General features: G+C 39.4%; 5 protein-coding genes across 9 annotated transcripts in view; 4 read left to right on the top strand and 1 right to left on the bottom strand.

The window, feature by feature from the left end:
• MFSD6L (major facilitator superfamily domain containing 6 like) overlaps positions 1–1600 on the top strand; it is a 5960-nt gene extending 4360 nt beyond the window's left edge. For both annotated transcript variants that reach the window (XM_063292588.1, XM_063292589.1), the window contains exon 2: positions 1–1600. This exon is cut by the window's left edge and continues 536 nt beyond it. In XM_063292588.1, the coding sequence (XP_063148658.1) occupies positions 1–1433 (1433 nt within the window). In that variant the 3' untranslated portion in view covers positions 1434–1600.
• An 18270-nt stretch (positions 1601–19870) lies between these two features.
• Positions 19871–41023, top strand: LOC134489736 (bMERB domain-containing protein 1-like). The gene is made up of 6 exons (XM_063292587.1): positions 19871–20179; positions 24051–24171; positions 31885–31958; positions 32612–32726; positions 33920–33993; positions 36935–41023. The coding sequence occupies exons 1-6, from the start codon at positions 20101–20103 to the stop codon at positions 37051–37053; spliced, it is 582 nt and encodes a 193-aa protein (XP_063148657.1). The 5' UTR covers positions 19871–20100; the 3' UTR covers positions 37054–41023.
• Positions 41024–67465: 26442 nt separating this feature from the next.
• CCDC42 (coiled-coil domain containing 42) lies at positions 67466–76592 on the top strand. Its single transcript, XM_063296499.1, has 7 exons — positions 67466–67542; positions 69974–70079; positions 70339–70443; positions 72093–72290; positions 72942–73163; positions 73692–73850; positions 76320–76592. The coding sequence occupies exons 1-7, from the start codon at positions 67466–67468 to the stop codon at positions 76413–76415; spliced, it is 963 nt and encodes a 320-aa protein (XP_063152569.1). The 3' UTR covers positions 76416–76592.
• Positions 76593–146958: 70366 nt separating this feature from the next.
• Positions 146959–240319, top strand: MYH10 (myosin heavy chain 10). 2 transcript variants are annotated; one of them, XM_063292585.1, is made up of 42 exons: positions 146959–147050; positions 150992–151364; positions 161168–161324; positions 177777–177804; positions 183061–183163; positions 185987–186004; positions 189557–189649; positions 192493–192556; positions 194138–194236; positions 194866–195009; positions 195572–195667; positions 197216–197334; positions 199221–199373; positions 199813–199986; positions 200660–200833; positions 201328–201442; positions 208341–208534; positions 208745–208866; positions 209500–209569; positions 209659–209819; positions 210095–210203; positions 210302–210433; positions 211282–211488; positions 211600–211737; positions 213291–213414; positions 218158–218329; positions 219995–220207; positions 220647–220791; positions 222174–222380; positions 223795–223899; positions 224989–225141; positions 225826–226074; positions 226443–226655; positions 227125–227337; positions 234215–234376; positions 234635–234763; positions 235843–235931; positions 236075–236198; positions 236294–236502; positions 237259–237367; positions 238179–238351; positions 238881–240319. In XM_063292585.1, exons 2-42 carry the CDS (start codon positions 151020–151022, stop codon positions 239023–239025), a joined length of 5949 nt encoding a protein of 1982 aa, XP_063148655.1. In that variant the 5' UTR covers positions 146959–147050; positions 150992–151019; the 3' UTR covers positions 239026–240319. The 2 variants fall into 2 exon arrangements, with proteins under 2 accessions (XP_063148655.1, XP_063148656.1); XM_063292586.1 differs by lacking the exon at positions 185987–186004.
• Positions 240320–245880: 5561 nt separating this feature from the next.
• NDEL1 (nudE neurodevelopment protein 1 like 1) lies at positions 245881–271465 on the bottom strand. 3 transcript variants are annotated; one of them, XM_063292583.1, is made up of 10 exons: positions 271339–271465; positions 259554–259651; positions 258230–258383; positions 257599–257747; positions 256661–256797; positions 255690–255863; positions 254949–255040; positions 253785–253936; positions 251162–251294; positions 245881–247013 (listed from the first exon to the last, which is right to left on the bottom strand). In XM_063292583.1, the coding sequence occupies exons 2-9, from the start codon at positions 259637–259639 to the stop codon at positions 251195–251197; spliced, it is 1044 nt and encodes a 347-aa protein (XP_063148653.1). In that variant the 5' UTR covers positions 259640–259651; positions 271339–271465; the 3' UTR covers positions 245881–247013; positions 251162–251194. The 3 variants fall into 3 exon arrangements, with proteins under 3 accessions (XP_063148653.1, XP_063148652.1, XP_063148654.1); XM_063292582.1 differs by lacking the exon at positions 271339–271465 and adding an exon at positions 270703–270973; XM_063292584.1 differs by lacking the exons at positions 251162–251294; positions 271339–271465 and adding an exon at positions 270703–270965.
• Between the last annotated feature and the right edge of the window lie 16893 nt (positions 271466–288358).

The following is a 288358-nucleotide window of genomic DNA, read 5'->3' as shown; positions in this document are numbered from 1 at the left end:
ATACCTCATTCAAAATAAAAAGTATAAAAATCCCTTCTATAATGAACAAAGGTGCCAATGATATTGATATAAGTCCACAGAAACCCATAGATGTTTCTTCTGGTGTGGCATCTGGTATTTCTGGGGAAGACATTGTTGCAGCAGAGCAAAATCTGGAAAAAACTACTATGAATGGGTCTTTGAAAGTACCAGCTGGCATCATGATTATCAAAGAAAATACTGGCAAAAATGGCTCAAGAAGAAATAGTAACTTCACATTTTACACAGCCCCATTACCTGTTTCAGAGATATCTTCTGTACTGAAAAATCTATCAGAACGCAGGGAAAGAGCGCAAGATGTAAGCTCTCAATTACTTCATGGTACTGACTTCTTGGACAGTGAGCATCAGGTCTTCCTTATGGTGTTAGGTGCTGTCGTCTTTTGGGAGCTGCTGGCTGCACCGCTTGAGTGGATGGTTGATGACAGTCTCTATGAATACCTTGACTTTGTTGATGCTGCTGACAGATATGAGAACCTTTGGATTTGGAGTTACTTAGGTGCATCTCTGGGTGTCTGCAGCACAGCAGTATTTGTGGATCAACTGAATTGCTTTCTGAATACTAATATTCCACGTTTTGCAGTGCATTTTTATGGCTATGCCTTGTTCATGACACTGACATTACTTGTCAGTGCCTTCTTTCCTATTTATGTGTCAAAAAAAAATGAACATCTCAATAAAACAGTCAAAGCTTTGAACCTCATTGGGAGTGATGGTCGAACCATCTTGTCTGCTGTCACCGTCTTCCTCACAGGAGCTATTGGGTCAACTGTGCAGAATTTTCTTTTCTGGCAAATGCAAGATCAAGGCAGTCATGAATTATACATGGGCCTCTCAGTGACTATTGGACTAATTGCTGAAATCCTGCTCTACATCTTCAAAAGCAAACTATTGAAGGCTATCTCGGGTGGTGGTATAGTTGCCTTGGGATTAAGTTGTCTGGCAGCACAGCTGCTCTACTATTCTTTCCTCTGGAATACCTGGGCTGTGCTGCCAATCCAGATCCTCTGTGCCTTCAGCAATGGCGCTCTGTGGTGGGCAGTGAACATGCTGGCAGACGACATTGCCACTCCTGGCACAGAAAGGTCTCTGCACTTGGTCCTTCAAGGCCTCTCTTGTGGTTGTGGAGCCAGTCTAGGCAGCTTTGCAGGAGGGTTTGTTGTGAACAGCTTTGGTTTAGCAATGCTCTACAGAGCATGTTCCATTACCTTAATACTATGGCTAGTTTTATTCTTGATTGTCCAATCCAAATTACCACGACAGAAAAGGATTAATTATTCCCGTCTCCTAGCTGCAGATTCTAGTGATATGAGTGATTCTGATTATGATGATGATAAAGAAAGGGACTGGCTTGTAAAAGCTATGAAAGATGACAACTTTACTAGAAATTGGTAATAATACTGGATTTCATCAGTCACTTCATCAGAAAGTAGACTTCAGAGAATTAGGGTGAAGTTTTTTAAAATAATCCACATGGGATCTGTAAGAATGCATTCTACTGGCAGTTGGGTTTTATGATGTACATATTTGCTCAGGAAATTATAAAGATTTTATAAAGATTTTATTTTCTTAAGATTAATTTATTGTAAATATTTATAGCAATTTTGCTTTTCTAAAATGTTCATTTTCAAAATTAGGGAAAGGGGGCTTTCAACAGAAATACTGTCAGTTTTTTACACTGAGAATTGTCTTTACAGAGGCTGTTGAATCATTTTTAAAAAAACAATTCTTGGAAGTTTAAAAATGCTTCTATTACTTTTAATCACAGTTAGATAATAGTTACTATGAAAAAGAATATTCTGCTTGCTTTTTTATTAAATTAAAGGTCATTACAGATATTTCAGTATTTTTGAAAACTGAGCTGAAATTCTGGCAAATCATCTAATTCTTTAGGACAGTATTTTTCTTAAATCTACAAGATACATCTGATCAAATGTTTGAAATGTTCATACACTAAAAACATTTTAATTTTTTCCCCCAATAGCTGAAATGTGACCATAAAACCCTCATGAACTATAGATTAGGGGTTCTAGATTAGGGTGGTCACTTATTCCTCTCCAAAAAGGAAGACAGACTTGCATAGCATTTGCATGTGCTAGTTTATATATATACATTGCAAATCTAGAGATAATTTAAATAGAAATATATCTCACCCTGAAGAAGAAGTCTGCTGCTGATTTTAACCCCTGCTTTCCCTTTTTATCGTTCTTTAAACCACACTTGGCCTTCAAATAGAAGACTCTCCTCTATAAAATATGGTCACATAAGCAGTTTACACATGGCTATTACATTCTATCTTGCATTAATATTTACAAAATTCTCATATTTCTATAAATCTTCAGGATATATGTAACAGATTTGGGGGGGGAGGTGTGTGTGTGTGTGTGTGTGTGTGTGTGTTCTAGGATAAAATAGCACTTTTTAAAGTATCAGATGTTTTGCCTAAATACTCAGCTATAATACAATCTGGTTTAACAGATTTCCTTGTTCAGATCAAGGAGGCAATAACAAAACTGCTCTGAGGGCTACAAACACACAGTAAAGGACTTGATTCCCAACAGGCTGTTTACTTAAAAATGCACTATTATAGTAATTGCCTTTGTGTGTACAATTACTGAAGAATGGAATAAAGTTTCAGAAGAATGTTGTAAGAATCATGGGAAGAAAGCAATTGATTTCAGAGTAGAGATAAATTCACATGCAATCTTTACAAGTTCTGCTCCCATTCTGCAGTTAATAGTAAATACCAGCTCTCTTTATTTTTCCAATAAATACTGTTGCTGCTAACAAGTTGCCTTTTCATTGGAGGAAGTGTGGCTTCTAATTACAACAACAAAATAAAAATCCATCTTGGGAATGGAAGTTTCTTGAGCTATTTTACAAGTATTTTTTATTGTTTTATTTAAATTCTTATGTATTTAGAACAGGAATGTAACATGGAAGACAAGAAATTAATATAGGAGTTCCGTTTATGGATTTCGCCATGTCATAACTTACAAAAACCACACATGGAGGAAGAAAAATAATATTTGGATTAGGGATCGTGGGTGAAAAGGTCTGCTTCCTGCCCAGCTTCACATCCAAAAAACCATTCTGGAGTTGCCATTAACCATGAACACAAAAATGTATACGCCCAATTGATTTTGCGAGGGGGAATTAATTTAACCTACGGGCATATGTCTTTCCCATCCTCAACTGTTTTTTGGACAATAAGGCACTTGTCATGACTTCAAATTGTAAATCACCCAATGCAGTATGTAAGTTTTATCAAGTAATTTTAAATAAATTTTTGTATGCATGGTGCACATAAAAATTGCTTAGCTAAGAAAATCTTATTAACTGCATCCTGTTTATAAAATAATAGTTTCCCATATCCAGTAAAGGTCAAGGAATACACTTTCTGGTCACTTACATAAAAAAAGCAATTACTGAGACCAAAATGAAAAAAAAAGTGTCAATTTGCTGTACAGTATTATGTTTTCAGTTTGGCAGAGAATAATAGAATAATTTTTGGGGGAGGTACCATGTATACTTATCAGTAAGAAGTAAATCACATTCCAGATTGCCTGCGTAAGAGCTATCCCTCATTCAGATTTATTTTGTAATGCACAGTCTTTGTAAATAGTAAAATTGTACAATGGATTTATTCTACTGCCAGAGTTGTTTTGGAGATTTATTTTAGTCAATGATTATTTTAATACTGCCTTTCCTAAAAATCAAATCCAAAACATGTAACAGTATTTATTTGCCATGAAATATAATTGGATCCCTATCCAGTTGTTACATAATTACCAAATTACTTGTTAATATGATCAGGGAGCAGAAGTGTATTTATATGAACCACCATGCCATATACAGTACGTGTGAATGACATTATACTGCTGGGACTCTATATGACTCCAATCATTGGAGGTCTGAGTGCTCGTGCTGGGGAAGGAAGTGTTGATTTTGCTGCAGAGTTCAGCACTTCAGTTCCCCATCCAGAACTATGCAGTACCCCTTCAATAATACAGAAAAACATAGAAGTGTATGCTATGGGACATAAGGATGTTGTGAGAGGAGCAGATTTATTTCGGCGAATGCCTGCTGATAAGATGGAGAACAGACTTCAACAATTTCCTTGAAAAATTCTGAGCAAAACAATTTATTTTGTTTTAGTATGTAAATTTTAAACAAATGGGAGACAGCAAGCATATGTAGCCAATAGCATAGGTTGATCCAAGAGAAAAATCTGTTTTAAGGATTCGAGACTTCATATTTGAAGATAACTTTTGCTCTTCCTGACTACACCTATAGAACAATGGAGCAGCTGCCAAGTTGTCTATATACAGTATGCATAGTAATATCCTTCTCTGGCATAACTGTACTAAAGTTGTTTTTTCTTGATTATAATACTGTACAATACAAAAAATAAAACTCAGGAACTGGTTTTAAATATAGGATGATTCACGTATTTAATGAGTAATCATAGAATAACTTTAGACATGGGATGGGTTGAATACTTTGTTGGAATATGCCATTTGTGCAAGATATTTTTTAAAAAAACTATCTTCAGTCATTACAGCCTGAATTCTTGCTAAATCAAAGGAGTTAATTCTTAAATTACAGGGATAAACTGATTGTCATACATACAAGTTCTAAAGGAATGTTGTGGATTTGGCCAAACTGACATTAGGTGAGTAATGATTGCTAGTATTTAATATAAACAATTTTCAGCACTTCCTGAAAGCTTTGTGTGGCTTGAGCGATTCCTCGCCTCATTTTCAAACAAGAGCACCGGCCTGTGTTTTGAGTCGCCGCACCTTCCCATTTTTCCCTGATAATTTACCATGCCTCTGAAGCGAAAGTGTGATGCAAGTGCTGGTGATGCATCAAAGAAAAAAACGATCACCACTGAAACTAAAGTTTAAGTAATCAAGCATTCAGGATGAGGCGAAATGCCATTGCAGATTGGAAAAGCGTTGGGCTGCAGTAGGTCAACAGAAGTATTTTAAAGGTTAAAATAGGAATAATGGAACATGTGAAAGGCCCTGCCCTTATGACAGCCACAGTTATTACTCAGCAACGCAGCGGTTTAATGATTGAAATGGAAAGGCCATTGATAATTTGGTTAAAGGATCAAAATCAGTGTATATGCCTATTAGCCTTGCTTTATTGCAAGAAAACTGACTTAAAAGCTGCACATGCAGCAACCAAGGGTGATTTTGACAAAGGATTTGTTGTGAATAGGGGTTGGTTCAATTGTTTCAAAGCTAGGGCAAAGTTATGTAACATTAAAGTGCAAGGTAAAGCAGCAAGTGTTGATGTAAGTGCTGCATGTGATTTTCCTGACATGTTTAAGACAATTATCGAGGAGGGAGGTTATTTGCCACAACATATATTTAATGTAGATGAGACTGGCTTATTTGGGGGAAAAAATGCCTGAAACAGGCTATATTTCAAAATAGAAAAAAGTGCACCAGGGCATAAGGCGGCAAAGGATAGGCTAATGTTACCGCTTGGGGGTAATGCATCAGGGGATTTCCAGCTCAAGCCTTTGCTTATTTATCGCTCCCTAAATCCAAGGGCACGTCACCATATCACTAAAGCATCTCTTCCTGTTATTTGGATGGCAAGTGCAAAGGCTTGGGTTACAAGTGCCATTTTTCAAGATTAGTTCCTGAGCCATTTTGTCCCTGCTGTTCTACATTATTGCTTGGTCAAGCAAATTCTGTTCCAGATTCTCCTTGTACTTGACAACACACCCAGACATCCAGGCACTTCAGATGACCTTCACCCCAATATAAAGATGGTATTTTTACCCCCCAACAGCACATAGCTAATTCAGGCAATGGATCAGGGAGTCATAGCCTCCTTTAAGGCCTATTATTTATGGCACACCTCCTCACAAGCAGTCAGGGCTACCTAAGATGATGTGATGAGCTTAAGGGACTTCTGGAGGAATTATGACATCTACAATGCTATTAGACATATTGCTGATTCTTGGGATGAAGTGAAGCAGTCAAATATGAAAAGAGAATGGAAGAAATTTTGTCCCCAATTTGCGCGTGCTTCTCAGGAGTTTACAGCTGACAACATCGTAGAGGCCAGGCATGCTATGGTTGATCCTGGTAATTGTAATTGTGAAAATGATGTCACACAGTTACTCGACTCCCATGCTGAAGAACTGAGCAATGAAGACCTAATGGAACTAGATCAGCAGATGGTAGCATTTGAGGAAGAAGACTGGGACCTACAATTCCAGAACTGAAAAAGTGTGTGACAAAAGACTTAGCTGAAGCCTTTCATCTCACTGAAGCAGGGATGACAAAGAAGCAAGATCCTAATACAGAGAGGTTCACCAAAGTTTACCGCACAGTTACTGAGGGCCTCAGCTGCTATTTATGATGAGAAAAAGAAAATCTGTGTACAAACCTCCTTTGATGCCTACTTCAAGAAATTAACTGCTGTAGTAACCTCTTCCTCCACCAGAATCAAACCCTGACTCTCCAGCACCAGGTCCATCATCTTGAACAGTAGCCATGAACTGTTAACCTTTAATCATGATTTTTTTCTCTATCTAAACTGTTTTAAGAACTGTTTCTTGTATTACTATATTATTATAACTATTATTATATACTGTGTTATGTTTAAGATGTTGTATATTTGAAAATGTTTCTTAAGTTTCTGAAGTGTGTAAGTGTTTTATATGCATGCAAAGATGAAATAAATACTACCTACGAAGACAAACATTTGACTAAATAACCTGTTCCAGTTACATACAAATTTGACTTAAGGATAGACCTTGGGAACGGAACTTGTTCTTAACCAGGGGACTGCTAGTAGAACCTGGGAACAGCCATTGAAATGCCCCTCTCTCACATTCCTACCAAATGTGATGAGAGGACAGAGAAGCAAGCTTTTCCAAAGGTCTTAAAACAGAAACAAACTCATATGGAGATTGCAGTTGTTCAAAAAATCTGGTGCCATGTTATAAAAAGGGCTTGTAGTTCATAAACAGCTCTTTAGATCGTGTGTAGAAATCAGTTGTTATAACCGCTCCAGTAGATATCAAAGTCACATCTCATAAGCAGCTATGGTTATGAGTTAAAGGTTTAACAAGGCATTTCCATGTAAAGCACAATGGTGATTTAAATGTATTGCCTAAGGCATGTGTCTCCATAGTCGGACCAGAATCTCTAAAAATGAGGATAATTATCATACTAGTCTTACAGTAGTTGTATAAAAGCATTCCTGGGCATCACCAAAACTTGGATACTGGGGCTGAATCCAATCACTGGAGAAAACTATGCATTATAACAAAACATTCAGAACTTTAAAAAATGTTATTTCCTCCTATAATGCAGGCAAATGGAAAGATGTTTATACTGACGGAATAGTAATAAAGAGCAGTATGATTAAAATCAGTTAAATCAGCAGTATTACATGATGCAGATTGATAATTAAAACAATAATGCTTCCCTTCTCTTTCTTTTTTGAAAATTATTTAAAGCATTACACATGCACTGCACAGGTGAGGTGTTCACAATGCAAACTTTGAAAGAGTGTTTCACTTTGATGAAGTTTCATATGTATGTACATTTATTTGCAACCCTAGGTTTTAGCAAAATTCATATAAAATTACAACAATCCATATCAGTTAAATACATCCCCTCTAATAAGTGTCATATGAAACACCCCTTTGAACATGCTTTGCAAAGAACAATACCCCACCTGTGTGGATTTCCTTTATGTTGCTTCAGGATCTTCAGCAGTTCTAGCTGGTGAAACATCTGTGCCTCTTTGTATTCCAGGTTAGACACTTCTGTGCATGCAAAGAGGTTTCTCCTGGCCATTAGAACTGCTGGATGAAGACTTGAGGTGATGCAAAGCACCTTTTCTTGCAGAATCACATCACCACCTCAGCAAATTGTATCACCTCAGTAGTGTGAAGCATCTTGTTTAGGCAACGTACTGGTCCAAGAGAGAGGCAACTTTCCAAGAAAACCTTGGCATTCTATCCTGATTCTGCATAATTGCATAATTGCATCAATTTTTGTGTAAAACAAAGCAATCTCATAATGTGCCATAATTTTGCCACTCATGCCAATAACAGAGAAGTTCAGCAATGCTTGCCAGGAACAGATAATGAGACGTACACGGCCAAATAAACGTCATTTGAAAGCATTTTTGTGTAATTTGCAGACAAATCTCACAAGATCCAGTAACCTAAACTGGAGATTTTCTTTGTATAAAAAGCCCATTAGAAATGTATATCCAATGATGCTTACCATTATACAGTATATGTTATGTCTGACTTTGCTATAAATCCATTTACTTTTTTCCACCTAAAGGGAGAGGTATTAGTTTGCATTGATTCCAATCTTGTGACTGTATTCTATCTTGTACATCAATGAGAGGCACCAGGCTAGAAAGTGGGAGACCGTGAGTTCTAGTCCTGCCTTAGACACAAAGCCAGCTGGCTGACCTTGGGCCAGTCACTCTCTCTCAGCCCTAGGAAGGAGGCAATGGCAAACCACTTCTGAAATCTTCCCAAGAAAACTGAATAACTTGTCCAGGCAGTTGCCAGGAGTCAACACTGACTCAAAGGTACGCACATGCGCTCACACACACACACAAAACCCCACCTGCCTATTATCTGAATATAAGGCAGATATTAAATTTGAATAACAGCGGAACTTTGACTGTTAAATTAGGCTATCATAATTAATGTAATGGATTCATTGCTTCTCCTTCAGATACAAACTTTGTAACCCTAAGAGTTGCCTTCTGAAACCTATCTATGAGCATTTACTTCTTTCATTATTAGTGAACCTAAATACGAACAAGCCTTTCAAATAAATTCACTGGGTAGGATCTCTTAAAGGAATCAAATACTCTATGATTTGCTTAAGATTTCAGTTTGCCAGGTACCAGGGGTCTCAAGAGAAATGTATTAACCAAAAGAGTTTGGGAGAGAGGTTTCTCATAATTCGTTCTGAACATACATGAATCATTCTGAGTTTTTCCAAAAGATTTGCTATACTCAGCAAAAGAAATTTGCTGAGAAGAAACTTGGGGGTGACTTTGTGATGGAGTATATGTCAAAGGCCTGTTGTTGTTTATTCGTTTAGTTGCTTCCGACTCTTTGTGACTTCATGGACCAGCCCACGCCAGAGCTTCCTGTCGGTCGTCAACACCCCCAGCTCCCCCAGGGACGAATCCGCCACCTCTAGAATATCATCCATCCACCTTGCCCTTGGTCAGCCCCTCTTCCTTTTGCCCTCCACTCTCCCTAGCATCAGCATCTTCTCCAGGGTGTCCTGTCTTCTCATTATGTGGCCAAAGTATTTCAGTTTTGCCTTTAATATCATTCCCTCAAGTGAGCAGTCTGGCTTTATTTCCTGGAGGATGGACTGGTTTGATCTTCTTGCAGTGCAAGGCACTCTCAGAATTTTCCTCCAACACCACAGTTCCAAAGCATCGATCTTCCTTCTCTCAGCCTTCCTTATGGTCCAGCTCTCGCAGCCATATGTTACTACTGGGAACACCATTGCTTTAACTATGCGGACCTTTGTTGTCAGTGTGATGTCTCTGCTCTTAACTATTTTATCGAGATTTGTCATTGCTCTTCTCCAAAGAATTAAGCATCTTCTGATTTCCTGACTGCAGTCAGCATCCGCAGTAATCTTCGCACCCAGAAATACAAAGTCTTTCACTGCTTCTACATTTTCTCCCTCTATTTGCCAGTTATCAATCAAGCCGGTTGCCATAATCTTGGTTTTTCTGAGGTTTAGCTGCAAACCAGCTTTTGCACTTTCTTCTTTCACCTTCATCATAAGGCTCCTCAGTTCCTCTTTGCTTTCAGCAATCAAAGTGGTATCATCTGCATATCTGAGATTGTTAATGTTTCTTCCAGCAATTTTAACTCCAGCCTTGGATTCCTCAAGCCCAGCATGTCGCATGATGTGTTCTGCGTACAAGTTGAATAGGTAGGGTGAGAGTATACAGCCCTGCCGTACTCCTTTCCCAATCTTAAACCAGTCCGTTGTTCTGTGGTCTGTTCTTACTGTTGCTACTTGGTCGTTATACGGATTCTTCAGGAGGCAGACAAGATGACTTGGTATCCCCATACCACTAAGAACTTGCCACAATTTGTTATGGTCCACACAGTCAAAGGCTTTAGAATAATCAATAAAACAGAAATAGATGTTTTTCTGAAACTCCCTGGCTTTTTCCATTATCCAGTGGATATTGGCAATTTGGTCCCTAGTTCCTCTGCCTTTTCTAAACCCAGCTTGTACATCTGGCAATTCTCGCTCCATGAATTGCTGAAGTCTACCTTGCAGGATCTTGAGCATTACCTTACTGGCATGTGAGATGAGTGCCACTGTTCGATAGTTTGAACATTCTTTAGTGTTCCCCTTTTTTGGTATGGGGATATAAGTTGATTTTTTACAATCGGATTTTTTACAATCTCTTTAGTCTGATCCTAAATTGTGCAATAAGAAGTTTGTGATCGGAACTACAGTCAGCTCCAGGTCTTGTTTTTACCGACTCTATAGATGTCCGCCACCTTTGGCTGCAAAGGATGTAGTCAGTCTGATTTTGGTGTTGTCCATCTGGTGAAGTCCATGTATAAAGCCGTCTCTTAGGTTGTTGGAAGAGAGTGTTTGTTATGCAGAGTGAGTTGTCTTGGCAAAATTCTATCAGCCTATGTCCTGCTTCGTTTTGTTCTCCCAGGCCATGCTTACCTGTAATTCCAGGTGTCATTTGACTGCCCACCTTAGCATTCCAGTCTCCTGTGATGAAAATAACATCTCTTTTAGGCATGTTGTCCAGTAGGTGCTGCAGATCCTCATAGAACTGCTCTACTTCAGCTTCTTCAGCATCTGTGGTTGGGGAATATATTTGGATCACTGTGATGTTAGATGGCTTGCCCTGAATTCGAATTGAGATCATTCTATCGTTTTTTGGATTGTATCCAAGCACTGCTTTAGCCACTTTACTATTAATTATGAAGGCTACTTGATTTCTTTTGTGGTCCTCTTGTCCACAGTAGTAGATCTGGTGGTCATTTGATGTGAAGTGGCCCATTCCAGTCCATTTCAGTTCACTGATGCCCAAAATGTCTATCTTTAACCTTGACATCTCACCGATAACCACATCCAATTTGCCCTGGCTCATAGATCTTACATTCCAGGTTCCAATGGAGTGTTGATCCTTAGAACATAGGATTCGCCGTTCACCACCAGCACCGTCAGCCGCTAGCCGTCCTTTCGGCTTTGAGCTAGCTGCGTCATCATGTCTGGGGCTAGTTGAACTCATCCTCTGTTCCTCCCCAGTAGCATTTTGACCATCTTCCGACCTGGGGGTCTCATCTTCCGATGGTATACCAACATATCTCTGGTTGTACTGATCCATTTAGTTTTCACGGCAAGAATACTGGGGTGGGTTGCCATTACCTTCCCCAGGGATCGCATTTAGTCTGACCTCTCTGTCATGACCTTCCCGTCTTGGGTGGCCCTTCACGGTTTGGCTCATGGCATCATTGAGGTGCTCAAGCTGCAGCACCATGACAAGGTAACGATCCTTTGCTGAAGTCAAAGGCCTGACATATTCTTTACTGCATAAGAAGTATTTTTCCCAGTTCTCCTTTTAGTAAATGGGTCTCATTCTCTTTTTCTATGGACCAGTGAAAGTGACAATATTATTTCTTCTCCTCCTTCTCTTCCTCCTCCTCGTCCATCATCATCCATATAGTAATTATGAGGAATTTTAAAGTATCAAAAATGGGATTTTTCAATGAAATACCATGTTGTTGATCAAAACTATAATCAGGGTCCAACTAGGAATTGCAATATTCAAGAAAAACCCACCACTCAATGTCCTTTTAAGCTGCTTTCCTTGGGTGCAAGTTATTCCTACTACTTTTTAACTGATGGCGAGAGAGCGGTTAGTAAGGCAACTCCCACCTAGTTCTCATAACTCTTATGCGGCTAAAAGTATGATAGTTGTACATTTCCTGAAAAAATACCCTTTCTGTTCACAGGGGCTTCTGTTCCAGAAAAATGGGTTATATTTTTATCCTTCACCTATTTACTTATTCAAATACTGCACTGTTCTCTTTCTCACCCACAAAGGAGCTATCAGTATAAATGTAAGATGAGACAATGTTGAAAATTCTATGCAATACTTCATTTAATGAAATGAGTCACTTTCGTAGCTTGAAGCATTGCTTCATTTTATGTATGTAGTACAGGTGCAATGCCGTCTTAGTTACAAGATAGGGAACGCATGCAAAGCATGACTTCCGGACTTCTTTCCAACTCTTTGTGACCAAGAGGGATCAGGGAGAGGTGCTTAGACTGGAGAAGTCAATGGTATTTTGAGCCTCTGCCCTAGTGCCACTCCCATAAGGATGTATTGGGGATCATTTAGCTGGAATGTTTTCTTCCATAGTTCCCAGCTGGATATGATCTTTCTTTTGCTGCCTTCTCCCTCCAAAGCATACTTAATCCAGAGATTGTATTCAGTTTTTGGAGCATTGTCCTACTGTTGGGTTGGAAAGAAGAGCAGGCATGCAGCTCTTGCAGATACAATTAAACATGTACAACCTTAGCATAATGCTCTGCCATGTACCATTTGTTTGTAGTGTATATGCACTAAGCTATGAATGATTCAGCCACTCTCAGGAGACCAACTACAAGCAAGGTATTTCAAAGGCTTCATGACAGAACACAGAAGCTGAGCATTTAAAAATCCCCTATCTTGGTTAGCCTGACAATGGCATTGCCTCCCACTTTAGACAGCTGGATTTGTATCTTGTATTGGGCTTCCAATTCATTTCTGCTCCCAATTGCAGTTTACTCTGGGGCGAAACACTTTTCATCACTGAGATTGTTTCTTTCTTGGAATTCTTTTTGACCCAAACACTGAGCAATTTCTTACTGATTCTCTAAACCAGGGTTTCTCAACCAGGGTTCCATGGAACCCTAGGGTTCCATGAGAGGTCACCAGGGGTTCCCTAGGAGATTGCAATGTATTTAAAAATATATTTCAAATTCGGGCAACTTCACATTAAAGGGGTAAGTTTCATTCTTTATTTTTAGTTTTAGAACACTTTAGTTTAAGAACACTGTTAATGCATATAAACAAGCCTACACATGAAATGAATATAATAATTTTATAACTTCTGGCCTATATTTGAGCCTGGATGAGCAGGGGTTCCCCAAGGCCTGAAAAATGTTTCAAGGGTTCCTCCAGGGTCAAAAGGTTGAGAAAGGCTGTCCTGAAAGGTCTATGTCGCAGGTGTTACGTTATTAAGGCTGAAACACTAAGCAGATTCATTCCTAGGTGTAAAGGCCATAAATTAAGCTTAAATCCTGTACATATCCATGCAATCTCAACTTTATGGACCTCTCCTTGCAATTTTCCTGGCAATTTGCTATTTCCTCTTGGGATTTTTGTGGACTTCCCAGTGATGCCCAGGAAGTCACAAATAGCTCTCCATCTAAGTACTAACCAGGCTGGATCTTGCTTAATTCAAGCCCAGACAAAGACAGGATAGGTGCTGCCATCTACTGAGACTTTCCAAGTGATTGTACTGGGCCTTTATTCTGAGTCAAGTACTTAAAATGTAAATATATACTTATCTGCATGTATAAAAAAGTACCATCATGCTATTTTCTTTCTTTCAAGGTAAGCAGTATTACTCAAAATGCAGAAAAAAGTAAGATGCAATGAGCAAAAGAAATTAAAGATGGGAGATAAGAGAAAAGGTGGGGAGTAATTAATTCTTATTTATAGAAACACAATTCTCCGTACCTCTGCATAGTTTTCTTTCCCTGCTAACTATCCTTCTACTCTATTAAAGTACTGATTCATGATTGCCTTTCATTCTTTAAATTTCTGTCTTTTTTCAGGATCCTTTCTTTCTGAGAATTGTATTAACTCCACCCAACCATTTTTCCCTCCCTCTCAACCAATTCATTCTTCATATATTTGTTTTGAAATGTGATCCTGGTTCATTCTCTCTATGGCCAACCCTCTCAATATACTACTTTTATACTGGTCTTTCACCTTTGTATCCAATTCACATTCATCTATCCCCATTCATTACTGAGCCTACTTCTTACTTTATCACACAGCTTTCATGAGTAACTCTTTCTCGCTGCATCCAACTTTTTATGTTTCTCCTGACAATCTAACACAACATTCACTTCCATATAATAAAGGAAGCAGAAGCATGCACTTGTATACAACCATTTTTATTTCTTTCAAGAAACAATCATGCCTTTCACCAGACTACATTCTACCCACTATCTCTCTACCAGCCTAAATCTATCTCCCAGTCTTTAGTAAACAACCTATTAAGATAACTCATGTACTGTACTCTAATTTTTTACTGCTTCACTTGTAGCCACTCCTTCCATTTTCCCTGGAAATGCAACCTCCCTAGATCTTTGATACATTACTTTTCAAATCCATATTCCTTGTTGCAATCATATAAACTATCTAACATCAATTGCAAATCATTTGGATTCTCAGCAAACACCACAGCACTGTCCACATACAAAAGTACGCACAATTTACATCTCCAACTAACACACCTCTAACATTGCCACAAGCATTTCTTATGCATTTAAACATAAATGCATTAAACAACCCTACATTTCCTTGCTGTACTCCTTGCTAAGCACTGAACCTTTTGTTAAGCATTCCATTTATTCTCATGTTTGCTTTACTCACCTCATATGCCGTTTGTGATAGGCTATAGAAAGCCATGCCTCTTTGAGAAGCTGTCACAGTTGCACAAAAGCAGCTCAGACACCCAAACAAACACTTTGCTCTAGTAGTTGATAAGAGAAGTTAAGAAAGATACAGTCTTAAAAACCAGGAGGGAACTTTAGAGAGAAGAAGGAAAATGTTGATGGTGGAAGTGTAATGGCTGGCAAGCTAAGATGAATCTAAATAATATTGGTTGTTGAAGACTTGTTATTGGTTTTAATTAAGAGCAGTGTTGGCTGTTGAATCTGAGATGGACAAAGAAGAGTTATACTGCTGAAAAGGTGCAGGTTTGAAGAGAGGTTGGGCCAGGCAACGTTCTCAGAAGTGGAGCAGGAAACAATCCAGAGAAGAAAGCTGAAGATTGGGGCCAATGTGGGACAGAATCTGTCCAGCACAGCGGGCTCTGGGGAAGCCAGAAGACCAGGAGAGGAGTAACCAAGTTCTATAAGCCTCTGTTCTATCTCCCTCTGCTAGGCAAGGACAGTCTAACAGAGGGAGGATGCTATCCAGTAACTTCCTCTAAACATAGACAAGTTTTGAGAAAGAGAGCCGTTATGTGTTCAGGTGAGTACATTAGAGAACATTTAAGCCACACAATTTTCAGTAGAGGAAAAATAATTATTTTACAATGCATTTTAAATCTAAAGCCATGGCTTCATTTTGAATTATCATTAAAAATATGCCAAAAAAGGTGGGAGAGTCCAGGCCTGGCTCACCCAGTAAGCAATTTTGCTAAAAAAATTGCTGAAATTGAAACTATTGGTTTTAATAAAATGGAAAACAACTCTCAAGAGGTATCTGGCATTGTTTTTCACCCAAAAGGGTAAAAGCCATGAAACCACTGTTACCACATTCAGCAGTCAACTTTCAATTCCGTACTCACATAAAATGTTTCTTATTGCTTTATCACACACTTTCTGTAAATGAGCACATACACAACAAACTTTCTCAGTCATACATTTCTCAATTACTTGCTGAAGAGTAAAACTGTTCTGCACACTCCCTACCCAGTGCAAAGTTGTGCTGCACTTCCGAAATTTTGCTCACAGGTAACCATATGGGCTTGGGAAAATACAATGTTTCAGTTAAGGAAATGTTAAGGAGGGGGCAACAGGGTGTGACCGTGGCTATCTTAGAGGACACTTCCCAATTCGAAAATGACCAGAAATGAGAGGCTTGAACATTGAACCAAAGCACTCTCCAAAACGTAAACAGTCATGGTAGATCAGACCATGCCCTTGTCTATTCCATCATTCTATCCCAATGTGACTGTCCAGTGTAATCCCTACTGGAAAACCCATGAGGACATGAGCTCAGTCACTTTCTCCTGCTTCCTTCCCAATCAGGTATCTTAGCAACTGGTGTTTGGAGGCATGTTCCCCTGGATACCAGGATAACAGATAGGACTAATCTTAGTGTTTGTTTATTCTCCCTTTAAAGTCTTCTAATTTGATGGCCATTGCTACAGATTCTGGGAGTGATTTCCTCAATTTAGTCATGCCTAGTAAAACTTGAATGCCTTGATGCTCAGGCTGAGCCTTTCTGGATCTGAATAAATGCCTCTCTAGTCCACAGTAGCACAGACCCAAAGGCTCATATTTATCATTTTTGAGGTGAGCTCAGTTTATAGAATGGTAACACAAAGTGAAGGGGGCCATACTTTCTAGGAGGTTCATGGATTTTTATTTATTTATTTTTGTGGGTACTGTCTGGATTTTTTATTGTTTTGGAAACTATGTTAATTCTATTCAGGGGCTTACACTACCACTGTTGGGGTTTCATATCTCAAAATGGCACAAAATTGTGTTACCAGTTTTCAACCATTATGGTAAGAAGAAGGCTTAGAGGAGGGACAGACAGACACACAGAAATTGGGGGGAGAAAGGGTCACTAGAGGAAGAAGCAGAGGATACTGGTACCTCAGGGTACCCATTCCTGCCCTAGAGAAAGCCCACAAGCATCAACCTTTCCCAATTACAGTATACTACTGAACAATTCACTTTAAGCAGCATTTCATAGCTATCATAGTTATACAAGAAATGCCTTTAGCCATCATAGTTTGTGATAGCTGATTCCATGGTTTAACTATATGTTGTGTAAAGAAAGTACTTTTGACTGTTAAGAATCTACCGTTTATTGGCTGACATTTTCGTATTCTTTCTCTGCCTCAAGAAACAGTATGAGTTAATTCTGAACAAGTAAGAAAGGTAAAGGATGTGTTCTTTTAGAGGCAATTCAGCTTCAAATACTCCTATTAAGAAGGTAACATATACAAAAATACTCTTAAATGTCCCAAGTTGAATTTAACATATGCTTGAATTGGTTGGACAGTTGGTTGTAACAAACAAGAGAACTCCAGGTATGTCAATTGTTTCTGTGCTACACTACATCTTTCATTCAATTTGCTGCAAGGCCTCAACTGGTGCTCAAATTTGGAACTTTCACAAAAATATTATGTTGCCCACTCCTTCATAAACACAAACGGGTAGATGAGCCGTCTAGACAACACGTTCTTCAACTAAATAAAGACAACAGAAATATTTCCTCTATTCCATTCTGCAGATCAGCTTTAGAAATCCAGAAGTGACTTCCAAGAAATCTAAAATATGTGCTTCTTAGCTTTATATAACAAAGGAGTCTTGGGGGCAGCAGCCAAGGAATGGGTGGTGATGATTGCTGAGCTATATTATTCAGGCAAAAACATATTTAACTCAACATTGTAAACTTTCATTAAACCTACATTTTTGCAGCTGAACTGCAATTTATATTCACTGACAGTCATAGTTACAGTGAATTCTTTTGTACCAGTTAACATAAAAGGTAAAACATAACCCAAACAAGTTCAATGCACTTCAGTTAACAGCCCGTGTTATCTAGTATATATGATGTTAGGATTGTTCCCTAATAAGGGTTTCCCTTGACATTAAGTCCAGTCGTGTCCGACTCTAGGGGGCGGTGCTCATCTCCGTTTCAAAGCCAAAGAGCCGGCGTTTGTCCGTAGACACTTCCATGGTCATGTGGCCAGCATGTCTACATGGAACACCGTTACCTGCCCGCCAAAGCGGTACCTATTAACCTACTCACATTTGCATGTTTTCGAACTGCTAGGTTGGCAGGAGCTGGGACTAGCAACGGGAGCTCACCCCGTCACACGGATTCGAACCGCCGACCTTCGAATATTACTCTCCCCTACTGCCTGTTTCCTTTTTCCCACCCAACAAACCAAAACCAAAATTAAATTAGAATTCCATCCACCTCCTTGCTTCCAAAACATACAGTTAGTGTATTTATATTAACACACTTCTTCTAGTGCCTTAATTCGTCCTTCCCTCCTCCTCCCCCCCCGACCCATATAGTCAACAGTCAAAGTAACATGGCTGGCTGGGGAATTCTGGGAATTGAAGCCCACACATCTTAAAGTTGCCAAGGTTGAGAAACACTGATTTGAAGTATCTACTCCAGGAACTAAAGTCCCAGTCATTGCAAAACCAATCACTGCAAAATGAGGAAAGATCTACTCCTGGTGTGTGTTTACCACCATAAAGAAGACTAACATGCACATTTTGCAAATGAGAGGTGAATGGATTTGGATTCGACCCAGCAGCTGCCAAAGACAATGTCTTTGTCTGAGATAGCCTTCACCACCATTCCGTTTAGCCAGAAAACTTTAAGGTGGAGAAGAAATGTGGGGGAGTCTGGGCCTGCTGTGATGAAGAGACTGTTGGACTAAGTCTCTTCTTAGTCCAGGGTTGTCTGATGGTCTGATGAGTAAACACATTCTGGATATTTTATTTTCATTTATTTTTATACCACCAATTCCCAGCAACTCGGGGGGGGGGGGGGTTTCACAGATAAATGTTATATCATCATCATCATCATCATCATCATCATCATTATTATTATTATTTACAGATACATATTAAATGATGGAACTTGCAGACTTTGGTGAAAAATAGAAATCCTTAACAGTTTTCAATCAACATGAACATCTTTTATAGCGACTAGCTCATTGCAAGCCCCAGCAAACTTAAATTTTAATTTTTCTACTCACAAGAGAGTAAAGATAGTAGAAATCTGAGACTTTTGTTCACTTTCCACCAAGATTATATAAGAATAGAGAGGGGAAATTTTTCTGTTCTTGTTGGATTTAGCACGCATCATTTCTAGCTAATGGGGTACATGTGTGATGTCAACAATGTATGGAGGGGTCTGTCATGAGCACAGATGGTGAGCAGGAGGGGGCCCCTATCCAGGGAGGAAAACGCATGCGTAGTAGTGAGGAGTTGAGCAGTCATTCAAAGAGACACAGAACAGACCCACCTTGACTTTTGGGGTTTATCTGTATGGGTTTTCTCACTCTTCTTCAGTTTGTTAGGATTTTCTATCTAATGTAGCAGTAATAAAACACTAGAGACTTATTCCTCATCTCAGCGTGGTTCCTGACTGTTAGGACAGGGTCCACCAGAGGCTGAACACAATGAAAAGTTGTTGAAAATGTTGTTGGGAGTAGGCCATAAAGCTCAAGAGATGCTCAGCAATTGTTATGTCTCTAGTAGACGTACAGGGAAGAAGAACAAAGCTGGTCTTCCAAAATGCAGATAGATTTACATTTTGTGTCATACAGACTGATTATTCTTGTTCTTTGCTCCCTTAAAAGGTTGGGGAAGAAATGGATTTATCCAATACTTTGTGCCACAATATTGGAGAAATTATCTTGCAGTCGATCTGCAACTTAGGTTGGGCTCAGTTTGCAATGTGGCTGTTAGCTGAGTTTACCTAGAAACCAAGAGCTATTTATGCAAGTGGTTTTATACTGTTTAGCACAATTTTGCATGGAGGAACTCTTCAGCGTGAATGGTCAAGTAATGAGTAGTTGAAGGCAGAGAGATGGGGCAAAGTCGGCAGAATATAAATACCGGTGTTTTGGTTTTCTGAAAGTCTTTAAAATGATAAAAACGAGTTGCTGAGCCTTTTTTTACCACCAGAGGGCACCTCTCAGTGTCATAATAGACCCTCATCTAGTCTCCTGCAGCCTCAGATTCTGCTTTATCCCTCGACAGATGTACAAGAGCATCTCCGTATGAAACTGATGGTGGGCGGCAGCTGCCAAGCTGGGACCTGGCTTGGCTGAGATCCATGCTCTTTTGATTCCTCCCTGAATGATTTCTTGATCGAAAGCTGAGCTTAGCTTCCTGGCAACCTGTGCTCCTTAGAAGTCCTCCTCCTTAGGGAATTCTGACCATTTAAAAAAAGGGGGAAAGGGGGATTTTAAAAACCACAGCAAGGAGTGAGGATGGAAAAGGAGAACAAAGCATCCACCCAGTATGGATCCCTGGAGTCAACCAAGTGGACTGCACCAGATTCAGGCAAAGGTGAGTTTGCTTGGCACACCTGGGGCACTGCTGAAATACCAACTCAGTTCTGTGACCTTTACCTTGAGCAACAAGGCTCAAATCCCTGCACATCTGCAGGAGAAATATATATGTTTGTATGTGGGTGCATGCATGCACAGATGAGCATGCACATAGGCATGCAGGTGTTAATGGTATATTTCCCTGTGCATGGTCTCCTATTCCTTGAAAGTTTTATAGTAGTCAGGAGAAGACTGATGGATCATTCCTCTCTCTACCTCCCACACTTCCACATCTCCTGGTGATGTTGTGGATTACAGGAGGGGCTTCTTGGTCACTTGTCTATTTCTCTGGCAGTCAAGACAGAGTAACTTTGCATTCAGTAGTGACAGGCAGACAGGAAAACAAGTATGAGCAAGAACATCTGGCTGGGAACCAAAAGCTTTGATCCCTCTTCATTTACTACCCCCCCCTCAAAAAAAAAGGCATCTGGCACAGGTCATTGCAGGATGGAGTTTGTTTGCTGAGCACCCAAAGGAACAGTATCTTGGAATAATTAAAGGGCCATAGATTGTCCCTGGAAGTTAAAAACATATGATTCAGAGATTCCCAGAAAGGTGGCATCCTCATGGATGGAGCTGGGGTGCCTGAGGCTAGTCTCTGTGTTTTTAACAGAATTCATTTACTGCTTCCAAATGTGGCTTTGAGCTACAGGTAAGGATTTATGATTCCTTTGGTCAGTGAAATGCCCTCAGTGCTAGCCCCAATTTTTGTGAATGGGAAAGCAATAAGATTGCTCTGACAACAGCCAGGACCAAACTTTCCATTTCTTAATGACAGAACAGACCCATTGCTTGTCCCTCTACTTCCATCCATCTCCTCTTCTGCTATAAGGAATTATGCTTGTAAAGTATATGGCAAATGTTATTAAACCAAGGGAGAAGCATCCGTCCATCCATCCATCCATCCATCCATCCATCCATCCATCCATCCTCCGCCTTACTAAATTTATGCAATAAAACACAAAAACAGTTTGAAAATAGGAAAATGGCATATGTACATGCATTTCAGAAATTTGCTAACCAAAAGTGCCAGTGTCACTTAGTTGCATGTCAAAGAAGGCCCTGCCATTTTAAATGGTGGCTCTGAGCACTTGCTCTAGGTAGGGCACTGAGTTTGGGTCATCTCAGAGTAAACCAGCTCCATGTTATCTTCCCACTCTGAAAGCAGCATGCAAACAAGAAGTATTGAACCATTTCCTGTTCTTCCATGCAATCTGAGAGTGCACTCAAGTATCTCCTGCAATGACTGTGGGAATTTTGGAACATGCAGGGAGTTCACCACAACATGCCATCTCTCCATCTTCATGCTGTTCCACTTAAGACAACTAAAAGTCTTGAGTCAGTCTGAATCAAGTGTTCTAACTCTTGGAGATGACTCAGTTTTGGTAGAAGTTTGGGTGTCCCCTAGGCTGCATCAAAGTCTCAGCATTTGAAAATGATAGATAGAAATTTATGGTAGGGCTCATATTTGACATATTTGTCCCAAAACATAGCTCTCCCATGTTAACTATAATGTTAGGCACTTAGAAGCAGTTGTTCTTCCCCAAAGTTATACAAGACAGATGTTTGTAGTTTTGTTCTCTCTTGCCCAAAGGAACTCTTCCCAAGCACAACGGAGCTAAACTCAAAGTCTGCCCTTTTTGCTGGCTTGAGTCACCAGCACAGACCCAGTTGGGAGGTCATTTGGCTCCAACAATGGAATGCTGGCCTTGTTACTGGCCTCTGCTAGTACATGCCAAACATGCTTTGGTGAAGCAGAGAAGAATGGCACAACTGGCCTTGGATTTTTGTATGTAGGCAGTGCAGTTGCAAACTTGCTTCTCTCTCCAAGCAAGCCATATCTGGCAAAGCTGATCCAGTGAATGCAGAACACAAAGCAAGGCAAGATGATTTGGGGGTCATCTGTAACCCATGCCCACTATTTCAGTCTGCCTACAGAGCCTGTTGGTACAGCTAGATTCGTTGACCTGCTTATTTTATTTGAAATGCATGTACCACCAACTTTCATCAGAATAATTTCCAAGAGAAGGGATTGACAACAATAAATAGCAATACTGACCAGGTGGGGAGGGGAGCACGGAAACATGGGAAGCTGATTATTCTAGATCAGGCCACTGGTCCATCTTGCACAGTATTGCTGGCAGTGATTTACAGACAGGAGTGCTTCTTTGTCCTTTCTGGAAATGCCAGGAATTGAACCCAGGTTCTTGTGTATGACAAGCACCTCCTCCTCCGTTGAGCTACAGCTGTTCCCTAAGGAATACAAAGGGCACCTTAGCATTTAAAAACCAATGATGGAAATCTCAATGAAAGAACATCCTTATTATCAAGGCATCCTCTTCACTGCAATTGGAAACTGACATGCTGTGATTGTTCCTCCCTGTTGCATTTTCTTTAAAGAGGGGCCTCTTCTTTGTTGTTCCTTTGACCCAATAAAATAGGCCTTTTCCTACTCAATCTCAGGAAAAATAGGCCTCTTCAGGCATTTCAGTTTCCAGTAATGTTAGTTTCATCTCAGTGGTTCCTCAGGGAAATAATACTAAATGTGAATGCAAGTACATATACTGCAATCTTGGTGCAAGAGTTGAAGCTCTAAGATTATGCTGAATTCTTGTGTTAAATTCTTGAGACCTGGGTTAAGAGAGGTTGGGAGGAAGGAAGGAAAAAGGTGGAGTTACCCTGTGAATGAAATCAGAGAAAAAGGTGCCCCCTGGACACAACTTGGAGCTTGTCTGTGGTTGACATCCCCTCAGCATCTAGATTGGAGGAAAAGCATGCTCTAGATTCTCCCAGTGTTTCAGGGCCATTCCATGTGTTTAGCTGTTATTTGCCATTTGGGCATTTTGTTTTAGATCCAGTTGAAATCCTGACAGGATGTAGAACATGTTAACTCAGAATCCAAGAGTTAGGGTCCAAACCATCCAGGCAGGGAGAGATCAATATAGACCAATAATTTCAACCTAGGAGTATCCATCCTTTTCTCACTAATGATCCTTAGAGGAACCCAGTCCTTGCTGGGGCAACAGAAAATGCTGCTGGCATAGCAATGACCTCCTGGCTGTCTTCATTCTCCTCTTTATTGTGCAACTAGTGTGTGTTTTGCAATGCAGCAAACAGGAAGATAAAACAGGATAAATCAAGGGCCAGAAATGAGACAAGGCCAGTCATGGGGGCAGGGGAAAAGTGGGGTTGCCAGACCATTCTAGGATGATGGAAATAATTAATGTTGTGTTCAGGCTCCACCAGTCCCATGGGAAACCCTCTCACTACTTTCTAAATAGCAAACTGCCTCAGTAGGAAGTCCTGTGACCTGCTTTTCTGCAGAAGTGGGCAAAGGCTTTTAAAGACTGGTCCTTTGGGAGGGACAAAGAAAAATAGGGATAAGCTGGGAAGATGTGGAGGATGCTGCTGTGGAAATCATGGCCTGGAGATGAGAGAAGATCAATATCATGGGGAAAGGGGTAAAATTGGGATTGACAGTGCTAATGATGCTGGGAATTACTGTACTAAGGAAGAATTGTTATAGTTTGTATATATTTTATGTTATGTTATGTTATGTTATGTTATGTTATGTTATGTTATGTTATGTTATGATATGATATTAATATGGCTGCCCATCTTATACACAAGCGCACTGGGTAGCTCACAAAAACATTTACAATCTCTCAGATTGATTGGGTTCCATTGGGTTCAATGCCAATATAATTGCTCAAGGTCCCACCAACAAAAATCTCCAGCCTAGTCACTCAAGGCATCGGCTGATGTTAGCCCTTCCTCTTTCCTCCTCCATCCTTCTCAATAACAGAGTTCCTTTTCTGTTTTTTCTTCAGGGGAAGAAATAGTTTCCATGGCTGACTCCACAGCTACTATTGATGACATTGAAGGAGAGCTTTTCAAAATTGAGAGGATCAGGGAAGTCCTTGTGCGGAGAGAATCAGAGCTCCGGTACATGTGAGTTGGAAATTGGGAAAACAGGGTAGATTGGGTGGAGTGGGGTGGGGAGTACAATAGGTAAGGCTTCAGGGGTGGAGAGGAGTATCATTTCCCAAGTTTGTAAGGCAGCAAGAAGTGGCTAATGTTGGACTCCCTTGCCAGATTTTTCTCTTTCTTCCCCTCATTTTCTTTCACCCTGTCAAATCAACAGCTTCTGAAAGACCCTCCCTGCAATTTTGAACATGTCTTTACAGTCTTCATTCCCCTCATTTGCAACCCATTCCTTAAAAGAGTTGTAGGCTTTGTTGCATGAGAAGACCCCTCAACAGAATCAGGCCAACTTCTCTTCCTCAAAGTCTACACTGTTGAACCTGCCTCAGAAATTTCTGCAATGTTCAGAGGTTTCTCAGTGGACAAGCTGATATGGAAAGAACCCAGAGAGTAGCAATGTTTGCAAAGGATTTGTATATGGGATTGAATATTAACTCAGTCAGCTGACCAAGAAAATCATGGACTGGGCTACTGTTATTCTGTCCTTTAGTTCTCCTGCCTCCCTAACATGTCACATCTGTGAAAATATCCCTTCTGGCAGCTGAACATTTTCCTTCAAACTTGTCACTCTGAATATTTTCAAGAGTTCAGACATGGACAGCATGATTATAAAAGCAAGAAAGCAGACCAGTATTTTGTCTCAAAATATCCCAATCAATTACCAGTGACATTTCCCTCCCCTCCCCCAACAGCCTCACGTTGCCTTTTTTACAGATGAACACAAGATAGCAAGGTCTTTAGAGTCTGGGCCATTTCAGCTAAATTGGGTTGGAAGATAAAACATTGAACAAACAAAGAAACTTTCTGATGCAAAACATTTAGCTTCACAGGCAAACAGTCACCGACACAGTCTATATCCATGACTTTATCCAGCCAATTTTAAAGCCATCAGAGCTAATGGCCATCACAGCATAGTCTAATACAGAGTTTTCTTAAGAATGTCCCACAATTAGATGAGTCTGAGTATTAAACTCAGTATTAAACTGAATATTAAATCAGAAGGGGGAAAGCATTTTGCTTCTTCTGTCTAAGCTAAGGCTTTTAAACAGATGAATCATCATCTAATCGCAGTCTCAATTCTTTTCTAAATACAGAACTTCCAAATGCATTTGCTTTCCTATTTTGGGGAGATTCCTTGATCATTTTAGTTGCTTTTTATATCTCTCTGGTGTACTTTTTGAAACTGGGAAGACAGAATCATTTGTTATTCTTATGAACTGGTTTCATCAAAGCTTTAGAATTATATTTGTTCCTTTTGTTTTTAGTTTCCTAGAAATTTCAACCAGGTATTCACTTTACGTATTATAGCAACCGTTCCTATTCTGTGAAGGATGGGATCCTGCTAGTTGGGAATTCTGGGAACTGTAATCCCAAAACCTCTGTTGGGCACCAAGTGGGGAAAGATACATTATAGCAACAATCTGGCATGAAGTGTGAGGATTCCTGCTATGGGCAAGGGGTGGACAAGAAGACTTCCCAGATCATTTCTAACCGTCTGATTTTATGAGTCTATGAAAAGCAGTTTATGCAAAATCAGAAGTTTATTGTGATGTTACATTAATCACGGCTATTCAGAAAGATAGCTTTCTAAGTCAGCGTGCTGTAGCAGTTAAGGTGTTGGACTGACACCAAGAGACCCAAGTTCAAGTCTACCCTCAACCACAGAAGGTCACTGGGTGACTTTGGCCTGTCACCCTCTCTTACCCCAATCTACCTCACAAGGTTGTTGTGGTGGGCAAAATAGGAGGTGGAACACTACATATGTCTCCTTGAGCTCCTGAAAGAAAGTTGGGGTGTAAAACTAAGAATAAGCAATCAAACAAACAAACAAACAAAAAAGTTTGAAGTGCCATGACATTCGAACAAAGGGATTCATTTGATTTACAGCTGATTGCAGATTGCAGATTGATCTAATTTCCCTTTCCAAAACTCAAGGTTACAACTGTCCTTCAACTTTTTCCTTTGTGAAGGAATTCTCTGATACAAAATGCACAGCAGAAGGCATCCATTCTGCACTGAGACATACATTATAAAATGTGTACACATTTCTGAAGGACTTTTACAAAAAGATTCAGAAACTGATGTAGAAATGGCACTGAAGAAATGTATGCTTGAAAAAAATACGATTGTTAGGAAACGTTAAGACTTAAAGACACTGTGGGAGAAGGACCTCCCATTTTTAGTGTTGTGCCACCACCTTTTTCTTTGCTGACTCAGCGGTAAGAGTTAAGTTTCTAAGACTGAGTTTGGGAAGGGATAAGGATACATTTCTGTAGTTCCAGCTCTTATACTAGAGCATTATTTCCTTCTGGCTTTGAATCATTCCATATCTGAAGCAACTAAGCTGTGGATGCTGAGGGCCAAGATAAGACTATTCCAAGTTTTAGAGTTAGCAGCTCATCTCAAGTTAATTTAGCCATTAGGCAGTTTTGATTAATATATTTAATTAAGGGTTCACATGCTGTTATTGTTCAAAGTGCTTAAATGCAAGATAATTAAAAAAGACAAAAAGACAATAATAAATCAGCAATCAAAACTAAATTTCCATAGAATTTCATCCAAAAGCTAACTAATTATTTAGGCTTTGCTAAGAAAGTCTATCTGATCATTACTGGTGGCAGGTTCCACTGTTTAGGGGTAACCACTGTAAAAAGCCTTACTCTAAACTGTTAGTATTTGCATGTCTAAAGCCTTATGACTAGGCTTCAATAGGTAAGTGGGTTCTAGAGGTAGTATTCTTAGCATGAAACAGGTTAAATATAATCACCTGTCAGGAAGGTTGGACTGGTTAAAATTTCTCAGTCATCTCCAAGAACAGACCCTGTAAATTGTATTCCAGTAATCGTGTCTAGAAGCTACAGAAAGCCGAGTCTGTTCTGGCCACTTATTATGGCCAGTTCAGCTGCCCATTCACTAGGCTGGGGAAAAGTATTCTAGGAGAAGGAAAGGCTCCCTCATGAGTTGAAAGGTGGAGAAAAGCAGACATCCCAACAACGCCAACCCCCTTTGTGTGGTAATGATTCTTAACGTGATCAGATGTGGTCACAGAAACCTCATCTGTGACAATTGATTGGTGGAATATCTCCCTTTAAGACCTCACCAAATGTTCTCATTTGGTCTTCTTTCCAAATCCTGCTGACATCTAATGACTTCTCCCACACAGACAGCCACACCACCAATTCTTGTTAGGAACGTTCGGGGGGAGGGGGGAGGGGGGAGGGGAGGGAGTATCCACATAGTCAAGGTGGCAGACATGCTGTATAATTGAAGCCCTGCTCTGCTTTATGTTTGTACATGCGATGCACGTAAAAAGGGTGGGGCTTCAACCACAGCCACCACTGTGGCTTTTTTACTCCCCCATACCATCTTGACTCTGTGTATCTTTTATAATATACAGCCCAGCCTTGTCTTCCCAGCAGATTCTTTTTCCCCTTCAGTGTTGAAAGCCTCTTTTAGTTTATGTTTCTCTGTAAATAAATACCCTTGCTCTTATCATCATATCTTTTTTACTAAATGATGCTTCAGACAATTCTTTCCTCAGGTAATATTTACTACAACTACTACTATTACTTGCTCAGGTAGTAGCCCATCTCTGAATGTTCAGGACATGCCAGAATTCAGTATAGTTTTCTGTATAGATACTGATACAGAAACATTCTCAGGTAGACAAGAGGGAACTGGTACACTCTATATATACAGTTCTTACACACTGAATTCCTTCCCACTGAAAACTAGCCATGGTTTGTTTAACTGTGGTTTATAAAATAAACGACAACATGCTAATTTCAACAACAAACTAAACTAAGAACCAGTAAGCCATGTTTGGTTTAGTGTGATATGAGAACCACTCCTACTGTAAGAAATAATGTGTTATATAATCAATATATATTCTTCTGAGAACTTTGATCTAGGTGGATCTGAAAAAAAATATGATTTATTTATTTTACATCCTGCCTTTATTATTTTTTTTATATCTCAAGGCGGCGAACATACCAAATACTCCTTCCTCCTCCTCTTTTCCCCACAACAACAACCCTGTGAGGTGGGTTGGTCTGAGAGAGAGGGACTGGCCCAAGGTCACCCAGCCGGCTTTCATGCCTAAGGCAGGACTAGAACTCTCAGGCTCCTGGATTCTAGCCTGTTGCCTTAACCACTAGACCAAACTGGCTCTAGCTAATGTTTTATTTTGCTTGTCTGGTAAGGCAGAAACTTACAGTACACATTGTCTCTCTCCCATTCAGAAAGAGGAATGCAAAAGCCTGTGCTCCATTAAGAAAGTATAAACACAGCACAGAAACTGAATTGCCTATCCATGTTGCTTCTGCTGTGGTCTGCGTAGCTGTCTGACCTTTTAGGAAATATGTGAAATAGTATCACATTTCTTGCTTAATGTATTTTATTTCAAGATATATTACTTGTACATGTCTATAATTTTATATAGGAGCAAGCCTTTTAAAAGGTGAGTCTAGCGCCAATGTACACTTCTCTTTTAAATTATACAAATATCAGCTGTATAAAAATGAATTTACAGTATAATGGAATACATGTCTACTCAGAAATTTATCACTTTAGGTTCATCAGAGTTTACTCCTACATGTATATGTAATGCAATCTTAATTGTTAAAAAAAGATTTATAAATTTACAGTGCGAATCTATAGATTTACTACAATGGGATACCAATCCTGAAATTTTGGTCTTTCTCCTTGGTCAGTACCATGGATAGCTCCTTCAAACTGTGCAGCCTTGCTCGGCCTGGAATCTTCTACACGCATCTTGTCAGAAATCCTCAGAATTCCCAACCATCATGTTAAATCATTATTAAGTGGGGAAAACAAATTTTCAGATGGTTCAGAGAATGATGGAGAAAGGCGTCTTGGAGATGTCCCACTTACTACCTGTAATGTGATTCCAGTTACAGTTGAAGAGGGCTTTATAGTTTGCAAGCAATAATCTTGTACTTTGCTAGAAAAAGCAAGTCGTTCAGAATGGTTTGGTACACAAAGTTGTGTCTATATATCTCTTCTATATTTCAGGTATTCCATTTATTGTTCAAACATTTGTATTTTCAGAACAACTATCCTTGTCAGTCAACTTGGTGCCAACCACACTTAATAATTATAGCAGAGATGACTAACTAGCATTCCCAAGTGTGACTTTATTCTAATGATAGTAGTCCAAACACCAGAAAAAGAGTTTGTTTTTGCTTAGCAGAAACATTCTCCTGCATTTCATTCATTTTTATTTAGTAAAAGTTGGAAATTCTTTGAAAGCAGAGAATTTTGGAGATATTTTCATAGGTGGAATGTGGTTTTCCTACACCCACTTAATGAAGAATTGTGAAGAAGTACTGTATATGTGAATGTCTTGTTTTCCCTTTTCCTTTTTTTGCTTTCCAAATACAGCCATATCTTAATATTTATTGTTATTTATTTATACACATGCCCACTTGATATACACAACTCAGAGTGGCTTAATAATCAATTAAGAACAGAAATAACAACAGCCATTTAAAAACCAACCCATTACACTTGGGGGTGACTTAAAAGATACATCCACAATACCAAGATGGACTCACCCAACAGGCTGGCTCAGTGCTTGGAAGAAGAACCAGCAGGGTGAAGACCACCTGAATCTCCAAGAGTGACCTCTTTCATCAGGCAGGTGACACGACAGAGAAGGGGAAGGAGCTCTTCCTGGGATGCTTCACCTCTTATCACATCTCCCTCCTTCTGGTTTGTTTGTTTATTCTCTACTCTTTCTGCTAGAAGGAAGGAGTAGCTCTGCTGGGGTTTGTGTGTGTGTTTGTGTGTGTAATGGTATGTTTCTGTGTGAGTGATGTGTGTGTCAGAAAGAGAGAGATGGAAAGAATGGTATATGAAGGCCAAGATGATTTTATTTTGTAAATGGGCTATTTTACATTACAGGCAATTACAATTAATTACTATTTATTTAGTTTCAGGCATGGCTCTTTCTTTGTGTGTGGCTTCTGGCAAGTATTTATAAATACACACAGACACTATGTACATATGGACATATACTATATGGAAATCAATATCCACATATTTATGCCTGTTGCAGGAAGGGGAGGAGGGGATTTCTTTCAGTTAGAGTTGGCAACCCTAATTTTTATTGTAAACTGCCCAGATGGGGGGAGATGGATGGTGATAAACATTTGATAAATAAATAAATGGAGATAGGGGAAAGGGGCTCTGGACAAGATTTCTGTGTGTGTGTGTGTGTGTGTGTGTGTGTATTCCATCTACTTCCTTTTGGGATTCATTGTCTTAAATTCAGGGTCATTTTCCTTTGGAAGAAATAAGGCAATTGCTATTGAAAGTGTAGTACCTAGATGGCACCTTCCATAATCATGTATGGCTTCTGTGTTCACTGTAGCTTGTTAAATATTGTTTTCTTCTTCTTTATGAACTTTATTAAAATTCTACACATAAAATAAGCATTATGAAACACAATACAGAAACATAAACCTGCAAGTACAATACTAAACATCTAACTTAAAAAAAACGTATCATCCACTTCTGCCCTTCACTTTCCTCACAGATCCATTAACTATTTCTTATTTTTTTATACTATTGCAGTCACTATTCAAATTTTCCATTATCTCCCCTTATTTAAGCTATAAAACCCTTTATCATCAAGCTATTTTTCTTTACTTTTGTAATAATCCAGAAATGGACTCCAGTCTTTAATAGAAGTGTCTGTAGTTTGCTCTCTCAAACATAAGTTTTGCCATCTCTGCCAAATCCACAACTTTAAATATTTACTCTTCAACATTTGGAGCTTCTTTATTTTTCCATTTCTGTGCACATAATAATCTTGCCACCATAATCATATACAACAATAAGACACTGCTTTCTACACAGTTCTTCTTCCGTAAGCCCTAATAAGTACAGTTCTGGTTTCATCTGACAAGGTTCCCATTATTTTCACCAACGTCCTGTGGATCACCAACCAAACTTCTTTGGTCCGCCACATATAATAATAGGCGGACCATCCTCTTTTCCACATTTCCAACATTTACTTGAAACATTCTTATACATTTTTGATAGTTTCACGGGTGTCAAATGTCATCTATACATCATTTTATAAAAATGTTCACTTAAATTATTGCACAGAGTAAATTTAATACTTTTTGTCCACATTTTCTCCCCAGATATCCATGTCAGTACTGTGCCCAAATTAATTTGTTTTCAGTTGGCTTTTATGGATTAAAACTTGCAAGGTTTGCTGGCTGAATGTAACACTTAGCATCACCATAAGCTACCAGATACAGGTCTATACTGAACACCTTTGCATGTAAGAGCTTTGAACTGAGCCTAGTTGGGAATTATATTGTAGTCATTAATAATCTTCAGGTTGATCTGGCACCCAGAATGGTAAGCAGATTTGGTTAAAAAAACGGTTCTGGCCTATTTAGAAGGCTTTTTAACGCGTAAAAGATTTGCTGTTAGAAAACGATAAATAATAAATATTCCACAGCAATAGTGACTACATCAATCGACTACATGAATCAAATTACTGATTTGGGAAAACTGTCTAATCTGCTTGGCGCTGTTCCCAACAGTGACCTGGTAGGTAAAGACTTTTCTCTGGAACAAAGATGTCCTCTCTATGTGTCTCCTACTTAGGGCTCTGCTCTTTTTTTTTTCCTATTTGTGCAGGATGGATGATATCCAGCTTTGTAAGGAAATCAGCAGGTTGAAAAAGGAGCTACAGAAGTTGATTACGCTGCCAGGTAAGGCCAATACATGGAGTCGCTCTTCCAGAGACTGTTGTAAGATTTGTAAGACACTGTTTTTCCATAGAATTATGTAACTCCCAAGACTCAGATTCAGCAGCAATGGTTGAAAGAGCTGCACATCATTCTGTTGCGAGTCAGGTCTATCAGTGGATTTTGCTATGCTTGGAAACAATGGGCCCATGTCTACTTTCTGTCCCAATGACTGTCAAGCCAGGAGAAGATGCAGAGAAGGAAAGATGTTTTCTGGACAGGTACGCATGTCGCAGAGATGTCAGGCCATCTTCTTTGCAATTCTTGAAGACTGACAAAAGGAAGACTTAATTGAAACTGAAATATACAAACAAAAACACAAACCACATTAACTTCAAATTAGCAGGCAAGAAAATGTCATAAAGTTGCAAAAAGAGCATAAAACAGACAGGAGGATTAAAATGGATTTTAAAAGCTCAGAAACAAGGTATTTCCCTGTTTCTGAAGGCAAGTACTGAGTAAAACTTTCTGGGGAGAATATTCCACAACTGGGGTGCCGCTATCTACAAGATAATCTTTCTGGGAACTCCTCCACTCTGGGAATTATCTGCTTCATCTTACCTGCATATCTCTTCTGTAATAAACTTGTTTGTACATGTGTTTTCCCCATATTGCAGAAAATAAAAAATCAAAAGAAGACAAACAGAAGGAGGAGGAGTTAATGCAACAAATTCATAAACTTGTGGAGACTCGAGATTTCCTTGTGGATGATGTAGAGTTTGAAAGGCTCAGGTAAACATGCCAACTTGCCTGGCAAAGTTCTTGATTACATTATGTTCCTCTCTTCCTGCAAACATTCCAAGAAGGCACATAGTAATTATTCCTTTTTGTTCCTGTAATAAAACTGCAGACCTGAGGCCCAGTGTTACTACAACTCCCAGAATTCCAACCTAGCACAGTCAATAATTAGCATTTCTGGGAGTTGCAGTCCAGAAAAGCTAGAGAATGCCAGGATGGGGAAAAGTGCACTAGGAAGATCTAGGTTCAGAAGGCTCAAATGTGGCTCTGGGATCCTAATTATCATAACACATCTATGGGGGACTGGGTTGGACAAGGCTGCTGCAAAAAGGCCAATATTTTATCTACTGTACCATGCAGGCCCTCTGCTAAACCAGTTTGCTTTCTGAACAGTTTGGACACAAAGCCAGAATTTTTTCACTTATTTTCTGTATTGTACACCCAATTTTGCATTAATCATGAAAGGTGAAAGGTCCCCTGTGCAAGCACTGAGTCATGTCTGACCCTTTGGGGGGACGCCGCTTTCGTGATGTCTTCTTGGCAGACTATAGCGGGATGGTTTTCCATCGCCTTCCCCAGCAAGCTGGGTACTCATTTTACTGTCCTCGGAAGGATGGAAGGCTGAGTCAACCTGAGCCGGCTACCCAAGAGAGAATCCAGCTTCCGTTGGGATTGAACTTGGGTCATGGGGAGAGTTTTCGGTTGCAATAATGCCACCTACCACTCTGCGCCACAGGAGGGTTAACATACCATACTGTTAAAAACATAGTTGGGACTTTGCCAAAGGAAATGTGGCAATGGGAGTTGGTTACAGCAAAGTAATCAAGGCAGGAATCCAATCTTAGCAAAATCACAAGCTTTCTTCCCAAGAAAATCAGCAAGTTACCCCAACCTTCTTAATTGGTGGCATTGGTTCTTTGAGGCACTGTGAATCTTGAAACATTTCATAGAAGGACAAGAAACAAGAGTATGTAGGCAATGAGCAGATAGTTTTGCATCACACTGAAGTACCTCCCTTTGTTGCTCCTTAAAGATTGTCTTGTCAACAATGTGAGAACTCAGGAATCAAAGAAAGGTAGCTTTTTTCCCACAGAGATTTGGAGAGCCATCACTCAGACTCTCCCTGTTTGTAATCATATTTTCAGACATAAGCAACACCTGCTTATTCCTGTTTCTTCTTTTCACAGAGAACGGGAAGAAGATAAGGAAATGGCTGAATTTTTAAAGAACAAGCTTTCCAAAACCTGTCTTCTGAAAACAAGTAGGTACTCATGAATATGGAGTTGCCTTTTCCACTTTTTATGGACAGGATAATGTGACCAAGCCTACACAAAGATAGAACGAAAGAAATCTGCACAGTATTAAGCAAAATTGAGCGAGCTTGCATCATTTACTGGATTTTATCCAGCATATTTATTCTTGTAGAATCATAGGCTTGGGAGAGATGGTTTAGGCCACTGAGTCCAGCCCGTCTCTTTGTAAGAATCCAAACTAAAGCGTCCCAGAGAGATAGATGTCTAGCTGCTTCTTCCACACACCCCATGACAGGAAGCCCACCATATTTCTAGATAATTGCTTCTACTCTCTCACTATTCTTACAGTCAGGAATTTTCCTCTAACATTCATCCAGAATCTGCCCTTCTATAAAGTCAATCTCTGCACTCTAAAATGAGAGCGACCAGGTCTGGACCTTTTCCTATCTGACAACCTTCCACATGTTGGAAGTGTGCTATCGTATCCCCACCATCTTTTTTTTTCCCCCAAGGCTAAATAAGCCAAGCTCCTCAATCTCTTTTCATAGGATTATGTTTCTAGTCCTCTGATCATCCTTACTGGCTTTCTTTGAAGCAATTTCTCTGGATCCTTCTTAAAATGTGATGCCTAGAACTGGACACAGTACTCAGGATGCAGCTTGAACAGAACAGAATAGAATAATTACTGTTTTGATTAAAACAGAAGCTTAATGCTGTTGATTGCATTTGCATTTTTTTGCAGCCACATCACACTGTGGGCAAATTGAATAATGCAGTCAACTACTATTCCAATAACTTTTTCACAAGTATCATTATCAAGTTGGCTATCCCCCATCCCATACCTGGGCATCTGATTTTTCTTTCTTAAGTAAGAACTTTGCATTTGTCTCTGTTAAATTTCATTGTCTTAATTTTAACCCATTTCTCTGATCTAACCTTATTGTTTTGAGTGTTATTTCTCACTTTTAAGATATTAGCAATTCCACCCAATTTGTGTCTTCTGCAATTTTGATACGCACTCCCACCATCTCTTCAGCCAAGCCATTAACACCTTTCCTTTCACTTCTAAAGCTGGCAATGCTGACTAGCACTGTCAGCATTGTCTTAATGTCATTTTGTGTACATTTGTGTGGGAAGATTATTGCATCAATATCCTTGGAATAAGGGCTGTAATTGTGGGTACCTGTGATTAGATCCAGAGAGGTAACATTATCAGCTTACATTGACTGGGAAAATCATGCATGAAGATTGTATATCAATTGCACTGTAATCAAAATAAAAATTACAGAATCACAATCCAATGCCAAACTCATGCAGGGAAGCCACTGTTAGAGTAGCCCTTCTCAGGTGCTCCTCCACCCTCCTACCCACAGAAACCTGAAGTAGCCTGTCTACTGTAGGGCTATTCAGATGACCAGATAGCAGTTAGGAAATACAGCCCAAACTCTTCGCTGCCATCTAGTGGCCATCTGGAATTTTGCAGCCCATATCTGGTAGCCATCATCTATGATCAACAGTTCATACAATCAGGTAGTTTTTCCCAACCTTTAGTTACAATATTCTTTCATGCCATTTGAACTCACTGCCATTGCGTACATGTGCTGCTTGAGGGTTTCAAAAGGCATCTGTTTGGCTATGGTGGAAACAGGATGATGGACCAGGTGGAACTTTGGTCTAATGCAGAGGGCCCTTTTGTTTCAGACATTTTGTTCACATAGAATTAGAAGGTACCATTTAGGCCATCACATCCAGATGAGTGCAGATTGAGTAAGGTTCTCCCTGAACATCTCTAAGGATGAAGGAGAAACCATCACCTCTCTGGATGATTAGGTAAAGGTAAAGGTTTCCCTTGACGTAAAGTCCAGTCGAATCCGACTCTAGGGGGCGGTGCTCATCTCCGTTTCTAAGCCTTGGAGCCGGCGTTGTCATAGACACTTCCGGGTCATGTGGCCAGCATGACGACTCGGAACGCCGTTACCTTCCCGCCGAAGCGGTACCTATTGATCTACTCACATTTGCATGTTTTCGAACTGCTAGGTGAGCAGGAGCTGGGACGAGCAACAGGAGCTCACCCCGCCGCGCGGTTTCGAACCGCCGACCTTCCGATCGACAGCTCAGCGGTTTAACCCGCAGCGCCACCGCGTCCCTTCTCTGGATGATTAAGCTGCTCTTAATTTTATGACTTTTTTCTAACATTCTACTGGAAGCTGACTTCCTGTAACTTAAGACCATTATTTCATGTTCTTTACTCTAGGATGACAGAAAACAGATCTTGACAGATTTTTCCCTGTGACATCCCTTCTGATCCAAGAAAAGTATAGTCATATTGTCTCAGTGAACTTTTCTCAAGGCTAAACATACCCAGTTTCTTGCCTTGTAAAATTTTATTTCCAGTTGCCAGATCACCCTTGTTACCCTATCATGGTTTCTCTGAGTCTTTCACAAAACGTGATGCCCAGAACTGGACACAATATTTGAAGTGGAGATATTGACCAGTGCAGCATTTTTAAAATCCATTAGATCGTGTCTGATTCTCAGAAACTGCCTGGACAAGTCCCTGAAATTTTCTTGGCAAGGCTTTTCAGAAGTGGTTTGCCATTGCCTCCTTCCTAGGGGTGACTGGCCCAAGGTCACCCAGCTGGCTTGGTGCCGAAGGTGGGACTAGAAGTCATGGTCTCCTGGTTTCTAACCTGATGCCTTAACCACTATACCAAACTGTGTAATGCTGTGATTTTGGAAACTGCTTGATTAGAGGCATTTACCCCTCTGTGAAAAGGCCATCAGAATGCTCATTCAGTTAGTTCTGACCCAGTGCCAGTACTCAATCCCTCCTAATGAGTTGCTCAGGCAACAGAGAGCCCCCCTTTTCCCAGATCAGTTTGTAGTTCATTCTCCAGAACTGTATGTCAAGCACTGTTCTTATGGCAATAACTGGATGTTCCTTCATAGCTCCTGTAAAAGATAAGAAGATGACATCAAGAGGACAACAAACCTCCCCACCATATGTAACAAAGACAGGCCTCATCTTCCTGAAGGAGTGCTGTGGCTTTACCTGCTCAGTCATGTAGGCTGGAGCTGAGGGCCACGTCCTCCACACCAAACACAAATCTATTCATGGGTAAGCCCTGCCTACTTCCTGGTCAACCGGATCCATTCAAATCATAGCAGATTCACAAGCCAATTGAGCAGAGATGAGTGATTCCCCTGTGGACAGTATGGTGACAGAAAGCACACAGGGAAGCCACCAGGACCCTAAAGGTCTACACAGCCCAGAGCATGGTGGAGATCAGAAGCAGACAGCACAAGATGCTCATGAGAGAGAGCCTAACCAGGGACAGAGAGACAGATATTTAATACCATGCTTTCCCCCTTGACGTATTGTAACAGGGACAGGAACGTCCCCCAACCCACACAATCCCAAGTCAGGATGTAGTTTTCATGTTGGTGACAGATTTATAAGCCCGAGAAGCTTTAGGGACATAGGTACAGAAATGTACTGACACAATCCACAGGTACACTCATGCTCATACATACACGTAGAAGGACTGAGTACTTTGTTCCATCTCCTGATATTCTAAAAACAGGAAGAGCCAGCAGAATGATTCCCAATATCCTGGATTGCTGCTCTTCATCATCAAGTTGCATCCACACTGCCCTGCTCCAATGAAGTTTCCTAGCAACTGTGGGACCCAGAGCTGTCTGTATCACCTCCACAAAGGTCACTTCCATGTGCAGAATGACAGCAGTACATCAGCATTATTCTTAGAGTACTACATTCAGCAGTCCTATTAACAGAGATTGATCCTTCAGTCCTACCCTACTTACAGCAAAGACAATGACTAATTAAGAACTGCTTCAGAACTCATGGTTTTCCTACTTAAGTGAAAACTGCTGTAAGATACCCGTGTGAAAGCCATTGTCTATGTTTTCTGTGTGCCAGTCAGGATTCAATATTCTGCCATGTGGCAAATCAAATTTTGCCTGATGTTTATACATGATGGGGTACACGTGTAAGAAAAAGGATAGGTACTAACTACAGTAAAAGGAAAATGATCCTATTAAGCTATAAGGCAAAGGATATGTATTAAGTAACCCAAGAGTCTCAGAAATGTTTGATTGCCTATCCTTACATATCCATAGCAGCTCATCCATTACCTTCTTTAAAACCTCTAGGGAACATCTCTACAGCATCACCTGACCTAGTTCCCAATATTTTTTTAAACCAAGAAGCTATCTTTAACATACACTTAAATCATTTTTTCTACAGCCTACATACTCAGCTGTTTCTTTACTCTAGTCAGCTGCTATTTTTCCTCTACAACATGCTTTTACATAGTTGAAAACTTTTCTTGTGCCCCCCACTCTGTAGCTGTTTCTCCTGAGGTGCCTCCAACTATTCCCAAGCAGTTACTGCAGATGTCAATGTCTTCATATTCTGCATAGCTTAATGACTGTACAATGTCAGGAACTGGGTGCCTCAGGAAACCTGGAGGTGGGAGGACAGAAGCATCTTCTCCACTTCCTTTTCCCTCAGGTCTCCTGCAGTCACCCAAGGGTCAATCTCTTTGGCAGAAGCCTCAAACAGAAAGTAATTTTTTCCAAGCCAGATTCATTAGATTAATGAGATGGTATTATGATAATTTCAATGACAGTATTTCCCATTTAGAACCAACTTATCGCCTAATACATTACCACAGAGGTCATCTTAATTTCTTTCTAACATCCTTCCAGTGATCCAACAAAGAGGTGGGTCTGTTCGCTGACACTGGAGCAGCTTGCTACTGGCTGTTTAAATCACAGTCTCCTGAATCTTTATGAGTCTGGAAACTCACCATTAGGCAAAGCAGACTTGAGACTTTTAACCTTTCTCTACTGTTCATTCCATAAAAGTGTTGAAGGAATATATATCCAAAATGGTCAGGAGAGGCAAGGCCAAAACTTGTAATCTTGGTAGTCTATGATACTGAATGTCATTTGAAGCTGAGAAAGTGTGTTCCATTTTCAAATTAAAATGAATCTCTGTGCATTCAGATCTTCATTTGAACTGCTGTCTTTAGCCAGATAAAGGCAGGAACCTCTGTCTTAGCTTCACATCCTATTTGGCTTTCTTATTTCCAATCTTGCAGGGTATTCCTGAGAACTACTGTTGTCACAAGCTTGGTGATGACTAAGGGATGTGTAGATTACATATCCTGACTGGGACATAAGTGGGCTTCACACTGCTTTTTAAAGAAGGACTAAAAAACATTGACGTGGATGGAATATATTTCTAGCCTTCTAGAAAATGGATTCAAGCTCAGAGAACTAACATCGATCAAAGGTTTGGGTAAAAAAAAAAGGCTTCACATTCCAGTTATGAGGTTAAATGAAAATCACAGCTGCAAGACATGAACAACAGAGTGGCCAACTAGATGAACTGGAAGTGATCAAAATGCGATTGGGGTGCGGGGGAGGAAGAAACTGTTCTAAATGGCAAGATAATGCAACATGTTACCCTCTGGATAGATGGGTAACAACCATGCATACTTTCTTATATTGCAGGTGCTTTCTAAACAGACCTACAAAGAAATCAGTCTCATGTCAGTTCCATATGCTTCCCTGGCTTATATACACACAATTTACTTTGTAAAGATGTGGCCAAAAGAGTTGACTTTATTTTTGATATCTGAGGATTTTGTATGAAACCCTCCACTAAATCCTCTGAAATATAAAACCTTATTTCCCATCTCATAATTGAAAAAAAAGTGTTGAGTTTCTCTGATCCCTGTCTTTTTCGAATTTCGTGTTTAAAATGATGGCCAGAACCAAGTCTCTGTCTTTCTCTCAGACATGCCTTTTGTTTCCTAAAGCATGGTGTATCTTTTCTGCACAGTCATATGGCATTACTATTGAGGATGCATGTGAAAGAGGGAGAAAGTACCACTGACTTATCCATGGCCTAGAATGTTCCACATATTCCCCAAAGAAGTCTTAACTGTACACTGGGCAAACTGAATCTCCAGCATTGAGGGAATCTCACACCAAATGGAATGAAATTTGGAAAGAATGTTGAAAGAAAACTCTAAAATTTTATCGTGAGATCACACATTTACAAGAGGCACAGTCCTTTGCCTCTCCCCACTGATGTCTGTATAACTTAAATCTATGTACCTGAGACTGCTTCCAACACTTGTGCATCCATGCGTATTGTTGATATCAAATTGGTTGGAGCTGTCCAAATTTGGTTTCAGTATTTCATTTCATAAAATTCAGCCAACATAAATGTACCATCTTTTTTGTTCATATAAATACTGTTGATTCTCCAAATTGGCGCATAGAATGAGGGAAGGAATTCATTGGCAGTCTATGTGTCCAGGAATCTCTTAAGTGAGTCATTTCCTAGTATCGGTTAATTTGGGAAAGATGGAGTGTACTGGAAAGAATTAGGAAAGGTTTTCCAAAATTGAATTAACAGTACAACACCTATCACCCACAACCCCTGAGAAACAGGGTGAAAGGCAATATTTAGTACTGTCAGAGTCCTTTGCAATGATCTTTTTCTTTGTGGAATCTTACAAGTAGCTGCAGGTCACTAGCAAATCAAGATGATTCACATCCATTTCTCCATCCTATCTCCATCTATAACCTTCTTATTTATATACATGAGTTGAATTCTGCACAGCACTGTGATGGAGACACAATTCAGTGAGCTCATTAAGACCTATGAGCTTCTCTTCCACATCTATAAAGTGTCTACAATCGTTAATCCCTCTGTGAAACCTGTCTAACAAAAAAGTAAAGTCTCCCTCAAAGCAAGCTTGATTCCTTGCAGCTGCTTCTATCTACAGTTACTGTTTGTACAGTATAGTTTGTTTTTTTCTGTGGCTCTGTCCCATATTATTGCTGTAAAACATTTAAAAGACCACCATTGTGTGGGCAGGATGACTGTTCCTTGATGTCCTTGTCATGAATGTGCCCATCTGAGAATGGAAATGAAAACTGGGGCAAGAAAAATCCATAAAAATGAATGCTATAAAAGTGACATGAAGTGAAACAATTGAAGTGACATGAAGTGAAAGAGTGATTCCCATGCTGCTATTATATATAAAGGGTCCTCTAATAAACCTTGTGTGTTCAACTAAGGAATTTTGCAAACATTCTTTCATGGTCCAAAATGAATAGACACTGTGAAATTTTGCAAACATATGAATATAGGAGGGGTGAACCTATTGTAAATGTCTAGTGATTCAATTTATTATCAATCCTTTAGCAGGTTCTGCAGATTCCTAAGAAAGATATTTTGATTACAGTATCAAGCTACTATTTTTCTTACTTTCACCAATATGTTATTTATTTAGTACATTTATATCTCATATTTCTTGAATCATAGCACTTAAGGTGGTTTATATGAGGTTCCAGGTGTCTTCTTAACAGGAACTGGCCAAAGTCAGAGCAGTTTAGCTTTAGCAAGATGGCTGATTCATTTATCTTGGAGACCATGAGCATTTCCAGAAATCAGCCTTTCAGTCCCCCTACTCCTCTGAATCTGATTTACAATGTACCTTAGGTTGATTCAGTTTGTTCTGAATATTTCCAGATTTATCTAGTCATCTGGGTACAGTATACATGAATGTGTTTATATTTCTTTATATGTCTAGAACTTCCAGAAAACCACCAGCCAATCAGCAGTTGAATTTTCTGACCAACAGCTGAACACAGAGAACAGTCAGCAGATAAGATCTTGCATGCTAGCCAGTAACTAAGTTTTTTATCCCATCTATGGGTATGTTTAACATACACCTTTTCCTCCATTAAATCATCATCATCATCATCATCATCATCATAGAGTATAAATTATTAGTTTCTCTGAGTTTCTATGTTTACCATAGGGGCAAGCCACTGCCACCTTCTAAACTCCTAATGTTGCTGCGCCATCAGTTCTGTCTTAGGACTCTTTTAACATGACAACACACTGCTACAGTGGGATGGGAAGAGACCCAAAGCCCCCTACTACTGGAACTGTTCCTTCAAGCACAAAGCAATACTACTAACCCAGGGATATACTGAAGTTGCTCAAGGTGCAAATCCCTAATTTCCAACTAGTACAATCAATAGGAAGCTTATTTTGCACCTGTACTATGAGTGTACCTCTGTTTAGAAAACATTATGATCCATGTCCTGGGACTTGTCAAAAGCTTGTCACTGCTTTGTGTCATTTTGCTCCAAGGAAGATGTTACCCAACCATGGATACCATCTTGTGTTTGATAAATGTTCAAATCAACAACAATCTCTGATGGTTTACACCAGTGGTTGTTAACCAGAGGCCATATGCTCCCTGGGAGCCCTAGGATATTTTAAGGGGGCCACAGGTGAAAAACATGTAATGGGGGCAACAGAAAAGCACAATGTATTATACTGCAAATATCATATTTCTGATGCCAGAAAATGCACCAGTTACTGCCCCATGTCTGTATCTGATGATGGGATCTGGACAGGGGACCACAGGAGAAAAACAAGGTCAGAAAGGGGTCAAGGGCAAGAAAAGGTTGAGAAACACTGATTTAGACAAAATGAGAATCTCTAATTCTTTATTCTAGTCACTTTAATATTTATATATTGAACTATTTACTGACAACAAGTATTTCTAAAAATTAATTGTGGATTTTTCAATGAGACAAATCTTTGTGTCATAAGATTTGGCAATCGCTTTTAATAATGTAATAATTTAAGCATCTCTGAAGCTGAAATGCTGCTGATCCAAATCAGTATGTTAATAGATGTTTACCTTATGATGTCAATTTAGCAAGAGAAAATGGATCAAAATGAAAATTTCCAGAAATAGTATACCACAATCTTAAAATTGATTTTATAGTGATGGGAGTTATGTATAGTCTGTTATATTTTGAAGTCAAAACATTCCAGTAGAAGTTGTCCAAAACTGCATGGTGGCATAATTTAAGGTTTGGAAAATCACCCACCCCCCATCTTTAGCCAACAACTACATATTTCTCAAGATCTCTTCGGAACTGAAGAACCCCCCAAAATAATGAAATAATGTACTGAGTTTCTGAAAACGTTTTCCATATATCTGTGTGTGTTTGCATGTGTGTTTGTATGTATACACAGACAGACACATATTGGAATTCCTTGCACAATACGAAGTGTCTGAATATGAAGTATCTATACAGTTCCAGGCTAGGTATGAGTACTCTATTGTGAACACACTTAAAATTAAGTTTGCAAGTGCCTTATATTCTTAAGGTCTCAAGATTCTTTTGAAATATAGGCTTAAACTGAATAGAAATCCATCTCAATATATTTTTTCAGGCACAAACAGGAAAAAAAGAACCCACTGAAGACCAGGAACACAAGATGACTAAGAGGTTTACAAGCAGCATGACATGCAAATAGCAGAAAAACGATCATAATTTCCTACCACAAGAGTCCTATCAACCCTTTCACATTTTATGGTATAGTTTTACTGTCTTTTGTGGGAGTAGAATAAAAGCAGTCAACCTCACTTGGTTATTATTTCCTTTTCAGTCAGGCATGACAGATGAATGAAATCTTGTATCATTTGACCTTTCTGTTCAGAGCAAGTTCAAACTAAATAGGACTACTGTGACATTCTCAATTAATCTGCCCTGCAAGTAATTTGCATGCTTAAATTTAACTGGCTGGAATAAATCTGAATCATTGGATGTCCTTTAATTTAATGGGTTATTGGTCATTTCTAAAACATTCTGGTATTTTCACACTAAAATCTATCTGATTTCATAAAATATGATTTAAGAAGCTTCAAAATATTTCATCAAAAAGGTATAATGCAGTTTGACAGCTGGTTAACAAAGAAAGCCCAAATTTTATGTTTGTCAAGGAACCTTCTTTCATTACTACTATAGAGATGATAGAGATTATGGTAATAAACTTTCTCTTTATTACTTATGGTAGTAAACTCTAAACTGGAGATTAGATTGCATATGCTCTCCAGTTGCAAAACGAGGAATTTAAACTACTCTGTGCCAAGAATGGTTGCAACATGCTGCATTCCACAGTAGCAGATTTTGCAGAATAGGCAGAGTAAGTACAGTGTACATCCAGCTGGGAGAAACTATATTAATTGCTGTTTCACTCCCACCCTCTTATATATTAACAAGGAATTCTAATATGTTGTCAGGTTCCTAATTTAGCTATTGAACCACAAGTCAAAATATTATGTTTTCAGAGATTTACTATCTATATATGAGAAAATTTTCATTTTCCTTCTCATCTTCCTCCCATGAAAAAAACAATCCAGTCAAAAATGCTTGCTTTCACAGTGTGTGAAAGCAAAGATGTTCCAGGATCACAATGTCAGAATTAAGATATTATTTTGCCAGCAAACTCAGTCTCCACAAGAGCAAAGTCAGAATTTGATCATCATGGGGACCATATTATAACAGATTCTAAAACAAACATTGGAGAAACAGGTTTATCTAAAGTGAAATGTCAGAACAATCCCCATCCTTTCTCATTTTTCAATGATGCAGAGAGGTGGAAGAAGAATATAAGAAAATAGCATCTCCCAAAAAGTGTGAAACATGGGAAATACACATTTCATACTGCATCCTAGTTAAGCTGACTTTCCAACTCCTGCCAGCATATCAAAGAATATTGGAATATCCACTGCTCTAAAATTCTGGGCCTGTATGTGGAAGGAAATGAAAAGAACACATTAAAATTTCTATTAATGTATTTGACGAATTTGCTTCCTGTTGTTTCTAAAAGAAAAAAGTCATAGCAACATTTGACCCTTAGAATGCTCTACAATAAATAATCTATGGTTAGATTTCCCAGGGATTCTGCTAGGGACTCAACATTTCTCAGCTCTCCAGGTAAATGGCTCAATCCCCTTAAAGATACCAGGAAGAAATCAAGATCACTTTCCATAAGCCAAATAGTTCTTACCGCTAAAGGTCACCTGCTACCTAGGTGCTAGTCCAGAGCTTAGGTGTAGCTATAGAGAAAACCCTTTACCTTGATCTCAGGCAAACACAATAGACCTTAGTGAGACAGATCATAAGGTTTCCGTCAAGCATCTAACCCAGCACTCCCATCAGTTGTTTGCAATGCTCCAGTGCCATAGTACTTTGACAAATAAAAAACTCTGCTTCCAGGATGGAAGATCTGATTGTATCTGATCCCACTGAGATAAAAACCCTGGCTTAAGTAGGAAAGGACAGCCTTTCAACTGTCTCATACTTTAACATGTTAATGGTTATGATCAGCATTGTAACAGCCATAAGTGACAAACGTTGAACCACCTAGGTCACATGCTCTGATGCTGGATACAATCATCTGGAGTTTCTTCCTGCTTGTGGTTTCCCAAAGACATATATGATTGATTTGTATGGGAGACACCATTGGCATAGACTGTCTTTGACTGTTGAACTAGATGGGCTTTGGGTTCAACCAAAAGAATTCTTATATTCTTAAAGCTGCTGGGCACTCTCAGAGTCACAGTGCAGATTAGCAATGCCATAATTGTGGGAAACTGAATTTGCAATTTAAAACAGGCAGAATACTGTATATCACATTATTACTGAACAATATCAAGATACAGTTCAGTACCATAATCTATCATCTGCCTTTGCAGTCAAGTCACATCTGAGCTGTACAACCTACTTTTTCAGAATCAATAGAGATCACCAGTGATTCATAATGTTCATTGAGAACAAATACCTGTGATGTCCTTTGACATGTCTGTACTACAGGCTTAGAAGCATGAATTGATTTATTACCCAGAATCTTTAGTTGCCTGCTTAGTACTACTTGGTGATTTAACCATTTAAGCTTAGTACTACTTGGTGATTTAACCATTCTCAACTCTAAAACAATAGAGTTCGCTGCTCATAATTATTTATGCCTAACATTTGGAAAATATCTTAAGGATCCCTGCCATTAAAACATTTTATGTCGGAAAGAATCATAATTTTAGATTTGTTTGGAGGAGAGACTTTTTTAAGTGGGGAAAATTCAAAGGCCTGGAATTGGAGTTTTGAGGCAGATACTTAAATGACATAAAAAGGAAATAAAATCACAAGAAATAGAAAAGACAAAGCAAAATTAATATTCCCAGATATTAAACATTAACTTATTAAGATAATATTTAGGACATTTGCAAGGGTTACTTTTATAGCTCATACATTTCCTGCAGCTTCTGTGATTATCATTGGTTTGAGACTCCCTCCCCCCAAAATAGATCTAGAGAGCCTTTTATACTATGCAGGACATGGTAAAGTGGGATGGTGCTGACAGCTGTCTTAAAATCTAGGCCTTGTTAAAGGGCTCGCTTGCTTTCTAGCAGCCTGCCCAGCACTTCTCACTGTTTTTAGGAGAGGCCTTTCCTCCTAAAAGGCTCAGGAGAGAGTGTTGCACTGGGAGGAGAGCCAGAAGATCTATTTTCTGTGAACTTCATTAAGTTAATTTTTCTTCCAAGCTGTTGGTTGATTTATATTTTTAGATGCCATATATTTTTGCATTTATTTTTAAAATGTGTGATACCCCTGAAGGCCAGCTTATACCTTGAAAAAGGAAAAAAAAATCAGACAGAGAATATTCCAGAGCAGCTGCAGCATGATCTGATAGTCCGTGACAGGCCATGTTAGTGTAACTGTTACTTCCTACCAAGTAAATACTATGACCTTTTTCCTAGGTTTGTGATGAATAAGACAAATGTGAGGAGAAGGCAAGACCACAGTGAGGCTCCACCCTTAATCTATGAGGATTCATGAAAATATTTGCAGAGAGCTTCAGCATGGATACAGGCCTTGCGGCAGATGTTTTAACAAATAAATGGCATTGGTGGGATATAACCAACCCTGCCCTGCCATTTCTTGTTCCTTGTGCTGGGTGCTTGCTTTGCCTCTAACAAGTGGTTTCTATTCTAGATTCCAGAACAGGACACTGTGACCCATCCAAACAATATCTTCTGCTCTTTTTTTATCTATTTATTTCTCTTTTTTTTTCTCCTTTTGTTAATTTGGAGGAATCTATTTCCATCAGTATTCTGTTAAAAAAGAGGTTGGGAAATGCATGTGCTGCTAATTACCTATCTACAGTTTCATCATGATTATATATTTCTTAGGATTTGTTGTACCCACTAATATGGTTAATTCAAGGCACAGCAATTTGTTTAGGACAACATGCTGTAGAAACACATCTTAATTGCTTGGCACTATTATTAAAAGCTACCCTCTTCTGTTACAGCATGAACTAATAATAGTAAACTTGAAATGTGCAGAATTTGGGAAAATTTTACATTTCAAATAATGCAGTTGGCCCAGTATCCAAACAGCTTAGTCCTATAATTCACATCTACCTAAAAGTCAGTCTGCTAAGTATGTTGGGCTCTGCTCTCATGTGGATATATATACTGTGATATATTTTTGTTAAAACACAGGTGAAGATTTGTCAAGTCAAAAAACCAAAGAACTGAAATCAGAGATCATCAGCTGAAATCCTTAGCCTTTCTCAGCTTAACCTGTGTAGTCCTAGGAAATTCTATTCAAGAACAGTACATTAGTTTCAATAAAGGAAATAAATCCCCACTACCCATTTCTTCTGCATTCAGTCCTGCAGAGAAATAAGATGTTGGTGCCATTGGAATAGATGACAACATCTGTTGGAGGTCCTATTGCAGAATGGAGAAGTACAAACAATTAAGACAACCAGCAGTCTCGCTATACCATAAGTAGGGATTTGTGAATGGTGATGCCACTTCCATTACCACTCCTGATGGACTTGTGGTTGGAGAACATGTTATTTAAATAAGATCAGTCTTACACATGACATGCCATATCACCAACTGAATTTATATATTCCACAAAACCACAGCTTACTTAAATTATGATTTGTTGAATAAGCCACAATTGGCTGAATCCACTCAGCTATGTCATAAACAATGCTTTACAAAACACAGTGGCTGAATTGACACTACACACTAAACCATAAACCAAGATTTACACATCATTATGGCTGGTTGATAATGCACATGTTGAGCTAAAATCAAACAAGCCACAAAACCGAACAATTCAATACTGCCAGTCAGTATCTATCATTATAATCAGACAAACAACAGTGCCAGCACCACCACAGCTGTTCATTATTTTAGTTCTTCCTGGAAGAAACATAAACCAGGTAACACATTATCTTCTATTGACTAGAGATTTGAGGGAGGCAGTTCCGTGTTCTTAACAGCTATCAATCCTAATGACACTAAGAATAGGGAAACAGAAATATGAGTGTGCCTGCATGAAAATTATTTCATGGATCAGATGTGTAAACATTCCTGGAAACCCCCCAAGGTCCAGGACTTCCATCAGTTCTGATCTCATGAGACTCACTATGGGACCAATATATCACAAGTGGTGGTATGGGATCTAGCCTGTGAGTATTTTCCAGCAATACTTCTGAATACTTCCAGTTATATTCAGCCACACCAGAAAAGGAGGCAGTGATGAGGGGAACAGTAAGATTGGGTCTAATCACAGTACATCCCTGTCCTGACAACCTCTTTATTGTGTCATGTCCCTCCATGACATTGCCTTTATCTGAGTGAGATTGTTTTTGACAGGCTTCTCAACTGTTTGGCTAACAGCAAGTGAAGTCTTAAGTCATCCTCTGCTGTTCCAGTAGGGATTTCCCCTCTGTTCTGGCACAGTTCAAAGGCAGCCTCGAGATGTATAAACCTTGTTAGAATTTGTCACCCATTACTTTGGAGGGAAGACTGGCAATACAGCTACTTAAAACAGAGGCAGGATAGGAATCGGCAATGGGAATGGTATATTTTATGCCAGTATAGTTTTCTGCCAGCTCTAGGATAGCTGAATAGTTCTTTAACTCAGTAGTGGGGAAAGGCTATATGTATGAAAATTGACCCAGCCATAATAGGGTTTACAATCCATTATTAATTATAAAAACTAAGGTTCTTTCCCTGCCCTGAATTAATGTGCTATCTATACATCCTTGTGTCAAAGAAGAATCATAGTGGCATAAAATGTGCCATCACCATTGTCAATCCCTAACTAACTCTAATTTTCTCTGTTCTGGCTTGCTACTGAAAGGTGGTGACTTATTTATTATGTGCACTGGCCCTCTTCTCTTTACTTGGATGTATCTTAGATTAAGCAATAGCACTCAGATCTGTGAATACCTTAAATCAGCTTTTCTCAAACATTTACCCCAGAAGAACCCTTGAAATAATGTTCAGGTCTCAGGGAAACCCCACATAAAAATTGCCAAAAATATAAAAACATCTCAACACCATTCACTTCTAACATACACAATCCATGTTTTACATTTACAACAACAGCAAAACAGCAGGCCAGCAGCTGAGTCATGGCATGTAAAAATTGCCACCACTGTGAGCACTAGGATTGCACAGCACAGTATGTTTTAAAAAATTACTTTTTTTTTTCAATCACAACCTTTCGTGGAACCCCAGTTGCGAAAGGCTGCCTTAAACTAATGAAAATCGTTGGACTTTACTACAGCAACAGTAATATTTACACTGCAAAGGCCTAGGTTTTATGTCCAATCTCAGGCAATTCTTCAGAAAAGGGGGCTTCTACAGTATCACATCTTCAGCAAAGGATCGTTACCTTGTCGTGGTGCTGGAGCTGGAGCACCTCAATGATGCCATGAGCTAAACCATGAAGGGACACCCAAGACGGGAAGGTCATGACAGAGAGGTCAGACTAAATGCGATCCCTGGGGAAGGTAATGGCAACCCACCCCAGTATTCTTGCCGTGAAAACTAAATGGATCAGTACAACCAGAGATATGTTGGTATACCATCGGAAGATGAGACCCCCAGGTCGGAAGATGGTCAAAATGCTACTGGGGAGGAACAGAGGAGTTCAACTAGCCCCAGACATGATGACACAGCTAGCTCAAAACCGAAAGGACGGCTAGCGGCCGACGGTGCTGGTGGTGAACAGCGAATCCGATGTTCTAAGGATCAACACACCATTGGAATCTGGAATGTAAGATCTATGAGCCAGGGCAAATTGGATGTGGTTATTGGTGAGATGTCAAGATTAAAGAGAGACATTTTGGGCATTTGGGCATTTTGGGAATTATTTTTAAACAAGCAATGCGCGGAAGTGGAAGAAGACAATAGAATAGGAACGACAAGAGACCTCTTCCAGAAAATTAGAAACATCGGAGGTAAATTCCAGGCAAAAATGGGTATGATCAAAAACAAAGATAGCAAGGACCTAACAGAAGAAGAAGAGATCAAGCAAAGGTGCCAAGAATATACGGAAGACCTGTATAGGAAGGATAACAATATCGGGGATAGCTTTGACGGTGTGGTCAGTGAGCTAGAGCCAGACATCCTGAAGAGTGAGGTTGAATGGGCCTTAAGAAGCATTGCTAATAACAAGGCAGCAGGAGACGACGGCATCCCAGCTGAACTGTTCAAAATCTTGCGAGATGATGCTGTCAAGGTAATGCATGCTATATGCCAGCAAATTTGGAAAACACAAGAATGGCCATCAGACTGGAAAAAATCAACTTATATCCCCATACCAAAAAAGGGAAACACTAAAGAATGTTCAAACTATCGAACAGTGGCACTCATTTCACATGCCAGTAAGGTAATGCTCAAGATCCTGCAAGGGAGACTTCAGCAATTCATGGAGCGAGAATTGCCAGATGTACAAGCTGGGTTTAGAAAAGGCAGAGGAACTAGGGACCAAATTGCCAATATCCGCTGGATAATGGAAAAAGCCAGGGAGTTTCAGAAAAACATCTATTTCTGTTTTATTGACTATTCTAAAGCCTTTGACTGTGTGGACCATAACAAATTGTGGCAAGTTCTTAGTGGTAAGAGAAACTGAGGAGCCTTATGCTGAAGGTGAAAGAAGAAAGTGCAAAAGCTGGTTTGCAGCTAAACCTCAAAAAAACCAAGATTATGGCAACCAGCTTGATTGATAACTGGCAAATAGAGGGAGAAAATGTAGAAGCAGTGAAAGACTTTGTATTTCTAGATGCGAAGATTACTGCAGATGCTGACTGCAGTCAGGAAATCAGAAGACGCTTAATCCTTGGGAGAAGAGCAATGACAAATCTCGATAAAATAGTTAAGAGCACAGACATCACTCTGACAACAAAGGTCCGCATAGTTAAAGCAATGGTGTTCCCCGTAGTAACATATGGCTGTGAGAGCTGGACCATAAGGAAGGTTGAGAGAAGGAAGATTGATGCTTTTCAACTGTGGTGTGGGAGGAAAATCCTGAGAGTGCCTTGGACTGCAAGAAGATCCAACCAGTCCATCCTCCAGGAAATAAAGCCAGACTGCTCACTTGAGGGAATGATATTAAAGGCAAAACTGAAATACTTTGGCCACATAATGAGAAGACAGGACACCCTGGAGAAGATGCTGATGCTAGGGAGAGTGGAGGGCAAAAGGAAGAGGGGCTGACCAAGGGCAAGGTGGATGGATGATATTCTAGAGGTGATGGACTCTTCCCTGGAGGAGCTGGGGGTGTTGACGACCGACAGGAAGCTCTGGCGTGGGCTGGTCCATGAAGTCACAAAGAGTCGGAAGCGACTAAACGAATAAACAACAACACAGTATCACATAGGAACTCATCCCAGTTTATTTTATCATCAATTGATCAGTGAAGCCAAGGGTATAAAAAGGGCTGAGCATTTTTAGGGATGGAATCCATAGTGAGATGGACTGGCATTGGAGAGATTCAGGTTCATGTCCATCCTCAGCCATGGAAGCTGCAGGCAACCCTCTGAACAGAAAGAACTAAATAGGTAACACTGTTCTTAAAGCCAGAGGTTGGAAAGAGAAAAATAAGCCCTCAATGATTATTAGACTACATGGCAGCAAAGTGATACAAAAAACAATAACTCTTTTCTATCAGCCAGTGGTCGTCTGGATTTTGCAACCCAGATCTGGTAGCCCTACCCTATGACAACCAAGGTCAGAAAGACCTGCAAAATCAAATACATGGGAATCATCATTAAAGTAAATTTTCATCCAGTCTCCCAGAAAACTCTGAAGGTTTCCTATAAAATACAACAGATCAGTCTAGTACAGGCTATCTTTACAAGTGGACAGAAAGATAAGACTTCCCCCCAGCTGATGAATGAAACCACCAATAACACCAACCTGCAAACTTGATTTAACTAAATGCCATGATCAATGGCTTCAAATGCCAATGAGAGACCAAGGAAATTGAATGACCAAAACTATCTCCATACCATATCCCAGGTTAAACCGACAGGAATCATAGGTCTAGATAATTTGTTTCATTCAGTACTACTTGGAGTAAGAGTAGCACCGCCCTGTCTTGAAAAAAATGGAGTGTTCATGACTGGGAGTCAGCTGTTAAAGCTGTTTGAGTCCAAGTGAGAATTCCTTAAGACATAGTCCCTTGGTCACTTCCTTCAAGACAATCAGGACCTCTTCCTTTCTCAGTAAGGCATTAAAAACCTCCAGAAAACAATCCAGCAGTCCTCTTTGGCTAATGCTGTTTTTATACCAGGCCTAACAACCTCAGAAGTTTCATACTGACTCACTAACAGTCAGGGTCAGACATGCTACTGACATAAACATATAAACACCAGGAGTAGCTTTTCATCTAAGGCATTTCAATCTCCTGTCCTGGATTCAGGGATTCTGGGTGAAGCATATTCTCAAATCAAATATTTTGCTTATGTTCATCCAGGATACTGATACTATGTATCAGTATATTACGACCCCAACCTTCAGGAAAGAAATTTAGCATCAATGTGACACAACCAGAGAAGCAATCAGACATTATTTGTGGATAGTATCCTTGCAAAAAATATTTCCTCCTGATACAAATTAGGGATTTTATGTATCTTCTCAAATTGTTAGAACCTCAGTCCACCATTGCTTGCCTCCCACCAATATCATGCCTGACATTGATTCCAAAAAGTAGCCTTTTCTTTAGGGATTGATAACTTTCTTCTTGTTCTTTCTACTGTCAAAGGATTTTTCTCCATTCCTTCCCATGGATTTGTTGCTCCTGGATTAGTTGAGCTAGGATATATATAGCTTGAAAATGGCAACTCCCAACACCTTGAAACACTCCAAACTACCACTAATTTTTTATATCTCTGAACAACTCAACCTCAGTCAATATTTGTACTGATGGTATAATTTCTCTATATGTATTACAACCAACCAATGCTAGGCTTTCAACAGCTCCATCTTGTGGCATTTTATGAGACATTTAGAGATTATTTTTATCTCCTGCATAAATAGTAGAACCACACTGGGGACCAAGCTAGTTGGAGAGCCATTTATTTAGGTCTGTTTAACTTAGAGGAGCTAATTAGTCACCTCTGAAGAATTTGCTCTCTCTACTGAAGTTTCTTCAGCAAAGGATCATTACCTTGTCGTGGTGCTGGAGCTTGAGCACCTCAATGATGCCATGAGCTAAACTGTGAAGGGCCACCCAAGACGGGAAGGTCATTACAGAGAGGTCAGACTAAATGCGATCCCTGGGGAAGGTAATGGCAACCCACCCCAGTATTCTTGCTGTGAAAACTAAATGGATCAGTACAACCAGAGATATGTTGGTATACCATCGGAAGATGAGACCCCCAGGTCGGAAGATGGTCAAAATGCTACTGGGAAGGAACAGAGGATGAGTTCAACTAGCCCCAGACATGATGACGCAGCTAGCTCAAAGCCGAAAGGACGGCTAGCGGCCGACGGTGCTGGTGGTGAACGGCGAATCCGATGTTCTAAGGATCAACACTCCATTGGAACCTGAAATGTAAGATCTATGAGCCAGGGCAAATTGGATGTGGTTATTGGTGAGATGTCAAGATTAAAGAGAGACATTTTGGGCATCAGTGAACTGAGATGAACTGGAATGGGCCACTTCACATCAAATGACCACCAGATCTACTGCTGTGGACCACAAAAGAAATCGAGTAGCCTTCATAATTAATAGTAAAGTGGCTAAAGCAGTGCTTGGATACAATCCAAAAAATGATAGAATGATCTCAATTCAAATTCAGGGCAAGCCATCTAACATCACAGTGATCCAAATATATGCCCCAACCACAGATGCTGAAGAAGCTGAAGTAGAGCAGTTCTATGAGGATCTGCAGCACCTACTGGACAGCACGCCTAAAAGAGATGTTATTTTCATCACGGGAGACTGGAATGCTAAGGTGGGCAGTCAAATGACACCTGGAATTACAGGTAAGCATGGCCTGGGAGAACAAAACGAAGCAGGACATAGGCTGATAGAATTTTGCCAAGACAATTCACTCTGCATAACAAACACTCTCTTCCAACAACCTAAGAGACGGCTTTATACATGGACTTCACCAGATGGACAACACCGAAATCAGATTGATTACATCCTTTGCAGCCAAAGGTGGCGGACATCTGTACAGTCGGTAAAAACAAGGCCTGGAGCTGACTGTAGTTCCGATCACGAACTTCTTCTTGCACAATTTAGGATCAGACTAAAGAGATTAGGGAAGACCCACAGATCAGCTAGATATGAGCTCACTAATATCCCTAAGGAATATGCAGTGGAGGTGAAGAATAGGTTTAAGGGACTGGACTTAGTAGATAGGGTCCCGGAAGAACTATGGACAGAAGTTCGCAACATCGTTCAGGAGGCGGCAACTCAAGACATCCCAAAACCAAGAAGGCAAAATGGCTGTCTGCTGAGACACTAGAAGTAGCCCAAGAAAGAAGGAAAGCAAAAGGTAACAGTGATAGGGGGAGATATGCCCAATTAAATGCAAAATTTCAGAGGCTAGCCAGAAGAGATAAGGAATTATTTTTAAACAAACAATGCGCGGAAGTGGAAGAAGACAATAGAATAGGAACGACAAGAGACCTCTTCCAGAAAATTAGAAACATCGGAGGTAAATTCCAGGCAAAAATGGGTATGATCAAAAACAAAGATGGCAAGGACCTAACAGAAGAAGAAGAGATCAAGCAAAGGTGCCAAGAATATACGGAAGACCTGTATAGGAAGGATAACAATATCGGGGATAGCTTTGATGGTGTGGTCAGTGAGCTAGAGCCAGACATCCTGAAGAGTGAGGTTGAGTGGGCCTTAAGAAGCATTGCTAATAACAAGGCAGCAGGAGACGACGGCATCCCAGCTGAACTGTTCAAAATCTTGCGAGATGATGCTGTCAAGGTAATGCATGCTATATGCCAGCAAATTTGGAAAACACAAGAATGGCCATCAGACTGGAAAAAATCAACTTATATCCCCATACCAAAAAAGGGAAACACTAAAGAATGTTCAAGCTATCGAACAGTGGCACTCATTTCACATGCCAGCAAGGTAATGCTCAAGATCCTACAAGGTAGACTTCAGCAATTCATGGAGCGAGAATTGCCAGATGTACAAGCTGGGTTTAGAAAAGGCAGAGGAACTAGGGACCAAATTGCCAATATCCGCTGGATAATGGAAAAAGCCAGGGAGTTTCAGAAAAACATCTATTTCTGTTTTATTGACTATTCTAAAGCCTTTGACTGTGTGGACCAGAACAAATTGTGGCAAGTTCTTAGTGGTATGGGGATACCAAGTCATCTTGTCTGCCTCCTGAAGAATCTGTATAATGACCAAGTAGCAACAGTAAGAACAGACCACGGAACAACGGACTGGTTTAAGATTGGGAAAGGAGTATGGCAGGGCTGTATACTCTCACCCTACCTATTCAACTTGTATGCAGAACACATCATGCGACATGCTGGGCTTGAGGAATCCAAGGCTGGAGTTAAAATCTCTGGAAGAAACATTAACAATCTCAGATATGCAGATGATACCACTTTGATGGCTGAAAGCGAAGAGGAACTGAGGAGCCTTATGCTGAAGGTGAAAGAAGAAAGTGCAAAAGCTGGCTTGCAGTTAAACCTCAAAAAAAACAAGATTATGGCAACCAGCTTGATTGATAACTGGCAAATAGAGGGAGGAAATGTAGAAGCAGTGAAAGACTTTGTATTTCTAGGTGTGAAGATTACTGCAGATGCTGACTGCAGTCAGGAAATCAGAAGACGCTTAATCCTTGGGAGAAGAGCAATGACACATCTTGATAAAATAGTTAAGAGCAGAGACATCACACTGACAACAAAGGCCCGCATAGTTAAAGCAATGGTGTTCCCTGTAGTAACATATGGCTGCGAGAGCTGGACCATAAGGAAGGCTGAGAGAAGGAAGATCGATGCTTTTGAACTGTGGTGTTGGAGGAAAATTCTGAGAGTGCCTTGCACTGCAAGAAGATCCAACCAGTCCATCCTCCAGGAAATAAAGCCAGACTGCTCACTTGAGGGAATATTAAAGGCAAAACTGAAATACTTTGGCCACATCATGAGAAGACAGGACACCCTGGAGAAGATGCTGATGCTAGAGAGAGTGGAGGGCAAAAGGAACAGGGGTCGACCAAGGGCAAGATGGATGGATGATATTCTGGAGGTGATGGATTCGTCCCTGGGGGAGCTGGGGGTGTTGACGACCGACAGGAAGCTCTGGCGTGGGCTGGTCCATGAAGTCATGAAGAGTCGGAAGCGACTAAACGAATAAACAACTGAAGTTTTAATTGCATTTTAAACCCAACTGCTAAAATAGGGATAATAATCCTGTTGTTTTGGACTTCAACTTCCATCTGCCCCAATCAACACCATCAGTAGCATGGTATTATGGGATTGGTCTTCCAAAGCATCTGAAGGACAGAAAAGAACAACTCCTGGGTTGGACACTATCCTGTGACCAAAGGAACATGTGTGTTATTTTTCTAAATGATGGGAGTAACTTCAGCATAACTTCAAGGACCACAGCAGCTGCAATCTTTAGTAATTCCATGGGACTTCCATGGGACTTAAGGTCTCCACACATCCCATGGGACATAAGGTTTCCACACATAATTAATTATTGTGTTAAGACTTTGGAGAGATTATGGGTGATGCAAAAGCAAATAGGACTGTCTGTAGGCAGTACTAATTCTAAAGAAAGTATTTGTGGAAATAGTTATTTAAAATTTGGTCATAATCTTTGTGTATGGTCTCCTCCACTTGCTTGTCATTTATCTATCCACTGCAGGTTTTTTAAAAAAAATATTTCTTAAATTATGCTTTGAAGTATTTGACTCTAGTTGCCCATTCTATTCCCTACATACCCACCAAGGGGTATTTCACCAGAGTTTTCTTAACACATGGGGCTGATTTCTGGAGCACTCATCACAATTATTAAGGGAATGCTCATTTTAAACTTTCCCTACATATCTGTAGAACAATGGGAATTATACAATCCTGGCTTGAGTTTTAAGGATCTTTGTCATCAATGACTATTAATTTCAAAGATCTGTATTTTTATCTCTCAGTACACAGAATAAAATGCCTCATCCCAATCTATCTATCTGCTTACCCCAATTTTCATGTCTTTTCTTCACCCCAGAAAACCATTTCTTTATAATCTGCAAATATGACTTCATTTTCTGGACTGATGTAGATAAGCACTTGTTCTCCTAAAATGGAAAGTTACATATTATCTTAACGGTATTAGTTATCACAGTACTATATCATAGAATATAATATAGATTTTGAAACAATCAGTAAAAGCCACCCACACTAAATATTCTTAGTGAAGCACAGGATGGTTGCTGTAGCATAAACCCAGTATATTGTATGCTCTCCTGTGTTACGGTTTTATTGACTATCTATCTACTGCAAAGGTCACAGCTTCCAACTCCTTACCTCCCACATTTGTTTGATCATGAATACAGAAAGACATTAAGCCTGCTCAGCAATTACTTACAGAGGGAGGAATCCAAATTCAGATTCAGATCTGTGCTAATAAGTGGAATAGACTTAAGTGGCATTTGAATTACAGGGGACTCAGAGAGGGGGGCTGTTAGAAAGAACCTCTTAGTCATTTTCTCTACAAAGCTGTTAAGTTTTATTAAAGGCTCCCTTGCCTTTCTTCCCATAATTAGCATTGATTTGAGAGGTAAATCAAATGCACAGTGAAGGAAAAGGTGAGCCTTTCCAAAGCTTATTTCAGGAGCCCCTCACCTCCCACTGACAAGTACAGCTGGCCATGTACTTCAGGGAATCACACTACAGATTCCTCTTTCCTCACCCACCTGCCATGCTTCTGCTCAAAACTGAACACATCCCAAACACACACTTTTATATGTAACCAAAATGCTCAGCTTTTAAATAAACATTGATAGGTCTTCCTTAAGCCTAAGATTCAAACTATGCAGGTCTCCCTTCCACCCCCATTCCTAAGAGATTATGGTTAATTATGCTCAATCATTGAAGTGCTCATTTAATCCTTAGAACTGCAAGATTTCCTCCTCTTCACATTCTGGAATCTTCAACCCGTAGGAGAGTAAGATCTGTAAATAAATGCAAATACACAACTGTCCCATTCAGATGTTCCTGAGGCAGAACTTGAATATGGATTAATCACTGATTGACACTGGAAGTAAACTGTGAAGGGTACACACATGCACAATTTTCTATGCTCATACCCAAATCATCACTACAAAAAGACATATGGGATGGATTGAAAGGCAATGCATGAGAAGATTCAGTGGAGCTTCTTGGACTCCTGTGCCTTACACTCTTGCTTACTTTAATGCCCTTCTATTTCTGATAGGCTTATTGTTATATACCACCTGCCCATGTTAAGCTAGGCCAACCAAAATTTTGTGTGGTTTTAGCCTAGTGCAATATTCTGTATGAACCCAACACTGCAGTTGGTAAATCATGTGTCAGGAATGGCTTAAATCATGTATGCCTTAGCAGAGTGAGGATCAGTCGATTGTGATTTATTCAACAAACCATGGTTAAAATTTTAACTTAATGCAATTGCTTCAGCCTCAATTGTAAAGATCCCAAGTTTATGCTAAGCTAGGTTTCCAAAGCTATTATTGAATGAACAGTGCCGATAATCTATCTCTTTCAACCAAAATCAGCCAGACAGTCAAGGGCAGTGCTGTCACTAGAATGGATGAGTCATTACCTCAGAGAACAGATTCTGGTAAGCGATATTGGACATCTCTTGGCTGTTCCTTTTAAATACCAGCTGTTCTCCTCTTTGAGAAGAAAAAACTGTGATGTCACACATTCTTCTTGAGCCACCTAAACTAGCCTGCTCTCTCAGATGTGGCACAAGGCACTTTCTCATTATCAATATGGACTATTTATCTGTTGGTCCAGTCAGCTGGTAGAAGAAGGATCATCTTGGCCTTGGGATTTACTCCTAGGAAGAAAACATCCATCTCCTATAATACTTCAGCAATCAACACTGAGAGGCAAGTTGAACTGGGACCATCATGAAGTGAAATGATTTAGGTTAAGCAGCACCCATAGAATACTCATCTGACAAAGAGCCTGCATCCAGGCAGTGCTCCCATGTGCCACATGCTCCCTCCTTAATAGCCTGGAAGAAATAAGAATAGAGAATCATCTTGGTCCCTGAAAGGAGCTTTATGCTTGCCAAAGATAATGCCATTCTGATATTCTCATCACACAGGAAACTGGCCAGGTACAGAAATGGAGGGTGGGCGGAACAACAGTAAACTCCCTGTCAGAAAAATGTGACTCAGAATTGGCATTTTCCTCTATTTTAATAAGTGATGCTGTGTCAGAGCTCAGAGGTAATTTATTCATGGATAGCTGATGCAGTTGCCATGGAGAGTGTAAGAGGAAAGAAGCCAAGCTTTTAAAAATGCACCCTGAATATATTGAGGAGACAGGCATTCAGGGAGGAAGCAGAGATAAAGCTAAAAGGGGAAAAAAGAATAGCACAAATTAAGACTAATTGACAATGGCTTTATCTCTGTTTGTGAAGTGATGCTATTATAAGAATGAAAGCTGACTGAAATCCTTTCCTTCATTTACTGCAGGGAAATTCAAGGTCAGCAGAATGAGATCCAGAACTAAAGTTATTCACAGCAGAATCACATCAAAGGATAGCCACAGGCTGGATCAGCATTTAGTTCAGACTTCCACCATCCACACTTGGGTTGAGGATGAAGACTCTTCAGAGGGTGGACTGGACAGTGTTTGTTTGCCAACCTTCTCAAGTATTCCTCCAACACTGGCCAGTGCTAATCATGCTATACAAAGGGACATCTACCTTTCCACATTGTCAGGGTCCTAGAACCTGCTGAGAAATGCCACCTCTTCCTCAGGGAATGCTGAGGAATTCAACCTGAACAACCAAATCTGAAGAAAACAAGAATTGCTTTCAGCTACTCCACTAAAGAATGTTCAAACTATCGAACAGTGGCACTCATTTCACATGCCAGTAAGGTAATGCTGACGATCATGCAAGGTAGACTTCAGCAATTCATGGAGCAAGAATTGCCAGATGTACAAGCTGGGTTTAGAAAAGGCAGAGGAACTAGGGACCAAATTGTCAATATCCGCTGGATAATGGAAAAAGCCAGGGAGTTTCAGAAAAACATCTATTTCTGTTTTATTGACTATTCTAAAGCCTTTGACTGTGTGGACCATAACAAATTGTGGCAAGTTCTTAGTGGTATGGGGATACCAAGTCATCTTGTCTGCCTCCTGAAGAATCTGTATAACAACCAAGTAGCAACAGTAAGAACAGACCACGGAACAACGGACTGGTTTAAGATTGGGAAAGGAGTACGGCAGGGCTGTATACTCTCACCCTACCTATTCAACTTGTACGCAGAACACATCATGTGACATGCTGGGCTTGAGGAATCCAAGGCTGGAGTTAAAACTGCTGGAAGAAACATTAACAATCTCAGATATGCAGTTGATACCACTTTGATGGCTGAAAGCAAAGAGGAACTGAGGAGCCTTATGATGAAGGTGAAAGAAGAAAGTGCAAAAGCTGGCTTGCAGTTAAACCTCAAAAAAACCAAGATTATGGCAACCAGCTTGATTGATAACTGGCAAATAGAGGGAGAAAATGTAGAAGCAGTGAAAGACTTTGTATTTCTAGGTGTGAAGATTACTGTAGATGCTGACTGTAGTCAGAAAATCAGAAGACGCTTAATCCTTGGGAGAAGAGCAATGACAAATCTCGATAAAATAGTTAAGAGCAGAGACATCACACTGACAACAAAGGTCCACATAGTTAAAGCAATGGTGTTCCCCGTAGTAACATATGGCTGCGAGAGCTGGACCATAAGGAAGGCTGAGAGAAGGAAGATCGATGCTTTTGAACTGTGGTGTTGGAGGAAAATTCTGAGAGTGCCTTGCACTGCAAGAAGATCAAACCAGTCCATCCTCCAGGAAATAAAGCCAGACTGCTCACTTGAGGGAATGATATTAAAGGCAAAACTGAAATACTTTGGCCACATAATGAGAAGACAGGACACCTTGGAGAAGATGCTAATGCTAGGGAGAGTGGAGGGCAAAAGGAAGAGGGGCCGACCAAGGGCAAGGTGGATGGATGATATTCTTGATGTGACGGACTCGTCCCTGGGGGAGCTGGGGGTGTTGACGACCGACAGGAAGCTCTGGCGTGGGCTGGTCCATGAAGTCACGAAGAGTCGGAAGCGACTAAACAAATAAACAACAACTCCACTCTGGGTCAGGAGGGAATAGGGAGAAGAGGCCTTAGGAGCTGGTGGCATTCTGAGTTGCTGCTCATCTCTTTCCATAGGGATGTCTTGGGGATTTTTTTTTAAAAGATTTTTTTCCTTCACAGACTCTGGACAAACCCTACCAGTTTTCCAACTTCATATTCCTTCTGCTGGATATCCTTCCACACACCTACTGAATTTGCTCCCATTGTGTTCAGTTTTCAGAGGGTTATCCTGCTGACAGATGGACAGAAGACAGAGTCTGGAGCCCCATTCATAATTTCTTTCCTACATGCCATTGAGTTTGAAGGAATAAAAATGAAGGAAATGAGGAGAACAAAACCAAAACCATACGTTTAACATCCATACAAGGAAAAGGGAGATTTTTAACAGATGCCTAAAGTAGGTATCTACTTTAGGTATGGGACGCGGTGGCGCTGCGGGTTAAACCGCTGAGCTGCTGACCTTGCCGATCGGAAGGTCGGCGGTTCAGATCCATGTGACGGGGTGAGCTCCCGTTGCTAGTCCCAGCTCCTGCCAACCTAGCGGTTCGAAAATATGCCAATGTGAGTAGATTAATAGGTACCACTTCGGCGGGCAGGTAATGGCGTTCCGTTTAGTCATGCCGGCCACATGACTATGGAAGTGTCTATGGACAAACGCCGGCTCTTTGGCTTTGAAACGGAGATGAGCACCGCCCCCTAAAGTCGGACACGACTGGACTTCATGTCAAGGGAAACCTTTACCTTTACCTTTTAAAGTAGGTAATCTGTGCCTTACAAATTTCAGGAGAGCTTCCTAGAGTGGAAGTGCCATCACCAGGATGGTCTACAATTCTCTGCATACTCAGGAACACCAACCCTCACAATTGTAGCAATTGACATAGCCGGTAATGCTGAAAGCAACTTGTCAGGTTTCCTGGAAGCCATAACAGTTAAGGGTTTTATATGTTAATATTAAAACCCTGAACCTGGCTATGTAGCCAATGGCCGATCAGTGCAGCTGCTGTAGCAACAGGGTAACATGTGTATGGCAACAGGAACCCTGCTCAGCTACCTAGCTACCACATTCTACACCACCTGCAAGAATGGACACCATTGTCCTCCCCACTCTCAGTTCAAATGCATTCGCAGCCTGTGTTCTAAAGCTCTGCTTCAAAAGTATCCTTTTCCATTGTCAGCCATCTTACATACATCTGAGCAGTCGGTTTACACTCCTTATTCCAATCCAGTGGCATCCCCCCAGCTCTAACTGCTGCCCAGAGTTACTGGATTAAGATGAGTGGCCACATACATTTGCCAAATAAATAAAAATCTATTCCCTCTACAAAGGGAATTTGCATTTTCCGCAAAATGCATTGGGATTGAAATTTTGTAATAAAATCTATGTGTACCATACTTCTATCTTTTCATGATAACATGACAAGACATTCAGAAAGAAAACTAGCAAAGACACAAGTGGCTTCAGCAATTAACTCCTAGGCAGCCAACAGATACCTGAAACCTGAGTCATCTCTTTGCGAACTTCACTTCTCCTCTTTTCAAACTGAAGGTCACACGATACATAGAAACTGCAGTTGGAGACAGAAGTGTGCCACCACTGGAATGTGTTCTCTAAAGCATTAACGACAATTCATTAATGAAGGGACTAACAGAGGCAAAGTCCCTGAATGGAAAGAACAGCTTCAGTGGACGAACAGGGCCAATTTATCCATTTGATCACCCTCAGCAGCAGGTTTCTTTAGTGTTTCCCCCCTACAGTTTCAGATTCCATTATCTGCTCAGAGAGAGCTCCAATACATTTCTCTCCATTTTTAATGTTTTAATTGCTTTTATTTATTTTTGTCTTCTCTTTAATTTTTGCTGACTTGGTGTCATTTTTCTAAATATCTTAATAATAAATGGAAAATATTCATAGATTTGTTTGATTTATATCCTGCCGTTTAATCAAGAGCTTAAGACAGAAGGTGTCATGTTTCCTCCTCCTATGTTTCCATAACAACCCTGTGAGGTAGGTTGGCTTGAAAGAGAGTAATTGGCCCAAACTCACCAAGTGAACTTCTGTGGCTGAAGATGGACTTGAACCTGAGTCTCTTAAGTGACAGTCCAATACCTTGCCAATTACATACATTGCCTTTTGTCCCTGGAAGAAAGGCAGGGTATAAATCTAACAAATGAAATAACTAAGATGTATTATATATGGAAGATAGATTGTTTAGTTCTAATACAGGGGTAGAGAGGCAAAAACAGGTCATTCAGCAGCTTATCACTAGTTTTGTCATTATAATTCTAAAGAAGAAGTATTTTGCCCATTTCCTTTCTGCAACAAATCCAAATTGAGGTTCCTACATTTTCCCCAGAAGTCTTAGCTGGGCTTCCCGCAATGCTGAAAATAGAGAGAAAAGTACTGAATAGGCATCGTTGTCTTCATTTACAGCACAGCAGGTGAAATTGTAAGTAAATGGCTGACAGGAATAAATGGCAAGTTTGGGGAGAAGGATTAAAAACCTTGCTCTTCATACAGTAGATCCAGTATGGCTGTGTCTATAATTTTTTTTTTAAAAGAACCGAAAGGTTAACTACACATCTAGCTTTACCATAATAGGTTTTCCTCCTGCTCAGGGGAAACAAATGAGAATAAAAATCATGGCTTTCTCTTCTCCACATGGCTACAAAGCAAATAATGCTGCTTCCTCAGCAGGGAGATACAAAATCCTCCTTTCCTACCTGTAGCCATAGTTAATTCAGGACTTGCAGAAGGATCCCACAAAGGAAAACACACGCCTGGGAAATGCTTTACAAGTTCTTATGGACACATTTGGACACATGGGCAAGATGAAAAGACCCTGTCAAGTGCATCCTAGCTTTCAGCAGCGATAAATGCAACCCCTCCAGAGGCTGTGCCTTCTTTCTGAAAAGGTCAGAAAAATATGCTTTGCCTTCATTCTGCCTAAAATTTGTTTCCATTCGCTTACACAAAAATATAGGTTTATCCACAGAATAAGGATGCTTCCAAATGAGGTATTTATTACCTCATTCACAGAATTTTTCTGGGGGTAAAATTTACAAGCAAATAACACTAACCACAATAACCACAGGCTGCAGCTATTTCAGTAATCAATTTATGATGTGCCATCAAGTCACTCTTGACCCCTGGCAACCACATAGATTTTTTTCCATGACAATTTGTCCTTAACTTGGTCTTTCCCATCTTCTAATAGTCAATGAAATATTATGATGACTGCCTGATCAGTCATTTTTGGCCAGAATGATTGGTAGATGCTTAAAGGTTTAGTTGAAGATCTCTCTTGAGTGGAATGGAAGAGGCTGTCAGTAGTTTGAAGGAAACACCTCTACCTCAGTGAAAAGGAGGGACCTATATATGGATGGAAGATGTACGGAAATAGCAGTTTTGGAAGAGAAGGATGTATAGAAACATTGTGGTGCACAGACTGAGGAACAGCTCTGAGTTGATGACTCTGTTCTCTTAACACATGTTGTTTACCTCCATCTGAACTTTACTGGTGTTTTTGTAAATAATATGAAAGAGTTCAAATAAGGAAGTATATACCATTCACAGATTATACAAAAAATGTTATGTCTCCAGTGCTCTCTCCTCTACAATCCAAACTCAACTAGTGCTACCACTTAAACTTCTCACTACTAAAAGAAATGAAAAGAATGCAATATGGATACTTGAAAATTGCAGCTATCCATGCAAATATTGATCAACAGAATATTTAATATGCTACTCAGTGATCCTTTTGTAGATGATAACGGACAGACACAGAGCAGCTGGCCTCACACTCCTTGAAAATGTAAAAACTAGTTATCCTTCCCTTCAACACTGGGCAAAACAGAGAATGTGTCTTTGGTAGACAGAGAATGAAGACAAACATAATTTCTGAAGATTTAATTTTTAACTAAGAAAAAATCCACAGAAGCTAAATTGGGAGGTACATAAACCGTGGAGTAATTTATCAGGCATTTGAACCTAATCTCTAAGTTCTAACCATTAGATTTCATTAATTCAAAAAACAAAAAAGTTGGCCCATTTTAATCCTCTTCTTTTCCATCTTTTTCCAGACAAACCTCCTTTTTGTATCACCTTGCTTGATGAACAGAGCTGTATATTTGGAAAACTTATGCACAATTTTCTGCATATTTGGTTGGTCTGAATACAGATATTACCTGCTCAGAGATTTTGTATATATATTTGTTATAAAGCACTGTGGCAAGCAAGACATAATGGCATGCATATAACATTACAGAACAAAATTAGTCTGGCCCTAGATCTGTTTGCCCCAAGTATATTTTCTCTGAGAAATGCTGTTGATTTAAAAAAAAAGGGTAAAGTAAATTTTCGTAACTTTTCTTCTGATTTTTGTAACTTTTTTTTAATCTTGCCAACAATTTTGTGCATATTCCATTACCTTACAAAAAAGTATTGCTCGATTATGGATTCTAGAACGATTTTGTTGTTGTTGTTTATTCGTTTAGTTGCTTCTGACTCTTCGTGACTTCATGGACCAGCCCACGCCAGAGCTTCCTGTCGGTCGTCAACACCCCCAGCTCCTCCAGGGATAGGTCCGTCACCTCTAGAATATCATCCATCCATCTTGCCCTTGGTCGGCCCCTCTTCCTTTTGCCTTCCACTCTCCCTAGCATCAGCATCTTCTCCAGGGTGTCCTGTCTTCTCATTATGTGGCCAAAGTATTTCAGTTTTGCCTTTAATATCATTCCCTCAAGTGAGCAGTCTGGCTTTATTTCCTGGAGGATGGACTGGTTGGATCTTCTTGCAGTGCAAGGCACTCTCAGAATTTTCCTCCAACACCACAGTTCAAAAGCATCGATCTTCCTTCTCTCAGCCTTCCTTATGGTCCAGCTCTCGCAGCCATATGTTACTACGGGGAACACCATTGCTTTAACTATGCGGACCTTTGTTGTCAGTGTGATGTCTCTGCTCTTAACTATTTTATCGAGATGTGTCATTGCTCTTCTCCCAAGGATTAAGCGTCTTCTGATTTCCTGACTACAGTCAGCATCTACAGTAATCTTCGCACCTAGAAATACAAAGTCTTTCACTGCTTCTACATTTTCTTCCTCTATTTGCCAGTTATCAATCAAGCTGGTTGCCATAATCTTGGTTTTTTTGAGGTTTAGCTGCAAACCAGCTTTTGCACTTTCTTCTTTCACCTTCATCATAAGGCTCCTCAGTTCCTCTTTGCTTTCAGCCATCAAAGTGGTATCATCTGCATATCTGAGATTGTTAATGTTTCTTCCAGAGATTTTAACTCCAGCCTTGGATTCCTCAAGCCCAGCATGTCGCATGATGTGTTCTGCATACAAGTTGAATAGGTAGGGTGAGAGTATACAGCCCTGCCGTACTCCTTTCCCAACCTTAAACCAGTCTGTTGTTCCATGGTCTGTTCTTACTGTTGCTACTTGGTCGTTATATATATACATGTGCACACATAAACACATAATCAATTTTGATTCTTTGGGGTTTGACATTAATTTAGCCACAAACGGCAGCTGCCTTCCCCTTTCTTTGTAGTTTTAAAGTGGCAAACCACTAAATCATAACTTTATACACTATCTCTGGTTGCCCCAGTTGTATCCAAATGGGAATAAGTGGGATGTTGAATTTGGGAGGTCTTACTAAGTACTACCACCTAAAGAGCAAATGATCACTTACCAGAGGACTTTCATCTTTCCCAATTCAGTAAATCCCTATTGTTGCTAAGCAACCCTTTTGCATCTTCCATATCTTCCTCTGAAAGTTCCATGGCTCCAACTGCATCAGATTCTGGTAGCTTCTCAAATCTGTTTGCTTGGCTCCCATGCTCAGATAAAGAGGTGAAAAGGGTGCCTGGTTGGGAAACTCAGGGCGGGCCTGGCAGGTGAACAGCCATCATGACTACCATGGATGAAGAGGATCTAAGTGAATATTTCCGCATGCAGTATGGACAGAAATTGCTGAAATTGTTGATGTAAGTTATTTCTTCCTCCTTGCATTGTTTCTGTTCTATTCCCTGAAATATTATCTGTCCCACCAGAATTTTTCTTGGCTTTCTCTTTCTAAACACTGTTCTTACTCTCTCATTTCTGGAATCTTTTCCCTCTCTGAATCCTTCCTTGCAAAACCAACCACGTACACTTTTAATAGAAGACATCTAGTAGATCAGATCAAGGCTTCATCTAGCTTAAAATCTGGTACTGCATAATAGGAAACAGGTTGATTTTGAGAAACCTACCAGAGGGATGGATAGATGGATGGACAGATAATTCATCCATTCCTCAGTGCTGTGGCCTTAATCTGATTCCCTCCACCATGTTACTAGTAATATTTTTAAAAATAATGTGAGGAGCATTTTATGAAAGAATTTGTAAAGCACTTTTTAATGATTTAATATATAATAATCACATTGGATCATCCTTAAGCAAAACTAACTGGCATAGTTAGGGTGCAGGTATGGAATTCTTGTGAATTGAGATATCTTGTTATAATATGTGTTTGGTGTTTGATTATTTCTCTGTTTGCTGTAATAGCATTTGCTCCTGTCATTTTGCTTCTGTTTTACCTTAACCCTCTTACTAAAGAGGGTTGTGGAAACTTTTCAGATTGTTTGCTGATTGGAGCAACATATAAGCCCTAATGAGTAACTGTGTAAGTAAATAAGTCAATACATACATATGTATATACTGTACATACATAGAGTTATGTGTGGTTCCAGAACAACACACGTTACACCTCTACTCCGTGAGCTGCATTGATTACTAGTTTGCTTCTGGGTCCAATTCAAGGTGCTGGTTTTGACCTTTAAAGCCCTACATGGCATGGGGCCAGGTTATTTGAGGGACCACCTCTCCCTGATTACATCTATCTGCCCCACCATATCCAGCAGAAAGGGCATGCTATGGGTCCTGTCGGCTAGGCAGCTACATTTGGCAGCTCCTAGGCGATGGGCCTTCTCTGCCGTGGCACCGGCTTTATGGAACGTCCTCTCTCCCGAAGTGACACTGACTCTGTTCCTGTTGATTTTCCAGAAGTCCCTCAAAACCTGGTTGTGTCATGAGTAAGGATGGCGAGCAGGGGGCTCCCATCCAGGCTGTAAAGCGCATGCGTAGTACTGAGGAATTAGGTAGCCATTCAAAGAGACACAGATCGGGCCCGCCTTAGCCTTTGGGGTTTATATGTCTGGTTTTTTCCCATGCTTCTTCAGTTTGTTAGGATTTTCTGTCATGTAGCAGTAATAAAACACTAGAGACCTATTCTTGTCTCAGCGTGGTTCCTGGCTGTTAGGACAGGTTGTGCCATCAGGCCTGGGAACCCCAGGGGACTGGTGAGATACTGAGGTGGCTCCATCGTTATTAACAGCTGCTCTTAGCTTAATATCTGTTCTCTCTTAGCCTTGTTTTTAAAAGTTTTTTAATAATAATAATAATAGTTTTTATATATTATTTGTTTTTAGTCTTGTTGTACGCTGCCCAGAGTCACTTGTTTGTGAGATGAGAGGCCATATAAATTTGATGAATAAATAAATAAATAGATACATTCATACATTCTAAAAAACCACCCCAAGATTTCCCTGTGTAAAAGACATGCTGAACCTTCAGTAAATACCTTTCCAACATGGTGTTAAATATTCTAGCTTTAATTTAGCTTTTTACTGATAAAGTAGACAGGTCTATAATTTTAACCTTTAGGAAAGATGCTTCTTTTTTAGAGGAAGAAGTCTTGTTCTTTTACAATTTCCTAAACCTTGCTGTGTAGTCAGGATCGTGTCCTCATGGACTTTTTCATACCCTTTCAAGTCTGTTTCTGGAATTTGTTCAGTTAGGGGCAAATATCCCTGACAGAAATCTTATATTTAATAAATCACCTTTAAAAACACTTCCCTCTTTTGAGACTAAAATCCAAGTGTTCTTCACCCACAGATGAACTGGATCATGCTGTTGTCTAATCAGCAACAGTTGCATCACTAAGCACTACACATTAAATGCTGGATACCATCCACTATCAAAGTATGATCTACAGGCTGTATTTATTCTTATGGACTCAGCTACCTATTGACTTGTCTTCCCTCATAAGTTCTCTGCCTTCTATATCTTTTATTGCTTTTATCTTCCTTTAGTCCACGATTACCTTTAATTCTTCAGCTCCTTCTCCCAAAGTCTGTTGATTCACTGGACTTAAATTTTTAATTTAGACTGCATATGGTTGTTGTTCCATGCTATCTCCACTTAGACCACAGCCTGGAGCTGTAGTCTCTTTTCTGAATGAAAGTTAATTTTGCGACAAATAAGTTATTCTATTAGAAATCTGCCTTTGCCATCTGAAGATGTTTGAACAGCTTTCACAGGTCCTATGATATGATAGGTCTTTATTATTCATGAGAAATATTTGTTGTCTTTGATTAGGAAATTCCCAGTATCAGAGGAGCAGTCTCCATCTCCTTCCATCCGACTCCTGGAGAAAAAGAAAGAAGCCAAATTGGTGCATCAGGCCATGGAAGCTCAAAAGGAGGTGAGGCTCTCAAAATATTGTTGTACTATATCACATCTATCTTATTTCTTTACCCCTTGAAATACAGAGAACCAATCCTTTAATGCCAGCCCATCACATATCATTTTTATTTGTCTATTATCACCAAAATAAAGCTTGATCCCATCTAGGGTCCAGTTTGTATCCTGATGGAAGTTAACTGTGTTCATACTACCCACAGAAGAAAAGGCCTGCTATAATCAAATGACTGATTAGTAACTTCTCTCTGTGTATTCCCTAGGCATTTAAAACAAGAATGGAATCCCTAAACAACCGGTGGGAAGAACTTGGTGCAAAAGAAGTACAGCTGAAAGCATATATTAGGAAATTTGAGCAATTCATACAGGTACAGATTCCTTATAGCTTTCCCACCCCTGCTTTTAACAGTAATGGCTCCATCCTATTTTGTGGTTAGGAACTGGTAGTTCTCATTGTGGTTCTCTTGAAGCCATATACATTATATACTGTTTTTTTCCCATCAGGTATAGTAATGATGGTTGCATAGTGGGGTCAAATTGGAAAAGGAAACAAAATAGGCAAGGTATATGCAATAAAATCCATAGCTGTTTAATTCAAATTATTCCCCTTTTAACTGTGGCATAAATATGATGTTTCCACAATAGTAGAATAATTGGCATCTAGTAGTTTGTTTATTCATCCATTTATTTAGCACCTTTATAAGGCCACCAACTCACTCTGGGCAGCTAGGAACACTATAAACAAAGAAAATAACAGTGCATGTCAAGAACAGAAAAAAAAACCATCCAAACCAGCATACAAAATCTTGTAAGAGGCCCACCACCCAGCCTAGCCTAAGGCCTGTGGGACAAGTCAAGTCATTAAAAACCTTTTAAACATGGCCAGGTTAGGGGCCATATTGATCCCTGGTGGGATGCTGTTCCAGAGACTTTTCTATCTGTTGCCAATGGACCAGGCAGAGTGGCATTTTTGTAGCTCCTCGGTGGTACTATGGCCACAGCTTAACTTAGCAAAGCACATTCAGCCATTGAATAATGCCTCATCTCTTTCTTATGATGATGAAAAACTTTCTGGACCTGAGTCATAGCCTAGGCAGCTCAGTTCTTCAGAGTGCAGTGTCAATAGTAAGAGTTTGTTTATTAAGCATATTTCTATCCTGACCCAATTAAAAAAAAAACTCTTGGCAGCATACATTGAATAAATAATACAGTTAAATCATCCATGATACAATCTAAAAGCCTAACTTATTTTTAGTCATAAATAAAAAGCAATAACAATAAGCAACATAAGTAGAACCACAATAATATCATACAAGCAGAAAAATACAAAATAAAGAAACTCCGAATCAGAGGAAAGCTCTCTGAAATAGCTGGGCTTTTAGCAATTATTGAAAAATAATAAAGGGGCCATCCTAATAATAAAGAGGAATGGCTTTAAGTCTCATATTGGACCACTAGGGCCAGTCAAGGGATTGATTGATTGATTGACTGATTGAATTTATATAGCCGCCCATCTCGCTTGCATGGGACTCTGGGCAGCATACAAGATTAAAACAAAAATTAAACAATCAGCATAATTTATCCATTAAAAACAATTTTAAAAAATATAATACAGGAAGAATGCAATCTAAACTTATACTAGCCATTTAATGGGCTCCATGCTTCCGTGGGATCCCCAAGCTAATGGACCAGTATCTCAGTCAGAAAAAAGTTGATTTGTATACAAAAAGATTGCAGGTTCAATTTCATCTCAATAAAAGGATAAAGTAAAAAAAATATTAGGAAATATTCTTCTTCTTGAGGACCTGGAGAGCCATTGCTAGGCCAATAGCCTGACCTGATTTAAGGCAATTTCTTATATAACACTGTCTTTCTCATATATTCCATGGAGACTAAATTGCATTGACATTCCCAATTACCTTTTCCCCACCCTTTTTCTTTTTTGCTTCTTGCCTTTACTTGTCTTTGTCTGGGTCACTGGGGTGGGGTGGGGTGTATTCAATATGGGGACCATTAGGAGAACGATCAGAAACGGATCAGAGCTCTGAAGAAAGCCAACAAGGAACGAGAACTGAAGAAGCAGCGGGTGAAGGAGCTTGCCAAGGCCAAGATAGAGATGGCAGCTCTGAAACAGCAGCACCAGAAGCTCTACAACAAGCTACAGCAATACTCTATCTTCAACAAATACTTGGAGAAGGTGGTGCACGTCTCTGAGGTGTGTATGAAGGATGAATTGCTAAGAAAAAAGGCAAAGTCTTAGGGCAGTTTTCCCCAACCTGATATCCTCCCAGTGTACTTAACTCCCATAATTACAACCTGGTATAGGTAGGATTTGATCTCCAACAAATATAAAAAGCATTATATTGGGGAAAACTGTCTTAGATCAATGACATATCATTTTCCTCTCTTCTTTGATGCCTGGATCAACCAAATATAGGTAGGTACAGAACTTTTAGTAGCATTTGGCTCTCACCACACCACCAGAAACTCATGGTTCATTTAACACTGCTTTGCCAGTGATGTATTATTGAACAGTGAGATCTGAATTGCAGAATAGGTCATGGAAGAGATTATTCCAGCTCAGGATACATAAGGTTACATGAGCACTGCTGATAAATTTTTATCCTGAAGATTTATCCCATGTTTATTGCATTTGTGCAATACACAGCCTAACTCAAGTGCATCTAGTATGAAGATAGTGACAGGCAGGCTCATTTCTGTGTGTGTGTCTCCCTGAACCCAATGAATTCCCCACCTGACATCATGGTGTTTAAGTTATTATTATTTAGTTGTTATCATTCCTTGATTGTCAGTTTAAGAAGGATTGCCATCTCAGGATAGTTATAACACAATACATCATCTACAGTTTGAAGAAATCCGGGAAGTCATTGGACGTTATAAAACCCTAGTTGGGATGCACCGGGATCTCGTGCAGTCAGCCCAGGAGGGGCTGGAGTTGATTGAACAAGCCAAGGTCCGCCTGGCCCGCTACAAAGAGGAAAAGGATGATGAGATTCTGCAGCACAACAATGAGCTGGCACGCCTGCAGCTGCGCTTTGACCAAGCCCGCAGTGATGTCATTGCATGGGTAAGCTGGTGGGGTGAGGATAGTTCTTCCTTTCCCAGGAGATGGGGAGCAAACCATTTGCTTGGAAGCTATGAACAACCCATTGCTTTCAACACTGGCTTAGTAGGAAGGCAAAAGGCAGAGTTCCAAACTAAACGCCATGGAATTTTATCTTCATGGGATATTTGTTTGTGAAGAGTACAAGAATAGCTTTGTTTATGAAGCATGTTCTTTACTATAAATTCTTTAAGATAGAATAATCCAGAGCAGAGAATGATGATCCTGCCTTGCTTCAAATGTCCTCAGTCCTCTTTGGAGATGGCATTCCACATCTGCAATTGACTTAGGCTCTCCTGCTTATCAAAGGAGCAGCCAAGCACCATGCATGAGGACAGTATGCCCAGACAGACTCCCTAGGCTAGTTGCTTTGCTTGCTGTGCTGTGTCCCTCAGATGGTATTTGAGGTCCCTTTTATAATATAAGCAGGAATTAGTTGGGTTCATCAAAATCCTGTCAATGTTTTCTTTGTTGCCTCTGTCTCCTCCATAGGAGTCCCGCTGGGCTCACATCCAGAATACCGCTGCAAAGAAAACCCTGATGCTGGGCACCATCAAGATGGCCACACTGAATCTTTTCCAGAGTGTAAGCAAGCAGATGAAGGAAGCTTTAATGGTGCCTCTGGAGGACACTCACCGGCAGCTAGATATGGTAAGCATGGGTGACGTTTCTTCCCACTTCAACCACACTATCCAAATGAAGGGCTGAAAGCATGTTTTGCCTGTGGTCCAGAAAAACAGAATACTCTCTTTGGGCCTGGAATCCTTTGGGGCTTAGGAGTAGACTTAGCACATATCCTGATCTGAACAGGATTTTCTCATTTTTGTGTTCCAGTCTAGGTATCCCAACTGCCTAACAAAAAGCTCCAGAAAGTAGAACTGTACAGAATGCAGTCCGATAAAGCATCAGATCCTGATAATGTCTCTGTAAAAACCCCAGGCCCTGGCTAGTGCAGTCCCAGGGCTTACCTGATTCCAGCAGAATCCCAGCAGCCAAAGGAAAAATGGCCACTGAAGCACAGAGCCCTGTGGTCATTTGGGAAAGGTCGGTCTGTTGGAACCCTGCAGGTGGCCCACCTTCCTTGGTTCCTGATCCACGTGAATCAAATGTTCACGTAAAGGAAGGCTTATTTTCCATAGGAAAACACTAAGCTCCTAATCACTGGATCACCTTGATCTGACTTGATCCTACCTCAGTGGCAGGCTGGCTAAAGTGGAGCCTCCAATATGAGGAATGTCCTCAATGACCAGTAAACAGCCATGTCAGAGCCAGGGGAACGAAACTGTTTGGCTGACATCATAGTGTGATACAACTCCAGGATTTGGCTATTTATTTAATTAAACAGAACAAAAAGGGCGGGGGGGGGGGGAGAGAAACGTAACAGTTTCAGTAAAGAATGGCCATGGTTCATTGTAACTGTTCATACAGAATCTATATCTGTAAGCATGTGTTTCACTGGTTGCAAATAACATCAGGACTTCAATCTGCTGAGCAATCAGGGCCATATATTTATCTTTCCAATGCTGAATGCCAAGTTTCTTAGTGAAAAGAATGACATGGATAATCTTTTTCCATTGTTTGGCCTTTAATTCTCATGTAGTACATATGTATACGTATTCAAAAGAATATGGATGTCTGAAAGCATTAAACCCTGTCTCAAAGTCAAATTAATGCACGTAATGACTTCTTCCCAGAATATAATCAGTTTAGAACATCACAAAAACAAGCTTTAATGAAGCATTCTCACTGCATCTCCAACACAATGAAATTAGTAAACAGAGAATCCCAAGCCAAAGATTTAAATAAAGTTTATCCTATTTCCCTGGAACTTGAGGCTCCAAGAGGGAGGAGAAACCAATAAACTCTCTTTCAGTAAAGACACATGTCTTCAGGTAAACCCTATTTTAGTAAGGTTGGCTTAGATTGAGAGTTTCGTATCACTAGCAATCCTTAGTGAAGCCCAGTCCAGGCTGTGGCAATAGGAAGAGCACAGGGTGAAATGATATGCACCTGATTCTCTTTGTTCTCCTCTTGTTTTGTGGCTGATGGTATTTTGCAATATAGCAAATGGCTGAAGAAAACAGCTTAAGTCCTGGGAGCAAAAGAAACCCAGTCTTGGGGACAGGGAGAAGAATTGGGACCCAAGCCATTCAGTTATGTGGGAGATAACTGATGAAGAACTGGTCTAGGTCAGGCTTTACTGGGCCCAGGGGAAGTTCCCCCGCTTATTGTAAAGAGCAGAGGAGAGCTGCATCAACAGGAATGTGTGTTAGTCCATCTAGCTCCAGGAATGCCAAAGCTGCATAAATGGCTTTGTCTACAACTGTTTTCTTCTTTGAGGGGAGAAACAAGACATATTACTGGGGACTTGTCCTTATAGGTAGAGGAAGGAAGAAGGCTGAGAAGAGATAGTGCTAAGTGGAGCAGCCTTTACTTCTTCCTTATCTGGGGTATCCAATAAGTAGCTCAGGAATTACTGTGTTTAGGGATCACATCAGAGTCTCAGTGAGTCCAGTAGAGACTCAGGACAGGACTCTACTCTATAGCTATATAGCTATGTTTAGGAATGGACAGCCTAATTTTTCTTGGAATTGGAAGTCAGGATAGGAAGCTAACAATTCCCCTCACGTGGTCCCCCCAGCACCTGGTGTTCAGAGCCATTCATGAAGGAGTTACTTTTGGGGAGAGTTGATACCCAGCCAGGAATGAACCTTTATGGACGGCAGATACATTACAGGTAGTCCTCGTTTGGTGACTGCCTCGCTTAGCGACTGTTCAGAGTTACAACAGTGATGAAAAAGCAACTTTATGACCAATATTCGCATTTACAACCTTCTCAGGTCTGTAAAGCAAAGGAAGGCTGAAGTAAGATTGTAAGCACAGTCACGGTTTCACCTAGTGACCACTTTGCTTAATAACCAAGTTGCTGGTCCCAGTTGTGGTCACTAAACCAGGACTACCTGTATATGGAGAGAGATGCTTCCTGCCTCCCTCCCCCAAGTGGTATCCTTCAGACCAGCAGCCTTGATTAAATTCTAAAGTAGCAGTAAATTCAATCTTGTACTCTAAGGGAGTCACCCCTTATTGTACAAATCTGACCTTCATCCTCTTTGCTCTCAGATCCAGCAGTTTATCCAAGATCTGTCAGATATCTGGGCAGAAGTGAAGAAGAAGGAGCAAAATCGATCACAAATAGGGATTCCCAAGGACATATAGGAGAAAGGTGTCCAAAGCCTTATACTGCTCGTTTCCCACTCATCCTCTCTGCTATGCTTGCTAAATTTTGGGAGAGATGATATTCTTTTTTTACTACAGTGTAATTCTCAATCTTCACTTTCCCTTCCTTCACACAAAACAAAGTTACAGTATATGGTATCAAGAGTATATTTTGGTAATAAAGCTTTGGTTTCTCAACTGTGTTTGGCTGCTCCATGTTTACTCAGACCAGCTTCCTAACACAAACCTAGCACAAGCATTCTGAAGACCAGTCCTTTGAAAGAAGGATAGATCATCATTAGCATGGGCAGGGGAAACATGATATGGATCAAAATTAACTGTTTTTCAGGGCTTCAAACATTTCCCAGCTTGCCAGCATTTTAATAAGTGGAGTAAAACAAATCCATTGTCTTGTTGTCTACACTGTAGGGTAAATAAAATGATAAAGTCTATTACTTTGTGGATGTATCCATGTAGTTCTCTTGTCAACAGTACATAGAAAGCATGTCCTTGCATTTTTCTAAATTTCTAAATTTTCCAGTCAAGCTGCCCCTTCTTCCTTTTCTGCAATTAGCAAGGTCAGCTATGTAGGTCTTCCACCAAGCTGTATCTTGGTCTTTTCCCAGCCTGACAAGGATTCAGGACCCAGTTTGAGAACACCTCCAAAGATACCTCCATGTTCCCCTCTTGTCTGGGAAAGAAGCAGACAGCCCACCTGTTTAGGGAATGAACCTGAAAGAATTTGAACAATTCTCCTCCCTAATAAGCTGAAAGATAAATTGGGTTCTAAAACTAAATCCAAATTTGTGAAATTTCTGTAAGCTTATCATGTCTCCTTTCAATCAATCTTATTTTTAAAAGATTCAGTAGGAATCTCCGTTCCATTCAGCTGGCTACCCAGAGTCTGACAAGCTGGGCAAAATAAATATCAGAAGTGCAGTTCCCTATATTGCTGCTCTGTAATATTTGCACAAACAAGGAAGGGCCTTTTCTCTTTTCATGAGAGTTTTCAGATATGTCTTGATTCAAAGCTTCTAGCCTTGGTTCACCATTAACAGATGGATTACTGAGTGCCCTGTGTTAATCTTGACATTGTAGCACCTGAAAAATACACCTCCAAATAAAACTAGTAATAATCAACTTCCAGTTGAAGCCAAATAGTATGAATCTTTCAATCCTGAATGTAAAAAAAAAAAGTGGAGGGCAAGGAGAGAATTAGTGGAGGTTGCAGTTGGGGATAGAAAGGCTACTTGCTACAAATAACAAGCCAAGAGAGAGACTTGGATAATTTTCCTATGTGGATTTACAAAAAAGACTTGTTAAAGCTTTGAAGAATTGTGTGAGAAGGGACAAAGAAAAAATGAAAAGAAATCAAGTTCTGGGACGTTATTTGAAGGGACTAAAGATAAAGATTGTTAAAAGTAAAAGGAAGGAATATAAAGTTGGTTTATTTGATCAAGGTTAAAATAAATATGTTGTTATCTCTGGTAACCCTTAATAGACTTTTTATTTATTTATTTGTTTATATTTATTTATCAAACTTTATCACCGCCCATCTCCCCCACCTGGGGGGACTCTGGGCGGTTGCTGATCAGGACTGAAATGATGAGGTTTTAAAGATTTGTTTATAGATAAGGGATGGGCTATGGGAAGAAAAGGTCATTTGTTGTATTTTAAGAGAAGGTGAAAAGTTACTAAAACTGTTTATACTTGTGATGAAGGGGGAAGTCACATCTTTATATATTTATTTTCTTTCTCTTTACTATATTTTTTTTTTTGTTTTCTTTTTTCCTGTACCTTCTATTTTTTCTTTTTATTCTTTTTTTAGTTTGTATTAGTTTTTTATCGTTGTAATTATAATTTTTAATAACATTCCTATTTTTTTAAAAAGAAAGGCTACTTGCATTCTCTGACACTGTTCTTCCCTGTAAGGCGACTTGAAAAAAAAACTTTGCATTGAAACCAATGAGAAAGTTTACAAACTTAATTATCAGAAGAGAATTTAATCACATTAATGTATGATCATTAGTTTTATAAAAGCAGACTAATAGGAGGGGTTTTAGGAAAAAAATTCTGAATTGAGGAGCAGGAGGGGCAATTGCATTCCTGTGCCATGCATAAAAAAATGCATGCAGGAGTGTTGGTATCTATGAATGTGTATAAATGAATCTGGTTGAATTGGATCTGATGCATGCAAAAACCTAGAAAATTAACCATAAAAGAATAAGACTTTCTGGCTGAAAATGGTTCTCTGACCTGGAACCAACAATCCAGCTGGACAAGGAAGCTTATAGGAAATTGGAAGCAAAAGGAATGCCCCTTATTAAATGGGAGAAGAGTACAACTAGATATTGGCACAGTCCCTTCACATTTTGGCTACTAGCAGCAGCAGCAGCAGAGAACAGCTGGCACCTGGAGCATTTCACAGTGCGGGAGGCCTGCTGAAGTCCTGAGGAAGCTTTCTCAAGGCAGCTGCAGTAGGCAAGCAATTTTTGCAGAGCCAAAGACAGCAAAGCATGGATCGATTTCTCGTCGCCTGAGCCACGGTCCTCTTCTGCACCTAGTGCTTTGACCTGAGGAAAGGCAGCTAGGGTGATTAGAACAGGAGGGGTCCAGCTTTCCAGAAGCTCACTTATCCCATATATTCAGAATGCAGCAAAGGGCAGAGACTAGGAAAGCAGCAGGCACCGAATGTGTCCTGCTGCCGTCATTGCTCAGCTCTGCAGTGCAATCAAGTGGCACTGATGACGCAGATTCAGCCAGGATGCGTGGAGCAGGAAAATATCTCATCTCTGGAGGCCCTGATGACTCATGCCAGCTTGCCTCATTCACTGGGAGGCTTAGGGACCACCACATATTTTGCAGCATATTCAAGAAGTGAAAAACATCAGCCAGGAGATGCTGATGCAACCTGAAGGCCATCTTTTAAGGAAAATGAGAACACCTCCCATTTGTGTGGATTCCATGGCAAGGTGGGCCACATTCAGTAAATACCTCCAGTCACTTAGGAGGTAAGGTAGAAATACCACCAGGTATTCTACCTCAGTCTCAAGATAGCATAGCCCTAACATTAGTTACTTCCTTGGGCATACTCCACATTACACACTGTCAGGCCCAGCCCATGAACAGCAAAGAATCAGTCCAGCCAAACTTCAGTTCTTTATCTGCTAACACTGCGTAGACAGAATCTTGCCAGACTAAAGCAACTCTACCTAACCTAAGGGGAAATAACTTGGGAGAGCTCTAGGTCAGGGCTATTCTGAATCTCTTGGGTTTCCTACATGCGCCTTCTGGACTGTGTCTCCTCTTATCTCTTTCCCCTTCTTGGAATGCGCTCCCTCCTTCCTGAGAACCAGCAGCACGGCCAAAATCCACCACACACACATACTGGCCTGGATCACACATTACAATAATCACTGCCCTAGCACAGGGTTTCTCAATCAGGGTTCCCTGGAACCCTAGGGCTCTGCAAGAGGTCACTAGGGGTTCCCTGGGAAATCATGATTTATTTTAAAAATTATTTCAAATTTGGGGAACTTCACAGTAAAGAGGTAAGTTTCATTCTTTATTTTTAGTTTAAGAATGCTGTTAATGCATATATACAGGCCTACACATGAAATGAATATAATAATTTTGTAACTTGTGTACTATATTTGAGCCTGAATGTGCAGGGATTCCCCGAGCCCTGCAAAATATTTCAAGGGCTCCTCCAGGGACAAGGGGGAAGAATGACTGGCCCCAGCATAGAGGAGTTCACAAATTATGATATATAGTTTGGTGAGTTATGCAAACCCAGCCAACTGTGATTTATTCTGTAAGTCACTCTTTAGTATGGGAACCACATAATTATCATTTCCTATCAATCTGCAACCATCATGTCTCCCAAGAAAACTTAAGAATTGTAGTTTGTTGAAAGGATTCGTTTTTACAACACCTCTGAACATGCAAACACAAATACCCAAAGAACCCTGTTCTTTCCAGCAAATGACTTCTAATTCAATCTAAGTGTGAAGTGCAGATTATTTTGTAAGTAATCCTGCTGCACAGGCCCAGCTGGAAGAGCTAAAGTCAAAGAACTAAGTAAAGGGCAGCTATGTGTTTCTCTTCCAAATGTCAGCTAAATTTATGTCTAAATGGATCTAAAACCATTGACCTCTCTCCTTGAGAATCTGAGACTCCAAAGAGCATGTACAACATCACCAGAATATTTATAGTTCTCTCTGATATTATACTGCTTTCATACTTTTCGCATGGAAGGCTTCATCAAGCTGATCCAAGATAATAATGAAGTTTAAATTGTTCCTTTTCTGAAATAGTTCAGTAAATTGTGGGATAGACAACATGCAGAGAATAGCAAGCTTTTAAAGCTTGCTTAAGGGGGAAAAAAACAATAAAAATCAGTTACAGAAATAAAAACAAAATGAATGTTAATTTTCCTTTAAAATTTCTGTAATATATACTATTAATAAAATTAGGATCCTGGTAGTTTAAGATCTATGTTGTTTAAAATTCTTTAATGATGACTGGCTGACCTAGCACTAGATCCTTCTCTTATATAAATCTAAATAAATTATGCTATAATTTGCTTTATCCTGAAAACAAAAAGGCATTAGATGAGAATGTTTCTGTTGGAAGCCAATCAGAGATGTAACTATTGGTTGAAATTGCAAAGCATTCTGTCCATCATCTTGTCACATGAAACAACTGGGCTTTTCTGCTAAAGATGCGAAATAAGAACATGCAATTAAATTTTAAATCAGTTCTGAGGAATCAGTAATGTCAGCATTACGTCCTGGTATGAGCCACAATGTAACAACTTCAGCATCTTTAAAAAGTAAATTGTTTGAATCAGATAGGCATAGATAAAAGAGTTTGTTTTCTCTTTGAAGGCATTAAAACTATTCTGTCCACAGCAGGAGAGCTGAGTGTGGGCTCCATTCATGCAGCTTATAGAAATTCATGCTGAGAACTGAAATTCATTAAGTGGCAGCAATAGTGAAATCTGCCAAGGAATATATATTGGACGTGTATCTCCCAGCCAGCATACAGTGGAATGAACGAGAGAGACATATCCTCACTGGCAATAATCAGACACATCGCAAGAGCACATTGAATGTTGTGAATGCTCCCTGCTATTGTTGAAATTATTGAGAGCATAGCAAGTCTGTACGCTAACTCAGACTAGGTATATCCCAGACTATACACTAGTTGTTCTGTCCTACTTGCTTTATGTTACTTATTTAGCAATGTTTGTAGATTGCCCCAATCCAAATAGACTCCAGGTGATGGACAACAAAACACAGACACGACATAGGTGCAATAGTGATAAAAACCAGCAAATTATGTATTTTAAAAAATTAACTATGGTGGATACTCACAACCAGCCAGAGCTAAAGGCACATTGGGAAAAAATAATTTTTACAAGCTTGCAAAATGCAAGAAGAGATGGGGCTAACCGTACCTCTGGGAAAAGCAAAGTGTGGGGATTGCCATGGAAATGGTCTGTTACCTACCCCACACCCCACATCCCTCCTCTCAAGGGAGGGATTCTCTAAAGCAGAATTTCTCAATCTTGGCAACTTTAAGATAGATGGACTTCAACTCCCAGAATTCCCCAACCAACACAGTTCACCTATCCTAAAGTTGCCAAGGTTGAGAAACGCTGCTCTAGATTATTGGACCGGATAGCAGATTCCATTTTGACAAGATGTTGCCTGATATAACCCAGGGCTGTGCTGCATAGGGCTTTAAAAGAAATGATCAACCCTTCACTCTGAAATCATAATTCACTCTGAGAGCTTATAGGCAGGCAATTGAGCAACCTTAGGATTTGTGTTATTCTGCAGTGGCAATGCTGCCTACACTCCGGTCACACACTTTTTATCAGTTGCAGCTTCTGAGCCATCTCCCAAGGCAACCCCATGTAGTGCATTATAGTAGATGGTGACCAGGGTGTGAGTTACCATGCCAGGACATACTGCTCAAAATAGAAGTGCAGCTGGCACACCAGCCAAAGCTGGGTAAAAGTCTCCTGGCCACCATTTCCACTTTCTGCTTAAGCAGGAGCCAAACATCTAGGAAGTCCACAACTGCCTCTGCCTGGGGTTGGAGGTAGTGCCACAGTCAAAACCCAGGGGAGTCCATTTCCAAGAGGGAAACCCACTCTCTGTGCCCAGCCAGGTCTTGGTGATGGAAGCTCTCACCCACTATTAACTCCCGGATGAGGGAGGCCTTATTACAGGTTGACCTGGCATTCAGTAGCAGTAGTCAAAAGCCAGCCATGTCAGCAGTGTTGGAGATCCTGGCAAGTCCAGCATGCCTCATTAGCATATGGATGGTTGCTCTAGGATGCAAACTCTCCATGCTTCTGAGGAAGCTGTTTGTTGCCACTCCCACTTCCTCTCTCTTCCTCCTTCCACCACTGAGGAGGCAGCAAGCATGCTGCTCTCCTGTCTCCATCTTGGGCCTAAAGCCATGTGCCTAGCCCTTTCTTCCATGCAGCTTTTAGCAGCTGTAGTGTCCTAACAGCCAGGAAACACGCTGAGACAAGGAACTGGTCTTTAATGTTTATTGCTAGTACATAACAGGAATCCTAACAAACTGAAGAAGCGTGGGAAAACCCAGACATATAAACCCCAAAGGTTAAGGCGGTCCCGATCTGTGTCTCTTTGAATGGCTGACCAATTCCTCAGTGCTACGCATGCGCTTGACAGTCTGGATGGGAGCCCCCTGCTCGCCATCCTTACTCATGACATGTAGGGCTAAGAGATCACTAAGTATAGGGAAAGAACAGAAGAAATAAGGAACTGCATTTTCCACCAAAGATGGATGTAACTGGATCAAAGAATAAAGTCAGTAAGACTCTTTTTACTTTGAACCTACTCTGTCTAAGCATGTAAATCTTTATGCTTGGGAGGGCTGAGTGTGTAAGATCAATAACCTGTGTTTCTCTGACGTGCTCATTAAAGCTATCTAAGATAATCTTTTTCTGTGCATAGTTCCTCTGCTGTGTTAAGGTCTGCTCCATTAGGTGGTCCTAGCAGGCCACTAATGGCTTCAATCAGAATGTCCCTAATGTTACTGGAATTTCCAAAAACACCGAAGATAAGTATTTCTAGACATTCATGTCCTTCTTCTTACCGGAATTCCCCAAATCCTGAATAGTAACAGCATGTTAGCTCTTTTCCTTCAAGGTCCCTCCTTCAGATTAATTCATTTCCATAAAACTCTGCTGAAAGGAAGATTCAGTCAAAGCTTCCAAATAAAATGTAAGTTCTGTTTGGACTTGTTTGTATGTTCAATAACACCTACTTACCTATCTGCAATTTTTCGTGCTCTCATTTAAGTCTGGTCTGTGTTTCCCCCTCTCCAGTTTGAGATCGATGATAGAAACAGAAATTGCAAATTGCCTTTTTTTGTTGTTGACAGTAGTGCACATTTTCTTAGAACATAAAACTTGCAAAAGATGGTTGTTCCCTGCAAGATACTGACCCTGATAGCAAAGCAACGAAGCAGCCTATGTTGGCTGGTAAGGAACGAAGCCATTAATTTGTTTTGGCCAAACTTTGGTCTTTTGGACTGGGTTTTTTAGGACAACGAAATGGTGCCTAAAGTTTTCTTCACCCAGTTTCCATAGCAGCTGGTCAGATAAAGCTGACATTCTACGCTCCCCAGAGTCATGAAGGAGTAAGACACATTGCCGCCTTATCTCTGTCTTGGCAAAGGGCCTGCAAGAATATGAAGCTGGGGATGATTTGCATTCCTCTGGGTCAGAACGACAGCTTTAGCTAGTTCCAGCAAGCCAAGCAAGGGCAGTTCCTCCTCCACAGCTGACAGACCTTCTCATCAAGGCAGGACCCTCAACACAAGGAAAGGTTCACTGAGGGGATAGCCAAGATTTTGGCTTGAAGCCAGGTCCCATAAAATCCTTTTGGTTTATCCAAATACAAAGTGAATGATTTTTCTTCACACAACTGGAGTCCCAATCTAATGGTGCCTCTCCCCACGGGCCTGACTGTATTGGAACTGACAAGCTTGCTGGCTGAATATATAAAGTCTTCCCCAACTATAAATTCTGGGATGGAGTATGTGACCTGATGCACTAAGTCTCTTTTATATATGATTGTGTTGACCTGTTTCAGCATCCTGGCCCCATCAAAGACCTGGGACAATGTGAGGAGGCTAACTCTATAGTGAGTGGCCATAGGCAGCTGGGTGAAGAGGAAGCCACTAGCTGCTGAGGTAGCAAAGAAGACAAGCCTAGTTCAGTTTCTCTATGAAGAGTGGATGGACTACTTGCTCAGATGAAAAGTAATTAAAACCACCAACAACAAAAAGAAAGTTCTCTTCATTTCCTGTCTGCAGAAGGCTTTTAATATAGCGCTCACTGAAACAAATGTGGCTCCCCTGCTTGCAGTCTGGCATGGTGCTAGCATTCCACCATCAAATCTTGCTGCAGACATCCTGGTCCTAAACTCAGATGCATCAAGTTCCAGATATTATGAATCCAATGCCAAATCTTATGAAATTGCAGAGGGTAGCATTAAACCTTAAGCTTTTTAAAAAAATTAACCAGTGTTCTGCTGCTGCATCCTGAGATCATGCCACTGTCGTTCAATACAAGCTGCTGCAAGCAGAGGGGGGAAAGGGTGAGAATCTTAATGCTTTAAGCTTTTCATTCATTTGTTAAAAACAGTTTGGCAGTTCTTTTTGTTCTGTTGCTGTTTTATCTTTTGTGGCTCGTTTATCTTCCTCAGCTTCAGAGAGGTGAACAACACTAAAGCAAACAATTTCAGCAAAACCACAGAGATATTTTTGTTTTTCCACACTGGTTTTCAACCACAAAGTTTCACATTCTCGTGCACACCCCCCCAATCAGATATGTAGGCTGATGCTATCTTCCTTCTTCCCTAATCTGTGTGGGTGCTACACAAGGAATGTGATGTCCTCTAGATCAGGGTTCCTCAACCTTGGCAACTCTAAGCTGTGCAGACTTCAATTCCCAGAATCCCCAGCTTCAACTGGGAGTTGAAGTCCACACAGCTTAGAGTTGCCAAGGTTGAGGAACCCTGATCTAGATGTTTGGAAGTACAGCTCCCCTAAATCCCAACTAGCATGGCTAATAGTGGTCATGAGACCGATGGTACCAAAGATCTGGAGGATCAGGTGAATCTTGCTTGAAATTTTGTGGCTCCTGCCTTTGATTCTCAAAATGGCAAAGGCAGAGGAAAGCATATTTCAGGATCCTTTTTAAAAAAAATTTACTTTTGTCATCAATGGCTTGGAGACTTGAGAATTTTCTGGGACAGCTGCTGTTGAAGATGCTTGGAGAATCAGTGATAGTGAAGTCCTCCCCAGATGATGTTCCATCTCCCTTGGTCCATAGCCAAGGGAGAAAATAAGGGATAAACTTTCCCAAATAGACTAAGGTCATGCTCCATAGCCAGACATGTCAAGTCACTGTAGAGCTTTTGCTTGAGCTAAGCTCTGACTCATACAATTTCTAACTCCTCTCCGTCACCACAGCAGTAATGGGAAAAAGAGGCAATCGACTTCCAGCGTTAAATGGATGGTAGGACACCCACAGATTGGCTCCTAACAAGCATAAACTGCAAATCGGAACAAGATTTGTTACAGAGAACTTGCATTCCTTTTTCCTACCCAAAAACAAGAAAGGCTAGTTGGCTAGTGCTAGTTTCATTCAGCAGCCAGCACGGCTTTGCTTGAGTATCTTTCTGAATGAGATTTGTATTGCTGTTTCTTCTTCTTAGAATGAAGGTGCTAGCTATGCTGCCCTCTGCTGGCTGTTTATCAGTAAGAAGCAACTTGTCCTTTTTAAAACTGGTATTTACCCCCCACCCCCATATTCAGACATATAAAAGGCAGTGGGCATTTGTTTGCAGGGAACCATGCCCACCTGGACTAAGTATTGTTTTAAAAAATGGATAGAAACTAGACATTTATCAAACTTTCAGATCTTATAGGATTGCCAGGTGTATCAGTTGCAGGTGTAAGGAAATAAGCATTTACTAGCACACTGGAAGCAGCCTGATTAGCACATTTCTCATTAATCAATTGTTGTTAAAGGCAGAGCTGCAGAGGCTTATGAAAAAAAACTGGCAACTCTGTGCTCACTTGACATATGACATTCTGCCATGGTTTGCATTAAATAAGCCACAACTGCCTGGGTTTACACATTGTGCTAAGCCATAATTGAGGTTTTCTAAACCATATTGGCTAGATACAAGCATGCTAAGCCAAAACTGGAAAAAACACATTATAGCTTAATAAGATGTGTGAAATCTGCTCACCTTATGTAATCCTCTACCCAAGTGAAAATGTCATTTCTTTGCTTATTTGCTTGGAAATTGATACCTTTCCTTTCAGGGAGTGAAGTAAACTGAAAGCAGTTTACAAATCATCACCATGTTAAAGGCAGAAACATAAAGTAAATGAACATCAGTAAAATCAGCAGCATAAAACTCACATCAGCAATATGTATCAGATATTAGTGATGCTGGGGATTGTGTGAGGAAACTCAACTGAACTGCACCTTGTGAATGCATGGGAAATATTCTGGAATATGTGTAAACATGTGTATCTTGCCTACGTGGATATGGCAACCAGGTGCTTTGTGCCACCAAAGTGATAGAATAGTCCTCTTCAAAGTGAGGAACTCCTTCTCAGTGAGGTAGTTTATGTCCCTTCAAAGCCTCTTCCTGCATTTTTAGTAGCTGATGGGAAGCCTCTTCCAGTTTTTGAGAACTACTGGAGAAAACCTCACATCACGCAAATAAATGCTGCCACTTTGCTGGACTTTGAGTAGAGGAGGGGGAGACATTACCTTTTGAAGTATCTTTCAAGGGTTGCTTCACACAGACATCACCGAACTGATGTTTTCTCTTGAAACTCTGTCTGGCTTTGAAATAATATTAGAGAGACAGAGATTTGTTTGGAAAGATTCTCAAAGTGGCTTCCACATTGTACTGTCACTGACTGCATAGACTGCTCACCAGTCTACAGTGCTCTTACTAGCTCATTTAAACATGAGAAAGGAAGAATTTGTGGCATAAATGGCCTGCCTTTATTTTTCCACACTGTATATACAATTACCCTAAAATAATTACAGTACTGACACAACCATGGAGACAAACTGAGCGAATAAACTATAACCTTGAATAAACTCTATTCAACTCTGTTCCCCATATGTGAAACAGGAAGAATAGAGACAGGTTTATAGCACTGGTGGAAAATAAGAGTTATACATGACATGATAAATGGTATGGAAATGAAAAATAAAATATATTTCAGCAGAGTCTTGGCTACTGATAGGTCAGAATCCCAGCACTGCATAAAAAACAGATCATCATTCAAAAAAACTTCTGTAATTACTAACAGTTCAGACAGATCTGAATGTTACTTGTGCACACCTAGGAATGTCACCCCAAAGGATGAGGCATGTTTATAAAAGCCACGTGACACCCTGTGCTTTCAATCATGGAGGCAGATTCAAACCTATCATACAAACAAAGGCAAATGCTAACAACATCTGTGCTCGATTTAGGCAAGTTCTTGTCACATGTAGTACATAAGTCTAGCTGCAAAATCTTGGGCATCTTGATGATGCTAACTGAAGACCTGGAATGCTGTTGTCCTCAACTGTGGTTACAGAAGCTAAGTGTAAAGGACAGATTATTTAGTCTTCAGCAAAAGGAGGAGGAAGAGCAACCAGAACTTGGGGGGGAAATGTGCCAAACAGTTTAAAGACTAGATGCATGTCACAGAAATTTATGTTTTTCTTCATAGTTTTCAGTGCTTTGAGGCCAGGGATATGGAGGTGTCTACAGGAGACAGTCAGAATTGGCAAGATGGCCATCACAGCATCATATCCAAATCTTGCCCCTTGCTATGTGTCTGTGAAACTGAGGCACATACAAAAGGGATCATGCTGCACTTGGACCACATTGCTGCAATCACCATCTTATCTGTTTTCACACACACACACACACACACACACACAGAGAGAGAGAGAGAGAGAGAGAGAGAGAGAAGATCCTGCTGCTGGCATATATATTCTCTCACATATGTGCATGTATAACTTACAGACACTGAAACTGCAACAAGTGAATTTTTCATGGAAGAGTAGCACATACAGTATACCACAGACTTATGTACTGAGACAAGGAATAACTACTTCTAAATTTGAAAGGTGGCGCAATTCATTTAAATAACCTCTCCAATTCATGACAAAAGAAGATTATGGACTTGTTTGGGTTCAAAAAGATAGAATGATGGTAATATGATGGAATGATGGAAATACAGTCCAAAACAAAGAAAAGGGGTTATGGTTATAGCTGTCACCTGGCACATAGACCAGCATACTACATGTAATAGTTCTAACAGAGATCATGGCATTGTATTTACTATACGCGGAGTATATATGGAATAGAAGAAAGTATTATGGAACTCAGATTATGTGCTGCTATCTTAAATGAAAATGGAAAATATGCTGTATTTTGTATTTTAATTATATTTTGAAATATTAATAAAACTTTAATAAAAATGTGGACTATAAGGGTGAAGTTGATATTTAGAAAGGAAAAAAAATCAAGAACAGCAATCTTAGGAGCTTACTGAATTTGTTTTTGTGTGTGCACCTTTGAGTTAGTGTTGACTCCTGGTGACTGCATGGACTAGGCCCTGCAGTTTTCTTGGCAAGATTTAAGAAGTGGTTTGCCATTGCCTCCTTCCAAGGACTGAGAGAAAGTGACTGGCCCAAGGTCACCCAGTTGCTTTAGTGCCTAAGGTGGGACTAGAATTCCTGGTTTCTACCCTGGTACCTTAACCATTACACCAGACTGGCTCATTGGATTGAATCTGCTTATTTAGAGACATTCTGGTAACAGCTTATCTGTGGTATAATCCATGTTGCTAGTAGAGTCATTTAGGAAATGCTTTAGCACTTTAACCCATTGTTGAGTTATAGCACTACCTGCTCATTCTTGAATGGACAGAAAAATAAACTGGCATGAAATTTGCTGTATCCTAAATCTATTGTCTCTCTTTTGCCTTGCCTCCAAATGTTGGTGTCGTAATTATAGGTGTGCAGGGTATATTAAGCAAAGCATTTGGTGAAATGTGATGAAATCCTCTGTTCCAATTTCTGGGCATCACCAGCTGGCAGGATACCATCCATCCATCCATCCATCCAAGAGGAAGCAGGGATGGCATGGAAACAGGGTTTAGGGAGATGGTTGATCTGCTTATCCTGCTTTCCCACATGGACTAAAGCAGGAGAAAACAGCTGGGGAATTGCATGGTAAACAGGAGAACTAGTTGTCCCCAAACCCAGCAATTCCCCTCCTCTACAGCCTGCTGGACAGCTGAACTGTGGCTGGGAAGCTGCATGAGAAAGCTGGGGAGGGACTTGGCCAAGCAGCTCCCCCAAGCCACTGATTAGCTGCCTGGTGTATTGTGAGAACTCTTAGTATTGGCCCAGCCAGCAGCTTCATGCAGTTCTTTTTATCTGGAAAAAATGGCAGCAGATGAAATATTTAGACCTGAGGGGAGGGGACAGACAATACTGCCCAAGTAACCAGCAGGCATGGGCTGCTCCTATCCCTACGGGTTGACTAATTGTGCTATGTCATAACCAGGCCCATAGATAGGAGGTTATGGGTGCCCACTCCCATTTCCATTCCCCCACCTGGCTCAGGGCTCATCTGCTCATCCTGCTTGCCCATGGGATGACTGTTGTCTGAGGACATGAAAGCATGGCATTGACATGAACCCATGCCCTGATCCATCAGGAGGGCTCTCCCTGCCCTGCATCAAAAGTGGTGTTTTCTGCCCTCTGCTAGCACATGCAGTGCTATCCAATCTGTTTGTGATCCTTCATTTCACTGTAGATAATGTTGGAATTATCAGGGGTCAACTCAGCATTGTCTCACAAGCATAGTAAGGGGGTTTCTCTGGTAGATGTATCCTATTGTGCTTGTAGGATGTCACATGGGTCACCTGATTTCCACTTCCTCCACCTTCTTGGGCTTGGAGATTAACAATCTCCATTACCCTTCTGTCAGACATGCAAGAAGGAGGTGCTGCTGAGTGCAGCTCCTCCCCCTACCATCTCACCTGCACTCAGACTTTCTATTCTACATACTGTAGAAAGTGTCTACAAAGAACCAATGATGATTAAGTGCTTTCTACTATGAATCTACCTGTGTCCAGATCTACTGAATAAAAGTAAGCTATCTCTATTTTTCTTCATCTAACTACAGTGTGAAGTCTGAATTTATTTCTGAACATAATTAAGCTTAATGTGCAAGTTCTCTTTTGGTTCACGCTTCTATTCTGCAAGATTGCTGTTAGCTGCTTAGAGTTCTTTTATTAACTTTTAAAAACTCCATCAGATAAGACCTCCACTCCAACTGGCTAGAACAGTGTTTCTCAACCTTGGCAACTTTAAGATGTGTGGACTTCTACTCCCAGAATGCTGGGAGCATGCTGGCTGGGGAATTCTGGGAGTTGAAGTCCACCCATCTTGAAGTTACCAAAGCTGAGAAACACTGGATTACAGAATGCTATTGCAGGCATGCCTCTCAGTCCCTAGTAACTTCCCTCCACAGCCATTTCATCTTGGGTTGCTGGACCACCTGCCTCCTGTAGAAAGAGCTTTCTCACTTAAAACCTGGCCACACTTCACTGTACAAGGCACATCTCAGGCCTTGCAAACACCACTGTATGAACAACTGAGCAGTTCAAAACTTTCACTGGCTATGTGATAACTGCTTTTGCCCACTCCTCCCTGCCTGCTGTCCTACAAAGGACAATATGAAAAATGGCTAAAGCCTCCATTGGAGGCCCCCTCCCATCCTGCTGCACAGATGATTGGTGATTTTTTCCCCCATCAGCAGCTGACAGGGGGGAGGGGGGAGTTTGGTTTTTGGCATGGGTGGCAGGAGATAGGGGAGAGAAGAAGGAGAATGGCTCTTAGGATAAAGAACTGACAGCAGAAGATCTAAGTTGTCCACTGCCAGTAACTGGACCTATTCCTTACTCCACCTCTCTCATTCCCCCTACTTTTTGGGCAGACAGAACCTCCATTTTGCTCTGTTGCAGAGCTAGAGTAGGAGCGGGAGGGCAGACTGTACTTGGTTTACACACTGGCTCCCCCACACTTTAGGGCTGCCACAGGGAAGACACTCAAAGAACCCGCCTGGAGTTTGCTGTGATTGGCAGCTGCTGTGATTGGCAACCTCCAGCTTCACCTCTCCCCTTGTCTGCACAGTAAACAGGCTCAGTCTGCTAAACTCACAGAAGAAGTGGCAGTTTTCCACCATGATCGGCTTTGTTGCAATTTTTTTAATAAGAATTTTGTTAAGTTTCAAGCAAAGATAAAAGCTACAGAAAAACAAAAAACTACAAACTACAAAGAAAAAAAAGAGAAAAAAACTAAAAAAGTGTGGAAACACAAGAGAAAATTTTTTCAAAGTTACAAAAAGAGGTGACTTCCAACTTTTAACAGCAAGGATATACAAAAATTTCCATAATCAATCTCTTACTCTATATTAAACCAAAATCACATTATTTCTATAAATCATTCCATTGGCACATTATAAAAATCACTAAATACAGTTACTCCCTACCCTTATATTAAAAGAAAAAGAAAAAAGAAAAATTTATATAAACCTCCCAATCAACTTCCCCCCCAAAGATGACATTTATTTAATTATTTCCTTCCTACTGCTATTCTATACATTTCTGTCTACTATAATAAAGATCAAACTAAAAAAACCATATAAATTGTCTGACACTGTACTTGATAATACAATTTTAATAATCTTAATCATATTAAATCTAGAACCATCCAAATAGACATTTATTATTATTTTTATTATACTTTAATAATCTTAATCCAAATCATTAAAAATAAATGAAATGAGCCAAACCCTAAAAGCAATCCAGATAAATGTTCTTAAACCCTTATCCCACTTCAAAATAAACCAGAGCATCTGATTATCCCCACAATGCGCACTGAGCTTTTTTGTCCTAACAGCCAGGAACCACGCTGAGACAAGGAACTGGTCTCTAATGTTTTATTGCTTGTACATAACAGGAATCCTAACAAACTGAAGAAGCATGGGAAAACCCCAGACATATAAACCCCAAAGGTTAAGGCGGTCCCGATCTGTGTCTCTTTGAATGGCTGCCCAATTCCTCAGTGCTACGCATGCGCTTAAGAGTCTGGATGGGAGCCCCCTGCTCGCCATCCTTACTCATGACATTTTTTCTTAAAAAAATCAAACAGCCCAACTGCCCCCCTCAAAAACTCCAACTTCTCTTCAGGAGACCTCCCATACATAATGACCCCTTCTTTTCCATGCCGTTCCATCAGAAGATCAATTTCACTTGTGGCTTGCACCTTGCTCTCTCCCTTAAATTTCTTCAACTTGACTATCCGATCTTCATCCAGCATTTCAATAGAAATCCCGATCTCACTCTTAGAAGAGACATTTCTGTCACTGTTAAATTCCTCAGTTTCATCCATGACATCCCCAACCAGATGACACATTTTAGACCTCATATTTTCCACAATGTCCTGAATGTCTTGCATAAAAACTTCGTAGGAATCAGAAAGAATCTGTTTAAAATCTTGGTGGAAGTCAGAGAAAAACTGTTTAAAATCCTCCATGTCTCATGCAGTAGATTATGGATTAACCAGCAAAAGTCAAAGATATGAAAGAATTCTGGAATGTGTTTACACAAGTGAAAGTGAGATATGCAGATAGTTTCCCAGGGAAAGTAGAAGCAGAAAACTGAAAGTTCAAAACAGCTGATTCAATGTATAGGAAAATGCTAATATCTTCAAATTTAGTACAAAAATAATAACAGGAAGACAATTATTTACTCTCAATCCTCCTCAATATTTGGAGGGAAAACAAAGTCCAAGACTTAAAACGAATTTTTTAAAAAATAATCCCAAAAATAATAAGCACCAAGACAGCCTGCTTCTCCTTGCTGTAGAAAGCCTCTCTTAGGGTACGTGTACTTACAAGAAATACAAATTGGGTGATTTAGAAATGGGGTGGACAGTCTTAGTGTCCCTTTAAGGCTACAGTGCGGCTTCAAAAATGATGACATTCCAGCCTCCTGGCTAGCTCTTACCAGTCAAACGCAAATGCTGTTTACGATTTCCTGGCTGCAAGCAGCTGTCTGGAGGACAGATGGGGTGATTCCAGTGTTTTCCTTTTCCCAGAAAAACACTCCTGAGCTTCAGGAAAAACCTGCCTGAGCCTGAAAAAAACTGCTGTGTTGTCAGTTCTGCCTGCTAAGCCCACAGGCACAGCTGTTCAGCCCGCCTCTTCAGTCCGCCATGTCCCCACCGGAAGTCAGCTTTGTTGCAATTTTTTGTTTAAATCCTGTAGTAGCAAGATTAAGAGATATGGCTCTTTGTCTGCTGGCTATAAGGAGAATGAGGAGTTAAGATGCCAGATACTCTAACCCCAAATTGTATGCTGCAGAGTGTTCAAGTGCCCCCTTAGCAACTATGTGTATGTGTGAAGGCTACACTTTTAAACCTCTTGATCAATGTCTTTCTTTTTTGTTATCAAGGGATACATTTATTTTTAATTTTTTTTTAACTTTCCCAATCTATAGCTGAACTCTGCTCTATTAAAGCGATCCCTTCTTGAAATCCCCTTCCTCTGCCTGTCTCTGAATTCACTCTTTGTCCTTCTCACTTGCTTAAGATTTCTGGGCAGTGGATAATTCTAACGAATGAATAGCAAATGATTGCTTTCTATGCCATCAGCCCTAATCTTCAAGCAGGACCAGATAGTGTGTGTCTTGTCTGGTCTTGTCCACTCCGTTTTATTAATTAAATAGATGCCATCTTAAAAACAGAGGGCAAAAATCTAGAGAGCCACTAGAGGGAAGCCAGGAGATATAGTAAACTGCAGCTCTTCGTTGCCATCTGGCAGCTGTCTCTATTTTTGCAGCTCAGACATGGAACACCCCTTCAAAGGACTTTTAAGCCAACACTTCTCTCTCTAAAGGCAAGGGTTTTTCTTTTCCCTGCCCTTGCTATTCCCAGGATGCATGCAGTATGGAAAAAGGGAAAATAGTGGAACCTTTTCTCTAATGGTCAGCTGATGTTTTGCTTCAAAACATCACATGGAGAGTGTGTTTATTTAACTGAAACTAAAAATGCAAGGGACAAAATAAATAAGACCCTTGAAGCAATGTTACAAACATTGAACCAGCATTCAATAAACTCAACTCAACTTCCTTCAGAATCTATTCTTGTCTTGTGATCTTTCCCCCCAAATTCCCTGGAAGAAGCATTTATGACCCCTGGAAACTTGGTGTTTTTTCAGTCCAGCCCCCAAGCAGAGAGGCTAGCACTCTCCTCCATGCCTTACTTACTGCTGCTAGCCCTAGGGATAGCTAATTTATCAGAGTACTGACATTTTACACAGAATCTTGTACATTTTGCACAGCTATGGAAGAGAAAAAAAAAAACTCTTAGGGAAGGGGATAGAGAACCAGGCAAGAAGCTTTGCTGAAGGCAAGCCCTGAAACTATGTGATAGTACATTGCCCTGTTCTGCAAAGTTTGGTTCACTCTTAGAGCTGATTTACACAGTGCCTGATCTGGAAACGCAGAATACTCAGCAGGGCAGTGGGCCTACTTACAGGGTATCTTCTCCAGGCTGACAACACACCATGTATACACCTACTTCCCACAGCAATTAGGACTGATTTTAACTCCCTTCAGTGTCTAAAATGTTAACTGAGACCCAATGAAAGGGAGGAAGGAAGGGGAACAACGGTTTGCTTTTTATTCTTGAACATCCTGGAGGTGGTGCTGTTCAGTTTCAATTAATTTTAGTTGATACAGAGGTAGCCTGACCTTCTTGTAGCACAGCAACCTTAAATGATAACAGATTGCTGTGGCATTATCTTTTATAGGATGGTATGTCTCTGAAGACCCTGGTCCCCAAAGCTTATGCCACAATAAATCCATTGGTGTTTTAGATATCTCAAGAGTCTTCTTTGCTTTAAATTCCACTCAGGATATATGACAGGTCAACAGAATCTTTTCTATAGCAATAACCATGAAACAGCCCTAAAAAAGGTATAAAATGGCAACATAAACCTTAACCTGGGGCCTGAGGCAGATATGCCTTGTAAATGCTATAATAAACACAGTTTATTACTGAACATAGTTTGACTCTATCATCAGGAGACATCACCATCTGTTCTAACAATTCACAACAGGAAAAGGTACATCCTCCCCTGCTTTCTTTGACCTTCCAAGTTATTTTAATAGGCATCTTCAAGTAGAGTAGAGATGGGTTGTCCAAGTCTGTGATTTTATCTTCAAAATAAGCCTGTTGGTTCAATGAATCCAGGTGTGTGCAGAGTTGCAGCTTACGAAGTTTCTTTTATGGGTAAGGACAAACAGGCCCATTCTTCTTCTTCTAAAAGAAAACCTTGCATGACAAAATGAGAATATTATGGACTGGGCAAGAGTTGCTTTGATAGTCAAGCTTCATTGAGAAGAGATTCAGCCAGGTTGACTAAAGAAATTAATAGAACACCAGAACTCTATTTATTGGGCATCATGAACAAGGATTTGGAACATGAACATGGAAAACTTTTACGATACTTGATCACCGCAGCTAGAATTATGTATGCATCAAAGTGGAAGAACTGACCCCCTCAATGGAAGAATGGACATTTAAATCCCTGGATCTGGCTCAGATGGCAAAACTTATGGACCAGCTAAATGATAAAAATGTGGAAGATTTTCAAAATGACTGGACCCCCTTCTTCAACTATGTAGAATCGACCCAAAAATTAACGTAAATGTGTAAAACATATGAATACAAGATGTAAATATTATGTATTTGACTTATATAATCTCAATAGAACTGTAGAATTATTGTAACCAAATCAGTGAATTGTGAAAAGAAATTATTTAGTTAAGGTATAAAATTGTATTACTTAAGGAGTTGGAAATCCATTTCCTTTCTTTTAAAACTCTTCTTCTCTTTCTTCTTTCTCCTTTCCTTTTTTCTTTCTCTTGTTTTCGCATTTTATGTTTATTGTTGATTTGTCATTTTCTGTTTGTATTATTTGTGTAAATAATTTAATAAAGACTATTTTCTAAAAAAAATAAATAAGAGAAGAGATTCAGCCAGGCAGATACTAAAATTGGCAGCTTTCATTGCCCATTGAGCTCCAAGGCTCCCATCACTGCAATAAGCATTTTGCGGTGCCCCACAGCTATGTTAACCTTTCCATTCTCCTGTGGTCCCCAGTCAGAATTTCTTCCAACCGACCAATGGAAGGAATACCAGACATGAGGCAATCAGTGCCCCATCCCTGTATTCATTTTTCACCTATGTTAGCTTTTTCCAGCGGGGTGGGGAAAAGTCTTGCCAGTATTGTCTTTGCTGCTCCCCCATTTACCAGGTGCCCAGAAGTGGGAGTTCTCATGAACAGGCAACTGCCTCACAGCTCTGAAAAACTTGGAAAAGTATCACCAGAGTGTTTTCTCTGTTACAAGAGCCAAGCTCATAAGCCTGCAGAGTTCATTGGTTCTGTTCTCCCAGACGGCTGCAAGTACCAGGACATTATGGGGACACATGAAAGAATCTCAGCTAGGACAATGTCAGTGAAAAACAAAGATCCAGAGGCAAACTACATGTATGTTCTCAACTATCTATCTATCATCATTATGCTTCTTCTGTTATGACACAGTGTGCATTTTTCAAATTGAATCATTCATGTCACTTTGCTGGCCTGTCTAGCAAGAACAAAAGAAGGAATTACTCTTTCAGTGGTGCCAGGAGGTGAAAGATATAGGACTGCTCACAAGCAAGTACCTTCTCTCCCCTGCAGAGCACTGCTGAAACTGTGGCATAGATACTCCAAACCCACGGGTAACATCTGAATAATTGCACTAAGAGCAAGACACATAATCTTTATTGACCATTACTGTATATTACCCATTGTAACTTATAAGAATACAAGAACCTTTGCCATGCCAAAAGGAAATTGGTTTAAAAACTCATCTGCCAAATGAAGAACATACAACAGAGTTATAACCAAGTTGTCCTGTCCTGGTAGCTTTCCATGTGGTTCAAGATTAGGAAACTCCAATGACTGTGCCTTTAACTTTGGTCCCTGAACCCTTCTGCTTTCTATACCCGAACACAATTTCATATGGGAGGTAGGAATTCCATCTGAGGTAGCCCTGTGTCTGATGGGAGATGATGATTTCCTCAAACGTGGTGCAGGAGCCTTCTCTGTCTGGGCAAGAGCCTAATGTATCATATGGAAATTATGGCATTGTAGGCAGGCCTTGTCTAAGAGGTAAGCCACAATGAATGACTGCTGCAGGCATATTTGAGGTCATACACTGGATTTCTGTACAGTTGTCTCAGCCAGGTTTCCATATATCACTGTTTAGTGCAGGGAAAAAATGAGCATGATGGAGAAACAGTGGAATGATGTCAGTGATCACAATAAATGGACTGGAATTCAGTCCTTCTATGATTGTCAGGGTAATATGCTGATAAACAGGAGAGATATTGAGTACCCTCACATTGTGGTAAGTTCTGGGCCAGGATTAATCAGCAAGTGTAATGTGTTTGTCCTCCAGATTGGACCAGTAAGGCTCATTACAGAGTAAACAAAACTTTTGGTTGCTTCTGCTCTCCAACTTTTTTCCTTGCCTGCCTGGCTCCTCATTCACATTCCTTCTAACAATTTGGGCCTTGGTCATACTCTGCTTCACTTAAAAGGGAAGAAGCATGATTTGTATTTCTATTTTACAAATCTCATCCCCTGCGTTACTCAAGATGTTTAGCACTGTGGAGGTTTGATAACAAATTGCTGATTGGGGGACTCACATGTAATTGACTGAGGGCCCACATGTTCCTATAGGATGGTTTGGGTGATCACCCAGGATCCTTAGAGTGTTGAAGGGTGTACCTTCACCTGGAAGGACAAGGTAATGTAGTCCTTACAAAGACACTGGAGAATTTAACTTTCTTAACAACAACAACAACAACAACAACAGCAACAACAAAATGAAATTAAGAAAGTTTCAACTTTTGAGCAAATGGATTACTTTAAAAAATGTGCTACTTGACTCAGAAGTAAGCTGTAATGTATTTAGCTGGGTAAAATGATTGGTTCTATCTAAAGCATTTTAAGTGGCCAGTTGCACATAACTTTTTTTTTAATCAACAAAAGATATTATGAAACTTTGAAATATGAATCAAAATGTTAATAAAGGCCAAGAACACTTGCCAGGCATTTATTTAATCAGGAAGAGGGAAGTGGGAAACAAGCAATAAGAATAATTTCAGATAGCAATTTAAAGGAAGCCAAGGAAAGAAAAGAATTAGTGAACAGCTGGGGTCTCTCACCTGAAGCCTGTTTAACCACTTTGTGGTGGAATGCAGATGTAAGCCCCAGTCTGTCTCTGGCTCCCTAGCAGCTGTTGGTTGAAGGCTGAGAGAAAGTATTTGTTGCTTTAGTTTTCTTTTCCATTATTTGGTGCTTTTTATTTGTTCATCCTACGGCTGTAATGCCCAACATGATGCATGGGGACACCCACATGCCCTCAGACTGTTCCTTGGGGTCTATCAAGCTCCTTGCTTTATATGATATTAAAAAATATTTAGATTATTTAGATTATTTTTATTTTATTATATTTTTATTTTATTTATTTTATTTTAATTAATATATTTTATTACTCATATTTATTTATTATGCAATATTTATTTGTTTGTTTGTTTTATTATTTAAATTATTTTTAATATTTAGATTATTATTATTAGACTGAGCATATACTGTCCATTCTAATAAGTGAAGTTCGGCATGCCACCCCTCAGATGACACTGGGGAAAGCTCCAGGAAAAGATGGTATAACAACGGAAGTATTGAGGGCTGGAGGTCACGAACTATGGAAAGCACTGGTGGAGTGCTTCACCAGGTACAAAGAGGTGCAAAAAATTCCTGATTGCTGGAAGGAGTCCACTACAGTCCACTACAGTGCTACTGTACAAGAAGGGAGATCGCAAAATTCTCAAAAATTATAGGCTGATTTGCTTATGATTGACTGTCTATAAGCTAATCACAAAAGTGATTACAAGCCATCTTACAAGAACTTTAGACAACCACAACCATGAGAGCAGGCTGGCTTTAGAAGCAAGTACAGTACTACTAATCATATATTTACTCTTACTCAGCTCATCGAATGGTCAAGAGAATATAAATTTCCACTTGCGATCACATTTGTGGACTATGAAAAAGCATTTGACAGTGTTGAAGTCAATGCAGTAATGCAAGCAATCAGTGAACAAGGAATCAACTCTGACTACATTGTGCTGCTCAAAGAAGCAAATACCAAATGCTTCACAAATATTACTCTCTTTGAAACCAAAATACAAATACCAGTGGAGAAAGGTGTGAAGCAAGGTGATACGATCTCACCTAAACTTTTCAATGCTTATTTGGAAAATATCATGTGCAAAATGAAATGGGAAGATGGAATTGATATAAATGGAGAGAAGATAAACCATCTCAGATTTGCAGACAATGTTGTACTGATCACAAAGGATGCTCGAAAGCTGCAAAAAATGCTTCGACAACTTGACACTGAAACCAGAAAGGTGGGTCTAAAGATGAATCACACTAAAACAAAATATATGCAGACAGAGAACCTTCCAAAATTCCAAATGAGGCTTCAGAATGAACTTATCGAAGAGGTTGACCCCTATGTCTACCTGGGACGGGTAATCAAAATGAACAACGATCAAAGAGAAGAACTGGTCAGAAGAAAGAAGCTGGATGGGCGATATACAACTCCATTAGGGAAGTCTTGCAGAATAAGAAGATTGATGGAAAACTGCAGGCTAATCTCTTTAATTTGACTATCTTATTGATGGTGCTATATGGAAGTGAAACATGGTCACTAACAAAGTCAGAAGAGGATGAGCTTTCAAGAGTAGTAAGGGCTATGGAAAGATCCATGCTGAAAGTTTCTCTCCGAGACCATATCCCAAGCAGCCAGATTAGAACACGAAGTGGAATAAATGATGTCATTGTCAAATATCAAAAATGGAAGCTATGCTGGGCAGGACATGTTGCACGCATGTCGGATGGCCGTTGGACAACAGCAGTTGCTGAATGGTATTCAAGAGAAGTAAAAAGACCTATCGGCTGACCTCCAAGGAGATCCAATAGGCAAGAACTTTGGCCGAACCTGGAGAAGGAAAGCCAGGATTCGAGATGAATGGAAAGTGAGTTGCGACCAGCAGGACTCTGTCTAGTGACAGTCTGGTCAATCAAGGTGATCAAGGTGATTTTTATTTTAAAAACAATTGAGTAGAAAACAAGAGTTTTACAAAGCAAAGTACCAACTCTTCTATTCCACGAGGTTTGCATTCTTTTTTTTCTACAAGATAGACACTTTGTGAATGAACTAAGACTATCAGATCCAGGTCGCAAAAATCCAGACTACTAGATACAACTAAGAGTTAGAGATTTCTGGGTCTCTTTGCTGCCATCTAATAGCTGTCTGGATTCTTGCAGTCCAGATCTGGTAGCCCTAAATAAACAGCAACTTCCCACTACAGAATGTTGCCCTCTACAAGTGGGAAATGGCATGGCAGCAGTTGAGGATCAGAAGATTATACGTATTTTTGCATTGCCAGAAGATACACAGAAGCCCCTGAGTAAATGTATGTGCAGTATAACATACCTGATATAACAAGAGGTCATATGTCATGTTATCTTCCTAATTAGGGTGAGTTTTTCAACCTTGATCCTCAAGATATATATTCTCAGTGCACATTCAAAAGAGACTTATAACTGTCCTTCTGATACCTGTTCAGTTAATATTTCCACATCCTAGATGACCACCCCCCTTCCAGAAGGTTAATATTAGGAATTATCCTCAAAAATCTAGATGCAGCAGTTGTTGGATGAAACAATCAGGAAACACCTGGATTACTCCAAATAATAAGCTTTCTTCAGACACAGGATACAATCCCCACACTGTAAACTTCCTGTCTTCTCCTGGAAGTAGGAGAAGGAAGGAAGCCCACTGTCCTAGAGGAGATTGCAAAAGGGAATACCACAAGTGCCACCTCTGTTAAGTGAAAATCAGCACTTCTATTCCATGGAAGTCTAACTTCACCTAAACTCCTGCCTCTAATTATCCAACAGCATAATCAGAATCCATTTACCTGATATTATGAAAGTGGAATGCCTTGCTCAGCTGTTGGGTTTTTGTGCAGATGAATCTCCCATCCCTCCAGCAATTTTATGCACTGCCTCTGACTTCAGTCCCCATTTCTTAGGGTCAGTGGACCAGCCACAACTCATTCCTCAATGGGGGAAAAAAGTCTGACAATTCATGGTGAACTCTCACTCTGCTCTGTTAATCTACTGCTGCAAAGGTTCAGGGCTTCTGAAGCAGCTGAGTGACAGGAGCGGAATAGCAGGATCTTAACTAGGAGGCGGGGAGGTCAATGTTTGCCCCCAGCAGTAGCGCTACAGCCAGCAGCACAAGCATGCATGAGCGCAATGCCCTTAACAACCTGTACGTTCAGCAAGATCCACCTCAGAAGACCAAAACTGATTGGAATTCCACAATAATTTAATTTAGGGATGTTCATGGAAAGAGGATTTGCAGTAGGAATGTTGTTTCTTTTTTCCTTTAAAAAAAAAAAATTAATCATTTTTAGAAGAAAAATAGTGAACAAGCAAGCAAAAGGAAAAGAAAGAGAAAAAAATGGAACAGAAATATAATATCTGTAAGTGGACAAAGACATTACCAAGATTGTACAGTTAGTGCTCAGTATATCTTTGATTAGAAAAGACATTAAATTACATTTAAGTACCTTAAATTATTTTAACAATGTAATTTAGAATTTAAGTCTCTAAGCTAAGTGCCGAAATCGCCCTTATTTGTTGTTTAACAATACAAACAGAGAGAAAAGAAGAAAAACGACTGAAAACATTATAGATAATATTAGTTTCTAACTTCCCCCTTGTCATATTCTGACTAATATACAATATTTAAATTTAAATTTAAAGAAATTTAAATTTTTTTGTGTAACTGATTTCACTTCCTTAGCCAGTTCTTTTTCTGTTAAAAATCATACTCTAGATACTTATATTTGCCTTGCTGGGTAATACACAGAATGTATGGAAGCCATTCTTACATAAGGGATGTTCATTTCTTTTATACTGATTTGATTAATATATCTCTAATCACTAATTCTTAAGTACCAATGTTTTGGCTTCATACAAGAGGAATGGAGATATACGCCTTCTAGTCATCCCTTTTCTCCAGTTAAACAATACTATTCTAGCATGAGAAACTGCAGGCATAGATGTGGGCTGGGTTCAAACATTATATTAAGCTGTTAATGTACCTTGTTTGATTGGGTGTTAGTGTAATGTTGGACCAAACTACTGAGTAGCACAAGCAGCTAGTGACAAATCACAGTCATTCCCCTTCCTTCCTCCCTCCCTCCCTCCTTCTCCCCACTGTTCTTCATTTTACTTTCTGCGCATGGACAAGAGTACTCTTTTCTCTGTGGATAGAGAGGAACATAAGCAACTCGATCTCTCCCTTGGTTTTCCTTTCTGTGTACAGAAAAGAAAGTGTCCCTTTCTCAGTATTCTTTTTCTATCAAGAGATCATTGTAGAAAAGGGCATGATCTGGTGGAATTGATAACAAGATTGTTTAAATTTAGATCTCATATGTGGGCCATAAGTTCCCCAGAAATGAATGACAGAAATGAATGTATCTCTGAAACTGAGTGTATCAATAGCCCGTCTTCTCATTTTTCTAAGACATGGATTCTTCTGCACTGGGTTCTGAAATGAAGATAAAATGAGTGACTAGCAATAATAGATTTCTCTGCTAATGCTCTTCTGAGGAAGGGTTAAGGTTAATGTCACATAATTAAATGACTCAGTGACCACTGTAATAAAAGCTTCTATAGGCTGAAAGGAAGAATCTATCTATTGCACTGATTAGTTATTTCCTGGGCACCCTTGACACAGCTGAAATCCACTTCCATGCATCTGCACAGTGCTCTGCAAGAATGTAGACCTTCACCTTTGTACATTGCATCTCACTGCATCTTGCTTCATTAAGGACCGGTCACCTCTCAGTGTCAGTAGGGCTCCACAAGAAATGCCATACATCTCTTCTTCATCTTTCTGTTTCTATCTCTTGTTATGTCAGCAGAAATCACTGAAGTATTTGAGTGAGCTATGAAAAAGACTTGGCAAATATATTGCACTGCCAGAGCAAATGGAAGGATACCAGGATGGGGATGGTTGCCCATTCTGGGCCCTAATTCAGATGGGCAGGCTCACAAGTGGACAGCGTGTGCTCTGAGCACAAGGACAGGGCACAATAATCAAACATGGGTTCAGCTTGGCCGTTTGCTGACAGAGTAGGAGCCAAGATTACCAAAGGTCAGTTTACAAAGGTTTCTTTCCTGTAAATCAAAAGTAAATATATTTTGTGAAGGAAAATATCCTCTAACATTTGCTTGGCAAAGCTGACAGATGTAGGCACCTCAAGCAGCATGAACAGCCTGTATATTCAGTCCATGGCTGGCTGGGGGAATTCTAGGAGTTGAAGTCCACACGTCTTAAAGTTGCCAAGGTTGAGAAACATTGATATAAACGAACTGGGCTGACAGATTTTATTTTAATAATGGCAATGAAGCAACCTCCTCCATCACATTGAAAGGCAGCTGGCAATGCTAGATACATAGCTCTCCAACAGAAGAGAATGGCTGGGGGATGAGAAAATGGCTGGGCACTGCTGCTACCCCTGAGCATCTGCCGCTTGAAGCAGTTGCTTCAGTTTGTCTCAGAGCAGAATCAACTCTTGTTGGTGAATTCTAGAAGAACCCTGGAAATATTGAGCCAATTGTTCCACAATTCTGATATATTTTCCTGGCTTCAGTCCTAGCCATATATACCGTCTCTCCCTTGTACTCAAAACCCCTGCTTTGCAATGCACTATGATGAAGAGAGAAAGAGGTAGATTTAGCTTCAAAGAGAAGAAGAATATGACCAGAAAGTCCTTAGTAGAACACTTCAAATCTCGCTGTGCCCAGAGGAACTTAGGTTAAGTTAGGTTACTTAGGTTACTGAACTTAGGTTCAGTCAACTCCCAGTAAAGGGAGACTGAGCACACAACACTTCATTGAGACAGGGCTTCTTATACCTGCTAGTTCAAAAAATGGAGCTGAGGTTCAAAGGCTTTCCTTTGGCCTTCACATTTTCTCAGTATTTGCTTCTTAAGGGTCAAGGGGACTTCTAGCTTTTGGGCAAAATTGTGAATTTCTAAGTGACAAAGCTATTGTCACACCTAAAGTATGTTTGCCAGACAATGTGGGAATAAAGCAGAGGGAATGGATGGTCTCACAGGGAATAGGTGACCTTGGTGAAGTGCTAGATGTTGCTGGACAGCCTCTGGCAATCATTACAGAGATTCCATGCTTCATCTCCCAGCTCATCACCTCAGAGAAATATGCACAATTTCTGTTCAACTTCAGTGAAGAATTGCCAGCCCCATTTTATGAAGCAGAAAACAGACAAAATGGAAGCTGCTGACAGCGAGGGGTTCAGCAGTGCTTGTGAGACCTGAAGACCACTCACTTTCACACCTTTAGGCCTGCACTAAATGCATTGATAGGCCAAATTTATGAACAAATGAATTGTTGATGTAAATTTGTAAATCACATACTGTATGTTATCTGCATATAGGACATGATATGTATCATCCAGGGAGACAGGATGGAGACCATAGTTCATCACTGGAATCCTAGACTTTTTTCTTTCTGTACATTTCCTTCCCCTTTCATTACAATTACTTAAAAAAACACACACACATTTTGAAAGGAATTTCCTACCACTGAGGCTTCCCTGCTATACCCCGGCTTTATAATTAGCATCTGACTTCTTAAAAAAGATGGCTTGTAATCCCCCGCCTGTGTACGTGTATCTATTTGATGTATATTTCATCAGGTGGCTAAAGAGCTCATCCCAGTTTGGTATAATCTACAGCAGGCATTGCATCAATAATTGTCAGCAAGTGAACCATGATGTCTTCCTGCTTCTTGTATTTATCCTGATTCCAGAGCTGCAAGGCTAATTTCTTATTGTTGCATTTGTGCTAGCAGTGGTAAAGAGAGCTGATATTATGATGTGGTGCACCTTTCCTATTTTTAGTTTTTTCAAAACCACAGGTTAGGTTCCCTCAACCAACAGAAAACTACCAGCCGTATTCCACGTTAAGTTCAAGGCTTCACAAATACCAGGCCAGAAACCAATAAAACAAAAACACTCAGATTCAGTTAACACTTGCCCAAATCTCCCACCTCTCATCTAAAAGGTAGTAATCCAGTTTGGTCTAGTGGTTAAGGCAATGGGCTAGAAACCAGGAGACTGAGAGTTCTAGTCCCGCCTTAGGCATGAAAGCCGGTTGGGTGACCTTGGGCCAGTTCCTCTTTCTCAGCCCAACCCACCTCACAGGGTTGCTGTTGGGGGGAAAATAGGAGGAGGAAGGAGTATTTGGTATGTTCCCCTCCTTGAGTTATTTATAAAAATAATAAAGGCAGAATAGAAAATAAATAAATCCAGTTCCTCCCTCACAGAGAATGAAGAATTGATTCTTCCTGTAGTTATGCTTAAACCCTGATTGTAAATGGGAAGGGCAAGTCTTTTAGCCCTCCATGTCTAGCAAAACATGTGGGATATTTTCTTTGATTCTGTTTGCATGTCACAAGGAACCTTAGCCAAACTGTCAGTGTTGGTTACCACTGCTGACCATCTAGGTTCTTGCAACTCAAGACTCCTACAGCAGGCCGCAACATCTACTGGACCCTGACCTTGGCTGATTTTGAGAAGCTAAGCAGTTGAACTGGGTATTACTCAGACAGGAGACCACTAGGGAATTCCAAGACTGTGGATGAGAATGGAAAGTTGAAAAAAGAAAGCAGCAATGACAAACCACTTCCTTTTTGTTGCCAAGAAAACTGCAATCACTCCTTCATGTTAGGGCAGGGTATACTTCATAGTTTACTATTTCTTTTCTTTTGGGAAAATTTCTTCTAAGTTTCTCCTGGGTCTCCAGGCATTCTTTCTTTTATAATTTGTACTGTAAGTGATGATAGGTTTACAAGATCACAAATAGATTTTGTTCTTCCTTGGCTTAACTTTGCAGGGGGTGGTAATGGCTAAAGTTGGTAAGACAATGATGCAATGATACCTTATCAGGTAGAGGCCTGATAAGTAGCTAAAAACATACTCCCACCCTCCCAAGTTTTGGGGAGTTGGGGTTTCATTTGCTTTTGTAACTCTAAAGCTTATTTGAGCCTATGCTCCATATGTTTCCCATTTCAAAATTGAAATGTGGCAGCACTATTAAAGGTACTGCAGAAAGGGAATTCCAGGGACACTGGAGGAAAGCAGATTGTCTATCCCAAGGAGAAGATGATGGAGATTTACTAGTCCATTCTTCAGAACTCATATCAAGTGGTCTATCCAGCAAGGTAGTGGAAGCAGAAGGGATCCCCTTTTTGATTTAAAGGTACTATTTTTCCAGCATTGTTCACCACTACTTTCTTTATTATAAAACTTAAGTCACTCAGCTTTGGTGCATTACTCTGTATTTCCACCGTAACATGTCCTTAACCCATTAGGGATGCTGTCTTTCCTGTCTGGATCTGCCCAATTTCAGTTAAATCAAAGCAGAGTCTTTGATCAGGAATCATCCCATGTTGCTTCTAATTCAAGATGCCCTAAATCAAGAAAGCCATGTCATACAATAAGATGTTTCACCCATTAAGACTCTCTGCAGCCCATTGATTTGTCTCAGGAAGTCAGGCTGATTCTGCTCCCCCAGTGTGGGTTTATGAGTGACTGACACACAAGAGGCTCCAGCAAACAAGGGGGAGGGAGGGGCTGGCCTGGAAATGGAAGTTAAAGTTTCACACAATCAGTAAACAGAATTCCACCCGAAGGCTGCAGACAAACTCTCAGCTGCCTGGGCCAAACAGTGATGTCACAGTAGGCAGAGGTCTGGCTGGCCTTCCATGTACCTAATTTTCCCTTATATGGGCAGAGAGAACAATTGGACTTCTGGCAAGAAAATCAATAGAACCAGATGGTGGGCTCCCAATTAGAGATTAGGCACATTCCAATCCAGCACAAATAGACCATCAATCATACAGGAGGGAGGTATTTATAGTCTCTATCACATTCCTTAATTAATTCAAAATGGCCAGAGCAGAAAACACAGTTACAAAAGGGCTATTTCATACGGAGCTCTGGCCTTTCTTTGGCAAAGCTGCATTCCTCTCTCAGAGGGAAAGGAATTGAGAAGCCACAACACAGATGTTGGCTGGATTGCTCCATACTGGTTGGGGGAAAAAAGGGAGCCCTGCGCTGTTCCTTGGTTAAAGTCAGAGATTACTAAATCCAGCCTGAGTTTTTTCAAGGGGATCAGGCAAATCCATCTGGATTACACCTACAATGAACTGTTGGGTTGCTCACAGACGCTGTGAATGGTCTCCTGCTTTTTATGGCTGATCTGCAGAAGCAGCTTGCCCCAGCATGAGCAGAAATGCACAGCTTCATCCTCTGTCCACCACCCGCCAGCCCATTTGGAAGGCAACCCCTCCTTTTTTTCCTGCTATGCACCAAAAGTAATGTTTTCTGAAGTGTGCTAGATGCAGTGCTGTCCAGTTTGCCTGCTACACTTCATTTCATGCCTTTGCTCTACAGTAATTGGCTCCTCTGTGCTGCGTCAAGAATGCCCTCTTCTCGGTGGTCACTGGTTGCTGCCCTCTGCAGCACTCTTTTTTTTTCAACAAGTTCACCAGTGGAACAGTGAAAAGCTGGGCTCTTTTCTTTGCAAGTTCATTGACAGAACAATGAAAAGGCTGACTTCTCCTTTTGTTAAAGCAGTGATGTTGACCAGAGTTCTGCTACCTTCCCCTTCTTGTTGCAGAATGCTGGGAAAGCCTTTAGCCCAGGAGAGATCAGAAAAGTCACACACCAGGCATTTCTATAAAAATAATTTATTTACAAAAAGCAAAACAAAAGCAAAACATATTTAAAGGACTTAGCTCTCATTGAGAGCTACCTAACTTGGCTACATATCTGCACAGAGAAAAAGAGGAAGTAAGAAACAAGTCCGGGCAGGTTCCTCCCCCCAGGCGATTTGCATCAAGCACGTGAAAGGAGACAATCAAATACAACCTCCTCACCCGGCCAAAATGATTAGGTACAATAGCAGTCTTAATCGTTAGTAGGAAAACATCAACACTTCTAACCCAAGTGAAAAAGTTAGATATTAGAAAACATTAGAAAGAAATGATCAACCACTTTTGGGGGTGGGGGGTGGGGGGGTCTTTGTTTTTAACTAATCCACCAGTGGCTGCACTGGAGAGAAAGGTATTGGGTAAGAGGACAATCCACAAAGCGGCTCTTACAAAAGAATCTATCAGTGGAAATTTGATGTCTTCAAAATCCCACCTATGAAGAGAAAGTGACAGTGGATGGGAGGGGTAAAGAAGAAAGGGCATCTGCCAGTCTGGGGCTGTGGTAAATACAGCCCAGGCAGAATATCAGGTGATTATCACGGATCATGCAGAGGAAAGGTTGAAATTCAGAAAGGGAGTTCTTAAGCTAGTTTCATTTCCAGATGGTTTACACAAGGGAATCAAGCAACTTATCACTTGCATATCCCTTCAGATCCTTAAATCTATCCTATCTAGCATATATAGTTTGGCTGTGACCACTCCACATCACAGCCACTTAAATCCTAAAATCTTCTGGCAATTCACCAAGCTTTGGAGCAAGCTGATCTTAGGAGATCCCAGAGTGCTCTGCACATACCAGACACTTGGGATCCTCCATTATTGAATTGCACAATCCACAGCTGTCTGCATCAGCTAAACCACAATTTTTTTTATCTTGTCAGTGTGTACCTATTCCTACAATCTCACCATCATTTTTTGTGTCACCTGCAAATTAAAAGGAAATGTCATCTGCGTTCCCAATGTATCTGCAGGCTGAATGCCTTGAGACTGATCTTGCCATATACAGTAAGTTTATTAAGGATTGTAAGAAAACATGGGAATGGTGTGAGTTAACATTTGAATAGTGAAATTGTGGGTTTCTGTATTCCTAATGCAGGATACTGCCTTCTCTAATGGATGCAGGCAGCAGAGCAGATGAAAAAGTATACAGGTGTGGATTCTACACATATTCCTGCTCATTCTGAGAAAGCTGGCTGACAACATTCTCTGCAGATTAAACAAAGGGAAAAAGAATATCCCAATCCCCAAACAATCACTGCATGAACCTGTCTTCTGAGATAATGCTGGTGGGCTTGGGCAGTGGTCCACAGAAGCCAGATTTCACCGAATGCTGCCAATTCTCTGCTTCAGATTTCTCATGACTCGCTACATGGCACATTAGACAGATGTCATGTGCCAGAACACCACATACTTGAACCAGATTCAGGACTTGTGCTGCCATTGGCACAGCTCCTGCTATAATTCTTGGCATTTCTCTTTCCATCTCAATGAAGATAATGGGACAATCGAAGAGATGGGTTATTTGTTTGATTATTTCAAACATTTGTATCCCTGTTTTCTATTCTAAAAAGCCGTCAAAATGTTCTTCTTTTGCCTTCTGGCACTCAAACCTGATTCTCTTTTTTTTTTTTCATTTTGCATTGCTCTTTGAAAAATACTCTCCTGGGGAGCTTGCTCTCTTGTCTTCCTTGAAATCATTTTGGGACCAGGTGGAAATCGTGTTTTTTTTTTCAGTTAGCTTTGGGAATGCTTTTCATTCTTTTAAGAACTGTGACACTGATCATTTGTTTATTTACAGAATTTCTATCCCACCTTTCTGTTCAGGAGACATTCAAGGCTGCTGACAGTAATAATTATAAAAAATAAAAAATAAACACTGAAAATCTAATTGAAAACAGAAATCACTATTAACTACTTCAAACTGATAAAGCTTGACTAAAGAAGAAAATTGTGGCAATTTTCCTAAAAGCAAAAAAGGCGGGGACTGAATGCAACTCCTGAGGAAGCACATTCCATCGCTCCAGAGTAATGAGAAGGTCCTCTCCCATGTGTCCAATAAACAGCCTTTGGAAACTGAAGGCCTTGTTAAGATTTTGAAGCTTCAGATATTTTTATATCATGATAGGAGGCCATTCAGACTGACAGATCCCATTTAGAACTATTTAAAGCTATTTAGGACTGGTGCAATTTTTTCAACATGTACATAATATTTTTGCAGCACTGTATATAAGTTAGCAGTTTGGCTGCCACATTTTGCACCAGCCAAATGTTTCCTGACACTCCCCTATGACCACCCCATATAGAAAGCATCGTGGCAGTCAAGTTAAGATATAACCAAGGCTTAAATAATTGTTGTCAGATCTGATCAGCACAGGAATGGCCTGGCATTCTAGATATAACTGGCAAACACATTGCTTGCTGCTGCTATCCCTGAATATGGAGATAGCTAAGCACCAAGGACAGGCAGGTGGAGGCTGTGGCAAGACAGCCTTCACCCAGCTTTGATCCTTACCTGAGTTGTGAAACCCTTGTAACAATACATCATGCCATCACCATGAAATAAGTAGATTACTACAATGGGGCTGTGTGTGAAGACCACCCAGAAGTTATAACTGGTATAAAATGCAGCAACCAGATTGCTGGCAGGTGCTAACCACCACCAGCATATTACAGCTATGCTTAAGGTCCTGTATTGATTGCTAATAGGTTTCTGAACACAATGCAAAGTGCTGGTTTTGATCCATAAAACCCTACATGGCTTAACACCAAGGTACCCTCAGGACCATCTTCCCCTAAAATTGCCAGCCTGATCTGTACATTTATTGAGCTCACATTTCTACAAAATAAGGAGAGCTGAATTCAGGAGGCTGCTCTTTGGGTCATGGCTCTGACATGGTGGAATGACCTCCTTTTCAATGTCATATTCAGCCCTACTGTGGTGGTCTTCTGGAAAGCCTTAAGGACCAGATTATTCTGGAAGGCCTTCAGTGGCTGAGTGTTGCTTGCTAATGGTTATTATTGGTGAATTCTTATGTGATTATAGAGTGTTACAGTTATTGATTTTAATTATGTTATTTAAAAGTATTGATTGATTGTTAGAGTTTACCATGGATACATTAATGTTTGGTTATGGTAGTTTTATTGTTTATACTTACTCTGGATGTTTGATTTTTATAGTGATACAGTACCATGGAATTTTTAATTTTTGTTTGTAAGCTACCATGAATCTACATGGAATTGGTGACATATATATTCTAATTATCATAATCATAATCATAACAATCATAATAAGTCAGAGGGAACACTGGCCAAGGGAGTAGCATTCCCTGCTCAACATATTATCTAGAGGCAAAGTATCGGTGGGCAACTTCAAGGCCTTTGTTTTTCCTTAAGCTTTAAACGAGACTGCTCTTCAAGTAGAAAGATACTCTCCAACAAAGTAAAATAGAGCACATGGATACCTCAGCAGCATTCCTGTAATGGCAGAGGTGCAGTCCCCTTCCCTCCATTCTCTAACCTCCTTGCAAAATGTGACAGGAGATTTAAATGGTGAGGAATTCTGCCCACCCGCTTTCCTCTGCTCCTGGTGCAGGTGAGTCTCCAAAACTGCAAGATAACTAAACTGGCTGGGAATGAAAGAACAATGCAGCCTGCTCTGAGGCAAACTTATCTAAGCATAGAAAAACATTTCTATGCAATCTTGGTGTGTGGGAGAGCAGTTCTTTAAAGGTATATAAAAATCCACCTCAACCCACTAGCTCAATTATAATTTTTTAAAAGAAAATATGAAAAGTGAAGAGAGGAGAAAGGTTTTGAGGTATAAAAGAAAACAAAACCATATACAGTACCAGAAAGTTGTTCTAGCTAGACCTGTTACATACCTAGATAAGCTTCCCTATAGAGGACAAGATGGGTTTCATTCAAGATTCCTGGCAGTCTTAGGTTCAATAAGTTGGCAAGGGACCCTAGGAATAGACAGAAACAACCAAGAATACATAACCAGGAAGAAGAAAAGTGACTAGACCACTAATAAGAACAAAGGGTAATTTTGATTGACAGCTTTCCCTCTTCTGATAAGTGGGCAACAGTATCTGTGGGCATAAAAAGACTCAAATTGTCTGGGTAGATGAGAATAAGTAAGGAAGTAGCAAATAAGCACTCTAGTCTATTTGCAAAGAGAATATGGTTAGGACAGGACCAGAGAGAAGCGAAGAAGGAGCAGCTGTCCCAACCAAGTTGTGCTATTTCCCCACTAGTGACTTATGGTGGCCCAACCTCATTGCCACTATTTTTTTGGCACAATTGGGTGACTCTAAAAGATACCATAAGGCACTAGTGGAAAAATGACCTCATAGTAGATTTTTAAATATGCAACTTAGCCAGAACTGGACTTTGTCAGCCTTTGTTTTCACATCTGAACTGGGTTTGAGTGTATGCTAATAGAGAATGGGACATGGTGACTCCTCTTCTGAATTTCTCCAGGCTGACCCCTGGAGAATACAAATCTTGCATGCAGAGGACATTGCTCCCAAAGGGCTCCAAAATGCTGTGGTTAGTCAGATTCTTTACAGAAATCTCCTGAGATAAGAAAAAGCCCTTTGTCAATCTCATATCCTTACCCTCTTCCATCATCACCTCTGAACTTATGTCTTCCTTTCAGACTTTCTGGCCCCCATAAAAGAACATTATGGCTACTTGTTACTAACTTCTTTGCCTTAACAGGCTCTCACTTAAGCTGTTATTTTGCTGAAGATTTTTCAGGGTAGGTTATCAGAAATGTTTCTGGAACCCAGCAGCAACCAAGAAGAGAAGAGAAAGGAAGGGCTATTTGATAATAAGCAGCTGAGGCCAAGGCACCAGGATATTGTACTGAAGCCAAGGGGCCATACAGTTATGCAGGCAGGCTGCTTATCAAGGATCAGTGGTCAGAGAAGGGTGGGACAGTGTTACAGAGGGCTAGCTTGGCATTCAGACAATGTGGGTGCTATTCTTAGCTGTGCCACAAATCATAAGACTGACCTGATGTAATGTTAGAAAGTCTGCACAAAAAAATCCTATTCAGTTAAGTTTGAGGCTGGAGTCAAGAGCTGCTCCAGCCAACTTTTGATGATTCTCCATTTCTCTATGTACTTTCAGACCTAGCTTGTAAGCTTTGAAATGTTCTTGTTGGTCTAAATCTTCATTTCTATTTGTATCAAAGCTATTTTCAAATAAATGCATTTGTAACAGTGACATTGATAGCTTCCTTTGTCAATGGATTACATTACTTACAACTTGACCAATTTCCATCGCCCTCTGTCAGCTTCCTAGCTATATAATAAAGACAGAGATTTTGACAAGTGAAAGATTGGGTTGGAAAAGAATGTTGCAAAGATCAGCATGAGATTGTAAGCGATGGTCTGAAAATCCCTAAATAGCTGTTCTTTCAACTTGGTGCACAAGCTTTTTAAGTTGGGACATGCTGATTAATACGAACAAAAGATTGACTATATTGTTATTTCTCTGGATCCAAAGCCTTTTGACTTCATTTGGCTACCTAGCTACATGGACTGGGTATGAATTTAGTAGGCTTCACACATGGGGCAGGATCAGATGGGGGATATGAGTGCAGATTCCTCTTTTGCTTCTACCTGCCTCTACTAGGTAACATGCAAGTCCCACCTATGTATGTACAGCTTGATGTGTAAGGACATAAACCGCAAGATTAAAGATGGTTACAGTGCTGACCTGTATGAACATAGAAGACATGGGATGTTGTACACCCATTGTGCAACTTGCTCCCATTCACCTGTTGGGCTGAAGACAAAACTTGGCATGTGACCTGTCCCAAAGAGAAGTCAGAGATGTAGCCTCGATTAATAAATAGGGTTTCTATCTTTCTTTTTTACTGACTCTGCTGAATTATTTTTAACAGCTATCTGATGAGAATATTTAAGATTAAATGAGGAAGACATTTCCAGTGTCTAAATTTTGCATATTGGCGTATTTGTTTAAAGTTAAATCAAGTTTAAATTTTGGCAAACATAAAATTCTGAAGTTTTTCTACTACCTCTGTTGAAAATACATTAAAAAAATTGTTAAAGTTTGACATAAGTATCCTGTATATTTTCAGAGTCTGGAATCCTCCTGGCCAGTTGCCCCAACAGAAGGCTGTAAATCCAGATGGGGAAAATGTGTATTTTTTCACTGTTAGTACAAACATTCTTCCTTTGCTCCAAATCCTGTGAGACAGGAATTTTGTAACTTAAAGGATAAGACTGATGGAGACAGTTGAAGGCATTTTGATAACTGAAGCAAGCTTTCCCCACGTTATAATAAAATACAGTAATGGATGCAATAACAGACATCTGCTGCCCTTCAGTCATTCTACAACCTCTGCCCGCTGGGATAGTCACCTCCACCTTGCCTAAAAGTAGCACTATCTTTGTGCACTGAAGACGTAGGCCAAGGTCAAGCCTACCAGTCAGACAGTTCCCCTATGAAAATTAACAGCAGAATCTGGAATAAAACAGTGCCTCTCCTCACTCCCTCCATCTCTTTAACTTGCAGGACAAGTTCATCTGAAGAGAGCTGAAAAGCAGCATCTACTATGTTCCACTCTCAGCCTGCAAAATATTTTAAAATTATCAAGATTCATATTAAGATACATAGCCCATCCATGTTGAATATGACATTTTGAAAGATGACTGAGAATTCTAATGGGACCAAGAAGAGGCTCTGCCATCTGTACCACTACATATCCAGGATGCCCTCTGAGGTCCCCTGGAGAACAAGACTTGTCAAGGCAAGTTGTTTAGGAAGACAGCTTCCTGTTTAGGTGAAAGGGGGATGACAGAAACAGTGTATTCCTAATATTAAACACAGATAGTCCTCTCAGCAAACTGGAGTCTTTCTACAATTTTTTTCCCTGATGTTCAGGATTCCAGGTGTGCTCTGCCGAAGCCGGCCAATTCCCAGGATCAGGCAACAATAGACCAGAGAAGTTGTCCATGTCTTGCTTCAACAGTGAAATCTGTATTTTTTTTTTAATTAAACAGCACAAGGCAGGGAAAAAAGAAGTCTCTTTTTATTTTATTTTTTAAACAGAGGGCTCATTTAGAGCTGTGCAATCGAGGGAGAGATGCTGGGAATCCTCTTAAACCAGGCAATTTCACTGGGAACACTGAGAATTTTTGTGCAGAGGTAAACACTTCCAAACCATCAGTGACAGCACAGTGGTTGGAGAGACTCTTTCTTTGGTTCAATCTGTAAACCAGAAGCAGCTTGTTTTACACAGGAAATGCACTCTGAGCCTGCTCAGATCCCACCATTTCTGAAAAGAGGAGTTGGCTTTGGAAATAGAACTCACAGAATCATAGAATCATAGGGTTGGAAGGGACCTTGGAGGTCTTCTAGTCCAACCCCCTGTCCAAGGCAGGAATCCTCATACCATCTTGGACAAATGGTTATCCAATCTTTTCTTGAAAACCTCCAGCAATGGAGCACCCACAGCTCCGGGAGGCAAGCTGTTCCACTGCTTAATAGTTCTCACTATCAGGAAATTCCTCCTTATTTCCAGGTTGGATGCTCTGACAAGCGTCCACCCATTGCTTCTTGTCCTACCCTCAGGTGCTATGGACAATCAATCAATGACATTTTCCCTGTGGCAGCTGTTCAAGTATTGGAAGACTGCTGTCATGTCTCCCCTTAGTCTTCTCTTCATTAAGCTCAACATACCTAGTTGCTTTAGCTGTTCTTCATAGGATTTAGCCTCCAGGCACCTTATCATCTTTGTCGCTCTTCTCTGTGCTTTTTCTTGGGCCTCAGCATCTTTTTTTGTATTGTGGTGACCAGAACTGGACACAGTATTCCAATTGTGGCCTCACCAGTGTTGGTGCTATCACTTCCCGTGATCTTGATACTATCCCTCTGTTGATGCAGCCCTTGCTTAATGACATTGCTTAATTAAGACTTGCTTAATGACATTGTGCATTTAGGGTTTGGTTTTGTTGGAAAGGAAGAGGATGAAATAGGATTTTTGATTTCTTAAGGGACATCCAAAGTGGGATTTGGGGAACTAGTACCCTATTTTTATTTCTCTTTTCGTATCTGGAAATTCAGTCTCCTTTTGCTTTTTTCCCATCTTCTATTAAATCCTGCAAGGAATTTGTCTCAAGGAGCAACTAGGGGGCCAGTAAAGCAGCTTTCTTTATAAAATGGGATAAACTTTTCCTTTATCTGGTTCCAGGGGGAAGCCAGTCACAATATTGACCCAGGCCCTATTGCAGCACCACTCTGGTCTCTATAGCCATAATTGTCACAAGCCAAGGCTGTTGTAACCCTCACCCCACCTTCCTTCACTTTGCCCTCTAAATCTCCAGGACTTGCTGGCTGAAATTGTCCACATTCCTGGGTTTACTACTTTGTTTGACCACCCAGAGATGTTGGCTGCAACAAATCAAGTTTTGCACGTTGCTATGCACTCCTGTCTGTTCTTGGGCATTTGGCTGTCTCTTGCTATCAAGGAGAATGAGCTCAAGAGATATTGGACCTGTGCAGACATTGTCAGAGCAGCAGTCCTTCCATTGTAATGTGGCAAAACCAGGACATCCCTGAACTAGAATAATTGACAGGAGTCTTCCAAGGATGCTCCCAAGGAAAGGTCAAGTATGGCCTGTAAAAATCAAGGACATCACTGGATGGCGGCAAAGAGGTAGAGTTGTCTGCATCCCTTTATTGCCAGTGCCATCTAGTGGTCAGCTGGCTTCTTACAGATCTAGTAATGCTAGTCAAGAGAGAGATCCACATGAAAGGTTTTGGGTACTATGCCTTCACCCTATAGTTTTCAATGAATATGATGACACCCTCCTCATTTGTAACACGGCCATCACTTTTGATATTTTCCATTCCCGAAAAAAAAATGATTAAGAAAGAAAGGGCAGAATAGCAACACAGTAACTTGTGATTTGCAAAGTTAGAGAAGCTGATGAAGAGAAAGGTGTTGTTACTGTCTGGTTTGTGTTATAATTTTTAAGGTTTTTTGTAACCTTTTAATTGATTTTTTAATTTAATTTGTTAACAACTTGGACCCTTCCGCAACACATAAACTTAAGAAAAGATACTTACATACATGATAGCAGAGCGTTAGAGTTGTGTATGTCTTCTTTGCTGCCATCAAGTAATCTTCCAGATCTTTGCAATAGATCTGAACAAGTGTTCAGGATGAAGAAGTTTTTCCAGTGACTTCTAGTTACAGTGTGCATATCAGTTCCCAGCCATAGTAGCATGACCTGGAGGTATTTTATCCAGAGTATGTCATCTCCAAAGGCAAAAAAAAAAAGAGGAATTCTCTTATACACAAGGAGGACACTGTATCTTCTGGGACCATTCACTCTGCTATTACATGTGAGTGAAGGACTTTGAAAACAATGATTGGATAGAGTTCCATTCCAAAACGCTTGCAGTCCAAGATGGGGATGGGAATGGGGATGGGGATGGGGGGTTGGTTTTGTCCTTTGGAGGGAGAAAACATCTCCCAAATCTAGTAAAACCACATTGGATACTCGTGACACATAATTCTAAACTTTTTGTGTGGCTTGATGGTTTGTAAACACATTTCCTTAGCAGCTATGAGACCAAGGGCTGGCAACTGCTTCAGCCCCAAGGCCATTTATGTTACTGCCTGATGGGTTGCATGTGCATGCATGTACGATCTATTCATACACAATGCCAGTTCTCAAAACTCTCTACACTATTGCTTGGACAGGTGGGGAATTTAATTCCTGTTCCCCACCCAAGTGATCAAGATTGTAGTTTCCCTGAAGCTAGAATGCCTGAATCTTTTCATAGGATTCTTACAGAGAATGAAATAGCTTTTCACTCAAGTAGCACTCCTGTGCTCACTTGCCTGAATAAAGTGAGACTTTCTGCTTTATTGTATAATTGCCCTCGATGATTGTAAAATCGTGCACCGTGACACTGATGTTGCTGGTAAGGATCTCAGGCTACACAACAACCAGGTTGTTCAGCTCCAAGTCTATGATTATAACCATATGTTAGGGTTAAGCTGCTGTGTGTGCTATATTCAAAATCTATGTTCTGTTATGACACTCACTTCAGGTATTTCTATTAAGCAATCCTGATAGTCTAGATCATCTTATGTGCAAAAAGTATCACATATCCAGATTCAAGCCAGTACTTGTATCACAAACTACATCTAATGCCTTCTACAAGAAATAAATCTTTTCCCAGAATGTGTTAGTTTAGAATGAAAATGTTGCCTAGGGGGCCACACTCTGGGATAAACCTGCCAACTTCTACAGGATGATTAATATAGTTCCATTTCTCTCTTCTCTTACAGTTGGGCAATTATTTTTGCAAGGACTAAACTTTTTTTCCCCAAATGATCATGCCTCACAAGTTCTCAATTAAAGCATACCAGAGACCATTTCCCTGCAAGTTTGCTTTTCTTGAACTTTGTTTTAATTGTTGTATTCTAATTCTTCTTATTGACATGTTATGTTCAATGTTTGTATAGTTTCACTTAATAATTTTTATTGATCATTTTATATGTTGCTTTGTGCTTCTTAGGAAAAAAAGTGATAAAGGTAAAAAAATAAAATAATAAAAAGTAATCAATAATAATGAAAAGTAAAACCATAAAAATAAATAATAATTGGCTCTTCAGTCTGTACAGACACTTTCAGCCAATTATTGTCGGGAAATAAATTGAATATATTGTATGGGACAAGGCTGACATGGCTAGTTTGTCAGAAGACAGACACAGGCATTTGCATGTCTGCAATTTAAATTAATCTGTAAACTACTAGTTGTCTCACATTTAGTTATTTCCTAGGTAAGCATTTTAGCTATAAGTGGAACGTTGTGGTATTTCAGTGTATAATAGTTTTTGTTTTATTTCATATTCTAAATTAATGTTTAAAACAATATTAGCTTCTGATATTTGCTGTAACATGACTCTGTATTAAAGCTCAGATTATCTTATGAAATTTCTTTTCACTTAGACAATGTCTTAATCAAGCACTGCATTCTTTTAATAGGAGCTACCATATCTGGGCTGCAAAAATCCAGATAACCACTAGATGGGAGCAAAGAATTTTCTGTATTTTGCTGCTATCTAATGATAATCCAGAATGTTGCAGCCCAGATAGCCTTACTTTTAATGAACAATGGGGGAAATAATTGGAAAACCAAGAGATATGGGGCTCAATCACCATACTGTGCAAAGTACTTAATTTTGTTTTTTAGACTCACAGTTCTAAAATAGAATAGGTGATGATACTCACCAGTTTGTAGTATATTTTATGTAAGATTTAATATTACTATGAACATGTAAGTTACTAGCTCCTATTTAAATCTGACTTATATATCTCTGAGATGTTGGCATAAAAAGAGGTAGTAAGAACTTCCCAAGGGTTTCCAGGTATTTCACTTTGTACCACATCTATATGTATATGTATGGCATAAGGCCTGGATACCTGAGAGACTGCTTATCTCCAATCGTTTCTGCTCGCCCAGTGTTCCAGCAGAGTGGGTGCACTCCAAGTCCCCTCCGTTAAATACTGTGGGACCAAGGAAGTGGATCTTGTGGGACTGAGGAAGCAGGTCTTCTCTGTTGTGGCCCCCACCTTCTGGAACAGCATCTCCCCAGAGATAAGAATGGTCCCCTCTCTCCTGGGGTTCCAGAAAGCCTTGAAAACCTGGCTCTGGTCCCAGGCCTGGGGTTGATGTTTGTCATTGTTTAATGGCCCCTGTTTTCTTTTGTGGGTTTTGTTAGCAGAGTATTTTAGTCTGGGCTGCCTGTAGATATGTTTCTCACTTTTTAGGTTTTTTTAGTTCTGTATGCTACCTAGAGTCCACTGGGGTTGGGCAGCCAATAAATTTAAATCAATAAATAAATCTGTGAAAGGTGAAAGGTCCCTTGTGCAAGCAACAAGTTGTTTCTGACCCTTTGGGGGGACGCCGCTTTTGTGACGTTTTCTTGGCAGACTATAGCGGGGTGGTTTGCCATTGCCTTCCCCAGTCGTCACCTTCCCCAGCAAGCTGGGTACTCATTTGACCGTCCTCGGAAGGACGGAAGGCTGAGTTGACCTGAGCCGGCTACCCGACAGAGAATCCAGCTTCCGCTGGGATCGAACCCAGGTTGTGGGGAGAGTTTCAGTTGCAATACGGCCGCCTACCACTCTGCGCCACACGAGGCTCTGCTCCTGCAAAATTTAGCAGCTTCTTCAATCAGATAATGAGATGAATCAATCTGAGCACAATATTTATAAGGATGTGCTGACAGGTGCTACTTAAATTCCAGGTGGGTTTCCTGAAAGCTGGGACTAATCCACTTAGTGGTCTACTTTGTGATCAAGGTATCACCCCTGCCAGGTAAGTACTGTATGGTACATATCCAAGAGTAAGATGACACCGATCCTCTTAATGGAACGGCCGAACTGGAAGAAAGCAACTCTGAATAATATATTATTGAGAATGTATCCAAGGTAATGCTACAGGTGAGGACGGAACCCAAAGCATTGTTCAGGACTCTGGTCTGATTCATTTTTCTGGGACTATTTAAAAAACAAGTCAAAACTATTACTATAGAATTGTCACATGTTTTTATTCTTAAATCCACTACAGTATTCTCAGATCTCAAATCATTTTTATCACAGGGACATCTGATTTTCTTCCAGGAGAGTATTTAATACCAGGAAAGCATTCTTGGACCCCAAGAGTATGCTCCACATATTCAGACTGGAGTAGAAGAGAGATCGTGAGATATTTCTTTTCTTTCCAAGCATGTAGTCTGTGTACATTTTACACACAGTTATGAGGAAGGGGAGGCAGTAGCATGCTGCCATAGTCTATTTCAGAGCTCCGACAAAAGCTTGATACGGATATATTGAAAGCTTGAATCTTCAAGGCCCCAGGGAAATTCTTGTGCATTCTTGTGTGTGAAGCAAAGACCCCTTAAATCTCTTGATTTCTCTGGCTGAGCTAGAAGTAAGTGATCCTGCCTAACAGGAAACTCCCTTGTCAAATACACTGTCTACTTTGCATGATTTCAGTTATTATAGGTGCCTCTTTAAAATACTCTTTTGACTTGCTACAATAGTCTGAGAAAAAGAATGTACATCTGGACTCAATCAAAACTGAAGTGTCTCACTGACCTGATGAGAACAAAGGGGCAATATTTCTGCACCCCTGTGTGTTCTCTACCATAGAAGCAGGGCTGAGGCCCATTATAACATGAAGGCATATATGAATCATCAAGCAAAGGGCAGAAGGGATGAAGAATACGGAGTGGGTTGAGGAAACAGCCACCCATTACCCCAACATGGTAACTGGTTTATATTTTTGAAAGTGAAAAATGAATAAAAAGCTCTTTCCATGTTCTGCATTAAAAAATAGTAAAAAGGGAGTTCATCATAAGACTATAATATACAGTATGAAATGTGATATGAAGATTCCAAACTGTGCTTGAAGACTACAGACAATAAAATGTGTCCATCACCCACAGCTTCAGAAACTGATGCAAGACTAAGGTAAATCAGGAAAGAAGTTCCCTTTCTCATATCTCCTCTTTCAGAAGTTGTCACACCACGATCCACCTCCTACTTTAATTTCCACTGACCCCACCTATCTTTCAGGGGGCACCTCACCTGGTATCCTCCTCCTAGCCCTGGTATATCACAGTGATAAGATTTTCATGACCTGTGCAGCTTTTTTTTATGATTAAAAGTTGAAAACAAAAAACAAAGAAGCAAAGAAGGAATGTAGGGGAGAATAGGGCAGGAGTGATTGTGGAGCCTGTACTATTGTGAGGTATACTTATCTATCAAAAAGTCGTTCCCATCCCATCCCATCCCATCCCAACACAACCTATCCTTTATTGAGAGCTTCCATCACTGAGAATGAAAAGGTAGTCTATGTCAAGTCAGGTTCAACTCCTGAAGATTACGTGAACCTAGCCATGTAGTTTTCATGACAACACATTTGGCAATGCCGTCTTCTTTTTCAAGTTCCCAGTCTGGCATACAGCACTCAGATTTTCTGGTGGTCTCCATCCAAATAATCATGAGTTCTACCCCTGCTTTGTTTTTTCAAGCTCACCCAAAATGAACTAGATGCTCTACCTGCATTGAAGACATATCTGTCCTGACTCCCAGGACACTCTGAGACATGGAACTGGTCTCTAATGTTTTATTGCTAATACATAACAGTAATCCTAACAAACTGAACAAGCGTGGGAAAAACCCAGCCATATAAACCCCGCAGGTTAAGGCGGTCCCAATCTGTGCCTCTTGGAATGGCTCACCAATTCCTCAGTGCTATGCATGCGCTTAACAGTCTGGAAGGGAGCCCCCTGCTCGCCATCCTTACTCATGACAATATCACTATTAAAGAGACTGCTTTCTTGTCTTCTTTTCTCCCATATTTCAACCCATGTATGCGATTCCTGGAAGGAAATGTGGAAATATGTATGATAGTGCCCATCAACTCTGTTGGAAGGAAAACATCTACGGATGAGAATTTTTTGGAAAGATAGCCATTGTTTGCTTCACACATATGATGTTAGTAGCTTAAAAAAAAAACTAGAGGCAAGAGATCTCTCTTTCTGCCACATGCACAGGGCAGGTTTCAATTGTCAAGTGTTCCATCTCCCATTTTCTGGGAACCAATGCAATGACCAGCACCAGAATCTGCTATGTCTAATCCACAATGCTCTCAAGTAGGACAGGTTTGAGATATTAGAGCAGTGAACCAATATCTGGCAGAATATAGAAAGGGAACTCCAATTTTCTGTTTTATTTTGCCCAAGGCAAAGGACAGCTTTGGTCTTTTTATTCCTCACAAGTAAAGCAACTCCAAAACACAAGCAAGAGGAGCTGAAAAGAAATGAACTTTGGAACCATTGCAGTGTAGTCTGCATTCTGCTGGATCAGACCTGAGATTCCTGAGAAAATGAATCTAGATTCATTAGCTAAACAGCAAGCCTTTAGGAAATCCAAGAACATATGCCACAAGAATTCAGATTAATATAAGGGCACACTCTATGGACTGTTGCTCGTAATAATCCTCATGCAGATGGACCTCAACTGGTGGGTGATTGATGGTTTAACCGATATGAAGATCGCATCATGACTTTTTCCCCCCAGAATGTATGGTGTTTATGAGTAAATAATTAATGTGTTAATATTGGGCCACTCACTCTTTCTCAGCCCTAGGAAGCAGGCAAGGGCAAACCACTTCTGAAAAACCTTGCCAAGAAAGCTGTAGGACTAGTTCAGGCAGTAGCCAGGAAGACTGACTCAAAGGCACAGAAAAAGAAAAACTAATGAGTACCTGTAAGACTGCAGTATGTACAGGGCAAATGTATTTCCAGTTGCGGGTATCATATGTGACTACCTGAAGTGGCATAAATATAGTGAAGGCAAGGGAGGCAACTGTCTTGAATCTGCAAGCACAGGATCTCCCATGCCACTCACTCCTTTCCCCATGCTTTCAACGTACATGATCATACAGGGTAGGGCAACCATACAGAGATTGCAGGATTCCAGACAGCTACTGGATGGCTGCAAAGAGTTAGATTTTTCTGAATCCTTCTGTTGCCATGTCTGGGGGTGTATTTTTGCAACTCAGACATTGTAACCCAAGTTTCATAATGACATGTACATGAACATGCCTGGCATGAGGCAGCCTAGAGATACAAGACTTGCATCTCTGACTATTGTTTCCCAACATTACATTGCAAAAAAACAATATTGCAAGACAAATGCTTATGCTGAGGAGAAATACTGTTAGGCAGCTGTCAAAATTTAAACTGCTTCAACCAACTGCATTTCCAGACTCTTAAAACTAGGAAATCCCAAATGTATGACTACTAACATGATCCCGTTATTATTCTGTTCATGTTCAATCAAAAGTTGTCCAGTATGGTATCTATTATTATTATTATCATTATTATTATTATTAATCAAACTCCCATATAAAACTACTTCCATAGGCATTATACAAAACCAGATTAAAACCAGAATAGTATTGTAATAAAAGCAGTAAACCTTTTCTTTAAAAAATAGTCCAAAACCATCATTCATTTTATTGAATTAAAATAGTAAGTCTTAAATGGCGTGGGAGAACAAAAACATTCCCAGCCTGGCACCAAGAGGACCGCAACATAGGCACCAGGCAAGCTTCCCCTGGGAGAACATTCTTACGCTATGATGCTTAGCTGTACAAGCTCCTCAGTTTGAATTACTAGGGTTAGCAGAGGGTAGATGATGCTAATGATTAATATTAATAGACCACTTAATATCTGGCAGATATTAGACTGAGCCAAAGTGGCAATTCTTGGTTTCTTAAGGAAAAAGGTATGGTGAGGAGATGGCTTAGGTATCAGATATTCCTAAACTACTGAGGCATCCTGAATATGCAGTTTGTCTTTGTAAATTTAAACCAAGTTGGCAGAGCATAAAATTCCAGGGCTGTTTCTTTGTTCTTTTTAAGTCCATCTCTGATGTTATGTAAATAAACTGCATTGGATTTCTCTAACAACAGAAACTGGACAAGCTTGAAGCCTCTGTTGAACATGTACAATGACTTGGGACACTTAAAGTCTGCTACTTGGCTGTCCCAAATAACTCCTCGACCTTGGAAAACTGAAGGCCATCCTGTCTGTATATGAAGGCATTTCATTATTGTGCCATTGCAAAGGATTTGATAGGATCCCCTTTTGCCCCAGACTTGATGCCGCCTGCTTTGCACCGGCCTGGGGTTGTACCTGGCTCTGTAATGTCTCCCTGTAATAAATGGGAAGTCCTCAATTTATTCTGACAAATCAGCTTCAGATGCTTCCTCAAGCACTTAACTCCTTCAGTATTGTACACCTCTATGTAACCTCTCTTGGGACCAGTGCTCTGCATGTAGCTGACCTCTGAGGGGTTAACCAGCTTGGCTTTTTCCAAGACAAAGGAGCCCAGCAGTTAATCAGGCTGGAATTTGGAGTAATTGCATGTTGACAGAAGCGCTTGATGGCTGCTGACCTTGAACAGGGATGTGAAATGGTGAATATTTATTCACATAGCAGCAGACCTGGTCCTTGCTGCCACGTTCAGAGTTAGGAGCAAATGCACTGCTTCCTGAGTGCTGTCCTAACAAGCAGCAGGTAAAGAAAAGTGCCTGTATTCAGAGGGGAACTGTGGTAACAAGGTTATTTGAAAGCAAGATGACCAACTGTGGCACGTCACTGTGCAAGAGAAGGTGTTGCAATCAAGCAAGCCATGGTATTGCAAAGCCTGGAATAGGAATAAATCATGGCTCTTCAGCACAACATGCTCAGAACAGCTTCTAAATGATTTTGTGCCAAACATTTGTGGATTACTGTGGATGACATGGAATATGTGATCAGTACAGCATGTTGTTGTTGTTTATTCGTTTAGTCGCTTCCGACTCTTCGTGACTTCATGGACCAGCCCACGCCAGAGCTTCCTGTCGGTCGTCAACACCCCCAGCTCCCCCAGGGACGAGTCCGTCACCTCTAGAATATCATCCATCCATCTTGCCCTTGGTCGGCCCCTCTTCCTTTTGCCTTCCACTCTCCCTAGCATCAGCATCTTCTCCAGGGTGTCCTGTCTTCTCATGATGTGGCCAAAGTATTTCAGTTTTGCCTTTAATATCATTCCCTCAAGTGAGCAGTCTGGCTTTATTTCCTGGAGGATGGACTGGTTGGATCTTCTTGCAGTCCAAGGCACTCTCAGAATTTTCCTCCAACACCACAGTTCAAAAGCATCGATCTTCCTTCGCTCAGCCTTCCTTATGGTCCAGCTCTCGCAGCCATATGTTACTACAGGGAACACCATTGCTTTAACTATGCGGGCCTTTGTTGTCAGTGTGATGTCTCTGCTCTTCACTATTTTATCGAGATTTGTCATTGCTCTTCTTCCAAGGATTAAGCGTCTTCTGATTTCCTGACTGCAGTCAGCATCTGCAGTAATCTTTGCACCTAGGAATACAAAGTCTTTCACTGCTTCTACATTTTCTCCCTCTATTTGCCAGTTATCAATCAAGCTGGTTGCCATAATCTTGGTTTTTTTGAGGTTTAGCTGCAAGCCAACTTTTGCACTTTCTTCTTTCACCTTCATCATAAGGCTCCTCAGTTCCTCTTCACTTTCAGCCATCAAAGTGGTATCATCTGCATATCTGAGATTGTTAATGTTTCTTCCAGAGATTTTAACTCCAGCCTTGGATTCCTCAAGGCCAGCTTGTCGCATGATGTGTTCTGCATACAAGTTGAATAGGTAGGGTGAGAGTATACAGCCCTGCCGTACTCCTTTCCCAATCTTAAACCAGTCTGTTGTTCCGTGGTCTGTTCTTACTGTTGCTACTTGGTCGTTATACAGATTCTTCAGGAGGCATACAAGATGACTTGGTATCCCCATACCACTAAGAACTTGCCACAATTTGTTATGGTCCACACAGTCAAAGGCTTTAGAATAGTCAATAAAACAGAAATAGATGTTTTTCTGAAACTCCCTGGCTTTTTCCATTATCCAGCGGATATTGGCAATTTGGTCTCTAGTTCCTCTGCCTTTTCTAAACCCAGCTTGTACGTCTGGCAATTCTCGCTCCATGAACTGCTGAAGTCTACCTTGCAGGATCTTGAGCATTACCTTACTGGCATGTGAAATGAGTGCCACTGTTCGATAGTTTGAACATTCTTTAGTGTTTCCCTTTTTTGGTATGGGGATATAAGTTGATTTTTTCCAGTCTGATGGCCATTCTTGTGTTTTCCAAATTTGCTGGCATATAGCATGCATTACCTTGACAGCATCATCTTGCAAGATTTTGAACAGTTCAGCTGGGATGCCGTCGTCTCCTGTTGCCTTGTTATTAGCAATGCTTCTTAAGGCCCACTCAACCTCACTCTTCAGGATGTCTGGCTCTAGCTCACCGACCACACTGTCAAAGCTATCCCCGATATTGTTATCCTTCCTATACAGGTTTTCTGTATATTCTTGCCACCTTTTCTTGATCTCTTCTTCTTCTGTTAGGTCCTTGCCATCTTTGTTTTTGATCATACCCATTTTGGCCTGGAATTTACCTCCGATGTTTCTAATTTTCTGGAAGAGGTCTCTTGTCCTTCCTATTCTATTGTCTTCTTCCACTTCTGCGCATTGCTTGTTTAAAAACAATTCCTTATCTCTTCTGGCTAACCTCTGGAATTTTGCATTTAATTGGGCATATCTCCCCCTATCACTGTTGCCTTTTGCTTTCCTTCTTTCTTGGGCTACTTCTAGTGTCTCAGCAGACAGCCATTTTGCCTTCTTGGTTTTCTCTTTCTTTGGGATGTATTTTGTTGCCGCCTCCTGAACAATGCTGCCAACTTCTGTCCAGAGTTCTTCCGGGACCCTATCTACTAAGTCCAGTCCCTTAAATCGATTCCTCACCTCCACTGCATATTCCTTAGGAATATTAGTGAGCTCATATCTAGCTGATCTGTGGGTCTTCCCTAATGTCTTGAGTCTGATCCTAAATTGTGCAAGAAGAAGTTCGTGATCTGAACTACAGTCAGCTCCAGGCCTTGTTTTTACCGACTGTACAGATGTCCGCCACCTTTGGCTGCAAAGGATGTAATCAATCTGATTTCGGTGTTGTCCATCTGGTGAAGTCCATGTATAAAGCCGTCTCTTAGGTTGTTGGAAGAGAGTGTTTGTTATGCAGAGTGAATTGTCTTGGCAAAATTCTATCAGCCTGTGTCCTGCTTCGTTTTGTTCTCCCAGGCCATACTTACCTGTAATTCGAGGTGTCATTTGACTGCCCACCTTAGCATTCCAGTCTCCTGTGATGAAAATAACATCTCTTTTAGGCGTGTTGTCCAGTAGGTGCTGCAGATCCTCATAGAACTGCTCTACTTCAGCTTCTTCAGCATTTGTGGTTGGGGCGTATATTTGGATCACTGTGATGTTAGATGGCTTGCCCTGAATTCGAATTGAGATCATTCTATCATTTTTTGGGTTGTATCCAAGCACTGCTTTAGCCACTTTACTATTAATTATGAAGGCTACTCCATTTCTTCTGTGGTCCTCTTGTCCGCAGTAGTAGATCTGGTGGTCATTTGATGTGAAGTGGCCCATTCCAGTCCATTTCAGTTCACTGACGCCCAGAATGTCTATCTTTAATCTTGACATCTCACCAATAACTACATCCAATTTGCCCTGGCTCATAGATCTTACATTCCAGGTTCCGATGGTGTGTTGATCCTTAGAACATCGGATTCGCCGTTCACCACCAGCACCGTCGGCCGCTAGCCGTCCTTTCGGCTTTGAGCTAGCTGCGTCATCACGTCTGGGGCTAGTTGAGCTCATCCTCTGTTCCTCCCCAGTAGCATTTTGACCATCTTCCGACCTGGGGGTCTCATCTTCCGATGGTATACCGACATATCTCTGGTTGTACTGATCCATTTAGTTTTCACGGCAAGAATACTGAGGTGGGTTGCCATTACCTTCCCCAGGGATCGCATTTAGTCTGACCTCTCTGTCATGACCTTCCCGTCTTGGGTGGCCCTTCACAGTTTAGCTCATGGCATCATTGAGGTGCTCAAGCTCCAGCACCACGACAAGGTAACGATCCTTTGCTGAAGTCAGTACAGCATATCAAACTCTTACTATGGATTTAGCAGGACTTTGGATGTATGAATTGGGTAGATTATAGCCATCCTCATTTTCCATTTTTTATTAAGATGGGGCTTCATAGTACTTCATTTCTTTGAAAAGGAAATTAGGTTTCAAAGAAATCAAAAGATTTACACTAGTTCCTATAGAAACATCATTGTAGCTGAAGTTCTGGCAAAATTGTGTAGTTTACCGTAGTCCAAGGCTAAAACGTACTCTCATTTCCTCTTCTTGTACCAGTGAGTTCACATCTCACCCTGGTAGAATGGGATACATAGCCACAGGTTTGCAGGGTATAGTAAAAAAAAAACTCAAGATGGTGATTGCGACAGTGCAATCAAAGTTCCAATTCTATGTGCGATGCATATAAGAAACAGGCAAAGCTTCAATTGTACCTCTGCAGCCAACATCTTGACCATTTTGACCATGCCCTATGAACACCCCTGTGGACATTCCTACACAGTCATAAAAAAAGTCTGCACACTAGGACACATTCTGTTTCTTTACATTAAAAATTCCATCCGTATGGGAAGCAACTGAGCACCGTAAGAAAGAGTGGTTCTAACCTGGCCCTTTCCTTGGCATGCAGAGGACTAAAGTGAGCTGCAGTCTGAATGGAATTGTCTAGTCCAGTGTTTTTCAAACTTGGCAACTTTAAGATGTGTAGACTTCAACTCCCAGAATTCCCCAACCATCTGGGGAATTCTGGGAGTTGAGTCCACACATCTTAAAGTTGCCAAGTTTGAAAAACACTAGTCTAGTCTATCAGTTCTTGCTTCACATAGAGCTATAGCATCATTTGATCCCTCTGTGAAGTCACCTAACCTGTGGAACTGCCAGCAGTTGATTTCAAATAGAACTTCCGGAGTTTAATATCCAGCATAAAGAAATCATCCAAAGACTGAATCACACCCTAGCTTTGAAAGCAGGAAAGGCTCTCTGCAGCCCCAGTCTCTCTCTTTCTTGCTCTTTCTTATTTGCCACAGTGCTGAGATGCTGATATCTCTGGCGCAAGCAAACTTGGGGGCAAGTGGGTTTATTTTAAAGTACAATAGATGTCTTCAGCTTTTTATAGACTTGTGTGTGTGTGTTGGAGTCAGTCTTGACTCCAGACATCTGCCTGGACAAGTCTATTCAGTTTTCTTGGCAACAGTTTTGGAAGTGGTTTGCCATTGACTCCTTCCTAGGGCTGAGAAAGAGTGACTGGCCCAAGGTCACCCAGCTGGCTTTGTGCTTAAGGCAGTCTCCTGGTTTTCTAGCCTGGTGCTTTAACCACTACACCAAACTGGGTCTCATTCTTTATAGGTTTAGTTCACCTATTTTCCTTTTTGTTTACATAGAAAAGTCCTCCAGCAAAAACAATTGCACAACTGATTGTTAGCATTTTGCTGATCAATTTTGCCAGTTACTGTTGGACATGGTTGAGGGGAGGAGGCAGGATTGTAGAAAAGGAACTGTGTGCATGGTAGCTTGCCCATCACTGCTGTAAAGTAAGGATCATCTACAAACAACCATTTTTCTGCTTCTGTAATGTCTATTGAGAAGAAATGGGTTCCCATCCTTTGAATTCATACCAAAAAAAAAAAAAAGGCTGAGAAAGAGAGGCTTATATGAGGAAAGCTTGATCAAGAGATGAGGATGGTTATGGACAATGGATGATTACTGCTTGATGCCCTTCAGGCTTTGCCACAAAGTCAGTCCGTTCTGTCTTTTGGTTATCTCACCTCATAGGCCTGGGAAACGGCATTGTTCATGCGGATCTTTTCTGGTGGAGAATTAACCTGACTCCTGGGCACAGACGCTGCTGCTGCTGTATCCCCCAAACTTCTTTCAGTCTCAGACGTCTCCTGTTGTATCTTAAACTGCTGTCAGAGCTTAGTTGTGCCTGTCTAGGAGTCAGGGCCTGGACCACAGCCAAGTTCTAATGTTACCAGAAAATGGTTGGCCAGGATTCAATAGTAATTCATTGCAGATCTTATATATGTTCGGTTAAGGATGGCTGAAGCCTTTTCAGGACCCTTATAGAGAATTTAAATTGAATCTCATAAAACTGGGAAAATAGCATTCTTGAGACACATGAGGATATTAAAAAGAAATGCCACTCATTTCTTGTAACAGAGATCAATAGTTATGTCTTTTGGTACCCAACTGTAATGATAAACATTATGCCAAGGTAGGACAGATTCTGTTGCAGAGCTGTTTAACTGCCACTGATGACTGTATCAGATGTCTTAATTATGCCATCTTGTTCAGTCAGCAAAAAAGACACTAATCTAATGAGTAATCGATCAGCCCCTGGATGACAAAGAAATGACAATGAGTAAGTATTAATAGGTTTGAGAATACCATGGAAAACGCCATAGCAGTGTGCATCTCATTGGGCTCTTCCAAACACCCATGCTGGTAGAAAGTTACATTGGCATTTTCTGCTCCCATTGACTATCCCTATTGCGTGACAATAACAATTTCATCATTTATTTATTTATTTATTTATTCATTCATTCATTCATTCATTCATTCAATGCATATAGCTGCCCATCTCACAGATGTGACTCTGGACAGTTTACAATACCTTAAAAACAATTTTAAAAAATATCCATGAAACATAAAGAACATAAACCAAGAATAAACCCAAACCAATCAGCAAAATGACAACTGTGCACAGGCCATCTAATCCCCCAAACCCCATGCTCTGGAGCGCATCCAGGTCTTCAGTGCTTTATGAAAAGCCAGTGGGGTTGGGGCCAATCTGATCTTGGGGGGGTATCGGGTTCCAGAGTTCAGATACTGTGACGGAAAGACCTGCTCCCTAGGTCCCATTAGATAACATTCTTTAATTGAGGGACTTGGAGCAAGCCCCTCCTGTCAAACTTGGTGGGATGTGTAGAAACAACTGGAAAGAGGTAGTCCTGCAAATAACCTGACCGCATGGAATGAAGGGCTTTAAAGGGGACAACCAGCACGTTGAATTCCACCCAGAAGCACACTGGAAGCCACTGCAGCTCACAGAGCAGGTGTGTAACGTGGAAGTACCAGAGTGTGCCCATAACTGCCCATGGCATCACATTTTGGACCAGTTGCAGCTTCTGGATGATCTTCTAGAACAACCCTATGTAGAGTGCACTGCACCAATCTACTCAGGAGATGACTAAGGTATGAATCACCCTGAGCAATGCCTCTTGGTCCAGGAAGGAGTGTAACTGGTGCACAAAACCCAGGTTTTTTGCAAAAACTTTTGCAAAAAAAAATTGTGCAAAAACCCTCCTGGCCACAGCTGCCAACTGCTCTTTGAACAGGGGACATGAGTCCAGGAGGACCCCCAGAGCTTGTGTACCTGTTCTATTCATTTCTTTATTTGCTGTGTCTAAGACAAGTTAGTTTATTTTCTCTAGCTAGTTAGAGAAACTAGTTTAGTTTATTTAGTTTATTTTCTCTAGCTTTGTTTCCCTTCCCTCTCACCAAACACCAATCACTCCTTAATGTGGGATGGGGCTGAGGGAGGGGGCATGCTTTGACAGATGGCCAGATCCATGGATTTAGCCATCTGTCAAAACCTAGCAGTAAGGCAGCTCATCAGTGGGATGACTGGGGTCTGCCTGGTTAAGCAGGGCTGGGATGGGTAGCAGAAAAATGGGAGATCTGAGTCCTTACCCACCAAGTCTCTGGTCCTGTTTCCAATCCTGTGTGGAAACTGGAAACCTGGTAGATTGGAAACCTGATGACTAAAAAAACCATCTCATCTCTCTCTGCTTTTCTTACTAACCCTCCAAGCCCCAGTTGCTGATCTTCTTGGGGTCAGGGCTGGGAAGAATGGCAAGAGAAGGGAAGTGCTAATTGACCAGTGCTTGTCAGCAAGCCCCCTCAACAATTGACAGTCTCTGGGGGCATTGCATGTTGAAGCAGAAGAAGTCCCACTTCCCTACATGACTCACAGCACCTGTCAGCTGTTTTTCAGGCTACTTTTGGACATGGTTGTAGGACACTTCTGAAAGAGCATCAAACATGTGTCCAGACTACTTTTAAACTTGGATTGACTTTTTCAGAAGAGCTATGAATCCATGTTTAAAAGTATCCCACTGACAGCAAAGTGCATTGTTACTTAGTGCTCCCTCCTATTTCACCTTGCAACTGCCCCCTCCCTCCGCCTGTTATCTTTCACTTATAACCTTCCTGTTTTTTCCTATCTGTCCTTCCATCTTTTATCTTACCATGAACAATCTATTAAGGAAGGACAAATTAGTTGCAGAATGCCTCTTAGTTGGTAACATTAAGAGCTGCTAACTATGCAGCTGGAACTGAAGGAAATTTGTATAAATTCAGGGTCCTCTCAGACAAAGGCTGGTAACTCAGTAGGTTCAGTAGGTAACTGAAGCACTGAAAGGGAAATTACTACTTTGAAACTTACCCAGATCTATATAGAGACTTTGATATGCCCCTGTGGCAGCCCAGCTTTGTGAGCTGCACTGGTTGCCAGTTTGTTTCTGGGTGCAATTCAAAGTGCTGATTATGACCTAAAAAATCCTACATGGCATAGGGCCTGGTTACCTGAGGGGCCACCTATTTCCTGTGGTATCAGCCTGGCCAGTTCAATCTAACAGGTTTGGTGCACTCCAGCATCCTTGCAACAAGCAGGATGCTGGAAATGTGCCTTCTCTGTTGCAGAACCTGCCCTCTGGTATGAGGTTCCCGCTGTGATCGAGGTTGTTCCTACCCTGATGGCATTTCAGAGGGTCTTAAAGACTTGGTTCTTCTCTCAAGCCTTGGGCTAAAGTGGTTGGAGTGTATGACAAATTTGTCTTGTGGGTCTATGACGTATTTGTCTTGTTGACTGCTTCTGCCAACTTGTTATAGCTATTGTTATATGTTCTTTGTATATTTATTGTTTGCCTTTATGTTGTGAATCACCTGCAGTTGGTTGGAATCAGAAGGTGTCCAAGTTGAATTTTTTTTGTATTTATTTTGCTTTCTATATCTACGCTGTGACTTTGTTAACCATGAATTTAAATTATAAGTATATTCTTTTTATCCTTTACTGTAATATTTCATGAATATACATATAAAAATTATGTTTAAAATTTTTCATTGCCTATTTCTGTTGAGCTGGAACCAACTACCATTTTTTCCATAGAAATATCACTTCGAATAGTGCAAATTCAAATAATGCAACCATTTCATGGGATTCATTAGCCGTGAATCAAAACCTGCCAGTAATTCAGTTTAACTCCTGTATTTGCATTCTATTTCCAATCACAAATAATTCTAAAAACATAAAACTATAAGGTAACATGATAAAGTCATTAAGTTTATATTTTTCCTTTGTGGCAAAACTCTTCAAAATCACTACATATTTTAATGTAGAAGTCACTTTCTTTGCTCTTAGCTCATTTGGCTAAAAAGTTTCCTTCAAACCACCGGAGATCCTGACCTAAACTAAGAATTTTTGCTTTATGGCCAAACCTTTAATAGTTCAGTCTGAATTAAAAAAATGCCCAGGCTCAAATGTTTGAGGTTGAATTCTGCAGTGTAATTGTTTTTAGGTGGTAAAATAAAATCTGATTCCTTTTCTTGGTTGCTATCACCGATCTAAACCATTATATAGTCAATGAGCAGCTGAGAGCCAAATACTGGTTAGCTAAAAATTAATAGATGTTTTTCAGTCAATAATTAAACTGAATTAAAGGAAAGCTAACATTTCAAATACTCCCATTAAAGAATTCAACAGTTCAGTTTTCCTTGTATGAATGGCCTAGAAATTGTCTCAACACGTCAGTTTAAATAACTAAAATGCTGTAATTGCATTGAATTTGTAAAAGGCTTCTACTGCTTGGGAAGAGCCTGTATCCCATCTCTTAGCATACACTGGATTTTTTTTATCCTGGGATGGACTTGTTAAGTTTAGCAGCATTCCTCTCTTTTTTTAAAGGATCCTGGCCAAATGACTGAAAAGAACACCCAAATTAAGTATCCACTTATCCTTTTAGCAATGGCTGAGAAGAATAAGGAAATTTTTTTAAAGGATCTATGATTAACTTTACTTACCGCTATGCTGTGCCTTTATCCAAAATAGGGTTTCAGGGAGATAAACATAAAAATCTAATAATTAATATTAAAATAATGTTTAAAACAAACAGTGCCACCTTGATTTGGTGACCTCAGAAATCTAATAAATAGTAATTTATTATTGTAATTTAATATTGTAAATCTGATCAAGGTTTACTGATCACAATGTAACCAATAGACAAAAAGCAAAGATTATTCACCCAGCTAAAAAGGATTTAAATTGTTTGCACAAACAACAACAACAACAGATGCCAGTTGTAGCTCTTTTGCCATGGCAACCTAGAGCGAGCAGGCTCCCACAGAAAAGGTCCTGTGCTTCATGAATGCAGAACTCATGACAATGGAACTAAGTATAGGACCTCCCCTGTCTATTTTAATGCACAGACATTCTAGTAGGGAGGAAAACATTTCTTCACAAATTTGACTCTTAAGTTATTTAGGAGTTTAAAGATAAGTTCCAGCACAGGTGCTTGGGTTCAGGAGCATGCCCATTCTTGGAAATAAAGATGAAAGAGGCCAGTGTGTGCCAATTTCCAACCCTAAAAACAATTATTTAAATGAAAACAAAGAAGAAAAATATCACTATGCCATTACTTCTGGGATGCTTAAACTCTGGTTTGTAGTTATGAAGGGCCATCCACTATAAGCAAATCTGTTTTTGGTACGGAAGATCTGGTGGTCAAAGCAAACGGCTAGTTACCTATTTAAGGATTACATGAAAACTCTCACAGATAGTTTTGAGGAAAATCATTTGTGTATAGCAAAACAAAATATAAAACACCTTTTATATTTTATTCCACATAGTGTGTTTTGATTGTAATAACATCCTTAAAAAGGGTTATAGTTTGCAGATATAAAGAGGCAAATCCCATAGAAATGATTGTGAGACAAATATTCTTGCCTGTTGGAACCATCCCTCTGTCACAGTGCAATTTCCCCCCCTTTTCTTTCATTTTCCCATTTTAACTAGAAATTATAAGCCATTTCCTACCTGGAAATACAAGACAGTATAAAGTTCAAGCTGCAATAATTTTTCTGAAAATATGTCATTGAGTTTGGTTTTTGAAGCCAACGGCAACAACTTTTTAAAATTTAGTATCATTTCATTTTTTTCAATTAATTTTTATTAAAGAATCATGTCACTGAAATATTATCTTATACTTAAACCTGTTTTCAAAATAATAGTATATTGCATATAAAGCCGTTTTCTTTTTTTAAAACAGCTTTAGAAAGATTAACAGGATGAAAGATTGGGCTACATGGAACTTTATGCAAGGAGATTTCCAAATGTAGTGGGACTTGGCTGTTTTCTATCTTTTTTATTGCAGGCACCCCAAATTTGCTCCAGAGTGTCTACCACGTCCTCTACAGCAGACATCAGGAATGCTCAGAAGGAAAGGAGAGGGAGGGAAGATCCATTCCATTGATGGATACCATTACAGTAATGGAGCAGTCAACCCATTACCTAAAAGGCCTTAGATAATGAAGATGACTCACAATACCATCCCCCAAATCGGATCAATCTACACATGTATACCACCACCATTACCACCACCAGCACTGCCTGTGGTTGTGATCACAGCAATTTATCAATATGGCAGCAGTTTATCAAATGATTGAAAATGTTGACAACTACCTTAAAAATTAATATAAAAGTAGTTCCTTCTTGGGCTATAGCACCTGTAAACAGGTAGCATTTATGTCCACTGAAGGCCTTGATAGGGATTCTAATGATCATGGTTAACTTTTTAGTTTATTGCTTTAATATACACAAGGCAAGGGGTGGGGGCAAAGTACAATAAATTTTAAAAAAAAAGAGGAAAAAGAAGAAAAAATACCAAGCCCAACAGTGACAAAAAGAAAATAAAAACAAATTACGTATAGAAAATCATTCAGCTTAATTCTTCATTAAACCTTGACTTAATAATATTGATCAATCTTTCTCATCAGGAGAGACCAGCTCATACACAGCAAATGTGTATCAGCGACCCAATATTGTAAATCTGATCAAGATTAACCTAGCAGCAATACCAGTATTTCAGAACAAATAATCTATATTGGCCCTTTAATAAAGCTTTGGGGGCAACTGGCCATACATCAATCAATTATTTAACCTGTATTAAATTTAAAATTGGGTGCCTTATCTTTGTCTGCGCTATCTGTGGAGTCCTTATCTAATCAGTTCACATTACTGAACTGTGCAATCCAGTATTTCAGGGAGCGGGGGACATCTATGGCCAAGGAGCTGGTGGCCATTTATCTTGTCTGTGACAGCATGAGAAAAGGGACAGTTTCAGAGTTCTGCAGGCATGCTAGTAGCATATTTCATTAGCTGTAAATGTATCACCAAGAATTGCTTTCAACTGGACATTTATCTTCAGCTCTGGGCAGCTGATATCCAATGCTGGGCAACTCCTTTTGCCACAGACAAAATAACTCCAATGAAATTCCTAGCTCTGGCCCCTGCTGCTTCCATCCTGACTCACTCTCCACTTGCACCGTGTGCTATTTTTGCTGATCTGACCTCAGTTTTGCAGAAGCGTACCCTGCCGCTATTGTGCAAGTTCTGGGTTAAACAAGAATCACAGTGTTCACGCCTGCTTGAGCTGCACTACAAATTTTCAGGAGTTGAAGCAATCTTTTCAGGTAGATACATTATCGTACAAGGCCCAGGAGGACACCTAAAAAATGCCTGCCTTGATACATAGCTTAAAACTACACCCAGCAGGTTTAATTTATGGAATTAAATTAATGATATCCAAGAGTAATTTATTTTAACATAACCTGTGATGTCAGACATTCAGCCACCAGAGAGCTAATAATTTTTAGGTTTATCTTGGGAATCTTTCAACGGGGGGTGGGGAGTTCTGTTGCACTGCACTCTTTCCAAACCTGTGATTTTAAATTCTGCCTCTCTGTTTTGTTCCATACACATGCAGCCTAAATTCCCACCACACACCAAACTAAACCAAAGCAAGTTACATTATACAGACTAGGAACACACACAGATCTGGTTCACATAGTAAGATAAGTGATAGACCAAGAAACAATACAATGGGGATTTCAATATCAAGTAATTTAGCTTAAGACTGAAATCTTTATTATATAACAAATACCCTGATGTATGTTACAGTGGGTCTTCTTTCATCTCTTTCTGTCCAGTGTTATATTTAATGAAAAACCCAAATAATTACAACGCTCATAACACTAATATCCTAAATTGTAATTAATATTGATAGAATATATTTTTTCTTTTTTCTTCTTTATGTCCAATATTCTAAATAGCAGAATATTGAGAATTTAATACTATATAAATATCATTGTACTGAAATAAGATAATGTATCAAGATTTAAATAAATAAAAAAAATCTGGCTTAAAAAGTCATAACTTAATGTGAACCCAGCCATCCTCTTTCTCACCCAAATGTATATGCATACGTTCGTATATATGTGCTTATGCAAACACATACCACAAACATGAGTGTCTAGCTTCTCCATCACCTTTTATTAACTGGTGTACTTCTGAAGCCAAAAATGGCCATTCAAACTTTCCTTAGGATGAGCACTACTCTGAAAAGTTTAATTGTCAGAAATAGAATCACTGCCAAAGAAACATTCCAATGCTTTATGCATAGTCTTGCATTAACACCCATGATTCAGTATCCCAGGAAGAGAGAGCCGCCTCTTGAACAGACACATGAGGCCGCACAGGCTCACATGATGGACAAGCTGTAATGCTACAAGTGAGCATCCTGACTCCCTCCGTCTCTTTGTAACCTCTGCAGAAGCCTCCATTACAATACGCTGAGGACAGTCCTTGCCTGCTGAGTTCCAGAGTGATTCCCAGTGGGCTATTTTAGCTTGTTTGACAAAGTCTGAAGAGCATAACTCTGCATGGCTTTGTGTATGACGTTAGAGGAAACTTTCATGTCATGAGCCATGCGTTAAGAAAGAAAAACAGCAGGCCTTGCTCATTGTACGGACAGCTTTTTCACAAAACAAATTTAACTATAGGAATCGCACTCTGCCTCTGAAGATGCCAACCACAGCTCCCAGTGAAACATCAGGACACCAGAAAAAATACTAGACCATGGCCATTCGGCCCAAAATCTCATCACTGCTTGATTGACACCAGCCATGAAAGCCTACCCCAAACAAGCCAGAATTCATAAGTCAGCAAGAACCCTCCATTTACAAAGCTTGTCTTTCATAGCAAGCAAACTTAGTCCCTCAATTCAGATATTGTAACAACAGTTGTAAAAGGAGGAGGTAGGGGAGGGAATGGACTGCTTGTTCACATCTTGGTCTAATGCTTAATTTTTAGAGAAAATTAAAGCAGGAACATAGTAACCAAGACAGCAATTTGATGTTATTTTTGGATAATGGGTTTCACCTTTATTTGGTTCCATTTAGAAACTGATTAGCTGTTCAAAGTTTTTGTTTATATTTGGTCTATTATATATTTTATTCTTGTTATAATTCTCTCCTTTGTGATTGTTGTTTTATTGTCATATCCATGTATCCGGAATGTTAATAATAATTCCTTTTAAAAATAGAGTTCAGAACCTCCTACGCTATTAGATCTTGAACGGCACTATACTTTACAACAGAAAGAAAATATGGCCTGGTGCATCTTTGGATAATAACTCAAGATGCACTGGCCTTAAAAGCATAGTTAGGAAGCTCCATCTGCTCCTTCCCTTTCACTGGATTTGCTTTTGGCCATTTTGTACCACTAAACCAGTGTTTCTCAACCTTGGCACCTTTAAGATGTGTGGAGGTCAACTCCCAGAATTCCCCAGCCAGCATGAGAAACACTGCACTAGGAGGTTTCGTTCTGAAACCTCCTAGATCATTTCTCTGTTCTTTTCCTCTCTGGCAAAAAATCAGGAGTCTGGTAGCACCTTTTCTGGTTAACTAAGTTTATTAAAAGGCATATGCTTCTGTGAGCTATAGCTTGCTTTATCAGATGGATAGTGGCTAAACTGATGTAGGATTTATATTGGGAGGAGGTGTGGGGGAAAATGGAGGGGAAGAGAAGTTGGTTATACAGACGTAGGTTACATGCGAGGCACATTACAAGCACCTTGTATCAATTCACAATTGTAATATGTTAAAAACACACATAAACTTGTGTCCTTTAATTCTTTTGTGCAAAGTTTATCCCATTTGTCCTATGTAGAATCCAGAGGGGGATTGCTGGCAGATGATGTCACTTATGTCCAATGCTGTCATATATCAATGGAATTAATTGGCACAAGTTTGACAGCACGACTCAAAACAAGAACAGAGTAATATCAAAGCATTGCAACCCCCCCAGGACACTTCATAGCAGACTTCAAAGTGACCATTTCCAGAATTATTATTATTATTAAACAACACCACTCAGTGAGAAATTGTTGAACTCAATTCATTAAAGGGTATCAGGCAATCTCAGGTCTCAATAACACAAGTGGTTCTTGACACCATACACCACATGGCTCTCCTTGTATAATGTCTATTCCTCTCCAGGAGATCTTGATACCACTATCTGAGTTTGATTAAGCACTTTGTAAAAAAAATTAATTATTTGTGGACAAAGCAAGCACAGTAAAAGGAGAAAGTTACAGATGGGATTACATCTTCAGAGTTTCTGGACTGAGTTTTGGCCATTCCATAAAGCAAATTTTGCAAAAGGGTTACTACAATTCAACACAAAAGTCATTTAATAAAGCTTGGCGACCTCATGCTTTTCTAAGCCTTTTATTTCCACTATATTCCTTGTCAGCCTCAAATTTAACTGTTATCCAGGGGATTTTGTTCCTGGCCTCCAGGATGTTTTGACACTAAAACGTGATAAGAAGGAAATGTGCATGAACTAGTAAATTGGAAGAGTTATTTGGTTAATTTTCTCATAAACTGTTTCAATGACTGTCAGCCTAAAACATGTTGTTTGAAGAGGACAAGCAAGCATTCTTTTCCCAAGGACCAAAATAGCTTGGTGCTCAAGCTAATTTGGCACCTAACAGAGAAAATTCCATTCAAAGACCTGGTTCACATATCTAACTGAACCATTATATGATCTCTTTGGGCTTAGCCAAGCACGTTCAGTGAGCTCAGCTGCTGAAATTTATAAACCATGGTTTATATAAAAAGTGGACCAGGTTTCAGAATCCTCTCCAAAATTTAATAATGCAGCTGTCAAAAATGGTCCCTTCATTAGACTTTAGACAGTTAAAAACAAAGATAAACAGTTTGTGGGGGAAATGGAAAATCAAAGCCCAGTCCATAAATAATATTTTACATCACCACCTGGACCATTCCTACCAAAAAACTTAAAGACAAATCCACTGATTTTTATTCAAGGAACTAGGCTTAGGGAAATCATAGCTTACCACAAAGTGCAAATCCAGTCAAAAGGAGTTGTCTGAGACAATTATCTCACCCTGCTTAAAGTTAAGTCCGTTGGTGACTCCATCATAAATATAACCCAAACCCATTTCTACAAGGAAGTAATAAACTCACTCTGCCTCCTCTGTTTTAATCTTGATTTATCTATTTAATTCAGTTGGCTTCCTTTCTGACTGGAGAAGAGAGAAAACTCCTTCAAAAATCACAAACATATGTCAGTTAAGAGCAAATAAAAATGGAAAAACAAAGCTCTTGCTTCATCTGTCTTCTTTCCTTTTCAAACATTTAATTTTAAAAACAACTTGTTCTTTTTTCATCACTTTGCGTATTTTCTATTGCCCTAGCAAAAATAATTTCAGTCAGAAATCATACTGAAATGTACAGATATGCAAGGAAGCCGCAGAAGGTATATTAATAGAATTATTAAGCATAGTGCTCAAAGTGTTAGCCTTGCAACAAACCTATAATGTAATCAGCATTATGCCCATGTTGTAGAAAGGGAAGGTGAGTGTGCTGGTTGATTCAGACAGCATGCTAAGCTACAGTTTGGTTTATTGGCATGTGAGAATGATGTGTGAAGCTAATGCATCAAGCCATAGGTAGAACAATCTGGTTTAAATTACAAAATGTAAATTCAGCCTTAGAATACAGTACTGTACCTTAAAATCTCTGAGTGCAGCAAAGCACAGGCTTCCTTCCAGATAACCCTCATCTCTGATCATGCTGGGAGTTGCAGCTCAGTAGCATCTAGTGGGCTATCAAGTCACCACTTCTAATCTACTAAATCTTCATTAAAGCCAGGAACTCCCTTATGCCAAAGTTAGTCTCCCTGGCAGACTAACTTTGATGTGTATCTGATAAGGAGAATCTGTGGTTGCTCTACTGCTCTATCCAAAGCCCTCACTGGCTCACTGCAGCCAGTGAGTGTGAATAAACAGGTTGGTTCTTATTCTGATTCCAGCAGGAGACATTACTAGTACTTGCATCAAGTACTGGTGTACTTTGGGGCCCTCTGTGGCTGTTTTAAAGGATGGATCCTTGACTCCTTGGACAGATTCCCTATACATCTTGTTTCAGCACCCCCACTCTGGGACACCTTCACCTGCAGAAGACCTGTAAGTCTAGGGTAAGGCTTCTGGCAGCAATAAGTGCCATTCTGCTCCCAGCCTCCCTCTCCAACTAGCAACTCTTCTGGAACTTCACATAGCTTCCTAGCAAGCAAAATCTTGGTGTAGGTTGCAACCTTACAGTGGTGCTTTAATCACAATTAATGTATTTTAAATTGCTGCTTTGGCTACTCCACATTACCATCTCTCAGATTAGAACTATTTAGATAGGCTTTGTCTTGCTGCATTTGTTTTGTTCAACATGCCTTGACCAACTCCCCCCAACCATTTGTCTAGGGCAGTGTTTCTCAACCTTGGCAACTTTAAAATGGGTGGACTTCAACTCTCAGAACTCCCCATGCTGGCTGAGGAATTCTGGGAGTTGAAGTCCACCCATCTTAAAGTTGCCAAGGTTGAGAAACACTGCTCTAGGGGGCTAAGACTTCAGCAACACAAGGTTTAAAAGTCCCATGAAAAGTAATGGTTTGCTCAAACCAACTGCTGCATTTGCTAATGCAGAAACAATAATAAGAAACTGAGATGTCCTGGTATTTAAATTATAAGTCACATTTGACAGCTTGGATAAAAGATAGTACATACTGTAATTAGTATAAGTATCTTCTGCTGGAGTGGGATACTATCATACATTATAGGTAGCTCTAAAAGCTGTTTGCAAATGAGTCCTACAGAGTCTTGAATAACCCTAACCTTCTATAACGAGAAGTTGGGCTTTTTGGTTGCTTCTTCAAATAATCTACTTCTCTGAAGGGAATGGTTCTTACTGCAATTTCACACATATTTTTTTGTTCTGAGTAGAAAATAAAGCAATCTGGTATTTTCTACTTTCTTTTTTAAAAAAAGACTCTAGTCCATATGTTTGCAAAGGCAAATGTGAAAATGTGTGGGAAACTTAGAAAGTGGAGTGGGAGCTTTGGGTGAAGATTCCAAGGATTGTGTGCCCAGTATCTTACATATACTTCCTTGTCTTTTCGCATGATAGATTCTATTATCCACATTAGTGGCATTCAGAAAATTGATTTTCCTTGATACTGAATTTGGAGTTGCTTCCCTTCCTTTCTTCTTCTTCTTTTGTTTCATATACAGATTTCCTATAGGCTTATTACAACATCCATTTAGAACTGCCAACACATATAGGGAACTCTGAACTACAAGTCAACTGTATTGCTCCTGAATGAAATCACAAGGTGCTGTCACTAGGTTTTTAAACATCTACTTTTTTTACATATATACACACAGTTTTTCTTGACATTTATTTATGTATTTATTACAACTGTTTATATACTGCCCCAATTTCAAGACTCTAGATAGCTTACATAATACAATAAAAACCTATTATAAAACAACATAAAACAGTCTGGCAAAGATCAACACTACCCTTCAGAATAATGATCTGCCTAAATGTTTTGATGGCCTTACTGAAGGCCAAAGAGGAAGCCAGATGGGGGCAAGGTAGTCTTGGTTTTCATGTTTATTGGACCTCTAATAGAATGTTGAAAAAAGACTGGGTATGATTGTCTGTGTTGGCATTGTAGAAAATGTTAATTAAATGTCTTTAACTCATATGATTTGGTCATGATCAGCCATTATTTTGGTTTGGTTTCAAGTTATGGTACACGTTAACACAATTTTGGAAAGAAATATAAATTAAAGAGGTCAAAGTCAGATTAAGTAATATTCCCTCTGTATGGAATGCTGTCATTTTAAGAACTTTATCACACCTGAGGCTTGGTCTAAAGTTTAATCTTACATAGATAGAAAGAAACTCCTGATATTAAGGAATTGATTTAAGGTACATAATTCTTTTCTGTTTTTGAAATGTGCTGATACTCCAAAAGTGAGAAGATGGAGCAGTATATTTCTATATGGTCTAGATTTAATGATAAATTTAATAATTAATCCCATACTGATACCAAACTGATACCAAACTCAGGATCTTTTTAACACATCAGTTTTGTCTTTTGTTTTATGTTTATTTTGAACACTTACCATGTATGTAAATGTTTTATGCTATATATTGTACAATATAATACAAAAGTATATTTTGTTGTTGTAATTGTTTTTTTATACCTCATAAATAATATAATAAAGAAATAAGACATTCCACAGTGCAGACTCAACGCTGGGAAAGACTCTCCTCTGGGTCCAAGTCCCTGTCATATCCTAGGGAGCTGGCACCCTAAGCAGTGTCTCTCCTGATCAAGATCTTTTGGTTGCAAAACATCAGTCTGAAGGAGATGGTTCCTCTAATAACCCAGCATGGTGCCATTTAGGACTTTCTACATAAGAAGCATTCTGAACTGGAAGATTCCAGTACAGCAACCAAAGGATAGATGTTATGCAGCAAACGTAGGATATGACTGTCAGCAGCCTGGCTGCCGCATTATGCACAAAGAGTAGTTCTTTTCAAAGTCAGTCCCATGTGCACCATATTGTGGCAATCTGTTTAGTGATGAGGGCACGAACTGCTACTGCCAGGATTTCAAGGTCCAGAAAAGGTCATAATTGACTCAGTAGATGAAGCTGTACAGAGACTCCTCTTGCCACAGCCTTTAACTGCTGCTGTAGGAGGTACTGTGAACCCCAAAGACTCCATCCAAAACTATCACTGGAACTGAATTATACAAAAAAGTACTGTAACTCTATTTTGCAAGGATTTAATTCAAGCTTGTTCTGACATATCTAGACCCATTCAGCCTCCAGAAACCAAATCAAGACTGTCACAGTATCTCCAGACCAACCTTGGCTGATAAGGTATAATTGCATATCTCAGCATAACTATGCTGCCTCATTCCAAACTGACTGATGAACCCAGCAGTTCCATGTAGTTGTAACAATACTGGGGAGAGGTACCTACTGCTTCACCATCACAGCAACCAACTGGAACTACCCAAGCAGGTGGGAGTGGGACCCCCGTAAAATGGAGCATCCAACAGCAAACTAAGTAGGCCATCCAGAAGGGTACTGTGGTTGATGGCATCAAACATGGTTGTGTTTTGTCTTTAAGTATCATAGTAGCTACAAATAAAATTGTTCAATCTATAGAATATCTTGCACAATAACCAAAGATACATTAGAGACAATGGGGTGGATGATAAATTGAACTCAAATCACTTAAATCTAAATGCTTGTATCCAATACCAACACACATGACCCAGCCAAAAGCAAATAGGGGAGGGAGGGTTGTAAGGAGAGAGATGAGTGCAGCTGTGCAATATATAGAATGCAACGAGGTGTTAATATTGAACTATTTGTAGTAGCAGTGGAATATAAGGAATAGATATTAAGGGTACTGTATAGGTATTGTATGAAGAAAGTGTGCAATGCATATTGCATGTAAACCGAAGAGTAAAAAGGGTGCTGGTATTGCAAAGTCCGGGTTGGTTACAGCCCCACGGGATGGCCTACATGGGTAAGTGGAGGGGTGCAGCATTCAGCAGACCCAACTTAAGCAAGCTTTATTCTCCCCCAATGCTAGTTGCATTTTCTTTGATGGGCAATGCACCACCCGTATCAAACTAAACGGCAGTAAACGTCCTAATTATGTCACCACGCAACAGACAGGTAAGAGGGGCGCGGTGCGATTGCTGCAGCTGTGTTACACGCTGTATAAAGGGGCGGGGTACTGCAGGCTACGCTCGAGAGACTCCCAACGCATTTCGACGTACCCCGCCACTGTTTTAAATCCCGAACGCTACCCTGGACTTCACGTATCATCGCTGAGCTCCGGACTACTCTTGACGGCCCTCGGGAAAGCTCAAAAAACAAAGGAAGGGGGAGCAGAAGGACTGCAGCTGTGCACCTTAACCCCTCTCTCCCGCCTCACTCCATGGAAGCCACCAAAGCGCCATTGGAAGAAGAGCTATCGCTAGACAGGCAGGCGCAGCCGGCCAATCGCAATCCCTGCTGGGACGGCAAAAGAGAAGGAGGCGATTTCGGCGGCGAAGCTTGAGAAGGTTGCTATGAGGCTGGCTTGGGGCGGAGCGGTAAAGGGGCCAATAGGTGTAGAGAGTGGAGCCCGATGGGTCGGCTGGGAGACCAGTGGAAGCCTGGCAGGGATTTGGGGCGGGGAAGGCGGGACCAGCGGGGCGTGCTCGGTGTGGCGCTAAAGGCGCCGCGAGCGGGGGCGGGGCGGCTAGTGCGGACCCAGTTCGAGCGCGCGCTGGGGAAAGCGGCTCTGCGCCGAGCAGCACCGGTGGGGCGGTTTATCGGAGCGGGTGCGCTCGCTGGATTCAGGTGAGCCGCGGAAAGAGGCGGGGGCTTTGCCTCCGCGCCCCCCTTCCCATCATTTCCCGCCTTGTCTGCGGAGGAAGACGGGTGGGCGGCCAGAGGGAAGGAGGATCGTGGGGCCTCGGTTCGGGCTGGGGTCTCCCGGACCCTCGGCCATATTCTCCACCTGTTCCTCCTGCGCCCCGTTCGTCCTCTCCCCCGCTTCGGAGCGTCCTGCGAGACGCGTGAAAGGAGGGGCTCCTCCTTTGCCTGGGCGATGGGCTGAATGGCGCTGATACGATCTCCTTTTCTGCCGCTGCTCGCAGAGATACGCGTCTAGACGTGGTCTAGCTGAGGGTCCTGTGGCCGGGTAACAGCAAAGCGCACGTGTCTCTTTGTTTAAGGGGTGAGGTTGTCCGATGAATGGGGAGGGGGCGAGCGAAGGAAGGAGAGACGCCCTTTTGACTTGCCTGGGAAGGAGGGTATAATATGACCCCGTGACAGTGTGCTGTGGAGCTGCCGCTCGCCGATTCCGAGCCTTATGTGGGGGATCTCCAGGATCTGCTTTGCTTGTTGGTCCCCATCCTCGCAGCGATCATCTGCCTGCCGTAGGAAGATGTTGGCATTTTCTATTAAGGTTCTTCTCTTGCATGAACATTGGAAGTTGTCGCCCGACTGCAGTATTCTCTTGTCTTTCACTTGGGTTAGAACTGGTTTCAAAGTTGGCGATTGCACCGGGTCTACTGGCCAGTTCCTCTCAAACCGTGAGGTGAATGTTAACCTTTTGACCAGTTGTCATAGCATTGTTCTCTCCTTCCATATGGGATCTCTGGGTATATGTGGATGCTGCATGTTGTTGCAGTGGGTAGGAAGGGCTTCTCAATATTGTTAGCATTGCATTTTTTGCATTCCAATTGCTTCTCTTTGAGAATGTGAAATGAAAAATGCACCTTGGTAAATGATCTTTCTTTAATTAGGAAAATGTCTAATTAAATGCAGGTTCCCTCAGGACCAATGTGCATAAAGTAAAGAAAATGAGGTAATTTAGCGGAATGTTAAAAAAATGAAACCAACTAACTATACTCTTCCAGATCTTAATGGTGGGCCCATACATTTTTCTCAACGATGCTGTTTATGTGATTTTATAGTGTAGATCTAGCACTCTGGGACTCAGCTCCCTTGCATTAAAATAACACTTGGAGATAGATAAGGAAGTAGATAAGGAACTGTTATAATAGCAAACATCTGCTAGACAATTATATGTATGAGATATACATTCTGAGGGAAAGGATGATGCTGTAGAGGCCCTTATGTCTTGAAGATTTTACCTTGGTTCCAGGTTAGTTTGCATATAGGCTGTCTATAGAGCAAGTGCCTCTTGTTTCTTGCTACTGACTGAGGTACTGTATTTAGTTGGAGGAAAAAAACTTCACACATGTTATTTCCCTTCCTTGGCTTCTACTCTGTGAACAGTTTCTTCAAAAACTCCATACTGGTTTAGCTGTGCTTTCTGTTGCCAACCCATGCTCTAATAATGTGAATTTAGCTGCTGTAGTCTGAAAGAAGGGAAGCAGACTGCTTTATGGCCCTCTGGTGGAATGAATGACTTCATGCTTGCTTTATATCTGTTAAGCTTTAATTATCAGGATAGCATGTCAGCGTAGATACTGTAATACACTGAATGCTTATTTGACAGAGGGTGGCCATTTAAATGCATAGTTCTTAAAATATCCCATATGTGGGAGAATCTGCTATCATTACAGGTGTTTAGAATTGCTTCACTATCTTGATTTTTAAAGATAGGCTGATGGGTAAAATTAATTCTGGCAGGATGATGACTGCCTTGCCATATTATAATCATCCAAGTAATATCTGAATGTCTGTACCAGGTTTTGTCTTCTAAAAAAAGTTGTAGAAAATACTACTGGAACAGCTAATCTACATATTCAAGTGTTTAGAAGCTGTAAAATGAATATTGTTTTGAACAACTTGCAGTATAAAAGTTAATAATTTATCATGCATATTTCTTATAGTAAAATTATTTTGTGTGACAATAATAGCTTGGCAAACTGCTGTATATAGCATTTTCCCAATGAAGCATAATTATAAGATTCATAGCTGTGATGTAATTTATCTTTCACAAGGAAAATTTTCTTATTTCAACTTGAGCAGCTATGGGGTTTTTTTGCAACTAGGATGGATAAAACAGTTTGTGACCCAATGAGAGAAATATTTTTGTTAAGTTTAGATTTTTTTTAAAAAATGACTTAGGCTGTAACCAATAGTTTCTTGTCATGGAGGGCACTGTTCAGAGACTAATTAAATCCCTGAGCATATTGCTGTTGCTAGTTGTAAAGACTTGATGAAGTTGATATCCTAATAGTAAATGCCCTTTTATATATGCTATGGCAGAAAGTATGCTTTACTTTACAACTAATTTAACAGAGGAGTTGAATTCTTATGATTTACTCTACTTGAGATGATACCTTACTGGAATGCATTTTTAACCTGGAAATATATATTTGCAAGACTTTAAATACTTGCCAAATACTCTTGTCAATATTTTTCTCTTCAAAAGTATTGCCTTTTATGCTACAGACTTCTTTCTGTATACATTAAATTGCAACCATATTTGCGAATACACATTTTATGTCACCATAAAGACCGTTAATCAGATCCCGAAGAATGAGGTTCTAATATTCTTACATATTTTTCATTGCATTCAAGGCATAGCTTTAAGCAGAACAAAAATATCTGCACTAGTTGGGGCAGGCAAACTGGAAAAAAGGAATAAATACAAATACTACAGAATAAAATTCCATCCTACTACTGTCCTGAGTGATTCTGGCAATATTGGAGAGTGCATCCTACTTCCCATTTTTAAACTTTCTTTAAAGAATTTTTAATTGTCCTGGGCTATAAGTTAAGAATTTCTTCTGGCATATACTGGTAAGTGACAGTCTTCTTCAGAAACTGCAAGACTCTCATCCTCTAGTTCTCTCCAAAGGCAAGGGTATTTTTATTTATTTTTATTATTTTATTTTCTATCCTGCCTTTATTTTATGAATAACTCAAGGTGGTGAATATACCTAATACTCCATCCTCCTCTGTTTCTCAGTTAGATATTGGACAGGTACTGTATGTAGTACTTTTTGTCATACTCCAGCTTCATTGCCTTGTTCCTGGAAAGATGTTAGGTCTATCATGTGGGCCCACTTAATTGTAGATGTTCGTAGAATTCAGAAACTAACAGTTGTGAATCTACTCTTATTGATGATGTGCATTATAATAAGTATTCTAGGGCTCTCAATGGGCATTATAATTATAATTGGCCAAGTAGCTAAAATAATTTCACTATTTTTTCCTCACAGTAAGTGCAAATTGCTTAATAGAAAATGTATTTCTTGTAAAATTCTATACAGAAACAGTTATTCTTTATTGGGTTACTTTGATGTAGAAGATGCAATCATTTGTGCCTTTAGATGAGATTAAGCATGGTTGAACACAACTGAGATTAGAGTTTAGGGAAACAGGTATAGGATTGGCATGTTTATACACTGACAACAATGTCCAAGGCAGTTGGGAAACAGTTATAGATTAGGCTCTGAAACTTTATCTGTAGCCTGTTTTTATTCCATAATCATTAGAATTGTCTAGATTCCTCTAAATTTTAATTTAGAGCAATTAAATTTCAATCTCAGGATTAACTACCTAATGCCACTCCATCCTTGTTTTTGTTGTAAGTTCTCAAGGTGATGTGCCATATTCCTCTTCCAAATTTGTCCTCAGAGTAACCCTTTAAGATGTTGCACTGCAAAATGATGATAGACCAAAAGTTACCCAGGAAGATTCATGGCTGAGTGAATGTTTGAATCTGGTCTCCCAGGCCCTAGTCCAACCTTCTTATCCTAAATAGTTGGTGTTTATTGGTTACTAGTAACTAATACTTTTCCTTTTATATTTACTAGGTTCCTATTGCGGGCTAGTTCTCTAAAAATGGCTCAGAGGACTTTGCAAGAAGACCCTGAGAGGTACCTCTTTGTGGACAGAGCAGTAATCTACAACCCTGCTACCCAGGCTGACTGGACTGCTAAAAAATTAGTCTGGATTCCATCAGAACGCCATGGCTTTGAAGCTGCCAGCATCAAAGAAGAGAGGGGAGATGAAGTGTTGGTTGAACTTGCTGAGAATGGAAAGAAAGCAGTTGTCAACAAAGATGATATTCAAAAAATGAATCCTCCCAAATTTTCTAAAGTAGAAGACATGGCAGAATTGACCTGCTTAAATGAAGCCTCTGTTCTTCATAATTTGAAGGACCGATACTATTCTGGGCTCATTTATGTAAGTAGTAATCAGTTAGCTGACATGAATTGGCCAAAAAATCAAATTTATTGGTTGAAATGTTTAAATGCTTTAGTCTTTAGACTAACAGATTTTAAAGTGTAAGCTTGAGTTTTTACTACTTTATTAATACTATGATTTTAATTCTGTTCACCAAACTATGTCTTACTTACTATTTCTCTGGCCTTTGAGATATTTAATTGTCCCACCTGCTGAAGTACAGTGCTTGGCTATTTGGGAATAGGACTTCTAAATAGTTCCCCAGTCATGGTATGTCTTTCCCAGAGTACACCCGCATTATCTACTCTGTTGTCTTTTTGGTGCTAAGGAAATAACTTAATTCACCAGTCCTTTTCATTTTTCATTTTAATCTCAATGCTAAATATGTATACTAATCAGTTTTATCTTTATAACTTTAATCTTCACTGTTTAAAAGCTCAGAAGTGATTGTTTGATGATTTTCAGCAAAGTATATTTTATTTCTAGTAAGTTGGTGTATAGTTCATCACAAGGCTAATACGGTGTTTCTAGAAATGCAACTCCATGAGTAAACTGAATCTAGAACGTTAGGAGATGCAGGTGTAAGAGTTAAAAACATAGTACTTTCTTTAGACCGTGAACTAGTACTTGTAACCAAGTAGCTACTGAATCTACTTGGTTACAAATACTAGTTGTACTTGTAACCAAGTCCATACTTCTGCATCCCTGAAAATGGTCCTCTCTACTTGTCAGTGTGCTACATTTCTGATTTCTGAAGCTACTAGAAAGTGTTTGTTAACCTGCTGAATTAGATAAGCAGTAGTTGGCAGAAGCATTTGCACCCAATTAAACATAATTGCTGCAAAGTTATAACAGTGGTGTTTGGATTGGATCAAAGGTTTATGTAGCCTAGCCTCCTCTTGTGTACCTTTGTGGCACCTGGTTTGGACATATATATTGCCTTTAACATTGGAGGTAAGATCCATTGGGTTAAATGGATTGTCCAGAAGGAGGAAACTTTCACTCTTAACTTTTTCCATGCCAAACATTATTTTATAAATGTTTATAATGGCTTGCATTTTTAACCTAAAAATTCATTCTCCTGGGATATTTCTTACTCCTTCGATGCACTTTTCTGTACCTTATCTAGTTCAGCAAAATCCATTCTGAACTATGTTGATCAAAACGATATATGGTATTCAAAATGTGGCCATACCATGAACTTTTAACAGCCTATCAGTGGGACAACACTTTATTTATTAAATTTATATGCCACCTGACCCCCAAGAACTTCTGCCAAACTATTTGCTACAGGCTATTGGACCCCATCAGAGTATCTGGTTGTAAATATTTTGTAGCAATATGGATAATTTCACAGCTGCTTAGATTAATAGTTGTAAGTTTAGAGATAACTTTGGAACTCTTAACTGCCCTATTTTGCTATAACTATCATAAATGATTTTTTGACAACAAACTTGTCCATACCAGTGGTCACATTTAATGATTTATGACCAAATTTTAAAAAGTACTAGAATCCTCAGGAGATACCATTTATTATTAATTTATTGATCAAGTTAAAAAGCTATTGTCCTAGAAGTCTATTAAGACTGGGGTGGATTAGAAATTTTGTTTAGTAAATAGTAGGTTCTATCTGTTTTTTACTTTATTCTTTAACTTCTCATATTTAATAACTGCTATATTCTCTCAAGAGTTTTTTTGATGAAAGAATTCCAAACGTTTTTTGAAAATCCATGGAAGCAGTGACCATGGAATCATCCCATCCACATACAGTGGCATTAAAAATAATTCTTAGATTATTGAAATAGGATCCCTTTGGTAAAAGTCAGATAGAGTATCTTAATAAAGACTTGTTCTCTTGAATGCTTTGTAGTTTGCTTTTCAGAATATGATAGTTCTGTCTTGCATCTTCTATCATCTCCATATTTAGTTTTCCTTTAATTCCTCTGTCATTCTACAGGCCAGCTACCTTTCTACCATGTTCTTCGCTTCTGATGCACTTAAATAATATTTTTTATTCTTGTTGTTCATTCATTTAGTCACTTCCGACTCTTCATGACTTCATGGACCAGCCCATGCCAGAGCTTACTGTCGGTCATCAACACCCCCAGCTCCCCCAGGGACAAGTCCGTCACCTCTAGAATATCATCCATCCATCTTGCCCTTGGTTGGCCCCTCTTCCTTTTGCCCTCCACTCTCCCTAGCATCAGCATCTTCTCCAGGGTGTCCTGTCTTCTCATGATGTGGCCAAAGTATTTCAGTTTTGCCTTTAATATCATTCCCTCAAGTGAGCAGTCTGGCTTTATTTCCTGGAGGATGGACTGGTTGGATCTTCTTGCAGTCCAAGGCACTCTCAGAATTTTCCTCCAACACCACAGTTCAAAAGCATCGATCTTCCTTCGCTCAACCTTCCTTATGGTCCAGCTCTCGCAGCCATATGTTACTACAGGGAACACCATTGCTTTAACTATGCGGACCTTTGTTGTCAGTGTGATGTCTCTGCTCTTAACTATTTTATCGAGATTGGTCATTGCTCTTCTCCCAAGGATTAAGCGTCTTCTGATTTCCTGACTGCAGTCAGCATCTGCAGTAATCTTTGGCGTAGAAATACAAAGTCTTTCACTGCTTCTACATTTTCTCCCTCTATTTGCCAGTTCTCAATCAAGCTGGTTGCCATAATCTTGGTTTTTTTGAGGTTTAGCTGCAAGCCAGCTTTTGCACTTTCTTCTTTCACCTTCAGCATAAGGCTCCTCAGTTCCTCTTCGCTTTCAGCCATCAAAGTGGTATCATCTGCATATCTGAGATTGTTAATGTTTCTTCCAGAGATTTTAACTCTAGCCTTGGATTCCTCAAGCCCAGCTTGTCGCATGATGTGTTCTGCATACAAGTTGAATAGGTAGGGTGAGAGTATACAGCCCTGCTGTACTCCTTTCCCAATCTTAAACCAGTCCGTTGTTCCGTGGTCTGTTCTTAACTGTTGCTACTTGGTCATTATACAGATTCTTCAGGAGGCAGACAAGATGACTTGGTATCCCCATACCACTAAGAACTTGCCACAATTTGTTGTGGTCCACACAGTCAAAGGCTTTAGAATAGTCAATAAAACAGAAATAGATGTTGTTCTGAAACTCCCTGGCTTTTTCCATTATCCATCGGATATTGGCAATTTGGTCCCTAGTTCCTCTGCCTTTTCTAAACTCAGCTTGTGCATCTGGCAATTCTCGCTCCATGACTTGCTGAAGTCTACCTTCCAGGATCTTGAGCATTACCTTACTGGCATGTGAAATGAGTGCCACTGTTCTATAGTTTGAACATTCTTTAGTGTTTCCCTTTTTTGGTATGGGGATATAAGTTGATGTTTTCCAGTCTGATGGCCATTCTTGTGTTTTCCAAATTTGCTGGCGTATAGCATGCATTACCTTGACAGAATCATCTCGCAAGGTTTTGAACAGTTCAGCTGGGATGCCGTCGTCTCCTGCTGCCTTGTTATTAGCAATGCTTCTTAAGGCCCATTCAACCTCACTCTTCAGGATGTCTGGCTCTAGCTCACTGACCACACCGTCAAAGCTATCCCTGATATTGTTATCCTTCCTATACAGGTCTTCCGTATATTCTTGCCATCTTTTCTTGATCTCTTCTTCTTCTGTTAGGTCCTTGCCATCTTTGTTTTTGATCATGCCCATTTTTGCCTGGAATTTACCTCCGATGTTTCTAATTTTCTGGAAGAGGTCTCTTGTACTTCCTATTCTATTGTCTTCTTCCACTTTTGTGCATTGCTTGTTTAAAATAATTCCTTATCTCTTCTGGCTAACCTCTGGAATTTTGCATTTAATTGGACATATCTCCCCCTATCACTGTTGCCTTTTGCTTTCCTCCTTTCTTGGGCTACTTCTAGTGTCTCAGCAGACAGCCATTTTGCCTTCTTGGTTTTCTCTTTCTTTGGGATGTATTTTGTTGCCGCCTCCTGAACAATGTTGCGAACTTCTGTCCATAGTTCTTCTGGACCCTATCTACTAAGTCCAGTCCCTTAAATCTATTCTTCACCTCCATTGCATATTCCTTAGGAATATTAGTGAGCTCATATCTAGCTGATCTGTGAGTCTTCCCTAATCTCTTTAGTCTGATCCTAAATTGTGCAAGAAGTTCGTGATCTGAACTACAGTCAGCTGCAGGTCTTGTTTTTACTGACTGTATAGATGTCCGCCACCTTTGGCTGCAAAGGATGTAGTCAATCTGATTTCGGTGTTGTCCATCTGGTGAAGTCCATGTATAAAGCCGTCTCTTAGGTTGTTGGAAGAGAGTGTTTGTTATGCAGAGTGAATTGTCTTGGCAAAATTCTATCAGCCTATGTCCTGCTTCATTTTGTTCTCCCAGGCCATGCTCACGTGTAATTCCAGGTGTCATTTGACTGCCCACCTTAGCATTCCAGTCTCCCGTGATGAAAATAACATCTGTTTTAGGCATGCTGTCCAGTAGGTGCTGCAGATCCTCATAGAACTGCTCTACTTCAGCTTCTTCAGCATCTGTGGTTGGGGCGTATATTTGGATCACACTGATGTTAGATGGCTTGCCCTGAATTCGAATTGAGATCATTCTATCGTTTTTGGATTGTATCCAAGCACTGCTTTAGCCACTTTACTATTAATTATGAAGGCTACTCCATTTCTTCTGTGGTCCTCTTGTCCACAGTATTTTTTATTCTAGTTGTTCTAAATCGGTATGTTCTTCAAAAATGTTTGAGGTGTTCTATGATTGCCTTTTGTGTAGTTTTTTTGTAATCTTTTCTTTTTTTCTCGCTTGGGCAATTCTTCCAAGCAAGAATATAACTTATTTTCCTAATAGCTTCTTTAATATTGTTAACATGTTCATGGTAGACTTTGGGATACCTTTCCTTGCCTGCATTATGCGTTGTAGTTTACCTTTTATTATGTTTTTAGTCAACCCTGTGTCTTTGATAGAGATGTGATCATAGTGACTTGTTTTATTTTGATTTTATATATTGTGCCAGTTTTGGGACAGGTGGCATTACATGACATTGTAGCAGCAAAAACAAGAAAAAAATGCCACAAATTAAACATCTCATGAGGAGGCTGACAAATCCCACTTTGATGATCTGAAGCACTGAAATTTTGCAAGATCTTTCCAAGTAACTAGAAGTCCTCTGGTCACCCTGGACCAGACCTCTCAAAGATTGTTTTCCCCTATTTAAAGTTAAATTTCCACACTGAGAAGTTGCACAGTCAATATGCTTAGTATTTGAGAACAAATATTTAAATTATGTAACTCAGACTCATTGTATGCTGATCTTATGCAAAATGAAACTGAGAAATTTAAATTTAAATACTGTTAGTAATGAAATAAATGGTTCATATATACAAATGAACTTGCAAAAATATTAGCAACTATGGAAAGAAATTGGATATATATGTATTTTGTTCCATATCTTTATTCCCATAGCTTTACATAGGTATCTACTATGGGGTGGTGGTGGTGGTGGTATGCACTGCTAGGAATTGGAAAATGGCTAATCATGTCAATATGTTTAGGAGAATTATGGCAAACATTTGATTGTTCTACTGTTTGTGATCAGTGGATGCTCTTGAACCTCTATAGAAGAACTATTTTTTCCCAACAACTAAGCTTATCAGTTATTAAATTCTATGCAAATTACTTTTGTAGAAAAGTAAAAAGTAAATATTACACTTAACTGCAGTTGCTGTTATAATTGTAAATGTTTTAATATATGCAGTTATAAAATCACAAATAAAATGGCACTTCCTATTTGTGAGGTTGATAATTGTAAAACATGAGTAAATACTAGTTCTTTTGCTTATAGAGAGTTTGGAATGCTGCAATATACACATGACAAAATTTCACAAACAGTATTCATGATGCTTCATAAATTATAAAATTGTTTAGGATGTCAGCATGAAATCTGGAATACTTTCTGGACTTCAGGACAAACCATAAAGATTCACATTATTAAGTAATAAACTTTCAATAATGTTGTAGCAGACATGCCTGGAAAGAGTTAATGAACTCTACATGAAGTTTCAAAAAAATAACTTGTGACAAATTTACTTAATTATGTCTTATCTCATGACAGGAATGCACATCTTAAGTATGTATTTTTCCAAAAGTTTGTCTTAATATAGGCTAAAATGTTGAGTCTTACACTGATTTGAGTTGTAAAACAATATAGCTTGTACTTCTTTCTATGTTGGTTTCTTATAAAGTGTCCATGCAAGGCTAATATATTATGGTAGTAAAGAGGACCTAAGGATCCATTGATTAAATTAATTCTTATTTTTTTATGCTTATGTTTTTTTAAAATTAAACTGCAAAAGACAACCTTTTTAAAAAGTAATTTGGGAGACCATTTCTGGTACGTACCAGGGGAAGTCTCCAAGGTTACATTGCCTACCCTGTGAATATGTGTTTAAGTGTCTATTTTGAGAATTTCTAGAATACAGGTAGTCCTTGCTTAACAACCACTCATTCAGTGACCATTCTAATTTGCGACTGTGTTGAATGAGTGGTACTTACTGGTCCTCAGAGTTCCGGCTGTTGCAGCAGTCACATGGTTGCGATCTGGATGCTCAGTACATGGCTCACAATTATGATGTCGCAGCATCATGTGGTCACTATTTACAATCTTGTTTGCTGGCTTCCAACAAGCAAAGTCAGTGGGGAAGCTGTCAGGAGGTTGCAAATGGCGACCATGTGACATCCTTGCTTAATGACCCACAGTGATTCACTTAATGACAGCAACTGGGAGTGCGGGAATTGCTGTCGCTCAGTGGCACGGTCACATGACATTGTGCTTTATGACTGCGTTGCTTAGTGATGGCAATTCCAGTCCCAGCTGCTGAGGACTACCTGTATTGGGTTTCTTTAGCTTTAAAAACCATCAATATTTTAAGCTTTGTATCACATATAATGAGGCATATGGTACTAGGCTGTGTTTTTCAGCATGCAGAGTGGTAGTAGCTTGTATGTATGTTCCATTATATATGCCTAGATTACTCTCATGATAACATGCATAATATAACTACTGTATTAATAATTTCAGTGGGCTTTCAAATGTCTAACATGTTTCAGCTTGCTGAAGAGTTGTAGTAGAGTATTCATACTGCCCCTGACAATTAACTACTACTTAAACATCTTGTCTTCAGTATGCGAAAGCCTGAAATTTGTTTCCATGCTGATTCACTTATCTCTAAATAGAAACTAAAATGCTGTAAATGGCATGTGACAATTTCACAATGTATATATATATATAATGCTCTCTTTCTCAGCAGATACACCTTATACTCAGTATACTCAGGTATGAGAGATGATAGTGTGTCCCATTCCACTGAGCTGCTTAATGATAGATTGAACAAATGGGTCCAAAGCCCATATTGGTGTAAAGCTTTATGTTAATAACTAGACAACTCGTGACCCATTGGGTCATCCTTTCAGAGATACTTCCTTACCTAACAAAAACAGAATGACCATGGGTAGGCAATAAAGCAGTGGGAGTGACTTCTGACTTCCTTCCGACTTCCTTCCAACTTCCCCACTGACTTTGCTTGTGGGAAGCTGGTAGGGAACATCAGAAATCACCCTTCCTCCTCCTTGGCTGATCCGTGGAACTACCTGCCACTTTTCTGGGAGGAGGGGGAACAAAGGGAGCCATGGACTGTGAGGAAAACTGCATCCCTGCTCCCCATCCTGGCATGTCCCCAAGGGCCCCCTCCCTCCAGGGAGGAAGAAGGCTCACCCATTGACTGCTGGCGCCCCCTAGCCAGCCCTACCTCGCTAGCAGGCATCCAAGTCACTTCCTCAGCCTTCCCTCACCAGCCGCCACCATTAAGAGATTTCAGATTTCAGCTTTGGTTCCAAAGCAGCCAATCATCACTTGCCTATTGGGCCTTGCCACCAGCCAGTTGGGTGCAGGGGCCAGAGGAAGGCAGGAAAGAGGGCAGGAATATGCCCCTCCTATCTTCCCTTGCACCACGCAACCTATGGGTTTCTGGGAAGTGTAGTTGGAAGGCACGATGGTGCTGAAGTGGCCACAGCTTTGTCAAATATCAATTCCATGGGAATAATGGGTCCTGGATTTTGGATGCATTCTTTAAGTTAGCCCATTTGAAGTACGTTGATTCAAAGATTGTTGCCCTATGATGGACCATTTTGCCCAACTGAACGTGACAAACACTGAGGGTTCTAGTATTGTATTGCTATGCCAATCAGAATGACAAAAAACAATGTGCAATCTTAAGAACACTTTGTCAGGCAGATGAGTTAGGAAAAAAGGACAAAGTGATTTTAGAACCATTTCTATACGAGGTCACACTGGTGAAGGGAAAGTTTTAGTTGTGCAAGTTGAGTCTTAATGGGCACAGAGTGGTTACAGTATGTCCTTTACAAAAGCTGACTGGGAAGTAGCAGCAAGCAACTGAAAAGAAAATGGTGGCTCCCTTAAACTCTGAGAACATAGTCCATTAGTTCCCCAGTCTGTTCTTAGTCGTAAGAAATTGGATAAATTCGAAACAAAGGAATATTGCTGTTTTATTACAGCAAAGACTTAGAGTACTTTTGGGTATTTCAATAGGTAGAAACTCAGTTGGGTCAAACTGCGTACATATAAATAGAACCCTCTAAATGTACCTCCTTTAGGTTGAAAAAAACCATAGTATAGCTGTTCTGGGATACAAAATAAGGTTCTTATTTTTAATTAAATGTAAGGTATCTGATTCTATAAACAGCAGTCCTGCATGTTTCCATTTGCTTTGTACTACAAAATGTGAAAAATCACTGGATCACTTTGTGCCACTGCAAACCATATCTATAAAACACAGTGGAGGACAGGAGAACAATGTGATAATAGAGTCATGCATTTTTTAACACTAAAAGAACAACAGTGGCTTCCAAAGTTAAGTCTTGGATGACAACTGTACATTCTATTCCAGCCCTGTTTTCTGTTTGAAATATAGTGCTATCAATTTGCCATGGTATAGAAATTAGCAACTTTAGGTGGCACTTCCAGTATTACAAGAATTCTAGTCAATAAACCATATGTGACAGGTAGACCCTTCCATGTTCTTTGTTCACAGATTCTTTGTTGTTGTTTTTTTACGAAGAGCAGCTTTGAGGCAATGACCAGGAGAAGGAGGAACGTCTGTCATTCCGCTTTCAAATTGTTTTCTTCCCTTGATCATTAGAGGCTTGATCTTGATTTAATGAGGTTAAATTCGAAGGGCAAGGGTAGGAGGAAAAGCTCAGAGAAATCCTACGTGCTCATTTATTTATTAGATCTCTCTATATATTGATATTAAAAGACAGACATTGGCATTATATTCTCTTGAACTTTTTACCTTGAATATATAAACATTTTGGAGCCTAGTGGTCTAATTTAAATAACCAAACTTCTTTATGACCATTTGAACTTATTTACTCCTAGTGACATATTGCTTTTTTTTTTTACTTTTGTCTTACTACCTTTAATAAACAATTAGTTTTCTCAGCAGTATTTTTGAAGAGAAGAAAGTTGAAGCTAAATCTCATCCTTAGTGGATTTTTAGCAATAGTTTTCACTGTAGCTGAAACTTCCACTACCTATCTTTGCCATCAGGTTGTCAACTACTATACTCTGGTACATCCATTTGAAACCAGGATTTTGTTCAGAAGTAGCTGTAGTGATTTCTTTCTAAACATACATTAAAATATTTAAGTCTCCAGTTTAATGGAATTATTTCAGGAGAAAATAATCTCCCGATTGTGGAACAGGAAGAGACTAATCAGCTTTTTTCTTCCTGTAGACCTACTCTGGACTCTTCTGTGTAGTCATAAATCCATACAAGAACCTTCCAATTTACTCTGAAAACATCATTGAGATGTACAGGGGAAAGAAACGCCATGAGATGCCTCCACACATTTATGCAATATCAGAATCCGCATATAGATGCATGTTGCAAGGTAAGAGTCTCATTTATATGTCATATGCTGACATTGTGCCTGGCATTTTAGACTTACAAGTAATATAAGACTGACGTTAAAGACTGGCATCACAGTAAGTACCGTCAGCTCTGCACACTTCAGTTCATTAGAAATCTGACTGGTTTAAATTCTTAGACGGTATATGGCCTTCTATTGTGAAATGAAGGGTTCTCATTAACCAGGTAGAGAAGTGTCTACTTGCATAATAAAAAGCACATTGCTTGTAACTTTCAAATCTTCTGGCACCATTTCCTTAGATTTGGAAAATGGACTTAGAGCAGGGTAATGTGAGAAGAATTTATTAATTCCCAAAATGTTTTGTGTGTATTAGTAAAGGTTTCCGTCAACGTAAAGTCCAGTCATGTCCGACTCTAGGGGGCGGTGCTCATCTCCGTTTCTAAGCCTTGGAGCCGGCGTCCGTAAGGACCCGTCCATGGTCATGTGGCCAGCATGACGACACGGAATGCCGTTACCTTCCCGCCGAAGCGGTACCTATTAATCTACTCACATTTGCATGTTTTAGAACTGCTAGGTCTGCAGAGCTGGGACTAGCCACGGGAGCTCACCCCGCTGCGCGGCTTCGAACCGCCGACCTTCTGATCGGCAAGCTCTGCAGCTCAGCGGTTTAACCCGCAGCGCCACCGCGTCCTTTTTGTGTGTATTAATTAGCTGTAATTCTTACAGTCTTGTAAGGTAAATCAATATATCCTACCCTTCATCCCTGGAAATGCTAAGAGTGGGCAGGGGTAAACTTGTTTAAGGACTCCTAAGAAATCTATATTAAAGCCTCTGTCCAAATCTGGAAATTCATAATTTACTGCTGTCCACCCCACCAGGTAGATCAGATGAGGAAATCAACTCTACAGGAAGGCTGAAACTCCTTTTATCGAGGTTGGCTATAATAACAGAATCTTGCAAGTCTGATTGTGATATCCCTCCTCCTCCTCCTCTTCCTTAAAAGTTCATTCGATTAGAAGGCTTCTACGTGAGCCACTTTGGAATGTTATCTCATAGTTCTGTACTTAAAGTACGCTTCAGCCCCTTTTACCTAGGTTCTTGCATATCTCTGTCACAGTCATCTTCCTTATTCTCTATAGCTGCTTAGTCTCTTCCTGTTTACATGAATATCCCACCACCTAGCATTTTCGGTTAGAGACAATATGAACATCATGCAGTTTTACTGAAGCTGTGAAAACAAGTTCTATTTTCCCCATTGTTTTGTTTTGTTTTAGGTTTAATGATATCCTGGCTTAGTATGATCTGAGAACAAGGTCATTAATGTAGAATGTTGAGAGAAAGGAGGAGATAATTGATTATCACATGGGGGCCTGAAATGGGATGGATTGGATGGACAAGAGGGAAGGGGAAAGGTATAAATGGAAGAATGGAAGACTGACCCATCAGTTGTCTGTATATGTCAATTAATTTATTAAATTTTATTTATAGTCCCAGACCAATAAAAATATTAAATGTTAAATCCAGAAACAACAATAAAACACAAATACAATATTTAAAAATATAGGGGGGGAAACCTCCAAACTTGAAATAATTAATAACAAGAGGAGGATATCAGCTGGCTTCTGCAAACCATATAGCTATTCTAAGAACTTGGCAACCTTTATAGTGGTTGTCCAAATGAGACCTTGCAGAAAGAAGATTATGGTTTTTTGATCAGACTAAAATTTCTGATGATCAGGTTTATGAGTGCCAGATGCCATGTGTACACTCCCCAATGGGCAGTGTAACAATATGTGGCTTTTTGACTCAACCACTGTATCATCAAAAAAACATACAATTGTTGTATGGGAGAGTAGTATATTTGCCTATAGTCTCCATAATTGGTAGTGCACCAACCTGAGTCAAGGTAAAAAGTCTCTTGTGTGAAAAGTATAAGGTGTTATAAAGGTAGCTAGGAATAGTCCATGGAGAATCTGCAATTGTGCCATAATAGGGATGGATGATTTTGCCCATCATTTTGTAGATCTAAATCCCAAATCCTCTGTTTAAATTCGATTAAGATTTTATCGGGGCTGAGAGATGATATTGCCTGGGATGAGAAGCCCCAATAGGCTTAATCTGAATCAATTTGTCTCCTCAAGGATGAGAAAAACCTATTCAGTAGGGTGAGGTGACCCAGAGACTCACCCCAAAGGATTTCTTTCAACCCAAACCTGAAATAGCAAAGTCTCAGGTGGACCCCAAGAGAAGTGCAGCCAAGCTCTACAGAACAAGGGCGTTGGAACTTGAGTTAGGGACATGGAGTATGGCTTTCAGAACTGAACAGTTTCTAGAGTAGGTATATCCTTATTAACACAAATTTGTTCACCATATAACAAGTCCAGGACCCTTGCTTTGTACAGTTTCATGCTGCAGAAACATAATTATTGCTGTGTTGACTGGCATATTTTAAGATTACATGGGAAAATTTTTGAGCTCTAAGAGAAAGCCCACTCAGATGGTTATTCCAGTGGGTGGAGGGTTGGAAGTGGATGCTTAGGTACTTGAAATCCTTACCTGAAAAACTGTTATTTTATTGATTTCCCATTTAACAGGGGACTTAAAGCACATTCTAGAGAAAAAGAGAACCTTAGTTTTTTTAGTAATTGATTTCAGAAAATTCTCTAGAACAGTAGGACACTAAAGCAGCTAGGCATCTACAAAGGCCCACTTGAGTTACAGATAAGATGGCCGCATCATCTGTATACAAGATGATTGAAATAGGATGGTGGGCAAGTGTTGGGTTAAATTCTGGTTTGGAAAGAGCTGTAATGATGTCATTTATATAGAGATTGAACAATAAAGGGGCAGGAATATAGTCCTGTTTGACATCTCTGAAGATAAGAATGGGGGAAAGTTAAATCGCCATTAAAGTTGCCTCTAATCTGTGTGGTATTTTGGTGTAATAGAATTATCAGTCTGAGGAAGCAGCAATCAGTGGATGTTGTGGCTAATTGTTTCCATAGTTTCTCATGAGGAAATGAATCAAAGACTGCCCTTAAATCAATAAAAGCAATATGAAGGGCACTTTTAGTAGGAGTATTTTCAGCTTAATCGTGCAGAATTGCACACTGATCCATAGTTGAATATCCTTACCCAAAACCTGCTTGCTCGGGGATCAGTATATTCTCTGAATACATCCAGTCTGAAAGTTTATCATATAAAAATTGGGCATAGAATTCTAAAATTATTGATAGTAAACTAATTGGGTGATAGTTAGCTGGATTTTGCCTGTCACCTTGTGTAATGGCAGAGTGATAGAATGAAGCTACTCTTTGGGGGGAGAGAAAGATTTAGTCTGTCATTTCCTGATTCACGTCAGAAACTATTTTAAAAATGTCCTGAGGGAGAGAAATGAGATATAACCATTGACATAGGCAGAGTAATTCAAGAGTTGGTGATTGCATAATAGCTTGATATATATACACTTAAATCTCTTTTACTTATGTTTATTTGGCTCAAAATTACATTGGCCATGAATGGAATGTATCAGCCAACTCAGTATTTTTTTTTTCTGTAGATTACCAGAAAAAAAGAAAAGATCGTGCTGGTTCAGCCTGGTTGCAAGACTCCAAGTGGCTTCCTTGCAGAAGCTGGCCTTTGGTTTTTGGGGAGTATCTTGCTCACCTGTGATGGAAGGAGTCACCCTGTTGGCACTTACGTTAGCTTCTATGCTATATGCAGCCTTTTCATAATTTCAGGGGAGAAGTCTCTCTCTTGTACTGCTGGATGCTAGTGCTGCCTTAAACTGTTTGCAGCCATGAGTGGTCCGTGAGCAACATTACCATCCAGTGACGTAGTCAAGAGGCCCCTCCTTCAATGTTGGGAAAGAGAACCCAGGATAAAACTCATGGAATTAGGAGGGTAACTTTCCCTGTCATCAGCTGAGTGAGTTGCTCTGAAGAAGGCCAGCTGCTGGGAAGAAGTCACATGGTGCCTCTCAGTGGGCTCACATAGTGAGATCCACCATGACCAAATGAAGAAAAGCAAATAGATTTACAAGGTATTTCACATATGGCTGCTATGGGAGGAAGAGGGAAGAAGTGTTTGTGGGAGGAAGAGGATTCTGGATAGGCTCCAGAATCCATCCCCATAAACTCATGGTCCCTCATTCATGGTTTGATAATCTGCAGTTTTATGCAGAAACTAAACTTCTTGAATATTAAGAGCCATCTGGTCAAGTGCTTATGCTGTTTAATATTAGTAGTAAGTGCTAGTTCTTTCTTTACTAAAAAATCAAGTTAGTGAAAACAAAATACATTTTCCCTGGTGTTAGAATGTGTAGTACTGAGATGTAAACTAAAATGTTTCAGTGATCAGATTCACATTTATATATTTACAAATTACGTGAAGTGTTATCAGTAGGAAACTTTAAGGTTAGAGATTTAAATTGGATTTAAGAAGTGATTTAAATTACTGAAGTTGCTTTGATTTAAATCAGTTCTTAAACTGGTGTAAGATGTAGCAGTAATGTTGTTAAACAGATGCCCAGTATTGTGGTAATACTCCAATACTGAAAGTTCTGCACCGATTTGTGGTTTTGGCTTCAACTTAAGGTATTGTTCTTCAACTTTTGAGCTTAATTGTCTAAGGGTATGCCCATCTTACTGTACATTTGCCTAGTTGCTAAAATTTGTATATTGTAAATGAAGAGACAACACAGATGTCACAAATTTGGCTTACCATACAGGACTAAAAAGAAAAATATGTAACTAAATAATGGACTACAGAACAAGTTATTTTTGTCTCCCCATTCTTTTTATATCACTTAGACATGAGTGTTTCCATATGTTCTTTTTAATAGTTTGTCTATAAATACAATGGATAAACAAGTGAAGTTCCTGTCAGATAAAAATAATTTCTTGATTGTTCTACTGGGACAGCTAATTTGAAGCTCAACAGTAGGAATGAAAGCACTCAAAACTATAGAGATTCAGTGCTAAGTTCAAACATAAGCAATAGCATCATTTTCCCCTTTTCCTATCAGCATAAAGAATCTATATGTATGAAATGAAGAATTCATTAAAAAGCTATGAAAACTGGCCAGAATGATGTTACCAAAAGTATTTTCAGAGCTCCATTTGGGAAGAACCAATTTTAAAATTAAAATTAATTAGGAAAAGTTAACAATAGTTTAATATGATGACACTTGTTGGGTTCCTGCATATTCTGGCCATGCTAACAAATAATATAATCTGGTGTGAGAGGTCAGGGTGTGGGGAGAAAAAATGATGGTGGGAGAAATCAAAACAGTTTGCTTGTTCATCTGCAAAGTGTTTCATGAGTAACTCAAGAAAACATTGGTGTACGCTACTTACTGCCATTCAGATGTTTTGTGTCTCAGTTCCCATAAACTCCAGCCAGTGTAGTTAGTTGTCAGGAAGTCTGGAAGTATAGTCCAAATATCTGAAGGATGTTAGATTGCCTCTTCTTGATGTAATTTATAGCTAGATTTCAAGACATTTCACATTTTTATAGAATGCAATAGTAGTAAAAGAATTTCCAGCATCTTTCAGTAGCCTTAATTATTGTGCTGTTTTTCTTCCAACCATTCAGCTGTTCTCTTTATGTTTCTTACTTTTTCATACCAGAAGAATCGTTTGAGGAGAATAGATTGCAATTGTGATTCTGTCAAACTACCAGACTATCATTCACTTCAACTGATGGGATTTTAACTGCTGTGGGAGTAAATAAATCTGTCTTCCTAAGATTCAGTTAAATATTATTGTGGATTGGAACGAGACAGGCTTCCTAAATATGTAGGAAAGAACTGGCAAATGTCAGAAGAATTGTGTCTTTGTAATGTTCAGGTAGGAGAACAAGCCACTGGCTATTAGAGCTGGAAAGTCAATTGTGTCTGATACAGCATGCTTTGTTAAATAAACTAAACCCTCTTTTCATGGTCTCTGTGCAAACCCACATGTAGGATAGGACTGTGCACTGCTTCTGATAGAGGTGCTTCTCAGTGCAGGAAAGCTGCCGTGCTTCAGCTTGGTACAATCTAAAGCTGGTCTGATTCTCAGGCCCTTACTCAAAAATTGGCTTATTTGGCGATAGACTCATGGACAAGACATAGCTGGATATTTTATTGCAAACAAGAATGAAATGTACTTGAATGAAATCAAATACAACAGAAAATCTATCTACTTCAGTAGTGATGAACAGAAGTGCAATAAAAAGTCCTCCTACAAAAGTTAATAATTGTCACAGTGTTACTTAGGGTTCTTTTATAGCTGGGGGTGGAGGTCCATTAAGGAGGAAAATTGCTTCACAGAGACTAAGACCATGGAGGCTTTTTTTGTTTCTTATACTATGTACCAGTATATTTACAGGAATTAGTGAAAAAACAACTATTTACAGCAGAGTGTCTTCCCAGTTTCTAACTTACTTTACTTCTCCCATGGCTATTTGGTAGCAACTATTCACACTGTTGTATAGCTACCAACTCCCCCTTTTTCCTCCTCCCTTCCCCTCAGCATTTCACCAAGAGAGAGAGGTAGGAAGGGGATTGGCTAAGTTAATTTGGAACGTGCTTAAAGCCTTTCATTGTGCATTTTTGGATTTTGCCAGCTGTCTGTCTTCGTAGATGTTGTGTGATGCACCTCCCTCTGTGACTTTTGCTCAGCCCTTCGCATTTGGGGGTTTCCCCAAAAGGTCTGGGCATCTGTCTGCAGGCAGCTGCCACCCTTCATCCCATCTGTCTTGGGTTTGGAGTAAAATGTGTCCCTCTGTCTGGGTTTCCGCTTCTCTCAGGGAAGCCTCTAGCTGACATCTTCACTCTCTTCTCCCGCTGGGGCCAGGAACTGACACCTGCACCCTCCAGAGGAGCACATGCACAGCGGTGTCTCTCTCCAACCCCACAACTTCCTCCAAAAGCTCCTTTTGCCTTGATGCCTCCAAGCAGCACAGGCTCAAACATGGCAACCCCTCTGTCTCTCAATTTACAGCTCAAACCAGCAGCATGTCCCCCAGCAACTGAGGATGTGGGTTTCCCCCCAGGGCTTTAGTCCCCAACACCTATATACTAAAGGTAAAGGTTTCCCCTGCACAGTCATGTCTGACTCTAAGGGGCGGTGCTCATCTCTGTTTCGTAGCCAAAGAACCAGCGCTGTCCAAAGACGCTTCTGCAGTCATGTGGCTGGCATGACAGGCACGGAACACTGTTACCTTCCCGCCAAAGCGGTACCTATGTATCTACTCGCGTTTGCATGCTTTCGAATTGCTAGGTTGGCAAGAGCTGGGGCGAGTGCGGGAGCTCACTCTGTCACACGGGGCTAAGGTCTATATACTAGGGCAAGCCAATGCGATTGCTGCTTCTGTCTGCCCCACCAGGCAACCAGGGTAGCTCATCTGCCATCATGACAGCATAGCTGTATTCCAAAGCTGTACCTGAGCCTCTTCTCCCCATTTTTACCTCTGTCCTTCAGTTGCCTCACGCCAGCACAATAGCAGACAGCCTGACCACAAAACCCACATGCCACACAGATACCTTAAATCTCTATGGCAGCAGTGAGCAACCTGCACGGGTAGGAGAAATTTTTCTCACAAATTTCCCCAAGTGTTTGCTTAAACTGGACACCAGTACACAATTACACTAAAGTAACCTTAGGTCCTGGTTGTTTCTTTCTTTTCAGAGACCTTGTCTGTAAGGCAGGGAATTGAATTCAGATCATTATTAGTAGTTTTAATCCTAATATCTTCTTGTATAGAGTAGCTAAATCAAGTCAACAAAAGGCTTTCAAAAGTTCTCCACGCTTAGAGATTCCAACCTTGAATTGTTACGATAAAGGATGCCGATGGACAGCTAGTAACTGATTCAAAGAAGATCAAACAAAGATGGAAGATGTATACTGAAAATTTTGTACAGTAGAGATGTCGTCATCCAACTTTAGAAGATATTTCCTATTTACAAGAACCTCTAGAAGATGAAGTTAGATCAGTAGTCTGGTCATTACCAAGTCAAAAGGCTACAGTAATATCTACAGAAATATAGCAAGCAATGGAAGAAGAATCTGTAAAGTTCTAACCAAACTACAGCAGCAAATCTGGAGAATAACAGTGGCCAATAGATTGGAAGAGGTTGGTCTACATATCAGTACCAAAGAAAGGAGACTTAACAGACAGTGTAAACTATTGCACAATATCCTTAATTTTACAGTTGTAATTGAAATTATTCAACCCCCATTGCATTTCACTGAAATATCAGGAAATCCTAGGAGAAAACGTCATGCCTTCTGTAGGGAAGCTGAAGCTTGGGCGTCATTGGACCTTCCAACAGGGCAATGATCTCAAGCATTCCTCAAATTCCACTAAGGCTTGGATGCAGAAGAAGTCCTGGAAGATTCTACAGTGGCCATCACAGTCACCTGACTTGAACCCCATAGAAAGTCTCTGGTGGGATTTGAAGAAGGCGGTTGCAGCACGCAAACCCAAGAATATTACTGAACTGGAGGCCATTGCTCATGAGGAATGGGCTAAGATTCCTCAGGAATGCTGCCAGAAGCTGGTGTCTGGCTATGCATCTCATTTGCAGCAGGTCATAACAGCAAAAGGATGCTCTACTAAGCCCTGAAGATGCTTGCCATGAAGGGGTTGAATAATTTTGAGACTGGAGAAGTCATGATAAGTTGCATTTTCAGTTGACTTTGGGGACACCACTTGAGGCATTTGTTGTGTTGAGCTATTTCAATTGCTTCTGTCTGATTTGTTCATTGCAAACAGCTGAAAGTCTGTACATTTTGACAACCTGATTTGCAATGGGGGTTGAATAATTTCGATTACAACTGTATATGCTAGCAGAATAATGCTTAGAATCATTCAATGCAGATTAGAGACATGCATGGAAGGGGAGAAACCAGATGTTCAAGCTGGCTTTAGAAAAAGCTGAGGAACAACAGGCAGTATTGCTGATGCACACTGGATGATTGAGAAAGCCAAAGGATATCAAAAGGAAATAAATACTTGCTTCAGTGATTATAGAACAGTCTTCAGTTATGTCAACCATGTCAAGACAGGGAATGTGCTTAGGAAAATTGGAACCCCAGAAAATCTCATTGTCCCCTTGTAAAACCTATACGCAAGTCAGGAAGCCATAGTCCAGATGGAACATGGTGAAAAAGGCTAGCTCCAAGTTGTCAAAGGAGTGATATATATATCACTCCTTTGCCAACTTGGAGCTAGTTAAAATATATAAAATATATCATTGGAGCTAGCCAAAATATATAATTTCCGCTTATTTATTTAACCTATATGCTGAATACATATTGAGGAAAGCTGGACTGGAAGAAGATTAGCATGTATATCATCCCTTTCTGGCCCCCAGTCTCCCGCCCAGAGATTCTTAAACTAATCAACCAACTGAAAGGTGGAAAAACCTGCAGTTGTGACCTGATACTATGAGAGTTACAGAGGAGAAATGTTGATTGGTGCCATGGTCTTGCCCTCGATTACACTCCAAATGCCAGGTGACTGGATCTAATCTGTAACTGTCCATCCCAAAGAACAGCAACAGCACATACTGTTCATACTATCAGCCAGTTAGCATACTGAATGTGCCTAGTAAACTATATGCCTATTTCTTATAAATTACTAGATGGACCAAGAGAAACTCATAACTGATGAGCAAACAGGATTTAAAGAGAGCAGATCTACAGTGGATCGGTGTGCCATCTAACAGTTTGTAATATAGAAATGCACATGTGGGCAACACCACCCCTTATATGTTGCCTTCACTGACTTAAAATCAACACTTGATTCCATTCCAAGGGACAGATTCTGATGGAAGCTGTCCCTCACATCTCTTGATCTGTGGCTAATCTTCCTAATTAGGACATTGTATGAAAATACATTCATCCAAGTTAGTTATGATAGTGCTGACCACCTTGCTGCAGACATTCCAGTCCATCAAGGAGAGAAACAGGGCGGTATTCTAGCCCTGTTGTTTAATAACTACAGTATGTGAATTCAGTATAGCTACCTTAACTACAAAGGAATTCCTCTTAAACTTAGTGACAGGCATTTGGCAGTACTGCTGTATGCTTTTGCTGATATAGATGGGCCTCAGGAGAAGTCCGCAGGCCTTACTAGAATTCTCTAAATGTAAATGGCAAATTGGAGATGATGAAATTGAACAAGTTTCTGTTTTCAAATACCTTGGTGTAATTTTTCAAGCCTCCAGAGTTTGGTGGGAACAAATTAGAGTCATTTCTGCCAAAACCAAAAATAGTGTCAAGTCAATTTGGAGCTTTTTTCACTCCAAAGGGGATAGATGCATACCCGCTGCCATCAAGCTTTTTAAAGCTAAAATTATATCTCAGTGGTGCACAGGTATATCATACAGCTACAATGATTCAGAGCCCTTAGATGTTGCTCTAAGTTTCTGTGAGTGCTCTTCTGCATCCCATGCCATGTTTCAAATGCTTTAATCTGTATGGTAACTAGTCTAGTAACAATCAAACAGAACTTAATGATATGCAACATAGACTGTTGATGCGGGTTGGCAATATAGCTCTCAAACCCCTTAGAATTGTCCAGATGACACTTGTTTCTGAATTAATGTGTTAAAATTCTTGAACTCTAAATTATGGAAGTTTTTTAAAAAGTAGCACTTGACTAGTTCAAAGTTCAAGCTGCCCAATTAAATATTTATATTCTACATTCACACAGTATATATGCTTTAACACACATTGTCTATATTATGAACAGAGGTAATTGTAAAGCTCTCATTCTTACCAACAAAGTTGATATTTAGGAATGAATTGTGTTCATATAAATCTTATTAGAAGTTTTGTAATTGTTTAGGTTTAGTAGTAATACCTACCCGTGCAAAAACACTGTCACAGCTTTCCAGGGAGTAATATATCTGCCATGGACTTGATGTATTTAGAGAATGGAGACTCTTTTCCTCCCCTCCACCCCCAAACATGTTGAAACTACATTTCCTTCAAATTATATTGCCATGGGTTCATGATTAACTTTAATGGCATTAACGTTATTACTAACGTTTCTTTTGGGCTTTAACTAAAAATATATACATCCAGTCTTGTTCTAATGACATTGTTCAGATAAGTATACCCTCAGGAGAGAGATTTCATTATGCCAAAGAACTGCAGACAACTTCCCCCCTCTTCCAGATTTCTGTAATTTATCCTTAAAATAGCCTTATGAAATTTAATTAGGGATTTGAATCCAGATCCTTCTGTTCTTGGTCACCCAGAGATAGAGCTGACAGGAGTGGGTTGATTCCACATTTTTGGTATCTACCTGTTCTCTTCAGAGCTTTCTCGAAGAAGTAATCAGCAAACATTAACCTATGGGTTAAATGGGCATAAGTTGACAGGCTTATTTTCATTCACCATCCAGAGTTCCTTGAGTAGATGGGCGGCTATGTACGTTAGTTAAATAAAAATAAAGCATTTCAATAATATAGACATTCCTTAGAGTGGACAGATCACAAGAATTTGGAGCAGCTGCAGGAGGCACTGACCCTCACTTAGTTCAGGTGGACCCAGGTTTTCTCCCACTCCAGTTTTTATATCACCTGTGTTCCTAGCTCACAAAATAAACTTCCAGATGCCTTACTGCATAAACCTTAATTTGACATTCCTTGCCTGTTCCCCCCTACCATGATCTTGAAATCTGTTAACTTTGCCTTCCTCCAGAAGGAAACTCCAGAGAAACTAGTGTCAGGGAGGCAGGTACTAGATCTGTTGGACCAGATTTGCCTACAACAAGACTCAAGTTGGGGCTTAGATGAATGACCTCTGGGCAGTACCCCATACTGATTCTTTTCCTTTCTTTGTGACTGAAAGGCAGTAGTTTCACAGTGGTCACTTACTTGTTCCTCTTCTTTCAGGGAAGGTGTATTCCAACTCTGCCATGACAATCAAACTACAAGTCATGGGGGAATGTTCAAAAAGTTATACCTTTTGTTCAGGGAGTTCTGGTGGCCAAGGGTGACAGCAGATGTCTGTAGCTGGGCCAAAGCTGTCACTACTAAGCCAGCTGGTTTGCTGTAGGCACTCCCCTCTCCCTCAGGATCATGAGACACAGTTTCCCTGGATTTTATTACAGGCCTTCTTCCTGTCCATCTAAAAATTAACACTTGAAGTTTATTGGCCCCTTCTCTGTCATAGATCGATTCAACTCAGTGGCCTTCCGCTTGCAATTGCCCACCTCAGTGGAAGTACACCTGGTTTTTCACTGTTCTTGCCTTCTGCTGGAGGGACCTCCTTGTCACTTGTTATTCAGCATCTTCCCCTCATCCACTGGTTCTCAGAGTTGGGGAAAAGGAATATGAGGTGGAGTGTATTTTGGATTCTAGATGCAGGAGTGGGAGGCTTGAATATTTGATACATTGGAAGAGCAAGTGCAGAGCAATCCTGGGAAGTGGCAGAGAGCTTTCACATCCAGCTGAAATAGCTATGCAAACCTATCTCCATGAACTGTGTTTGGACCTGCCAGACAGTGCTTACCATGAAGATGATGACTTCTTGCTTCGTGCCAATTCAGTCTCCAGTTGTTGGCATGGGGCAATAAGAGAGGAAGTCACATTTCAGCTTCATCTAAATCTTCTATGTCAGACTTGTCTGTTGACTTCAACAAGCTTCCAGGTCTATCTTCGTGCACAGGAGGAGGGAGTGATTCTGACCTGGGAAGTGGTGTGATGGAATCAGGAGTATGTAGGGCCATTACAGAAAAGATATCTGAGTCCTTGGAAAGTAGAAAGTATGATAAAAATGCTCAAAACAACTCTGCCTTGATTATGCTAGGTATAAGATGAAGTAGAGAACAGCTTTGATATGTGTTCAAGATTCTGTTAGAATACCCTACTCACCCTAAAGTACGTTCCAAAACTAGCAACTCCTGTTTCCTGACCTTGCTTACCTCAAAGAGCTGACAATCCTGTTTATCAACCAAACTAGACCTGAGACCATTACATGTGGTATGAACAGTACAAGCACATCTGGTGAAGGCACCAAACACACTGATATGAACAGGCAACTTTATGAGAGACTAGAACAAGAATGAGTTCAAATGACTTATAGAAGAAGGCTACAGATGAAATGGGCAGAAGGGCACTTAGTCAGCCCTGTCTGTGAAATAATATAAAGGCAGGATAAAAATTTAAATAGATAGATAGGAGTTAACTAAACACAAAGAGATCCCTAAAGACAACAGCCAACTGGCTAAGTTGTTAGTAAATTTCTCAGTAGGAATGGACTCTAACCCACAGAACTTTCAAAGGATCTCAGAGAGGTGGGGAACTCCCTAGTTTGATCGGCTCAGCAGCAGCAGTCCACAGGCAAATTAGTTGCTTCATCTCCAGGATCCAAGATTACAGGGCAGAAGGACCCAGTGCCCTGATAGTACTGTAGCATGAAGGCCTACTGTAAGTGTTTTCACTAGCACTGATTCTGAGGTGGCATGCAGAGTTAAATCTTTTTTTAGATTTAGGTAAAACTTAAAAAAAAAAAATGCAGGTAAATCTTTTTTTAAACTACTTCCTTCAAATCTTTTCAAAGCAGGAAGAGCCAGTGTTGCTCTATAGAAATGCTTAAAGTTCAGAGAAGTAAAGTCATCTAACTATCCATAACAAAAATATAATTTAGTTGAGGGCTGCTTTGGGCCAGGGGTAGTCAGTCCACAATCTCAAGCCACTCTTTTCCTGAAAATCCTTAAAAACAACTACTCCAACCACAGAAAAGGCTAATTAGCACTGTGGCTTCCAGCCATGCCAGCAATCCAGCAAGATTGCCCACCTTAATCCTTGTGTTTTAACTTAAGCCTGCTTTCAGTTCATCTCTGTAAAGCAGGGTTTCTCAACCAGGGTTCTGTGGAACTCGAGGGTTCCATGAGAGGTCACTAGGGGTTCCCTGGGAGATCACGATTTATTTAAAATATTATTTCATATTCAGGCAACTTCACATTAAAGAGGTAAGTTTCTTTATTTTCAGTTTAAGAATAGTGATAGTGCATATATAGAAGCCTACACATGAAATGAATATAATAATTTTGTAACTTCTGGCCTATATTTGAGCCTGAATGTGAAGGGGTTCCCCAAGGCCTGAAAAATATTTGAAGGGTTCCTCCAGGATCAAAAGGTTGAGAATGGCTGCTCTAAAGTTTTGATCAGCAATGTATAATAAACATACAGTACCATCTAATCTTTACTGCTAAAATAGCAGGAACCCGTCAGCAATGCTTAATGTTAAAAATCTGTATTGTATATTTCAAAATCCCACTATTTTAGATATGCAGTGAAAACCTTTCTTTAAAAAAAACGGCTTTATTTTTAATTAAAAGTAATAAAAGAATATCTCTGAAAGTAGCATTAAAATTGGGAAAATAATGGCAAATGCATTTTATTAGGCAAGGTTGTCTAAAAATGAGTTAGGAAAATATCTGGTGGATTGCTAGTGTAAATTTCAGCGCAGTCCTATGCATGTCTGCTGTCAGGGCCAGCCCAAGAACGACGACGAGTCAGTGTATTCCAAATTCCAGTTCTTTATTTGCTCTCACCGTACAAAAAGAATCTTGCCAGACTAAAGCTACCCTAACTAACCTAAGGGGAAATAATCGGGGAGACTCCATGGCGGGGCCACCCTGAACTTCCTTGCTTTTGCACCAACGCTGTCCGGACTGTGAGTCCTCTTATCTCCTTGGAATGCACTCCCTCCTTCCTGAGAATCAGCAGCAGTGCTGAAATCCACCACATGTGCTATGAAATAAATCACATTGAATTCAGTTGGATTTATTCTCAGGTGAGTATGTGCAAGATTAGATCGTAATCAAGCTTAATGACTGATATCCTTATATAGATACTTATGTCATTTGAAGAAGCAGCTGTCTTTTGTCTGCTTCTTTTTTAAAAGATGCAGTATAATTACACTTTGTAGTATTTATATTTGGAATTCTGAGAACAGTCTAAATATTACTTCAAGCGTAGGGTAGATGTTATTACAATTGTAGACTAAAGAAGGAAAGAGAACCATAGTGAAACATTCCATAACCGTTAAAGTTACTGCTCATAGTAGGATGGAGTTTACACATGGCATAACAAAATTTAACATTTAGGGATACAAAATTGTCTTTGTTTTCTAATAGGTAATGTGAGTAAAATAAGTCTGAATGCTCTGGGAATTTAGAGAGGAGCAAGGGAGATCAACTGCAAACAAGTATCCCTGTAGAACTGGCACTACTTCACGTTTATGTAGAATATGCTGAACTTCCTCTTGTAATAGAACACAAGAAGAGAATTGGTCTGAGGGTCTATTCAGCTAGCCCACTATTTTGAAAGCAATTGTTTGAAGCCCATGGAAAAATCCCTTATTTTCCAAAATCATGTTCAGAAGATTCCCTGAATAGGAAGATTTTATCAGAAATGGCCATATGTAGCAACATGGATGTGCTTTACTATGGCTAGAAGAGGTGTATTAACAGTCATCCAGTGAGCCGTGGGAAAATTCAAATCTCTTGAAGACTTGATGTGGGCAGCTAGAAAGTATAAATTCTTTTTTCCCTCTTATTTCTGTGAATTTGACTCAGCTTAGTAGAACTCTTATCTGGTCCTATTTGTGTGTGTGTGTGTTTTGGGGGGGATAATCCTTTTCCAGCTTGCTCCTGCAGGGGAATGGGATTGTTTCCATAAACTCTGGTCGCAACAGTGGTTAGAATGTCTTGGCTGTGCAAGGATAACAAGTCCTAACCTTTCCCTCTGGCACTGAAGATAAAGAGCAGAATTCCTTCTGGTGTATTCCTAAAATGTTCAGAAGGCCTGGAGCAAAATCCCAGGCTTTTCCCTTATGCTGGAATAGGAGATGGTAAAGTGGCTCCAAGATTCAGAAGAAGGGTAGAGCTCACCTAGGGCTGCTGTGCTGTGAGCAGTACAGCATTTCTTTCTGCCGTACTGTTGTTTTGGTTTTTCTGTCCAAAAAATGTTAAATGCAGATGTGTGCGAACTAAGACGATTGGTCACCTGTATTCTTTAATAATTTCACTCCTGTTGGTAAAAAGTTACTACCAAACCAAGATACGTTGTTTAATTTGTTCTTTTTAATCTTCAGGCAAGACTTCTTATAGTAAAGCAGATGCAGTATTTCTTTCTGTTCCTAAACATCAATTCTGTTTGAACGCCAGGGAGGGGATAGAGAAAACTAGCTTAAATCCACAAGATTTGTTCAGCATCTTTCTGCTAGGAAAATACCACATTCAATAGTAGTAGTAGTAATAATAATAATAGCAGCAGCAGCTTTAAGAGAGTAGTTGAAGATTTCTTGTGGATCTGAAAACACCAAGTTCAATATCTATTTGTCCTTGTTTTACTTAGAAGGTGAAGATTTTTAACCTTGAGAGATACTGATATGGAAAAAGTGACATTTTGGTCTCCCTGTAAATCTTAACTGAATCCTCTTCCTTTTGTTTTGTTTTGTACAGATCGTGAGGACCAATCAATTCTTTGCACGTAAGTAAATATATTTTGATTTTCAATTTTTTTATTGCTAGCATGTGACAAGGGCTCATATTAGCTTTTCAGCTCATTCTGGACATTGCTTCTGAAAAATACTTTAAAAAATGTTAACGTTCATAAAGTAATATCTTGGGGACAGATCATTGCTATTAAATATTGAAACTGGTTTGGCATGTTCTTCCCTTAGAAAGAATCACTTCTATACAGACTACTATAAAATCATAATTAAAATAGTGATAGGGAAAAAATGGAAACAAGTCTTCCCGCTTGAAAACCGGAATAGAAAACTTGTAGAGCCTCTTTTTCATTCACAAAATGTTTCACTCTCTTCCTCTCAGCTGTTCTAGAATAACAAGCTTTATAGGGCTTTTTAAGTTTTATCCCTCTTTTAAGAGGGAGTCTGATTTTTAGGGCGAAGCCTAGTATTATAATAAATATACAACTGTTCTTTCACTCTACCCTAGAAGGCAGAAATACAATTCAAAATGACCTTAATAGGTCAGAGAAATGACTAAAAAGAATAGAATTCAGTTTAATTGAAAGAAGTGGAAAGAAGTTAAATGCACAGGTTTAGAATGGAAGGTACCTGGACTGGATATAGCATGTATGGAAACAATCTTGGAATCGTAGTTTATCACAAGCTGAATATGAATTAGCTGTGTGATCAGATTGCTAAAAAAAGCAGGTGTAGTTTTCAAATCATGGGAGTAATTCCATTATATTCTGTACTGGTCAGAACAATCTTGAGTACTATGTCCAGTTTTGGGCATAAAATTTAAGAAAGATTCAGAGAAGCTAGAAACAGGGTGATGAGCATGATAAACAGACTAGAATCTTGTAAGGAGAGACTGAAGGAAGTGGCTGTGTTTAGTCTTGAGAAGAGATAAAGGAGAGGATGAATACAATAACACTTTTCAGGAGTCACACAAAGGGCATGTGTTCTGTCACTCCAGAGAGTAGGACACAGAATGATAAACTTAAGTTGCAGGAAGGCAGATTCCAGTTAATGATAGGGCATAATGGCATACGCACTTTGACTGTGAAATGGCACATAAGCAGACAACTCTTTGCTAAATGTTTTAAAGCAGAGACTTTAATTTAGATTCTTGCACTGATCTGGGAGATTAGACTCAATCATCTAAATGGCCCCTTCCAATTCTACTATGAATGCAAGTAGTGAAATCTATTACTATGGCTTGGATGTTGTCAGTTACTCTGTATCTAAAAAAAACCTGTCTAAATAACTTGGAAGTGTGTCTGTGTGTGTGTTTTTGCAAAATGAAAGGACATAGACCAAAACAGAATTGTAATGAAAAATCATCCCATGAGAAAAGAGAAGTTTGGCACGTGTAGTATAAGAAGAAATAGAAATATATTAATCACTAATGTTCAGTATTTGTATCCAGAATGACATTTTGCATTCAAAATGATGTTTTAGAACAAGTATTACTAGTATTTGACAATGAAGATATTGAAGTGGTGGATAGCTTCTGCCTTTTAAAATTGACTATCAACAGAAAAGGAACCAGGAATTAAGAAATACAATGCAGACTAACACTTAAAGAGTAGCAATGAAGACCTTTGAAAGACATTCACATGCTGGATGTGTCTCTACTCCAAAGATCAGAATTGTGCAGGGAATGGTTTTCCTTGGGACACTCAATGGAACTGGAAGTTAGAGTTGACACCAATTTGAAGGCACATAATCACTTTTTAAATACAGATTTATCCTTCAGAACTTTTCCTGTTTTATATGAGCTGTTAAAAACAACAAGATGACTATATGATAATAGTAAAAAAGAATATAATAGTGAAACGGTTGACATGGTATTTCTGGGATGGCTTGTAATGTCATTAAAGTTTTACTTCCGATTAAAGACTGTTTTTAGATTTGATTCAGTGTGTTTATTATTCAAGATACCTAAATTCACATCTTCTGAAGAGGCACCCAGTTTGGTCTTACACTTGCTTACCTTTCAGCTCTGAAATATTAAAGCCTGTTGTGGAAAAGTAACAGTGGCTCGCAAGTCCTGTTAAGCAAATTAGGCTACATTGTTTTGTTATTACACACATCGAGAAACTTCCAAACCTCTACTCCTTTATATTGGCAGCAGATTTAATATACTCATGTATATCTGTATTTGTTTGAAAATCAAGGAATGAGATGGAGAAAAGGGACATGGAAGGGGGAAAGGAAGAAAAAGAGTTCATATTTTAATAGTCAATTGAAGCAGCAGTGTCTTATTGCTAAAGATTAATGAATTTATGGCATAATCTTTCAGAGACTGTTTATGTCATAATTTGTTAGGTGTTATATTGCAGCAAAAAACTTGAAGATTTATCTTCATTGTAACTAAAACTGCTACTTTCTGGTAACCAGCAAATGTTTCCAGAATTGAGTTTTGCTTCAAATTTTTCTTAACCTCTGAAAGTTAATCAGGGTGTAAGCATGTTAGTTCAACTAGTAGTGCTGCCATAAGATATCTTTAAAAACTTAGAAAGCTTATTTTATATTCTGTTCTTTGGTGTAGCTAAATTCCATAGTTGAGTATTTGTAGCTACATCTCCATTATTGGCTTGCTTCTTATCTAGCTGCTGTTGAAAGATAAAAATGGCCCTCTATTGATCCTCCTTAAATCGCCTTTTACCAGCTTTTCTTATGTTTCCTGCCCCCAGCATTCCTACTCTACTTGGATATCTTCTGCTTCAGATTGAGTGCAATGATGAAACTCTTGCTCTCTAAAGCACTAAAATTTTAAAGCACTAAGGTGGTAATTACTGTTTCATTGTTCATAATTTTATCCTTGTATTTTGTCAAATTCAGTTTGGGGCATTTGTTTAGTCCTAGGATGGCTAGAAAAGACATCTCAACCTCCATTGCTTCCACCTGTGTAAAGTTTTGTTATAACCGTTATTACAGTTTTGGAACTACATTCTCCCAAGGATGTGCACCAGTTATACAAATTTGTTCAGACTGTAATTCAAAAAAAAGATGATTTGCCTTGGACTCAGTTAGATTGGCCACACAATTTGCCTCAGCTTTATTTGGGGAACAAATCTATATCAAAAATCTGTGTGCCTCCTGTTGGCTGTAATTGGAAATCAAGAACGCCTTTCGACTTTTTATTTTGGACAAAATTAAACAAATTTACAGGAGTATAGGCCCTTGTGAAGAGAAGAAAATCCAGGCTTTTTAATACTTAAGCCGTTATATTAACTTGGCAAGGGAGCAAGGCTGCCAGTTTTCATATGAATAAGTTCAGGAACATCATTTAAAGTCAGTGGGGTATTGCGTTTTTAGAGGCAGGTGCACGAACACAACCTTTCCCTCATACACAGAAATGTAAAATCTGCACCGAACTTTCATATACTGCACAGATAACAACATACACATTCCAGCACAGACAGCCAACCTCCTGTCTTCACATGTATGCTAGCATGTGCATATGCAAATATGTACACATAGAGAACCATATGTACTGGAAGGAGAGAGTCGAGAAGCTGCCTCTTTCATTTCAGGGAAGCGGGTTAAAACCTGCTTACATTAGATTGAGGGTTTCAGAAAAAAATCCCTTATCCACATGCATACCACAGCAGTGGTCCTGTGTAAGAAAAACGTAAGATTTCAGAAGTAGGTGAAATTATTTTTTTGAGAAAACTCTTCAAAGTTTTAGGTGGAGAGGGGAATATTTATTCCATATTCCCATCCCCATATTTTCTTTGGGTAGGTGAGTTGTATTAAAATTGAATACATCATAGTTTTTTGCTTTACTAAGAAACTTGCAAAATTACAAAATGATAATTGCAAGGGGAAAGAAGTGAAGTGAGTATGGGAACTTTTTGGCAGAACAGAAATCATACTCATGGGCAAATTGAGATTTCTGTTTCAGAAAAATCATGTATCAATTTTGATCTTTAAACTTTCCAAATCATCTGAAATTCTGTTCTTGATACAATTTTAAAAAATCATAATCTTTCCAAAAATGTGAAGGCTGAGCCTTATATGTACTTTTATGAGAATATAAAAAGCCTTTTGTTTATTTTGGCTTCTATTTCTGGAATTGGGTGGATGGAGTCAACATTTGTGCTGTTTGTTTTGATTCTGATTTTTTAATCTGTTTCAGATTATTACATCTATGGCATTAAATGTTTTTTGTCCATACTATAAGGAGCTTTTGTAGATTCCAAAAATAACTTTGATTGCAGGGAAAATTATTTCACTATATGTAATTAGGAAGGGTTTCAAGTCCCCAGTTTTAAAATTGGACTGATATTGAGCTCTTAAAAAAATATTTTTCATCAGTTCAGGCTAGTATTTAGGAATGTAAAATATTTGGGAAGCTTCCTTATATAATCAGAATTGTTATTGATTCAGTTTAATATCATGTACATTGAGTGACAGCTTTGTAGAGTTTTAAAGATGATTTTTTTCACTATGTAGAAATGCTGGGGATTGAAACTGGGATCATCTTTATATAAAACATGTCACTGAACTTTAGTCCTTTCCTTAGCTGTCTTAGTCCAAAAGAATGTAGTATAAGGTATATTAAAATAGATTATATAAAGGCTGAGCACTTTTGAATGGAGTTTTGTCTGCCCATCTGTGGCTAAAATACCTAACATGTATAATAGAACAGAAAAGTAACATGGGATAGAACTAAGCATGGTTTAAATTACGTGCAGGATTTGCAGATTTGGATCTGGGAAATGAGATTTCAAAATTCACTGTGGCTGTCAACTGGGTAGATTTGGGCAAATGATTCTCATACGGTAATTATCTAAAGTAATCAGTAGGCATGTATTACTGTAAACTACTTAAAGGGATTAGCATGAGGATAGACAGTAAAGATTTTAAAGCACTGAAATTTTAAGGCACTAAGAATTGTATAAATGGAATTTTACTGGTCCAGCTAGGCATAAAAACATTGCTTTCTTCCTCTGTTACATCATTTGTATTAAAATTAGCATCACTGAGATGATAGTAAAAATGCTTTATTTAATTTGAAAGAATTCTGAATATCTAATCTACAGCCATGGTGTTAAATAATAATCTGTTCTAGTCTTTCTTCCATTTTAAGTAACATTTTGGAACTATTTATTCTAATGGTCAACTTCACATTTTCTGATATTGAAACAAATTTATCTTGCTGTTGTTAACATTAAAAGTATATTCCACACAATTACATTTGCCTTGAACAGCTGACTATTTTGTTTTCACTGATTTAGCTTTAATTATTTATGTTTTTGCAGAGGTGAATCAGGTGCGGGGAAAACAGAAAATACCAAGAAAGTTATTCAGTATCTTGCACATGTTGCTTCCTCACATAAAGGAAGAAAGGACCACAATATTCCTGTAAGTTTCAATTTAGCATTTCACTGTTAATTGTCTGTGTTTACTGAAGATTGCAAATAAGTATGATAATCAGTTAAAATGTCAGCTCTAAACCATTCCATATAAAACTCTGGTTGAAAAATTGGTCATTTAAATTTGGGAAATAATTTGCAGGCACTATTGTTCGTCTTATTAGGTGGTGTTTGGAAATCTCAAACATCCAAAAGAATGCTGATAGAATAGAATATTACTGTGAAATTCAGTATGTCTTCTTGATGTTGTGAATTATTAATCAAAAATTGTCTAGTTAGCTTTACATATTATTGGAAGAATTTTTCTTTGCAAACCCCATGCTTGTATTCTCCTGGTTATTAAAATGCCCTCAGATTATTTTTCTATTAGCAAAAGGTTTATTGTGATCCCCAGAAGTAGATTTGAAGTGATCCTGTGTTAGATCTCTTAAGCCATCACTTCAGTGTGTCAATATAAAGTTGGAATTATGCTCTGCAACTGGGAGTTAAAGAGAACTTAGAAGCTTTTTAGAAGCTTCCTCTTCAAATCTTTATCATCACCCTTTCGTCATTTGTGCAAGATTCTAGCATTCTGCAGTTTGCATGCACGTCAAAAACTGGGAATAATGGCAGCCAATTCAGAGTTTTCTCAGATTTCAAATGCTACTGTTTGGATTCTGTGAGAGAAAGTATAATGCAAAATGAAGCATATATGAGAAGGTAACAAAATCAATTTCTTATTCTCTCATTATCCAAATGTAAGCCTTGAGTGTACTCCTTGAGGTTTTGTTTCCTTCCATAGATGCAGATATACAGATTGACTGTTTAGTTTTTATCTCACCTTTATTTTTGGTCATCTCAAGGCGATATACATATATAATGCTCCTACCTCCTATTTTCCCCACAACAAGAATCATGTGAGGTGGGTTTGGCTGGAAATGACTGGCCAAAAATTGTGTTGAATTTGGGAACATTGTCGAGGTTGGGGACAGAACACAACTGCAGATTCAGATAATGTGCAGTTTGACTGGCATGGATGGTGCACTGTTTGGGTATTGCCTTTCTTGCACATGTATGTCCACCTATCCCTGTGTGATGAAAGATAGTGCATCTCTCCAGATTTGCTCTTCTTGCTTTAATTTTAATTCATGGAGAAGTTTGAAACAAAGCTTCATAAAATAACTTACATGTGAATGAAAACAGAGAGACAGGTGGGGAGGAAGAAAGATCAGATTTGTTAACACGTGAATTTATTTGTTTGCAACAAACAGCCTGAGTCACCTAAGCCAGTGAAGCACCAGACAAATGTCTTTTTTATGGCTCTGTATGTGTCAACATGCGGTATAAATGTAGTACAAGTGTGCAGCTAATGGTGAAATTTTATTATTGGATTAATATAGAAACACAAAGATAAAACTACCCTTATGACCATATTGCTCAAGTTATTTGAAAAGTAGAGAGCCATGAATTACCTAGTTTTTCTTACTTTCCAGTCAGCTGTTGTGCTGATGTCATGGTAAAGTGAATATGCTTAATATTAGAATGCCTAAAAATTTCTTGCAGTCCAAGATAAAGCTGAACTTCAAGCCTTAGGAGTCAAGCAGGAAAAATGTATTTGTACTGAGTCTTAAAGTCATGGTGGAAGAACTGTTATTTGAATTCCAGTGCTGGTTAATTCTACTTTTCCCTATCTGTCCTAACTCCAAATCTCTTGCCAGATTTGATTAAAGAAGTGAGTGATGCCTCTAATGTTTAGAAATGATGTAAAGCAGTACCAGGTTTGATGCTGAAGCTGACGTAACACTTACTGCAGTGCTAGGCAAAGGGATGCCCATGGGCACCAGTGTGTTCACATACAGATATCTATGCAATTGCCTTTGGGTGGGGTGATTCCCTAGGACGGAGAAATAGACCCACCAGTTAGCCTGGGCCATTAACTGGGTATGTGTTGATCCTCTGCATCCATCAAGACAGCTGTTTTGTGAATATGCAAGATGCCTTCCATGCAGCTGTTTTATGAGATCACTCCAGAATATGCTTTCAACATTCCAGTTGTGCCTACTGGCCCCCAAAGGATTTATCTCTGGTATGGCGTTAGTAGAGTTTTTCCCAGTCACACTGTTGGAACGTAAATTGAAGCTGCAGGCCTGCTAAAGCTGGAATGGCCCATGATTTGCTAGGTGATAAATTAGTGCACTTTTTAATCCAATATGTGACTCAAAGCCAATTGTCTGCATCAATTAGTACTGCCCATTTCATTCATTCATTCATATTAAAAGCAATCAAGGGAGCAACTCCAAGGGAGTTTTTATTTTAGAATTTTCTTACAAAACTTATATGGATCTGTGGAAATCATTACAATAAATGTAGATAAACTCAGTAGGCTGGAAAAACCATTTTAAGCATAGAGCAATCTGGTGTCTTCCAGGTGATCCTACGTTCCTTCCCAGCAATCTTGCTAGAAGTCCCTTACATCTGCAGAGCAGTGGATTGCCTGTCTCTGGTACCAAAAAAGAAAAAAAAATGCAAAACAAAATAGATGGATATTGGCAGTATAGCAGTCAGGCAATGCATTTATACTTCTCAAGAATGCTGTTGTTATAATTACTGTACTAGGCTGATTTAATAAACTCGAGATTACAACTTAGTTTTAGTTCTAAAAAACTGACATATGAATCATCCTGTAGAAACCCACTTTCTTTATTAGGAAGATCAGGCGTATTAATTAAATTAATAAATATTAAGACCTTTGATTTGTAATCCCACGGTGTTTCCGGTGATTTCATAAATTAGTAACTATTAATATTGTTTCATTGTCATTTTTTAACTGCAGAGTGGATCCCCGTTGTATGTGAGTAGCACATAGTTCTTGTAGTTTTGTCACCTTCCTGACTCACAATGAGCCAAATCACAGGGATGCTGAGAGCACCACCTCTCTTCTTTATCTGTCATTACATAATTGATTTGCATGAATAGATTGCATGTCATCACACTTTCACAATACTTTGGATGCCTTTTCCAAACCCCTCTTGAATTTATATGCAAATCAGTGTAAATCTTTCCTTTGGTTTAAAGCTTCTTTGAAATATTACGGAATAGAATGGTTTTTAGATACTTATTTCTGTTTTCACAAATGGGACTATGACACTTTATGCCAAAGAAAATAAGGAAATATGCTGGACATCATGGGGCCCTGTTAGTAGAAATTAAATAGCGTCAATATTTTAATGAATGTTTAAGTAACTAATTCTGTGAATTTCAAGGAGTTACTTTATTTCATAGAGTAAATGATAAACAAATAAAATTGTACCGTTACACCTACAATTTGTAGGGCAAATGGGTTTCTTTTTCAAATAAAGTCTGAAGCATATTTTACTTGTTGAAGACAGCTGAAGTATGCTATGGTGGTGTTTAGACTAAAACAAGATATATCAACATTCCATGGGAAGATTTTTATGGAACTTTTTAGATATTTGGAATTGTTCAAACTAAGATCCTTTGTGTTCTTAACTAGATCCCTTAGATTTTTGAAGTGCAGCCATATTCACTGTTGCAGTTTATATTGTTTGTAAAACATTGAATATTGCTTCTGTTTATTAGATTAGACCTTTTTATGTAACTGAGTCTCTAAATTTTCATATGAATTAACTGTCTGGTTAGGGCCTGGCCCCAACTGGAATTTTTTTTTTCAGATTTTGTCAGAAATCTTGTACAGTAGAGCTAGCAGTAATCTACACAGAATTAAAATGCTAAATGAGAGACAAGTTTTCATCTCTGGAAGGATGTTCAATCATTACCTTTTGTCAATCTAAGAAAATACAATCCTTCAATTGTGTTTTTATTTACTTGTTTTATCTTTTTTTGAGTTTGTTTTAAGATATGTGCTGCCCTACGTGTTCAAGCAGAACAGAGAGGCACAATATAAATTGCGTAAATTTTGAACTAAAAGATGCTTGGAGTCGTAGTGAAACATGAAGATGTGCCACTTCAAAATTATATGTTTTTACTATATTACTATTTATAAACAGCACAGTCTGGTGAACATTAAGCATTCTTAAGCTCCATCAAGTTGAATGAAAGAGTTGAACCCTTGTTGAAATTTCTTCCATTGCAGTGAATAAGGTCTAATGAGATTAAGTGGCTGAGAAGGAATTCAGTTACACAAACCCCTAGGATGCATGATGTGACCAGTTCTGTCCTTTTGGGACTCATCAGACTTAGATAGCTAGATGGGTTCAAACCCTCTTTGGGGAATTGAATTTGCAGATCTTCACACTGCATTAGTTTTAGGAGCTATCCAAGTCCTGGTATTCAGTGATTGTAGGAAGGGATATATAGAAGCTATCAGAATATTGTACACAGTTGACCTTCCCGTAAGCTCTCAGAGCATAGTGATAAAGAAAATGTTTTAAAGGTTCTGCACATAAGTGAAAGATGAAGGTGAAAGAAGAAAGTGCAAGAGCTGGCTTGCAGCTAAACCTCAAAAAAACCAGGATTATGGCAACCAGCTTGATTGATAACTGGCAAATAGAGGGAGAAAATGTAGAGGCAGTGAAAGACTTTGTATTTCTAGGTGCGAAGATTACTGCAGATACTGACTGCAGTCAGGAAATCAGAAGTCGCTTAATCCTTGGGAGAAGAGCAATGACAAATCTCGATAAAATAGTTAAGAGCAGAGACATCACACTGACAACAAAGGTCCGCATAGTTAAAGCAATGGTGTTCCCTGTAGTAACATATGGCTGCGAGAGCTGGACCATAAGGAAGGCTGAGAGAAGGAGGATCGATGCTTTTGAACTGTGGTGTTGGAGGAAAATTCTGAGAGTGCCTTGGACTGCAAGAAGATCAAACCAGTCCATCCTCCAGGAAATAAAGCCAGACTGCTCACTTGAGGGAATGATATTAAAGGCCAAACTGAAATACTTTGGCCACATAATGAGAAGACAGGACACTCTGGAGAAGGTGCTGATGCTAGGGAGAGTGGAGGGCAAAAGGAAGAGGGGCTGACCAAGGGCAAGGTGGATGGATGATATTCTCGAGGTGACGGACTCGTCCCTGGGGGTGTTGACGACCGACAGGAAGCTCTGGTGTGGGCTGGTCCATGAGGTCACGAAGAGTCGGAAGTGACTAAACGAATAAACAACAAAAGCACATAAGTGAAATATAGTAGCCAAACTCTTTAAGGTCTCTGTAGCTATGATCAGACAAAACTAATTACAAAATATTGAATATTTGGAAGTTGTTGATACAAGTCTTATGAACGAAAATCTCATATGGGAGCATTTCTAAAATGTGTGTGTTCTGTAAATAAGATTGAAAAAAACGTGTATTATTGGAGCTTATTTTTTGCAATTATATTTCATTTATAATTCTTTCTTCTCGATCAACACCCTTACAGTTCCATTTAAGGCTGAAATATTACATCTCCCATTACTTCGTCTCCTTGGTGGGCTAATAGATACACACAGATGTTAACATGGGCTATGATTGTATAAGATATTTCCTAGGTCCGTGGTTTCCAAGCTGTATGCCGTGGTGCTACAGGGTGCCATAGCAGACTCACAGAGGCACCACAGCATATTTTAAATTTCCAAGGTGGAAACAGTGATACCAACATCTGTCCGACACCACGCAAACTGGTAGCTTGAGGTAGTTCATAGTTTTGATCTAGGGGCATCATAAAAAAATTACTGAAACACTAAGGGTGCTATGAATCAGGAACTTTGGGTACCTCTGACCTAAGTAGTCTGATAATTCAGACACATTTTCTGAGGTTTAAATTTTTTAAAATCAACTTACAAAATTGGCTTTGTGCCTTGTCCATATTGTTATGGCAGATTTTTAACTCAAACTGGAGAACAACACTTAAGCAAGGGACAAAATTCTGTATTCAACAAAGGTGGTCATTTAAACCCAAACCAGTACTACAAGGTCAAAGTGTGACTTGTTAGGTATGAAAGCAGAAATCTTTCTTTAACAGCAAGAATTGGTGATAAATATACTGCTTTATATATTTGTGAAGTAAAATGTTAAATTCACACTTCGTATTTTATCTCTGCATATCTCTAATTCAAATCAAGCTATTAAAACTTTTGAGTGCTGTGATAGCAATGGGAGGACAAGGCATATGTTAAACTAAATGCATTTTTATGTATAAGGTGATAGTTGCTGTTTAATTATGAGCCCTAACTTTTAATTAATGTTTACTGTTTTTTGAAGCAACGGCATTCTTTTAACTATCTTTATTTTTTATAGCCAGTCAGTCTCAACTGAACAACTTTAAGTCGTTTCTGAAGATGCTGTATTGGGGAGAAAGATGGAGAATAACTGAAAAACTGCACTTGGAATCCATACTGCTCTTAAATTAGGTTTGCATAACTTCATATTTTGGTGTATGTTTCAGGGCGAACTAGAACGTCAGCTTCTACAAGCCAATCCTATTCTGGAATCCTTTGGAAATGCAAAGACTGTGAAGAATGATAATTCCTCCCGTTTTGTAAGTCTGGGTTTTAATTATTTAACTATTAATTTGTTGCTTGTAGATAAATTGTTTATTAAGAAATTTCTGAAATTGACATTAGTTTTGAAACTCAGGTTGTTTTTAGTGTATTAATTTTATATACAACTACCTTCATTCTTTTGATTCACATACGCAATACTCTAGACTGTAGTCTGGATTTTCCATTCATCCATTCCCTGTTCTTACATAAGTGCTTTTATAGGTACTAATTAAAAACTAAATCAGCTTTTTCTCCATTGAGTGGGGTATATGTGTACAGATTTGCAGGCCTGGGGAGAAATAAATTAAGCCAAAGCCCTGTTTTTTCTAAGGCCTGGTTATGTATGTTTTAGTGGGGGGAAAAAACAATAAAAACAAAGCTTTTTTCCCCAAGGCCTTCACATCTGCATGTATGTGTTTCAGAAAGCTGGAATGAATTTTTGTAGTTACCCATGGATGAGTGAACATACAGTATGTGATAGGTTGCATAGGACATAATTGGTGTTTAATAATCAATATATGGGCAGTATAGTAAGATATAAGTACTGACTCTGTGCCATGCAGGCCTTTAAAGGTGGCAATCAGCACCTTGAATTGTACTTTGAAGCCTACTGGTAGCCCTGCAGCTCATGCAGCAGTGACACAGCTTGGGTGCACCACTGCATTCTAAACCAGCTGTAGCTTCTGAATGCTGTTCAAAGACAGACCCGTGTAAACCCCATTGCAGTAGTCCAACCAGGAAGTGACTGAGGCATGAGAGACCGTGAGTAGAGCCTCCCAATCCAGGAATGGGTGCAACTAGTGCACAGATTGATGTGCACAAATTGTGTAAAGTTCTTTATGACCACAGCTGCCATCTGCTCCTTAAGCAGGAGCCATGAATCTACGAGAATTCCAAATAGTGTGCTCACTCTGTCTGGGGAAGTGCTAGTGCATCCAGAGTTAAAGATAGAAGATCTCCAGATTCAAGCAGCCCTAAAACCCATGTAGATGTTAAATAGGAGTGGGGAGAGAGTTGAGCCCTGAGGCATTCCTCTCCACCAACACTTAAACTACTGGAACTGGCATCAGAGAAAGGAGGGGAACCACTGCAACATAGTGCCACCATTCCCAGATCCATAAGCTGGTCCAGAAGGATTGATGGTATTGAAGGACACTGAAGGATCAGGTAGGGCTAGGACTATGCACTATCACTGTCCTGAGCCCCCAGAGGTCATCCACAAACACCATCAATGCCATCTCAGTAGTATACACAGACTGAAACCCAACTGAAAAGATCCTATATCTGTTTCCTTCAGGGCCCTTTGGATCTGGGAACCTACCACCTTCTCAACAACCTTCCCTAAAAAGGGAAGGTTGGAACTGATGAAAATTGTCCAGTCCTGTGTTGGCTTTTTGAGGAGAGAACTACAGCTTCTTCCAAAGGAGGCAGAACCTTCCTCTCCAACAAGAAAGCATTCACTGCCACTTGACTCCTACTATGTATAGTCTCCCCTGAGGTCTTAAACAACCAGGAGGGATGTGGCTCTAAAACATAGGTGGCAGGACTGAAAGATCACCAAGGATCCTGTCACTTTCTCAGTACTAACAGGCTCAAACTCACTCCAGATAACAGACGAAACTATACTTAGTCAATTCCATAGGATCTGCCCAGCCAGAATCCAACTTCAAGAAAATCTGAGTGACTTTATTTGACAGATGCCTAGAATAGTCTTCACAATGACCCTGCAGAGGTTCTCCTAGCCCCTTACCCAGAAGGAACCAAGTCATGTGAAATAGATTTGCTGGCTAGATTTGTTATCTGCAGACACAATAATAGCAAAGAATAAGTATGTTTTGCTGCCCATATTGATACAAGGTAATACCTAATAAAGGTTCTTACCTGGGCTTGATCAGATTTGACCCCACTCTTCTTGCCCTGACTCACTTCTGCCCAAAACAGCACAATTTTGTCTGAGCATGGACCAAAACATCCACATACGTGTTTTGGTTTGGGGATTGACCACTTGAAAACAGCTGTCATGCACAGAATATTTTTCAGTTATACAAAGCTATGGGTAAGAACAAAAATTTCAGTTGAAGTTATTTTTGTCTGCGTTTCATGTGCAAATGAAAATCTTAAAATTATCCTTGTATAGTTACTGTAGGAACAATGTAATTTGAAATGTTTCCGAGCAGAATTTAAAGAGAAAGTCATTTTTCAATAAGTGATAAGGCAGTCAAATCTAGAATCATCGAAGTATGAGGATATTATGGAATGGTAAGAATTTGGGCAGCTCTCAGCCATAATGTTTCAAACTCCCACAAGTAGCTTATTTGTTAACTTTATAAGTTCTTTGCTCCGCATTTTGTTTTGTTCAATTCTATTACATGAATTATGTGAACATGCTTTTCTGTTAAGGACTTCTGCATCTGTTCCTTGTTACGTTTTTTCTTTAAGTCTGCACTGATGTTGTAAACACAATCACTCCAATTGCTTTGGCGCTATTTTTGTAATGAATACTTTAATATGATCCAGATGGTAGTTTCTTTATGCATAAAAGTAATCTCTAGTAGTGAGGATTTTAACATTCTGACTAAATAGGAGATGGATTGCTCCCTAATGCATTATGAATTTTTTTCAGACTGAAGTACAATGCTATCCTAAAATGCATTAACACATTAATTTAATCAATGTAGCAATGGTTGAATTTTTTATTTCTCCAACCATTAAAAATTAAGATTTGTATTCTTAAGCTAGTTGTAATAATAGTTAAATTTGAATTTTTTTAATATACAGTAGAATCTCGGTTAACTGGAACTCAAGCAAAAAAAAATTTTTTGGTTTGTTTTCTCTTCAGGGCAAGTTCATCAGAATAAATTTTGATGTTACTGGCTATATTGTTGGGGCCAACATTGAAACATGTATCCTTTTTTCAACAACTATTATGATAAACTCTGATCATGATTTGAAATCTGCATTGATGGCTTGATTAAAATACCTTAGAAAGTTCCTATCCATAGATGAAACTGGGAAAATTAGGGCTCATCTAGAGCTGATATTTTCATTATTAATTTGTAAAATAAATACTAGAATACCTCAATAAGAATTTGGTGCATGCTTCTGATTTACAATTCATACAGGGTATCTCTTTTGGTTTGAAGTAGCAAAATTAACAAATTTGTTATGGCATAAGGTTTCATGGGCTGTTGTTAATTTCATCATGTTTCTATTTTTAAAACATGTATAACAAATTCCTCAACGGCTGATTTAGTTCTGAATGCTATAAACGAATTTGGCTGAATAAAATTTGTGTTGGTTCAGTAGCTTGAAGAGCTACGATACTGGTATATTAGTAGAGTTCATAATTTGCAGCTGGAAAAACTACTTGTGAATTAAATGTGTTAGGAATGATTTCTGTAACAGCTGTGTACAAGGATCATTTATTTCACTTTGAAAGTAGTGGAAGATTTTTAGGTTAACCATTTTTCTCAAAAGTTGGTGAGACTGCATTTATTCATCCTTTTTTTCCAGGAATCAGACTTTGATATGTTTAATGTAGATTTATTGAAAAACGTGGAACCCAATAGTAGTGGAACCCTTATCTACTCTTGGATTTCTGAATGTTTTATCATCCTCTAGCTTTAACCCCAAGAAAGTGACACACACCCATTCACATGACTTTGTCTACAAATGAAGATGGTGCTTCTAGGATACATAATTTTTTTCAGACCTAAAAGCTTCAGTTGGCCTTTGGCTGGCATGCTGGGAGCTGCTCTCCAAAAAGAGGATAGGCCATCTTGACAGAAAAGAATTACATTTTAATTTAGTTTCATTTGATACAATTATGAATTGTGGACAGGAACCTCACCAGTTGCATTTAGCCCTACCCTTTACTCCATTGTGTGCCTCCCTGAGGATAACAGGCCATTAAATTATGACAGCATTTTTTCTGTCTGGCTCCCACACTGATGTCAGCTTCAGTTTAAGACATTTCTCCTGCAGCGTTTATTTGGCAACACTGTTCTACTCAAGATATTTTTAAGATCCAAAGAAATCATTTAGGTTAGGTAGCTTGCCTAAGTAGACTAGAAGCTGTTATATTTGGAGAAATTATTGGACTTTTAACAACTTTATTGTTGCTACTTTGATAGTTTGTATTATATTATCAGGAACAGCAATTCAGTGCTGTTATTTCAAAAATGAGAGCCAGTTTGGTGTAGTGGTTAAGGCATCAGCTAGAAACTGGGAGACAGTTCTAATCCCGCCTTGGGCACAAAGCCAGCTGGGTGATCTTGGGCCAGTCATGCTCTCTCAGCCCTAGGAAGAATGCAATGGCAAACCACTTCCAAAAAACCTGCCAAGGAAACTGCAAGGATTTGTCCAGGAAATCTCCAAGAATCTGACATGATTGAACAGATTAAAAAAATAATTAAAAACATATAGTTTCAATTACATGACAAGACATGCAGTTGCTCAAAAAATTCTTAACTGCTCTGGTTCAGACTTATTAGAAAAGTCACGTGCAGTTCGTCAAGCCAAAGATGAACGGACTTTTCACATTTTCTATCAGCTTCTAGCTGGGGCTGGTGAACATTTGAAAGGTAAGTTAATATGTATAGATATTTGTTGATTATTATAGCATTTAAACAAGGTGAATTAACATCATATGATGGCAATTGCTGTATCCACACTGGACAAAAGAGCACTCCAGCTGGGAACAACACGAAATGGCTGCTCTTTAGAACAGGCATAATTTTTCTCTTCTCAAGATGTGGAGAGAGAGATGGAAAAATCACTCAACATATACAAGTTTACTGTATGCAAGTCTGAATATCCATAGGACATTTTCTTTGTATCAGTTTGCCTTGAACAGCCCTAAAATCTGAGTATCTTTGAGGTGGTATGGTGATGTAACCCATGTAGTTGACATTACTGTATTGTGATATATTTAAATAGATCAGTCTGAATATATTAAAGAGATACATGTATTTACCAGGAATTGTTTTCTTGCAAACTGTTTACTTATTCCAATCCATTCTGCAAATCTAGTTGATAATTAAAATCATGTGCTTCAATTTTTTTTTTAAACTTCGAAAATTGAAGAACTGACTGTTTAAGATTGCTAGGATGTGAACTATTTACTGTTCATTTAAACATGAATTAATTAATAGCTACTAGTACCAATTATTTTTTGGGGGAAAAAACCCTCTCATTTTACACTTTATCACAGCTGACTTGCTCCTTGAAGGGTTTAACAACTACCGATTTCTGTCCAATGGCTACATACCCATCCCTGGCCAGCAAGATAAAGATAACTTTCAGGAGACAATGGAAGCCATGCATATCATGGGTTTTTCTCATGATGAAATACTAGGTATGTTTTAAAAGACTATCATTTTTCTGATGCCTAAATGCATATTTTATATTTTTTTACTTATAAAAATTGAATAGAAGTGTCATACTGAGGGATATGTGGCATTCTGAACGCTGAGTTTAGCATCTTAAGAATCTTAGCTTAATAAATTTTGTTTGGGGATCCAAAGATGAGTTTGAAGATTGTAGACAACCAGCTTTGTAATGGTGAAGTATAGACCATTTCTTGGGGAACGTATATAGGTTCTGCCCTCAAAGGTCTTATCATTCCAGTGCAGTGCTCTGGGCACAAGTGTGTGCTTATCTTTCTATATATTTTCACTGTGTTTGGTCCAGCTGCAGAACATGTGGCATCTGTGACAAGTATATTGCCCAGGAATACATGTGTTTGCCATATGAACCTTTCAGCTACAGTACCTTGACTTGCAGTCTTTCTAGAGGTCCAGTGTTCCTATGGTTTATAAAGTCGTTTTCTTCTTCATCTTGACTACCTGTTAATTAAATGGGTAGATATTTGCCTTAAAATAGTACATTTTATTAAATTATCTTGTTTTATGTCACAGCTATGTTGAAAGTGGTATCCTCAGTACTACAGTTTGGGAATATTTCTTTCAAAAAAGAGAGAAACACCGATCAGGCATCTATGCCGGAAAATACAGGTAAAAGTATTTGCAGACAAAGGAGGCCCTTACTTTGAGTTATTATATCTTATTTACTTATATTTGATATTTAATACAATAAATAGTATGCCAAGCATCGTTTGTATTAACTGCCAGAAGCAATTTTGGTGGTACAATAATATCCAGTGCTTGAATACTAAGAAAGTTGTTTGTTTGTTTTTTTATTCTCACACTTCGTTAGCATGCACACATTATATTTTTAAAAATTGATTTTTCAGTCCTGATATCAAGGCAATTGTTCTCTGAAAAAGTTTTTGAATTATGATCTCATGGAGGTCTTAACAGCAAAGTTTCTAAAACACAAGTAAAAATGGTATGTGTAACTGAGTCAGTTTCAGTTTCTTCAGTAACCAGTTTCTTAATTTTTGGAGAAATTGAGAGTAAATATCTATATATATCTATATATAATCATATATATATTAATATATATCAGACTAGAAGTATGAAAGAAATAGCAGAATGGTGAATTGACAAATAGCAGTATCTTTGTTCAACAATTCTATTTAATCAAAGAAAAATCTTCTGGAAATAGAGTAAGAATTTTCTCACACTTCTAAATCATTGTTTTAATTTCAGGTAGCAAAACGCTTGAGATACTTTTAAAGCTCTATATTTTGTACTGCCTGTCTGGCTTCATGTCTTCAGATATAATTCTTAGAAGATAGGAAAGTATCAGTGGCATGAATGATGTTGAAATGTTCCTACTCAAAGGGCATGGGCAAAGTTGTCTGTGGCAGTGGGTTGGAGACCATAAACAGATTCATATGTACACACAGATAAATGCATGCAAGTATTTGCATGAATATGTACTTGTGTTTGGTTGTCCATAATTCACTTCCACACAGCTTGTCTGTCATGTATTGGGATTACTGGGGAGGAGGGATTAAAGCATTTCACTCACACTACCATTTGACCTCCCTCTTTTAACTTTCTACAGTTGAAGCTGTAGACTATTTCTGCAAGTAATTTAGTAATTAGGGACTTACGAAACTGTTAAAATATGCTAAGGGATGAGTGCAGTTAAAATTACCACTATTTTCTAACTCTGCTTTTTGCTTGCTGGATTACAGAGTTTACTGTTATTCTGGACTTGATTTATGAGATACTTTTCAAATTGTGGCTATGAAATCATGGGATTCCTTGATTGTTTAATATTCCATTGAGAGTGTCAAGAATGGCAGAAAAGCTTCCCTGAGAGTCAAGTTATGTATTGCTGCTAAAAGAACATTTGCAAAGTATAGTTCAAAGGAAATGCTGGCTACATGGTGGATGCCCTCTTGATTAATACAGGCTGACACTGAAGCTCAGTTGGCCCAAATGAGCTGAGGAGACCACTGAGAACAGTCCCTAGAATCTTGCAACATACACAAGAATTTCACAGCAGAGATACAGATATTCATCATTACTTGAAAATGTTTTCTTGATGCTAGATAGTCTGAAAACAGTATTCCAGAGTTTTATGATGAATTGAACAACCAGTTACTGAGGAGGAACTGTGATAACTGACTTCATTGCTTGCATTTGTAGTTGCACAGAAGCTCTGCCACCTGTTGGGAATGAATGTAATGGAATTTACTCGAGCAATACTCACTCCACGCATTAAAGTTGGCAGGGACTATGTCCAGAAAGCACAAACCAAAGAACAAGTAAGCTAAAATACAGAAGGATAAATCTTATTGTATCCAACTGCTTCCAGTTAGCACATTAAACATTTCCCTTTATCTGGGGAGGTAGAGGCAGAAGTGATGGTGATAAACATATTTTATATTATATTAAGGCTGTATATCCGATTTTTGTTCTGGAGCCCTAATGTTTTGCTTAGCATTTCAGAAGTTGTTGTTAGCTAGTTCTCCAACAGTACCTCCATGTTGAATTTTGGCATAGGAGTAGCGGACCATAAGCAGTTTAGATAGAGGGAATAAATAGTGGAGGCAAGGTTAAATATATGCAACTCTTAGGCATATATTTAAGAGCGCTTTAAATCCAGCATTGATGGAAGTTTATTCAGCTGAGGATGTTTTAAATGTTTGGGTACAACTACACAATTTTATGTCTCTCCATTTATTAACATGAGGAATCAACAGATGACTATAATGTTTATCTTTTGGCATGAAAGGTAATATAGTTCTGGTTAGTTGTTTACAAAACTTTACTGTACATTTATTTTAATGTATAGTTTCTCTTTCAAAACGGCTGCAAGAAGAGATTTTAAAGTTTTAATCATAGGAAATGGATCCTTTCATTCTATTGTGATAGATATTTTTATCATAATAGATCCATTATACCCATTCTCTCTCTCTCTCTCTCTCTCTCTCTCTCTCTCTCACACACACACACACACACACACACACACAATCCCATTATATTACTTCAAACAGAGGGATTGTGTCTTCCTTACTTTCCAAAGAAAGCACCTAGCTGATCACTGGAATTTATATTAAGCTGTAGAAATGGCAAAACCATTCCTGTCCGTTTTCCCAGCTCTGCTGCCTGGAGCTTGTGCATGTTTCCCCATTCACACATTTCAGTTTGGCACTACCTGTAGTACCCTACCTCTCCCTTTACCAACAGCTAGAGACAAAATGCTTCAGATTTTGGGCACTCGTCAGAACTTCACATAACTGATTGGCAAGTAAGTTTGGATAGCACTGTGAGGTAATCCTCACTTAACAACCCTAATTTGGACAGGAGACTCCATCGTTTAGCGACACAGTCACAAAAAAACCACGTGACCACGCTGCTTAGCGACAGCAGTTCCAGCAGTCCTGGTTGTCATTGTTAGGCAAGCATTGCACGGATCATTAAGCGAGGACCTCACATGACCACAACTTGTGACTTCCTGCTGGCTTCTCCATTGACTTTGCTCGTTGGAAGCTGTCAGGGAAGGTTGCAAATCCCAGCCACGTGACCATGGGGATGCTGTGACAGCTGTAAGTACAAGGATCAGTCGTAACTGCCACTCGCTCAGCGCTGTTGTAAGTTTGAATAGTTGCTGAATTAGTGGTCATTAAATGAGGACCACCTGTAACAAGCATCTCTAATTAATGCTGCATCTCCTAGAACAATTAATTGCTTCTGCTGCCACACACACACACACACACACACACACTACAGTGAAAACTCAAACATTTTCCTGAGTTCAGTTTTCTCTCTTAAAAGCACAGTGACTGGAAATAAACAAGAGACATAGTAGAGTTTTTTCTCCTTTGGATGCTGGAGTTGTTAGTAAAAAAACACCTACACCACCTTGCTTGCTGACCCTGTATTTGTATGTGTTCTGAATAGCTTCAAAGTAGTCCAGTATTGATTCTGGATTTATCTGAAGCAATTACTTTCTACAAAAGCTATACCAATTACAAAACTAGATAGCATTGTTTTTCCTAAAGCTCATACTTAGATCTCTTTTGCTGATTGCAGCTTAATTCCTTTATACCTTTTGCACTGAAGAACTATTGTGCTCATTTTCTTTGCAATAAAATATTATCTTTCACTGACTCTAGTATGTTATAAACTATGATTTCTTCACCTAAAGGCAGATTTTGCTGTAGAGGCATTGGCAAAAGCTACATATGAACGTCTTTTCCGTTGGCTTGTTCACCGCATTAACAAAGCTCTGGACAGAACTAAACGGCAGGGAGCTTCCTTCATTGGAATCTTGGATATTGCTGGATTTGAAATCTTTGAGGTAAGCAAAGCAAAACCAAACACTTTCAATACATACCAAGTGTTGTTATTAACTTATGGTGCCAATCATTATCCATCCACAGTATCAGTTGTGTGTATCTTAGTAGAAATTTCTGCAAGAATTTTTTTATATTAGAAGATAGTGAACTTGAAAATACAGAACTGCAAATATGCCATTAAAATCTGCATACCATCTGTGGCTACATTTCTTAGAGGCTTGAGGTTTGACCCGCCTCTTATGCTGACTTGGGAGACTCTCAGTGAGATGGGCTTCCTGTGTTTATACCTACCTGTCTGAAATTTTCTCGATATATACTCCTCTTTGTGATGTTTGGTTAAAACATTACTTGATATGTAATCTGCTCTCCAAAAGTTCCTTACAATATAGTCAATATGAAAGCTATGCAGTTAAAAGTTATCTTTCTTGATTGTTTTCCCAGTTAAACTCTTTTGAACAACTATGTATCAACTACACCAATGAGAAACTGCAGCAGCTATTCAACCATACCATGTTTATCTTGGAACAAGAGGAATATCAAAGGGAGGGCATAGAATGGAATTTTATTGACTTTGGACTAGATCTACAACCCTGCATTGATTTAATTGAAAGGCCTGTAAGTTCTTGTATCCATACCTTTCTTTTTACAGCTGGTAGTTTTCTCAGGCGAGATATTCCCACTTGCTAAACTGAACATATGAGGTATTTCCATCAAAGGTTTTTTTTGCCAATTTCCTGTTTTCTGTTTAACAAATTAGCAGTCTTGCCTATTAGACTGCAATAGTGTTTTAACATATTCAGATTGTTCAGTTCAAAACTGAACCTTTCAGAGCTGCTTATGAAACAATTTAAACTAAACTCACCTAAAATCTGTGTTTTAATCTGTAAAATAAATGTGGTCATTCTAGTGTGCAGTCCTTTTACACTTGTTCGTAATATTTACAAACCACTGCCACTTGTAAAATTGAGTCTGATTCTCACAATAATATATTTTATGTACTATTCTTCTAAGAAGCATTAATGAAACCATTTATGTTCTGACAGCTTTAATTGTATTTCCGATAATTGTTATAGCTACAATAAGAAATACAGTATCAACCTGACTGGACTTGTTGCCTTAATCTTATATTCCTTTTTGTCTGCTGCTAACATAGAAATTTTTCTGATTTTTACGTACCTGATTTGTTCTGCTTTAGCAGTATTTTTCCAGATGTAATTATATGATGAATATAAGAAGAAAATCAATAGTGATCGTCTATATATTTAAAAAAAATTTTTTTTTTAATTAGGCAAACCCTCCAGGTGTATTGGCTTTGCTGGATGAAGAATGCTGGTTCCCTAAAGCAACTGACAAGACTTTTGTAGAAAAACTTGTCCAAGAACAAGGTACTCATTCCAAATTCCAAAAACCTCGACAGCTGAAGGACAAGGCAGACTTCTGCATTATCCATTATGCAGGAAGGGTAAGAAATAATCACTGTACAGCCTAACCATTCTTCAGACTTCCCTTTTGGAGAAACTGTTGGAATTTAGATATAATAGGACACTTGATTATTTGTTTTGGCTTCTAATTTGCTTACATAAAAATAACTATAAAAAGAAACTAAAAACATTTAAAAATCTGGAGGTGGGCAGCACATAAATAAATAAATAAAATGTGGTTGACAAATAGCACAAGATTTCTCGATCTGTTGCAGCAAATTAGAATAAAGTTGTTTCTCTGTAAAGGAAATAACCTGCAGAATGTCAATTTCTGTATTTATGAATATGTGATAATAGAACTCTGTCTAATAGCTGCAGTCCCTCCATTGACCCCCTTGATAGCCAAACATTTATTGTTACTCTAAAAGGATTTCATTGAGAATGGCTCCAGTGAATACATTTGAAGCAACTGATGTGAGCAGAAACAGTTTAGTTTTCCAAAGATTTACCAAGCTCCTTGTTTGCTTCATTCCAGGTGGATTACAAGGCAGATGAGTGGCTGATGAAAAATATGGACCCACTGAATGATAACGTGGCTACTCTTCTGCACCAGTCTTCTGACAGATTTGTTGCAGAACTTTGGAAAGATGGTAAGAATCTGCTCCAAACCCAGGAAAGATAAAATATAATTCCACGTGGCCACAGTGCTGCGTGATTGCTTAAATGTTGCTTACCAAAATTTGTAATAAGAGACTCTGCTCATAACATGCAAATTATTTCACTTATACTTTTGTCATTATGGTTAGCTGCACTTTTTGTTCATGCATCAAACTGCTAGATGCCATGTTTTGAACAGATTTACTTACTATTATAATTATTCAGATTAATCTCTGAGAGATTCCATTACAGATAAACCAGCTTTGCTCCTACATGACAACCACAAAAATTAAAGCTGTAGTTTCAGTTACTGTTAATTAAAAAAATACTCTGGTTTTGCTGTAAAATAGATGGCTGCAAGCTGTGTTTAGATTAACTCTCAAGACAGTGGAGTGCAGGATATTATGTTAAAGGTTTTTCTTAAATTGCTAACACATAGTGAACATGATTAACATAAGCATGCTTTGAAAACAGTTTTTAGGCTTGCCAAGCCTGCAAAGCAGTGTAATTGAATATCAATTATCACTTTGCTACTTAGTTTTATGCTGTTTTAATAGCACAAGAATTTTACTGTATTAGCTACACATCTTTCTAATATCCTTCTCATAATATCCACTATCTACTATCCTCCTTATAGCATCGAGGTATAAACAAGATACAAACACAGGGAAGTACTGCATGCTTCTTCTGATTCTGGAGGTTGCTTAGGATATCATGTGTGAAATTGTTACCCTCCATGAATTTGTCTAATCCCTTTAAATCCACTTGGGTTAGTAACTGTTAAAGCACTGTGTGGTGCTGAATTCCAGAGATCAACTATGCTGTGTGAGATACTGTCTTTTCTTAGTCCTTTATCATCCTTATTCAGCTTAATTAAATGACCCTAAGTTCTAGTATGATTGAGGAGAGATTTTTTTCATATTTTCCATACCTTGTGGGCTTTTATAAGCCCTTATCATATTGTTTCATTTACTTCCAAACAGGAAAACTTGAAACATTATAATCTTTCCCTGAAGATAATTATTCTAGTCTCCTGATCACTTTGTTCAGAAAAGGACAATTTTCATTTCTGCAATATCCTTCTGAGATGTAGTGACCAGAACGATACATACTGTCTTACATACTCTGCTCACGCATCATATATTTGTTTAAACATTGTGATATGGTTTTGTTCCTAATTAAAATAAATACACCAAAGATTGATTCTGAACATATGTGGATTTATGAAGGTATGTTCATGAATATCTGATAGTTATAGCATAGCATTTTTCATATGAACAGCAATTTAGAAAGGATTTTTGTATGTTAGAAGCAGCCAACATATATGTGCTTGGCATGGATATATGATGAATTCTGTAATGTCCATATTGTATTATCTTTTCATTTCTTTGATAGTTTGTGAGTATTGGGTATATTCAGGTAAAGCCATGTCATGTTGTAAGCATATGATGGTGGCCTAAATGCCTCACTGTGCAATCAATATTTCTGTGTTGACCTATGAATTAGTACTAAGTATATTCTGATATTTTGCATTAAAGCCTTTGTCAATAAACAGTTGAGGTGACTATTTTACACAGGATGGTGTTTACTCATATCTAGTTGCTTCTGCAACCAGCTATCAACCTTTGATGTTCAGTCTTTTGAGTTCTGAAATGAATATACCATTCCTAATACCCATAGTAGCCTATATATTCTGTTAAAGTTTCATTGCAATTCTGAGTGGTGGTCTTTTTTACTAACTGGATTACCTTCTATATCTGCTTTTTATTCTTGCTGTTTCTGTGCCACAGACATTCACAATATTCAGAGAGCCTCTTTCTATGACAATGTTCCTGGTCTTCCCGATGCACCAGGTGAATGAATGAAAAAAAAAGGGGGCTCTTAAAAGCAGAAGTTGAACCTATAGGAAAAATCTTGTCTTTTCCTTTTGCTTATTGGCCAGCATGAACTTTTCATTTCATCCTAGCCTTAGTGTTACCTGCACAAGGCAAGTGTTCTTGTGTGCATACTATTCAGTTGCTACTGCATCAGATAGTCTTATTTTTTCTATTGCACTTTGAAAAGCTTTGCAAGTGAGTAGCTGCATTTTAAAACATGAGCTTGCTTTTCTGACACTTTGATAATTTTGGATATTTCAGTTTAGAAGTGTTATTGGCCTGATTTTTGTATGCTTTTGTCCATGTTTTATTTATACAACTGAAACAGGATTATTACTCTTTACCTCATCTGCTGCATTTAAAAAGTTGGTGCTATGCAGCAAACAGAAAGGTTTTAGTTTCAAAAGCTACTAAGTACTGCCAGTACTTAGTCTCAAAGTCTGCTGTTGTGACTCCTGATATCATAAATGGATTTTCCCAACCCTTCCTCCTCCCATTAATAAAGCTAACAATTTAATAATTTAATTTGTATATCATCAGAGTTGTCAAACTTTTCAGCCTTGCATGGGCAAAGCAGGGAGCAAAGCTTGAAGCACATTTTGACATTGTTCAGTCTCTGTATGCAATCTGGATTTTTAAAAAATGATGACCCGTTCATAACTCCCTGGTTTTATGAATCACAGTGGGAATCCCTGTTCTGAGATATACTGGAAAATTAAAATGATTGCTACATGTTCTGTTGTCTTCTGTTCCTCCCAGGAAAGCTCATCAAGGGCCACTGACAGACATGCAGCAAAATATTATGTATTCAGTTTGAAGTGTGGAGTGGATTAATCAAAAGTGGATTAATCCCCTATTATCCAGGAAAGGAAAGATCACGCAATTTACATTTTTATCTCTATACCTGATGCTACTTGACTCTAATTTTTTTCTGTCTCTGTCTCATTTTGTCTGGTTTTACTCTATTGCCTAATTCATATTCTCTTAATCTTTATTTCCTCTCCAAATTATTAGTCTTTCTGGTTCTCTTTGCTTAAAAATAATGCTTTAAATTCCTTTACTGTTGCCTCTTCTGATCTTCCTTTGCTTGTGGCTCTAAAGAAAAAAAATGTTTTGCTAAATTTGACACAGTGAATAAGCAGGTGTCTTTGATCACTGAATGATTCCTGTGGAGAATACCAACAAATACCTTATCCATGCAGAAAAATTAAAATCTCTACTCAGGAGGCTAATAGCATTTCAGTTCTGGGATCCAATAAATAAAAATAAAAACAGGGAGAAAAAAGTAGATGGCTCCAATTTGGTAAAATCTCCAAATCTCATGAAATTTAAGCAATCTTTCCTCAAGACTTCATGTGACCTTAAGTGTGAATGCTATAATCTTGTGAAATGTTGATGTTGTGCCTGAAGTCTGTCATGATCCACTGCAAAAATACCAAACTCTTACTATTTTGTCATCCTGTGAGATTTTAGCCGTGTGTGTGTGTGTGTGTCCCCGTGTCTGTGTATTCTAATAAAAATTATTTCTGTGAATACTATCAGTGGGTGTTGGTGCCCATGACACTATGATGTTGACGTCTGCTGCAAGTTAACATGCCAGTGGTAGTTGACAGAAGAATCTTCTTGACACTAGAGCCTCAGTGGAGGTGAGAAAGGTCACAGCTTTTAGGTCTAATGCATATCAGTCCTGGCTCCCATAAAAATCTTACTGTCACTGGTGACTGGATGAGGAATGCTGGAATTTCAGGACATATATGCCAAACATAACTGGAATAAGAGCTTTTCTTGAACTAGAGCTTCAGTGAAGACAAAGTAACCAGTTTCCCTTCTTAGGACTGAATATACTTATTTCTTTAGAACAAACCAAACTGAAACTTGTTCAACCCTTTGTTAAACAAACCTAGCTACCAAGATTAAAAGGCCAAATACGCATCCAATACTTCTCCTTAATCATTCAAAACACAACAGGGAGGCACAGGCAGACATTTTTTCTCAGTACTGTATTAGATTCCATTTTAAGATGAGAATATTTGAGGCATCATTATACCTGACCACCAGATGGTATAGTGCCTATCAGAAATGAAAGTCTTAGTGCTTCACAAAATGTTTATTAGAGGTAGTACTTCTTACAATGTGAAAAGTATCCCAAAGTCTAGTTTTCCCAAAGGTACAAAAGGTTAGGTTTCTTCAAAATTTCTACAACAGTGGAACAGTCTACCTATGGAGGTTGTCCACTTCTGGAAGTTTTTAAGTAGAAGCTAAATAGTCACCTCTTGCACATGATTTATTTGGTTTTCCCACACATTGCAGAGATAAACTAGATGATCCTCATCATTTCTTCTAACTCTGTAATTCTATGATTCTGTGAAATCAATTCCTCCTGCCTCTCCAAGATTCTGATATTCAACTTTCTTAGCTATTACTGGGTAATCTTGCTCTAATGTCCCCATGTTCATTCTAATCCCCTTTTTGTGAATATGCCTATCACATATATTGATGTTGTGGTACGGAAGTGGTATGATGTTATACAAGTGGGTGAAGCCAGGATTTTAGGCTTTTGTATGTATTTTTAGGGGTTGTGTTTGTTTTTTAACTTAATAATTTAGATCACTCTTTTCTTTTAAAAACTGAGAAGAAGTAATATCTTTGTGATTTGATAGTTTGCCTCAGTTTTGGTAATGATAGTTTGCCTCTGGGGCTCATAAATGGGATTTGTAAACTGCATGCGGCCTATAGGTTGCTAGCACTACTTTAAACTATAATCTTAAGTCTCAGCAGCTTCTCAGAAGTTAATGAAGACTGAATCTGTTTTTCTCAGATTTAATATTCCTATCAAAAAGGTCCTTTTCCATTCTTCCTTGAAGAGGAAGTTAAGTTGGAAGACTATTCCATTCCCAAGGAGATAAAAGAGAACCTGAAAACATCATTTCTAGGTGATCCCACATGGCATCATAGAATGCCAGAATCTTCTTAGAGATTACAGAGTGGTGCATTCTCATCTCCTATCCCAAGAGACTTTTCTGTGGTTCAGATACACTGGTGGCATATTTTTTAATCTGGACTCATGGACAGGGTGCCTAGCAAAATTCCTTCAAGACTTCAGTAACTCAATAAAATTTGCCGTTTGCCATGAAGGTTCCTTCTGGTTTGTTATAATGAAGGTGCTAGCCACAGTCCAGCTGATCAACATAGTTGGGTACCAGAGATATATCGGCAATCTTCCTCCTTCACTACTGTTTGTGCTAGACCCATATGGAGAGTGGACTAGCATTCTAATTTATGCATTCCTCAGGTTGTGCTCTGCATGAAAGTCAGCAATGGGACAGAACTATGCCGAATTAGTAACAGCAAACTTAGAGTCAAAGTGTAGGTCGTATGATCCTTTCCTTCCTGGGCAATAAAAATTTCAGATGCCATTAGCCCTAGAACTGCCCCAGTGCAGTGCTCTGACTCTTTTCTTGCAGCCTGCTTGACTTTATGCTTATAACTTATATTTACCTATATTACTCACAAACTGGAGCTTGAAGAAGAATTTGTATTAAGAAGCTTGCCTTGGCACTATAGTAACTCTTTACAAGACTTATTAAACATTTTGTAGTGGTCTTCTTGTGAGTTAATCTATTTTATAGGGAATATAAATAAACTTGAATGTATTATTAAAGCACTAAGTTATTACAGATCCAAAGCAAAGTATGGCAGTATGTCTCCTTGTTTAAAATGAAATCTGCTTATGTGTTGTACTGCCTTGAAATTGCTATGGCCTCTGAAATCTACCTGCAAAATAAATCATATCTTTTATGAAACTTGAAATGATTATACACATTTACAGTTCTAAGCTGTTAATTAATTTGAGGAAATTGGTTAATTAGAGTTTTGGTTAATTTGATACTGCAGCATTGATTTTTCCCATTATTAAGCATAGTACTAATTTATTTGAAGTCAGACAGGATTTTTTTTTTTTAGTTATAAAATAGATTTCTTTAGTACCATGAATGGCCACCCTGTCAGCACAACTATTATATTTAGGATATATAAATTTTAGATTTGTCTAATGGTAATTTACTTCCCCCATTTCCCTTAATGATGTACAAATGTATTTCACTGATTAAGGAGAGATACTTACTCTAATTCTATTTAGGAGACATGTTAAGTACATGTTGATTTAACTGTACAGATTTTTGTGACTGGGAGAAATGTTAAAAGATTACTATTATCCTGGCTAGAGTGATTAGCAAGAAGCTGGACTGCAGTCTTTAATGTGTTCAGCTCTTTAGAATGACAGTATGATGGCTCCCCCAAGCCATTTTATTTTATTTCTGCTTTATTTCCTGGCCAAAATATAGCTCTCAGGTTGCTTGATACTGCTCCTCATAGCTGTAGTTGCCTTTAGGGTTAATTTTACTGTAATGGACTAATTTAATCAAACATTCCCCTCACTTTTATTCTTCAACAAAAAATGTTGACATTTCAGCTGAATTAATGTCAAATATGACAAGCTCACATAACTAGCATTTGTTGAGCTGTAATGGGAAAATATAATGAAAAAACTAAACCCATATTTAATCTTGCAATTTTATAGGGAAATACTGTACTTTGTTTATTTCAAGCAAATATACTGTGGGAGGATGGTAATAGTTTGTCTTTAATGCAGAGTTTGATCCATTTAGTCATTTGCTTTGGCTATATAATAAATTTTCCAACATTATTCATTCTGTGTTTGCATTTGATTCTCTTTAATACACCTTTTAATTATAAAAAGGGAATGGCTGTAGTGCTCCTAAAAGTAAAGTAGTATCTTTTGTTCTTTCTAGTTTATAATTGTCAAAGCTACAGTATTTCGCCTTGCGCATTGCTTTCAGTCCAGCTACTTCCATGCATACCTATTTGCTTTGGCACAGATGGCACCCTTCAATTTTGTCTCACAAAACATTTATTGCGCCTTTTATTTCTGCTGACTGTCTTTATTTCTGAATCATATATGGACCGCTTAACTATGCATTCTTGTTGCCTGCAGTGGACCGTATTGTGGGTTTAGATCAAGTCACTGGAATAACAGAGACTGCATTTGGCTCAGCTTACAAGACCAAGAAGGGGATGTTCCGTACAGTAGGGCAGCTATACAAAGAATCACTCACCAAACTGATGGCCACACTTCGAAATACTAACCCAAATTTTGTTCGCTGCATCATTCCCAATCATGAAAAGAGGGTATGTGCTGTCACAGGAATTGTATTTGACTTAGATACAATAGATGTTTCTTGTATTTCTTTTGGTCATGCTATACATCTCTATTTGCTCATATAGTGACATTTTGATTTCATGTTGTACATGGATACTGAGAAGCACTTGTTTTTTGAGTGATTAGCAATTAATATTTCTTTAATAAAAGAGTGCTAAAAATAATGTCTGTGTATTTAGGCTGGAAAGTTGGATCCCCATCTTGTTCTGGACCAGCTCCGTTGCAATGGTGTTCTCGAAGGAATACGGATTTGTCGACAAGGATTTCCTAACAGGATAGTGTTCCAAGAATTTAGGCAGAGGTACTTTAATACACTTGGCTCTTACCATTAATGTTTCAGAGATCATGTTGTTCAAATAATACATTTGTATCTTACCATTAATGTTTTAGAGATCCCTTTTTTCAAATAATTAAGACCCCTTCATCTTTGTTGTTTATTAACATTTAGTCTTTCTTCCAAGGGGAAGAATAGGCCTCTGTGACTTCCCTGACGTCTGTAATGGAATGTGAGAATGGCCTTGGGAGACAGGGGAAAGAGATGCTGCCTAGGGAATGATCAGATAAAAGGAGGAGGAGCCCACAACTGAGTAACAGGCAGAGAAAGAAACTTAGAAAGGATCCACCCTAACTGATCAGGCGGTAAAAAGGGATAGCAGGAGATTAGTACTTTGAGACTTGCAAGATTGATGTCAGCCCTCCCAGGTAAACCAGACGGGAAACACACGACCAGATGAGCTACTTCTACTTTCTTGTTAGGCTACATTAACAGAATCTTGCAAGTTTGAAAGTACAAATCTCCCTCCAGTTGCAGGCTCCTCCCACTTACCTGATCATTCCCTAGGCAGTGTCTCACACACACACGCACCCAATCTTCCAAGGTCATTCTCACATTCTATTACACATCATAACTACTTGTTTTCTAATTGACTCGTAGGTATGAGATCCTGACTCCAAATGCAATTCCTAAGGGTTTTATGGATGGAAAGCAAGCTTGTGAAAGAATGGTGAGCCATTCAGTAGAAATATAATACATCTAGAAAGTTACATTGTTTGCATTTTCTGTGTGAAATAAATGGATTTGGCTCTTGCATAGATCAGAGCACTGGAGCTGGATCCCAACTTGTATAGAATTGGTCAGAGCAAGATTTTTTTCCGAGCTGGTGTTTTGGCACATCTAGAAGAAGAAAGAGATCTGAAGATAACAGACATCATTATATTCTTCCAAGCAGTCTGTAGGGGATATTTGGCCAGAAAGTAAGTGAATATAGTAGTATAATTTTAATCCTTATGGGCAAGATTTGGTGAAAAATTTTAAAGAATTTAGTTTAACCAGAAGTACTGCATTTAAAGTAATATGCATGATGGCTTCATTGAATGCTTAGTTATCAGTTATTTCCTTCCAGTACAGAAGTGTAGTTATTATCACTCTGTATTTTAATCTGGCTTTGTTATGAAGCTAATATTATGAAGCTGATAAAATACAGAAATTTTCAAAAGTTTTATTTAAAAGTTTCTTGATTTGTCTTTAGAGCCTTTGCTAAGAAGCAGCAGCAACTGAGTGCATTAAAAGTTTTACAGCGAAATTGTGCTGCATATTTGAAGCTAAGGCACTGGCAGTGGTGGAGAGTGTTCACAAAGGTAGATTGTTCTTCCTCTCTAAATTTTGAGCTGGAATTCTTATTCGCAAAGAACTGACGTTAACTTGCCGCTCTTGTTGCTTTTGATTAATTGTGTAGGTGAAGCCTCTGCTTCAGGTTACTCGTCAGGAGGAAGAACTTCAGGCTAAAGATGAGGAACTGGTAAAGGTGAAAGAGAAACAGATTAAGGTGGAAGCAGAACTAGAAGAGATGGAAAGAAAACATCAGCAGGTCATTATTTACAGTCTGACTTAACACACTGCTACTGACCTTTGTTCTATGTGCAGATGTGATTTATTGAACTTACAAGTTACAGCAGAGAAAACATTTATAGTGACAAGTACTTCTTACAACTTTAATTGGTTGTATAGGTTGATTGTCCAGCTAAGCAAAGTTATTATAACATATTGACTTGCTGTGTTGAGCTAGATGCACCTTTGGATGGTCTTGCTTTAGAATGTGTTAAATAGGAAGCAAGTGCACGAGAAAATTTTTTTTTTCAATGCAGCTACAGCAAATTTATTTTACTGTTCTTGTTAGGAAAATGGGTTTGGAAAGTTTCCATGTAAAACACAAGGCTTGGACTTCAGTACTCGAAAAGGCAGAAAGCATGTTGTGGATTATTGCACAAATTCATCTAGGTCCTTTCTAAAATTCTTGTAGAATCCCAGTTTGTTCCTTTATAATGTGTCACCTCTTCTTGTCTTGCACGTGGCTTCTGGTTACACAAATAACCAAAGCGTGCTAAAATAAACCTGGGCGTTGAAAGTAGGAGACTGAAGTGGTTGGCTCTATTTGTTCCAGTATATATTCCTTCTTATCAATTCTTCCCAAACTTACTTCTTCTTCTGCCTTAATAAGTGTTCAGGGAAAACTGTGCTACATCCAAGATTCTTCCTCCAATAGCATGCTTCAAAACCTTTTCTAGCTTGTGATGGCTATTGATACCTGCCATTTTAGCCCCTTTTTTTCAATAGGGCAAGAGATATCAAATCCCCATAGCTGGTAAATTCTCATAGCTTGTCGAGCTTACTGACAGCATGTCAAAAGGCTAAAGGATTTTCTTACCGTGTTTGTAGTTGTTAGAAGAGAAGAACATTCTTGCAGAACAGTTGCAAGCGGAGACCGAACTCTTTGCTGAAGCTGAAGAGATGAGAGCTCGCTTGGCTGCCAAGAAGCAGGAGTTAGAAGAAATTCTGCATGATTTAGAATCCAGGGTAGAAGAGGAAGAAGAACGGAATCAAGTGCTTCAGAATGAAAAGAAAAAAATGCAGGCACACATACAGGTATTGCTGAATGGAGTGATGATAGGATTATTAGAAACTCTGCCTAAATATTGGAGCATTAACCTCTTCCATTAATACAATAAAATTGTCATCTTTTTTTCTCCTCTTCAGGATCTAGAGGAGCAACTTGATGAGGAAGAAGGAGCTCGACAGAAGCTGCAGCTTGAGAAGGTAACAGCTGAAGCAAAAATAAAGAAAATGGAGGAAGAGATCTTATTATTAGAGGACCAGAACTCCAAATTTCTTAAGGTGAGAAGAGAATATGCCTCATTCCTCTCCTGTGCACGAATGTGGCACCATTGGATAGTAAATGAACAGTGATAACTGTAGATTTCATGCTGCCTCTGGCCATTTTTTAGGTTGAGAAAAATAGCCTGCAGTGATTAAACATAAATTTGTTTTACTACATTACCCTTTCCTGTTTGAAACACTAAAATCTGGTGTATTTACTGTACTTATTAGCCAATGGGAACTCCTAAATCCACAGAGCTAAAATCAGGTAACTTTATGTTTTTGGACAGAAAAGGTTTTTTTGGTTGTATGCAGTCATATTTAAGAGGCAGTTTGCTCCAGTAAAAGAATTGCATATTAAATATGTCTTAATATGTATTCACTGATTTCTGACTTTTTCCTATACGTAGACCGTTACATCAACAGTGAAAACTTTTGCAGACAGCAACCATATAAAACTATTTTTTTTAATATAGCCCATGGTGAAGGGAGTCAAACTTACACATGAATGGGTATTAAAATACAGCTGTTTCCAATAATCTATCTTGTACATGCTTGTCTGCAGTAGCCATGGCAGTAAGAAGAGAACATATAATGAAAATGCTGACGCTATTCCAAAATTCTGTCATTATTACATTACCTTCTCCTCCCATCCCCCAAACCACCAGTATTGGGAAGCATTGACTTATTGGACAGGTAACCCAATAAGTCTTGTAACCCTTCACATTTTCTTCTGTTGAGCTTGTAATAGTTGGCTGCTGATACCTTGGTGTTTGGATTCATACTTCACCCTTATCATTTGTCATTATACTTTAGGCAGTGATGTCACAAATCATACAAAGAATGTTTTTTGCTGTTCTGTTTTGGACAAAGTTTTATAATTGGTGCAGCATGTGGAATGAAGGAATTCTCATGGAAATACCACCTCAATCCAGTTGCCATCACCAACCTGATCCTTTCCAGATGAACTGAGATTGATTGATTGATTGATTAAATTTGTATCACCTCCCATCCCCCAAAGGAGGGACTCTGGGCAGTTTTTTTTGATATCATGCTGGTTAGGAAGCCTGGGTTTTTAGTCCAATTATATTTGGAGAGTCTCAGGTTGGAGAGTCTCAGGTTAGGGAAATAATTTCCTGAGCTTATTCTACCAGTAAATTGATTCGTTTGAGGCATTCCAAGCTATAGCTAGTCATCTTGGAGGTTCTAAAATTATCTGCCATTTGTTTTGAACCATTCATAATGTTTTGTGTAGAATCAATATATTAAGACAGATAAAATGCATGCTGGAAATGTTGTTAGTGATATATGTTGCATCTGCTAAATATAGGACATAGGCATATTTTAGATGCCTGTTAATAACTAAATGCAAAATACGTTTTCTGTGAGCCTGTAACAGTTGTTCTAAAAAGTGTAAGGAGGATCAAAATATTTTGAAACTTCAGAGAATCTTCTTTTATTATAACCATACTTAATAACTGTCTTGGCTGGTACAACAGTTGTAGAGTTTGTATCTAATTCTTTGGCTCTCGTGTATATATTACTTAACACTTGCTTTTTCACTCAATTAGGAAAAGAAATTAATGGAGGATAGAATTGCAGAATGTACTTCACAGCTGGCTGAAGAAGAAGAAAAAGCCAAAAATTTAGCAAAGCTGAAGAACAAACAGGAAATGATGATCACAGATCTGGAAGGTTAGCCGTTTCAAGATTTGCTGTATGAAGTTAATCTTAGGACAAGCCAGAAGTATCCTAATACCAAATAACAAGCAAGCTCTAGCTTCCCACACACAGTGTAGGAATGTGCACATACTGTTTTATCCAAATCAAAAGATAATTTGTCATGTCAATTTTGAAACTGTTATGGTGGGACATTTAATTAGACAAGATGTACTCTTAAAGTAATAAATTCATTAGAACCATCCTTCACTATATATACTAACATGATAGCATTCATATTCAAATAATGAAAAACACAATGAAATTTGATGTAGTATTGCAGAAATAAAAGGCTGCAATAAGTAGATTCCAAAATAATTCATAAAACACACACCTGAAATCAGCCACTAAATATATTAAAATGCCCAAGCAGCTAAAATGTTCTTTACTTTTCATTGAAAAACACCATAACTGAGAAGCTGCCTTAATTAGTGGCCTAACTGCCTAAGTTCAAATAGCTCAGGGGCTTGGGCAAGGGCATTCGTTAAGAATGTAAAATTCTTAGCAGGATAGGATCCTAGAATAATTCCTCTGATTTGCTCTAATACAATGGACTTAGAGAACTTACTTTAAGATCTTTGCCCCAATATATGGAGGATAGATTTATCTTTTAATTTCTGATATTTTAAGTGATCAAAAAATAAACATCATAAAGTTTAGATAAGCTAAAATGAGAAAAGATGAACGTCATTTACCCAGATCTCTAGCTGTTTAGGACCAAAACTAACAACCATTTTATTTTTCTTAATTTTTACTAAGAAACTGTACTCAGAAATAGATCAGCATCTAATCCTAACTTCAAAAAGAAATTTGATAACTCCTTTTCATACAGTAAGCATTCTAAAGCTGTAATGAATTGTTAATTTTGAACATTAGATAAAAGTTCAATGAATATGTTCACAGAATAGTTTTCATTTGTTGTTATCTTGGACCATACTTGCTTTCCATCTGTCTTCTCTTCTGCCTTCTCTTAGCCCTCCTAGCTTCTCCTTGTCCAGGGCTATGCAAGTACTCAAATAATGATTCTTCACTGTGGACTTGTGCTTTACACATATGAGTTAATATGCCTATGCAGGTTCCTGTATCTACTGTTTACAGAATTGTTTGTTGGGAATACCATCACTCCATCAAACTCCTTCAGTTTGTTTTCAAGCTGTACAGCAATAGCACTTTCAGTCCTGAAGCTGATCATAGTTCAGCTTTATTTGTTTTTTATTTTTCTATAATCTTCTTTAAAACTCAGAGTTGTTCATCAGAGTTTATTTTCCCATCACTGCTATTCAGCCTTTGGCCCCATTTCACACATGCCAGCATTGAGGGAGTAAAGTAACGATTTTGTCACTCAGTAGGCAGATACACTGTAAGTACTGTCAGGTGTTTACTGAACAGATGTGGCATTTGTTCTTATTTGAGTGCCACAGTCTGCTTTAAGGGCAGTGGACTGTGAAGATACTATAGCCTGCACATCTTCCTTCAAGCCTCCTGTTAGAGATGTGCCACTTTTATCAATCTGGGAATGAAATATTCCAGAGAACTCCAGAATGTTCCACTTATTTCTGGACCAGGCCAAACTTCCTCACAGTATTCCTGGCATGGCTCAGAGCTTTCCAGAAAGAATGCTCCAAACCAAGTAGCCTGAGGTGTTCCATACATGGGAACAGGCCTGTTTTATGGCCATACCACCTCCAGAAGGTATTCAGATAAAACATTTCATTCAGTTCTCCTGGCAAATGTAGTCCTGTCATTTCCTCCAAAGCCTTGTCTAAAAAGGGTAGTCTAGTGTTTGGGCTCAGAGTTGAGTCTGGGTGGGAGGACAGCCCCTCCCTCAGTGAGGCATTTTTCTCCTTTTAAACCCACCCCTTCACTCCTCCTGTGGTTGCTCTAAGCAGCCAGAGGGCGGGGATTTGGCCCACAGGTGGCCAGACTCATGCTGCAAAGAGCCCTGTCCACTTCCTTAGTCCAGAAGATCAAAGGAATGCCAGGTAATCTCGCAGGTGGTTACCCCAGTTGCTTCCTTTGTTCCTGCCAATGTGGGGATTACCTCCTTCTCTGCCCTTCTCCCAAGCTCACTTCTAAAAAATATTATTTTATGTTCATACTTACGATAAATGTTATAATAATGCTGAGACCTTTTCCAGATCAGAAAATATTTTTTAAAATCATGTATTCTTGAATAGAGTTGAGTGTTTATAACAGTTCCCTCCTGCTCTTGGCATTCCCCCTATAAATCATGTTCTGAGAAGAAATATTTCACAAAATATTTACAGAGTTATGCTTACCATATCAACTGTATATGTAACCCCCTTCTTGGATTTAGATGAACAATAATTTTTTGGCTAAGTGGCATCTAACTATGTAGAATTCTGACTTAACTGTTAAATTAATTTTATGGATTTACTGACTTTTGTTTCCTAATTTGGGAATAGTTATTCCGTTGGCCAGTATTGTGAACAAATGACTTAATTGTAGAAATATTTCTGTTCAGGACTTCCAGCCAAATAGGCTAAAACTGAATAATGAGGATAACTGGCATGAGCCATGCTTTCTAAAAATACAGAAATATAGAAAGACCTTAAGCTAGGAATAAACTACCTTACATTCCCTTACCTAATTATAGGGTGTAAAAATAAGAAAGGAATCCATTTTTTTTTTTCAGAATATGATCATTTTTTCCTTTGAGGTATCAAGAAAATCCAAACCAGGAATGCTAAAAATTTGTCTTCCAGATTGTACTCCAGCTGTTTAAGCCATGGGCTTTTCCTAATTCCCATTTCTAGCTGCTTCTATGAGTTCCTATATTGAAATCCAGAGATTTAAACACAAGTGTGATGCTATTTTGGGCTTTACTAGGCAAAGAACACCTATCCTCTAATCCATGGATACCACATTGCATCCAGACGTCTCAATATGTCTGGCAGGGGCCTGAATCTCCAATTTAAAGGGGGGAATTTAAAAAAAAAGCCTTGTGGGACTAAAAAACAAAGCATTATCTTCCTGGTTGGATCTTTTCTATAGGTATCTAAGCTCCACTTGGTCATTAATTGGAAAGGAGGAAGGTAGCAAGACATGAGTATGTTTTGATGCTCTTCAGTCACAGGCCAAAGTATGTTGAAGAAAACGAAGCAAACCAGACCCAGAAACTACTGCCCTGTCACTCTTAGGAGACTGGAGAAGGAAGTATGCCAGGAGGTGGGGGAAGCAGGAAGGGCCTGGGGTTGGGGAGGCTTCCAAAGGAAAAATAAACTGCTTTTGCTCTAGAAACAAAATGGGTATTATGCATTTAGGAGAGAATTTTCCTGTTTTTGTGTGTATGTGTTTGGGGAGGAAAAGGAGAGCCTAGATGGGTAAAAAGTGTCTGTATGCTTGGGATGATTCATTGAAAGTATGATCCTAACCTGAGGAAATAAAACTGAATTCAAAGACTGGGACTGTGTTTAGAAGGTACAGTATGCATGCCAGGTATTCAAGTTTTACTCTCATCCCTTTCCTGCACATTTTTTGAGCAGAAATATTTCAGATGAGTGGACACTGAATATGATCTAGTGAACAATTATTACTTTTTTGAAACAGGTAAAATTCTGTTTTGTTAGAGATAGCAGGAAAAACATTACTGTTTCTTTTAGAATGTGATTTTGCATGCTATCACCAAGACATAGTTTTGATAGCAACAACAGGGATTTGCAGGAATCTGTCTCAAGAAGTAAAGCCACCTCTTTCCGGTTTTGGAGATTAATAGCTCAGGATGACGTGATCTCATGCATAAACCTAAGCGGCTGCCCTAGTATTATAAAACCAAAATTAATTAATTGATGTTTTGTTTCCTTTTTAATCTGCTGTACTCCACCTGGTAGATCTAGAGACACTATTCTGATCCCAGTTTTGTGGGCTTTGAGGAGAAAAGAAATTTACAGGATTTTAAAAAAGAAAATGGAATTACCTTGTTTGTCTCTAAGGTTCACTATGACTAAAAATTCCATAAACTACCTATTTTGGTAATCTCTATGTTGCTTTTAAAAATTCCTCTGAGATAATCCATATGTGTATTCTGGTATTCTTAATGGGATACCTTTTAGATATTTTAAGCAATGATCCCATCATGACCTGTGATCTAGAATTGTGATAGTTGTTGTCCAATAACCATTAGGAAGATACTGTTTTGAAGAAAGGGAGTATTCATTAATTTCTTCTTTTGAGATTGATGTAACTCTTTATCTCTCAATGCTAAATTAGACATTTGATTACTTCATTTTTAGCAGGTTCATCCTGAGTTTATCTTCACATATTACATTCTTTTGTACATTGCATTATTTTCTTTTGTGACTCAGCACTCAGTTACCTGCGGGATGGCATCTCCCTGATAGACCTGGCCCCACCACTCAGACTGTGCTGGGAGAAACAGCTGGTTGCCCCCCATTTTGGAGAGATGGTGGGGGGGATGAAGCCCAGAAGCATTGTTTTTCTGTGATGGGGCCAGCCGTCTTGAATGGCCTCCTGCTGGAGGCTCGTTTCTCTTCAACATGATTTGCCTTTTGGGAAAAGTCGGAAACTAAGCTTTTCCAGAGGGCCCATGTATGGTTTTGGGATTTTTAAAATGTGTGTGTGTGTGTGTGTGTATTTGTGTTTTGTTTACTGTTGTGTGCCACCAAGAATCTTTTATGATTACAGTGGAATACACATCTGATAAATAAACCCTCCATTATCATAATTATTTCTTTAAAGAGCGCTTGAAAAAAGAAGAAAAGACTCGCCAGGAGCTAGAAAAAGCGAAAAGGAAACTTGATGGAGAAACCACCGATTTACAAGACCAAATTGCAGAACTGCAAGCCCAAATAGAGGAATTAAAAATCCAACTTGCCAAGAAAGAAGAAGAGCTACAGGCTGCCCTTGCCAGGTAAAATTCTGCGTTCCACTGCATACAACTGTGCTGATTATTTCAACAGTATTATATGACACAATTAAGATTTCTGAATGTTTTGCTTCCTGCATGGCTCTTTACTTTCAGGATTTATTTCAAAGACAGAAGGATTGCATGGCTTGCATAGCTGCACCAGAATAAGTCCAAGGCCTTTTGCGTGACCTAATATTGCCAATGTATTATTCCTGTATGCAGCTCTGTGGAATAAAACATTTCTGTTGTAGCTATTCTATATTGTTATATGGGATATATGTTAATAAAAATCAGTCATAGCAAAGTTGCATTCCAGAATTAATAAAATTGAAATGATTCTTGGCTGTACATCTTTTGCAGCCAATATTTAAATATTTCCCTTTGCAAAATACTGGGCATTTAAGTTGTGCTTATCCCCAAAACAATTTGCTCGCGTGTTAACTGAAGATTTAAGTCATAGTTTTATCTGATGTAAGTGCCTAGAAAAGAGAATGTTTTCTTACAACCAAGGATGTATACTTCCCAATTTATAAGTACAAGTAAGCTCTCAGTTGAACAGACCCCAGTTTAGCAGACTGGATGCAACAGAAAAAAAATCAATGCACATGTGGTGGCTTCTGTATATGTATAAAATCGCATGAATCAATTCACACACCTGTAAAATACCTAAAATGAACATGCCTAAAATCCCATTTAAATGGAAATACTGCTTTAACAGACATTCCTTTCCCCTATTAGTCCCTTAAATCTCCTAGCTCGTAACTGGTCTTTGGAGCATCTGGTGGGTTGTTGTTGTTGGTTTTTTTGGTGCCTTTTCCAGCACCTTCCTCTTTTTTTTCTTTTTTCTTTTCTTTTTTTTGAGGTGGGGGGAAACAACTATCAAGTGATTTAGAGTTGTGCAGCCGTTTCATTTAACAGTTGTGAATAGTTCTAATTTTGAAAATCTAGGAATTGAGACCTGTTTGTCCTAAGAATATTTAAGTTACTCTGCTCTTACCATACTTTGCTGTTTTGGAAGCTGCTAGCCTTGAAACCAGAATCTTCATGCCTTGAATCAGTATCTTGTATGTTAGAAACTGAAGCGCATGTCATGTGGATCAGCTTTCTTGATTTTTAATTATAATGCAGTATGCTCTCTCATGTAATTTGTGAGTATACTTTTGAACTGTTCTTGGAGCAGATGTATCATATCACTGTTTGTTTGAAATACAATTACTACATGAAAAAATAACCAAGGCATGGCAGACGTTAAATATATAAACATCAGAGATACTGTTTTGAAATGTTGGATGTGTTCAGAATTATTGCAGTCTTTAGGATATTGGGCTTCAAGTACTATAATTCTAGGCTGTGTAATTTACAAAAGAATCTCCTGGTGTCGACTATATTCAATTGTACTAATTGTACTACTTTGTTAGTTACTCATTATTGACTGGGCGGTATGCCCAGTGATTTTTTAAAAATACAAATTATTCTGGGTTAGGATGACTTGATTTCACATTTATACTGTATGTATTGTTGGTATAAAGTTACCAACAGTCCTAATTAATACTTTTGTGGAAACATGGACACCTAGAATGTTTCTTCTCGTACATTGCTTCAAGAATAGTGTCCCCCCCTCCTTCACTCTTTACTTCACTCTTTCCGTTAAACCTGTGTTGCCTCCAGAGGAGATGAAGAAGTGATGCAAAAAAACAATGCGCTAAAATTAATCCGAGAACTGCAAGCCCAAATTGCAGAGCTGCAAGAGGATCTTGAATCAGAAAAGGCCTCACGCAATAAGGCAGAGAAGCAGAAGAGAGACCTGAGCGAGGAGTTAGAAGCACTGAAGACAGAGCTGGAAGACACCTTGGATACTACTGCAGCTCAACAAGAGCTCAGGTTAGTGAGGAGAAATGTGGTGGTGACGCCAGGATTTTCCAAAAGAAGCAACGTTCTGTCTTGGTAAACTGAAAGCCTTAGCTGTAATTCCTCCTAGAAATTGCAATCAAAGCAAAGACCAGTTAAAATTTGCACTGAATCAAAACAGCATGAATAGTGTACATTTGTCTAAATGTACTCATGTGGAAGAAAAAATGCAGAAAGGATTTCTTAATTTGTAGTAAACTTATATTGTTTCATACCTTACTTCTGACAAATTTGCCTCTGAGTTAATGAAAAATGTGAGGAGAAGGATATATAGGGAAACACCCAAAAACTAGATATTTTGTCCAAGCTGGATCCTTCCTACTACTAATTCAGGATGTTGCTGGGGTTTGTATTTTTATTTTCCATTTAAAAATGATAGAAAGCTAATTTTGTCTTGCTGGCTGTCTCTTAGAACAAAGCGTGAGCAGGAAGTTGCTGAACTGAAGAAAGCACTTGAAGAAGAAACAAAGAATCATGAAGCCCAAATTCAGGATATTAGGCAGAGGCATGCAACAGCCTTGGAGGAGCTCTCAGAACAGCTTGAACAGGCCAAAAGGGTGAGTGGAACATTCACTTAAACATGAGGAATTTCATATGAACTGGAAAACCCCTGTGAATCCTTTGTATGTGTGAAAATCTACTGAAGCAAAGCAGGACATCAGTGTAAAAATGCCATAACTTAAAACTAGCTGTATGCAAAATGTTTCAAATTCAAACCGTATCAAGCTTGAAGGACCTATTTTGTGTTCAAAGCAGGCTGTTTTGATCACTTTTTATTTTGAGACAATTTTGAGCTCAAAGCACTTTCAAAAATCTGAACTTTAAACATTAATCAAATTTCAGAGACTTGGATTTGTAATAGTTCAAATTAGAAACTTTCCTAGTTGAAACTATCCTTTCAAAATGACTTTTCACCATGAGCCTTGCTGCTGTCTGTCTGCTTAATCTTTTATTTATTTGATAGTTTATTTTGCTCAGGACAAATACCAGTCTTTCTAACAGACTGAAACATTCTTGGATTCTACACATACTGCCATTTTTGTTTCCTTACCACAGAACCCAACAAGTTTCTAGTTTCTGCTATTTTTCAATGAATATAGTGTAGTAATTTGCATTGTTTGGAGACAATTTTCACACATTATAGAGAGGCAAATTCAGATTGACAATTGAGTGCACATCCATAGTTATTGCAGCTAGCACTGTGTCTGTAAATTATATATCTGAAAGAAAGACCTTTTTTGGGGGTAATCTACTCTGCATTTGGGCAGTGACCTATAGGCACTGTGAACAATAGCTACCTTTGTTTAGAGAGATTAGTGGATGTGCACAACCAGAGGCCCCAAGGCTACATTCAGCCCATGAAAGCTTCTGGTGAAGTCCCCAGAAACTCTAAATTAGAAAACTTACTAAATTGGAACTTTTAATGTGACAAAAATAGAAAACAATGAAACACATGATTTTGTCATATTAAATTTAAATGTAATTAAATTGATTTTTTTTCTCACACTAACCACTGTCTTTTGGAATGCAACACTTGACACACCTCTTAAACTGCCTAGGTGCGCTTCTCAGTCGAGAAAAAGCTGCAGTATAGAAATAGGTTTCTAGTTGTAATTCTGGGATATTGTTATAAATGTTATATTGTGCTAGCTTTAATCACATACTGTTTTAAATTTCAGAACAACTGAAGCACTGATGATTGTCTGCTGATAAATACCAGTACAGATTTATAGTTACATTGTAATGCACTATAAAACCTTTTTAGTCTATATATGAAAAGAGCTAAGACAGTGACAGATGCAAGAACCAAATATATGTTACCTTAAGTGAAAGTTTAATATATGGCATCTTGAATGCAATTTACTGTAGCTTGGGTGCAGTACTATGTTTCTGATGTAGCTCTAATATAATGCATTAACTGGCTTTCTTGTTCCTTTAGTTCAAAACAAATCTTGAAAAGAACAAACAGTGTTTGGAAACAGATAACAAAGAGCTGGCCTGTGAGGTGAAAGTTTTGCAGCAGGTTAGATCTGAGTCAGAACACAAGAGGAAGAAGCTGGATGGTCAGGTACAGGAACTTCAGGCCAAGGTTGCAGAAGGAGAGAGGCTGAGGACAGAGCTGGCAGAAAAAGCAAACAAGTTGCAGGTAAAGATTTAAATTTGCAGCTCTTTGGTATAATGTAATAACCTGATTAAATTTTCATTGGAAAATAAGTTGCTGTCTATGTTCTTCTGAAATCATTTTGTTTGGTTACTGCAGATATATTACTGCACATATATTTGAAATGGCAGTTTCAGAATTAGGAGAATGCAGGCTGCTAGTGGCAATTTTGTATTCGGAATATTGGAGAGCTAATGCAGATTTTTGGCTTCAAAATGTATGTTCGTTCTTTGCAAGGTTCTTGAAACTTGAAAGCGAATGAAGTGCCAAATGGAATTCTTTGTCACTTGCACTGGAGGGAAGGGGAGTATCTCTGTAGCTGACCACCTTTCCAGTATATATCATAATTGCCTTCTTTCCTGCCCCAGAGAAACAACAGTGGAGTTCTGAGAAAGCATTTGAAGGAATGAGAGTGAGAACGATGCTACGTTCTGCTGATATAGATACACTATGGATTATCTGACTTTAACATTATAAAAGTACATTTGCTTGTAAAATACACAGTTTTTTGATATACAGATTGTTGTTCATATAGGCTTTTTAAAAATGGAAGAAGTATTCAGAAATGTATATAAATAGTGTTGATTGTACTCTTTTGTGGATGGCATTGATTCCCAAATGGTGCACTCTCTTCTAATCATATACTGTATTAGCATATATAGTACCAATTAAAATATTGCAGAATTAAGTCATGATTGCGACAAACTCTGCAGACACAAACCTGTACCAGTGATAAGCTAAGGAGGACAACTTAGAAAATGTTCACAAAACCTTTAGCCTTTTCTGTAAATATATCACATCTTCAAAGGGCTGTAACATTTTTCCTAGTATGATTTCCTTTTTTAAAAAGCCATTGCCAACTTGAGTTTGGAGCTGTTACCCCCACAGAATACACGAAGTCCAGTCATGCAGAAGGTTCTGAAATACTGTGTACTAGTCCAACGCAGTAGTAGAATTAGATTGGAAGTCTTCCGTTCTGAAAGTGGAATGCATAAATAAAAGATAGTTCTATTCTGTGATGAATTATGAATGGAAAACCTTGCAGAATCTGAAGCAAATGTGCCTAAGAAGTGAGTGCCTTCAACTGGATAATTATAAAATAGCATTAAAACATCTGTTGGTCCTACTTTTAAGGATCAGAACAATGCAGAGAATCCTGAGGAACACCATGGAAAAAACTGAAAATTACCAATGTTCTTTTTTTATAATGCACTTTCTCAAGTTGAGTCCCATATAAATAATTATAGAGATTACTGCATAGCAGTAGACCGCATTTTCAAAGCTTCCCTGAGGTTCCTCCATGTTACTGGGGATATCATAGACTTGGTGCATGTCTCTGAAAATCACTTGCCCTGACAAGCTAAATATTGGTATGATACCTAGATTCTTTGAATTTCAGAATGAACTGGACAATGTTTCAAGTCTCCTGGAAGAAGCGGAGAAAAAAGGCATAAAATTTGCCAAAGATGCCACAAATTTAGACTCTCAACTACAAGATACCCAGGTATATCTGCAATTGTGGGATATAGTATTTAAAGTACTTACATTTTATGGTTGGGCACCTTAACAGATCCCCAGGGTAAGTAACTGTATTTTTATAAATAATATGCAAATTAAATATATTAAACTATGTGTAAGGACAGAAATCCAGACTTAAAGCATCAGCAGAGCAGAAGCGGTTCCTTAGTTTGCCAGACAGCTAATAAGAACAGAACAAGCCTGGGCTCCATTTCATGTTTCTTAGCTACATAGAACTGCTGTAGTGCAGAGCTAAATATCTGCATGTTACAGATGTTAGCTTCACGTTTCAGGTAATAGTTTCTTTCTTCTGTTTAATCAACAGCTTTCATCACAGATTTGTCTACCAATGTGGCTTTCATTCGTTTTTGCTATTTGGGTGATTTCTTAACTTTAATACCTTACTTGCTTTTTAGTTTTTAATTCCCTTCCTATAAAATAAGGGAAGAAATTACTGATTGTTCTCTCTCTCTTTTTTAAGAGGAGTGGATGATGTTTCTAATGTATGCATGGGGGAAAAAAAATCAAAAAAAATTTTGCAGAGGTTTGATCACAAAATTCCTGACAGTTAAAAGCTTTTTATGTCATGAGATCTATATAACACTTTTATGTTCGCACTTTCAACCTGCTTTTGAGGGTTATGTAATCTTTGGATAATAATAGTAATAACAATGGCCAGTTCTCTGATGATGGGCTACAAAAATGTAACCAATTCTGCTGATTTTAAGGTGCTCTTTCATCTTTTCTGTGATTACTGCTATTAAACATATTAATACCATATTGTTTGTTGACAATAACTTGCTATCTGAAGTATTTCCTATTTGACAAGCAACCTTTCTAACTTTGGTACTAGTTTTTAATTAACTGCTTTAAGATCTGGAATGGTGTATCATTATCAAATTATAGTACAATGACTTAATGTCTTTAGATCAACCAAGATGAACTGTGCTTACCCAGCTCGAGATCTCTTCACAGCAAACAAATATCCTATTGAAAAACTGATGTATTAGACTAAGTTCAAACTCTTTTCAGACCAAGTGATAAAAAGTGAGTGCATCTTTTATTCCTGTAACAGGAGCTGTTGCAAGAGGAGACCCGCCAGAAACTGAATTTGAGTAGCAGGATTCGACAGTTGGAAGAAGAGAAGAACAATCTTCAAGAGCAACAGGAAGAAGAGGAAGAAGCCAGAAAGAATTTGGAGAAGCATGTAATAGCTCTGCAGTCTCAGGTAAGAAGCCATGACATGTACAAGCCGTAGCATCATTTTGTAGGTTTCATTCTGGCCCGGGCTTATCTGAGGTCAGTTGAAACTGGAATTGCTTTCCCTAGTAGTTTCTTACTATTCTTCCAATACAGTAGCAATCACAAACCATCTCTGAACTTTGGATAAGGTTGACAAATGACTTTTTGTGAATAAATTTTCATGGCATGATCAAGTTAAAGCCTTGTTGAAGTTTACCAGTTGGCACAAATAAGTAGAGCATCTGTACTTCCTGAGAGGTCAAGTTGGGAATCTCATCAGTAATGCCACATAATAGTCGAACTTAACATTGGGCCTAGCGTGCACTATATTCGTCAATGTGTGTGTGTCTGTATCATTTCAGACTTCCTTTGAGGACCTGAATGTTTGAGTACTTCATCATATCATGAAAACAGATTTTTTAAAATATATCTTCCTATATCTTGGAAAGTGACATATTGAAAGAAGTGGTTGTAGTCTAGACACCTTCTAGTTTTCTGGATACTAGTAGAATTTTTGTATGGATGAATATTCAGTCAGTGGGCCACCAACTGCATTAATGCAATCCTGACATGGTTCTACCAACTTAGTGTGAATTAGGCTGTGTTGTGCAGGAATAAAGCTAGTTTCCTGATCAGCCGAATTTTACTAAAGTTTTGTTTTGCGTTGTAGCTAGCTGATGCCAAAAAGAAGGTTGATGATGACCTAGGGACTATTGAAGGGCTGGAGGAAAGTAAGAAGAAGCTGTTGAAGGACATGGAAATTCTCAGTCAGCGTTTAGAAGAAAAAGCAATGGCATTTGATAAGTTGGAGAAGACCAAAAACCGCCTTCAGCAAGAGCTGGATGACTTAACAGTGGACCTTGATCATCAACGTCAAATTGTTTCCAACCTGGAGAAGAAGCAGAAGAAATTTGATCAGGTATGCCACTATTTAAGTTCTGGAGGTTACAAGTGGCAGTTCATTATTTCCTGATAAGCCTTTCATATTTGCAAATGAAATGCAAAAGTGTGCTCCTGTAAACTAAGCATCTACCAGGGTGGGTACTTTTCACTGCCCACCTGTGAAATATGCAATGTATCACTTGCTCATAAAAACCGAGATTTGACCAGTTTGGTAGATTAAGGATAGGTGCACCTCTGTCTGTGCATGGATGCCTCAAAGCGAAGGACTTGATACAGCTGAAATCCAAAACACCCACCCACCACAATAGCTTGGATTTCCACAAGTTTAAGATTATATGTTGTAAGTATTTCAAATTTTCCTGTTTGGCCTATTGCAACGACCAGATGCTGGCAGAAGAAAAGAATATATCCGCTCGTTATGCAGAAGAAAGAGACCGTGCGGAAGCTGAGGCACGAGAAAAAGAGACCAAGGCACTGTCTCTGGCACGAGCCCTGGAGGAAGCTTTAGAGGCTAAGGAAGAGTTTGAGAGACAAAATAAGCAACTCCGAACAGAAATGGAGGACCTGATGAGCTCCAAAGATGACGTCGGCAAAAATGTGAGTCGTCTAATTACAGTTTGCAGTATCAAAAATAATAGTGAAGGTTTAGAAAAAACACTTTGATAGTGCATGCGAATCTGGACTTTGAAGTGTTGAAAGTAAGATGTTCTGAACAGGTTTCAACCACTGTGTGCATTGTAAACTGCCTACAACACAAGTGTTGGTCTTGATGTTAAGCATGCATGCATTTGACATTTTTTGTCTTTCACCTTCTTCCCAGAGGCCAGGCATGGTTCCAGATTCTTTTCTATTTGAGTGTTTTTGTTTCCCTGCTCTTTGAAGGCAGAAAAATGTGACAGGGGCCATCGTAAAGCACTTGTGCATGTGATTTAGCAGCTGCACCTCATCTCGTTTTGAGTAAACGTAGACAATCTGAATTGTTAGTAGGAATTGCGTTTTCTCATTTGCATTGATTCTGCGGCCATTGTCAAGATAATACCAAAGGTGGACATACTTTACTTTGTAGGTTCATGAGTTGGAAAAATCTAAGCGTACGTTGGAGCAGCAAGTGGAGGAAATGCGAACCCAGTTAGAAGAATTAGAGGATGAGTTGCAAGCCACAGAAGATGCTAAGTTGCGCCTGGAAGTGAACATGCAAGCCACAAAAGCCCAGTTTGAGAGGGATCTTCAGGCAAGGGATGAGCAGAATGAGGAGAAGAAGCGGCTCTTAGTAAAACAAGTAAGGCCTTTAGTAATAAAGAATAAATGTATTGTTGGTCAGAGGTCAGGTGAACTATGTATGCCTTTCCGATTCGTTGAATCATTATTTGGTTTTATTAAACTTAAAGCCGGTCTCTTAGCTACCAGTTTGTCAGAAGCAAGAGTTCCCCTGCTACCAAGATGCTGGTTAATATTTGTGTTCAGTCATTACAGTTAAATGTTTCCTGTGTATATGTGTCATTAGTCCATTCCTTTGAGCAAGCAATCATTGAAAACTTCTCCAGATTCCAAATCTTGTACAGCTTATGTCTTATTTTATCCATTTTTGAACAAAACAAATTGTGTGTCTTAATTTGTATTAAATTTATTTTATTTATTTTATGTTTCAAATTTCTATCACCGCCCATCTCTCCCAAAAAGGGGACTTAAGTGGCTAGAAATTCTGATAACTATAAATGTCTGTGGACTCAATTTTGATGAGTTACCATTACAAAAGTGCTTCAGAGAGAGCACCTCATGGTCTTTGTGGTATCAGAAATTGTGTGAGACGGGACAGGATAGGATAGGATAGGAAATAGTCTTGATTCTGGTTTATTTGATTGTTTTCCTTCTACTAATGGCTTCCATTACTGATTAAAGAATCAGTAATGGAAGGACTAGTTGTTTTTGTAACCATAAAAATTGCCAATTGCTAACCATTCCAATATATCATTTTTTTACTCATTTTTTAATTCAGTTCACGGTTGCTGAACGTTTCTCCCCTTGACCTACTATGTGTGTGTGTAGAAGCAGCCAACATTTTACAGCTGGAAGGGTGCATTGCACAGACCTGTTGGTTTCGGTCTCTCTTTTCATGCATTATGTCCAGCAGTGTTTTGGTTTCTAGTATCTGTATCTGAGAATAGAGCCTGTGAAACTGGATGGTGGGCTGCTGAAATGATGTCTTCGGGTTTGATAAGCCTATCAACATTTAGATGAAACCTGGGTTAATGTCTTATTTCCATCTTCCCAGGAATCAATGAAAGCTAGGTTCACATTAAAAGAAACAAAAGCGGGTTTTATGTGCATTCACTTTGTATGTATACTTGTTAGGATGCTTGTGAGAATCTGTTTACATCCAAATCCTACCTGATCTATACACATTAGTAAAATCCTTTCTAATGCATCATATAGCATATATCTATATCTGAGGTGAATTAAGATACATATAGTTATACATGAACTGATGAACACATGTTCATTTGATGTAAACTTGTAAAACAAGTGGGCTTCATGTTTGACCTACAAGTCACATTCTGCTACTGAGTTTCTGCTGGGAACTGCTCAAAGACTATATGGTTGTGATACAGAAAATAAAGAACTCATAACATTATTTATAAAAAATCTGACACCCAGCAAAAAACGTAATCCTGAAAAGAGAAAGAGAGAGACATGAACACACCACATATTTTAGGCCTTAGAACATGTTGATGAATTTCAGTTGAAACAGTGAGACATCTCTAAGGGAGCTGCAGGCATGCATTTTGGGGTGCTTGTCAACAATATTTTGCCTATCCATGAAGTAAAATGTGCTCCCCAGCCAGATGTGTGACAGTTCCTTTTGACTTGAAGGAAGTTCCATGGAAGAGCCCAAGGAAGATTATCTTGTGAGGCACTTCTGAGATCAGGTGAATGACTTGGGATAGGAAAGAGTCTGATGAGACTATAAAGAAAGTGGTCCTGTGGGATGGGGGTGGTGGTGGATTCTGACTTACTTTACATTGTATAGTTATTTGAATAGTTCCTAGTGCTTCCTTCCCTCATTTCTCCTTCTTGTTAAATAGATTTCACCAAATATTTGTGACTTCTTACTGGATTATTTAATCCATATTTCTGCTACTTGACTAAGAAGCTTGACAACTACAACAGCAGCACATTTCCAGAAAATGTACTGTTTGATCAGCCAGTGATCACGGAGCTTCTGGATTCCATTGCACACATACTCAGTTTTATTAAACATACACTCACACACACATGTACACGTATCTAGCACTTGCTCTGAGTGTTATATGTGAACACCCCTAAATTGAAACATAGTCCAGAGAAGTTAACAGTATAACTTGTTGTTGTTGTTTATTCGTTTAGTCGCTTCCGACTCTTCGTGACTTCATGGACCAGCCCACGCCAGAGCTTCCTGTCGGTCGTCAACACCCCCAGGTCCCCCAGGGACGAGTCCGTCACCTCTAGAATATCATCCATCCATCTTGCCCTTGGTCGGCCCCTCTTCCTTTTGCCTTCCACTCTCCCTAGCATCAGCATCTTCTCCAGGATGTCCTGTCTTCTCATTATGTGGCCAAAGTATTTCAGTTTTGCCTTTAATATCATTCCCTCAAGTGAGCAGTCTGGCTTTATTTCCTGGAGGATGGACTGGTTTGATCTTCTTGCAGTCCAAGGCACTCTCAGAATTTTCCTCCAACACCACAGTTCAAAAGCATCGATCTTCCTTCTCTCAGCCTTCCTTATGGTCCAGCTCTCGCAGCCGTATGTTACTACAGGGAACACCATTGTTTTAACTATGCGGGCCTTTGTTGTCAGTGTGATGTCTCTGCTCTTAACTATTTTATCGAGATTTGTCATTGCTCTTCTCCCAAGGATTAAGCGTCTTCTGATTTCCTGACTGCAGTCAGCATCTGCAGTAATCTTTGCACCTAGGAATACAAAGTCTTTCACTGCTTCTACATTTTCTCCCTCTATTTGCCAGTTATCGATCAAGCTGGTTGCCATAATCTTGCTTTTTTTGAGGTTTAGCTGCAAGCCAGCTTTTGCACTTTCTTCTTTCACCTTCATCATAAGGCTCCTCAGTTCCTCTTCGCTTTCAGCCATCAAAGTGGTATCATCTGCATATCTGAGATTGTTAATGTTTCTTCCAGAGATTTTAACTCCAGCCTTGGATTCCTCAAGCCCAGCTTGTCGCATGATGTGTTCTGCATACAAGTTGAATAGGTAGGGTGAGAGTATACAGCCCTGCCGTACTCCTTTCCCAATCTTAAACCAGTCCGTTGTTCCGTGGTCTGTTCTTACTGTTGCTACTTGGTCGTTATACAGATTCTTCAGGAGGCATACAAGATGACTTGGTATCCCCATACCACTAAGAACTTGCCACAATTTGTTATGGTCCACACAGTCAAAGGCTTTAGAATAGTCAATAAAACAGAAATAGATGTTTTTCTGAAACTCCCTGGCTTTTTCCATTATCCAGCGGATATTGGCAATTTGGTCTCTAGTTCCTCTGCCTTTTCTAAAGCCAGCTTGTACGTCTGGCAATTCTCGCTCCATGAACTGCTGAAGTCTACCTTGCAGGATCTTGAGCATTACCTTACTGGCATGTGAAATGAGTGCCACTGTTCGATAGTTTGAACATTCTTTAGTGTTCCCCTTTTTTGGTATGGGGATATAAGTTGATTTTTTCCAATCTGATGGCCATTCTTGTGTTTTCCAAATTTGCTGGCATATAGCATGCATTACCTTGACAGCATCATCTTGCAAGATTTTGAACAGTTCAGCTGGGATGCCGTCATCTCCTGCTGCCTTGTTATTAGCAATGCTTCTTAAGGCCCACTCAACCTCACTCTTCAGGATGTCTGGCTCTAGCTCACTGACCACACCGTCAAAGCTATCCCCGATATTGTTATCCTTCCTATACAGGTCTTCTGTATATTCTTGCCACCTTTTCTTGATCTCTTCTGCTTCTGTTAGGTCCTTGCCATCTTTGTTTTTGATCATACCCATTTTGGCCTGGAATTTACCTCCAATGTTCCTAATTTTCTGGAAGAGGTCTCTTGTCCTTCCTATTCTATTATCTTCTTCCACTTCCGCGCATTGCTTGTTTAAAAATAATTCCTTCTCTCTTCTGGCTAACCTCTGGAATTTTGCATTTAATTGGGCATATCTCCCCCTATCACTGTTGCCTTTTGCTTTCCTTCTTTCTTGGGCTACTTCTAGTGTCTCAGCAGACAGCCATTTTGCCTTCTTGGTTTTCTCTTTCTTTGGGATGTATTTTGTTGCCGCCTCCTGAACAATGCTGCCAACTTCTGTCCAGAGTTCTTCCGGGACCCTATCTACTAAGTCCAGTCCCTTAAATCTATTCTTCACCTCCACTGCATATTCCTTAGGAATATTAGTGAGCTCATATCTAGCTGATCTGTGGGTCTTCCCTAATCTCTTTAGTCTGATCCTAAATTGTGCAAGAAGAAGTTCGTGATCGGAACTACAGTCAGCTCCAGGCCTTGTTTTTACCGACTGTACAGATGTCCGCCACCTTTGGCTGCAAAGGATGTAATCAATCTGATTTCGGTGTTGTCCATCTGGTGAAGTCCATGTATAAAGCCGTCTCTTAGGTTGTTGGAAGAGAGTGTTTGTTATGCAGAGTGAATTGTCTTGGCAAAATTCTATCAGCCTATGTCCTGCTTCATTTTGTTCTCCCAGGCCATACTTACCTGTAATTCGAGGTGTCATTTGACTGCCCACCTTAGCATTCCAGTCTCCTGTGATGAAAATAACATCTCTTTTAGGCGTGTTGTCCAGTAGGTGCTGCAGATCCTCATAGAACTGCTCTACTTCAGCTTCTTCAGCATTTGTGGTTGGGGCGTATATTTGGATCACTGTGATGTTAGATGGCTTGCCCTGAATTCGAATTGAGATCATTCTGTCGTTTTTTGGGTTGTATCCAAGCACTGCTTTAGCCACTTTACTATTAATTATGAAGGCTACTCCATTTCTTCTGTGGTCCTCTTGTCCACAGTAGTAGATCTGGTGGTCATTTGATGTGAAGTGGCCCATTCCAGTCCATTTCAGTTCACTGACGCCCAGAATGTCTATCTTTAATCTTGACATCTCACCAATAACCACATCCAATTTGCCCTGGCTCATAGATCTTACATTCCAGGTTCCAATGGTGTGTTGATCCTTAGAACATCGGATTCGCCGTTCACCACCAGCACCGTCGGCCGCTAGCCGTCCTTTCGGCTTTGAGCTAGCTGCGTCATCACGTCTGGGGCTAGTTGAGCTCATCCTCTGTTCCTCCCCAGTAGCATTTTGACCATCTTCCGACCTGGGGGTCTCATCTTCCGATGGTATACCAACATATCTCTGGTTGTACTGATCCATTTAGTTTTCACGGCAAGAATACTGGGGTGGGTTGCCATTACCTTCCCCAGGGATCGCATTTAGTCTGACCTCTCTGTCATGACCTTCCCGTCTTGGGTGGCCCTTCACGGTTTAGCTCATGGCATCATTGAGGTACTCAAGCTCCAGCACCACGACAAGGTAACGATCCTTTGCTGAAGAACAGTATAACTAGGATTATATATATCTAGAAGTAGGTATTTAGTTTGCATGAAGTTTTGCACCCCAGAAACAGGTTGTGGTGCTCTTCTATTTAGCCTCAGGATATCCAGGTACCTGCAGTAGCCTTGAGAGCCCTTTTATCAGCCTTTATAGTGCCTGCACCCTTTTCCTGAAGAAATCAGAATTGAATTGAATTGAATTAGCAATGTATTGGCCATGGCTGTTCTGTTCCAGGCTGAGCAAACATACCAAAGTGAGTTGTATTTGGTTTATTGATGAATTGTGCCTCAGGCAAACACAAAGACAGATAGAAAGTTGGCTGAGTAGATGCACACATGTTCCAGGAACTATACATGGAAGCAAAGTTGTGCCTGTTAGCTGGGCGCAGCACAGAGTCATGCCAAGGGAGACAAGCAGTGGGGTTAGAAGGTGGGCAGCCAATGTAGTGCAGGTTTAGGAAAACAGGGTAAGCCAGTGGGAGAGAGGCAGGTATGGTCAACGATAGTCCAGGAATCAAACACCCAAGAATATTGTAAATCAGTCTAGGTTGTATTGCGAAGGGTCTAGAAACAGAGCAGGAAGAGGGATACATCGGTGCAGATCCAGCATTGGTGAGTTGTTTCCAATGGACAGACGGTCTCTGGCGGCTGTTCTTCAGTAGCCCAGCTGCAGGCATGGCTCATTTAGGGGCATTGGTATTCTTGTTCCTCAAAGAGTCAAGCAAATCACCTTTCCTCTGCACTCAGAAGGTGTTGCTGCTGTGTCTTCAAACTGGGCCCCTTGCCAGGATCTGGCCTCTCATCAGCTGAGTCCTCTCTTGTCAAGTCAGCCTCAAGTAGTTGATTGCCCTTTGGCTCCTGAGGTTGGCAGTTTGATGGATTAGGCCCTCCAGCTTCTGATTCTGAGAAGAGCCCGTAACAATGCCTTTGCATTCATGTCCCAAAACAGTTCAGAAGCTTTAATTGCTATTAAGTTATTAAGCCATTATCATTGCTTGACTAGGTTTGGTTTTGTTTTTTGCATAGCTGATCATAAATTTAGTTTTTCTTTGAAGAATGAATAGGATGATACAAGGCCTGGTTGTCTTAATTTGGGAGCAGGTGCACCATGAACAAACACGCTATATTGACCTCAGTATGAAGTCTACCAATTATGGCTGATAGCTTTTGCTTAATAAATACTTAATTTAATAAGTATTTTTATTAGCTTATGCACAGGAGCATTCCGGAGAGAAATCTGATAAAATCAGCCAGCAGGTAAAAACGTCTGTTTTTGGTCCCCAGGGTTCTATGGTGTTTTGTCCACTTCTAAACTTTTTGCTCGTCTTTTTATTTGGCAGTGCCATTTCCTTAAAAAGTAATATGGATTCCTAAAAGGTTTTTCCCCCCCTCTCTTTATGGTTTCTTATAGAACATCAAGGGACCTATAACTGATACTACTGTGTAGTTAAATAAGTTCAGGGGTATATTTCTGGAACTTTATCCGTCATTTTAGATGGCTTCAGCTAATGGTTAATCTTGAATACAGAATTTTCCTCTTACCATGTGTCTTGCTTTTCCTTAATTCTGTAGGTTCGGGAACTGGAAGCAGAATTGGAAGATGAAAGGAAGCAGCGGGCTTTGGCTGTGGCATCCAAGAAGAAAATGGAAGCAGATTTGAAAGACTTGGAAGCTCAGATTGAGGCAGCAAACAAGGCCCGCGATGAAGCCATCAGGCAGTTGCGCAAACTGCAGGTGCACAAAGCAGCTCTTAAAATCTGAAAGGACAAGGGAACCCACCTCTAACTTTATGAAAATATTTTCTGCAAAACTCTTTTATCAGTCTTTCTTTAACAGAAGGGAGGACGAGATCTATTTCACACGTTAATATATTATATGATAATATGTAACGGAAATAGATACTGTACTCTGGGTGTATAGATTAGCCTGAAGCAATGCAGTTAAGTTTCTCAAGATTCAGAGGGAAAAAAAAAACTTTTTTTAAATTTCCAGGCTCAAATGAAAGATTATCAACGTGAACTAGAAGAGGCCCGTGCATCTCGAGATGAAATTTTTGCTCAGTCAAAGGAAAATGAAAAGAAGCTCAAAGGGCTTGAAGCAGAAATTCTTCAACTCCAAGAGGTATGATGTTAAATGCTTCATTATGGATAAATTGCTAATTTGATAGTACTTATGGTGCCTATTCTGTAAGACAGAATTCTGGAAAAAGGAACGTGTTCCTATAATTCATATAAGAATATTTAAAATTCGGAGGATGATCAGAAAGTCTCTTGAAATATACATCTATATCTATCTATCTATCCATCCATCCATCCATCTATCTATATACTGTACACACACACACACACACACACACACAGACACACACACAGAGTTGTAATTGAAATTATTCAACCCCCATTGCAAATCAGGTTGATTGTCAAAACGTACAGACTTTCAGCTATTTGCAATGAACAAACAGTTCATTGCATTTTCAGTTGAATTTGGGGACGCCACTTGAAGCATTCGTTGTGTTGAGCTATTTCAATTGCTTTTGTTTGATTTGTTCATTGCAAACAGCTGAAAGTCTATGTTTTGACAATCAACCTGATGTGCGATGGGGGTTGAATAATTTCAATTACAACTGTGTGTGTGTGTGTGTGTGTGTGTAGAGTATGATGAGAACATGACAAGAGAAAGGCAAATATATACACACAGTCCACGCAATTATATACAGAACTTCTGAAGGGACACAGTAGTAGCCTCATAACTGGATGTCCAGTTCAGCTATCCAGGCGATTGCTTCTGGTGTTGCTTCATGCAGAGCTTCTAAGGAGCCAGGGAACGCACGTTGTGGGCAGTCTTGCACAATATGTTTAATAGTTTGCATATTGGCACCGCAGACGCAACAAGGAGAATCTTTCCAGCCCCACTGATACAGAGCAGAGGCACTCCTTCCAGTATCACATCTGATTCTATTCAATTTTGTCCAGACAGAACTATAAATACATATGTTTAAAATCTCTTGTATCATTTTTCAAGTAGTTAGTAGGCAATAACACAGGATGTCTATGGTAGTTAAGCACTGGGGAAGAGTGTATTTATATCAATAATTATATTGAATTTTGAGCTATTGAGTATGATATAGTAGCTCTCTATGAAATGTCTGAAAATGTCCTTTCTTGCCAAGGCTTCTGAGATGCTAGTAACTATCTTTTCAGGAGCTTGCAGCTTCAGAAAGAGGCAGACGACATGCAGAGCAGGAGAGGGATGAGCTGGCTGATGAAATTGCTAACAGTGCTTCTGGAAAGTAAGTTGGCTAGATGAACATTTCACTAACAGCAGGCCTTAAATGATGTATGTCAATAAATGCTGGAGTGTAAGAATTGATAACCATGGGAGACTTCCTGGCTTAAATTTGTAGTTCCCTCTGTTGCTTCCATATCTCTATAGATCTGCCTTGCTTGATGAGAAACGCCGCTTAGAAGCCCGAATTGCACAGCTGGAAGAGGAACTGGAGGAAGAGCAGAGCAATATGGAGCTCCTCAATGATCGTTTCCGCAAGACTACGCTACAGGTGCTCTCTTGCACTGCAGGTGTTAGCTGAACATTTTGTTTGTCTTTCCCGTTAAGGGGCGATAGATCTAAATAACTGTTCCTGTCTTCCTAAAGATCGACACGTTGAATTCTGAGTTGGCTGCCGAGCGGAGTGCGGCCCAGAAGAGCGAGAATGCTCGCCAGCAGTTAGAACGGCAAAACAAAGAGTTGAAAGCTAAGCTTCAGGAACTGGAGGGTTCAGTCAAATCCAAGTTCAAGGCAACCATTTCAGCACTAGAAGCGAAGATCGGGCAACTAGAAGAACAGCTGGAACAGGAGGCAAAGTAAGCAGGGTTTTCCAAAAAGAGTGTTTTTGGAAGGGGGAACTATGATTTATAGAAAGCAACTTCTTCAGACTTGGGAATTAGGACAAAAATACATGGATCTGTTGCTCTACCATCTTTTAATTAAGTTAGATCATTCAGCAGAGGGTAAGTAGTCAAAATTTTGATGATGGTGTAAGAATTTTGAGGGTCTTGAAATCACCTTTGTTTCTTTATTGCTGTGAAAATATTTAAGGTGGATTCTGTCGCCTTCTATTTGCTCAAAAGGAGGAGACTTGTGTGACTATTACTTTCCTAGAACAAGTCCTTCCCTCTTGTTTCCTGTCTCACTTCAGAGCTACATAATTATTGAGATACTTCCCCTTATCAACACTGATTTCTTCACCTTCCCACAAATAAATTAAAAACAAACAAATTAATTTCCAACGCAGGGAACATAGATGCTTGATATAATAATGGTTACTTTGTTCCTGACGTCTTTTATGCTTTTCCGCATACCTTTACTAGTATCATTCCCTTTTTTTTAAATTTGTGGAAAAATGAAGAGATCAATATTGAGCAAGTAGGAGGAGACAGCATGTTTAGATACTTCCAGTCAAAAAGTTTCACAACCCTTGTTTTTTTTCCTAAAGATGTGATTTGTTGTTTTAATATTTTTGCGCTATTTAAGTATAGACCTTTTCTGTGGATACCCGTGATACCCAATCACTTAATTGCTCTTAAAAGTGTTATTGCTGCTTTCATTAATTTCTTTAGGGAGAGGGCAGCAGCCAATAAGCTAGTGCGCCGCACAGAGAAGAAGCTGAAGGAGGTATTTATGCAGGTGGAGGACGAGCGCCGACATGCAGACCAGTACAAGGAACAGGTGAGGAAGCGCCTGCTCTGCTTGGAACCCCAGTCACTAAGAAGCTTCCATTTCATCGCCTGTTGTGCAAAAAGGGATATTTAGTAAGTTGTTTGAAGCACCTTCTTTTAGGCATGGCCACAGACCATCTGATCCAGGGCTGTGGAAGTGGCCTGATTCATCTGGGTCTTACACAGATCAGGAGTGGGGATTTGGAAAAGGCGAAGCTCTGTTTGTCCGTAATATTGCAAAGGGAAAGCATGCGTGGCTGTAACTTCCTTCATTTGTTTCTTCAGCAGAAATTTGCAGGAGAGCTAACGTCAAGCTCTTGGCAGTCGGTTTTATCAAAAGCAAGATTTGCACTGAGTCTTTTTAGTAAGGTTATTGAAAAGGAAAGTAGTCAAGTTAGACACCTGAGTGTTTCCCCATCTGGCTGTGAACAGATGCTGCAGCTAGGCCTGTTAGCAGTGAAACATACCAAATTGCATGGACGGTGCAGAACAGCTATGGGATGTGCAGCCTCTCCCAGACATTACCTGAAGCAGGGGTACCTTTTCCTCTTCATAATGAGGAAAAGGCCCTCAAGGTTTTGCCCTACCTTTACTAGATGAGCAGCCCGTGGCATCAGAATGGTCACTGTTACCTGGGCAAATCCATAAAAAGCCCTGTGAACATGACTTGAAGATTGCAGACCAAAAAGTTCCTAATCTTAGGGGTTCAGACCACTCAGTGGGTTTGAATGATAGTGTGAAAGAATGACAAGAAGTGGAACATGATTCAGTGTTTTATTAATCCCTCCTTGTTGGGGACTCATTTTGGTGATCTTCTCTAGATGGAGAAAGCTAATACAAGGATGAAACAGCTCAAGCGCCAACTAGAAGAAGCAGAGGAGGAAGCTACACGTGCTAATGCATCACGTCGTAAACTTCAGCGTGAATTAGACGATGCTACTGAAGCTAACGAAGGCCTTAGCCGAGAGGTCAGCACCCTGAAGAATAGGCTAAGGTGAGTTATGCGACAGGAAGAGCAGAGGAGTTTGGGTGTATATGACCATGTAATTTCAGAAGAAGGTCAATCAGAAATGAATGGTAGTAAAATGTTGGGTTGATCCTCATTTCCAGTTGCTCCCCTCTCCCAATAGCTTGTCCTTATTGTCTATGACTTACAATGTAATACTGTTAGTAAACCAGAAGGGTGTATCATGCTTCCAAAGGTCTGGTAATTAGCTTGTGCTGTTTCATATGCTGGAAGTTGACTGCTCATTAAGTGACATCACTTTTGTAGGACTCAATGTCCTAGGCTATTTATAAGCGCTGATGAAGTGGTTGTAGCCTTAGCTCCATATCTGATGCAAGCAACAGTGCCATGAGCCTTATGCAGGAGCACACTCTGCTGTGATTAGAAAACAACTGGTGGGTGGGGGGGGGGGTTGATCTGTGCTGGTTGTTGATTACTGCCTGGTTGATTTCAGAGCTTTTCTCTTTAAAGCAAAGGACTTTCTGTTCCAGCAGTCACTGACTTTATCCTCTTGCAGGAGAGGAGGCCCAATTACCTTTTCCTCCAGCCGATCTGGAAGGCGCCAGCTGCACATTGAAGGAGCTTCACTGGAGCTGTCAGATGATGATGCAGAGAGTAAAGGGAGTGATATCAATGAGCCTCAAGCTGCCCAAGCTGAGTAGGGTGTCCTACTGTGTTATACTGCCAACATTCCCACAGTGTAGCTTCTTTCCCTGTGTTTGAAAGGAGGAGGACTTACTGGCCACCAAACTGCCTTGTGGCCTAGACCTGCCTTGGGCAAAACTGGCCTAGCATTAGGTCGTGTATTGCAGGTCAGTCACAGCATTATTGCTGCCTGGCTTTGCCATATTGTAAACTGTTTTGGATATAGGTAACACTACTTACATGTATTAAACTGTCTCTGTTCAGTGCTTTTTGTTTCAAGGTATCCATTGTAAAGCCATTTCCTAAGGCACTGAGTGATAGGCGGGTGCGCCCTCTGTCCCAGGCAGAAACTTCTGGCAGCTGACTATGCCTTTTTTCTATGCATGCATAGCTGCATAGCAGTGGCACTCCATTTCTTTTGGTTTTCTCTTTCCTGCTTATTTGCAGGACCTTGTTCCTATCATTTTCTGGCTGACACAAGGTCACCTGACTGTGAAAATGTCCTGAGGAGCTTTAGTTCACATCATACCTAGCCAGCTGCTTATACTACTTAATGAGCACTTGCCCACCTGGGCAATCTCATGTCTTCCTGCTCTGGACATCATGAATAGTGGGTTGACCTGGATAGGCTGCTGACCATTTTCTGTCTTGAAGTAGTATTCCATATAAGATGGAGATCCTCAGCCCGGAAGTTGGATGACTTCTCCCAGAACTGTTTTCTTGCTGAAGGGCTGGGGATGGGAATGCTAGCTGAAGTTCTTGCCAGCTTTCTTGGTGCCCATCAGTATATTTGCTAGAGGTAGCATGTAGACACTGCCTGTAAATGAGCACACCAGTGGAGCTACCCTCTCCTCATTTTCAGCTTTCACTTGGGTGAAACGCATTTAGCTAGTGTCCTTTTTGTCCTAGCTAAGGATTGACATTTACAGAAAGTGCCTTAGACACTGCAGTACTAAGACAATGTTTCATATATAATTTGCCTATAACGATGATTCAGTCTATTAATTTTTGATCCTTCATATCATGCTGCATCTCCTAGTACAAGTGGTATTATCAATCTTCAGTGATAAGGATGAATCAGTGTTAACTACAGAATCTTGAACTCTTGCAACATGCTTGAAATAATATTTTCTTTGGTTAAAAGCTTTAACATATGTTACAAAGCTTTTGTTTTTGTGCATTTGGATATTTCTTATTCAAACTGGCTGTTGACCACCAGGCATCTGACTGCAAATACCTTGTTTCTTTGTATCCCCATATTTTTAGACAATGATTTTTTTGTAAAGACAATAAATTTATTCATTCTAGAGACTCATAAATGTTTGGGGTTTTTTTAAAAAATAAAAATGGCCTTAAACAATACCAAACACTCTCAAGTTTGTTTCATGGGATTCAGATCTTCTCTAAAGACTAATTCTGGAACAAAATGAATTTTAGTCAAAACTGAATTTACCTTGAATCTATTATTTTAATAATTCACTTCATTCCTAAATGTTTTGTTAATATTTTTTTAAAAAGTGAATTTTATTTGGGAGTCAGCACAAAGCGGGGGACGCTCATAAATGTATAATAGAATACGGTAAAGCAGAGATACAAATGACTGATATATTTCATATCTTGAATACAGGGAGTCCTTGGGTTACTATGGTAATTGGGACCAGAATTTCCATTGCTAAGCAATGCAGTCATAAAGTGTGATGCCTTGTGACCACATCACTTAATGGTGGCAATCCTGGCATTCCCGTTGCCGTTGTTAACTGAATCCCACCAGATGTTAGGTGAGGACCCACCCTGATTCAAGCCGTTCCCAGCTTGGTCCCTCCCAGCAGTTCCAACTATGTTATGTTACATTTCATAGAGAAGCAACTTTACCAGTAAATGCTATGAATAGTAAATGGTAAGCATAGATTAAGAATACAAAATGTTCTGAGGTACCATGGATATCTCAAAGGGGCATATGTTTCCCATAGTGCTCCAGAAAATGTAGCTGGTTCATCGTAGGACAACTGATACGTATTTAGACTTTTGTTGAGAAAGATTAACATATTCAGGATGTTACATTAAGGATGTTACTTCATAGGCTGTTGTCAAAGTCAGGAATGGGGAGATGGCTTTACTTGTACCATCAATAGTTTAATACAGAAGTAGGGAGGGGTTCACTTTATCAGTTATTGAGACATGCATTTGAGAAATACACACTTATTTTAGTCCTCTCTCCACTATCAGTCATTTGACATGAAGCTGACAGGTAAGGATTAACTCCACCTCTTCTAGCTAATAGGCAGGGCTTAAAGAGCTTCTTCCTGTCCAGTGGAGGAAACTTCTTTCTTCTGTCATATGCGCCATCTTCTAGCAGAGGCAGTGGCTTTCCATCAATTTTATCAGCTGAGTATTTAAGAGTGACTGAAAGCAGAAGATTGGCATATGAACAGCAGCAGCTGCATGTGGCTAAGCCAGAAGAATGGCCTAGGAGATGGGGAAAGGAGTGTTGGGAAGAGCCCAATTGGGCCTCCAGAGGTGGAGGAATACAAAGGTAATGAGCAGTAGTGCCAGCTTAGAGCCTGTCTGTAACCCAGGACTGAAGGTCACTTTGAAATCAACAAATCAGCCATTGGGCATCACCTTCCCCCATCAGCAAGGAGGAACACCAAGAGACAACTTGATCAGGCAGTTGGAAAGCTGAGGCCAAATATGTGGTGGTTGCTATCAGAGCAGGCAGGTAAGGCAGCAGAAGGTAATGTGGCTGATGTCCCCTAGAACTCCTCCCCCTGCCAAGCAGGTGAGGCACTAGTGATCGCAACAGCAGTGGTCCTCCAGCAGCTAGTTCTAGGATAGAGGCTGGGAAAATGATAAGGTAGCACTCAACCTCCCAAGGCTTCAACAAGGATGAATCAACCAGTTATTCACCAGCAGGATGGCAGGAGGATGCTAGAAGCTGCTGGATATGGAGGTGTGCCTTGAGAATGAGGACAGCCCCAAGAAGGCATGAGTTGGCCTAGTGATTCATAGCATGGCAAAAGGTTAGAAAAAAAGGACAGTTTTAGTTGTGATTTGGTTGTACATGCAAGACATGGGAGCCTTGAGCGCTTTACCATTCCCATAGTGATAGTTTTTTCAGCAGTATTATAGGCAACCTTTGTTCATAGACAATCATCTCTTTCAACTTCCATTTGTTCGTTCATTCCCATCACCTGCCTATCTGTAGGGCGACACTGGACCCTAGCCTACATGTAACAGTGCCAAAGCAAGGTAATGCAGTTCCTCCGTTGATAGCTGGTTTAGCCAATTATACACATGAAATATCACTCAGAGAGCTAAGGGACATCAGATGGCAACCTAACAAGGCAGGGTGCTTCTTCCAAAACAAATCAGGGCAGGGAACATCATCTCATTATAAATCAATTGTCACAAGATCTTGGGTTCTCAGGAGATGATCATTTTCAGCACACAAAACCTTTGTTTCCCTTTAATTGTAACATAGGTAAGATAAGGAAAGTGGTTTTGCTGCAAGAAATGCTTCTTAAGCCAAGCATATTTAGCTAAGTTTTTTAAACAATAGTTCACCCTATTCTATCTTCCTGCAGCTTTTGTGATACATGGGAACTAAAGCAATTATATGCCTTTCGAATGTTTCAGATTTATTTTCAAATTATTTCACTGCTTGTAATGTAGCTTAATTTAGCTAGTAGCTATTTCTTAAAATCCCTCTCCCAACTTAAGAGTTAAGCAAGGGTATTAATTACATTTGGCTGGCAATTTCTCAGGCTGGTAGGCAGGTATCTTTCTCAATTTTCACCTGAAACATAATCCCTTGACACATCTCTTCCCATCTCAAAAGACTCCATTTGTGGTCTTTGGGACACTCCAAAATGCTTTACCAGTCTTCCCTTGGGTTACTCTGGAGTACTGCAGTGGATTTGGGTCTGCTCTAGAACAAATAAGTATTCAATTACTCTAGAGTTATCTAGTCCAACATGGTGTGCCAGCCTTCTCTTCTCCAGAGTCCTGTTCTAAGTCTTAACTATCTCTTCTCTTCCTGCCAGCAGCCCCATTTTACTTTCTTCTCGACAACTCAGCCAGTTTGGTCTAGTGGTTAAGGCAATGGGCTAGAAACCAGGAGACTGAGAGTTCTAGTCCTGCCTTAGGCATGAAAGCTGGCTGGGTGACCTTGGGCCAGTCACACTCTTTCAGCCCAACTCACCTCACAGGGTGGTGGTTGTGGGGAAAATAGGAGGAGGAAGGAGTATTAGGTATGTTCGCTGCCTTGAATTATTTATAAAAATAATAAAGGCCAGATTTTAAAAATGTCTAAAAAAAACCCTCCACCTTTCCTGAGAGACATTCTCTTTGTGTCAAAAGTTTATTATCTGTTATTCTCCCAGGCTGCACTTCAGAGTAGGACAAAGTTTATGTCTGGACAGTCTAATAACAGGATGGCAAACAGTGCTCAGCTGCTGCATTTTTTCATCAACAGCCTGCTGTACTGGAAAACAGTATGACCAGTCCTGAAATCACTTTCAGAAAAAGGTGCCCTCAACATTACAATAAAATCCTTTTAAATCAAAGGCAGATGCTGATCAGAATGCCTTTAGAGGGAGTCCACATATCTAAGGACATGGGCAATGAAATGCCTCCTTTGTATCAGTGGAATATACACGGGAGATTGCTGAGTGCCATGGCAGACTGGTTAAATCACTAACATTGATCACAGGGAGAGTGGGTTCTCCATCCAATTTTAATAGAACCTTACAAGACAGGGGTGCCTGTCAGCCTGTTTGTGACAGTGGACAGTAGACAGATGAAGACCACTTCTCAATTCCAACAGAGCAGATGAGATTGACACCCTGATAGGATAATTCTATTCCTGTCCTTGGCAACACTATTCAAGTGGCACACAAGGGAATTTTTTTAATGGGGGGAGTGGGTGTGATTCTGATTGTCCCATTCCAGATAAAAAGGCATGAGAGGAACACCAGTGGTATCTTCCCAAATGTCTGAACCTTCTGTCTCAAGATCTATTACTGCCCAGAGTAGCTAGAACTGCACCCAGAAATTGGATTGAGCAGTCCCTGAACAGATATTCAAGGTTTGGTACTACAGACCATCTTGATCCCAGGATGATTGGTCACCACCATTATCTATCCATTGACTTGGCATGACTTTGGACACTGGAGCAAAACAGAGCAACTTGAAGTACTGGCACCAGGGGACCTTGAACTATTGGGCTTCCTACAGGCAAGGTTGGAGAGCGGGCACGCAGTGATCAGGCTGTACAGACAGGTGACTTCTTTAGGCTCCATTCTTCAGGATGATGAGCAAAGGAAACTTTCAGGCCACTTGTACATGCACTAATCTCTTAGGGGAAACCTCCTCTCCTAGTTGTACATTTTGCTATGTGAGATTTATCCTTAGTACTCAAGGTCTTAATTACTGTTCCTTTCAAGCTCATTTCAAAGATTCCATCTTCAAGTTGGTGGGCTACAGAGATGCTTAGATCCCTGCTTTATACCCTTCATTTCCAAATTCCATTAAGCACAAGTTTGTGTTACCTACTTGCTGCCCAGACCCACCCCATCTGAGAATGCACCTGGCTCAAGCTGGATGTGCTCAGGGCTCTGTTTACTTCAAATGTATATTGGAGGGGTGAAGGACTGATGGTTTGTCTCCAACAAAGAAGGGATTAGGAAGAAGAGTTTCCTACTCCATAATTAATAGAGGAATGGTGAATTATCCTGGAATTCACAATAGCAATTCACAATTCTCTGTAACTGCATCAGCTGTCTTAAATGGCAGAACCATGAATAATTACTATAAAACCTTATAAAAGATACAGGTTTGCCTCCTCTGACATGGACTTTGGCTACACTGGGTCACACAGAGTGCTATAAACTGTTACACTGATCCAATTTGGGAATACCGCTACACTTTTCTGACAGCTACATCTTCGGTGACAAAGAATAGCAGCTGGACTTACATGAAAGACAACAGCCCCATCATATTTAGGGGAAATAGTTATGAGAATATCTACATGCCTAAAAAATCAAGGTACTTTATGGTTTTATGTATTACATTGTTCTCCTGTTTCCATGTGTCTTACCAGTTGCAAGTTTGCTGTTAACATGATAAAAGAGTTGAACCATACTTAGCCAAAGGCAACAGGAGACTGGAGGGGTTTCCTCCAAGCCGCCGCAAGCTTCTCCAGAGTCCCCCTTTTTGGGGGGAGATGGGCAGTGATAGAAATTTGAATGAATGAATGAATGAATGACGCAGTTAACTTTTTCCTTTCAGGTCCATCTTCCAGTGAGCAGAAAGACAGTTCACAGTAAGTCTCTTTATCTTCCTGAACAGAGGAAAATAACTGAAACCTACTTAACAATTATGGTGGATTCAAATCATTACTGTGCTGACAGTCACTGGGGAGAAGCCTTGGAGTTTCTGCTTAAGCAGGGTGGTATAGGTGCCAAAAACATGAAGGAACATAGCACAAATTCTGTTATTAGCTCTAAAATTGCAGCTCATAATGACAAGTTTTTTCCCACCAACCAGTTTTATTCTCAACATGACAAGTATGATGCAGCTTTTGACTGCCTATTCAGCTGGCACAATCACTTCCATCTTTGTTTTGAACTTGCAGCCAATCATATCTGGAGAAAACCTTTCACTTCTTTTTCGTACTGTGAAGAGCATGCATCAACAGACAAATGCAGATATCCAGTGCTCCGCTATCTGTTTCACATCTGTAACCTTCATCAAGATAATGGTGCAAATTAGGCTTTTTGTGTATGTGCAGTTACAACAGAGTAAAATACCAAGAATCAAAGTACTAAACCACAAACAAAGGCAGAATCATCTTTTCTGCAAAAACCAGTATGTCCACATTAAAAGATCTTTATTTTAGGACCATCTCTCTTGTGAAACCACAGGATGGCAGTCACCACATAAATTTGACATACTGTCCTAGGGAAAACATGCCTCAGAATTCTGAATAAATAAAGTTAGAAAGCCCAAGTTATATACAAATATCTTAGGCAAATATGTTTACAAATCTATGTACAGTAAAACAAATGTAAACAGTTAACGCAGCGAAGGGGACACAGGAAAGGGATGACAAAATCCAAGCTATGAGTAGCAATGTGCCCCTAGCCTACCCTGGCTTTAATTCCTTTCTCCTTCCTTTGCTTTTGGACAATTCTCACCAAGCAGCTGAAGTCTAATCCACAGTTTCCTTGAAATAAAAATAGGGAAAGCCAGCTTAGTAGGATAAAGCTGACGGGGAATAAACTGCTGAACTGGGGGTATTTCTCCATTTTAGAAATGAGCAACTTTGGCATAATTGCATAATGCATTTCTTATGCTCCATAGGGAGATGCTGTATCTAAATACCCTCCGTGACCCACAACTCAGATCTTTGGCAGGGCGCTGTTAGGTACCAAGACCCCTCGTAGAAACTTGTAATAAATTCATCCTAAATCTATCCTCCGCTGGCCAAAGGATTTCTAAACCTTCCCTTTAAAATGAACTGACTTATGCAGAAAATAAAAGGGGGGAAAGAGCAGGGGTCTTGTGCACTATGTGAAAGGTGTGGGACACCCAGCATCAAAGCAGTCCCTAACTAGCCAACATACAAAACAGGGGAGGCAGAAAAAAGGAAGTTATTTGGGCAAGTGCAACTCCTGCATCCTGTGAGAGAGACATCAGTGGTGACCATGTTAAAGAATGTCCATGATGGAAACAGAAGAAAATAGACTGTATTAACAAGGAGTGCTCTGTATGTGCTTGGTTTTCCGGGCAGTTTCTGAGTTCTGCAACACCCACTCAGCTCCAGCAGGGGGTGCCAACAAAAAAGTATCAAGCAGCTTTTTTCTTATTCCTTCAACAACCGAACTCAAGTCCCATCATGGCCTTGCAATCCATTCATACGCTCAGAGGGAGCATGCCAGGTGCAGATGATGGCCTGGATGCTCCTAGACCTGGTGGTGGGCCTTGGTCAAAGCCATTGACTGCCCTACAGAAGAAAAAGAGTAAGAGAAAATGGTTAATGAGTAGCACTGACAAGTTATACCTCCTGTCTAATGATAGTAGCACAGGATATGTTAGTCCTATGATGACAGCAAGGAAAACTGATTAATCTCCAGAACTCAAGCAACAAAACTAAAGCACCATCTATATATGTCAAGTTCTCTAGAGACAGAATTTCAGTGAAGGGTAAAGCTCCACACAAATGAAAAGGCAACTTTTAAAAAATAAACTTAATATTTGAGGCTTCTTCACTGTGAGCATGTGAGGCATAAGCACCTGGCTCATCAGGAGACAGTGCTGTCTGGCCATCCAGGCATAACCCGAATATGCTAAGTTGCTTTAGAACGTTCCTTAGCAACCTTTGCTTCCTATCAGCCAAACCGGCCTGTTTCCATTGCTTTGTCTTTTACCTCAAGGCTCCATCTGATAAAGATGACACAGCAACTTGACACAATGTCCCAAAGCTAGCCTGCCTGGGAATGTGACAGCCTCTTTTGCTGCAATTCAGGCTGACAATATCAAAAAATTATAAAAAGACTAGTGGGATACTAAGATGATCATAGTCAACCCTTTACAAAGCTGTAAATATAAGCTATGATTGAAATATTGCACCGTAAGTAAAATGGTTTATTTGATGCAAAAACTGGTTCCTATAAGAACAGCTGTAGCAAGCTATGCTGAGGAGGATGGACTGAGATCCTCTGGAGAAAAAACTGAGGTGCGATGAAAAAGTGTTACACTGTCTAACCCTATATATTTCAGACAAATCAGCACAAACTGCCTTTTGTCTAAATTTTTTATTCTCTCTGTTCAGAATGACTGCTTTTTGAAACATTTACAGAATCAGATATGAGATTTTCATCTGGGAACTGGATTCCAAAATTCCAGCATGATTATACTCATACAAAATTCTAGGATCCCAGCCTGACCTGTTCCAAGCAACTAACAGGTTTGTGCAATTCATGTATAGTTTTCTGTATCTGGTGTTATTTTTAGGTTTGTGACTGATTTCAGACCTTAAAATGCATTGCTCAGCTAGGCACTACAAATATAAACATATTGTTGAAATGAAATTCCAAGTTCTGGTTCAAACATTTTCCCAGTAACATTCCATTACTGGCCCCTGGCTATTCTTATCCACATTGCAGCTGGAAGCTGTGTCTCAATACAGAAATTTGTAAGGCATAAGGTTGGAGTAGAATCAAAACTGTTAGCCTGTATTGATCAGTTGCACAATTCATCAGCCCCAGTTCACCAACCATAGGTCATCAACTCTAGCAAGCATAATAATGAAACCAAGGATAGTTGGGTTTTCCCAGCACAAACTAAATGGTGGTGACAGAATATTTTTTTTTCTATCTGGCTAGTACTCCAAAGCTACCTTGAGACAAGTAAACAGACCCATTCTTACAATTAAACAATGAGGAAACCACACTGTTAGCAATACACACTGTCAAGAATTGAAATGCACACACAAAACCAAGAAAAGAACTGAAACAAAAAACTGGAATTGAAGCCATCTACCCAGCTACACTTGATACTGTAGATTCCATACCAATCAACTCAGGGCAGGTAACAGTACTAACAAAGGCTGCTAGTACACAAAAGGTATAGCATCTGAAGGAAGAGAAACAAAATGAGCTCTCCCCCCCCCAGATCTCCCATTTATTCAGTGGAAATTATGGTCATTTTTGGGAAAACTGAAAAGAAACCCTGATGAATTATTTCTTTTAGAATGATTGAAATGCTTTAAAAATTTGTTCTGACCATGCCTTATACTCATACTTGTCTAATTTAGTAAGCTATTAAAAATTTTTGTGCTGCAAGCAGTTATATAACTCTCAAAAGTTTGCTTTAGATGCCTGCATCTTCTGTAACTAGTGACAAAGCAAAATATGTTAGGAAGCGTACATGTTAAATCAAGAAACAAGCAAAACATGCAAATGCAGAGAACAAATGATTTCATTTTACTTATATGTCCAATTTTCTCAATTCCATTTTTATTCCAACTTCTGCAACAATCAGTTACATGAGCTTCCTGCATGCCTGACAATCACTTACGTCCTAGTCACCTTGCAGTTTGACTATTGCAATGCAGTCTACGTGGGGCTGATCTTGAAGACCACTTGGAAGCTTCAACTGGTCCAGAATGAAGAGGTGCAGGCAGTGATAGACATGCCTTGCTATGCCCATGTGACACCCCTGCTCCATGAGTTGCACTGCTTACCAGTATGCTTCCAGGTGCGATTCAAGCTGCTGGTTATGACCTATAAAATCTTACATGGCCTAGGGCCTGTTTACTTGAGGGATCACCTTTCTTCTGTGGTGTCTACCTGGCTGGTGAGAGCCGACAAGGTTAGTGCGCTCCAGGTCCCCTCAATTAAACGGTATCACATATTGGGACCCAGGAAGTGTGCCTTCTCTGTTGCAGCACCTGCCTTCTGAAATGAAGTTCTCCTGGAGATCTGTGTGGCTTCCACACTGATGGCATTCCAGAAAGCCTTAAAGCCCTGGCTGTTCTCCCAGGCCCTGTGTTAGAGCAGCTGGGGCCCTGTCAGATGTTTGCATGTGTGGGTGTTGCTGGCTGGACTTGCCATCTTGTTCTTTGTAACTCTATCTATCTTGTACTTTCTGCCTGTTCAATTTTATTGCAAGTTGCCCAGAGTCAGTCTGGACTTGGGTTCTGCCTAAATTGAATGAATAAATGAATAAATAAATGATAGTGACCAAACAGTTCAATGCTGCTATAAAATAACAACCATATTTATGGCTAGACCTTCAGCTGATACTGTCTTTTGAAGACAGTTTTGAATCAGCTTGAAAAAAAAGGGATCATTCTTTGTGGTATGTTCAGTGTTTAGTCACTCTACCATCACCTCATGGTGCTGGATTTTTTGGAACATTTCTTGGTAGTGCTGATGGTATAAAAGAGGAGATTTAAGTTCAAGTAATAAAATACATTTTATCATAAAATCCTCAGTATGTTTTAAACTTAATTTAAATTAGCAGTGTTTTTTATGCCTCCCAAATTTTCATGTAACATACAGTTCAATCCCAATATACACCATTTGTTCCATTCAAGTAACATGCACAGAAAGGATCAAGAGAAAAGTGGAACTTGTTACATGTAACCCATAAACCTTATTAGAAAATGTAATTCAAAGAGAGGTTACTAGATTAATAATGCCAGTTCCATATCCACAAGGGGCAACAGACGTAAACAACAGTCTCCAAGCATGAAGGCAAGCTCATCACACCAAACCAGATACAATTACCCATGAAATATGTAAGGAATCTGACCTAAACACATGGGAGAGATGGAAAAGTAGTTTAAAAAGTATACTTTTTGCCCAAAACATCACTGGAAATTGGAAGTGAATTTGGCTTCATGAATGCACAAGTAGTTTTGATTTAGAACCCAGGTTTTAAGCCATAAAAGGAGGAACTGCTTTCCATATTCTAAAAAGGCACTTAGAATTGTCTAGATCCAGCCACATTATCATCTATATGTCTGCCTTGTTTTGAGAACAGAAAAAAGTCTTTGCTGATAGTGTAATGCAGCTGTGCCTATAGATGTTCATGAATGTTTATGATGTGTGTATATATAGCCATAGTTAAAATCTGTGGAGAAGGCCTATTCAAATGAGATTTCAGCAACCGTTAATATGAAGTCATCAAGGTAATTGTTTAGAATGTAAGAAAGTGGTACATTAATGCCAAACTAATAGAAGATATCAATTCTGCCTTGGGTTAAGACCAAAGCAAACACCCAACTTTAGTTTTTTCACAATGAGGTCTAAAAAGCAAGTTCATGGTGTCTCAGCTACCACCTGTTAATTCAAACATGTTTTAAAGGATAAGGATAAAATTTATTCTCAAATGTACCTCAAATTCCTCCTCAGTTTTCTTAGTTCCAAGCCTCAACAGCTCCGTCATCATGCTGGCTTCAACAAACGTCCTATTCAAGCAACGCTTAATGTATTCTACTTGTGACTCCGACATCAGCTTAGTACTCTTCCTATCATGCTGAATTAGCTGACATGCAACTCCACAGAGTCTCAGAAAGCCAACAGTGAATTCAGAGCAAATAACACAACAGCAGCAAAGGCTGCAGTACAGCGGTGAGCAAATTACCTCAGTCAGTCCCACCACCCAACCACAGGCCATTCATAAGGCGGCGGCGGCAGCAGATTGGGTCGGGTTCACAAGCAAACGTGGCTGTTTCAGGATCCAACGACAATTGGGGGCAGGGAGAAGACTACAGGGGCTAGAGAGAAAGAAAGAAAAGGCAGGAGGAGAAGAACGGGCTTGCCTGACCTCACTTTCTATGCCATAAGAAGCCCAGCCCTAGGCAATGAGTTTTACCCATTCACAATTGGGTGCTCAACTTTGTATGTTCTGGACCGGGGAGGGGGGCAGCAGAGAGAGAGGAACAAATGGAAGCAGCACAGGAAGAGCTGCATGATACAATACCGTAACATGTCAACACTGTGGCCAAAAGCAGAAGCAGTGCAGAGAAATGGCTGTTGATGCTTCCAGACCACTTAAACAGCAAGATGTTTACAATACTTAAGTTGCTGTTGTTTTATCTTTACACGGTATTTAAATCATCTCTGCTTGCCATGTGATGGCAGAACTACTGCTTAAGAGAGGACTGGGGTTTATTGCAATGTACAATATTTTTCAGTCTGAGTGCTAATTATTGATAAGCACAACGTTCTTGTATGCTACATCAAGTGTGAATAAGAAAAGAGACTGATTACTGACAGACTGAAGGATGTTTAATGGTTGCAGAAGCGCACATGCCAAGTAAGGGAGACAGGTGTTTCAAAGCTTTGCTGGGAAGGACACAGAGTGGAATCTGGAAGAAGCCAGACTAATCAGCATAGCAGAAAGCAGAAAGCATGAAAATAAATGGATCTTTGTGCAGAATGAAAAGAAAGGATGATTAAATAAAAGGGGAGTTGCAGCAAAGGAGCAATATGAAATACATCTACGTTTTGATATTTCTGATGCATCCACTGTACCTTGCATAATTCTGATTATATGAAACAAATCAATCCAGCAAACAGATTTTAGAGGTCACCGATAAGAGTGACCTTTTCCTAGCTTATAATCTGCTTATTGTTCGTATCATGGTTCAAGAAAACGTTTTTTGGGTTTTTGTTTTTAAAAAAGCTTGCTTCAAAAGTCAAGACTGCAAACTCTGCTCATTTGAATTGCTGGATTTGCGACTGACTTTAACAGTAAGCGTATCAAGCAAACCACTTCCATCCTGCCAATGTGCACATTACCAAGGCACATCCTTGTTCTGCAATTTGCACAGAAAACATTTGGCTAGGGATAAAAGGAGTCTACAGAGACTTCTACCTGACTTCTTCCTTCCAAAATTTTGAAGAGTTCAATTTCTAATACAGATTTATTATTTATAATTCATCGGCCCTAGGCAGACATTCATGCCAAAGTTACTGCTTTTATGAAGTCTGTGGGGGACTACCTTTAAAAAGTACTTGCAACTGCAGGTTCAGGCTACACTCCAATTTTGCAGCAACTTTCTTGGCTGGTTCTTAGTTTATTCTTTGGTCAAATGTAAAGTACTTGTTTATGCTTTAAACTCTAAATGTTAACCCAGGGCACTTTAAGTACCAACTTAGGTCTTTCAGATGTAATGAAACCCACAATTTGAAGAATAGTTGTGAAGGGCAGCATCAGTCGGGGCCATATTTGCAGTACCATCAAAACCATGAAACTCCCTTGAAGAAATGAAAGGACGATGGGATCTTTCATCTGATGTGTGTGTTTTTATTCCCTTCACTCAACCATTTGCTTGCTCCTATATTTAACTTTACTCCTAATTAGTATTTATAAGACATTTATATTTTGATAGTTATATCATTTCTAGTTACCCATGTTGGGGATTATCCAAAGCTAAAAACTTTTCAGTAAGTTTATTTCAGAAATACTGATCCTGAAGTAAGAATCATAGAATGCAAATATGGGAAACTATCGCTTCAAATAAAGAAAGTGACGCAGCCACAGAATCTTCTAGGCCTAATAGCTAATTACATTTTTCTTGGGAAGATGAAAACAGTATTCTACAAGTTTAATTGATGGCAGTTGAAGACCTCAGTGTTATTCACTTTTAAATCTTACTTATACTTGGAAGCCAAACGTAAAGTAACAGTTAAGTCAAGCAATTCTGATTTCTTTTTGTATGAGATGACTCCTATTGTTAGGAACACTTTTCCCATCCAGGAAAATGCTCAAAGTCACAATGTAAGTTGTTTGAGGCTGTCTTGTCAGCTTTCTTGCAATGCTGCCTAGTTGGAAGATATACAAATTCCCATCTCATGTTCATAAGGAAAATGTGTAACAAGCTATGTATTTCCCAAAACTTTTAACCTATACCTAAAAGAAAGCCAGAAAGCCAGTTTGGTGTAGTGGTTAAGGCACCAGGCTAGAAACTGGGAGACAGTGAGTTCTAGTCCCACTTTAGGCACAAAACAACTGGGACACAAAGCAACTGGGACCAGTCACTCTCTCTCAGCCTTAGGAAGCAGGCAATAGCAAACCACCTCTGAAAAACCTTGCCAAGAAAACTGCAGGGACTAGTCCAGGCAATTGCCAAGAGTCAAAACTGACTCGTAGGCACCTCAAAAAAGAAAAAAGAAAAAAAGAAGGATGTTTATGGATCAAAGAATGGAAAAACCTTATGCAAAACAACTCTCTAAAACTTCATGCGAAAACAAAAACTTACGCTTTGTCATAAAATGTTGTATGTCCTGGATGACAGAACTTCATGCCATTGCTGTTGATCATACTGCTATTTATGTTTCCTGCAACGTATGATTTACGTGATGCCTGGTCCTTTGCAAAGTTTCTACAAGCAGCTAATTTGGATTCCAAAGCCTGAGAAGGAATGAAAAACAGAACACATCATCAGCCTGGGTGAAAGATTAGAGAAAGTAGAATCATCAGCAGCCTCATCACAATGAAAAGTTTAAAGAATGACTTGGGGCCAAACTATTTGCAAACAAATATGTTGCTCTTTATACAAGGGTTTTTTTTTGTAAGAACTGAGTTTAAAAGTATGCCCATCAATTGAAACTGGCTTTCAAACATTCTGTCACATAGAAATTCTCTAAAACAATGACTAGTCATTTATTATCCCTCAACATCTTTAGATTAGTAGTGCAAACTGCAATTTGCATACTTTAAGAAGACACCTTGGAAAAACTGGTAATAGTTGGTTAAAGGTATATTGTACAAGTATTTGCAGCCCAGGAATTGAGAGTGTTGAAAAAATTATGCACACAACCATAATTTACTGGTAAGACAAAATGAGAATCAAAACTCAATAAATTATGCTGAGGTTACTTTTGGACAATTCTCTTCACTGATTGCAAGGTCTGAGATTTCTAAAATTCCATGCACTGTGTACCTATTATTCATCTTTTAACACAGCCATGAACTTTTTGAAAGAATTGGTAAAAACTGAGATTCAAGATGCTGAACTCTGTAAATGATTTTAAACTTACCATGCAAGATTTTATTGTCATTTCTCCCTACATGAAACCCCAGAGCTATTGATCTAGCAGTACATTCTTGGTTCCCTGGCCAGTTCTTTCCAAATAAATGTATGTGATCCCTCCCTTTGTATATTCACATTTTCTACTTCATGTAGTCACTCAGCCTACACAAATAGCACAATTGTATATTTGTCTAAAATAAGACGCAATGAGTTCAATTCTCTTTAGTACTGCATTGTAATAGTACAGTAAAATTTGCTTCCAGCGATGAAATAAAACCCACTTGAGTTTCAGCTGACTTCAATGCATGTGAGGAATTGCACTGTATGACAGACGGACAACATCTAGAAATAGCCATAGCAAGATAGCATGATGCAGAGAATGGTTCTTACCCCCACTTTCCTTAGAAGATCACCTACAATGTTGAGAGCAGATATTCGGGCAGATGGAGTAAGGGGGCTGGTACCAAAGCCATTGGGAATAGCTGCAACAAACCCACAAAAACAACAGAATAGTCACATAAATTAATGTCCAAAACTCAAGCATTCACAATGGGAAAAAAAAAGGAACCAAAGAGCAACCTCTTTCCAGGATCCTCTCTGTTCCAATAAATATGTGCCATAGCAACAGTTTAACTATATTTTGTCTGAGGTTTGATGGCCAGGAATAATACAATTCTATGTATGACACTGGATCTACCTTATTTCCATAAAATCACTTCCTACATTTTCCTCTAAGACTGTAAATGCACATTACCCAGTGTTTTATCAAGGATAAAAATATGCTGAACTGCCTCTGAATATGAAATTAAGGATGGGCCTCTCTGGGCTTTTTTATCACTACTATTTATATTTCTGAAGCAAAATTCTGACTCATAGTGTCCTAAACCCATAATCCACATTGCTGTTAGATGGGACAGATTTTATATCTGAAATGGGGCAAAAGGAAAAAAGTCTAACATGACAAACAAAATGGATTTATTTCCTTAAATGCCTCAAATGTTGTTCTCTGACCCAATATTTTGAGAATATAAGTCAGCTGTACATGTGGATATAAATAATCAAACTTTGCTCAATTTCCATTTGCAGTATAAGCATTCAGACATTCAGAACATGTACATCTATGCGTTCTACCTTTTGGAGAGGGGAAGCTGTTTTCACAGCTTTTTCCAACAGGTGTTGCTGGCAGTGAGAGTGAAGCTTGGACTGCTGAATCCATCTTCTCACAATCCAGGGTTGGGGAACTAGGAGCAGATTTTCTGGTTACTTCCTGTTGTCTTTCCCGTACTGCTAGTTCTTGCCGTAAATCTGTAAGATTTAAGAAAAAAATATGGCGAACTTGTTTATTTTAGCCAGGAGTAGAAAAATCTTTCTCCTCTCCCCAGTCCATTCATTCTACTTGGTCCACACATTAAACGAACGACCCATCAGGAACCATATATTAAAACAACGTATTTTATGTGTGGTCAGGATCCAAAAATAACATATAACACAGCTCTGTACTTAAGTAAATCAATACGGCTGAGATCTGTGTATGTGGGGTTGATTGGGGTAAATTGTAAGGGTGACACAGAAATATGATTTGTATTTTCACTCATATGTATATTTATTCATTGTATTTTTATCTCTTCCCCACTTAATTTGTTTTTATATTACACATAGGGTTTTATTAATGTTTAGTGTTTTAAATTTTGTATTTTGATATGGCCTAAAGGCTAATCAATAAACTTTGACTGATTGATTCTACTATTCTATTTATTCCTGAGACACTCTATCCCTCAGAACAAATCATCAAAGCCAAATGTAATCTTGGAGATGCTTGGCTTGCTTTTACTGCCTAAACAGGGATGAGGATGGATCTATCACATGATCTGATGCCAAACAAACCTAAATGAATGTGCTTCTTGTCAATCAGACTTATGTTTGTTTGACACAGTTCATGAAATAGCCACAAAAATATGAACAATACATTAGAACAGCTTTATAGTTGTGCTTCAGGTTAGATTCCAGATTATTTATTCCTATACTAGAAAATTATCTTGCAACTTTATTATAACCTTGGACAATCAGAGTTCATCAGTATTACAGAATTAATTAAGCAGTACCTCTGGCTTCATCTTTCAGCCTTTGTACAGAAACTAGCAGAGATTCCTTGTCATCCAGTTCACTTTCCAAAAAGGCATTTCTCTCTATGGCTTGATTCAGCCTTTGTTCAAAGTCTTCCAAAGAAACAATTGTGGCCCTAGAAGTTAAAAAAAAAATCAGGAGAAAAAGATCTTCAATAGACATTTAGCTACTGGAGATAAGTAAACATCAAGAAAGAATTGAATTGAACTGAATATCTGACAGAGAAAATGATCAAACAAAATATAAGTCATTCCAGGAGCTAGTTGTATAGGTATATAAAGACAATGCAGGACAAGATGGCAGATCTCCATGCCAGTAATAAGTATGCAGTGAATTCAAGAACTATTTCAAGCCACTATCTCACTTCAGATATACTTCTTAATATTCTCTATCAAATACACACAGACACACATCTACCTAGCTGTGAGATGCTATTTCAGGAGGTAAAATAGTCAAAGTGATACCTTAGTATATATGGTATAAATCTGCTCCTATAGAGTCTAGAAGAGCTAAACCTATTGACTAATTTTCTTACAGAATGTTCTGAATATTAGTTATCATGCTAGGAAGAAGCACTCCAATATCATCCACAAACATTGCTGCCTACTCAGATGAATCATTAGGCTTTGTTAAATAAATAGTGTGTGGAAGAATTTGGATAAAAATTAAAGAGGAAAATGTGATGCTTGCTTGTTTTTAACATTAATCCATGATTTTTGGAACATTTCAAAATTTAGTTAGTTTCAGCAGAAAATACATCAAGTGAAAGTGATTTTCGGTATCTGATAAACCCTATGGTTGTTTTAGTTATACAACTGCACCAATATCAAATAACTCCATAGCACTAAGGAAATAAAAACCTGAGCAATAAATGCTTTCTTCAGTCAGATAACTGACTACCACCAACATTCCTTACCTCTTAGCACGCTCAAGATCATCATTGGCTTGTTCTAGCTCTCTCACATATTTATGCAGTTGGTCTTTAATCGCCCGAGTCTGGCTCAAGTCATCTTCCAATAAAGACACTTGCTTATAATTTTGTGCGTACTGATGCTCAAGCTTCTCCTGAAAATATAGGACATGAAAAATTCTATACCTCTGAAATTAATCCAAGAAGTTTAAGTACATTTCTACACTACTATCCTAATAAGGTTACATAGTGCTTTAGATCTCAAAGAAAAGAAGTGGTCTGGAAGACCCAGGCAATGAACAATTGTTGGACTTAGCATGAAATATCATTCAGATTAACAACAGTTGGACTGGACAGGAAACAGTTAACTGGATCTCTTCAAGTTGTGAGACACGACCTAGATCTCATCCTTTTCTGATGAACCTCACCTCTTCAATAACACATTGATTTGGGTTCAGATTAGCTGACCTTCAATTCTATCAGTCGAACTATGACTGCAGAAAACCTGAAACAAGTGTGACATAGACTGAGCCAGATGTGCAGCCTAAGTGCTCTGTTCTACAGCAAAGAATGGCATAATAGCAGAAGACATTTTTCCTTCCCAATTTAGCCTCACTCCCCAAAGACAAAGTTGTACCTTTAAGGTTTCCACTTCCTGTTTTAATCTTTGGTTGTCTGCTTGTAAATCTCGGTTTCTTTGTTCGGCCTGTACCAGCTGGGCCTCTAACTCTGCTTCCAGTTCTCTGCTGCCTTCCTGAAACTCTGCCAGCTCTTCATGAGCCTCCTGAAAACTATAACAGGAATAATAATAGTGAGTGGAGCTTTTTCCAGGAAGATTCTTATATTATTAATAGGGATATGAGGCTATTCAGTTCCAAAGCAGAAAAAAATACTCTTGAGGGGACATGGACACCCATGCTGCACCTACTGGCACCCCCTTAACAAAGGTGCATCTTTTTCTGAGCTTGCAAGGGAGTTAAGACAGCAGTCAGAGGGTACAATGACCTTGTCACACTCTGTTGGCATATCCTTAACACCAATGCACATTTTCAGGGCTGCTGGCAAGCCCATGAAAAGGCATAACTTCTTTATGGCAGTACCAAGAAGTGCTGCCAATGCACCCACTTCCCCTCTGAAGTATCTATTACATTTTGGTTTCAAATAGTTGTATATCACTTGTCAATATACTTGAAAGCACATTATTTCTCCATCAGTTGCAATAATAGTACAGGCCTTTATTTTTAATTAATGCTGATCAGAATTGTTGTAGATCGTTCTACGCAAATCTTATATACAAAGTATATAAGATAGAGTAATAGAAATGTGATAGAAATGTGAATAATAAATAAATATAAGGACTTCCAAAAGTCCTTTGTCATTTGTCTAAGAAATGACTGCTGAATTTCTGTAAAGTAAGGTAGAGAGAGATAATTCTGAACAAATTAAATCCAAGCCGATTTCTCCAAGAGTATAACAAAGGACAGTTTGGAGATGAAACCACCTCAGCTATTTAGTGGAAGTCTATACTAGGACAGACATGGAGTGCTTTAATGTTGACCCTCTCAGCTGCCTTTAACATAGAGGCAGTCTCTCACTATCTAAGAATGACTTTATTTACCAAAATTAGATAGCCTTGGAAGTAAAACCATACTTCAGTAAAAGCAGATCTTTTAGAAAAGAATACTCCCAGTAAATTAGATAACTGTGGCAAGAGTCTGAATTAGCAGCATTTCTGAAATGATAAAGGGCCCATTGTTTGCAAAGAGAGATTTCATATAGGGCAAGGCCACCTCCAATAGAGATTCTATTCATGTATCCAAGAGCATTAACTCTAGTCAATTCAAGTATAAGTCTATACATGAGATCCTTGGCTTCCATCTGCAGGCTTCTGGATCACAAAGAAAACAATGTTAATGCATTAATATATTAAAACTCATAATAAGCCAGTACAAGAATGATACCTTTGTTTATATTTTAAAGTAAGCTCTTTCCAGTATGCAGCTTCTTCCTCTGAAGTTGAAAACTCTGGGATTTCTTCGCAATCCATGATAACAATCACCTGTAAAATTCAATTAGGAACATGTAATGTTATTTAGTTAATAAATGCCATGAGATGTCCTCCTGGTCTCAGGTAAGCTCTCTGTCAGCTTTCCAAAGCTACAAGGTGGAGATCTTCTATTCCTGACCTCACTCAAATAATATGGTTATACTAGTGTTCATCTCCAATAAGAACAAACAAGCAAAAACAAGTATTTTTAATGAAGGCCAAAAGTGTTACAGTCTTTCTCATCTTCAGCCAAATTAAAAAAAAAAAAAAAACTTTCTGGGTGCATGTATATGAACATGTGAAAAAATTAAATCAGAGCCATGGTATCCAAAGAGGGGCATTAATTCTTTCCCCAGTTTAAATCATGCTGCTATTAGTGCTACAAATATGATAACCAGAGGTTTCCTATTAGCTGGAGAGCCATTTAAATCAGGAATGCAATACAGGGGGGAAATGTTCAACTCTACCGTGTGCCACAACCTTGAGTCAGTCACTCCCTACAGCTATTGATCTTTTGAAAAAAGAACAGGGGATCATGTTCATAGATATCCCATATACTAATTTCACTCTCAAGGATATTAAGCAGCAACTCCTCCTCCTCTTTATTATAATTGTTCCACTGTCCTTCAATCATATTCTCAGAGCAGCTTGCAAAATAAATCAGTCAAACGATTAGCACATTGCTAATTGCCTCCTTCCACAGGACTGCAAATCCTCAGGCCAGCTAAAGAAAATGAGTACTAGCAGTGCAATTAAAACAAAAAAACAAAGAAACCAGATATTGTACTATAACACTAATATTCGTTTTCCAAAATATTATTTCATTTTTAACATAGGCAAAAATAAATTAGATTCATCTTAAATTTTCAGAAAGGAACTATGAACTTCCTCAGATCCCACATCTACGTGAATGCTAAAGCTATCAGCTAAAAGAGAACAGTGATTTCTGATAACCACCAGCTATTTCCCCTTCAGACACAAAGTCTAGCACATCTCAGTTCTGTGACCCACATTTTTATTCAAGGACAAACACTAGGTACTCTATTGTACATACCTGAACACTGGAAATGACCAACCCCCCACCAAGCAAAAAAGGAAATTTTAAACTGCAACGAAAAGCAGTATCTTTTGAACTCAGCATAACCAAAGTAGCCTTTGTATGAACAGTGAGAGGAAATAGTCAATGAACTACTGCTTATGCTTTGCCATTTTCCTTCCAGCCATATACACGGTCTAGATTAACATAAGCTCCCTGAACTAGAACACAATTTTTTTTTTTTGAGAGGGGACAGAAACCTTGCACGTGAACAGATGTCATCAGGGAAAGGCTCTAACTGTTCAGTGGAAGCTTTGGACTTGGTAAGTCTTTCCTCCCTATTAGTATAGCAATATCAGTGCTTCTAGTCAAAGTGCTATTTAAAGCAATCTGCACCATACCAAAAACAAAGGACTGGCAGTGCTTCTATATCACTATATTTCTGCTTTTAGCCCCAAGGTCTTCACCTGACTTTGCAATTTAAAGAAACAGTATCAAAATAGTAACACGAAAAACTCCAAGCCAATATAATTAAACAGTGCAACATTATTGTACAGTAGTTTCCCTTCAATAATGCATCTAATACTGTAGTGGGTTCACACACTCTGCCGAACAAAATCAAACAACCCACAACACAAGATATTGTCTGAACCTAAATAAAGTGATCTGTCAGCTGTGGATTACAGTTTAGAATATTAAGTAAAAACCAAACCAATTGTTTTCTTTCATTAAGCTATGGCTTAGCACAAAGTATAAACTCAATCAGGGTCTGGAAATAACAACATTAGTTAAATGTTATGCCCTAGACACTTACACACAGGCATCTAACACAAACTGCAATGACTTGAAAATGACAAAGCGGGTGTTCTGACATCATGATGCAAATCCCAGCCTTTTGTATTTCTGTCCTGACATATTCATGTACATGATGTGGTTTGCACTGTGATGCACATTTTGTCATTTGCTCCCCATCCCAATACCCGTGACTTGCAAGTATCAGAGAATAGAATTCACTGAAATTTCAGAGAAAAGGGAAATAATTATAGAGAAAATATAGTAAAGGCAATATACCTTCTATACATAGCAAGCTTCAATGGTGCAGCTTTGCAAAATAGTCAGGCAACAAGGCACTAAAATGTACATAGGAAAGACAATGAAAAACTAAAATAATTTATGGAAATGTATAATTAATTGAAACTAAGCTAAAAGAAAAGGGACGTGGTGGCGCTGCGGGTTAAACCGCTGAGCTGCTGAGCTTGCCAATCGGAAGGTCAGCAGCTCAATCTACGTGACGGGGTGAGCTCCCGTTGCTAGTCCCAGCTCCTGCCAGCCTAGCAGTTCGAAAACATGCAAATGTGAGTAGATTAATAGGTACCACTTTGGCGGGCAGGTAACGGCATTCCGTGTAGTCATGCTGGCCACATGACCACGGAAGTGTCTACGGACAAACGCCGGCTCTTCGGCTTTGAAACGGAGATGAGCACCGCCCCCTAGAGTTGGACACGACTGGACTTCATGTCAAGGGAAACCTAAATGAAATGTGAGAGGGAACCTAAGCTAAAAGAAAACCTCAGTGAAATGTGAGAGGGAAGCCATATTAACACTGCTTATATTAAAATCCTGAAAAATTGTGGCTTGAACTAGGAATTGCAAACAAAATAGCTGCTTCCTTTCTTACCACCAAAAAACCCCCCAATCCATATTAGTCAATGTAATTAAGGAAGAAATATTGCTACACAGGATCTCTTAAAAGATCTACTTTTGAAAACTATTTTAGTACTATTTCAAAAGAATAATAAACTGACAAGAAACCAAAAGGAACATATGGTACAAGGAAAAGGAGAATATTTACACTTTACCAAGGATAGTGAAAGCGAGTTTGGGACAAAACAAACAGCAATAATCACCACTATGATTCATTGAAGAGATTCATTCTGTGCAATCAGTGAGTGACAATAATAGTGGGTGTTCATTAAAAGAAAAATGTTAATCTTGAAGCACCCTAGAAGATATACTTTTCTTGGCTCTGAGGTAACCAAAATAATTTCTCGGAAGTTCACCCTTTAAATAGCCACTTCAGTGATATGGTTGAGAACTGCTTGAGGAATGTGCATCACACAAAACTGCAGGAAGGTAAGAGTCCAAATATCTAACATCTGCTCTTATAAAGTGCATATATCACTTAGTGTTTAATATACTATTAAAAGGCATATAGCAAAGAATTCATAAAACTGATATTCCAAGATAACAGCTATTACTATTTTTCATTCTCTCACAGAAATTTCCTGTAGCATCTAACAAAAGGCTGAAAACAGCAACACTGCACATTCAAATACGGTGGTTTTCCAAAATTGGCCAAGAAGACCCACATACGGACCCACATCTATGTAGGTTCTTATGAACCCTTTTAGGCAAGTCTGCTGAATCTCCCACTTCTATTTATTATTTAAATAAAGCCTGAACCTAATACTGTTTAAGGCTAGTGTATGTACGTTTTCTTGCATGGAAAACAGCTGCTGAAAAGCAGCCAAACAGGAACAGTATTCTTGGCTCAAGAATCTAATTGTTCAATGTATCCCAATTACAAGAAATTAACCAACTTCCGTCCCTCCTGTCATTACGCGCCTGTGCTCAGAATTAACACAGCCAGTAGCGTGCAGTTCAGTAGTGTTCAAACAGAAGAATCTATCATGTATTGGATTCTCACTTAGCAATCCCAAAACGTTGTAACCCAGAAGAAAGGTCCAAGTACTAGAGAAGAGTACATGACCTCTCCCCCAACCCTTTTCAAAATTTAAAATGTGTCTTCTGAAAATATGTTTACAATAGTGAAAAGATTTACTTTTATGGACAAAACCACTGAAAACCTATGTTGTATTTAATTAGACCTTGATCTCCAAGTACCTCTTAACACTGGGGGACAATGTTCTCATAATCTATGCAGACATAAATACTGGGGACCCTTACTCTGCAAATAATGATCTCACACATACTCTCAGGTGTTTTTCAAAATGTACCTTACTATGATTCCTATAGTTTATCACACATCATTAAGCTTATTTCTACAAATAAAACCTGGTTCAGTGATTATATTGACCCCATCACTCAAGCCAACATACATCCCTGCTTGATTAGACTTATCTCCTCACCTGTCTATGGCCTTGTCCAGAGAGAGAAACAGAGACTGTTTCACATATACTCTTGTGCTGCCCTTTTTATTCAGCCTGTTGGACAAATCTAATATTGCCCCTTATAACGAACAGCCATAATAGTTTGGAAGAGGAATGCATTCTCCTTTTAGCAGAGAGATATTTTTCAGTCTTCTGAAGGGTAGCTACATTTTGCTCATTCACCACTGCTATTAGTAATTTAATAAAGTAGTTACTTTGTTAATATTTTATTCAGATACAGATACAGTTGCACTTAAATACAGTCCTGTGTTCTATTTTTATATGCTTACACATGCTTGGTCTTTGACTGAGCTAATCATCTGCTGTCCCCAAACCCCAAAATCTTGATTTAGTGATTGGGGTAACATTAAGCTTATAAACTCCCACTCTGTGCTGATAAACAAAGTTCCCCTTTAAAACTGTATATTTAAATCAGCAAATCACAGTAGTTATTGAATATAACTAGCCATTAAGTCAGAAAATAAAAACAGATTTCTAATCTTAGCTTCAATCTCAGCTTAAAATCTACCCATGCCTAGTGATAACTATAGCTACAATGTCAATAGCTAACTGTAAACTAATTAGAAAAGATGAAAGCATGGGGTATATTTGTAATTGGACAAGCACGATGGCTAGACAGGATCTATGGGTAAAGCCCAGTAAGGACATTGTCACTGTTGCAGAATTTGTTCTAAAGAGAGAGAGATTTACAGAACAGAGAATTAAACTGAAAGTGAAATGTGCATGAATCCTTAGGGAATCCTTCCTGATTTTCTTCTAAACACTTCCCGGTGTGAGAAACAAAAAGTCACCCTTATGCTACAGTTACACAGTACACAGAATACTCAATTATGACTAGGTTATAAAATTTCATATTTTGATAATACATAAAAAAGAAAAATCAGTTATAGCATAAAATGCCCTGACTTAAAACTCACATGAATTTATTACAAATTTATTAAATGTACACTTAAGGGGTGAGGTTTCAATTGCTCAATCATGCTGTTGTTGCTGACCTCACCTGTGGATGTCCCTGCTCACATGCAAGTTCAGTCCTACAACCTTGAATTTCACTCTAACTAATCTCCTGTAAATCAAATGAAAGTTATACTTTGCTTTCTGTTGAGGTGAGAGTATCCTTTTATTCTAAAACTAATTAACATCAGGCTTGCTTATGAATGAATGAATGAAAAACTTTACTGATTAGTCAAATAACCATATCAGAAAGTTGGGCATCAGCCACTATAAGATATAAAATATAAAATACGATATCATAAAGCTGCTAAAATACAGTAAAATTAACTAAAATATACTATGGTGAGATAAAATATGATAAAATACAGTAGGGTAAAATAGACATAAAATTGTAAGATAAAAATGCAAGATGTGATAAAGATACAGAAACAATGTGAGTTTAAATGAATTCATCACCTTTACATGCCACCCCAATGCGTTCTATAAATTGCATTCTCAGTTGGACAGCCCTAACTATAAACTGAACAGTTCTATTGACCACATATCTATTTGTGCCCTGGAGGAAGTAACATAGTCTTTTGTTACGATCCCAGTATGTGGTTCTGTCAATTAATGTCTGAAGGTACTGAGCCCTTGCTGGGGCATACAGTTGGCAGTTAAATAGGACATGTGCAATGTCTTCTACTTCGGGTGCTCCACAAACACATGTCCTCTCAAGGTAAGGCACTTGGTGGAATCGTCTGTATTTGGCCACAGAATCTAGTTGCTCAAATCTTGCTCTAGTAAGAGCTATCCTATGGTATTGAGTCAGACCCATTGTCAGGTATTTTTCTATTTGAAAGGACAGTTTATTCTTGGCCAGCCATTTCGACGACCTATTGTATGCAAGTGATTCAATGTCTGTTTGGGCATTAACATCCAAGACTCTGTCTGAATATTGCCTTGGCCTGGTCTCCAGCTGAAAGTAAGTATTGTGATGAAAAGCCAAGGAATGCGATAGTTTGGAGGAGGTGATTGATCCATGTGGAGGGTTGAGGTGTGCCCATCTGTAGGCACATTGTTGGTAATCTATCATGTTCCATTGGGAGAATCCTCCACCAGTAGTTGAAGACTTTGGTTACTGATAGACTGTAACAGGCTTCAGATCCTGGTCTATACCAGCACACAAATTTTACTCAAAAGGGCGGGCCTCAGGGGGATTATGAGTACTTGCTAAGGCAGAGCTGGGTTGGCAAGGGCAGCAATTGGTCCTTAGAGAAGACCCCTTCTATCTCTTAGCTATCCAATTCAAATACAAATTATTTGAAGTTGTGCTGCTAAATGCATACATACCACCATACTCCTCCCCCCGTTTCTCTTCTGATATTTGGGTGCAATTAGAAAAGACAGTCATAGAGATAAACATAAAACATCCCAAAGCCACTGTGATCCTACTAGGAGACTTCAATGCTAGGGTGGGGGCTTCTTTGTATGATTACATACACTTGGGCATCATACCGGAGAGCTTGCTTATGAATACAGCTACCTCACCATAAAAATTCTCTTTACAATTCTTTATTTGACCCATGCTCTTGAGAGTTATTAATCTGGTCCATACAGTCATAATGTAGTTTGATTTGGTTCCATAGTTTGTGCAAGCCCAACCAATTTAGTTTATAAACCATGGTTTATAGCTCACCATGTGTTTTGGATTATACAGTAAATCATGGTGAAGCCAGCCTTGGCTTATGCAAAACATTTGATTTCTTATGACCTACACAGATTATAATTCCTTTTTATTTTAGGCAGCAGGTATACTGAGGGATTGATGAGAGAGTTTCTGTTTCATGAATTGATAGATCTTAGAAACACTGAGATTTATCAGTAGGAGATTATAGTAGTCTATGAATAGTAGTTAGAGTTAAGAGCTGCACCTAATAAACCAGTTTTAAGCAGTGTATTTTAGAAAAGTCCTTGCTCATCCAGTTGCTAAAATCATATAATTCATTATTACTCTGATGTGAGCTAAAGTTTATTTTAATGCTGAAACTCACTTCTGAAGGATGTTGAATTGATGCTTACTTGAATCATTTTCTCTGAAAGTTAAAACGTGAATTTTTTTCATATTTGGAATATATGTGCATTTGCTATCTCTTTAGCTGAGAACTGCTAGTCAGCATTTATAAATGTATACAAGTGGGCAGGTGATCATTAATATGCATAGGGTGAGGAATGTATATGGTAGAAGTTACCTTTCATACACTTGACTGGTGCACATCTCTTGATATATTTTAGTTGCTTTGTCCTCTATAATAGATATGTTGGGATAAGGCAACTAAGATGCACAGCTGAAGCAACTCTTCATAAGCTTCCCCTACAGTTTGAAGATGATGCTGGATTAAGTCAGTTAGTTGGGGACAAAGATCTGAGGGAGGGATTTTTTTCTTCCTCTTTTATTTGTGATTGGGTGATTTTAAGCCTCATTTAAATCAAGGAGGCTTAAAGCACTGAAAAAAAATACAACATCTTGTTAAGACTTCCTGATTATTATGAGAACAGATTACATTGTGTAAGATAGTAAAAGTAAAGTCTCCTCTGAGTTGTTCAATGGCTGATGACTTCGTGGAAACATCCTTATAGTTTTCATGGCAACAGTGAGGAAGGGGATTGCCATTTCCTTCTTCCAGGATTTTTTGTTTTAGTTGCCTAGTCTTATCTATAGCCTAGTTTTTTTCCTGGTGGTCTCCCAACAACTGACTGGGCCATACCTTGCTTATCTTTTTTAGTTCAGCCAAGGCTGCTTAGCTGCTGCTAGCACCTCTCTGGATATAGCTGAAGTAGTTAATAGTTATCTAGCATAAGAATACAAGACACTCCTTTTTAACATGTATTACATCCATACACACATGTAAAAAGGGATGGGGTTTTAAACACCTGGTTGTACTGCCATCTTGATGCTGCTGACACCCCCCTGCAGATTTCCTTGATAGTGAGAATCGCACTTTTCTCCCCCACACAGCCTCTCAATATCTGATTATTACACTTCTGTTGTTTCCATCCTTGACAAAGTAGTAGTGCATAATACAATTAATCCAAAGAAACATTTGTTTCATTAATGATTTCTCCACTTACAAATGTAGTGGTGGTTGTATTCAAAGTTTCCATGGATGTAAGTAATACTAGCAAAACAGACTTTCTGTGAATGATGCAAGTTTAATTCATGTGTCCTCAGAGCTGCAGAGCCTCATTCCCTCTTGAGTAAACATCAGAATGAGCCAGGCACTCTTCCCTGCTTGCTCTAATTATTTCCAAGCAGCAAGTTAAAGGGATGACTGACCTCTGACATTTTGAAGTATATGTTACAAAACCCTGCACTTTTTAAAATGTACAGGATCCTAAAACAGCTACCATGAACTACATACTAAAAACAAAACATGTTTATAAATACTTTTTTAAAAAATGAAAAGCAACCACTGGGGTAGCAATAAAAAGTGGATAAACTCATTATCAGCCACCTTTCAATGATAGAAGAAAGGTAGAGTGTGCTAAATAAAACAGAGTATTGAAGATTTTTCATGGCAGCCATTCTTCTTCAAAGGCACTGCTTTAATGCTAACTTAGCCTATACAGGAGATACATGTTTAGAATTTTCCTTCTTGTTGATTTTGCCAAAAAGGTTACACGGAATTTTGAATTGATACTTTGGCGTGGAGGCAGTTCAAAACAGCAGTACTTCTATGGCCTGGCAAGCAGCTGCTACTTTTAAGCAAGCATGTAAAAGGTGATTTTAAAACTAAAATATCAACATTTTTCAATTCAATACTTATTGTGGCAGACCATAATTATGGGCATATTATTTCATCCCTCTTAAGGTGGATAATTCTTCCATAAGTTTTGAACAGATATCACTGCTGCTTTGCTACTATTTTCAAAAATATTCAGCTCTCTCTTCCTACAAAATCCACAGAACACATTCAGCCTGCTTATGGGGCCACAAAGAGTAGATTCTTCAACCATAAAAGACTTCCAGCTGAATTTATATAGGAAACTCAGGCATTCCTTAAAAAAAACCCAAAAACTATTCTTCCACTTGGAAGAACCGTAGTGACAAAACTAACAGACTTGTGATACCTTAAAGATAAATTTATTATTAATTAATTAGAATTCTCAATGAGGAATATTTTTCTGGATATTCTAGAAATTACTTGGTAGTTTTTCAAACAGTGTTGCTACATTGATCTCTACAAAAGTCAAGAACTTTGGGGAAAAGTCAATGTTTAGGTTAACTCAGTTTTGCTAATGCCTATTTTGCATCATAAACATTTCTCCCAACCACCTTCCAGCAACTCAGTATCGATCAATACTTTAACTACCAGTTCTTCCTCCTAAGCAATTGGAAATTATTTCAGTGACTCAGGGGAACTCAGTCTTCTGACATCATCAGTATATTTGTGCATCCTAGCAACCATCTGACAGCAAAACATCTAGGCTTTTCATTTTCCCAGCATGACAGAATGCTGTTACAAGGATTCTAGATATCAACAACAACAACAACAAGTTGGTCCTAGAAAGCTGTTCTTATTAGGCACCAGAAACTATGGTACTTTACAGATTTAAAAGTGTCCACACAAACTGCAATGACACCAAAATGACATGTATACTATGATATCATCAAATAAATGCTGCTATAATGTATTGTGTCCCAATGTCTGATGCAAGTACATATATAGCAGCATTTGCATGTTATCACCATGTGCATGTCTTTAACTGCCCCTTGTGCCCCCTGCAGATACCCATGAAAAATACAGACCCCTATTCTAACTTCCATGCTGTTTGTTTTCCCTTTTACTTGGGAGAGGAATATAAAGAGATTGTAAAGATACAGGTAAGAATGATGAGAATGGTATGCTTTCAGTTCTGTCAAATGTGATGGGAGCAGCCACGTTTGTTGCTCTCTGACCCAGTCACATGTAATGAACAATGGAGTTGGGATCTATTTTTCAGAGCAAAAGATGGCACAACTCTGTGGAACAAAACCTAGATTTCTAGCCCTTGGAGTTTAGAATCTGCGTGAACTATGGTAACTGTCTGAAGCTATGGAACAGAAAAGGGAAGTTACAGATTTGGGATCAGATTCTGTTACAAACCAAAAGTGCCTTCATTCATAAACTTACTAAAATTAGATAGATAGATAGATAGATAGATAGATAGATAGATAGATAGATAGATAAACACAGCAAAATATGTGAACAAATGAGAGTGCTCCTATTAAGTCTAATTCTAAAAATATGAAGTCAAAGCTTAAAACTACAATCAAAAAGCATAGAAAATGTAATATCCTCTTTGTAGTTATATCACCTTAACTGTAAGAAAGGTTTTATTTTCTGGCAAAACCGACATGTTACTCAAAGACAGCCACACTAGAAATTACTCATGTAAGCAGGCTTCAATATTGGAAGGGATTTAAGCTGCCTAAGATTTGACACACATGGAGAAGAGTTACTTCACATGATATACAATAAAGCTGATCACCTATTTGACCAGTTTCAAAACTGAACTGGCCATTTTCATGGAGGAAAACTTTAGTAGGAATGGTTACTAGCCATGATGGCTATACAGTATAGACCCTACAGCATTATGGGCACTACACTGTTCAATTCCAACAGTTCAGCAAGATGAGTGGGAAAGTGTGGTTGAGCTCAGGGACTGCTTGTAAGCCAGCCCAGGCATCTTGCTGGCATCTGTGGAAAGAGAATGCTGGATTAGATAGGCTAGTGCTACAATCCAACAAGACTAGCATACTAGGCTGGCAGAAAAGCAACTCACGATAGGGTGAAGCAGGGGAAGACGAATACCGGCCTTATCCGAGGTTAAGAACTAACGGAGAGAAAACAGACACAGACCTGGGCCCTGAGGCGAATCACGGGGGCAACGGCCGGGGATCTTCAGCATTAACGGAGACCTGGGGCGGATTACGCAGGTCCTGAAGAAGGGCAGACCCGGAGAGGACGCCGAAAAGTGCCGCCGGGCGGCGCTGGCCGAGAGGGGGAACAGGGAAGTTGGGGGCCGAGAAAGCCTGCCGACGGCGATCCCAATCACAGGCGACCCTTCCCCGAAAAAAAAAGCTACAGTTTCTGCCCTTTTCCCCACCCGCCCAACGACCACAGGGAAGAAGAGTAACGCGTCTCCCCTGCTTCTTCGGGGAGGGGGAGCCTGCCCCGCCCAGCCACTCCTTACGCGTTGAGTGACACGCACAGCCACAGCCAGTCGCGGCCGCTCAGGGCTCCCGCTCCGACTAATAGGAAACCAGTCTACGGGCAAAATCTGCCCCGTTGTCAGCTCTTAGCCAATCGGCGTGAGCTCTCGGAGAGGGAGGGAAGCGGCCGAACTCGTGTGCTTTTGCGGGGGGGGGGGGGGCAGGGAGGGCAGTCACTCGGTTCCCACGGCGCCTCAGTCTGCCTTGAGCTCTCAACATGCCGCGCGCCCGCTGGGAGAGACGCCATACCTCCCCCACCTTTATTCCTCGCGCTCCTCCTTACCCGTCCAGCGCTCTGTATCTGTCACGACCGCTGCTGTTGCTCCCGCCGCCAATATAACCGCATTGCCTTACTCGCGGACACAGCTCCGAACCCTGCCTCATCCGGGGATTCACCGGCAAAGACACGTCACAGAGAGGGCGAGGGCCACAACGAGACGAGAACAGCCCCTTTGAAAGGCGGGGCAGCGTACTTGAGTGACACGCCATATACGTTCGTGCGGTTGTTTCAAGTCTCGCGAGACTCTTTGACTGGAGACGCTCAGTCGATGGACTGGCAGTTGGGAAGTTGCAATACTTGAACGTCAGAAATACGACTAATGGGCTTTTATTGTGGATAAGCATGCAAAATGCGGTTCGACATTTTGCCCTCTTTCCCCTCAAAGAACACGTGTTCAACTACATCTGGATGCAGAGCTTTTGATACAGATTTTGTACTGAGGAAACTTAACGGTATAACGAGTGTGTTAGTAAAGCTCCTTTCCCAAACTTGGCGTTTCCTCCAGTTACTTTAGGTATTTAATACTTTAATACTTCCCAAAGCAGTTGGAGTGATTTTGGCCTTATTTTTTCTCCATCAAACAACCAGAAATAGAACTGATTTAATATCATTAATATTTGTAATACTTACTAGCCATAATTCGCCTGATTCAGCCAAAACAGTAAGGTAGATGACCAGGAGTTAAAAAAACGTGCTAGCAGCCACTTTGTTTCCAGGTGCAATTCAAAGTATTCATTTTCATTTATACAAGCTCCTGCTGCACTCCAGAGCAAGATGGATTTACTTCTGTGCAAACATGCATAGGATTGTACTCTTGAAGAGTATCGGACCACCATGGTATACAAAAGCATCCTAGGTATTTTCTTTCTTTTTAATAGTAAATTTTATTAGGTTTCAAGAGAAGAATAAAAACTAAAAAAAAAGCCACAAAGAAAGAATAAAAAAGTGCAGAAAGACAAGATGGATTCTAGGTATTTTCTTATTTTTTTAAGAAGAAAAATCTAATAAGAAAAATCTCTTCAGAGGGCAGGTGATAATAAGAAAAATAAGAAAAATAGGCAGGTTAAGACGGCATGTAGATTTTTGAACACTCTTGGACTTGGTCGTCAGTTGTTTTTCAAATGCCTTTAACATTTATATTTGAAGAAGTCTTGCTATGAATACTTGTTGCTTTTATTGCATATTTAATGACACAGGACTTACTCTGTATAAGTACGCATGGCTATGAGTCTCATGCCTCTTGATTTTTCTAAGGAAAAAATGTCTCCTTAAAGTGTCATATTATTCTGAATTAGTTCTGATAGTTGTATGGGCTGGAGGTAAAAGATTGTGCTTTCCCATGTATGTCTGAGAATTCTCTCCAAAGAGAAAGGGTTCTGCATCATCACTAGAGAGCAGTGAATACGGCAAAAAGGGAAGCGGGTCATGCTTAGCTGTGTGGGAGGCTGATTTGTTCACAGGAAGTTAAGACCGGAAGGAGTACAGGAAACACATTTTGTAAGCGTGCCTGACTGTCTCCAGAGTTCTTGACTGCATCAAACGCTTCCTGAGTGTGAGATAAAGTGCTGTGCATATCAAAAATAGAAAGCAAGTAAGAGCATTTGTTGAAATACAGTGGCTGACAAGATGGATTTTTGGGCTGATCTAATTCAGTATTCAGTTCTTGATTTGTGTGTATGTATGTGTGTGTGTGTATATACACACACACACATACACACACACATACATACATACATACATACATACATGTGGGGCATATCATTTTACCACAATCTCCCACAGAAAGATAGAGCCTGTTCAGTTGGCCTACCCCAGGTGATTGATGGACCCAATGGACTTCCAGAGAGAGCTTGAGGTTTTCCCTGAGGATTTGGTGGGCGGTTCAGCCGAGGCCCTAGTTGTTGCTTGGAATGGGCAGGTGGCTGGGGCCTTGGACTGGATTGGCCCTATGTGGCCTCTGTGTGCCGATCCTGGGTTCCAGCTTGGAGCTCCAGGAGATGAAGCACCAGAGTTCCTGCCTGGAATGCCATTGGAGGAAGACTTGAAGTGAGTCTGATCAAACATGGGTAAGAGCCCATATTATGGATTACCTCGTGGTGGTAAGAGTGATGAAACATCAATATTTCTCCACCCTTATCTGTCTGCTGATAGTTGTCCAGTGGCCCTATTTAAGGTGACCTGGTCCTTGCTTGGCAGGGAAGGCTGCCAGGATCATCTCCAGGGGTGCTGTGAGGAATATTCAGGCTATCTGGCAGATAAGGTCATTCTGACTTTATCCACACCAACTTGGATTCTGACTGGGCAGATCTGGCTGAGATGGCTAGGGCCTGGTCTTGTGTGATTGGGGAAGAGCCTGAACCTGTGACTCCTGAGGAAGTGGACAGGATTCTCTATGCTGTTAGTTCAGCTACCTGTTTATTGGACCTGGGCCCCTGCTAAATCATGAAAATGGACTAGGGAGGTGACCTCTGATTGGGTCCATGTTATGGTGTCAGACTCTCTGAGGAAGGAGGTGGTGCCTCCAGCCTTGAAAGAGGAGAATTTGCCATCTTGTTTAATGTTTTTTTTTTATTTCAATTATATATTTTTATTCTGTTTTTTATACTGTATGCTGCCCAGTTGATCTGATGTCAGGTGGCATCTAAGTTGGATAAATAAATAAATAAATGTTTAAATCTCTGCTTATTTATCTTGGAATGGAAAAGTCCTTTTGCTTCACCATTTTTCTGTAGCTGCTTATTTAAGAAAGTTACTGGGTAAGAGTGGGATAAATTGGCTCAATTTGGGGAGAGTTAAGGAGTTGCTTTTGAATGTATGAACCCCTACCTTTTCTTCCATAACTTTATCATTGTTCCTAACATTGTCAAGATCCATAGTTTTGTTTGATTTTTATTGCCCAGATCTGGTACCTGTTTGACAATGGCATCATTCTTCTTCGGCTTTCTTTATTGGCACTTAATCCTACTCTCTATTCTAGTCCTTTTGACTGTACTTTATGCAGTTGTTATGATGTACTGGGTTCAGCAAATGTCCTTACCTCATTTTATTAATGCACTAATGCTATTTCAAAGACTCTTTGCCATAGAATGAAGATTTCCAGACTTGATGGACAGAATGCCTGTTCAGGAGCAAAGAGCTAACACTCTCCAATTTTGTAGTATCCCTCAGAAATCACCACTGCGTCAAGCCTTAAAATGGCCAGAATTGTTGTGTGAGAGAATGCAAAGAGTAAATATGAGAATAACTTTGAGAAAAACACTGGTGGCTGACTGCATGCCAGTGAAGACACTGCACTGCAGAATAAACTTTCCCCCATATGGGGGAAATGTATGGGCTAGAACATGTAGTATACATGTTCTCTGTTCTTTCTCACAAACTCATTTTCTCTCTCACATAAACTCCACATATATACACACATACAGTACACACTTTGTTTTCTCATACTTACACATTCCATTCTGATCTATCATACAAACACATACCTGATTCACATTCTCTTTACAGTACATACATTTCTTTTGCACAAATTCCATTCGCACACACGTCCATTTAATTTGTCTCTTATAGAGCTTATTTATGTGTCTGGCATAATGTGTTTTCCTTCCATTCTTGAATCAAAAGAAAAGTATGTTGGTATGAAAAGTACTCTCTACAGCCTGCCTTTACCTCACCCTGGCAATGTGGCCACACAGCATTACTGTCTGAATATACTGTAGTGTAATGCATTGTGGGACAGTAATTGGCAGAATCCCTGTTTTCCTTCCTCCTCCCACCCAGCATCATCTACCTTCAAGTAAACAACCTGCAGTTGTTTTCCTGAACCTGTGGCTGGACTGGGTTGGGAGACTCCAAAGGCTCACTGCTCCTTCATCCACAATCATCTGGAATATTTTCCGGGGGAATGGAGATTTCAGGGTCAGTATTTGTTTCCTTGATCCCAGCCAAGCTTAGGCTCAGTATTTAGCACTGGGCAAGAAGGTAGAACACTGAGAAGGGGAGCATCTGTTCCTGTGCAAGCATTGGGGAAAAGCAGGCCTGTTATGGGGTTGAATTGCCACTGGGTTTTGTTCTGCCTGCATTTTCCCTGCCAAAACAGTCTTGCCATAAACACTCCTGTCATCCACAAATCCAGAGTTTCTTGCACACTCACATGCAGAGTTTCTATTTCAGGCAGACCAGCTGCTTCAATCTGTGCAGCTTCTTTGCTTCAGCCAACACTACGATATCTGCCCCTTTCACTGGCTACAAGGAGGTCCCCGGTACAGGTTGAACTGGCAAATCTTAAGTGCCTGAGGAGGAAAAAGACTAGAGGATCCCAGATAGCTCTACCAGCTGACATCGTCTCCAGATTTACCTGTGGTGCTTTGCTTAGCCAGTTGGGACTTTCATCTAGCCCGTTGACTAGATCAGGCCTGTACAACATCTGGTTGGCAGGCAACCCACCAAGCACCCCTGTGTGGCCCCCTGGTGTTTTTTTTTTTTTATTAATTCACCACTGCCAAACATCACCCCACCAGGAAAGATCCACTGCTGTAGCCCCAAAATTTATCGTGCCAAGCACCTCCAGTGCCTCCAGGCCTCATCTACACCACCAGCTCCATTGCTGCCACCTCTCTGCTAGCCACTGAACAGCTGATGAGCACACCAGCTATTCCTTTGTGGCCCACAATTAATTTATCATGTGGCCCTCTCCTCTTTACCAGTTGTGCAGCCCTAGCCTAGATCAAAGTCAAGAAAGAGTGCTGATGCTAACTATGGTGCCCTTGTAATCTAAACCCTGCTCAGATGGGAGGTTAGTCACCAGGAGACCAAGGAGAAGGCTGATTGTAAGCAGTTACCAAGCCAGACACTGCCTGCCCAGAGGAGCTCCTGATCCTACTTTTCTATGAATTCAGCTATTATTAATTAAGGTAAAAGAATAAGGTGTTGCATTCCAAGTAGAATAAATGAAGTACAGTACTGGGAGGCAACACCTGCTGCAAGTGAGAGCTAATGGAAGCAGCAGCTTCAGGCTGTTGTGTAATTTCTCTTCCTAACAGCCACTATCCTTCCTGTTGCTTTAGGATGCATTCTTAGTTATTTCCTTGTTTACCAGTTATCTAAGCCAAGTTAATTCCAAGCATCTGAAAAGCTCCAGCCTAAAGAATGGCAGTTAATTGTTTAGAATGTTTGTGAGGATTGTAAGAACTTCCCTGCCTTCTTCTTAGTACATTCCTGTACTTGATGGTTGTCCCTGCCAGATCGAAGAGCGTATGAGTGCAACTGTGCCCGATGTCCAGCTGTAAAGTGAGCTATGGCTAAGGGAAGGCGGGACTGATGTAATGCATCCCTTTCTTTTGAGGTTATATTCACTTTCTTTCCCCTGCATTCCCCTTCTTAGCTATTGCACCTGACACATGGCAACATCCCTTGCAAATCTGTCTTTGTCCAATACTGACAGGGCTTTCATAGTGTTAACAAAGAGACAGTGTTAGGGCCTCCCTTTCCAGACTGGCATTATAGAGGCTGCCTGTCTGGTTAACACTGATTTAAAATCGATGTTTGTTTTGAAAGGTTTTTATTTTCTTTTGCTTGCCCCTGTTGCAGTCTGCAGTTGTTCCCATGCCTTCTCAACAGGTTTTGAGTCCTTGGGCTTACAAAGGCATAGTCACTTAGCATTAATTGTTTCCTACACCAGGCGACCAGGACTCCCTTGGAGCCATGGTGAGGCTGTTCTTCCCAGGCAGAACCAAGTCAGTCACTGAAAAGGAGACCAAAGAAAAGAAACATAATGGAGTGTATTGAAGTGAGATCAGTCTCATGGGGTGGGGTGAATAGGAATGCAGAGTGGCCTGAGAGCAGAAATGAAGGAGTGTCTCATGAAATTTGGGGTCAGAAGTCTCACAAGGCTTTCTTTCCCTCTGTTTCATTCTCAAGGGTGCCTACATGAAGAACTGAGTCTGGTGGGAAAAGATGCCTTCAGAGCCTGCTGGCACTTTCACTGATGCTTTACAGAAGTTATACTTTTGAGGAACGCTTAGCATGAACTTTGCAACTTTATTTTTCTTTTGCAACTTTATTACAGAAAACCAGAATTTGAAAATCTAAATATGTGGGCATCATGAGATTAGAATGCTGCAAGATAGTAACCATGTGCCTATTTGTAACTACAAAAGTAATTACTAGTTTGTACACAATCATCTGTTTTGAAGTTAATATGTGAAGAATTCATTGTTTAGATAAGCCAGCAACATTCTTGGAATTTATGTATAAATTTGCCTTTCCCGCTATCATCTACACTGTATTTGCTTTTTCCTGAACTGTCAGAAGTGATAAAAACAATATTGTTCTTGTATTACAGGATAAGATTTTGAACAGTGATACTGAATTTCATCTGTGACAACAACTAGGAATACAGCACCAATATTAGGTGTGCTTTCATATGGTCTCCAAGATATAAAAGGCATAAAGATCAGTGATTGATTGATTGATTGATTATATGCCTTCAAGTTAGTGTCAACTCTTAGTGATTGCATACATAGATTTTCTCCAGGAGGATCTGTTCCCAACCTAGTCCTTCAGGACTTCCAGAGGTGCACCCTACAGAGATCTGTACTACTGAGCTGTTTCTTATAATGTAGCTGATCCCAAACATTTTATTTTAGAGCAAAGGATAGGCATTCTGCCCATCACCTCATTCTAGTACAGAAGCCAAATGGAGCATCAATTAAATCTTACTTCCATTTGAATGAACAGCAGGCCTCCCCACCACTAGATGAGGTCCTCAGGCTAACATAAATGATACAAAGTGAGCTGTGCAGCACAGAGAGATCCATCTTCTTAATATCTTGCTAATAGTCAGTGCCCCTCTCTGCTATAGGAATTGGTTGTTTGAAATGCTATCTCATGTCAGGGTCAGTTCTGATAGTGGGTTATTGATCTAATATTCTAAAAGATTTGGGAAAGCTAGAACAAATGACCACAGTTCCTCATGCCAAAGTTTCCTGGTTCCACTTTCTGCACTTGAAATAGCTCAGTAGAAGGTACTGGTATTAAATATTTATTATCTTTATAACAGAACTAAAGCTAATTATATGGTGGCTGCTGGTGCTAGTTAATCTATCAAACACAAATAAATCTAGTCTAACTTTCATTGAGAAAGAACCAGAAAGTGGATTTGTTCCAAAATTTCCACATCAGAGTTCATAAGAATACTATATCAGTCTATTTCGAGTTTCAGCAAGTGGGCTTCTGCTTTTGCAATGGAAGCTTCAGTTCTTTGATCCCTTCCATTCTTCCAGTATACTTTCATGAACCTTCGTATCTGTTCTTGGGTCACTCAAGAATTGAACTTACATTCTCTCCTCTAGTACATTATCATGTCTGCTCTGGAGAATCCCTTGAACAACTTGATTCTCTAGAGATGATGGGGGAAGGTGGTGTTGCAGAAGAAAGGAAAATTTCATCTGTGGTATCCATTTTGCCAATGGACAGATTCCATTGGGGCACATGGATCTATTTTCATTTAGTGTAAGTACTTTTCATCCATCAGAATTGCACAGTAGCATTCATATATGCTATTGCACATGATGATTGCTGATATTTGCAAAGATGCAGATATGACAATGATGTAACATTCATACAAATAAAGCATGAAAATAGGGGCCACATTCAAAAAAGCTTCCTTAAAAATTGGGAATGAACAGTGTTGAACTTTAGACCAAACGTTTCTTTCTGTTGGGAATGAAGGAAAGAGATTAAAAGGATCTGCTCCTAGTTAATAGCAAACCATAATATTAATTTGCCCACAGAGTAAGATTCCTAATGAAGTAGACCATTATATAAAAAGGTTTAGAGCCAAAACAAAAGATACGTTTTGATATAAATATCATCAGTTCAGAATGCTTACTTTCAAACAAATAGTTTAAATCAGGGTGAAGTCCATTTTCCAATACTGGTGACAAACCTCATTTTATGAAGTTTGACATTGTAAGTACCAAAAGCACAAGTATCATTATTGGAATTTTATAATTTGGAAGTCAGTGTTTTGAGGTCTCTTAACCCTTTTGAAAGTTCTTTATGCAACATTCAGAACTGTGGTTTTGAACTGAAATCACTTTCTCACATTCATGTTTACTATTTTTAATGAGGTGCTAATTAAGCAAAATTTATGGAAATCAAGACATGTGCAAAATGTATACATTTCCACTGTTTCCTTTTTCCCTTATAGTTTGCATGTATCATAAAATGAAAAACTATGGTCTACTTAAAGGTATCATTTATAGTGAATTAGGAAAATATGTTTTATACTTAGGTCCCTGAAATGGAATGCAATATATATTATAAAAAGCAAATCCTGGGCACAAACACAATTTTCCTATCCTCAGCAGAGTAAATCCTACTGAACTACTGATTTGGTCTGTATGGAATGGCACTCCTGATTAAGGATAAGATTCAATTTCATATAGTAAACTCTGCTTTTACCAAAGCTTCTCATAGCCTATATTTTATTTTCTTTGGTTTCTAGTGAAGATGGAGAAAGCTGTAGACTTCTCAATACCACTGGCTTTATGCCAGTTGGATGTGGTGCCTAAGCACGTGGCCTTGAGAGAGAAGTCAGTGGGTGCCTCTCTGAAGCATTGCTATAAAGGAAAAGCCAACAAACAATTAATTGTACCCTCTGGTGTGGTTCCTGTGCCACCATATGGCACGAGAGCCGCTTGCTTCTAACACCAATGAGCATAGGCCAGCTTAGAGTCATAGAATGCCAGTTCCCAGGCAAGGATATTTCAGAGCTTGCATAATGGATTCAGTACCCACTGATATTCTAGCTGTGGAAGGAAGCTCACTTTTCACATGCAAATCAGTTCACAGGAATGATTGTGGGATTTTGCCAGAGAGATGAGCCTCCCTGTTGCTGGGTAACAATTTCTGTAAGCAACACAAAGGTAGTGCAATTGCTCTTTGCACCATTGAAGCGGGGGGGGGGGGCAGCAATTAAGGCTCCAATCTGTTTGGATCCATCTCTTCAGATCTGCTGAGGACCCAACTGAGTCCCAAAAGGCAGAAATTACAACAGTCCTGGTGTCCTTTCTGAGCAGAAATGGAAGTATTTAGTTTGGTTGCACTAAGACAATTACAGTGTGGCCCTAGTGGTCCTCTCTGGCAATATATACAGGGATTTCATTATTTCTGGTGCTTCTGCTGAAGGATGTTTTTGAAAGGTAGCTCAAATGGTGGAATTCTTTGTATCTTTTAAAATATGCTTCTGCTGTCTTCCTACATGTGGTCCTTTCTCCTTGGATACAATGAAGATCTCTATGTAAGATGCAAATGAATGGATCTAAGAGGTGGGCGGGATAAGCAATATCTTTAACCATTAGTATCTATAGTATATGTTTATTAGAATTACCCTAACCTGGACTGATTGTTCTCTTTTGTTCCCAGTGTAAGGATGATAAGGATAAAACCTTAATCTTTACAGCTTCTTAATTAAATTGCGAAGTCCGGAATTCTTTGGGAAAAAGGAAGAGAGGCAATGCCAATTACATGTATTTGAAGTTATTTTTAGGTTTGGAATGCAAAGGAACATTCATAAGATGCAACAGTGCCAGGAAGAGGAACAATTGTAGGGCTCAGTATCTCCAGCTCACTGAATTAACAGGATTAATATCCTAAGACTCTGTATCACTCCCCTGAAGCCTGTCTTCTATTATCACAATATGTCCTCAAGTATTAAAAATTTCTGTCTGGGGTGCCACATCTATATGAAGTGGCTAGCACAACATTGGTTATTTATTTGATGCTGAGGAAGCACTCAGGGCCCCCACGGAGTGAACCTTGTTCAACCAACTCCTCCACAGCCACCAAGAATAATTCCATTTGCTCCTGTAGCAAAAATAACTAGAGCTTCTAGAGGGACTCCTAATTGGGTTCAGCTGGATACTGACTTAACTGGAGTTACCTTTTCTGGGTAAATAATCAGAGATAATACTATCTAAGCAGAGAAATTCATTTTGTTGACCATGTTAGAGAAAGGTACATTAATGCACAGATGTAGAAAAGCACAGAGGAAGAAACCAGAAGGTGGGAGGGAAACCAGGAAGAGGGAGAGACAAGTTGCCAATTCTTCCAGAATCCTTATTAACACCGTCTACATTGTTGTGGAGGTGCAGCTGAGCTGACACATAGTTCCAGGAGAAATTATGGGATCAAATTAACCTCATATCCTATAAAGCACATAGGGGGTGCTGTAGAGAAAATCCAGTGGTCTGATGAATTCCCCTGTTACTGTTACCCCACAGTTCAGAAGATGGGTTCACAGTCATGCTGAACTCAGTTTGTAAACAAGTACTGATTCAAGGTCTTTGCCACAAATACATTTACTAAGGCAGGTATCCCCCATCCACATCTGTGCATTCAGATTCTGTTTTCTAAATGAAGGACTTTTCATTCATGTCTGTTAAATTTCATTTTTTCTTTTCAGTCCATTTCTCAAGCTGATCAAGGTCACTGCAAATTTTATTTTTGTCTTCCAGTGTGCTAGTTAACACATTAGTTTTCACTGGCCTTTTTATTTCTTCAGCAACAGCATCTCCACCTTTGCAATAGTCCCACCAGAAAAGTACTGTAGATGAGAAAGCTGAGGGAGATGCTACCTTGTTGTCTGCCTTGTTCAGCTAACATGCAGCAACAGGCATGCTGCCCAGGGGTAAGTTGCAAGGGTTTGGGAAAGCAGATACTGATGGATTTAATAAGTGGATTGGTGTTTTCTTGACTTTTTGTAGTTACGTGGGCGTGGTTGAAAGCAATCATGGCTAAGTACACAGATACACATGCATTCATAAGACCAAAAGCAACCAAGGTTTGCTTGATCATTTTGGTGACTCTGGATAAATTTGACACACAATCTCTCTCTCTATCTTTGTGTACATGTGTGGGTTTGTATGTGTAAACTATGCATGCATGTGTGTGCACGCTTAATGTATTTGCTTGTTTAGCTTTACTTGCTGGATGGGGCCAAAGGAATGCTATAATATTGTCTTATTTGTCATAAATTGGGCATGGGGCAGTCATAGAAATATGGCTACTCATGTTATCTTGCAAAGAGGAAGAGGAAGAGAGAAAAGAAATAGCTTTATTAAAGCTACAAAATGAGTCTGATTTTAATTTTGGAGGGATGGCCTCCCTTGTACTCCACTACATTATCCATAAACATAAATGTGGCCTGACATATCTATGAGAAGGCTGGTGTTGGATTTCTCTCCAGATAGCCCAAGCAAAGTTTAGTCCTTTCATGTCATGAATTTCTGATAGCAAAAGGGATAAAGCACCAGCTGGTAGAGCGTTTGCCAGGGCTGACTAGTAAAGCAGATAATTGGATCAGCTTTGCATTAAGCCCTCTTCTCTGACCAGCACAGGGTAAGGGATGTAGTAAACATCAGTTCTTTGAATGTACAGTCTACAAAAAGTAAGCCTTACCATGCTGGATTTTCAGATTAACTCAACCCTTACAGGAGTAACTGTTTCCCTTCATGCTTTGTTCCTGAGTACCTCCTCCCCTTTTTTTAGATTTTTTAAATCCGGCCTTTATTATTTTTATAAATAACTCAAGGCGGCGAACATACTTAATACTCCTTCCGCCTCCTTTTCTCCCCACAACAGCAACTCTGTGAGGTGAGTTGGGCTGAGAGAGAGTGACTGGCCCAAGGTCACCCAGCCGGCTTTCATGCCTAAGGCGGGACTAGAACTCACAGTCTCCCGGTTTCTAGCCTGGTGCCTTTCCTCTCACTAACAAAAATGTCTGTCAATTTAACTGAAAATATTTTTTTGCTCTAGTTCAAGTATTCTGAAAATTTTCTTAAAACATACTTATCTTTCTTCACAGAATCCCCATTCCCAGAACTCCACAAGGAAGGGAACACAATTATGAAACCAGATTCCTTATACAGCACAGATACATCCTTTTTATACTCTGTTTAGCACAAGGTCCATTCTGATGCAATTCATTAAATCTTCAATATAGTCTTTCAGCATTGTAGGTCAGGATTTCCCAAACTGATGTCCTCCAGACACATGTTTGTGTGTGGTTGCTGCATTTTTGTCCTGCTGTTGGAACTATTATTTCCTCCTAAAGAGCTTACTGCATTAAAAAAGGGGGCAGGCCATGCCTTCATAACGTAATTTAAAAAGAGAAGATATATAGGGGACAGGTAGAGAAGGGAAAAAGGAAAGGAGGGATATTAGTTCTTTTGGCCAGAAAGAAGTAGAAATCAACATGCTTGTTAGCAACAATTACCCTGGCTTCAAAGTATGTGAATTATAGGGCAATATCTTTGGAAGCCACAAGATCAGAGAAATTCATGTCTGTGCTTTCTGAAGACTTTTCAAATCCTATAACTCCCTGCCTCTGACATTCCATTCTGGGTGGGTAAAGTAATTATTATTGTATTACTGCATTCTATTATTATTGATACAGAAAAACTGTGAAGCATATTTAGGGACTCTGGATTAAAAAAAAACCACTGGAGAAATCTGAAAACCAGGAGTCTCATTCCATTTGCTGCAATGAAGTGCTGCTGTTGAGGTGCAATTCTTCATGTTTTATTTTGCCTATGCTGAATTAGAGCGAGGCAGCAGCTACTTTGCGTAGCCTATGCAACCACATCCTGTCCCAATCTGACATCTAGCATAGCCCAGCAAGGCAAGTTTTCTATTGAAGCAACAGCTACAGATAAACACTTCTGAAATAACCGTTAAAGAAACCAGCCCCCAAATGAGTCTGAGGGAAGGGAATAGGAAGCCAGATGATCGGTCCATTTAGCTCAATATTATCTACACTAATTTGCAGAATCTTTCCAAGGATTTAGACAAATTTTCCTCTGTCTTAGTATTTGTATGGGAGACTGCCAGGGAATCTCAAGGCTGTAGGGTAGACTATGAAGGTAATGAAATATTCTGGACATTTCCCCATATTGTTGTCCAGAAAACTACATGGAAATGTCTATATTATTATTAAGAGTCAAGCTTGATTTGAGGAAATATTTACTTTTGTTTTTTTTAATCTCAAGATACTGGGGATTGAACAGGGGACCTTCTGTGTGAAAATAATAAATTTTAGTATAGTGCTACTGTTGTTTTTCCAGATGGGGAATGAGAAACTGGATTCATATCCCATAACCTTGCACAGTACTGAACAGAAAAGGCTTGCTAATCTGTGTAATATCGAAAGTATTCAAGTGTGTCATGCAATTTCCATGGTGTTGGATAGCATTTTGATATAATATTCTTAGGGTTCTTGCTCTCTCACCCAATCTCTTTTCTTACTCACATTCAGACATATACAGGACACAGACATAGATGTAGACATAGCCTTGCCTTGACCTTTCTGTAGTTCTCAGAAAACCTAAGACCTTTCTTCTTCTTGAAGCGTGTAAGCAGTGGTTCTGGCTGCATGCAAAATGTCACATTTTTCTAAGTTCAGGCAACCTTCTGCACATAATCTTGAGCTAGCTGATGTTTTCTTACCTTTCTTGATCTCAGCTTTCCTAAAGAGAACCTCAGGTTATACAGCAATAGATGCACTGGCAGTTATCTTTCCTGGGCAACCAAAAGCATTCCTCCTAAAGTGGTGATTGAGGGAAGAGAAAGGATTGTGGAATACACCCTCTGTGTCATGCCTCATCCTTTAGGGAAGTGACTAAATGAGTCCTCTGCTTAATAGGCTTGCTTGTAAACAATAAAGACAGCTAGAGCCACTGGCAGTTGTACCATATTAGCTCCTTCTTTGCAATTCTCAGTAGGAAAGCCCCAGAGATACATAATACAATGAGTAGCATGCATGGGCTGATGATGAGCATGCCCATGCCAACACTGCATGGAGTCCTGTAAAGTTCCAGGCCAAGCAATAGCATAAATCTTGCCTTTCAGCTGTTTTTTTCCCCAAGCAATAGATAAGGAACACATCAGAAAATCTCCGGGCAACTATTGTTGATGCCTCTAGAAACAGGTCTCTGTATTATTAACTTTTTAGGATTTGCTGTAGCATGAAGATAGCCTGGGGTTCCCTTTTTCTGCCAGCCCTAAATTCCAGCTGGCATCAGCAGGAATCTCGGGATGGCATAAGGTAGATCCTTAGTGAGATACCATCATTCTTCCCAAATGACTCATTATCCTTGCTTTTAAATCTAGGCAGGATTAGTTAAGTTAGAAGCTTCTGTTAAAGCTGACTCTTGATCATAATTCCACAGAAGAACCACCAGGTTTGTGATCACTTTGGAAACTCTATTAGAACTTTCTAAAGTACAATATAGAGATTCAATTATCTTTCACCCCTCAGAAGAGAAGAACAATATGCTACTTAAATTTCATCCTAACTTTCATCTAGGACAATCTCATGTTCAAAAGCACAAAGACCCTCATAGAGCAACTTCTTGTTTGTGGCTCTTAACATTTCTGAATTCTTACTATATTTCTACTGCTGTTTGAGAAAATATTATATTATAACAACTGATCTCAGGATTTTTGCACACATAGTTTAAACACACAAAAACTTTATATCTCCTGCTTAGTTGAAGACTAAATTGTCATCTTCAAAGTCTTTCTTTTCATCATGATGGTTTTGAAGAGCATGCACTGTTAATCTACAAAGAATCTACTGTCTTTTCCAACTCAGAGCTTGTGTAACACCCAAATTCAAGCTTTATGCATAAATCACTTTTAAAGCATGAAATAATCTGGCAGAGAAGTTTCAAGCAAACAGGGAGAGTCAGAGTCTCTTGAATTCCAAGGCAATACATATTGAAACTTAAGCAAAGGAATATTTATATATGAATAAAGGAGCATTATAGTTATTGGCATTAGAAAAGGCATAGATTTTTCTTGTTGTTGTCTTGTTGAATTTATTCCTGTAACTGACAGGCCACCCAGGCTGGTGGGATATAGCTTTCACTGCCCAAATGTTTTCATTGGGGAGATCCATATAAAAATATTACATTAGACTGAAGTATGCCAAGCTAACGTACTATTGATGGGGAATCCAAAACTCTGTTATCCAGGAAAAAAAGTAATTGGTTCAAATAATGAGAGACATTTGGGTTTCGGAATATAGATGATACTAAATGTAATTAAACTTGGCAATAATATGAAAAGATGAATAATAGAGATCTAAATGATATAGGCCCATAAGGGTGAAGAGCATATGAGGGACCTTATTTATCTATTCTGGATGTTTTAGTAGGAAATCCTTGTTTTATGTTCTTAATTCTGTAAACCATTGAGAGTCTAGTTGATTGTAGCAGGCATCAATTCTATAAACAAATAGATAGAATAAACTTCCAATGACAAGTGCCTGAATATGTGAGAAAAGAAGGTAAAGAAAAATAACTGAATTCCAAAAATGGAATAAGCCATTGGAGGAATGAGAGGTAATCAGCTCTGCCAAATGCACCCAGAGAAATTGAGTTTTGGGGGGAGAAGGAGAAACGATACCACTGTATAGTTCGGAGTAAGCATGGAATATCCTCAACAGAAATAATATTTTTACTGCCAGGTTGAAGCAGTTAGAGTGAGCTAAGGGACAATTTTGCACCTTTAAAAATAATCCTTCTTGTGACCACATTTCAGCAGCATGATCTTGGGGTGCTGGTATACATGACAAATGGGCTACTAGAGGTGAATGTGGCCTGCTGTAATAGTATGTGGGGGCTAATTTAATCAAGGGAGAGGTATACTCCAAAAAGAGTGGGGCCAGGACCTATCCTGGGAGAAAATTTCATGAGTTTGAAGAGATAAAATGTGTACCTTAAAAATCTACAAAGCTTGCCATCCATTTTTTCCCTGCTAATTCCCCTTCCCTGCAAGTCCCTTCAAATGCAAAAAAAAGGTCTCAAATGTTTGCAGGCAGAGGGGGGCAACAAAAGGCAACAAAAGGGATGGCAAGCTTTGTAGATACATACAACCATCCAGGCACTTTTTCTAGTGCTGGTCTACAGTCCTATATTTTCGCATTTAAACAGTGGATAAATGTGTCAGTGAGAAATAGCTGGCAACTTCAAATTATGATCTTAAGCTATTCTTTGGTGATCAGGACTCCAGGAAGCGAGAAACAAGAAATAACCACTGTCAATGCAGCAACAACAAGATGATAAGAATTGTCTTGCTGTATAAGCCAAGGCCTGTCTAAATGGCTTTTCAGCAAGAATCCAGTTTGCTAGGAATGTCAACTCCAATTTGCATGATAACCATACCTTGTTTTGTCCTTGCCATCTTGTATACAGAAACATACTGTCACTCACCATACTGTCATAGACCTATTTACCATTAATGTAGCTCCCAAAGCTATCACTATACTTTAAGTTTCCGTCAGGCAGAGTCCCAAGCAGGCATAGATAATTCTCAAGATAAATATTACACGTATATTTTATAGGATGTAGATGAATCTTTACCGTAGGTGTCCATAGGGCGGAGTGGAGGTGGAGATGAAGAGGTGACAAAATATTCTGTGCCTTACGTACTTGCGTGTAACATTGCGACGTGATTACAATAAGGCAGAACTTCTGACATGATGGTCTTACGCACCTTTTGTCATTGTGATTTGGAACAAATAGCTATGTTCTTCACTTAAACGTATCTGATGAACTTGTTCAAAAGTGATTCAAGGTTGCTCAGCTGGTTATCTCACCAGATTTGGTTAATGCTGAAACTGGAACTAATCCACAGAGTTATAAAGAATCTAAATGGGACAGGAACCCCACCTCTTCTGTTAGCCAAAACAGACAACAACAAAAGGAACAAACCAGCTACCTGACTAATAGCACTTCATGCAAAATCAAAACAATCTAAACAAGACTTCTGTCAAGATCACTTTTTTTTTTGCTTCCTTTCCACCTCCTTTATCTTTCTTATTCTCTTCCTGCTATCTACTATCTCAGTCACCTGGAGTGATACAATCTAGGTAAGGCTGGCCACCAAACCAGCCCTCTGACTGATACTAACTGCCTACAGCTAAGATTTCATCACTACAGACCAAACTTTCTCTACCTTT

This window comes from Candoia aspera, chromosome 2 (genome assembly GCF_035149785.1).
Source record: "Candoia aspera isolate rCanAsp1 chromosome 2, rCanAsp1.hap2, whole genome shotgun sequence".
Lineage (NCBI taxonomy): Eukaryota > Metazoa > Chordata > Lepidosauria > Squamata > Boidae > Candoia > Candoia aspera.
This window is presented reverse-complemented; position numbering and strand designations above follow the sequence as displayed.

Bases quoted from the DNA above. Each gene is read 5' to 3' on its own strand.
- MYH10 (XM_063292585.1), top strand. From the start codon at position 151,020: ATGGCTCAGAGGACTTTGCAAGAAGACCCTGAGAGGTACCTCTTTGTG. The intron at 192,557-194,137 runs GTATCCTTTTTT...GCTCTGGTTCAG, and splicing joins TGGGGCCAACATTGAAACAT to ACTTATTAGAAAAGTCACGT. The intron at 211,489-211,599 runs GTATTGCTGAAT...TCTCCTCTTCAG, and splicing joins AAATGCAGGCACACATACAG to GATCTAGAGGAGCAACTTGA.
- NDEL1 (XM_063292583.1), bottom strand. From the start codon at position 259,639: ATGGATTGCGAAGAAATCCCAGAGTTTTCAACTTCAGAGGAAGAAGCT. The intron at 253,937-254,948 runs GTAAGAACCATT...ATTCCTTCTCAG, and splicing joins ATCTTCTAAGGAAAGTGGGG to GCTTTGGAATCCAAATTAGC. The intron at 251,295-253,784 runs GTAAGTTTTTGT...CTTTCTCTCTAG, and splicing joins ACAACATTTTATGACAAAGC to CCCCTGTAGTCTTCTCCCTG.
- LOC134489736 (XM_063292587.1), top strand. From the start codon at position 20,101: ATGGAAAAGGAGAACAAAGCATCCACCCAGTATGGATCCCTGGAGTCA. The intron at 32,727-33,919 runs GTAAACATGCCA...TTCTTTTCACAG, and splicing joins GTAGAGTTTGAAAGGCTCAG to AGAACGGGAAGAAGATAAGG. The intron at 33,994-36,934 runs GTAGGTACTCAT...GTTCCTTCATAG, and splicing joins AACCTGTCTTCTGAAAACAA to CTCCTGTAAAAGATAAGAAG.
- CCDC42 (XM_063296499.1), top strand. From the start codon at position 67,466: ATGACTACCATGGATGAAGAGGATCTAAGTGAATATTTCCGCATGCAG. The intron at 67,543-69,973 runs GTAAGTTATTTC...GTCTTTGATTAG, and splicing joins AAATTGCTGAAATTGTTGAT to GAAATTCCCAGTATCAGAGG. The intron at 73,164-73,691 runs GTAAGCTGGTGG...TCTCCTCCATAG, and splicing joins GCAGTGATGTCATTGCATGG to GAGTCCCGCTGGGCTCACAT.